General features: G+C 40.3%; 1 pseudogene; it reads left to right on the top strand.

Annotated features, from left to right (window-relative positions):
- Positions 1-7,971: 7,971 nt before the first annotated feature.
- On the top strand, positions 7,972-203,288 carry LOC117471605 (annotated as a pseudogene).
- The last annotated feature ends 1,712 nt before the right edge of the window (positions 203,289-205,000 follow it).

The following is a 205,000-nucleotide window of genomic DNA, read 5'->3' as shown; positions in this document are numbered from 1 at the left end:
CTTAATAGACTTTAATAAATATAAATATAGTATAGAGTATTGATATTAGCACTTGGCTTCAGACCTGAATATGTTGGGTTGTTACAAAACATACTATGATATATTCAGGGCTGAGAATACGGTCTTGAATCAAACAGAAAAGGAGTAAACCAGAGTTATTGAAAAGAACAATACAGCTGATAATGCATGGATGCTTTACAGTGAGTACAGTCCATCATACTAAACACTAACTTTGTAAGACTTAACAGATCCAGTGGCTTCGCTTTAGGAAAAGTGAAGGAGATAATTCGGTTTCCTCAACATACCAAACAAATGTCTGTTCTTGCCGTAAATCATGACATTAAATCTCTTCCCAGCCACTTGTAGGCTACAGTATAAAGATGTATACATGTGGATGTTGTGATTGAGACCATAAACTCATCAGGAAAATCTTTACTGATGACATAAAACAGTTGAGAAGTTGTCTGTTTTTTATTTTTTTTGTATAGACTTCTATATAATTTGACTCATGTCTGCAACCTGAGTAGTCGCCCCCTGGTGGATAGTAGAGATAATGCAGGTTTAATGCAATTTCCCAAGTTAAATAATGAAATACCTTCTATAATAAATAATTCAAAATGAATCATCGGCTTCACTTTACAGAGTCTGCAGCCTGGACTCAAACCATCACTCATAATTGTCTCGTATTTGTTTGACCCATCAATTGCCCTGACCTCTTCCATATGTGGACTTTTGCAGGCTGAATGTAAAATATTTGTGATGGAAACAAATGTAATCTGGGACAAAATAGGAGTCTTTTGAAAGATAATCGAAAATCTAGTTTAGTTGTAATTTTACAAGAGATGTCAAAAGTACACACATCCTTTACTCAAGTAGAAGTACAGATACTCGTGTTTAAAAATACTCTGGTGAAAGTAGAAGTACTGACTAAACTTCTTTACTCAAGTAAAAGTAAAGAGGGCTTTGAAATGTACTTCAGTAAAAAGTACCCATAACTAGCAGCTGTTTTAAAGAGTACCTGACCTCCCTTTATATTAATAGAACAATAATGTCATTGTTAGCTAATGAATGTTTCCATGCTGAACAATGGCAACATGACAACGTTTTCATTGGTCCCTCTTCTTTAGAGAAGACCAGGAAATGATGGATACACGGATCGTGTTCAAATCAATAGGCACGCAATGACTCTAAATAATAATGATCACGCCACCAAACACACATTCAAACTAAAGGAACCAGCCTGTTTGGGAAATGTGAGAAGTAGAAAGTACAGGTATTTGGGTTCAACATGTAAGAAGTAGAAAGTACAGGTATTTGGGTTCAAAATGTAAGAAGTAGAAAGTACAGGTATTTGGGTTCAAAATGTAAGAAGTAGAAAGTACAGGTATTTGAGTTCAACATGTAAGAAGTAGAAAGTACAGGTATTTGTGTTCAACATGTAAGAAGTAGAAAGTACAGGTATTGTGTTCAAAATGTAAGAAGTAGAAAGTACAGGTATTTGAGTTCAACATGTAAGAAGTAGAAAGTACAGGTATTTGGGTTCAAAATGTAAGAAGTAGAAAGTACAGGTATTTGAGTTCAACATGTAAGAAGTAGAAAGTACAGGTATTTGGGTTCAAAATGTAAGAAGTAGAAAGTACAGGTATTTGGGTTCAACATGTAAGAAGTAGAAAGTACAGGTATTTGGGTTCAAAATGTAAGAAGTAGAAAGTACAGGTATTTGGGTTCAAAATGTAAGAAGTAGAAAGTACAGGTATTTGAGTTCAACATGTAAGAAGTAGAAAGTACAGGTATTTGGGTTCAAAATGTAAGAAGTAGAAAGTACAGGTATTTGGGTTCAAAATGTAAGAAGTAGAAAGTACAGGTATTTGTGTTCAACATGTAAGAAGTAGAAAGTACAGGTATTTGGGTTCAAAATGTAAGAAGTAGAAAGTACAGGTATTTGAGTTCAACATGTAAGAAGTAGAAAGTACAGGTATTTGGGTTCAAAATGTAAGAAGTAGAAAGTACAGGTATTTGGGTTCAAAATGTAAGAAGTAGAAAGTACAGGTATTTGGGTTCAAAATGTAAGAAGTAGAAAGTACAGGTATTTGGGTTCAACATGTAAGAAGTAGAAAGTACAGGTATTTGGGTTCAACATGTAAGAAGTAGAAAGTACAGGTATTTGGGTTCAACATGTAAGAAGTAGAAAGTACAGGTATTTGAGTTCAACATGTAAGAAGTAGAAAGTACAGGTATTTGAGTTCAACATGTAAGAAGTAGAAAGTACAGGTATTTGTGTTCAAAATGTAAGAAGTCAAAGTAAAAAGTAGTGGAGTAAAGTACTGATACCAGACAAATGTACTTAAGTACAGTAACGAAGTATTTGTACTCCACTACTTCCCACCTCTGAATTGTATGGACACAAGGCTGACCCATGTGCAGTGTTTGACCCGTGTCTATGTCCGTCTCCTCATTAAAGTATATGTTTCTTTTGTACAACGTGAAGAGGCCCATTTGTTCGAGGACACTTCACTTCCACATCGGGTTCACCCGAGATGAAACGGAGAGTCGGACTCGTCTGCAAACATCAGACGAGACGCATCCAACAGCTGTCAACATGCCGTGTGCTGAACAACACCAGGTAAACACCTCTTGGTTTTATACGTTTCTACTTTTCTTTTAAATAGAGATCTTTAGATTCGTCCCTCTGCACGAACAATATGTGATACTTCATTGTCAGATGAAGTCTTAAATGTCCTTTGCGTCACAGCAGCTCCATTTGCAGACAAATATTAAGACAAGGAAACAAACATTTAACATACTATGAGCACCACTGAAGACAACATGTTCAAGACCCTTTTATTGAGAATAAACTCGTCACATGTGAAGAGCCTGTATCAGAATCACAATGAGGTTTATTGCCAGGTACGTTGACACATACAAGGAATTTGCTTTGGTATCTGGTGGTGCGAACATACACAAAAACAATCTAAGAAAATAATCCAATGTATCTTTGATTTGATGGAAACCATTCATATTCAGAGGCAATTATAATGCGTTATCGTGGGAGGATGTTTCAAAGAGTTTCTCAAAAGCTTGACGTTCAATCTATGAGCAGAAAGGTGGAGCAGCTCTCACTTTAAAGCAGTAAACAAACACATGTACCATCTAGTATGGCAATATTGTCAATCACTCGTAATCAAAGATATCGAAAAACAAGATAACGTGTCTCTACTCGCCCCGAAAGACCTAAGATGGCGGAGGGAATTGGTTCGTTATGTTGTCCTTCAGCAGATGTGTTCGTGTGGTTTCTTCAGGATACTTTAACAACAACAGACGGCTCTTTTGAAACCTTGAAGTGTCCTCAGTGAAAATACTTGTCTAGTTTAAGGCTGACAGATCGTAGAGTGACACTGTGACATTGTGGAGGATTTACTGACCTTGATGCAGACGTCTCTCTATGTTCGATCAGCACTGTATTATCCGTGAGGGGAATAATACACGTGTGCAAAGCGTGTCAATAAATCAATGGCTTTATTATTCAAGCAGCTAAAGGTTTTCAGAATCAGAATAACATTTTGACGTGTTTTTTTCTCCAGCGTTTGATTTTTTCCCTAAAATGTTTTTCTTATATTACTGACTTTTTTTTCCTATTTTTTTTTTTAAATGTTTCTTCTAATGTCTGACTTTTTTCTTACATTTTGGACTTTTTTTTACTCAAATTTTGGAATTGTGTGCATAAATCGATTTTTCATGTTGATAACGGAGGAGAAACTCAACAAATGTTACCTTGTTTACCTCACGTTTGACAGTAGCAACCACCTGCAGCACCACGAGAGCTGGTAAATGTCAGTGTGACATAAAAGGGGAATATAAATTATACTAAGTTTAATGTATGACTTCATGCAAACATCCTGTTAGGACACGATCCATATCATTAGGACAAAGCTGTCACCTAGAGCAAAGTGAACCGTCCCTCCAAAAGTACCAGACCGAATACTGAAATGAAAATAAATGGTCAGTCACATTTACTGCTCGTGTGACAAATCTAGTATCAACATCCTTTATTGGTCCAACAGCAGGAAATACACCTTTTTAAAGCAAAGTGACATTAGAGATGGGAAGGCTACACTAAAAACTAGAATAATAAATAAAGAACCATACAACAGTTTATAAAATAAGAGTATACATCTGTGGTAAAATAATGAAACCGTAAGTGAACCCTAACCCTATTGCACACACATGTTAGTTCTCCTAACAGTGGTGTACCAGCCAGTAACATCAGATTAGATTAACTTCATTGATCTCAATTTGGGATTGTATTTCCGTCACAGCAGCTTGTAAAAGTCATTGTACACAAAATGAAAATGAGATAAAATGGTAAACAAACAAATAGAAACCGTGAATATATTTGTAAAGACAGTGAAAGATGTATACTGTATCTAAAGAGCATCAAATATACAGAATAATAAATTATATGTTTCACGGCAGCAGTGGTGTTGCTGGTGTTGAACTCTGTATTGCTGTGTGTGTGTGTGTGTGTGTGTGTGTGTGTGTGTGTGTGTATGTGTGTGTGTGTGTGTGTGTGTGTGTGTGTGTTGTGTGTGTGTGTGTGTGTGTGTGTGTGTGTGTGTGTGTGTGTGTGTGTGTGTGTGTGTGTGTATGTGTGTGTGTGTGTGTGTGTGGTGTGTGTGTGTGTGTTTGTGTGTTTGTGTGTGTGTGGCCTAGCATTACTATACTTGTGGGGACCTAAATCTGTTTACACATCACGTGTGGGGACTCTCCTCCCTTGTGGGGACAACATGGAGGTCCCCATGAGGGGAATCATTAATTTGAGGGTGAAGACTTGGTTAGGGTTAGGGTTAGGCATGTGTTGGTTATGGTTAAGGTTAGGATAAGTCTCCAGGAATTCATGTAAGTCAATGTAATGTCCCCTGAAGTGATGTATACATGGTGTGTGTGTGTGTGTGTGTAGACTTGCCTCCCATTTACTTGACTTACTCAAAGCTCACCCCACTTTCTCTCTCCTTGTAAGTTTGCCCTGGACGAGTGTGTGCAGAATGCTTAAACAAAAAATCAATTAGTGTGTGTGTGTGTGTGTGTGTGTGTGTGTGTGTGTGTGTGTGGTGTGTGTGTGTGTGTGCGTGTGTGTGTGTGTGTGTGTGTGTGTGTGTGTGTGTGTGTGTGTGTGTGTGTGTGTGTGTGTGTGTGTGTAGCATGTCATGCTCTTCTGTTCCCTGCAGTACATGCTGCTGCTGTCTATGAGGACCTGAAGCACAAAATGAAAGGCGAGTAGTATGCAGCAGGAACGTGACGTGCTGCTCCATGAAGTCTCTGGGTGGTGTTGCGTCTCCGAGGCTCGTGACCTTGGGAAAGACGAGGTGAATCCAGGAGGAGTTTAGATGAAGCACACAGTCATCTCAGAGTGTTTCTGTTAGAGTGTGTTTCCAGAGATGTTAAAGTACACACATCCTTTCCTCAAGTAGAAGTACAGATACTTGTGTTTAAAAATACTCTAGTAAAAGTAGAAGTACTGACTAAACTTCTTTACTCAAGTAAAAGTAAAGAGGTATGGGCTTCGAGTAAAAAGTACCCATAACTAGCAGCTGTTTTAAAGAGTACCTGACCTCCCTTTATATTAATAGAACAATAATGTCATTGTTAGCTAATGAATGTTTCCATGCTGAACAACGGCAACATGACAACGTTTTCATTGGTCCCTCTTCTTTAGAGAAGACCAGGAAATGATGGATACACGGATCGTGTTCAAATCAATAGGCACGCAATGACTCTAAATAATAATGATCACGCCACCAAACACACATTCAAACTAAAGGAACCAGCCTGTTTGGGAAATGTGAGAAGTAGAAAGTACAGGTATTTGAGTTCAAAATGTAAGAAGTAGAAAGTACAGGTATTTGAGTTCAAAATGTAAGAAGTAGAAAGTACAGGTATTTGAGTTCAACATGTAAGAAGTAGAAAGTACAGGTATTTGAGTTCAACATGTAAGAAGTAGAAAGTGCAGGTATTTGAGTTCAACATGTAAGAAGTAGAAAGTACAGGTATTTGTGTTCAACATGTAAGAAGTAGAAAGTACAGGTATTTGTGTTCAACATGTGAGAAGTAGAAAGTACAGGTATTTGTGTTCAACATGTAAGAAGTAGAAAGTACAGGTATTTGGGTTCAAAATGTAAGAAGTAGAAAGTACAGGTATTTGTGTTCAACATGTAAGAAGTAGAAAGTACAGGTATTTGGGTTCAACATGTAAGAAGTAGAAAGTACAGGTATTTGTGTTCAACATGTAAGAAGTAGAAAGTACAGGTATTTGTGTTCAACATGTAAGAAGTAGAAAGTACAGGTATTTGTGTTCAACATGTAAGAAGTAGAAAGTACAGGTATTTGGGTTCAACATGTAAGAAGTAGAAAGTACAGGTATTTGTGTTCAACATGTAAGAAGTAGAAAGTACAGGTATTTGTGTTCAACATGTAAGAAGTAGAAAGTACAGGTATTTGTGTTCAACATGTAAGAAGTAGAAAGTAACAGGTATTTGTGTTCAACATGTAAGAAGTAGAAAGTACAGGTATTTGTGTTCAACATGTAAGAAGTAGAAAGTACAGGTATTTGGGTTCAACATGTAAGAAGTAGAAAGTGGTCAGAAAAATAAGTAGTGGAGGAAAGTACTGATACCAGAAAAATAAACTTAAGTACAGTAACGAAGTATTTGTACTCCACTACTTCCCACCTGAGGAGGCTGCAGCTTCATCACAGGCAGGAGTGTGTTTCTGATACAGGTCTGGAGTCATGTACCACCGTTTATTCTCCAAATATCTGCACTTCTGCCTGTGATGAACTACTGATTGAATCTGATGCATTCAGTTGTGATGGAAGTGCATGATATGTGGAAGGATTTGAATGGAAGGAGGAATAGGTCATTAGATACTAATGCAAATGTGAGCTTCTTGCAGCTTTTAGTAAACGCTGCGCATGTTTTCCTCAAGTTGCTGAATGTTTGATTCTTTCTATTCTTCCTTTATCTCTTATTTACAGTATTTCCTCATGTTCACCTAGCCATTCTCTTTCCCTCTCTTTCTCTCTCACTCACACATATTGCTCACAGTCTCTCTCTCTGTTCAAATATTCCACTCCGACTCCTCTAAGGCCCTTTTCCCTCCCACCTGTATCCTCCTCTGGCTTGTGGAAAAAAACGCAACGACACAACAATTCTGCTAATCATGAAATGCAAAACTACTAATTGACCATTTGACATAATAGTGTCTTCTCCAAAACCTATCAATGATACATAAATCACAGGATCACGCTGCGTGCTTCACTGACAGAGCTTCTTTTCGATCTTTTTCTTTATTTGTGTGCGTAGGCTCAAGCTGCACACACACACACACAACACACGCACACACACGCACCAGGTGAAGCATCCACTCACTCCGTCAGCGTTAGTTTCAGTTTCTGCGCCTCACTTGAGGAATTCCTCCACTTTTAAGGAGTGCTGCCGCGCAGTGAGAAGCCCTCTTTCTGCGGGGGCGGTGCGCGGTACCCTTCCCTTTTATCTGGACGTCGTTTTAGAGCTCATTTGCGGGGGTTGCTGGGACTTTTATTTGACATATTGGATGGACGGAGACTCCCCTGTTTCTCCCTCTGAAGGCTCCTGGTTTCGTGCCGCCTGCAGCCTCTCCAGTGCCCGGTGCGCAGCGCGGATGGAGAAATAATGCCTCTGGCAACTTGGATACAGTTTCCGGGGCTCCTTATCGATATATGTCTCTGTGTTTCGATGAACCAAAGAGATTAAAAAGACACAGGGAGAACACGTGTGTTCCCGTCGGATCTGTTGCGCACAGGTGTCCAAAACATCACCTCCCTCTGTATGAACTGATGTGTTTCTGCGCAAAACTGGAAGCATGTTCCAGAGGAAGAATCTGAACACAGGGATGCTGCTACTCGGATATTTGCTTTGGGTTTGAGGGGGGGGATCTCTCGGATATCAGTGGAGCCACAGCGGAGGATCTGGAGTTACAGAGAGCAGGGATTCTGGATGTTTTAATATTTACGGATTATCAAGCTTTTTTTCTTCTCCTGGAACACTGAAAGCGAGCTCTTCTTTGATGTCTGAAAAGGTAAAAGCAACGTATTGATTTCCCAAAATGTCCTGTTGCGTATTCCTCATGTTTCAGAATAAGCTTCTGCAGTAAAACACGTTGGTTATATGGGAATAAGTCTGTGGAAATCATCAGTATTTTCTCACTGAGGCGTGAATGTGAGGTGGTTGATGCAGAACATGCTCACTTCTCAACATCAGTGTAACACCTTGTCTCTGCCAGCTTTGAACAATCTGCCTTGTTTGTCAAAATGAGACGATTTCACAAAAACAAAAAAAGGCATTACGCATTAAAAAAAACTTATGGCCAAAGACATTTGACTTTATTATGAGATCATGTTATTAAGATGGTGTTTAATTCTTAGTACATCATGTCTTGTCCTGTGATTTTTTGGGGGGGGTTGAAGCTTCTCTGAACAGAGGGCAGGTTCATTTTAAAACCAATTAAAGGAGCTTCTCTTCAATTACGTGACTGTCGGTCCAATCGCGCAGCAGATAATGAATCTCCATTTTCTTTCTTTATATAGCTCTGGGTCAACAGGTCTACCTCTCACACACACACACACACACACACACACACACACACACACACACACACACCACACACACACACACACACACACACACACACACACCACACACACACACACACACACACACACACACACACACACACACACACACAGTCATTTTATTTTCTGAGAAACATTTGATTTATGAAATAAAGAAAAGTATTGATCCTGGTGTATATGCATTAGTGCAGTATTGATACGATTTGTTAAAGGGGGGGATATTTTCTCTGCGCTCTGTATTGATTTTTTATGTTTCTAGGAGTAAAGAGACCAACCAGGCAACAGGGGACGCTCTTTCAACTGATTTAAAATAATCCTCCTCTAACGCTCCTCCACATCCATCAGGGTTATTGCTGCAGGTTGCTTGTGAAATCCCTCTGTTATATGGAGACATAACTAATGCTAATTTAATATATTGATAGGATTGAGGCACTGATGAATAGACAGTCATGTACCACCGTTTGTTCTATAAATATGTGCACTTGTGCATGGTTTACTGATTGAATCTGATGCATTCAGTTGTGATGGAAGTGCATAGGTGGTAGGATTTGAATGGAAGGAGGACTAGGTATTTAGATCCTAATAAACAAAACACTTGTGCATCAATGCAGCCGAGTTAGAGTTTTTTGAGTCAACTGGCAAGAGGATTGGAGCGATTGAAATCCCAGAAAATATGTAATTGCCTCATCTACACTGATCAGAAAGGGCAATGTACGGTGGCCCAATACTTTCATGATGATAAATGTAATGCACCTTCAAAATAGATGCAAATATGAGCTTCTTTTAGTAAGAAGTTGCTGAATGTTTTTGAAATGCTGCGTGTGTTGTCAAGTTGCTGAAGATGTTTCTTCATGTGTTCAGGAACATTTGGGTTTTTATATCTTCATCGTTTTTGAAACTGCAGCACGTTTCTCCTAATGGAAATGTTGTGGGCAGCTATTATTCGTTTGCGCCTGTCGGCCACTGTACATCATACATCAGTAGCCTACTTGCCTCCTTGACCTATCAAACAACAACACAATTTATAACAGTAATCTAACATCTCCACGAACACCTTTTAAACCCCCTTCACGTATGTGATCTGTCTTCGTGTTGCAGGGTGGTTTTGTATCCTGGGCTTTAGAGGAGTGAGCTTGTGACCGCGAGGCTGTCAGACAAACCCCCAGAGGGATTTGTGGGAAAATGACTTTCATCGTACTGCATGATGGCCTCAAGCAAGACACTGAAATCCTAAATGTCTCAGTAGAGCACTCAGCAGGAACCACATTGTCTTGGGTTTCTCACAGCTGTGGAAATGTTGAACCATGTGATTTTTGAGCGTTGCAGAAGAACCTTTAACACAAAGGGTAGAATTACTTTCTAAAAACGCATTGTACAAACATTATTTCACTCATTATCTTGTACGTCTTTTTATCAGAATAAGTGCTGTTGAGCCTTTGAGGTCTGAATGCATGAATCAACATTCCCATTTTTCTTGATTCTAGCAAAAATCAATAGATATGATTGTTGGTGACAGAGCTGTCTGATCATTGCCTTCATGTAGTTGTAGAAACAGTCCGTCAATAAGTGGAGGCATTTCAAATGTTATGTATTGATCAATCTCAAAGGGTGTAAGGGTGCTCGTGACTTATCCGAGCGGCCCACATCGTCCGACCGGCCCACTTCAGTACCGGTGTTGTGCCAAATGATGCCCCCCTGTCATGAAATGCCCCCCTTAAAAATATGCTGACAAAGACTATGTAACATTTGTAAACATATATTTTGATTATTATGTGACAAATATGTAAAATTAAACAATACATTTTAAAGCACGTGTATACAGACAGGACGTAACAATAATCACAAAAAAAAAAGATTTAAAAAAAAAATTGAAAAGGAAGTGACGAATGAATTTCGACACCACTACCATCAAATACGGAGCGAAAAGTTTAACCACAACAATCAAGACTATATGAGCTACCACTAAACAACTCACAGTCTGAAAATTACCATTAATAAAAACCCTGAACGTTTACTTTTCGTTTTAAACATCGTTTTAAGGTGTAAACGTGTCATTTAGAAATGCGCGTTCCCGTGACAAGGGGGGCATTTCATGACGGGGGTGCATAATTTGGCACAACACCGGCCCATCGGGATTCGTCCCGAACGTCCCGATGGCCAGTCCGCCCCTGGTGTTGCATACAGTCCTAAATGCTACTGCTAACACACTGACTGTAGTCTTAACCCTCAATGTGTTGATCAGAAAGTACAAATCAAAATTGCTGCATGATTTAAACTGAGTTAACCTGCATTCATGTGCAATGTTGATGGAAGTGCATGTTAGGCAAGAGGCTTGAATGGAAGGACAAATAGAGATTTAGATGGATCCTAATAAACAAACCATTGGTATCATTGCTGCTGATTGAAAGAGTAAAGATGCAAGAGGAGAGTGCACTTCAAATCCCAGAGGATGACATTGAAGTAGAGGACGTACGAAATGAGTTGACATATAAAGTAAAGATGTGTTGTTGTTCAAGAAATGGATAATTTAAAGGTGGGGTATGTAATTTATTTCAGAAACACTTTTTGTTATATTCCATGGAATGCTCTTAACATCCCGATAGCAATGAATATATGAAATGCTTTGACAATAAATACATAAAAAAATGTCATCTGTGGAAGCCGTGGCGCTGTAAAAAGCACGACCAATCATCTGAGCCGGCCCGGCTAAAATAACTGGATGGCCTACCTGCCTGTCAGCCTTCCATCTGTGCACAAACTTATCTCGTGCCCTCATTGGTCATGTGCGCGTTCGTGTGTGTTGGAGGAGGGGCTCTGTAAGGAAGTCTGAAGGAAGAGGCCGATTTTTTCCGGTTGTGTATTTTCAAATTCTAGCACCCTCAAGCTGGTTTCTCCAAAATTACCTACCCCACCTTTAAAGGATGATGCATTGGGGCGATTGAGGTTAACAAGAAGCCGAGGCTTGTCTTTTGGTAGAAAACCGGTGAAATTGCCTTTGAAAATACAACTTTGTTATTTAATTTGTTGTGATGAATGAATGGCAGGTTTTCCTATAGATTCAATCATTTATGATCCTAAATATCTTGGTTTCTTTTTTTCTAAGGTCACATTGTTCTGTTGTCTTCCAAAAACACTTCAGCAAAAATCATCTTTGTTGATATATATTATCTCATGTGTTTATTTGCTCTGCATTTAATAATTATGTTATTTTTTAAAGTTATCCTCCCAACCCTTGTCATAATTGACAGGCATTAAACGATTGTCCTTGTTCTTACAGTAAAGCACTTAAAGGTGGGGTAGGTAATTTTGGAGAAACCAGCTCGAGATCGCTAGAATTTGAAAATACACAGCCGGAAAAAATCTGCCACTTCCTTACAGAGCCCCTCCTCCAACACACACGAACGCGCACATGACCAATGAGGGCACGAGATAAGTTTGTGCACAGATGGAAGGCTGACAGGCAGGTAGGCCATCCAGTTATTTTAGCCGGGCCGGCTCAGATGATTGGTCGTGCTTTTTACAGTACTACAGCTTCCACAGATGATATTTTTTTATGGATTTTTTGTCAAAGCACTTCAGATATTCATTGCTATCGGGATGTTAAGAGCATTCCATGGAATATAACAAAAAGTGTATCTCGAGCCGGTTTCTCAAACTTACCTACCCCACCTTTAAGTTGTAGCAGGAAATGAAAGATGTGTTTTTCTGGAAATTGCCAACTTGTGACTGATTTAAAACGGATTGGCTTGGCTAACAGATATAAAGCAACATCCAGTGGCTCATGGGGGTTTTGTTGTTTCACTGTGGCTTACCTCTGGCTGTAGTCTCTCTTATCTGGATGATGTTTGTATGACTTGAGGGAGGTTTAGACTAAGTGAGGGCTCATGTGTGATGAAAAGAAAGACACACCGACAGTAAACACACAATAAAGTATCTGCGATGCTTGTCCTGGTGTCCAGTAGCTGATTAATGACGCTCAACACAAGGAGGACATTTTTTTGCGGCAGTACAAAGACATATTTGAGTGTTGTTAGTGATAACTCAGGGTATTTTGTTCCCAGGAGACGACTGAGAATGCTGGATGTTTTGTTTGTGTCAGGAATCATTGCGTGGCAAAAAAAAAAGTTTATTATGGTCTGTCTAAAGCCTCCTGGTTAGTAGGCAAGATGACAGTGAGCAAGTGCTTGTAAGAGACAGTAGGAAATGTTTATCACATTAGAAGAGCAGAACAAAAGTGGATGTTTGGTTGCATTGTTGTGGCGACCAAAAAGCACACAGAGTATTGCAGTGCTGTCTTGTTTCCAGAAGTGGAGCCTGAAGGCCACATATCCCTGGTTCCCTCCACAAAATCCAATGGGATTTTTCCATTTGAGAAATTGGAATCTCCACATATTATCACTTTATGATTTTTTAAGTAAAAAGCTAACGTTGGGCTAAAAAGGAACTACAGCACGGTCACATGACTTCACGTCACCACCGCTAAGCTAAAGGTGGCTAATGTTGGGCTATAAAGGAACTACAGCACGGTCACATGACTTCACGTCGCCATCACTAAGCTAAAGGTGGCTAATGTTGGGCTATAAAGGAACTACAGCACGGTCACATGACTTCACGTCACCACCGCTAAGCTAAAGGAGGCTAATGTTGGGCTATAAAGGAACTACAGCACGGTCACATGACTTCACATCACCACCGCTAAGCTAAAGGAGGCTAATGTTGGGCTATAAAGGAACTACAGCACGGTCACATGACTTCACGTCACCACCGCTAAGCTAAAGAAGGCTAATGTTGGGCTATAAAGGAACTACAGCACGGTCACATGACTTCACATCACCACCGCTAAGCTAAAGGAGGCTAATGTTGGGCTATAAAGGAACTACAGCACGGTCACATGACTTCACATCACCACTGCTAAGTTAAAGGCGGCTAATGTTGGGCTATAAAGGAACTACATCACGGTCACATGACTTCACGTCACCACCGCTAAGCTAAAGGAGGCTAATGTTGGGCTATAAAGGAACTACAGCACGGTCACATGACTTCACATCACCACCGCTAAGCTAAAGGAGGCTAATGTTGGGCTATAAAGGAACTACAGCACGGTCACATGACTTCACGTCACCACCGCTAAGCTAAAGAAGGCTAATGTTGGGCTATAAAGGAACTACAGCACGGTCACATGACTTCACATCACCACCGCTAAGCTAAAGGAGGCTAATGTTGGGCTATAAAGGAACTACAGCACGGTCACATGACTTCACATCACCACTGCTAAGTTAAAGGCGGCTAATGTTGGGCGTGATGACGTTTAATCCTGTCATTTAGACACTTGTTAGCAACCTCAATTTTTAGATTCACATTTACTGATGTATTTTATGTCATAGAAAAAAAATCTTTTCAGCTTGTGTTGACCACAGACCTTATTTAAGGCTAGAACCTATAACATGTTCAGAAAACCATTGACTTCCAATCCAGGAGACAAGAAGTGCTAAACGCTTACTAATTTCTGCGTTTAAGGACTCATTCCTGCACCACTCTGTTGCTCCCCAGTGTCAGAGTGCAATAGACGACTTCCACTTAACTGCTAAAGGGAGACTACAACCAAACTAGTGCAATACAAAGAGTACAGAAGGCTATAACATCCCTTTACAAATGTCTAGGAAGAGCAATTAGGAAAGCAATAGAGAGAAAGTGAGGACATTCCTTCAAGGTCAGCCGGCCACATCCTCCTCCCAATCTAATCCTTTATCCACTGAATCAACTTGGTCGAACACCATCTCTCTGGCCAAGGTGGTTGTGGTAGGTGACCGAGGTCAATGACCATGAGCCAATCAGAGTTACTGGCTGAAGAGTTGTGTGTGTGTGTGTGTGTGTGTGTGTGTGTGTGTGTGTGTGTGTGTGTGGTGTGTGTGTGTGTGTGTGGTGTGTGTGTGTGTGTGTGTGTGTGTGTGTGTGTGTGTGTGTGTGTGTGTGTGTGTGTGTGTGTGTGTGTGTGTGTGTGTGTGTGTGTGTGTGTGTGTGTGTGTGTGCAGAGCTCAATACTGTCTTATAGAGAATGGGGGAACGGTGTCTCCGTGCATGTCTTTTTGTTCAAAGCTTAAAGTATATTGGCTGTGCTTCTATATCGTTGGTACCTACTTTTTCTTCTGTTGCATGTTAAGCCAATGTTTTGTGTAGATTTATTTTGTGCATCTCTGTAATCATTCAGCGATAACTTGCTTTGTAATGGCACCCCCCGGGCACCGAACACAATGGCAGCCCACTGCTCCTAACACTAGGATGGGTCAAATGCAGAGAAACCATTTCAATACGTTTAATCTTCTTCGTCTTCTTCAAGTTGCGTTGCTCACCACTAGTTGAGTATTACTTCAAATCAGAGTTAGTTTAATACACAAGCACTAGGGCGATGCAATATATTTTCTAGTCCTTCCAGAGAGGGCGGCATTAAAGAAACCCCAAACTAAAACACCACTCGGAGTTTAGCCCTTTGCTAACATCTTGAAATGTTAACGAAAGTAGAACATTGATGTGTATGCCCGGTCTAAACTCTAAAATGTGTGGGAGCTTCCTTGCCCCATGGTTCACCCTTCCAGCAATTTTCATGAAAATTGGGACATTAATTTTTCCATTTAACAAAAACCCTAAAACCTAAAGGTAATAGACTTCAAAACTTCCCATTTCAATCAAATAAAAAGGGACTAAATGACGTTCCTTACTTTTACACCTTTGTTGGACAACAAGAGGTATTGAAGCGACAGAGAAACAAAGCAATGTGGCAGCAAAAGGCAGGAGTGAAATGATATTCAGCAATAAAAATCATCTTTTGTGATGTTTTGTACAGAAATAAATGCATCCAACATGCCCGAAGCAGACACACAGTCCACTTTAGTGACAAACAATGACTTTCAACATAACTTTTAACAAGAAAACTTCTCAGGACACCTTTCAAAATAAGTTATTTTCTCCAAGTCATTCTCTTTTATGAATCTACAGCTGACTTATGGCGCGTTTCCACTACAGCCCGCAGCCCGGTTTAAGAGGGCTGTGACGTCAGCGGCCCGTCTTTGGTTGCGTTTCCACTTGGCCTAGTACCGGCCGGCGGGTCCTAATTCACAGTTTTTCTGGCCTCATAAAATCGTGGGTCTAGGGCCAGAGACAACGAGGCTGAGTCGGGCTGAGTATGCTAAACTAGAGAGAGCATCGCTGGCAAGGGGGCTACAACTACAACAAGATGAACATATTTGACCGTGATTTAATTGTAATACACGTTTCAAAATGATGCCGAAGTAACAACATACTGATACCGGTTAGTAAAAACCATGAATTAATGCTTTGTCAAGTCTGCAGACAGACGGCAGGCAAAAAACCTTTTAAAATGCGTGTTTTCTAAATGGAGATTGGTAAGCTAACGCAGTATATGCTCCAACCGTCCACACTCACACTGTTTAACTTTTGTCTAGTTTCTGAACAGATATGAGGAGCTGTGAGCTCTGAGGGCTAACAGCTAACGGCTGTGTTGTTTTTCTGGGGTTCTCATTGAAGATGAAGTCACGGCTCCGTCGACACTGCGTTACTATAGATACTACCCCAGTTCCTAAACTGTAATGGAAATGCGCCATAAAGTGAGCCAGTCCTAACGAGGCCTAGCCATACCGAGCGGGGCCGAGCGAGGCTGTGTAGTGGAAACGCGCCATTGGTGTCTCGAGTTTAAGAGCATATTGGCAAGTTTTATGCTAACATTCAGTAACTAAGTGATGATAAGTGGAAACACAATACATATAACAGAAAATAAATTACTCTCCATTCAGTATGTGGCCATAGATACCCATAGATGTACTGTATGGATACATGTTCAATTGGGAGCGTACAGGCCACCCTTTATTGTAAAGTGTTGATCATACTGTATGTCAAACTTTTGCTGCACTTTGTCAGAACAAATCCTATCTACTCACAGAGGAGTGCTTTCAGCTCATTGGGGGTTGAAGGAGATGGATGGCTTTCTAAGTTTTAGCACTTCCCATCAAAAAGTAATGGTTGTTGATCCGGTGATGAGGGAGGCCAAGTTCAACTTTATCGTGGTGGTGATAAAAGCAGTGTTGAATTTTGTTGAGCTGGGGGGTTTATCTTGGAATATGGCATTAGGGAACCGTGTTGACCCTGTCTTTTATTATTTATGAACCAGCAGACTCCCAGGAGAAAAGTGGCAGCACCATTACAGATGCACCCCATGGGTAAAAATACACTAATAGTTCACTCTGGGTCAACAACACCCTCTGGATGTTTCTAAATGTTAACCTGTCCAATGGGAGGGAATTATATAACCTTTAAATAGAGGTGGGAGACGTACTCAGATCTTGTACTTGAGTAAAAGTAGAAGTACTCAGATCTTGTACTTGAGTAAAAGTAGAAGTACTCAGATCTTGTACTTGAGTAAAAGTAGAAGTACTCAGATCTTGTACTGAGTAACAGTAGAAGTACTCAGATCTTGTACTTGAGTAAAAGTAGAAGTACTCAGATTTTGTACTTGAGTAAAAGTAGAAGTACCAGAGTGTAGGAATACTCTGTTTCAGTAAAAGTCCTGCATTCAAAATGTTCCTCAAGTAAAAGTAGAAAAGTATTCTCATCAAAATATAGTGAAAGTAGCGACAGTAAAAGTAGTCATTGTGCAGATTGGTCCATTTCAGAATAATATATATGATATGTTTTATAATGATTGATCATGAAAGTGTTCTCAAAGCTGGTAAAGGTGCAGCTAGTTTGAATGACTTTGTATACTGCAGGGTAGCTTGTGGATTTACTCCAGGTGGAACTAAAGTCTGATTTAACACTTGATTATATTTCACATCATTCATCCACATCTGTAAAGTAACTTAAAGCTCCCATGTCATGCTTTTCCGGTTATTACCCGTCCCCTTGTGTGTTATGAAGGTTTTTATGCATGTAAACGGTGTGCAGAGTCAAAACCCTCAAAGTACACCCTGTAGCGAGTAAAACTCTAACACAGAAAATACCTCCCCAAAACGCCTCGTTGGAGATACGTCACTGCCCATTTGAGTCTTCCATTTAGTTCCGGGTACCGCCTGATGTCATGCGGTACCCGGAACGAAATGGACCAATCCCGAAGAGCTATGGCCACACCAGCAGCGGCGTGTTCCTCCTCCAGAGGTTCGAAGAACCGGCATTTCACAGACGAAAGCTTCCAAAAACATTGCCCAGTTTGAGGCCGGATATGCACAGCTTGTTTGGACCGTTTGGAGCAGGGGAAGATCTGGGTATACAACCTGTAAGTTTGCATTGTTATTTGTGTATTTATCAAACAAGACTGTTTAAATGTGTAAACTGTGTTGGACTGCTAAGCCATTGACACAGTGCTAACTGTGCTAACTAAGTTGCTAGAGTTTCCATATATCAACTCTAATATCAGCAGATGGCCTTGCATACATGTATCTCATAGCAGGAGAATGTCTGCATTCACACACAAAATACCTATTGACAGTATACTGCGGGTGATTTGCCGGTCAGTCGCGAAACGTAATTACATTATAGCTGGCGTAGCGATCTAACACACGGAGCTTGAGCTAGTTTTGGTCAGAAAAACATTTTTGTGATGCTACGTTGCTAGCGTTTAAATATATCAACTACAATGTCAGCAGATGGCCTTACATGTTTGTCATGGCAGGAGAATGTCTGCAGTCACACACACGGAATACTCATACAGTATACTCCGGTTTACCGTACATTGTGACCGTACATATACTGCATGTAGCTAACGAGGCTAGCTGTATGCTAGCGCAAAACAATGTATTCATGCAAGTTACATTGTATGGTAGCAGAATACCCGTATACGATTGCAATTATAAACACGTTATTGCTAGCCTAATATGAACCACTAGCTTTTGTTCATAGTAGTTTTATTACACTGCATTATAGTTGCCTTTCCTCCAAGCTAACGTTCATATCGTGTTAGCTACCAAGGTAAACAAAGCTAGGTTAGCATATTAGCAGGCAAGCTGTTCATTACACAACTACTACTAACGAATCTAAAACAACTAAGTTTCTCTAATATTTTGTGATTTGCATTTGATTTCGTCCAGCCAGATCCTGGCGGACAATCCATGACGGGGAAGGGATTCTACTACTACTGAGGCCTCGTGCTAAAAGGCACCGCACCGCACCGGCTGTGCGCAGGCAAGAGGAGGAGGAATGGATGATATACCGTGTATATATGTATATTTATGTTCATTTTGTACATTTCTAAAAATAAAGTTTAATGGAAATACTTAGTAGGCCTATCCTTTCTTCCCTGAATTCATATATAGCAAACCATGATTTGATTTCTCATCAAACAGTAGTAGTTTATAACGGGTAAAAATAACTTACTCTTTGTTATGAGAGTAGCTCGTGGGCCACAACGGAAAGACAAGGAGACATACACGAGTTTACAAAACCACGGCACATTTATTGTGGTAAATGCAAAGATAGGTGGTTGAGAGGATCGCAGAGTTAGTCTTCCTGCAGCCGCTTTGGAGAGAGACTGGGGCCGTAGTGTCCGGAGGTGTCCGTGATCGTGCTGATTAGCTTCTTCAGCTCCACCCCATCGTAAGACAAAGGCCCTGGGGCCGTCACACTCTTCTATAACAACAGTTAAAAATATATATGTATATAAAATATACCGCTGTACCGACGCCATGATAAGACTGATGTTACGCTGAGAGCAGCCGGGAAAAGCACTGACATGGGCGCAGCCTCTCTGGTGGTTGACTAATCAGAACGAGTGGCCGAGCTGACCAATCGGAGCACACTAGGCTCACAGGGAGGGGGGGGCAAGAGCTCCAACGAGTCGTTTAGTGGAGAAAGTGAATACTGCTGAATACACATGCTTGACAGAGATGCTGTATGCGAAACCAATGTGAGTTTGGAAAATTGCACAGTATAAATCTATTTTAGTATACCTCAACAATGTAATTATGATCAGTGGAAATGGCCATGACATGGGCCCTTTAAGGTATTCAATACATGTAGTGGAGGAAAGGTACACCATTTACCTCTGAACTGTAGTGGAGTAGAAGTATATAGGAGAGTTAAAAGGAAATTCTCTAGTAAAGTACAAGTAACTCAAAATTGTACTTGAGTAAATGTACCTAGTTTCTTCCCACCTCTGCCTTTTTAAATTGCTGAAAGCTCACGTTTTGTTTTCCTGATATCAAGCTATTTGTCATTACTGGCGTTCTATGTTTGGGGATTTCTTGATGTTGAGCTTTTTTCAGGACTGCGTCACAGAAGTATTTTTACACTTCAGTTCCTCAAGTCCGTACACTTTCAGCAACTTTTCTGTGAAATCCCCATCTGTGCCTGTCGGCGAGCTTTGACGTGTAACTCCCTTTTCCTCTTAAGGCCTTTGTCATGTTAAATAATTAAGTTGCAGTTTTGGCTTCCAGACGTACTCAAACCCTTTTGCACCACAGTCGCTTCAAGGTGTTTAGAAAATTCTTACATAAAGGTGGTGAATGTCTGACCTTATCAAAAGCTGACACATTATACTTTTTGTTAAGCAGTTGTACAGTTATTCAATTGAAATCATGCTTCTTCCACAGTACTTAATAATACTATGCATTAAAAGTGTATTATTGGTAATAAGTTGGCTAATGTTTGCCGGTTTGAGGTAGACCTAATTTATTTATTTTACTGCATATTCAATTTCTGTTCGCAAAGTATGTGAATTTCCACTGTGTAACATTGTTTCAAATCCCACACAGCTACCGTGTCCTCACTGGAAGTGGTGATTGATTACTTTTAGCTAGCTAGCTAGTTAGCGACGTTATAACCCAGTAAAATGATAGGTTGCTTTTTTTCCACACCAGTATAGTGGTACATTAATTAAACATAGAAAAAACCCCACATGGACAACTTATATTTTCTATAGTGCTGCGTTCACCAAAGCAACTGCTAACGTTACGTAGCCAAGATGGCGGTCATTGAGGCTGAGAAGCGTCCAGTGTTCTTCACTCAATTTATTTACATTCATATTCAATTTCATATCCCATTCCTTACACACTCAATGTATATATATATATAATATCCTGCTTTATATTTTGTTTACCGTACATTTGCATTTCCAGATTTTCCAGTATTTTATTTCTATTTGAGATGTTTACATTTTTAATTGTTATTTCTAGTCTTTTAATTTCTCTAAAGTACAATGCCTTGTCTTTGTATGCTGCTGCAATGCAAGCGTTTCCCAAATTGGGATCAATAAAGTTCTTCTTATCTTAACTTCTGTCCATTATTAGAACACCACACGCGTACTCATAGTGCATTTTCCCAGTACGCAAATTGAGATACAGGGAAAGGTTGTAAACAAGTCCATGTGCTACTTCAGTGGATGAACTTGATGGCGTGTTCCACATCAGGTGTGAGGGATTGTGAGGTTTAGTCTTTTGTCCACTGTCCACACAAACAACCCTCAATCACTGCAAGGCTCGCTCGGATCAATATGTCCTCGTAACTCTGGGCCACTGACCCTGACCGCAGATCATTATGGCCCTCAGGGGATGACACACACACACACACACACACACACACACACACACACACACACACACACACACACACACACACACACACACACATGCACGCACTCATTGAAACACAACACACACACACACACACACACACACACACACACACACACACATGCACGCACTCATTGAAACACAACACACACACACACACACACACACACACACACACATGCACACACTCATTGAAACACAACACACACACACACACACACACACACACACATACACACACACACACACACACACACACACATACACACACACACACACACACACACACACACACACTCATTGAAACACACAAGTGAGGTTTCTGCCATCTTGGCAACTCCCCAAAAGGCTTTAGATACCCTCACCCTCAGGGAAGATGGAGCCACTTGCAAGCACACACACACACACACACACACACACACACGCACACACACACACACACACACACACACACACACACACACACACACACACACACACACACACACACACACACACACACACACACACACCACACACACACACACACACACACTTTCAGCTCAGTGGTGCAAAGAGAATTGAGTGCCGGGGGGCTGACAGGTAGAGGAGAGGCAGTTTGGGAATAGAGCTGAACAGAGCAAGTAGACGAGGGACTCCCTCACTGTGAAGAGTATCTCTCTGTTTTTATAAGAGTTTGATAACCCTCATTACAGACATTTAATGAGAAAAAAAACTCTAATGCTTGAGCAATCTGAATGAATCTTTACTAAAATGATTAGGAATCAGGAAATCTGACCAAATGTCTGAGAGTCACAAAAAAAGTATGAATGTTTTCAGTTAAATTTGATTTGACTACAGCTTTGGAGGAGGGCTTGACCATGTATGACCCTTTGAAGAATTAGCATTAAAATGGTTTAATCAGTTTCAATATTTATTTTACCCATTTCTGTTTCTATATCTGTGTGGCTGCAGACGATTGAGTTGCTTTTTCAAAAAGTCCTGTGTTTATTCAGCTGTCAATTAAGGCTCGGTTTGGATCTTTAGTGTCTTCCAGGGAGAACAAAATGAGTACAATTGGGACCCCAAAAACAGGAAAAGACTTGAATTTGCGTACTTATTTTCTTTTCCCATGTGTTATTTTGAGGGCATCCCAATGTGAAATATAGTTAAATGCACTATGTATAAAGAATGCTGCACGTATAACAGTCAAAGTTGATTGTTTAACGGAGGAAACCTCTACTACTCAACGACCGCCATCTTTGCTAAGTAACGTTAGCGACAGTGGTTGCCTCAGTGAAAGCAGCACTACACAAATATTAGTTATACATTTTTTTTTTTTTATATATTTGATAAACTAACCTCTATACTAGTGTCAATAAGAAAACAGAGCTAATTGTATTTGGTTGATAGAGAAGTCTGTAATGATTTGCCACCGGGAAAGATTATATTGTTAGCCACCTAGCTAACAATATATAGTGTTTACAGTGTACGTAACGGCAGTGTACCAAGACAATGCATTCATTACATTTTACAGTAGAAAATGATTTTGACCAGTAAATGCTGCAAGTCATACACGAACCGTGGCTCTATGTCAATGTTGATTGGTGATTTGTTCTGTTTACGTTGGAATATATGTATGTGTGTGTGTGTGTGTGTGTGTGTGTGTGTGTTTTTTGTATTCCCACCTCGTCTCGTCTCCGGCCTTAATAATGTTTGTCGTGCAGTGTTTGTGCTTCTCCCTCCATCACGTCCATATTTAGGCGTCTGTCTACCTCGTTTATGGCGGCTGTTCTCCGTGGACACAAACATCATTACGACACACACATCATTACGACACACACATCATTACGACACACACATCATTACGACACACACATCATTACCACACCAGCAGACCCCTTCCTTCACCCCCAAACTGGCCTTGTGTGGTTTATCCTTTAGAGTCAAAATACAGATCCAACAGAGCAAGAGGTTTATGTTTTCCTCCAGAGTAACGGAAAATATTCAGCATACAGCGAACATACACACTCCACTGTTTTTTTTAAAGCATATAACCCTCTAATACACTCAGAGATTGATAAAAACAACAGAAAGTCTTTCTTACAGATTGAAAACCCACCTGTTTGATTCTCATTGGCATATAATGAATAATAATACAATAGCTAGGGATGTCCCGATCACCTTTTTTTGCTCCCGATCCGATTCCGATCATTTGATTTTGACAATCTGCCGATACCGATTTTTCCCGATCCGATCTTTATGCAATGCATTAAGAGAAAAAAAAGGTAACAGATAACGGCTGGTCATCCAACGCGATGAATTCAGCTATCTTGGCTGTTATTTTTTTGGCCTTTTCACTGTTCTGGGGCAGTTTCTCTTTCCTTTTAAAAGTCTCTGAAAGTGTCGGTTGTTTCAGTGCCGTTACCTGAGTGGCCGCTGTGTACTCCTCGTGTTGTTGTTGGTGTTTGTATTAGATTGGTCGTGTTGAACGTAGCTCTGTTCTTTCCACCACGCGGAACCTCCGCCTTGCAAACATTGCATCTGGCTGTTACACTGCCTTCGCTTTCAATTTTATAATACTTCCAAACTCCTGACATTTTCTCTGTCCCGACTCCCGAGGCACCAGCTGAACGTAGCCTCTTGTTAGCTTACTGCTACTATTAGACACTGCGCCCACTCTGTTGCCAGATTTGAGAGAAATAAGCAACCAGGTCTATGAAAACAAGCCCAAAAGAAGCAACACATACATGTGTAATTTTAAACCAAAACTAAGGCCTCAGGATGACTTTAAGACGTGAACATGGTCATTTTTGTTTTGTAACATTAAATAAAATAATAAAAATATTTTATAAAAAAAAAAAGAAAAAAAAAAAAATTCCCGATCCCCGATTTTTTTCTCCCGATTCCGATCTTTTGAAAATCACGTGATCGGCTCAGATCCCCGATCACGTGATCGGATCGGGACATCTCTAACAATAGCAAATCACCTCTCCTCCGTATGTAGCACTTGTTTGACGCTAACACAGTAGCACCTAAAAAGGGTTTATTTAAAGCTAATGTTCTTGCAGGTTACTGTCGTTTCTGGTCTTTTTTCATGGTTAACTTATTGTCGCATGAACAAAGAGAACAGATTAAGTAAATTATGATATCATTAGCACAGTAAATAATACAACAATGAATGTTGAAATAATGTTAATGTTTGAGGCTCTGATGGGAAAGTCTACATTGGCCTTACCATACAATCTAATTTTAATTTTAATAATATCAAATATAATACTAAGGATGAAAGCCAAAGTGCTTAAGAGATCAAGATGAGGTGCAGAAAAACACATCAAATAAATAAGATAAAAACTAGTAAAATAAAATGTTGTATCACAATAAAAAAAAAAACGGGTAATCATACAAGTCAAATGAGCCCTAATTCAAAGCCAAATAACACAAAAAGAGATCCTTAATTGGTTCTTTTTGAGGGTTCTGTTCCAAGAAATAAGTGGAGGCTGTTTTCCCGTTTTTCCTTTAAAAGACTTTTTGTCATTACATTTAATTACGTAGTTTAGGAGTAATGCAGTTCATCGTATTATGTCATCACATTAACCCGAGAAACAGAACATCATTTGTCCTTCGCATGTTTTTCTACAGCACTTCCATGCTAGCTGGAAATTGTAAGTGTGTGTGTGCGTGTGTGTGTGTGTGTGTGTGTGTGATGAAAAAAAAGGCCTTGTATGCAGAGTGATTAAATTCACACAAAGCCTGACATTTTGCGGCCCTAGAACGCAGCGGTAATCACATAGAAACACACGCTAATAATTGACTAGTTGTCTCTGACCAGCACCTTAATCAACTGGATTGATTAGACCTGTGTGTGTGTGTGTGTGTGTGTGTGTGTGTGTGTGTGTGTGTGTGTGTGTGTGTGTGTGTGTGTGTGTGTGTGTGTGTGTGTGTGTGTGTGTGTGTGTGTGTGTGTGTGTGTGTGTGTGTGTGTGTGTGTGTGTGTGTGTGTGTGTGTGCCTCTGATACCAATTATCACGCAGAAATCCTCCAGAGTATCAGAGGGATAATGGGTTGCATGAGACTCAGATATGTTAGTTCTTAAAAGCACCAACACTTCCTACATCACTTCTTCGTCCTCTTTCTCTTGCTCCCTCCTTTATTATACATCTTACCATCTGCCATTTTGACACTTAAGTTTGGCAGGAAGTTCCTTGGACTCCGTCGAGGCTCTGGTGGTGTTGTTCGTCCTTTTCCACAGAGGGGAAAAGCATCTGCTCATCAGTGAGGTATTTGTGCCAAACTGTAAAGAGAACCTGAGCTGAGAAAAACCCACGATACTCCCACAAGAAGCAGCAGATACGAGCAGAGAGTTCACACTTATGTGTTTTCTTTAATTCTGTTTGTCCCAATGAACAGTTGTATTATTCAACACTGGAGGTCATGGATCATTTTCACATATAGGTACAGGATACAAATATACTGCTTAGCCCTTATTCGTCCTTAAAGTCTTTACAAAAAGTCTTCTCCTACCAAAAATGGCGCACACAGATCTGACATTTATTTTTAAAGATCATTACAATATGATCTGTTCATCAGGTTTGACTTTTAATGGGTATGGGTTCAAGTAAGCGTAGTCTTTTAGTTATTTCCACCGAAAAGAAGGAGCAGTGCGTTAGGACTTTAAATAATGAAAATAAAATAACTTAATATTTATTTTTGAATACCACAATACTAATGTTTAAATGGAGGAATAGTTTGGTAATCAATATATGGTGGAATAACCCCGATGTACAGCTTTCAGGTGTGTTGGCATCCTCAAGTAAAAAAGACAAACAAATAATCAATTGTTAATAATAATAGTAAGACATATAAGAAAACATTACGAAATATATAAAACATTTTATGAACTTTAAGTTAAAGAACTGCCACAGGGAAACAATCTTGACAGCTACTGTTTACTAAGCGTTTTGGAATTATAACATTGTTCTGCATGTTTTGTATGATGTATTACTCTAAAAACAACCAGTACAACATGTATTGCTCATTTTATCAATGCTGTGTAAAGTGAAGAACTCTCCGCAGATTATTTCTGAAGTTTCCATCTGATGCAACACAACGAAAACTCAAAGCAACGCGCCCGATGTGAGGCAGAAGGCAGTGAGACTCACTATACAAATACATATTAATACTTTACTCTGAACATGTTTTGTAACTCCAGCCACATTTTGTGGTGTCTGACAACTTGTTTGTTTGTTAAATAATGGTTTCATGTTTCCTTACCGATACATCCAACCAGACTAAAGAGAAAGCGAACCACTGGTATAAAAGCTTGACTCTGATTGGATAAGTCACAAAGACTATGGCAGGTAGAAATACTCTTTATGATTATTACAAATGATTCTGATTAATCTATATTTGAGGTTAGGTTTAGGTTAATTACTCTATTTAGTAATAGAGTGGTTCAGGATTGAGTCCTAAAACACAAAATGTGGATGAAGCAACTTTACATTTTTATGCTGACGATACCGTGATGTACTGTGCAGGTCCCTCCATTAAGGAGGCTGTTGTTAAATTACAGGCTGTTTTTAATATTATCCAGACGCAGCTCTCTGAGCCTAAGCTTCTTTTAAATGTGGACACAACTAAGGTATTTTCAAAAGCCAAAAAGACACCGGAGACCACTTTGGATATTGTTAGTACTCAAGGAAAAGTACTTGAAGTGGTTACCTGTTATAAATACCTTGGTATCTGGCTTGATGATTGTCTCTCTTTTAAACCTCAGGTCAATAATCTGCTTAGAAAGCTGAGGGTTAGGCTAGGTTTCTTTTTTAGAATCAAGTCCTGTTTCTCACTTGAGGCCAGGAAGAGGCTAGTCACTGTGACCTTTTTACCTGTGCTGGACTATGGCGATTTGATATATATGAATGCACCTGACCATTACCTGATCAAGTTAGATGCCGCCTATCACAGTGCGCTGAGACTTGTTACTAACTGTAAAGCACTTACTCATCACTGTACCCTGTATGCCAAGGCAAGGCTGCCTTCACTAACTGTACGGAGGCTCAGTCATTGATACATGTTCTTTTATAAAGCCATGCTGGGTAAACTACCACCTTACAGCTGCTCACTGATATCACAGAGAGTCGCAAGTAGCTATTGCCTAAGATCCCAGGATGTGCTTTTATTACATGTACCAAGTGCTACGAATGTTTTAGGCACTAAAGCTTTTATGTGCGCTGCTCCTCTGGCTTGGACAAAACAAAAAGGCTACAAACAAACACAGAAATTATTCAGCATTTTACCACTTCCTGTCAAGTGTCTACATGAGACGATTAAACAGCATCGCGCCCAACATTAGCCACCTTTAGCTTAGCGGTGGTGACGTGAAGTCATGTGACCGCGCTGTAGTTCCTTTATAGCCCAACATTAGCTGCCTTTAGCTTAGCGGTGCTGACATGAAGTCATGTGACCGTGCTGTAGTTCCTTTATAGCCCAACATTAGCCACCTTTAGCTTAGCGGTAGTGACGTGAAATCATGTGACTGTGCTGTAGTTCCTTTATCGCCTAACGTTAGCCGTCTTTAGCTTAGCGGTGGTGACATGAAGTCATGTGACCGTGCTGTAGTTCCTTTATCGCCTAACGTTAGCCACCTTTAGCTTAGCGGTTGTGATGTGAAGTCATGTGACCGTGCTGTAGTTCCTTTATAGCCCAAAATTAGCTTCCTTTAGCTTAGCGGTTGTGACGTGAAGTCATGTGACCGTGCTGTAGTTCCTTTATCGCCTAACGTTAGCCGTCTTTAGCTTAGCGGTGGTGACATGAAGTCATGTGACCGTGCTGTAGTTCCTTTATCGCCTAACGTTAGCCACCTTTAGCTTAGCGGTTGTGACGTGAAGTCATGTGACCGTGCTGTAGTTCCTTTTATATCCTAACGTTAGCTTTTTATTTCAGGAATCATAAAGTGGTGTTAATATATAGAGATTATCCTGCTCAACTAAACGTCTAAGTATCATAAACCTTTGTTTGACGCAGAGTTTATATTTTGCAATAACCCAAAATCACATGGAGAAATCCCATTTTATTGTGATGCTAACTTCCTTTTTGGCCTGCAAAAAGATGTCATCCCTTTCCACTTTAAAAGGTTATATAAAGATAACTTATTCATAATGCCCATAAGATGTTGATCTGAATCTCCTCGCTGTCTTTACCACAGCTCTATTTTCTCTCTTCCCTTCCTCTCCTCATATTTTCTCTTCTCATTTCTCCTCTTCTCTTTATTTCCTTCATATCTGACTGTAATTAATCCTCTCTCGCCCCCGCTCTCATTTCCCACCAGCCTGCAATATCGCCATCATTGTTTTCTGCTCCCACCACTTCTTTTGGAGCATCCACAATGTGTGTGTGTGTGTGTGTGTGTGTGTGTGTGTGTGTGTGTGTGTGTGTGTGTGTGTGTGTGTGTGTGTGTGTGTGTGTGTGTGTGTGTGTGTGAGGGTTTGTGACAGCCATAGTATCATTGTTCATATCTGCTGGTGTCTCCAATTGTTTGTTTATAGAGGCCAATGCTGAAGTGTGAATCTGTGTGTGTTAAGAATGTGTCTGTCTGTGTCTGTGTGTAAGAGTGTGTGTGTGTGTGTGTGTGTGTGCCTGTCATTCCACACCTGCTTGTCAGAGTGGTTACTCCGTGTCGCTGGCAGCCAGATGATAATTAAAGCAAAGCAAAGGAAGACAGACAGAAGAGAGGGTGAGCGATGAAAAGGAAACAAGTGAGCTGTGAACCAAAAAAACACACACACACAGCCTTCAGAGACACAGAGAGAGAGAGATAGTGTGTGTGTGTGTGTGTGTGTGTGTGTGTGTGTGTGTGTGTGTGTGTGTGTGTGTGTGTGTGTGTGTGTGTGTGTGTGTGTGTGTTCGAGGCTGAATGCATGTGGTTATAATTTTATTTTGTGATTTTATTGGAACCATGTAATTTGTGTTCTTTTTTTTTCTTCTCAATCTCATTTCTCTCTCCCGATCCGCCCACCTCTCCTGGCTCACTGCATCCTGTTATTTCTGCTTCTGAACCATCTGTAGAGCTGTTGCATCACTTCACCTGCACATCGCCGACAACCTCGCTGTCTTTTAATTCAAGTTATAAGAACGCCATTGTTGAGAGAGGGAAACATATTCTCCAGTGTTCATACCTACAACGTTAAAGGCTGAGATCGAGGAGTGTGGAGACGTTGAGATGGAGACACGAGCAGTCGGGATTTAAAGATGATGCCAAGGATTTAGGAACAAAAAGGCAAACGGTCTCATAATCGGATTAGTGTTGTAGCTAAGACCCCCTCAATAGAGACAGTGTCATGATCAAGAACAGGGTGAATCAAGACTAAAAACCAGACTAGGGAAAGTCCCAAGATGCATGACACACTTGCAATAAAGAGTGGAACTTGCAAAGCTGTGTTTTATTGGCTTTACTTAAAGTGGACCTATCATGCTATATTTGAATTATATAGTGTAGGACCATACCTATATAAGGCATATTTATACTTTTTTTTGTTCAAAATACCAAACAGATCATGCATTTTAGCCATGCCTCATTTCGCTCAATTTGCACTTTTTTAGCTCTGATTTTGCAAGGGCTGATTCAGTGAGAACAGCACCACCTACAGGCCTGGCATATGTACTACAGCGTCTCCAGCGCTTTCGAACGGCAATGGCCGTGGCTGTCTCCTCCTGATTGGTGGAGTTGGCCCAATAGCCGTAGCGCCACTGTCCTGACGTCAGGACAGTGTTCAAATCTGGATCAGTTTTTATCAGATCCGTTGCAGCCCCTTTTTTAGAGATTTGGGTATGGAGGAAAATAGAGAGGGTTGTGTTTTCTGACACTTGGTGAGTTCCCTGGAACACCGGGGACACATATTCATGTAGAAAAGACGTACAAAAGTGCATTTTGCATGATAGGTCCCCTTTAAGTTTGATCCACCTTCGAATGCAGAAACCCACAGAAAAACAAGTCAAGATTCCTCCTATTCAACTATTTGATTGCACTAAGTGGAATAAGTGTACCATGATAGATATCTTGATATAATAATGAAGGTGTTGCAGACGTGAATGACTATCTGTGCAGACATTTACATTTCAATCAACTTGAACAACTAGTCAAATGGTTGCATTTACAGCAGGAAGTTCATGCATCAAATCACAGTAATGATATATCTAGTCATACAATTCTCAGGCAATTTAGTGAAGTACCTGGCTGCAGCTGTAGTATTGGTTGTCCTTGAAATGAGTCAAGGCCGAGTTTAAAAGTGGTTCCTGCCTCATCAAAACCTTGCAAAACGATCTCGAGACACAGACTGATATTGAGAACTGGTATACTTCCAAAATTCTCCCAGTATCCCGGTTTCTCGTGTCCTTGTTGAAGTTGTGAATAGATCTTGTGATTGAACTAAGCATACACTGATATTTAATGCACTTATTTTCCTGATATCATCGTTTTTTTTCATCTCTTCTCTCTGGATAACCTTTTATTGTTGTGTTGTTCAACATATCTTTCAGATTGCTTCTCCATGTTCATTAAGTTGATTTCTCAAGTTTGAGCTTTGGCAGGTGGCGCTGTATTCTTTGTTTATGTGGATTTTTCCTGCTCAGTCATTAAAGTCATTAGTCGGTTACAGTTTGGGGCATTGGGATATATAGTTTTTAAATCCTCTGGAGCAGAGAGAAGAGCTGTGGATTATTGCTATTGATTAATGCATCAGTGTTTCTTAGGGTCAAAATCACTAAACTCACAACTTAAAATGAAAGCATTTAGTTTATTTAATAAAAGAGCACATGTTCAATGTGAAAAGTGACAGTAGATATAGATTAATTGCAATTTGGGGCTATATATATATATAAAGAAAAATAATTTAAAAAAAAAATAATTATAATTTTCTTTTTTTTTTAAACACCTTGAATTTCAGGGGGGGCGCGGGGCTCCGTTGGCGGGGCGCAGCACCCCTCCAAGACAATGGTAGGGGAAACACTGAAGTATGTGAACATAACCAATAACCTACCATAGCCACTAACAAATAAAACAAATGTTTTTTTGTTGTTGTTCATTCATATCTTATTTTAGTTAACATTTATTTAGTAATGCACATTTGTATTTCTCCAGTTTTAAACGATATTTTTGGTTTACTGTCCGGCCTATACATTGAAATGATTTCAAACCTGTTTATCCCAATAATTATAAAGGAGTGCCTTGTGTAGCTGACGCTCAAAGTGCCCTTATTTATTGTTCTGTATTTTTTGAAGAGTGTTTAATAATGTATGCTTGAACTTTGTTATTTTGTAAAAATAACAAGAGTTGTCTTTCCGGAAGTCATGTGACCTCTTGCCCCGGATGTTTATATTGTGTTTGTGAGAGAGTAAAAGGGCGCTAAAAGTGTCAACGATGTGATAACGTAATTCTACTGCTGGTCTACTAGGCGAACACGTTTTCACGGTGTTTCATGACTGTAAAGAAGAGAATAAACGTGATTGTGGACATCAGTTCGATACGTAAAGTTCTTTCAAGACCAGAGTAGTTACACCTTGGAAATCAGACTTGGCGCCAGAACAAATCTACAGAGAGGGCATATGATTTTCATGGGAGGGCACACAAAACCGTCATGTGCCGCGGCCAGTATCGACACCAGAGATTTTCTTTTGGGGGTGCTGTGGGGTAGCTTGACGTTTCATAGAGGGTGCTCAAACATGTAGGGTTTCCCATTAAAGGTCCCATGTCATGCTTTTCTGGTTATTACCTGTCCCCTTGTGTGTTATGAAGGTGTTTCTGCATGTAAACGGTCTGCAAAGTCAAAAACCCTCAAAGTACACCCTGTAGCGAGTACAACTCTAATACAGAAAATACCTGTCTATGCTGCCCCAAAACGCCTCATTGGAGATTTCTCTTTTTCCATTGTTTTCTTCCTGGGTATGGTGACGTGCCCATACCCAAATGGACCCATTGGTCCAAATGGACCAATCCGTGGAGCTCCTCACACACACACACTCACACACACTCTCTCAGCGGCGAAACTGTGACGCGCTGGGGGTGCGGGTGCTAGTGGAGCCTCGCAGCCCCCTCAGCACCCCCCCCCCCCCCTTCCCGCGTCCATTCGCGATGTCTCGCTGTCTCGCAGATCCCACGCAGCAAGCAGGAAATGAACCCAGCTCACACTGTCCCCTCCTCACAGCAGCGAGCCGCGCAACGTCCTGCCAACACGGCACCCAGACCCCACGCAGCATTCTCATCTGTTTGTCATTACTGGTGTCATTTTCTGGTTGCTAACAAACGCCATTGTAACACAAACACTGATGTTCCACTGTAACGGTGGTAGACTCATCAGAACAGAGTTGGCGAGCTGACCAATCAGAGCAAAGTGGGCTCACAGGGAGGGGGGGGGCAGGAGCTCCAACAAGCCGTTTAGGAAGATTCGGAGACAGTTTCTTCCCGCGGGCAGTGAGACTGTTAAAAAATTGAACTGTTGAAACAACTTCAAACATTCATCTGCTACTCAGTAGTATGTATCTAATACCTAATATATATATATATCATTCCAATAACTTGTATATAGACTCGTACTGCATCACTTTATTTTATTTTATAACTATTATTCTTTTTGTATTGCTCTTGCTCTTATTGTTATTATGTTATTATGTTGCACTGTTGGAGAAGCCTGTGACATAAGATTTTCAACTACATAATTACTCTGTAGCTATGTCAGATTGACAATAAAGAACCTTGAGGACAGAGAGTGAATACAAATACTATACAGAGATGCTGTATGAGAAACCAATGTGAGTTTGGAACATTGAACAATTTAAATATATTCTAGCCGACCTCAACAATGGAATTATGATCAGTAGAAATGGCCATGACATGGGACCTTTAATGTACCGGTCGCTACAGTGGAATTTTCTACTGCAACACTCCCCACACACACATACACAGTGTACCCGCGACTGTTACAATGAAGGCTCGATAATCAGCTCACGGCATATAGGTGTAAGCAGGGGTAAAGTGCTATTTTTATAGGTGGTGTGTGGACCTCACATAGGGGGGTCTGGGGGCAAGCTCCCCCGCAAAGATTTATTTTTAAATATTGAAGTTAAAAGCATCAATCTGGTGCACTTTGAGAGCAAAATGAAGAGATCTATGGATACCTCTCTCAACACCCATATGAAGCAGAACTGTAAACAGATTTACTTTTTCTTTATGGATATTTTACAAATCACTCCCCTTTTAAACTGTATTCTTGTTTTACTGTCATATAGTATTTCATACCTGTTCTTCATTTATTACTCTTATATTACTATCTGACATCACGTAGATCGTATCCTTAAAGTTCACAGTTTATTTATAATACAAAAATACAAATATAATATATATTTTAATTGTATAAATAAAATAAAACGTGTTCATTGGGGGAGGGCAGGAATGTCAAATGGGAGGACCCGGCCCTCCCACGGCGCCGGGTCTGAAATATGTGTTTACATAAATTGTGATCAAAACGTTTGAGACCCACGGAGATAACTTAGACTAAAGTGAACTATCTAAACACTGAGAGTCCTTTACCTCACTGAGCTGTGGTTATCAGCCTCTCAGTCTGTCAGGAGAGCTCCCCTCCACCTTGTGTTGTAGAAACATCTTCTTCTTATATCCGTTAGCGCAGCTAGCACCAGGTGCTAATAACAACAGCGCTGGTACCTCGCTCCCACGCTCACTCGCACTTTGGCTGTGAGCTGCGGGCGCCAGATAAGCCAACATCCCCCACTTTCATCACTTACAGCGCCCATTGTACAGGGCAAATGAAAAGTGTAACCGGGGTGAAAAGGGTGTTATCTTTACTTAATTATAAATACCCAGGCCGAAAATTAGGATGACCACCAATGGTCAAAAATGTTTCCCCCCCCCCCCAGATCTGGCGCCCTAGGCGAACATCCAAACGCCAATGCTAAGGACTGGCCCTGGGCAGAGTGATACTGCTTTACAGCCTAAAATGCATGAAATAAATTGAATTATTTCTTCCCATAAAGTGGCATCAACTGTGTGAGATATTAAAACTGCTATACACTGCATTAGTGTTATGATTTACCTTAACCCTCAAAGAGAAAAAGACAGCTATTTGATGTGGATATCCAGTTGGTGTTATTGGTGAATGTAATCCATTGAAGAAATGAATCCCTGCTTGATTGAGATTGTTTGTTTGAGACGTTTTTTTAGCAAAGAAACATTTCTGACTAACCTTCAAATGTTCTGGGTTCAGTTGTGATCTGTTTTGAAAGGTAAAGAGGACACATGAAATGTAATATTTCACTTCTATTAAGTTTGCCTTTTTTGTGCAGCAACTCAGAGCGTTTCAAGTTGAACATATTTCAACCGTCCATGTGTACTGTATAAATTGGTGGAGAAGCTGGTTTTTGGGAGTGTCTTTCAGATGGAAACTATCATAATAAAAGGCAATTTTTATCTCATTCAGACAGTGTGATAGGAAGAATCTTCCGATGGTTGTTCATCTGGAAAAAAAAAACAATGTCAAACACTTATATAGTAACACAAACAGATGATTAAAGCTCCATCCTCTAGTGTCTCCTCTAGACCCCATAAACCATGATGGCAATAACACAAAACAAAGATGGCGATGGCCAAAATGCTAATCCTTCGGCTCAAAATAGTCGTCCACAAACCAATGGGTTATGTCACTCAATACCATGATTTTTACAAATGTTTCTATTAAAGGAACACAGCCAAACCTATTCGAGTGATGTCACTTGAATAGACTTTAACATGAGTAAAAACAAATAAACGATAATTTCAAAAGAAACTAAGGCTAAGTATATTTTTTAAATTATGACCATGGAAAATGATAGAAGTAGCTGTTAATGTTTAAAGATTGTAAATTAATTGAAGAAAATTGAAGCATAAATTGCACAAAGTATTTATATCTACAGGCAGTGTTATTGCACATCAGGGCTATTACAGTCAATGTGTTTTATATAAGCATATTTACTTTGTATGTCTTGTAAACCCTCTGAAGAAGCTCGGAGTGGCACAGAGTTTCACCAAAGGAGGAGTTGTGATTCATCGTGTAAAAGAACATCAGAAGGGAGACTAAGGCAGGACAGAAATGGGACCGGCTGTCGGGGGCTGATGACCTCACAGCGTTCCTCTGTGGCCAACTCCTCTTGGCCGACACACTCACAAGCTGGCTCAGAACCACGGTCGTTCTGTGATGAAGTAAATAAGCGGACTTGAGGAAATATGTTGAATCTCTTGCATGAAATGGCTGGTATGAATTATGTCTTTCTGACCTTTAATAGATATCCAGACCTGAAGAATGACAGGGGAAGAATCACATGTGTTTTGTTTGATTCATCTTAATTGAGCTCTCTTATTCCCCAACTGTTGGAGTTAAATGAGAGAACTCTAGAGTTTCCTGTCAAACTTCCTCAGAGAAAAGTCACTTCAAACATTCGCTGTGATCTGCAGTTGGAGAGAACATAAGAGACAGTTGGCTCAGTGTTGAGACTAAACGAGAGATTTGAATAAGCAGTAGCACAGAACAAATTTAAGGGGAGGGGGTTGTCTCTGAACAGATGGACGATATTGACCCTCTTTACCCCGTTGTCTACGATCCATCGTGCACACACAACATCAAAGGCTTTATGCATTGGTTTAACTCACATTTGCACATCTTTATGTTTACAGTATACACACATCAGGCGTGAGTGAAGGCAGGTTGAATTCCACTGCTTGACTCACGCCTGTGCTCTTTATTTGACGTCAACAATCAAATACACCCTGTCTTCTGGAACATTTCCCTCAGCCACATTTACATCTTCTGTTTTCCTCTCTGGACAGTGCACTTGTTGTGAAGAACTCTTCTTCTTCAATCTCTGATGGTTGGTTTCTTTTTTTCATTTCTTGTTTAGCCTGTTGTATCTCCTCTCTTTATTCTTTGGCAAATGTTATCAATATTTTATTGGCAGATCAGCCAAATCCCATGTTCTCGTGTACCTCACTGCTCTGATCAGTGCACTTGTTTTTTGGCACTCATCATCTTCTACTTCTACTACCCTTTACATCTATTTCTTCTCTTTACCCTGTCATTCTCTGGCAAATTCAACAAGATTTTATTGACATCTCAGCCGAATTCACATTTTCGGTTATACCTCTCTAAAACAAACTGGTTTTGTAAGGCACTGCTACTATTGCCTCTTCTGTTTATACTTTTTCTTCTTTTTTAACCCCCAGAGTGCACTAACACAGGCTGGCATCTGGTCTAAAAAGCACTGTTTTGAAGAAGGAACCTTAGGCGCGTTCACACCGCAGTACTTTTCCCACTTTAGTTCCGATATAGTTCCGAAATGTCGCGTTCACACCAAAAAGAGCCGGAACTAAAATGAGTTCATCAGAACCTTTTTACCCCCTTTTCCGTCCCTGCTAGAGAGCAGGTACTATCGTGGGAGAAAAAGGTTCCTATGTCTGATTGGCTGGGCGGATTGCAAACCACGCCCCGTAAAACTCCCAAAATGTTTTGTGAAGCCGCCATTTATTGCCTAATCCTCCCTCAGGGACTTATTCCGGTGTGAACGTGATCTGTACTTAGTTCATCAGAACTAAAGAGTTCTGATGAACTAAGTTCTGATGAACTAAAGTGGGAAAAGTACTGCGGTGTGAACGCGCCTATTGCAAATAGAAAATGGACACACACACACACACACACACACACACACACACACACACACACACACACACACACACACACACACACACACACTTTCAGCTCAGTGGTGCAAAGAGAATTGAGTGCCGGGGGGCTGACAGGTAGAGGAGAGGCAGTTTGGGAATAGAGCTGCACAGAGCAAGTAGACGAGGGACTCCCTCACTGTGAAGAGTATCTCTCTGTTTTTATAACAGTTTGATGTAATTGCTGCTGTTTGTAACTTGTTGTTTCTACATTTTCTGTCAGTCATTTTTGTTTTTTTCTCTCATTGTTGCTCTATTTGTTATTCCTGTTCATTAAAACTATTTCACCTGAATGTGTTGACGGAGAACCCAGAGGCATTTTTGGTACTAGTGGAGTGTTATAACTGCTTGTCAACCAGTGAGAATGAAGTTAAGCTTCAGAATCTGTGTTAGCTCCTATACATAACAAACACATCATAACGAATGTCAAGAGACAACATTAATTTTAACTGTGTGTTTATAACAAAACATTAAAACCTGTTCCCGTAGTTTTTGATGATGATAGGTATTCTCAAATAGGACAACTGAGTTTATTTGAATAAAGGGAAAAAACACACAAACCTAACAATGGATATTTCAATATCTGATATGTTGAAAATAAGATGCTGCATCACATTTTCTTCAATTACTCTTTCTATATTTTTACATTACATACGTGAAGTGCAGAATCACAATGTTTACAGTACATATTTTGCATTGTACTGCACTTGTTTTAATTGCAAACCATGCACAAATCTAGCCTTTGAAGACCATTTACATGCATACAAACCTATAGAACATACGACAGGAAAGAGAAATCCCCCAAACAAAATAATCAGAACTTTTTATTTAACTTGAATAAAACCTTCCCAGTGAGAAAGCTTTAGTTCTGCTCTCTTTATTTTCTACTGATACATGTTTGTGTTTCTGAAAGTGAACATTTATAATAAACTGCTTGCATGTATAAGTGCAGCAGTAAAGACTTTTATGGGGTTTTTTTGGGAAGCAAAATGTGGTTGTTATCACTCCCACAAGTTAATCAATGGCTCCTGCGTAGCTCCTCTCCCACACACACTCTGCATCAGGCAGCAGAGGCGTTTGAATGTCAGAAATGATCCGATATCATCCATGGCTCATCAGTGACATCAAATATGTCAAAGGGTTAAATTATCTCAGTATCATTAGAACATATATAACTACAGTTTGAAAGGAATACAATTAGAGAAAATGATGCTTGTTGGGTGTGTTTTGCTGCTTGTGTATCATGCAATTTAAAGCAGTTGTACAGTGGTTGAAGTATTAAACATGGCAAGGGAAGTATTCTTTACAATATTGGGTCTTGAAAATGAGCTATAGGTTATTGTAATTCACTCAAACAATAATCCAAAATTTAAGAAAGTTAAATAGTTGGTCATATTTGCAGTCACTTTCTGGATTTGAGACAAGTATTAGACATTTTAAAGCCTAACAGAAGAAAACTCATGTACTTTTTTTAGTTGTGAGGTGATGTAGTGGTTATCATTTTAATATTTTCATGGCGTATTTCTAATTTTCTATACTGTGCACTTGGTTTATAATACTTAACAAAAATTATACAGATTTTACAGTATTTAGTCAATGGTCTTCTGATATCTCATCTCATCTGACCTTGTTTGGGAACTTTTATTACAGTTCTCCATCTGTTTTATTTAGTTTTAGATAATATACACTTAATTGTTTCTTTAGTTCTTTTGTTGTTTACTTCACAGTTTTCTAATGCAGGAAGAGGCTCTGCTAATATAGTAGCAGTTCGTGTTCAGAAAAACTACAATTTAACCTGGTTTTCTATATAAAAATAAATGAAGTCCTGAGATATAGGTCACCTAGAATACTTTTTAAAATTTATTTTTTTGTTACTTTTAAAGCGGTTATGTTATTCCATCAGCATATTGTAAACCGTGTCGAACAGCTGTGGTATTTGGTGCATTTACAAAAAACACAGAATCAGAACTGCATTTGACTTCATATGACTGATCAAACAATCTAATATTGAACATTGTAACAACAAATAATAAGGTTCTGATATATCTGCAACCAAAAAGTCTGCCCCAACATTATCCCAGGTCCCCTCATACAAACCCGGCATGTTTGTTTGAGTTAGTATTTATCACATTTGGGAATATTGATCTGATTAAACCGTCACATTGGAGACCTCTAATGCTTTGGGATCAATACATCTTAACAAATGTATGAGTCAACTAAGCAACAGCAAGTGTAAAAAAAAATGTCATACCTCAAGCTCCTCTTGAAAGGACGGTCCCCGCAAGTGATGATCAGAAACGTGGTCCCCAATTCACATTAAAACCAGTATATGTGTGTATACATATAACTGTAATTCTCAACAAGTACAGGTCATACGCTCATATCCTATGTAGATAATGTCTGTGTTTAGCAATTAGGAACTTGTCTCTCACTTCTTAAATGTCTCAATCAAGATCTTTTGTGTTTTTCAGTGAAAGCCTTCATCTCATTACAATTGTCTCTTGATTAACCTGCTGCAATCACTAAAGAAGACAACAAGTACATCTTATTGAAGTAAATGAGCAATAATCAGTGTGGACACATTTGATTTTTCCACAACAAAATAGGAAGAGAAGTAAAGACATAGGTAAATGCTTTTGAACTAAATGTATCTTTAGATATATTAGATATTTATTTTGATTGCCTTATTTTGATCAAATTCACCACCTGGTTCTTTTTATTTATTGCTCAGCTTGTTATCTCCGTCTGTTAATATCCTTTACATCTTCCACCTCTCTGCTTCATGTCATTTTCTGGCAAATTCAATGGTATTTATTATACTATAGCAGTGCAGTCCAAAATAACTATTTGTTGCAACAGTGTTTTTTTAATATAAGTATTCCATTGCTAGACGGCTGTATAAAATCAGTAGATAGACGATTAGGCTCATTATTTTGGAGAAAAAAGCAAGAAATGCAATTATTTTAAGAAGTATATGTGTGTTTTATGGTGCAAACTATAGGACACAAAATACTTGTTCTGTCTTCAAGAAGGGTTTAAGTCCCTGTTAATCTGTTGCCATTTTTTGTATATCATCAATATATTAGTTCACTTGGTCAACAAATTGGTTCTATCTTATCGTTTTATTTCCAATAATTGAGTTAAAACTCAAAAGCTGGCTATTTTTTCTGAATGTGCTCAGCAAACTTCATGTTAATGTCACTTTTTAATTACAAAATGGAATTATTCATCTGTCCAAAGAAAGGGTTAATTTTAACATAGTTGTCAGTAGTAAAGTAGTAGTGAACAAAAGGCAAAAGGGTAAAAATCTGTCAATCTTTATCAGTTTTTATTGAAGTGGGGAAAAAAGGAACTTCAAGTAACTGGAACACATTTGCCGCTGGAGGCAAGGAAAGAAAGGGTGCGATTTATTGGAGCTATTTCTCTTCAAGTGTATAGTTGTTAAGAAAGAAGTGCTTCTAAAGTGCCAGAGAAAATCAAGTTAAAAAGGAAAAAGAAGAATGACTGAGCAGGTGTGTGTCCTGCTACTGAAAACGGAAATTAAATTGACAAAACTTCTCGCTATTCTATTAATAACAATCTTTTAAACCACAGTTCTGTTACAGGTTTTAGCTAATTGCTCCTTTGATCCCTTAACCCACTCTTGCAGCATCATTTTCGAACAGAAAAAAGGTCTAAAAACCGCTGTACACTACCTGTTAAGCACCAAAAAGTCGACGTCGACATTTAGTGACTGGCCTGTGAACACAGTAGCATTTAGCAGCTAAATATTTGTTCTGGTGGAGACCTAAAATGGAGCCAAAAGAGAGTGAATATTGGACGTCCATTGACCAGGTGGCCAGAAACGCAGCTTAAAATTAATGATAAAGTTGTAAGATAACTGCTGGATTTGTAAATTGGAAAGTGTTTGCTAGCAAGCTGGTCATATGAACTCAAAGTGTGATGATATTTCAATGTTAGCATAGTAGCATGGCTAATGATAATGTTCTTTAGGGCGTTGCAGACTTTAAACTAATTGGAATAAGCCCAGTATCCATAACAAATGAATGCAGTGCCAGGAGTGTTTGATACCAAAGCAGGGACAATGGCTGCGGTGTATATACAGTAGAATAAATAGGCATATAGATACTAACGCTTAATGAAGTGCGTCTGCTTGCATATTGACGAGCCATAGATTGCACAATTTGCCTTGCAAAAACAGATTTGTGTACAGTGCAACATGGACTGCAACCAATAATTTATTAGAGCATTGTTTGTGTGGACATGTTATAAAGCTGAAAGACTGCCTGATGCAAAATGTCCTATAAATTGGAAAATCTTGGGTTGAAGAAAAAATGTCCTATACATTAGAAAATCTTGGGTTGGAGAAAAGATGTCCTATTAATCATCTTGTGCTATTTGCAAACCTTGGTGTGTCCATCAGGAAAGCACTTGAAAAATAAATGTAGTCCCAGTGTTCAGCTTGCTCTGATGCACTCAGAATTGGACAGGCTTCAGAAGAGAGATAAAGAGACACTATTCAATTCAAAAATCACAGGGAAGCGGTCATTGAAAGCAGTAAAAAGGTGCAAAAACTGAATGATAAACGGATCAAAACACAGGAAAGGACGAGTGAAATGAAAGGCAGGAAAAACTAAATTGAAAACAGACCGAGGAGCCATTGTACTGCAGCTTCAGAGAGCAACAAAGGTGAAAGGGAACAGAGGAAATGGAAAGCAGAGAGAGAGAAATGGTGGAATAACGGGAGGGATGAGACAGGCTTTGAAAGAGAACAGGTGAACGTGTCACACTCTTTCATTCATCCTGAAAACACACAAACATGTACGACATGTATGCAAAACATTTCATGTCAATCCTCCTAACCCTTAGCATGTTCCCAGAGGTGGGAAGTATTGGAGTACAAATACTTCGTTACTGTACTTAACTACATGTTTCTGGTATCAGTACTTTACTCCACTACTTATTTTTCTGACAACTTTTTACTTTGACTTCTTACATGTTGAACACAAATACCTGTACTTTCTACTTCTTACATTTTGAACACAAATACCTGTACTTTCTACTTCTTACATTTTGAACACAAATACCTGTACTTTCTACTTCTTACATGTTGAACACAAATACCTGTACTTTCTACTTCTTACATGTTGAACACAAATACCTGTACTTTCTACTTCTTACATGTTGAACCCAAATACCTGTACTTTCTACTTCTTACATGTTGAACACAAATACCTGTACTTTCTACTTCTTACATGTTGAACACAAATACCTGTACTTTCTACTTCTTACATGTTGAACACAAATACCTGTACTTTCTACTTCTTACATGTTGAACCCAAATACCTGTACTTTCTACTTCTCACATTTCCCAAACAGGCTGGTTCCTTTAGTTTGAATGTGTGTTTGGTGGCGTGATCATTATTATTTAGAGTCATTGCGTGCCTATTGATTTGAACACGATCCGTGTATCCATCATTTCCTGGTCTTCTCTAAAGAAGAGGGACCAATGAAAACGTTGTCATGTTGCCGTTGTTCAGCATGGAAACATTCATTAGCTAACAATGACATTATTGTTCTATTAATATAAAGGGAGGTCAGGTACTCTTTAAAACAGCTGCTAGTTATGGGTACTTTTTACTGAAGTACATTTCAAAGCCCTCTTTACTTTGACTTGAGTAAAGAAGTTTAGTCAGTACTTCTACTTTCACCAGAGTATTTTTAAACACGAGTATCTGTACTTCTACTTGAGTAAAGGATGTGTGTACTTTTGCCATCTCTGCATGTTCCTTTGCCAAACTGTGTGTTTTCACCCTCATGTTTATACAGCAACAAAGTACTGTTCTGAAAGGGAAACTGACAAACAGAACCAACACTGCATTTATTTCAAAGGTACTTGTCTGGTTTATGTGCAAATGCATTTATTCCCAAACTGCATGCCAGTCTTCTAAATAAATAGCCCTGTGAAAGAGTCCCATAAGTGTTGTTTCGGTGTGAAGAATAGGGAGTTACAAACTGTTTCCAGGATGTAATTTAGTGCTTCGGTGTTTTATTATACGGCTCACAATCGGAGAGCTTAATAGCCTGCACTGTGACTGCACATAATAATCCCGTTTTCAGAATTTAGCATTCTTCTACAGCGTGAGGTTCTCAGTCCCGTGGGCCAGCATGTCCTTCGCATAGCTCTTTGAAAATCACCAGATACTGAGCAGCGATTCAGACAACTGCATTTTGGGTGACACTTGGCTTAAGGGGAATATTTTGCTTAGGTATCTAACCTTTAACCCAGTCCATCACTTTCTCTTTTCACTGTCTCTTTCCCATGGCATAGGTCTACAGGCTTGGGGTTTTGTTGCTATCTCTCTTAAGCTCTGGCTCCTTGTTGTTGTTCATGACCGAGCACAAGCAGACCTGAGATAGTTTATAGTTTGTGGACATATGGGAGTCCTTCTTATCGGGTGCATTGGTCCCAACACGGTGGCATACATTCTTTGGCCATGGACAATAGTTTTAGTTAGATCTAGTCCCCTGTTTGTTTAGTCTTGTTAATGAACAATGTTGATTATACACTCTGAGTTAGATTAAACCTCCGACTAGGGTAGAGATCTTGAGAATTGGTCGGGGAACCGCTGTGTGACCTCGTGGCTGCAGAACATGTCTTGTGAATTCTCCGACCGTTAACTTCATAATAAACCTTCAGTGTTTGCCATCAAGCTCCAGCTCTCCCTGTGTCTCTCTGAGTTTCATCTCCATTGCTCCAGAAGTTTCCATCACATAAGATACGGGTGGGACAAAGAGTTAATCCAGTTTGTCCAGTCCAGTAGTTACAGATCAAGCCAATAATGAACGCCGTTTATAAAACAGTTTGTAATATTCAAAGACAGGATCATGGCAGAAACTGTTTTTTATTTGGTGCTGACTTTTCCGATTTAAAAGCAGAGGAAAACCGCATTCACGTTGAAGTAAGATACCAAGTAATCCACTGCAACGGTTCACCAAGCCTATGATTCAGTTTGTTTTGCAGTGCTTGGGTCACGGTTTCGCCTCAGTTTGATTTGCACTTTAGGGGGAATAAAAGCATCACCATTGGCTATCTGTATTTGGTTGTTTTACAAGAATACGATTTTCTTGTCGTAGAAAACGAGTACTATAAAGTTATTTTGAATTCTGATATAGACTTGACGTCGAAGTATTGGTTAAGGTGACATCAATACTGAGTTTTCAATGAACAGCATCTCCCTAGAAAAGGGGAATAGAAAAGAAAAATCTTGCATGCAAAACTTAACAGTTATTCTGTCCTTTTGAAACTGAAAATCTACAGCTCACACGTGCACATTTGTCTAGTTGGCCATTGTTTTTTATGATTTGGTTTTGCATCCCTATACTGTCCAAGTAATATACAATTGCATGCAGTTCATTGGCCAACATAGCACCTTGCTTGATGATGTCCCATTTTGTTTGGCGAAAAATCCTTTCTTGGCACCCGATCAGAACCAACCTCCAATCACACGAATAGACGGCCTCAAACTGCTACTGTGTGATTCATGTTGGAGTATACCTGTAAACAAACCGAAACCCATTTAAAGAAAATCAAAGGAAAGCATGCATGATAGCTAGACATAACTAATTACACCCAAGACACAAAGTCCTACCTCAAATGTGAAACGCCCGTTCTGAATTTCAATCCAGTAAGAGAGAGAGCCTCAGAGACTGAGCGTGTCCTGTAATTGTTTACCTGTTGTTACCATAGACGTCTTTTCCAGGCGCGTTGTGTCACACAGCTGGAGCAGAAGCATCCTGTCTGACTCAGAATTTGTGGTGATGGATGGTGGGACGTCACATATTTCACTGGGAGCAGATGGAAGCAAATGCAACACTCTGCTTGGTGGCAAATGGATGATGCAATCGCCTCGCATTTTCTGCTCCATCAAACTGAAAGGGAGCATTTGAATAAGCCCGTTGGTGTTAGACGGATCACTCGGAGCCTAGGACATGCTTTCATTTGGTTTATATGGGTGGAAAGCACGGATGAATCTTAACTCATGTGCACACCTCAAGGCAATTTAAAGTCTCCAGACGGTGAACGGGAAATGGTACATCCGCAAACTAGAAAATCTTTATGAACATGAGGAAAACATGCAAACTCCACACAAGACTGAACCTTCCTGCTGTGAGGCGATATGATTCTGCCACCACAGACATTTCTGGTGTTGTTTTTTTATGCTTGAATTGATTTGTTTTACCCCTTCATGATTAATAAAAACAATTAAAATACTTTTGTTTACTTGCATGTTAGCAGGAGATGAAACAAACACATGCAAACTGGTGGGAGAAGTCAGAGTTGTTTACTTTTTTATAACATCTCAGTTTAGTTTGGATGATTTTTCATTATTGGAATGAAGTCTGACTATTTTCCGAAAGCATCGACATATTATCTCTGCTGCTATCCTACTTGATACTCTTATCTTAAACAAAAGGGTTAGTGTTTTCAGTAGTGTTTTATTATCAGAGTTTATAGATCTTTTATCTTCACAGTCTACTGTATACTTTCTACTTTTTAATGCAGTTTTAATTCAATTTTTTAGATGTTTAAATTCTAGATTTGTTTATTTCTACTCTTTAATTTTGCAATGCCTTGTTTTGTTTTTTATGCTGCTGCAACGCGAACATTTTCCCAATTTGGGATTCTCCCACTCCGTTTGCAAATTCACAAAACTGGCGCACGGTTCAGCAAAATGTCTTTCCATTGTTTCAACACAACTTCAGAACATTTGTCATGGATTAGGAGCCGTTACATTGAGGAAGTGATGGTTCTTACTGGTCTATAGATGTAGTCGTTTCACTGCCGTGCAACACGTAGATGGTAACGCTCAAATTGTTGAATTGTGGTAGTAAGTTCGGGTCAAGCTCGGTAATGAGCGCACAACATTTAAAGCCCTTATTTTTTTACATTGTGTTAGTGCTGCTTGAAAACAGGTGCAACAGTTTCTGGTTATTCCCCTTCTGTTCCTCCCTCTGTCTTGTTTCTCTCTCCTCTTTACCTCAGTGCTCTGCAAACTGTCAACTCCCAGAGAGTGGGTGTGTGACACACTTACATAAAACCAGCATGTTACACAATGAGAATGCTCTGTGTAGCTGTGTTAGTGCTCATACGTGTGTGTGTGTGTATGTGTGTGTGTGTGTGTGTGTGTGTGTGTGTGTGTGTGTGTGTGTGTGTGTGTGTGTGTGTGAGTGTATGTGTATGTGTGTGTGTGTGTGTGTGTGTGTGTGTGTGTGTGTGTGTGTGTGTGTGTGTGTGTGTGTGGTTGTGAAACACATCCTCTGCTACCAGTCAGTGTATTTATCAGCTCTCTCTGACCCAAAGCACCATGTCCTCTATTCAGCTGTGTGTAGAGCGTGAATGGTAATCCTCATTTCAAACAGGGTGTGTTTCTTTAATAAACAATGTTAACACAGAGCTGCACAGATTCCCTCTGAGCTAAACTCACACACAGTTAGCCTCTAAACACCCCCCCCCCCCCCACACACACACACACACATTCAGGTGTATGGGAGGGAAACAGATGTCTTCCTGATGAATACGTTCTTCCTCTCCTGTAACGACGCTCTAGTTTTCTGTCTGGCTTGCTTATTGACCTCCTGGCCTACTTCCCTCTCTCTTCTTGTTGCTGTTTCCTTTCCTTTGCCTTCCTATTTCCTTACATGTCTGACTTCCTGGTCTCCTTTCTCTCCTTCTTCCTAACAACTGTCTTCCTAACAAATGTCTGACTTTCCTTGTACTCCCACCAACTGTCCTTCTCTGCTTTATCTCCATCTTGCATTCATTGCTTACTACATTTCCTTTGATTGTTTGTTTTCATATCCTACTCTGACTTCCTTCCTTGTTGTTGTGTATTTGTTTCCCCGCTCTATTTGCTCACTTCTCTGACTTCCTGCTCTACTTTCTTTCTTTGTTCTTAGTTTGCTCTCACTTTTCTTTTACTCCCGACCAAAGGTCCTCCTGATTTTGCCTCTTCTCTCAGTCTCTCATCTTTGCTTCATTCCTTTCCAAATGTCTTCTTCTTTTCATCGAACTTAACCTGACTCCTGTCTGACTTCCTGGTCTCCTTGCATTCCTCCTTGCTTCCTAACACAGGGCTTACTTCCTTATAGGGCTGTGCAATTAATCGTATTTCAATCGCAATTACGATTTTGGCCTGCCACAATTACGAAAACAACATAATCGAAAAAAACAATTATTTTGCTTTGCTAGGTTGTGACAGTGCAACATATTTGATCTAATTTATTTGTATTTATCATATTTATATATGTTTAGTAGCTTGTGGAAGTGCGCTCCAAAATATTTGTTGATCTTGTTTATTGGTATTTATTATTTTGATATTATTTATTTAAATGTATCATTTATTTTTGTATTGGTTTTTCAGTTGAATTATACGTTCAGGGTAATCAACAGTTAAAAAGATACTGCTCAAATTATTATTTGTATTTGTTTTAAAGTTCAATAAATGGATGTTTTCAAAGTCAATGAATAATCGTATTTAATAATCGTGATATCAATTATTGACCCAAATAATCGTGATTATGATTTTTGCCATAATCGCACAGCCCTACTTCCTTGGCTGATGTTCCTTTAACTCCCATCAACTGTCATCCATGGCTTCCTTCTCTTCCTGTTTTGTTGTTCTGTATATCCCACTCCGTCTTCTTTCCTCGTCGCCGTGTTTATTTGCTCACTTCTCTGTATTCCTGGTCTACATTCTTTCTTTGTTTTTCTTCCTTGCTGCCAAACTAATATCTAACTTCCTTTTTCTCCGTATCAAAGGTCCTGCTGATTTAGCCTCTACTGTCAGTCTTGCATTCTTTGCTTCATACCTTTCTAAATGTCTTCTTAACTTAACCTGGCTCACCTCTCTGACTTCATGGTCTCTTTTCTTCCTTACTTCTCAGTTTTCTTCTTTGCTTTTGTTAGAAATTAAAATCAATATTCAATGATGTAATTTAGCGTAAACACATAGTAAGCTTTAAAAACTGTTTTATTCTGAAAACAGTTCAGAGTAAAGTTTATTTTGAAAAGCTGTATCTAAAGACGTTGACAACAATGACGACTTCCTGTGAAGATCGAGGTGGGCGGCCCCCTACGTCACAGCCCCCAGAGAGGAGGAGCGAAGGAGAGATGCAGGCGGGAGAATCAACGTGTGCTCGCTCTCTTGCCTTGGTACCAGCTGCGAGACAACATCTGCTTTGTCTCTCCAACTACCCTTTGTTTGTTTCACTACCACGCTGCTTAAATTAAAGTAACCAATTTGAACCCTTTCAGAGACTCATTTGTCTCTTAATCTTTAAACTTCTTCCTGGACGCGAGAGAATCATCACACATCAATAATTTCTAACAAAGTACTTATCTGGTCTCCTTATTTGTTAATACTAGGTCCTGTTTACCTTGTTTTACCCCCACCATCCACTCTCCCTGCATTCTGTCAGTCTGTTCCTGCTTTGTTATTCTGTATATCGCACTCTCTCTCTTCCTCGGTGCCTGTGTGTCAGGGTGTTTCTCAATGTCGAGTAAAGCTGCTCCAGAGCCACTATTTCAAGCATACTACGTCATCGAGTGCCGCCGAAGTACTGTTCCAATCTCCAGCATACTTGGAAATCTACCGAGCCCGGCGTACTCCATTTGGAGAAACATCGAGCCTGCACATAAGTAGACTCCGCTGTCTTAAAATCCCCACAATGCTTTGCGCACGGACCAATTTCCCCAAATCTGTGGTGGAAGATGTAAGAGGCGGGGCCTCTCATATGACGCACACCTGCACACTTGCTAGCCTGTTCCACTCTTCGTTTTCCGAATGCCAGGAAGTATTCTTGACTCGCTTCTGAAGCAAGATGCTCGGCAGACATGTGCTACCAAGCAAGCGTACTCGAGATTGAGAAACACCCTCCGTCAACATTTCCTCTTTCTTCTGTGTTGACTTGCACAACTTCCAATGGGAAAGCTTGAGTACTTTGAAAAGAGAGAAGCAGCTAAGACAGTATGGCATGATTGTTTCATTCTAGCCAGTCTTACCTGCTAACTACAAACTACACTTACACAACAAATCACATGTAGAATATGTTCAAGATAAAGAAGTACTTTATTGATCCCATGTTTGTCAAAGCCCGGATAAGACAATGCAATCCTCCTTGCTTCCTTTCCTTCCAGTTTCCACCCTCTCTCTCCTGCCTGCAATCTTTACACCTTCGTCCTTTGTTCAGGACACTGTATCCGTCACGCTAACCTTCCTCTCAACCGTTCTGCAAACCTTTATCAGCCCCCCTCCTCTTCCTCTCTAGTTGGGTGATGTAGTATGAGGACCCTGTGTGTCTGAGCATGCTGAAGGATTAGTCGCTGTAGCAGAGGTGCAGAGAATGTCACCTACAGGGCAGATGTGTCAATACAGCATTATCTGTCTGCAAGCTTAACCGCGTGTATTAAGGTGTGTGTGTGTGTGTGTGTGTGTGTGAGTGTGTGTGTGTGTGTGTGTGTGTGTGTGTGTGTGTGTGTGTGTGTGTGTGTGTGTGTGTGTGTGTGTGTGTGTGTGTGTGTGTGTCTCTGTCATTGGTTCCTGTATTTATGATTCACCTTGGGACATCTCTTTATCTCTTTGCAGTTGTTTTAGCGTGCCTCCTTTGCCCTATTTGTCTCATTCCTCCTCACTTCCTAAGGCCCACCTCTCTTCTGTTTCACTCTCTCAAATCCCTTTTCCACCGAAAATCATTTCAGTTTTAGTTCGGTGCATATTTGGTTCGCAGTTAACATTCATAAACTAGTTGTTTTTCTACTGTCAGTGGTGCTATTAAGTCTTATTGCTCAGGTTAATCTCGCTCCCACATATTCGGTTCTTGGTTCTTTCCCAGCTGTTTTTTGGTTGCAAAGGCGAACCGCTATACGGTGGAAAAACTATTTTGCAATCAGGCACTGGATTGAAATTGGCCCTGGAACCTCTTTGGTGGAAACGGGTCTCAGGAGCGTCGTTGTCATCCTTTGTTTCCCCCCAACTGATTGTTGCTGTCTCTCTGCACGGCTCCTTGCATTGACACACATCTTGCACATATAAATATATACAGTCCTGCTTCTGTAATACTCACACACTCAGCTCCTGTGTAATTCCAGCAATGAGTTATTTTGCCCCAGGCTTGCTGTTACTCTCGAGGTATCTGCCATATCACCCCCACGCTCTCCCCTCTCTCTCCATCCATCATTACACCCCCGCATTTTCTCTATTTCGCTCTATTTTACTCTAATAAGCACACAAATCTCACATCCAGCATCTCCTCCTCCTGCTCTAAAGCTTCTCCTGCTCCACCGCCAGCTCCTCGTCACCAATCCCTAACCCTCGCACGCCTGCTACCTCGCCCTCTGACCCTCGTCATCAATTACGATTTTCCTTCAATTGAGTGTGTTTGTCTTTAATTTACTTTACATTCAGCCGCTGATTGATTCAATCAATCAACAGAAGCCTAGGGTGTGAGCGGTGACAGAAATGAAATAATAAGCTGTTGATGGCACTGTGTGTGTGGTGTGTGTGTGTGTGTGTGTGTGTGTGTGTGTGTGTGTGTGTGTGTGTGTGTGTGTGTGTGTGTGTGTGTGTGTGTGTGTGTGTGTGTGTGTGTGTGTGTGTGTGTGTGTGTGTGTGTGAGTGTGTGTGTGTGTGTGTGTGTGTTAGTGACTGAATCCAAGCCAAGCCCTGATGGCACTGATGACGCCTGTATGATGAGCTGTCATTGGGTACAGCAGAGAATGTCTTGCTTGGTGAGTTCGTACACTGTAAGGTGTTTTTAAAATGAACAAAAATAAATCAATGTTTAATTTTATTTATATAGATTTCCTGCCCTGAAGAAAGCAGCGTTATGTCTAATGTGTTATATTGAAGCCTCAGGCTTGGCATCGCATCAAGAGTGTCTAGTTTGCAGCAGATTATAAAATGTTCAGTTAAAGAGTCCTCTCCTGCTGATGTTCAGGTGTATATCAGTATGTAGTGTCTCTACTTTAAAGAGTCCTCTCCTGCTGATGTTCAGGTGTATATCAGTATGTAGTGTCTCTACTTTAAAGAGTCCTCTCCTGCTGATGTTCAGGTGTATATCAGTATGTAGTGTCTCTACTTTAAAGAGTCCTCTCCTGCTGATGTTCAGGTGTATATCAGTATGTAGTGTCTCTACTTTAAAGAGTCCTCTCCTGCTGATGTTCAGGTGTATATCAGTATGTAGTGTCTCTACTTTAAAGAGTCCTCTCCTGCTGATGTTCAGGTGTATATCAGTATGTAGTGTCTCTACTTTAAAGAGTCCTCTCCTGCTGATGTTCAGGTGTATATCAGTATGTAGTGTCTCTACTTTAAAGAGTCCTCTCCTGCTGATGTTCAGGTGTATCTCAGTATGTAGTGTCTCTACTTTAAAGAGTCCTCTCCTGCTGATGTTCAGGTGTATATCAGTATGTAGTGTCTCTACTTTAAAGAGTCCTCTCCTGCTGATGTTCAGGTGTATCTCAGTATGTAGTGTCTCTACTTTAAAGAGTCCTCTCCTGCTGATGTTCAGGTGTATATCAGTATGTAGTGTCTCTACTTTAAAGAGTCCTCTCCTGCTGATGTTCAGGTGTATATCAGTATGTAGTGTCTCTACTTTAAAGAGTCCTCTCCTGTCGATGTTCAGGTGTATATCAGTATGTAGTGTCTCTACTTTAAAGAGTCCTCTCCTGCTGATGTTCAGGTGTATATCAGTATGTAGTGTCTCTACTTTAAAGAGTCCTCTCCCGCTGATGTTCAGGTGTATCTCAGTATGTAGTGTCTCTACTTTAAAGAGTCCTCTCCTGCTGATGTTCAGGTGTATATCAGTATGTAGTGTCTCTACTTTAAAGAGTCCTCTCCTGCTGATGTTCAGGTGTATCTCAGTATGTAGTGTCTCTACTTTAAAGAGTCCTCTCCTGCTGATGTTCAGGTGTATATCAGTATGTAGTGTCTCTACTTTAAAGAGTCCTCTCCTGCTGATGTTCAGGTGTATATCAGTATGTAGTGTCTCTACTTTAAAGAGTCCTCTCCTGCTGATGTTCAGGTGTATATCAGTATGTAGTGTCTCTACTTTAAAGAGTCCTCTCCTGCTGATGTTCAGGTGTATATCAGTATGTAGTGTCTCTACTTTAAAGAGTCCTCTCCTGCTGATGTTCAGGTGTATATCAGTATGTAGTGTCTCTACTTTAAAGAGTCCTCTCCTGCTGATGTTCAGGTGTATCTCAGTATGTAGTGTCTCTACTTTAAAGAGTCCTCTCCTGCTGATGTTCAGGTGTATATCAGCATGTAGTGTCTCTACTTTAAAGAGTCCTCTCCTGCTGATGTTCAGGTGTATATCATTATGTAGTGTCTCTACTTTAAAGAGTCCTCTCCTGCTGATGTTCAGATGTATATCAGTATGTAGTGTCTCTACTTTAAAGAGTCCTTTGCTGCTGATGTTCAGGTGTATATCAGTATGTAGTGTCTCTACTTTAAAGAGTCCTCTCCTGCTGATGTGCAGGTGTATATCAGTATGTAGTGTCTCTACTTTAAAGAGTCCTCTCCTGCTGATGTTCAGGTGTATATCAGTATGTAGTGTCTCTACTTTAAAGAGTCCTCTCCTGCTGATGTTCAGGTGTATATCAGTATGTAGTGTCTCTACTTTAAAGAGTCCTCTCCTGCTGATGTTCAGGTGTATATCAGTATGTAGTGTCTCTACTTTAAAGAGTCCTCTCTTGCTGATTTTCAAAGTAAACAAAGAAGTCCAATATTTCTCTCATACTGAACTTCTATAGAAAACTAAACAAAATATCCAAAAACTTGCATTTCACATGCATTTGCATAATCAATCTGACGCACTTAAGTGGTTATTTGCCTTTATTTGGCCCCATTTAGACAAATAAACATTACCATAATCTGCAAAGCTTTCCCTGTTTGTTTCCCGCTGTAACTGCAGGCTCATAATCGCTACCAGAATATTAAGAATACACCAAAAACATAATAATGCACTTACAAAATGGGTGTACAAATTCTTAAAAGCCTTTGGAAGATGCAAATATGGTTTAATACCACTTACAGGCCATATGTTCCATTAATAATATTCCTCTCTATTCTTATTAGCAGATGAACTTGCTTGGCCTGTATGTAAATGTGAGTAATGACCCCAAAACAGAGTCAAATTATTATAATTAAATGTTGAATATATTTGCATAGCATTAAACAGCCTAACAATTCAATAGATTGGTAATTTCACTACTAATACTAATGCTGGCAGGTGCAATATTATTTGGTCCAGTTTTATTTATGTATTCATTCATTTAGCTTGGTCCTTACTAACAGGTTTTTTTACTGATGGAAATTATTGTTGACATACTCGTTGACTGCCTCCATAATAACCTCCTATTTATTTGATTTTAATGGTGTTGTACATATGATAGATATTCTATTGGAAGAAAACACCAATTGTACCTTTTGAAAAATGGCCATTTAGACCAGAATCCAGAGCAATAGCACAACGTCTCTAAACCTTTTCAGCTGTAGTTTAGTATTTACTGAGAAATTACCTCTTTCAAACCCTGAATCTGGCTGGCAAAAGTGTGTTCAGAGTAGACATGTCCCGACAATCTATTACGATTATCAATCAGAATAACCTTTACATTCGTGCATGCCCTTTATCTAATAGTGTTTTATTTGTTATCTCTGTCTTCACTTTCGCTGTGTCAATGTAAATGTCCCCTCTCTGGCTCAAATAAAGGAATTCTGATGTCCTGATGGTAAAACAACGGTGAGGAAAGATAACGGGATTATACCAAACATCATTGGTTTTGTTTAAAGGGGCCCTATAATGCTCAGACTCGGGTTGAATGGTCTGCGGTTTGATTTCCATCTCCTACACAGTTGAGTAATGTCAAAGTGTCCTTGGGCACGATACTGTGTGTGTGTGTGTGTGTGTGTGTGTGTGTGTGTGTGTGTGTGTGTGTGTGTGTGTGTGTGTGTGTGTGTGTGTGTGTGTGTGTGTGTGTGTGTGTGTGTGTGTGTGTGTGTGTGTGTGTGTGTGTGATAGATAGATAGATAGATAGATAGATAGATAGATAGATAGATAGATAGATAGATAGATAGATAGATAGATAGATACAAATGTTTCCCACACAGATAAACCACATAGCTTCACATACAGACTTGGTCTACCTGCACACACACCCACACACACACACACACACACACACACACCCACACACACACACACACACACACACACACACACACACACACACACACACACACACACACGCACGCACACACACACACACACACACACACAAGTGGCCCCAATCTTCCCTGTGAGGGTATGTAGAGCCTTTTGGGGAGTGTGTGTGTGTGTGTGTGTGTGTGTGTGTGTGTGTGTGTGTGTGTGTGTGTGTGTGTGTGTGTGTGTGTGTGTGTGTGTGTGTGTGTGTGTGTGTGTGTGTGTGTGTGTGTGTGTGTGTATAGGTAGATGTTGGCATGGATTTTAAAAATAACCTTGAGTGGTCGTAAGACAAGAAAGATGTTTCCTAAAGTTCATTTCCTGTCTACCATAAATACGCTGAAATTCAGGTCTGTATAAAATATGTCTCCCAGAGCACAATTAGTCCACAGGTGCGATCTAGCATTGATTAAAAAAAACACAAAATATATTTTTATATTTTATAGACATTTCCAACAGCTTTTACTCAACCAGCCACAGAAACCTTGAACTTCAGTTCCGAGCTGGACAATAACTTATCCATTACCCTAATGTAATAATGATATTACATTAGGGTAATGGATAAGGCCGTGTGAGGACAGCATTGAGTAATTAGAGAGCACAAATTGTTACATCAGTGTAGCAAATTAAGTAATTTAAGGTTGCAAGTTATTCATTTAAAGTAACAGCTTAGCTATTTTATTTCCCTCCCCCATGGGACGAATCAGGCTCTCTGCCCAACACACACTATTACAATGTTAAATTACTTGGACCACTGTTTCATTCTCTTGCAAATGAAGAGCAGAGGTGTGTGTTTATCCTCTACTAAATCAAGAGAATGTGTGTGTAAAGCCACGTTGATGTCCACTTTATATACATTAATTATACAATAACTCACTAAGTTTTGCTCGATGCATGAGAAAAAAAAACACACTGCTGTATATTTACACTCCACTAGCAGCTCTCTAAAATCTGTGGACCCTTTAACTTAGGAAGTAAAACGGAGATTAATGTCCGACTTCCTGTGTCCCTCAGCAGACTGATGGTGTGACTACAGACAGACGATCAGCACTACAGCTGCTTCAGTCTATTTTTACCATGCAGACACAGATCCTAACGGACTGGTTCTGTCACAGCCTCACATCGAGACTAATGGAGGGAAACACTGAGACCCACTCTGATGATGCTCCACACACAGGAAGAGGCACACATTGTATGCTTAATGCACACATGGAAATCAAAACATACTAACACAATAACGCACCTCTGGCTTTGCACAAAGTATGTAGGAGAGAAACTCAGGGATTTTAGCCTTTGCAGACCATTTACATACACTAACACCTATACAACTACACACTAGGGCTGTGCGATTATGGCAAAAATCATAATCACGATTATTTTGGTCAATAATTGATATCACGATTATTAAAAACGATTATCCATTTACTTTGAAAACATCCATTTATTGAAAAATAAAATTGGAACAGTATGTTTTTAACAGTTGATTACCCTGAATTTAAAGTATAATTCAACTGAAAAACCAATAAAAAAAAATATTTAAAAAAATAATAATTACATTTCTTTTTTTTTTTTAATAAAAATAATAATCGTTTTATTTCGATTACGTTGTTTACGTAATCGTTGCAAGCCAAAATCGTAATCGAGATCAAAATACGATTAATTGCACAGCCCTACTACACACTACAGGAAAACCCCTTAAATAGGGCCCATGTCATGCTTTTCCGGTTATTACCCGTCCCCTTGTGTGTTATGAAGGTTTTTATGCATGTAAACATCTCCACTTGAATTCAATCTTGTTCCCTCTTGTCCTGTATCACTTTTATTCCACATGTCTTACCCCCATTATCTTTAATAGACTCAGTGAGTGTAGAAGACCATTTGACCATTATCAGATGACTGAGACAGTGAGACGGCCACTGGACTGAACACCAACACTGGACTGTTTATTCAAGAGTCTTAAATACATGTCTGGACACACACACACACACACACACACACACACACACACACACACGCACACGCACACGCACACGCACACGCACACGCACATGCACACACACGCACACGCACACGCACACGCACACGCACACGCACACGCACACGCACACACACACACACACACACACACACACACACACATACACACACACACACACAGGCAGGCAGGGGCGCCGCCAGGGATTTTGGGCCCCATGAAAAGATATCACATTTTTTTCTTAATGTTCTAAAATTGTTTGGGGCCCCTGTCAGTCACGGGCCCTTAGAATCGTCCTAACTCTTCACCCCCTTACGGCGCCCCTGCACACAGGTATCTGTCCCACAGACGGGCGGAGACGGTGCGTTGACAGGTTGAACATGGATCTGAATAATTCAACAGGCTCTGAATCAGTCGCCACTCTTCTCCGTTAGAGAGGAAGCCCCACAGTGTGTCCGCTGTTAGACTCTGAGCTCACTGGTTCTCATGTCAGCTTCCTGTTGCTTTACCATTTCACGAGACCCCCATTTGACAAGAGTTACTTTTTTTGTTATCCCGTTCACGCTGTTTTCCACCCTTTTGGTCTCTTAGCGTCGTCCTCTGTCTCTCAGTTTCCAACGGTTATTTCTTTATTATCTTAAAGTCTCTTCTCTCTGCAGGGCAGTCGGACTAAACCATTGTGCCGTATATTGTCTGAATTCTCTAAATGAATACCTGCTGTAGCTGAATGAGTCTGTTAATTATAAAAGACATTAAGAGAGTGGGTTGAGTCTATTGAAAATGAGAGGCAATAGTATTTTCCATAAATGTCCGTTTGTTGCCCTTTGTCAGCGGGTTATTGCTCTGAGGGGAGCGATGTGTTTTATGCTTCCTGCCACAGCAGCAGTTTGTTTGGAATAAACACAATGAAAGCTGTTTAGTTAATATGAACAGAGACAGAGTATTTGTATAGTGGAGCCTTTCGAATAGTTGTAAATAAACACAGCAATACTGTAGCCGCCCAGCAACAATGATTGGAATAGTTATACACAGGGTTGGGAGGGTAACTTTAAAACTGTAATCAGTAACCCTGTGTTTCAAAATAAGAAAGTGTAATCTGATTGCTTTCCATTACTTTTGGATGATCTCAATGTGCTTAACACAGAGTACACTGAAAAAACTGAAACGTTGACTTTAATTAAATGCATTAAAGTGGACCTATCATGCTATATTTGAATAATATAGTGTAGGACCATACCTATATAAGGCATATTTATACTTTTTTTTCTTCAAAATACCAAACAGATCATGCATTTTAGCCATGCCTCATTTCGCTCAATTTGACATTTTTTAGATCTGTTTTTGCAAGGGCTGATTCAGTGAGAACAGCACCACCTACAGGCCTGGCATATGTACTACAGCATCTCCAGCGCTTTCGAACGGCAATGGCCGTGGCTGTCTCCTCCTGATTGGTGGAGTTGGCCCAATAGCCGTAGCGCCACCGTCCTGACGTCAGGACAGTGTTCAAATCTGGATCAGTTTTTATCAGATCCGTTGCAGCCCCTTTTTTAGAGATTTGGGTATGGAGGAAAATAGAGAGGGTTGTGTTTTCTGACACTTGGTGAGTTCCCTGGAACACCGGGGACACATATTCATGTAGAAAAGACGTACACAAGTGCATTTTGCATGATAGGTCCCCTTTAAGTATGCACATTTCACATAACTGTATTAGGTTACTAGTAAGCAATTATATTAAGTTAAACTTATTTAAAAACTATAAAATATTAAACTTGATATTATTGCTTTCACCTAACCTAATACTGTTATGTGGAATCTGTTGACAAAATACATTTAATTAAAGTCAACGTTTCAGTTTTTTCAGTGTATGTTGTTCTTTATCTCATGTAGACACATCGTAATTTGTATGTTAATAGGATGATCTTTGTCACATAAGGCTGTCTTCCTGTAGCCAGCAGGTGGCGCTATGACTGTCTCAATGTTGACCTGTAAAAGTCCTTAGGCTGGGGCTGTTATCAAGAAATCTGGAGCCGTTTGGAAACGGTACTCTTCAGGTATAACCATGTAACAGAAAGCTTTTAATGACTTTTGACCCTCATGGTCTTAACAAGGTACTGACCAAATGTGATTCAATCTGTACGAGGAGTTTATTAAAGTACCAAGCTTTAAAATACAACAGAAAATCAAACTAAATTCAAAATAGTCGACTTCCTGTTGGTTTTAAACAATAGCCCCAAGAGACTTTTTTTTAGGTCTACATGTGATTCAAATGCAGGTCAAATGTCATATATCTAGGTATAACGTACAGTGAGGGCTAATTTGTAAAATGTTGCAGAGACACTATTAAGCCGCTTTGCCACACCGAAACACAAAATCCATATCGGTTAAATCAGTTTATCAAAAGATAATGATAAGAATCACATCAGTGTTTTATGTAAGACAACATGTTATCTGTTACTCTCATGCCTGCTTATACAGATGCTATGAGTTCCTCTCCGAGTTGAAGGACAGTCGGCTGACAGCCAGTTGACAGCTGACTGTCTTCTACTGTAAATCCCAGAATCTTGAATCCTGCCCCCCTCCCTGCCTTACAAACTTCTACTTTTTTCAGGGGAGCTGTCTGCAAAGCAATTTGACAGTAATATAACTTAATGGGAGACAATTGTTCAACACTCTGAGATGTTATAACGAACACAGCATTGATTTATAAAGCTTGACAGAGCTGGCTAATGATTGCTTGGTGATCGGAGTTGCAGTACAGAGTATGGATTTGTTAGGTTTCTCTATGTGTGTGTTTGTTGGTGTGTGTGTGTGTGTGTGCAGCCCAGTGTGTGGTGGTCTTCTAGAGGCTCAGTGTCACACAGATGCACAGCGCTCAGTCAGATGCATGTTGGTAAAGGTTAGCACTCAACTGGGAGGCAGGGGAGGTTAATTACAGAGAACGGGAGGGTAGAGATTATCAGACGGTGGATGGAGAACGACTGCTGGTTTGTAGATAAGAGATTGCACTACATAATGTACAGTATATTAAAGTAAGTAGTAGCCAGAGGAAATATGACTGTTATTATCCAATATGTCCGTTCTTAATATGCCAGGAGTGGTGTGGATTTATTTAAGATGTTACTTTATCTACTCACTGCATTTATAACACTGCTTAAATACTCGATTCTGATTATTTCTTACTAGAGTACTTTTTGAATATATATATACAAGAAACTTTGGATTCATGATGGCCAAACTGTCCCCAGTAAAGTAAAAGAAAAACAGAGCAAGTGAAAGAAAGAGGTTAACATATGGAGAGCTAGATGTCAGATAAATCAACAGAAGAAGACAGACAGGAAGTAAACACTACAGGGAAGAACAGAAGAAGACAGACAGGAAGTAAACACTACAGGGAACAACAGAAGAAGACAGACAGTAAACAGTCACTAAAGGGATCAGCTGTTAGTACGCTGTGGAACGGACAATTGTTTTCTTTTACGGAAGCAATACGATCATTTCAAGTCAATAAAATCATTTTTAATCAATATTGGGAGACAAGTTGTTGGTGTGATCCACTTTGCATCAAGCTCTAGACAAAACTATACTATCCGCCTGATTTGGTCAGTCATATAGAATTATTTAACTAAAGTATTGAACACATTTAAGCCACTTTCTAAATAATATTGACCGTTTTCAGCATCACTTTGAGTCTCCCTGTGATTGCACTTGGTGTATCTCCCTCGGGCTAAAGGACCAGCTGCCGAATCTTTAGGTAGCGCCTGTTTTCTTTGGAGTCCAACCGTGTTATTGCTTGCGGCAAATATGTTGAGACCCGACGGAGTTGGATAAATATGCTAACGAAAAGGGAGTTGGGCAGAAATGGCTAATGTGGCATCCAGCATTAACACTTCTCTGTTCCCTTGTCCAAGCTTACAATAAACCTTCAGGGTTGAAAGACATCAGTTCCAGTTTCCAGCAGCCTCTTTGTGTATTCTAGTATTACTGTTTGAAAGAGTTTCCTGGATTTCGTGAGATGAACTTTCAAACCACTGAAAGGTTTCATTTTTTCTAATAGACCTTTACAGATTTTTTTATTTGGGATATCTTCCCTTTTCATAATTTCTGCGAAAACAGACTCATAAATCAACAGAAATACACCATTAGATAACTTTGTCATGATAGTCTTACCATGTTTGCACAAGTGCGTGTGCTAGAATGCTACTGGTTGTAGTGATTTTGCATTTAAAGTGGACCTATCATGCTATATTTGAATAATATAGTGTAGGACCATACCTATATAAGGCATATTTATACTTTTTTTTTTTCAAAATACCAAACAGATCATGCATTTTAGCCATGCCTCATTTTGCTCAATTTGACATTTTTTAGCTCTGTTTTAGGAAGGGCTGATTCAGTGAGAACAGCACCATCTACAGGCCTGGCATATGTACTACAGCGTCTCCAGCGCTTTGGAACGGCAATGTCCGTGGCTGTCTCCTCCTGATTGGTGGAGTTGGCCCAATAGCCGTAGCGCCACCGTCCTGACGTCAGGACAGTGTTCAAATCTGGATCAGTTTTGATCAGATCCGTTGCAGCCCCTTTTTTAGAGATTTGGGGAGGAAAATAGAGAGGGTTGTGTTTTCTGACACTTGGTGAGTTCCCTGGAACACCGGGGACACATATTCATGTAGAAAAGACGTACAAAAGTGCATTTTGCATGATAGGTCCCCTTTAAGTCATGATAGACCTTAATGTGTGTGTGTGTTTCCTCAGTTTTAATATAGATCTAGCAGGAAAGTGTGTGTACTGTGCTGAGTTTTACAGCTTGATAGCGTGTGTTCCGTGTTCAGCGTCCCGTGGCAAATTGGATTTCTGTTTATGTGCGTGTTATATCACCAAGCGTACTGTAAATATGTTATGCTGTTTCTACTCAACAGAACACGTGTGTGAGAGTACAAAACACACAATACACCAAAGACATACAAACACTATTCGTGTAAGATGCCTCAAGAATGAGTAAGACGCGTTGTAAAGACAGATCATTGATTTCTGTTCCTTCTTGCATTCTGTTTCATCAAGAAGAAGCCTGAGCTCCACTTCACATCATCTGCACATCAGCTGTGAGGATGTGAAGGACAGAGCGGCATTTTGGAAGCAAACGACAAACATCAGAAACGGTGCAAATATAAAAAAACGAATGTGCCAAAACAGCTGTGTGCGTCACTCTTTAGAGTCCCCTGGTCTCCCAGCTGTGTGCGTCACTCTTTAGTGTCCCCTGGTCTCCCAGCTGTGTGCGTCACTCTTTAGTGTCCCCTGGTCTCCCAGCTGTGTGCGTCACTCTTTAGTGTCCCCTGGTCTCCCAGCTGTGTGCGTCACTCTTTAGTGTCCCCTGGTCTCCCAGCTGTGTGCGTCACTCTTTAGTGTCCCCTGGTCTCCCAGCTGTGTGCGTCACTTTTAGTGTCCCCTGGTCTCCCAGCTGTGTGCGTCACTCTTTAGTGTCCCCTGGTCTCCCAGCTGTGTGCGTCACTCTTTAGTGTCCCCTGGTCTCCCAGCTGTGTGCGTCACTCTTTAGTGTCCCCTGGTCTCCCAGCTGTGTGCGTCACTCTTTAGTGTCCCCTGGTCTCCCAGCTGTGTGCATCACTCTTTAGTGTCCCCTGGTCTCCCAGCTGTGTGTGTCACTCTTTAGTGTCCCCTGGTCTCCCAGCTGTGTGCGTCACTCTTTAGTGTCCCCTGGTCTCCCAGCTGTGCGCGTCACTCTTTAGTGTCCCCTGGTCTCCCAGCTGTGTGCGTCACTCTTTAGTGTCCCCTGGTGTCCCAGCTGTGTGCGTCACTCTTTAGTGTCCCCTGGTCTCCCAGCTGTGTGCGTCACTCTTTAGTGTCCCCTGGTTTCCCAGCTGTGTGCGTCACTCTTTAGTGTCCCCTGGTCTCCCAGCTGTGTGCGTCACTCTTTAGTGTCCCCTGGTCTCCCAGCTGTGTGCGTCACTCTTTAGTGTCCCCTGGTTTCCCAGCTGTGTGCGTCACTCTTTAGTGTCCCCTGGTCTCCCAGCTGTGTGCGTCACTCTTTAGTGTCCCCTGGTTTCCCAGCTGTGTGCGTCACTCTTTAGTGTCCCCTGGTCTCCCAGCTGTGTGCGTCACTCTTTAGTGTACCCTGGTCTCCCAGCTGTGTGCGTCACTCTTTAGTGTCCCCTGGTCTCCCAGCTGTGTGCGTCACTCTTTAGTGTCCCCTGGTCTCCTAGCTGTGTACGTCACTCTTTAATGTCCCCTGGTCTCCAGCTGTGTGCGTCACTCTTTAGTGTCCCCTGGTCTTATTTGTGTGTTGAGCTTCTCGCAGCGTATTGTATTTGCAGCGCTGAGTGCGGATGAATTTGCAAGTGTTTTGCCACATATTTGCATTGTTTTTGAAACTGGAGCACATTTCTCCGTTTGGAAATGTTGGAATGTTTTGGCGTTTGCACCTGGCAGCAACATCTTTATAAGATTTGTAATAGTAGGCTTTAGTTTAGCTTTATGTAATCACAATGTTATCTTTTCCTCTTCTTCCCTCTGGTCACCCTCCCCCTCAATGAATAACATCAGCTCCACAAATTAATTCCCCCTCAACCCTCTGTTCTTTATTCATAGTGTCTACGTTTATGGGATAATGCTCCTATCAATTAAAGGCTAATTCCGTTAGCTGTCATGTATGAAGCAGCCGGGTATTTGCTCAGCTTATTAAAATGCCATCTGATTTTAAGGACGTGTCATCTCTAATACTACTTGCAGAAGACAGCGTTTGAGAAATAGTATATATTAAAAGATTAAGCAGGTACAATGATAAAAGCCAAATAAATGTAACCGATAAACCTTTGTTATCCATGTCAATGCTATATGCTGCCCACATGCCTGCTTTGTTAGAACTGTTTGAGTAAAATTGGAAATGTCAAGAATCATTGGATGTGTTTTTCATCATTTGCTATGCAATTAAACACCAACTCAGCACTGACTGCTTCTGAGCGTGTCACAGTGATCCTAATTTATCCTCTTGGCAACTTAGTTTTTTTAAGTTAATTTGCAGCAATACATAACTAACATACATGGTGTTAGTTATGTATTGAGTTGTATGACAGGAAAGTAATCTAAATCATACATTTAGTCTTCAGAATACTAAAAGGGATCATAAAATACATTGAAATTGGATAAATGAATAAGTTTACGTACGCATTGTCTAAAAACTAGTCCCTATATCTCACTGCATTGTTGTTACTTAAGTTATTAGATAGAATAGAATCGGACGATGAAACCCTCTTTTAATTGTCACACATACATATGGGGTGTGGGGGTGTCTGGTGCCTTGCTCAAGGGCTCAGGAGGTGAACTGGGACCTCTCCAAGTAGCACTCCACACTCCAGATTTAGGTCTGTTTTGTTCATAGAAGTGTAAAGACATATTCTGATTAGAAATTAGACAAATATACTTGCAAGATTTCAAATGTTTGCAGTGTATTATTTACTTCCTCATGAAGAGAAGCCCAGAGGCCGTCACACGTGCCTCTAATCAGAGGAGGAATGATTGCTGAAGCAGAGACGGCACTGCAGTGTTCATGAAGCAATGATTTGTTCCCACTGCAGCCAAACAACTACTTAGAACCAGTGGAAGAGGCAGAGATGAGCTGATTGGACGGCAGCCAGCTGGCTCTGTGGTCCAGGATGGAGATGTAGGGCGGTTATCTGACAGGAGATATGACCCGCAACAGATCCATCACCCACTGCCAGGAATTCTGTAAAACATGCTGCGAGTGAGATCAGTATCTGTGGATAACATAAGTATATTAGGGTACATCTTTATCATTGGCTTGATTTGCCAATGTACTGTACGTTAAAGGTCCCCTATTATCCTCCTCTTCATCAATATATCACAGGTCTCAGATATATACAGAGCCTGTCTCTGATTGGCTGAAACACCAAACAGATAATTGCATCATCCCATAATCCCCTCTGTTTCAGCCCTGTTTCCAAAGTGCTGATTCTCTGTCTGTTACTTTAAATGAAAATAAGGAGCCCCTCCCCACGCCCCTCTGAGAGAGATTTGGTGACAAAGAACTCAATGGTGCTCTAGGAGGAGATTCAGGTGATAAGGTGGGGGGGGGGGGTTACCTTGGTTGCTGATGGCTAATGGTTACACAAGACAAAACATCGTTATGACATCATAAAGTGGCCAAAATCTGATCAGCTCATTTTCAGACAGGTTTTTATATAAATGGATCAAAAAGAGAGAGAATCTTTTTTCCTGAAACTTTCAGAGTCTCTTTCCACAGAGGGGACACATGGTGATGAAGAAGAGACATGAAGAAGAGGGGACACATGTTGATGTAGAAGAGACATGAAGAAGAGGGGACACATGTTGATGTAGAAGAGACATGAAGAAGAGGGGACACATGTTGATGTAGAAGAGACATGAAGAAGAGGGGACACATGTTGATGTAGAAGAGACATGAAGAAGAGGGGACACATGTTGATGTAGAAGAGACATGAAGAAGAGGGGACACATGTTGATGTAGAGGAGACATGAAGAAGAGGGGACACATGTTGATGGAGAAGAGACATGAAGAAGAGGGGACACAGTGTTGATGGAGAAGAGACATGAAGAAGAGGGGACACATGTTGATGTAGAAGAGACATGAAGAAGAGGGGACACATGTTGATGTAGAAGAGACATGAAGAAGAGGGGACACATGTTGATGTAGAAGAGACATGAAGAAGAGGGGACACATGTTGATGTAGAAGAGACATGAAGAAGAGGGGACACATGTTGATGTAGAGGAGACATGAAGAAGAGGGGACACATGTTTGATGGAGAAGAGACATGAAGAAGAGGGGACACATGTTGATGTAGAAGAGACATGAAGAAGAGGGGACACATGTTGATGTAGAAGAGACATGAAGAAGAGGGGACACATGTTGATGTAGAGGAGACATGAAGAAGAGGGGACACATGTTGATGTAGAAGAGACATGAAGAAGAGGGGACACATGTTGATGTAGAAGAGACATGAAGAAGAGGGGACACATGTTGATGTAGAAGAGACATGAGGAAGAGGGGACACATGGTGATGTAGAAGAGACATGAAGAAGAGGGGACACATGTTGATGTAGAAGAGACATGAAGAAGAGGGGACACATGTTGATGTAGAAGAGACATGAAGAAGAGGGGACACATGTTGATGTAGAAGAGACATGGAGAAGAGGGGACACATGTTGATGTAGAAGAGACATGAAGAAGAGGGGACACATGTTGATGTAGAAGAGACATGAGGAAGAGGGGACACATGTTGATGTAGAAGAGACATGAAGAAGAGGGGACACATGTTGATGTAGAAGAGACATGAGGAAGAGGGGACACATGTTGATGTAGAAGAGACATGAAGAAGTGGATTTTGCATAATAGGTGACCTTTAATGTAGAAAAATAATATAGAAGTTTCTTGGTGTTTAAAAAGCTAAAAATCTCTTGTCAGCAGATTTAATGAAAAGCGCTGAAGGAGCTGTTGAATTCCCGGTTCGTCCTTTGCTAATCCTTAGTGTTTAAACCAGAGGACTGCAGTTGGATCTTGCTAAATCTGTTCTTTTTAACAAGTTATTGATTATTTTCTGTTTTTCGTTTAACATTTTACAGTCAACAAGATAGCTTTCCAATCTCTTTTCTCCGGAACAAAATGGTTTCTCCTGCTGCAGCTTGAGATAGTTCTCTGTATTTATCCGTCATATAAGTCATTTCCATTTGTCCTTTGGAGAAACCTAATACATTTTGTGCAAAAATATAGCTTGAGGCCTGAAATAACCTACAAGTTTCTTCACTAAAGTTTTGGGGAGAACACTTCTTGTTTGTCTAACTCACTTTGCTTTGGTGCTACTTCTTCAACCCTATCTGCTCTGGCTTTAAAAACAACCTATTTTTCAGTGACTGTGGAAAAGCAGCCATTCATGCACAACATTGAGTATACTTCCACACTAAGAGGAAAGTCCCTGCAGCCTTAAAGTAAAATAAAGAACACACCAACCAGACGCCTTAAACCCAAACCATTATGTGCTCAACAATCCTCCAGTCTCCAATTATTATTCCCTTCTTTCTGCTACAGCCAAATATTGATCCAGCCTACAGCAACATCATCGCTTAAAATTACTAAATGTTACGCATCTGTTAGATATTCTTGAACCCCGAGAGCAGGAGAGACTGAAAAGAGTCAAGGCAAGCTTATAAAAGTTAACAGCATTTAATTACACAAAAGATGCGGTGGTTTACAAATGAAATTGCAAGCGGAGACACTCTCCCCATGTGTTGGTCAGCCCAGGTCAGGAGGCGAGAACTCCTTGTCTTCCTGTTGTCATCTGAGGTCTTCTCCTATTGGCCAGCGTCGTCGGGGGGGCGGGTCCAATGCAATTCCTGCTTTTTTTTTTTGCTAAATTACATCCTTCTGGTGTCTGTGGTTATTTAAACATTCCCTGATAAACGTTATTCAGCGTCAATAAATGAGTGCTAATCCCAGTGTGTTTAGTGTACAACATCACATGTCATTTCACCTTCAATTCACGGTTTCAAAACGTTAGCCACATGCTAATGCTAACCGGAAATGAAGGATTTTCAGAATAAAACTGCTTTTAAGCTGACGGAATGTTTAAACTATGCCATAAAACATTGATTTTAATTTCTAACAATCCCTCCTTTCACACCTTTTAAGGTGTGAACACAATACTGAAATCAATGAGTTCTTCATAAGACTGCTTTTAAACTGACGGTATGTTTTAGACTAAATTATGCCATAAAACATTGATTTTAATTTCTAACACATCCCATCAAAGTTTTATTTTGTGCTCATGACCTTTCAGATGTGGCCCATTGTGAGACATTTCACTTGCAGCTTGTTTTTGGGACAGTTGCATGGATCATTTTTTAATTCAGTTTTTTCCTTGTTTTGTGTCTTCCCATTAAGATTTAAAAGCATATTAGAAAAAGTTGAGCTGAGCTTTACATGTCCCTTTACTGTCGGACAGCGATGCTTTAACAATCTCCAGCACCTGTCGTTGACACTAATTTGTCTAATTAGGTAGAAAATTGCCTGAAAAAGTGGGTATTTATGCTCACTGCTACTTCATATTTCAAATGGGACTTCAGTGTACATTTTGTAAACAACTAATGATTTCCTTTGGGCATGCCGAATGCGCCGGCAACAGTATTTATATAGTGCTGAAAGTCTCAAAAAGAAGGAAAAACCAGCTGTCAGGAACCTTAAACATCTCCGATTGCACAGCTGGGAGAGAAAGTCAAGTTCAATTAATCTCATGTGATCTTTCAAATCCATAGGAGATGAAAATGTTTCAATCAAAGCGCAATGTTATAAATTATATATTTATTGTATTTTGCATATGGGAATGTTAGTGTCTTTATCCATAGGGAATTGAACCCCCAACTTGTGCAGTGCTGCTGCTTCAGAGGCTTTTAAATCAATTTCTGAACCGAGCTAGTTTGCATGTTTGGTGTGAACGGGGATAAGCACTCGTTTGCTTCTCTATCGGAAAAGTTGATGAGCAAATAGCTGAGGAAAATGTGGATGGGGGACAGTGGGAGCAGAACCGAGCTCCACTGGGTCTGCTGAAGCCCTTCATCATTAAAGGTCACCTATTATGCAAAATCCACTTCTTCATGTCTTTTCCATGTGTCCCCTCTGTGTAAAGAGACTCTCTCTTTACACAGAGGGGACACATGTCTCTTCTACATCAACATGTGTCCCCTCTTCTTCATGTCTCTTCTACATCAACATGTGTCCCCTCTGTGTAAAGAGACTCTGAAAGTTTCAAGAAAAAAGATTCTCTCTCTTTTTGTCCTGATCCATTTATATAAAAACCTGTCTGAAAATGAGCTGATCAGATTTTGGACACTTGATCGCAGCGTCCACACGGCGGCGTGCGTTGAACTTGCCGGTGAGTGTGTCTGAAACTCGACCAACAACCAATCACATGAATCTCCCGCCCCGGACACACAAGCACGCGGTTTGATTGGCTAGAGTTTGTACTGGCATATGATTTGATTGGCTGACGCTTCCGCCGAAGCTTCAAAAGTTGAACATTGCTCAACTTTTGAAGCGAGCAACGCGAGCAAAGCGAAGCAACGCGAGCAAAGCGAAGCAACGCTCCCACAATGCTCCCACAATGCAGTTCGGCAAAGCGTGACGTCACCCCATTCAAAGTGAATAGGCAGAAGCGTTGAAGCTTCAACGCACGCCGCCGTGTGGACGGGCCGTATGATGTCATAACGATGTTGTGTCTTGTGTAACAATTAGCCAATCAGCAACCAAGGAACCCCCCCCCCCCCCCCCCCCACCTTATCACCTGAATCTCCTCCTAGAGCACCATTGAGTTCTTTTTAACCAAATCTCTCTCAGAGGGGCGTGGGGAGGGGCTCCTTATTTTCATCTAAAGTAACAGACAGAGAATCAGCACTTTGGAAACAGGGCTGAAACAGAGGGGATTATGGGATGCTGCAATGATCTGTTTGGTGTTTCAGCCAATCAGAGACAGGCTTTGTATATATCTGAGACCTGTGATGTACTGATGACAAACAGTATAATAGGTGACCTTTAATGTTTGTTTCTGGTTCCTGCAGTGGGATCTGTGTGAGAGTCTAAGGCTCTGTGGGTGTGAGGGACAGTCTTGGTGGGGGTGTGTGGGCTTTACAGGTTTCATTGTGCTGATGTTCAGCTATCCAGCCATGTTGAGGGTAATGTTTGGTCTGGATTACTCTGTTTATGTTAAGGTTTCTATTGGTGTGTGTCAAAGTGAGCCCCAACTTTTTGTCACATCAAAACACATCAACACAAAAATGGTTAGCTAGCAGTTAACTTAAATAAAGTTTCAGTGAGTATGTCAGTGTGTGGTTATGTTGGTTATCTCTGGCTGGTTCTTTGCATCGTGGTCTTGCGTTGTTGATAACGCCACTAAAGCTTAACTACATACCTGAAGCTTACATGATTAATTTCTTGAAGTTTTACAAAGGAGAAACAATCGGAAATAAGGTTTGATGGTTCACAACCTCTTTTATAAGCATCGGACATTAAATAACATTACTTAATGTCAAGACTAAGGCTGTCAATTATTAACAGCCCTAGCTAGCTCGGTGTTACCCTTAGAGGCTAACAACTGCTACACTCTGTTTGTATGTGTGTTTTAAAGTGGCAGCCTTTGGGCGAGAATTGTGAAACCAGTGAGGAAATGCATATTCTTCAATACTCAGCAGGGGGGGGGGGGATCTGCTAATTGTCAAAAATAACTCCGGTTGTATAGAAGTCTATGACAAAATGTCCATACTTCCCACTTGATTTATTACCCCAGCAAACATTTTCCCAGTTAGCTTCTAACCTAAATGTGTGATGGATTCGTCTCCACAGCATTGACAGGTTTTGTTATTGTCCTTGATTACATCTTAGACAGAGAAACTGCACTACTGCAGCAGCTTGTTTTCAATGAACAGAATAATAGGGTTGTTGAACTCATGGGTAGATGACAGGCCATTCATAGGCTAGACAAGCCTCCTCACACTTTCATGATTCAGGAATGCAATAGAGTCGGAAATGGAGAGCATGGCCCAAGCAAAAATAAATGGTATCGTAGAGTTCTTCTAGAATTTTCCATTGTGGTGGACAAATGAGTCCTGGGGGATTTGAGATGCCAGGAGGGTAAGAGTTTGTGTGAATAGTTGCAAAGTTACCTCTTTGTCAGGACAAGACATCATCAGGCGTTATCTTGTCTTCGGTTTGGAGTCTGCAATTCTCTCCTACGAACTGGAGACATGTGGAGTAGTATCGCTGTGTTTTGTGTCGTCAAAATGCCCTTCTCTTTCCAAGCTAAAATCTGTTTTGTATTGTAATTAAACTCCTGACCGTACAGAACAGCGAGACATTTTATTTGTTAGTGTGAGCATCGTGAACATTTTTCAGTGTGGTACCTCTTAAACTGCAGGACACTTAAAACAGCTAGAAATGAAGCATTCTTTTGTTTACAGTCAAATAAATACGTCAGTGACCGGGAATAATAAATAAGAAACACACACACGTTCGTGCAGGGAATTCTAGATGTTGACCAGCCTTGCTTTAGTGCTCATGTATTGTTCTGAAACATTGGATATGTTTATGGAATATAAACACTAAGTAAATTAGCTAAATCCTTCTGAGCATTGCCAGTAAGCTCTGAGTGTGAGAGCAGAACATTCTGTTCCTCATGCATTAGCCGGATCACTCTACCTTTTCATTTATTAAGAATAACTTTTTCACTGTTCATGCCAGATATACAGTCTGTGCTGACTGACATGTGATCAGTTAGGGTTAAACCATGCCGTTAATCAAACATCACCACTCAGAAATAACAGCTTCATCTAGGATTGTGCTTTACTGCCTTTCAGCTGAACCAAATGTATTTCAGGCAGAACATTTGCTTTGTTGTCCGCAGAGGAAATGGACCGGTAAATCATTGGCTTACCGGGGGAAATAATAATAAAAAAAACAATATATATCCCATTGCCTTTTAACTGAGGGAACCAGGGAGATGCTGCCTTCGTGGTCGGCCTAAACAAATACGTCATCACTTCACCACTCACACAAGTTCAATCAGGAGAGACTTGTTTTGATGTTACAATATATATTTATTGCCAATAATACATAGATGAGTGTAATGGTGCATTTCCACTACAGCGCGGAGCGCGGTTTAAGCGTGCCGTCCCGTGCACGGCCCGTTTTTGGTTGCGTTTCCACTTGGCGTAGTACCGGCTAGCGGGTACTATTTCACAGTTTATCTGGCCCCATAAAATAGAGGTTCTTAGCGGGCCAACAACCAGGCTGAGTCGGGCTGAGTATGCTAAACTAGAGAGAGAATCTCTGGCAAGGGGGCTACAACTACAACAAGATGAACATATTTGACCGTGATTTAATTGTAATACACGTTTCAAAATGATGCCGAAGTAACAACATACTGATACCGGTTAGTAAAAACCATGAATTAATGCTTTGACAAGTCTGCAGACAGACGGCAGGAGAAAAACCTTTTAAAACGCGTGTTTTCTGAATGGAGATCGGCTAAGCTAACGCAGTATATGCTCCGACCGTCCACACTCACAACAACGGCCTATACAGACATAAATAAAGCAGCGACTGTATTCGCCATGACACAGGCAGTCTGTGGTGTGTACTTGTTTAACTTTTGTCTAGTTTCTGAACATATATGAGGAGCTGTGAGCTCTGAGTGCTAACTGCTAACGGCTGATGTTGTTTTTCTGTGGTTCTCATTGAAGATGACGTCACGGCTCCGCCTACACTGCGTTACTATAGTTACTGCCCAGGCTACTAAACTGTAATGGAAACGCAGCTTAAAGTGAACCTGGCCTACCAAGGCCTAACTATACCGTACTAAGCCGAGCGAGGCCCTGCAGTGGAAATGCGCCATAATAGTGTTTGGCGATCAGACCCCGTTGTGCGAGAGTATCATTCGGGAGGGGATGGTGGAGGCATGAAGGGATGGATGGAGATGAGTGGTTTAAGCTTGAACGTGGATTGGGAGGAATGGGAGGTGGAGGAGGGCTGCGTCGAGTCACCTGCCGAAGCTGCTTTTAGTTGTTATGCTCCCCACAAATGGAACAAACGTCCAGAAAACCTGAAGTCTTCACCAACGCTGAGTTATTTTAAGTCGAAGCTAAAAACATAACTTTTTTCAGCTGCTCACCCAGAAGTCTTTTAACTTGTTTTAGCACCTACTGTATTTACAATGATGTTTTTAAACTATCTCTTTTATGCTTGGTTTTTATGAATCTGTTATTCCATTATGTTTATTTATTGTGTTCCTTTCTGTTGTCTTCTATTATTATTATTATTAAGTGTTAATGATGATTTAAAACACTTTGAATTGCCTCTGTGTCTGAAAATGTGCTTTATAAATATACGTACCTTACCTTACCTGCTATGACAGCAGTCAGGAGGGGAGAGAGCAGATTTAAAGGTTTGACGCTGCGCTGTGATTGGCTTGTGGGAATAGAGATGTAAGTGATAGGTTCAGCTTAAGAGTGAACGCCCCAGATCGCTGATTGAGCGTAGTAAGAAGGAACTATGTGAATTACAGGATATAAAGAAAGTCTTCCTGGTTGAACTTGCGCTGAGCTTTGTTTGGCCCTCAAAACTTCTAAATGACTTTCTCGTATGACCTCGAAAAAACAATTATGTTGTCTATTTTGCAATAAGGCGTAATTTACTGGGCTGCTCACAGTGTTAAAAAGGGTAGAACAAACATTATGTAAAAGCCCCTGTCTGTCGTCTTCGAGTAATTATGGTTATTATTCAACAGAGTGATGCAGTAACATGGATCATTAGAGTCAACCAGGTGGAAGGCGAGCAAGAAATGATTCCTTTTTCAGGTCACTTGCGATGGCAGTAATGTTGACATGTTTGTTCTCTTCTTATTAAATGTTGTTGCACATCCTTTGACTTTTGATAATATGTTGACATTTGTTTTGAATGATTAAAATGGAGCAATGATCGACTAGACTTATTTTACCTCTTTTAGACGCTGTTTCTATGTTTCATAAGAGGAAATCGTTCTCACTACAGTACATTACAGCGAGATCTTTTTTATATCTCTGACAGATTAATGGGAGCCATGCCCCTTCATACATCGAAGTGAACCTAACCTCAGGGTTAATTAAAAGGGAATTTGATCATAAATGTGTGACGGACCGTTAAGCTTCCTCTGCTTTGGGCTCACTGCTGCTTATAAGTAGAACGTTTTGGTCCAAGAGATAGCAATTTTATTAATTCAAGGACATCTGAAACTATGGCTTTTGATTAATTAAGTGATGTTTTTGGATGTTAATTAAATCCTGTGTTAATTTTCAGTCGTGTTTCACCCTTACTCTGAGTAACTGGATTATCAATTTCAGTTTTTTTCGATATGAATATTTTTTCTCAAATGGTAATTGACAAAGACTAGAAGATTACATTTCTTTGCATTTTAATGTTGATATCTTGCCTGTTATATATCTAATAACAAGCATGATTGCTCTGTGCATTCCTACTCTTTGCGACATGAAATAATGCAACGTGACACGATGACTTCTGCGTGCCTGAATTTCTAATTAAACCATAAATAAATGTAACATTTCCTGGCACATTGAATTCATTGTGTTATGATGTATGTACAAGGCAGTATTCAGTGACAGCTGCAGAAAACCAAAGTAAAACAATGCAGCGAATATTACATCATGCAGTTCATCGTTGGCACAGACTAACAAAGCACTGAGGAATCACACTTGTAAGAAATAAATATAAACTCCCCATCGGAGACCCAGTAGTCTGAAACTTCTCGACACATTGACGATAACAGGGGCGGACTGGGACTACAATTCAGCCCTGGAAACTGACCCAGTCCGGTCACATGAAATGTCAAATGTTAGAAATCCGCTGTTTATTATTTAAAGTTTTACGTCCGATTCGCTCCCTTTTTCCTCTCTGTACACAGCTCCAGTTTGGGCATTGGCCTGTCATCAGATTTCATTTTGAGTTGCTGCTGTAGCGGAAGTTTAGTACAATTATTTTTGATGAAACCCTCCATAATTGCACTTGCTTCAGTTGCTTGCTACTTTATAAGGGCGGTGATGACAGTTACAGTACGAACTGAAGTTGAGGCAAGGGAAGCCAGCCGCCTCTGGATTGGCTTTAGCATGGCCCTGGCCAATCACAGGTTGGCAGGGGCATGACGTGAGCCTCACAGGGTTTCCCACACATAGACTTTACTTGGGCGGCCCGCCCAGGTATATTAACGGCCGCCAAAGTATATTTCGCGACCCATTTACGTTTTTTTTCTTTATCCGTCCGCGAGCACGACGCCATCTGCGATCGATTAACTAGTGGACAATGATCCCTCGCTCTACGCCTCCTGTACCTGTTCACTCTGCTATCGCGTGAAGGGTCTGCTAACAAGCGACCAACAGAAAGGTTCATGTTAATATTGTTGCACGTCACAAAGCCACGCCCCCCCTCCCCCCGCTACCACCACAAGTATATTTCAGATCTGTAGGAAACACTGATGACAATATTACGAACGTGTACAAGGAGTTTAATAATGTAGGGCCGCCAGCATGAGACGTTAAGCTTTGGCATTTCTGAAGAATATGGTAAAATGGGTTTAAAAAGCACGCTCCAATTATAGAAAACGTTGCTTTTGAAACTTAAATCGAGAAACAAGCCAGTGCTAAAGATGTTGGGATTCTTTTTAGCCCGGCTTTAGCAGGTGGCTCTCCACTCTAACCGTGAGATTTCCATCAGCCCAACCCACCAGTGTCTGGACTATATGGGGGGGTTATATAATAGCAGACACTACTTTATTCGAGGCAGAAAAAACTTTCTGCCAATGCTTTATTATCATCACATGTCATGCTATAATACATCGTTATCTTTTCTCCATTCACTCTCCTCTTTTTATTGAAATGGATTGTTGCAATATAGCCTGAGATTACCAGTGGCAGTAGTGAGCACATTTCTGATTACAGTAGGTCCAACTGTACATACACACACCCTTTAGGATTGTAGGCCCATAGGGACATCGTATACAAGACATGAGGTTGACTTACCCCCCAAAAAACTCAAAAGAACAGTTTCATATTTAGCGAATGAACAAAAATCATAATTCAATGTGCAAAACTTGTACAACAATCACTACAAAGTTATTTTTGACTGCAACTGTGAGAATCAAAGACTCTCAAAAGAAGTGAAAACCTTCACATTGTTGATCCCTTACTCCTTAATTTGGCAATCATTTTGCATTTAATAAACATATTTTCTTTCGAGCTGAGAGTCAGATGAAACAAACTGTAAAATATCATTTATAATTAGTGTAAATACATGATAATTATATTCATTTTCTTGTCTCCAAAGGAAAGCAAATCAGTGTATTTTCCAACATGTCAAACGTTTATTCCGTGAATTAAATAAGTGATTGACAGTAATACAACATGCACAACAGGACTGCAATTAGCAGTTGTTGCAACTCATTTGAATTGTCAGAAACATACTGATCAAATGTTACTACCGCATGTATTTGTTTCTACATCTCCCAATTGTACATCCTAGTTGATCTGTTCCCTCCCTTGCAGGCATCCCATTATCTGCTGCTGCAAAACCTAATTTCCCAACAGGGTTCAATAAAGTTTTATGTTATCTCACCAATGACTGGATCATTATTCTGCCAGATTCAGAGATTTCCTGCATTAAGTGTTTATTTCTCAGTCGATTCAGAAACATCAATTTCCATCTCATTGTATTTTTTTTTATTCTAAGGATACAGTATACCCCCTCTTTCACTTGTAGCTCTAATTAGCTGCTGTTTCTCTCTCTGTTGCAAAGATGTGACATTAAGCTTTCTTGTTATGCTGCATTTCGTTTGCCGCTGATCAACTGATTCCAAACATAAGATAAGATAAGACTTTATTTATCCCGAAGGAAATTGTTGTGCCAGAGTTACAAAAATACAACAAACACAGCAGCACAACAGCAACACTGTACCCAAAAAGTGCAACTAAACATTAATTAATTGTCTTTTTTTACATTCCTCTTAGAGCTGTATATAGACGTAACACATTTTCAAAATTGGATAAAAGCATGAGCATGTCCATGTTCATCCCTCTGGGGCCATTTGTTAAAAAAATCCCACTTGAATTATCAAAATGACCACCCTTTTCCAAGATGGCCGCCATTTCCAGCCAAGGGAACAGTATTTTTTTCACAGAATTTAAACCACTCTATCAATTTTGTGATTTTGTTCTGCTATGGGCAAGTGAAATTACCAAATGTCGAACGTTCTTCAGAACTTTTTGGTGGCATTTTAAAAACACAAAATATTAAAATGTTGGGCCTTTTAGAAATAATTTGGGACGATCAATCACACTAACACTATTCTTCTATGTGAGTACAATTAATAGTTCAAAAGTGTGCCTCTACTACTGCACTCCTACACCCCAAAATGTCACCACTACCATACATGTTAGGGTACCCAGTTTACCATTGGCAGATTGTTTTGATTTTATGGCTTGGACATGGTAAAAATAAGCTTCTGAGTAACACCTGACGTCTGAATTTGGTTTCTGCGTAGTAAACATGTTTGATATTATGGCGGGAGGTGGGAAGTAGTGGAGTACAAATAATTTGTTACTGTACTTAAGTACATTTTTCTGGTATCAGTACTTTACTCCACTACTTATTACTTTTACTTCTTACATGTTGAACACAAATACCTGTACTTTCTACTTCTTACATGTTGAACACAAATACCTGTACTTTCTACTTCTTACATGTTGAACACAAATACCTGTACTTTCTACTTCTTACATGTTGAACACTAATACCTGTACTTTCTACTTCTTACATGTTGAACACAAATACCTGTACTTTCTACTTCTCACATGTTGAACACAAATACCTGTACTTTCTACTTCTTACATGTTGAACACTAATACCTGTACTTTCTACTTCTTACATGTTGAACACAAATACCTGTACTTTCTACTTCTTACATGTTGAACACAAATACCTGTACTTTCTACTTCTTACATGTTGAACACTAATACCTGTACTTTCTACTTCTTACATGTTGAACACAAATACCTGTACTTTCTACTTCTTACATGTTGAACACAAATACCTGTACTTTCTACTTCTCACATGTTGAACACAAATACCTGTACTTTCTACTTCTTACATTTTGAACACAAATACCTGTACTTTCTACTTCTTACATGTTGAACACAAATACCTGTACTTTCTACTTCTCACATTTCCCAAACAGGCTGGTTCCTTTAGTTTGAATGTGTGTTTGGTGGCGTGATCATTATTATTTAGAGTCATTGCGTGCCTATTGATTTGAACACGATCCGTGTATCCATCATTTCCTGGTCTTCTCTAAAGAAGAGGGACCAATGAAAACGTTGTCATGTTGCCGTTGTTCAGCATGGAAACATTCATTAGCTAACAATGACATTATTGTTCTATTAATATAAAGGGAGGTCAGGTACTCTTTAAAACAGCTGCTAGTTATGGGTACTTTTTACTGAAGTACATTTCAAAGCCCTCTTTACTTTGACTTGAGTAAAGAAGTTTAGTCAGTACTTCTACTTTTACCAGAGTATTTTTAAACACGAGTATCTGTACTTCTACTTGAGTAAAGGATGTGTGTACTTTTGCCATCTCTGTATTATGGTGAAAAATGATATTTCCAAGCCATCATTGGTGGTCCTCTTGGAAATTCTCGCCATCTTGGATCCTTGAGCGACGAACAGGCTTTCTCAAAACCTCAAAGATAAATAAAACCTGAAATCCAATACATACAAACCAACACAAGCCACTTTAAGGACCTCTTGAAGCTGAGACTGAAGTGGACTTGAGCTTTCAGAAGCTTTCATTGAGAGCAGCTCATTGGAAATCCATGGTGAGGTTCCACTCAGTGGTATCAGGAGCTCCTCTATTCTCTCTCCAGCTCCACAGTATTGATTCCTCTCCACACTGAGCCTCTGACTAAACCACTGAACTCTCCCCACCACTTTCCATTTCTCCTTTATTTCTCTCCAACCTTTCAGCAGTTAGTCTTTGTTGCTTCCTTTCTACCTCTGACCTTATTTCATTCAGTGATCACACAACCGTAACATTCAGTAATGACTCGTGATATCTGGGTACCATGTTCAATTGTTTTCTAGATATAGTGAATTAACTCAAATGAAAGAGATTGGATTATAACTAAATCTGCAGTTATCATCCATATTACGAATGCACTGATCTGTGCAGACGGAAATCTATAATGTTTACACCATAAACATTTTGGAACATGTCCGACCTAAGCTGGTTGAATTTGTAAATGCCTAATTTCCTTTTCATTTTAGTCATCAATTAAGAGAAAAAGAGCACTTTCTTGCCACAAAACAGAACTCTTTAAGGCAAGGCAAGGCAAGGCAAGTTTATTTATATAGCACCTTTCAACACAAGGCAATTCAAAGTGCTTTACAAAAATGGAAGACATTAAGAAAAAGGCTTTTTTTAAACGCTATATGTTTCAGCGTTTGCAAATGGATGACTGAGAACTGTTGGAGGTAATATTTGGCCTCAGATAGACTTACAAGTGTGATTGCTATATGTATTCCTGCTTGTAGCAACTTCTGTGAGTCGGCCCATGGATCAGGAGTTATGTGGCAGCAAAGTTAAGAATGACTTTCTGTCGCTTCACACCTTCACTGTCAGAACAGCCAAACACAAAGAAGTGTGCTCAATGACCTCTTAGTGGTAACAACTATATTGTGAATTTGGAAAAGTAATCTGATACCTACTTGTCATCTTTTTGTCTTCACACACAAAATGTTGCTGAGATTTAGGTTTCACATAAGCAGCGGTCCTAGGGATGAAAGTCCTTTGCTTGTTATAGGAACCGTCCATCTAAAAGCAGATTATACCCATTGTAGGGATGCCAGAAACTGACCATGATCAAAATCGAAAATCGGACAGCCCTGGCGAATATTAATCGATTATTCGAACCCCCCCCCCCCCCGCGGGAGAGAAAAAAAAAAAGTATTTTCGCAGAGCTTGCATTTCACTTCATTTGCACTTGTCAGTTCGAAGTAGTAGCCGCAGTTTACAGTAAAACAAACTGGTGGTGTGATCAATGGTCATTTACAATTATTAATACTATTACTATTATTAGCATTAGTCTATATTTTGGTTGAAACCAAACCAGGAAAAAAAAGAAAAACATAAATATTAATAAAAAAATATATAAATAAAATCGAATTTTAAAAATAATCTTCGATTATGGAGACTGTAACGAATATTCAAAAAATCGAATAATCGCTGGCATCCCTATTGGTCTGTGCAACTACCAGTGACGCAAATGAAATGACTTAAAAAGCCTGTTGCATCCCAAGCAAACGCTTCAGGGGTACTTATATATCAGAATTTGACTTCTTACTTCTTTTTCTTGCAGTTGTCTCCTACTGTACCAGCACTCACTTTAACTCTGTCCTTTGACTTACCCAGCTTTCTCTCCATACTTGGTGTTAAATGTTAACTCAGTGCTCATTACATTGATATATATAAACTGCTGCTTTGTGACTGTATTTGTGACTTGAGATTTATTAAGGAGTTTGCAAATAAAAAAATGTTCTCTCTCTCTCTGATTTCAGACCGTTGTGTTGCCATGACGAGCGAGGAGGAGGAGGGCCCCAGCGTTGCAACATCAACAACACCGTCAGCGGCAACAATCTCCAGGGTAACGACAGCCGTAACCAGGGGCGACAGCGTCGATGCCGTCACCACCTCCTCCCCGTACCGCCTCCCACGCCCCCAGAAAAAGAAGGAGGAGAAAGAGGAGGAGATAGAGGAGGAGGAGGAGGAGGAGGAGGAGGAGGAAGGGATTATTCAGGAAGAGAGGATGATACGGCAGCGGGACTGTGAAGATGATGATGAGGATGATGAAGATGATGATGATGATGATGATGACAGCAGTGATACCAGTGTGTTGGTGGTACCGTACCCAGAACTGGCTCCCGTGGTTTTCTTCTGCCTGAAACAGACCACCTTTCCCCGCAGCTGGTGCATCCGCATGGTGTCCAGCCCATATCCTTTAAGAGAAGCTGCAAAAGTGATACGTATAATAATAATAATCTTCTTTATTTGTATAGCTGAGCACCTTTCAAGTCAAAGTCACAAGTCTACTTTATTGTCAATCTTTCAGTTTGTGTGTACAGACAGAGAGATCGAAATACAGTTTCCCACAATCCTTTCATACAATTAGTGCAAAGTGCTTCACATAGACATTCCACAGACAATTGATATCACACAGAATTCAGTTACCAGTACAAAACATAAAAACTAAAAATAGCAAGTATATAAGTAAAAAGGAGTCAAGTATAAACTTCTAATCCATCCACATGCAGTCACTCTGCATCCTCACATGTCTTCACTGTAGAGAAAACATCAAGAAGGGAATATCATTTATATTTAATATTTAGTTTTCCAGTGGTAAGTTGTGGATTTTATTTTTTTAAACAATATGTTTATTAATGTTTCATTCTTTTAAACAACATAGTTACAAAACACGCCATACCTTACACCAGGGGTGTCAAACTCAAGGCCCGGGGGCCAAATCCGGCCCGCGACTTCATTTTATGTGGCCCCACAAGAGCTTGCAAAGAATATAATATGTTTATTATACGGTTACATGCTACTTTACAGAAGCACGTTGCCCATAAACTACATGTCCCACAATGCATCTCAAATTTGACTTTTTCTCAGAATTTGACTTTTTTTGTCCAAATATGCCTTTTTTCTTAGAATTAGCCTTTTTCTCATAAATAGATTTTTTTTTCAAAATGTCACTTCTCTTTTTCAAAATGTCACAATCAATGTTTTTCCAGAATGTGGCTTTTCTTTTAAAATCGTATTGTGACATTCTTACTGAAGAGACTTGCAATTATTTGCTCTAGACTTCTGCTTTCAGACGTAGTTAATTATGAAGTTATATTAATTAATGATATAGTCTTAAAGTTACAACCGGCCCTTTGAGTGCAACCATAATGCTGATGTGGCCCGTGATGAAATTGAGTTTGACACCCCTGCCTTACACAAACTTACATAACACATTAAAAAAATTTAAAAATTGAAATATATAATAAAAATATAACATTATTACATGACATGTCACTTGTTAGACGCTTTTATCCAAAGCGACTTACATACTCAATACTGTGGGCAATCCCCACAGGAGCACTTTGGGGTGAAGTGTCTCAGGGACACAACGACATGCTGACTGCAGTGGGGTTTGAACCTGTGCTCCCTTGATCCCAACACCAACATACTAGCCCACTGCGCCACACGCCTCCACATATAATACTTTAAATAAAATAAAATAAAAAACAATTGGGCAGCAGCAACATTATCCTAAAAAGTAGTCACAGCAGTTTAAGAAGTACTTGACTTTCCTTTCAACCAGATCGCTCTCATGGATTCTGTAAGTTGTGGATTTAGCTGTGAAATGACAACAATCCCTGTATTTTGAACGTGTTTCCCCTCAAATGATAAATGCACAACCGCTGGTGGTGCACTTTTCTTTTAGATACCTTCACATTATTCATATTTGTGTTGTGCCAGAGAGTGCCCTTATTAGAGATACAGTGGCGTCCTGGAAGAGGGATCCTGCTCCGTTGCTCTCTCAAGGTTTCTAAAAACGTTTTAAAATGTGGGGTTTTCTTGGGAGAGTTTCCTGCAAGGGTCGAAGGAGAGAAGGTGATGTTTTATGGACAATAAAGCCCCCTGAGACCAAAGTGTAGTTTGTAATATTATACTGTATACAAATACAATACGATTGATTGATGGCAGACTGGATCCATGTCCAGATAGTTACACGTATCAAAGTCAAAGTCAACTTTATTGTCAATCGTTCAGTTTGTGTGTACAGACAGAGAGATCCAAATACTGTTTCCCACAATCCCAAATACAAAAACAAATATATATATATATAAACATGCAAATATGTATATACCTATATACACACACAATACACACAGTATACTGACTTTTGTGCCTGATCTGTTACGGCAGATGTTCTGTAATCGAGGACATGTGTGAAAACCGGCCCTCAGAGAGTTCAGGTTCCAGTTACAAACGGTTTGATCTGCGCTAGGACTCATGTCTTTATGTTTTAGTGCAGTGTTTGTGTATTCTACCAGTGTTACACACATACCTTCATAAGTTGTACATTTATAAGAATGGACTGGAGTTTAGATCACAGTAGCAGCAGTGCGTTTCTTTCACTGCCCGACGGTTGAGCAGCTGATCAAGTTTCTTAAGAGCAGCACTTACTGTGAGGTCATGTGTGACTCAGCCAAACTCCCCAAACACACACTCCATATATCTGTAAGTAACACTGAGTGGAAAGGGTAAGAGTGAGTGAGTAGAGAAAGTAGAGATGTGACTGAGTGGTTAGAATTCATTGAAGCAAGATATAGAGAAAGAGGGAAAAGGGAAACCAGTGAAGAGGAAAGAGAGAATATACTGAAGACATACGGAGAGGTAGATGAAACAGGGAAACAGACAAAAAAGTGAGACTGTCACAAGATCATTTTAGTCTTTGCAGACCATTTACATGCATCTTTATAACACACTACAGGAAAGGGAAATCCACAACAATAGGGCCTCTCTGAAGAGAAATATAAAGATGGCTACGTGTTTAAGAGACGTATAAAAGTGGGATAGTGTCTATACTTTTGAGTGAAAACGGTAAATATGAGTAAAAAGCAGATATGACTGAGTGGTTGCAAAACACTAATGGGTATAAACAGTCAAATAGACATCAAGTGAGACTGTCAATAGAAAGGGTTTTATGAATAAAGCAAATATGGATGCATGTGGATGGAAAGGCAATGACTTATGTTTTAGTCCAACAAATGACGGATAACATTTCCCCCCTTGGGATGAAGCCAGCTGACATTAGTGATTCCTGTGAAAGGCAGAAGGAATGGAGATTGAAATAAATGTTGTTTTTGTAGACACTCCTTAGCTCTCCATTAGGCAGGCATCACATTAGCTTCTGGTTGGACCTGACATTAATTTATACTACAGAGAAGAAGGCAAGGGAAGAAATGCTGGAGAGTTGCTTAATAGGCAAGCAATCCATTCAGGTGACATCTCTAAGACGGAGAAAAAACACTTGGCTTCATCTGTTGTTCATCCTCTGTCTCTTTCTATATCTCTATTGGAAGCTTACGTGTGAATTAAGTTTACTGGATTACGTTTATGAGACTTGCTTAGACTGCCAGGAAATAAATAACTGTTTCATATTTGTGTTATTGTTGAACAAAAGAAACATCTTAATTAGAAACCGTTAATTTGGCCACGTTGAGACAGTTAGTCGTAGTTAGACCCGAAATCCACTGTTTTTCGTATAAATCCCATAAAATCAATCCGTAAAATCCACGTTATTTGGAAACAGGAGGTATAAGAGCAACACAATCTTACTAGTAAGGAGTACAGGGTGGATAGAGTTTTAAAAAACACAAGACTTTCACCCACAAGACCAAGAACCAACAACCATGTAACTCCTGTCACAAGGCAAGGCAAGGCAAGGCAAGGCAAGGCAAGTTTATTTATATAGCACCTTTCAACACAAGGTAATTCAAAGTGCTTTACAAAAATGGAAGACATTTTAAAAATGGCATTTAAAATCAGTCATTAAAAAGGAAAGATAATAAAATAAACATTAAAAGAAAAAATACATGGATAAAAGTTAAAAGTTACAGTGCAGTTTAAGATGTGAATAGTTCAATTAAAAGCAGCGGCAAAAAGAAAAGTCTTCAGCCTGGATTTAAAAGTAGTAAGGGTTGCAGCGGACCTGCAGGTTTCTGGGAGTTTGTTCCAGATATTTGGAGCATAATAACTGAATGCTGCTTTACCATGTTTAGTTCTGACTGTGGGGACAGAAAGTTGACCAGTCCCTGAAGACCTGAGGGTTCTGGATGGTTCATAATTTAGCAGTAGGTCAGACATGTATTTTGGGCCTAAACCATTCAAAGCTTTATAAACCAGCAACAATATTTTGAAATCTATTCTTTGACACACAGGAAGCCAGTGTAAAGACTTCAGAACAGGAGTGATGTGATCCACTTTCTTAGTGTTAGTGAGGACTCGAGCAGCGGCGTTCTGAATTAGCTGCAGCTTTCTAATAGATTTTTTAGTGAGGCCTGTAAAGACACCATTGCAGTAGTCGAGTCTACTGAAGATAAAAGCATGGACAAGTTTTTCCAAATCCTGCTGTGACATTAGTCCTTTAATCCTAGATATGTTCTTTAGGTGATAGTAGGCTGATTTAGTAACTGTTTTAATGTGACTGTTGAAACTCAGGTCAGAGTCCATGACTACACCTAGATTTCTGGCTTTATCTGTTGTTTTGAACATTGCAGACTGAAGCTCAGCGCTAACTTTTATACGTTCTGCCTTGGCTCCAAAAACCATTACCTCAGTTTTATCTTTGTTTAATTGGAGAAAGTTCTGACACATCCAGTCATTGATTTGTTCAATGCACTTACTCAGTGTTTGAATTGGAGCATAATCTCCTGGTGAAATTGTTACGTAAATTTGTGTGTCATCCGCATAGCTATGGTAACTTATTTTGTTGTTTTTCATTATCTGAGCCAGTGGTAGCATGTAGATGTTAAAGAGAAGAGGCCCCAAGATGGAGCCTTGAGGTACCCCACATGTCATATTTGTCAACTCAGATGTGTATTTACCTATAGAAATAAAGTTTTTTCTGTCCTTTAAGTAGGATTCAAACCAGTTTAGAACTGTTTCCGAAAGTCCCACCCAGTTTTCTAGTCGGTCTAGTAATATGTTGTGGTCAACAGTGTCAAATGCAGCACTGAGATCTAATAATACTAACACTGAAGTTCTGCCACTGTCTGTGTTTAAGTGGATGTCATTGAAGACCTTTACAAGAGCAGTCTCAGTGCTGTGGTTTGGACGAAATCCTGACTGGAACACATCCAAACAGTTATTTAAATGCAAGAAGTTACTCAACTGTTGAAATACTACTTTTTCAATGATTTTACCTAGAAATGGCAGGTTTGATATTGGCCTGTAATTGTTCATTACTGAGGCATCTAGATTATTCTTTTTTAAGAGCGGTTTAATGACTGCAGTTTTCAGGGCCTCTGGAAAAATACCTGAGTGAAGAGATGTGTTTACTATATGAAGTAGATCTGAGGCCATGCAAGGAAAAACATCTTTGAAAAATCCTGTTGGAATAATATCAAGGCAGCAGGAGGAGGATTTCAGAAGTTGAATAATGTCCTCTAAGTTTTTACCATTAATCTGATGGAATTGTGTCATGGTGTTTGAATTGATATTAGGTGGACATAGGGATTTGCTGTACCTGATGCAGAGGCACTGACTGCTTGTCTAATTTTCTGAATTTTGTCAGTGAAGAAGGAGGCAAAATCATTGCACGCCCTGGTAAATAGAAATTCAGAGGCTACTGACACTGGGGGGTTAGTTAGTCTGTCGACGGTAGCAAACAAGGCACGTGCGTTGTTTTTGTTTTTGGTAATGATGTCAGAGAAGAAAGACTGTCGTGCGTTTTTCAATTCCAAATTATAAAGGCCAAGTCTCTCTTTATAGATTTCAAAGTGAACCTGGAGATTTGTTTTTCGCCACCTACGTTCAGCTTTTCGACACTCTCTTTTTTCTGTTCTCACGGTCATGGCCTTTCTCCATGGAGATATTTTCTTGCTAATCACTTCCTTTACCTTAGTTGGAGCAATGGTATCTATAACATTTTTAATTTTTGAATTAAAATGATCTACTAGCTCATTTACTGAGATGTTAGCAGGGGCAAGTGTGGATGAGAAATTATGAGTAAACATTTCCCTAGTATTTTCAGTTAAATATCGCTTTGTGGTTACCTCTTTCTGAACATTTTTGTGAACAGAAATAGAGCTCTCAAAGAAAACACAGGAATGATCAGAGAGTGCAACATCAGTCACCACAACCTTTGAGATATTCAGACCCTTTGAGATAATTAAGTCCAGAGTGTGCCCCTTATTGTGCGTGGGCTCCGCCACATGCTGAGTCAGTCCATAGTTATCAAGAACACAAAACAGTTCTTTAGCCCCTCTGTCCTGGGGGTTGTCAACATGGATGTTAAAATCACCAACAATGACTAAACGGTCAAAGTCAATACACACTATAGACAGCAGTTCAGTAAAATCATCAAAAAAGCTTGCACAGTATTTGGGTGGTCTATAGATATTTAGGAACAGAGCTCGAGAGGAGCATTTCAGCTGAAGGGCCACATATTCAAAAGAAGCAAAGTCCCCATAAGATGTCTTCCTGCATTGAATGGAATCATTGAACAAAATAGCAACTCCACCCCCTTTCTTATGCATTCTTTCCTGACTCATAAAACTAAAGTTGGGAGGGGTTGATTTGATAAGAACAGCTGCACTGTTATTTTGTTCAATCCAAGTTTCCGTTAAAAACATAAAATCGAGATTGTGCTCAGTGATAAAATCATTGATTAAAAATGTTTTTCCTGCCAAAGACCTGACATTTAATAAAGCTAGTTTAAGTTTGTTAAATACACTATCAGTAAAACATTTTGTGACAAGCTGTGGCTGACATGGAATCACTGCTAAATTTGATAACCTCACACAAACGTTTGAGCACTTCCTGTTTCTAAGCTGATTTACCGCTCTTAATCTATTACCTATCAACACAGATATCGGCAAAGCTACTGGCAGGCAGGGCCCCGGCATGTGCTGGAAAGAGTTGAGAGTGCCATATGCCCTTGAGCCTGGACCCAGCACATATCAGTAAAAGTTTGTTGCGTTTTGTACACACACATCCTTATCAGGCTTCGGAGACTGCAGATGCTTTCTTGAAGGGATGGGAGGTGGTTGACATAGGCACAGTGATGAAGACGGGGGAGATGGTGCGCGTCTCTGCTTCGGTGATTTTGGTGGGCGTCGTTGAGGGGCGGGGGTAAAGGACATGCTGCCAACCCTGCATCTCGCCTTCATGCGGTCATCGAACTCCAGGGGGGAGGGCGAGGGTGAAAGGGTGAGCGGAGAGTAGAGAGAGCTGGGAGATGAATGAAGAGTATCCTCCAAGGCGTTGACAGGGGGGGTGACGGGCAGTGGAGACTCCTCCATTTGTGTCATAGGTCTCCCATAATCAGAACATTCCTCAGGCGGGTGCAGTGATACTTCTTCAGGGTTTTCTGCGCAATGTGTTGTGTCTTTCTCCTGTTTTGATTCCTCTTGCCGCTTGTCCTTGGCAGAGGGAACAGATTGCTGACGCAGGCAGTTGAATATGTTAGAGATAAACAATTTCACTCCTGACTTGTTCAGGCAAACTCCATCTGCCTTAAAAAGATGTCTGCGATCCCAGAAAAAGTTAAAATTGTCAATAAAATGGACAGAATGGTCAGTGCAGGCAGCTGAAAGCCACATGTTCAATGCAAACAGTCTGCTGAATCTCTCCACTCCTCTTCTGACTGGCGGTAGAGGGCCACTGATGAACACCTCCGCATTTAGAGAGCTGACAGTTTCCAACAGACATTTAAAGTCTTCTTTCAGCGCTTCTGACTGTTGTTTCACAACATCATTTGTTCCAATATGTAGTACCACATTCTTCACAGTCGGATGTTCAGCCCCAATATGCAGGATCTTCTCAGCCAAGTCGGAGACCATATCCTTGGGAAAACAGAGTACTTTGGTGTTGTTCTTACTACACAGACCTTTTACATCTCTTACAGCAGAATCACCCACAATCAGAGTTTCAGGCCCAGCCGTTAGCTTTCCCTCTAGCCTTTTACTTTTGGAGTAGCTATTGGTCCTTACCCTGCTGTGTGAAGAGGACGGGTTATCCAGGTCATCAGAAAGAGATCTCCGGTTCTCGGTCAGCGGAGCGTATCTGTTCTGGATTGGCACACTTGGTGGTTTAGGAGGATTGTTTGTAGTTCTCCCTTTAGCAGCTGTCCACGGCTGTTTCCTAGTATGAATAGGGGTTGAAGAGGCACTCTTCCTGGGTGATAACAATGCAGGCCAGCCGGTCGCATCACAGATTTCAGAGCGCTGGGCTCTGCCTGTTATTCGTCCTCCCAAATCCCATGGAAATGATTTACTCTTAGGCTTTGCACCCAGAGAGTTCCAGGGAGGACTACCACTTGTAGATTTATTACCCAGTACACAGCCCTCCTGTTCCTTGGAAACCTTGTAGCTGCTAACTAGCTGTGAGTTAGCATACCCTTTTCCATTATCTTGCAACACTGGTAAAGTGGTGTTATTCCCACAACATAGTCCATTCACTTCCACGTTAACTTCCAACCGTTGCATTTTCATTTCCAACACAGCCATCTTCTGTTGAAGTTTGTGGAAGTCATCTGTAGAGAACGGAGGCATTTTGCTACCAACTAGCTTAAGCTAAATAGCATGCAGTAGCCTACCAGGCTTTAGCTGTTGCTAGGCCACGCTACTGTAAGACTGAGGTCGTCGTAAAAATGTTGAAATATGGCTGAAACCCTCCGTCTATTTACGATGAATAACTGTCCCAGTGATAAGTTAATGTCCAGGAGCCGCTGCTCTAAGTTTTCAGAGAATAAGAATAGGAAAATCAGCATAAAAAGTAAGCAGAGGCAAGAGCAAGCAGAAAAGCGTCTGCACTGTAAGAAAGATAACAGTAACAACCCTAACCCTAACTCCTATCTTCAAGTAACTCCATTTGTTAACCAAGTTGTTTCCAGTGATATTTATTGTGTAAAGACAGTGTGTGTGTGGCGTGCTGAAATCTATATGCATTCCTAGCGAACAAATGAAAATTAGGAATAACTTGTTGTCAGACGTCCTTCGAACTATTGAGTGAGGATACTTTGAACATACCAATTCTGTTGCAGTTTGTTTTGCAAATGTGGGGATAAAATATCATTGTCAGTCTCAAAAGAGAAGTTATCCATCTGGACTCGTGCACGATATTAAACTTTAAGGCAACATTTCAAGCAAAACTTAAAAACATGGCAACCTTTAAAGCCCTGTATCCTTATATAAAATGTCTTAGGCACATGTGCTATGCTAAGGCTGTAATGATTGAGGCGTACACTAGTTGTTTTGCCATTACACAAGCTGTATGATGGTATGCAAATAACTCTAATCATAAACTAAATATTTTGATGAGTGATGATTTTCTTAACACTGTTTTAGAAGCTAAGTATTTTTATGTATGGCCTGTCACTGTGAATGCTGGCGCTCGTTGGTTAGCTGGTCATGAGGAAGAAATCTGATGAATTTCTTCAACTAAAATCTCACGGAGTATAGAGCTTTAAGTTAGGCTAAGCTTTACATTAAATGGTCAGCATCCGAGTATAACAAAACTGTTCTTATGCCAACAAGTAGTGGTTGTATTGAGGTGAGTGTATTACGGTGTTAAGCTGTAGACTCTTTAAGCTTGAAGAGGTATTTAAAGGTGTGAATGTGTGAGAGAGTGAGGATAACCTCCAAGTCTTTGACGCAGCTGCTGGTTTACACTTCACTGACGCTCAGAATTCAATCACATCTCTGTGTGAGAGGAAGTATGAGAGAATGAAGGTGTGTGTGTGTGTGTGTGTGTGTGTGTGTGTGTGTGTGTGTGTGTGTGTGTGTGTGTGTGTGTGTGTGTGTGTGTGTGTGTGTGTGTGTGTGTGTGTGTCTGTTACTTGACTGAAATGAAAAGGCTTGTATCGACCGGGTCCACTTCCGCACATTGTGAGTTAAGGTTGAGTGGCGCTGGGGATCGATCCACGAATGAAATCCTCTTTGTGTGCATGAATACGATCACTCTGTGTGGATGTGCTTTATTTGACTCAGAGGAAATATTGGAAACATGTAAGAAAAAAGCCGGTCCGGTAGTGGAACTGAATTGGTAAGAAAAACCATCTTTAACTTGCCAATGATGTAAATAATGAGTAAATGGATAACAAATGAATGTAAAGGAAGATTTAAGGATGTATTCAACAGTCTAAAATAGCATGAATGTTTTAAGGAACATACTTAAGGTACTGTAAGAGAACAGTCTGGGCCCTGTTTTTGTATTTGTAACTAACATATCGATTAGACATACTGTATTGGTATATATAAGTACAACAACCTATATAACACTCTACAGGAAAGGCCTCTTTAATATTTGTTGGGGTCAAAACGTAGTCTTGATTGTCAACACAGTTTTAGGGTGGCTGTGGCTCAGTGGATAGAGTGCTGGACTTCGAATCAGGGGGTAGCAAGTTCAAGTCCCACAGCATGTCGTTGTGTCCCTGGGCAAGACACTTTTACTTTACATTACATGTCACTTGTTAGACGCTTTTATCCAAAGCAACTTACATACTCAATACTGTGGACAATCCCCACAGGAGCACTTTGGGGTGAAGTGTCTCAGGGACACAATGACATGCTGACTGCAGTGGGGTTTGAACCCCAACACCAAGGCTCTAGCCACTGCGCCACACGCCTCCTTCACCCCAAATTGCTCCTGTGGGGATTGTGCACAGTACTGAATGTATGTAAGTCGCTTTGGATAAAAGCGTCTAACAAATTACATGTAATGTAATGTAACTGTTAATGTAACACAAAACGCAAGCTGGAAAAATAAGATTATAATATCAAAAATAGAGCATTTATTGTATTCAGACGAACTGTAGAACCCTGCTTTTTGTTTTTAAGCTCCAGATCCTTTTTCAGTCTCAGAGAGGAAAAGCACTATAGTTACACGGTTGGAAATTGATTTTTAACTGTACAGTTGAACCATGCTGACCTGGTGGAATAAAGTGCAACTTCGAATAAAGAGTTTTTATCACGAGAAAGAAAAATGGGAGCTCTCAGAAAAGAAAGGGTTACATTTTCAGAGATTATAGAAAGAGTTTGTTTCATAAAACGGTTCGAGGCTCAGAGATTTAAGGAAACATAGGAACAGTTCTTAGACGGTTGTTTTTGCTTCAGGATCTCTGAGTGCTGCCTCAGCTCTTCCTCTGTCTCTATCACTCTTCTTCACTCCATCTCTCCTCCACAGTAAATCATTTGTAGTGTTCCTCGTGTTTAATCACTTGAGAGTGTCAGTGAGGCAGATTCGGGAAGTTGGCAGTCAACGGTACAGAAACCCCCCTGGCTATCCACAGAGACGGACGCATTAGACTTTTTTGTCGATCTGCATTTCCCCCAAATCGCTGTCTGGCTTAACTTTTCTGTTTTACCTCCCTGCATTTATTTGTGAGATACTTTTTTGTTACTTATCTACTTCTTTGTACTGCCTGGTCCAAGCAAACGCTCAACAACATGTAGATTTCACAGTTCTTTCAATCTTTAGTCTTTGTTTTAGAAACAAAATAACTGTTGTATTGACGATGGGTTGTGATTGGAGATCAAAGAGTAGAGAAAGCTTAAAGTGGACCTATCATGCTATATTTGAATAATATAGTGTAGGACCATACCTATATAAGGCATATTTATACTTTTTATTTTTCAAAATACCAAACAGATCATGCATTTTAGCCATGCCTCATTTCGCTCAATTTGAAAAATGTTAGCTCTGTTTTTGCAAGGGCAGATTCAGTGAGAACAGCACCATCTACTGGCCTGGCATATGTACTACAGCATCTCCAGCGCTTTCAAACGGCAATGGCCGTGGCTGTCTCCTCCTGATTGGTGGAGTTGGCCCAATAGCCGTAGCGCCACCGTCCTGACGTCAGGACAGTGTTCAAATCTGGATCAGTTTTTATCAGATCCGTTGCAGCCCCTTTTTTAGAGATTTGGGTATGGAGGAAAATAGAGAGGGTTGTGTTTTCTGACACTTGGTGAGTTCCCTGGAACACCGGGGACACATATTCATGGAGAAAAGACGTACAAAAGTGCATTTTGCATGATAGGTCCCCTTTAATGTAACATAACACAGTGTTAGAATGAATCCACTTCCTGTTCCCTAGTCTGGAAGTCAATGGTTTACTGAATATGTGTTTGGTTGTTTAGTAAAGGAGGGTCAGGCCGATTGTCGAACCTCAGATTGAGGAGGAACAATGCGGATTCCGTCCTGGTCGTGGAACGACGGATCAGCTTTTTAGTCTCGCAAGGATCCTGGAGGGGGCCTGGGAGTATGCTTATCCGGTCTACATGTGTTTTGTAGATTTGGAGAAAGCGTATGACCGGGTTCCCAGGGAGTTACTGTGGGAGGTGCTGCAGGAGTATGGGATGAGAGGGTCTCTACTCAGGGCCATCCAAGCCTTGGGATCCCCCAGTCAGAGCTGGTTGATGTGGCCAGGGAAAGGAAAGTTTGGGGCTCTCTGCTGGAACTGCTACCTCCGCGACCCGACCATGGATAAGCGGGAGAAGATGGATGGATGGATGGATGGATGTTGTTTAGTAAATACCCCACTGGTGAATTTAAAAACAGCGGTTGTTAACAAATGTCTAAATGAGACGACTAAACGTAATCACGCCCAACATTAGCCGCCTTTAGCTTAGCGGTGGTGACGTGAAGTCATGTGACCGTGCTGAAGTTCCTTTATGGCCCAACATTAGCCTCCTTTAGCTTAGCGGTGTTGACGTGAAGTCTTTCAAACCTGTTTGCTAGATGTGCAGAGCTCCAGAGGAAAGGAAGCATTAACTAAAAAAGAAAATTGTTTCCTCCAGCCACTATATCCAGTATTATGTGTTACAGCATGTAGCTACTACAAGACACTTCCATGTTGTATTAGGGTGGTTGGAAAGCACTTGTAAACAATAAACTTGGTTCACTGAATCGAATAAGCAGGGGTAAAGTGGTTAAGAAAAATACTTGAGTTAGAAGTGAGTTTTCTGCTCCTGCACAGCGTGATTCAAACAGAGGTGCTGCCAGCCGTCTCACCATCCTCGTGAAATTGCTGTTTGTTTTTGCTAAATTGGTCTTTTCCCATGCTGTATCAACTGCAAACTTGCATAAGAAATTAAACGTCAAGGCAAACTTGTCACGGTCTGTTTCTCTTCCCCACTGTGTTCAACAAAGCTGTTTCCAGCAGGGAGTACTGTCATTGTTTCCACATCTGTGTGATTCCTGAAAGAGTAGATCTGAGAGTGGAGCTGCACATATCCTGTTAACCAGCTCTCAGGCGAAATCACAGAGGAGTTTATGCACATAGAGAAAGGATAATCACAGGAGGGAAGGCTGAGATGTAAAATGCTGTAGCTGTGGATGGGAGGAGAGCTGTGCAGGTGGAGGGAATACATATTCTGTTCCAAAATAAACCTGATGGCAGGGGAAGGTCAGATTAATAGCTTTCAATTCACTTTCAATCTCCTCTGGACCAACACATGTGGCCCCGTGTGCCACTGGCCTTATTGCACATCCACACACTCTCACACATATTCTTAGCTTCACACACATTCAGAGTATAAATAGAACCTCTTACAGTTTGTGTGTGAATAGAAAGACTGTTACACCTGTTTGTATACATTATCTATTCATAGGCTTGTCCTATCTTCTGTTGTGCAGTAATACTTCGATCAGCCCAATGGTCATGTGATAACAGACCTGGTAGCTGATTGGTTTGGCACTTAGCAGAAGTCTATTGACATCTAATGCCTGTAATGTAATGTTTGTAATGGACCGTTTGGCTTTTCACTGAAATTCTTTAAGCTAAGTGTAGGATGCCTTCATTTTGGTTAATACATTTTAATACATTGAGTGTCTTGAAAAGACCTGCGACATCAATGAGTTGTGACTTCACTTGAACTTTTGCCTTTTCACTAGAAACTCCTTGATACTTTCCCCTAAGCACAAAGATGAATAATTATGTTCCTTGAAGTTTTTTAAAAATCATTTAATTTTGCTTTGTCAATTAAAAAGTATCTTTTTATTTGCGTCCAAAATCTTTGCAGTGGTCAACGAAAAAATAACTTATTGCCAAAAAGTGAAGTCTAGAATTACGGTTTTAAGGCTCAAAACTCAAATGTAGGACTTGTAACTTCACATGGGATGTCCCAAATCTTGTGACTGACTTTTTTCCACTTCTGGCAAATGGATCAGATTTGGTTTTGGAAACTCCATCATGTCGTTTTTTTCAGTTCTCTATCAATTGAATGAGATTGAGCTGCATTAAATGCAAAATGACAGTTCTAGAATAATCATCAGAGGCAAGGGAATGGGTGATAAATACCCTTTGGTGTTTGCAATTGGATGATGATTAGATTAAGGCAGATAAAGTCAACTATTGTAATCAAGTTGTCACTTAATAAATGCAGTTTAATTGTTAAATGAAGTTCCTGGCAGTTGCTGCAGGTGTTTCCTCCAATGATGTCCAAATGTAGCAGTTCTTGGCCGCCTGGTTGTGCACCGTGGCAAACGAGTATAATCTAATGTAGCAAAGGACACATTTTAGTTGTTGTTTACTGACATATTTTTCTTCTAGGCCAGGTAAACATGATTGGTGTCTTCCATCTTCTTTTGATAGTGTCGTTGGTGTTGTTTTACATGCACCTGTGAAGCTTTTTATAACTGTAATTACTGTTTATATGAACAAAATGGACATCAGGAGATGTGGCAGGTTCTGGCAGGAAACTATCAGACGACATAGCATTGCTGCCAGGTTTGGCTTCAGTCTCGACAGCCTCCATCTGCTTTGGTTCGTTGCATCCTGGATTTGTAATTGACATTGGGGTGTACAGGATGGAGAGAACCATGCCAACAGGAGAACCATAAAGGTGCTTTTCAGACAGGAAGTTGTTCTTGAAGCTGCAATGCCTTCAGGGTATACCTCCATTTATATATATGCTATACCTGAGTAAGTAGGGAAGATGCCCAGATGTAGGGGTTAGAAGTTAGGCATATCTTCTCAACAACTAAGATCGTTTTCAGATGATGTTAACCAGGCGATACCATCAAGATTGAGAATAAGACGCTTAAGAGTGCTGGTCCAGGACCTTCTGAACTCTGACAATGCAAAGACTTTGAGTCTCTAATTCTGATCATTGACTCGTCTGTTTTCTGCAGATGTTTAATTAAAGATCCGACCACCATGTATGAACCAACATGCAATCCACTGTAGTTTCATCACATGGCTACAAAGAGCTGGTTGTATCTCAAAGTAGAGAAATGATGCAACCATTGCCCTAATAAGTTTAGCTAACAGACTCTGAGGCTGATGTTTCCCGTCATTGATCTGTCTGATCTCTGCTGCTGAAAATATCTATAATTCAAGATACCACCATCATACGTACGTGCTGTTGCGATTCAATTGAGTTTCACCACATAGCAACAGAAAAGTTTGTATCTTTTAAAATGATGCAACAATTACCCTAGCAAGTTTAGCTAACAGACTTTGAGGCTCATGTTACCTCTCTGTTCCCTGCTGGTGAAGAATAATTCAAAATCCTACCACCATGTATACAACATGCTGATACTATCCAATATAATCCCTGCACACACTTTCAAAGAGCAGGTTGTATCTTCAAATAGCAAAAATGATGTAACAATTACCGTAGCAGGTTTAGCTAATGGATTTCGATGCTCATGTTACCCGATAGTGAATCTTACGCAGGGCAATGATCCAAGTCCAGACAAGAATCTCTGTTTGTGCATTTTATTCCTATAACAAAAGTACAATGAAAAGGTTTCCTATTTTTCTTGACTTTAGCCTTTCCTATGGCTTTCCTTCTTGTGCCTTGGATCCCCCTGATAACAAAAGCATGTGCCTATAGTGCTCTAATCCCAACTCCACCTGTCTCCAATATATATACAATTACACCAGGTGCTCTAATCACCCAGTGCCCAAACAAGCCTTCAAAATAAAAGCATAAAACTACTTTAACTCACTTCAATAACAACAATAACTAAGAATACATTTGCTATAAACAAAAACAGCAAGAAAATAAATGTTCAAATATTAAATAATATAAAGCGATATTTATCTCCAACAAGAGGTATTTAATTATTCTCAGTTCAATCATCTCCTGTATCGTGCACCTACTAGTGATGTTACGTTGGCGAACGATCCGATTCTTTTGAACGGCTCTTTGGTACGAACGAAGGGAACCGAGTCGTACTTGGTGAGAGCCGTTATTTTTATCGTTGGTTCACTTCCTGCCATAAATCCACTCGCCTTTACGGGAACTTGCTTTCCTGAATGCAAATATGCCGTAGATCAGGGGTGTCAAACTTATGGTTGCACTCAAAGGGCCGGTTGTAACTATATAATTATACAATATATATATATAAAATAATGTATTATATTACACTATTGCCTCTGAATTGGATTATTATCGGATAGGATAATAACTTAGTAATTAACTACCAACTACGTCTGAAAGCAGAAGTCCAGGGCAAATAATTGCAAGTCTCTTCAGTGTGCATGTCACAAAACGAGATGCATTGTGGGACATGTAGTTTATGGGCAACCTGCTTCTGTAAAGTGGCATGTAACTGTATAATAAACGTATTATATTATTTGTATATACTGCTTGAGTAGTAGTTTGGCTCGGCTGAGAGATGTAGCAAGTTGTAGATGTCTGGCAATAGAGTGCCACAGTGACGCGTCCTAAAACCCTATCGATCATACATCTATCGATTAGATTTATGATTCGAAAATTATAAAAGTAGGGTAGACATGTGGAGATTATCCGACTGAACAAAACGTGATCCGTCTCTTAAATGGGTCTCAACCACAGACCTTATTTCCAGCTATTTTCCAAAATCCTAAGGAGAAATTGCAATGCGTTTTTGTCGAAGAAACCGGAAGTGGTAAAATGCTAACTTACTTCCGGGTTTTAGGACGTGTCACTGTGGCACTTCAAAAGAGCCGTAATTTCCATCACTAGCACCTGTAGTTCCTTTTTTTACCACACTCACACAGGAAGCAAGTTAAAAAAGTTGAATCATCTGAAACTTTGAACTCAGCAGCAGAGAGTCGTGCGTGTTGACAAGAGAAGAAGAAGCTGTCCTCCCTCCGCTGACACCGGTGGCATCTCCTCCGTCGTGTTTGACACAAAGACATGCGGAGGCGGCACTGTTTGAAAACACCGCTGGGGAAGATGGCAGAAGTCAGAGAACTGTAAATAATCAATATAATAAAAAGACCAACAGTGAGAAACAGCTCTTTTATAAAAATCCAACAAAGTACAGTCTTGAAGGACTTGCTACTTTATACTTCCACTCTACTATGTTCAAAATGAATATAATGTCGTTTTACTAAACAACACTTATTTTAAAGCTTTTGTTAGCTTTCAGATATTATTTTTGCATTAAAAAACCTGTGACAAACTTTTAACATAATGCATTTCTAAAGATTAAACCAGTGGAATAACTGTTTAAGGTACAAACAAGTGGAAATATCCAATATTTTACAAAACGTTGAGAAAGAAAGTCTCAAATTATTGATGTTTAGGATTTTCTCCAACAACCTTTTAATAAATAAATGTGATCAATGTATTTTATCAATCAAAAAAATTGAAAAAATAATTAACTTTATTTGTCTACAACAGTCAAATTAAACTTGATGCAACATATTGTTCCATGTTTCCTTAATCTTCTTATGTTTATGTACTTTATTCTCAAATGGAGCATATGTCAAGAAACCTTATTTCCCCCTGTTATAAATAAAGTATTCTGATTCTAATTAACCATCTAAACATTGCATACAAATAATAATTTATAACACAAAAGGATGCAATTTTTCTGCAGAATGTACTCTTGAGACTTTAAGTACATTCTGCTCATAATCTGAACTATAACTTGAGAGAGATTTTTTTTAAAGCCGTAGTTTTTCTTAAATTGGAGCATTTGACCATAATGTATTACTACTTTTACTTAAAGAGGATATTGTATATACATTTTCAGGTTCATATTTGTATTTTCTGCCTCTACTGTGATATAGTGGTCATCACATTTAATGTGTTTGAGCGCTAGCCAATAGAAGCGCAAGTTTTCCAATGCGATGTCACTATGATACAGAAGTACTTACATGCACATAAACCTATATCACACACTAAACGAGAAGGACAACCCCAAATAGGCCTCTTTAAGGAAAGGATCTTCTTCTTCTTCCACGAATAACAGTCAGGATTTCATACAGATTGACACGGGTTACGTCTGCGTTGTTAGAGCAAATATAACTCGTCTTTCTTTGCTAGCCTCCTTCTCATAACTGGACACGCAGCATGAATGAATAGTAATTATATTTATGAGGAATGACGTGCTGGAGCTGTCAGCAGCTGTGATGACAGAAAAGACATCTTCGGTTCCTTCTGCCGCGCTACATGATTATTTCTCACACTGCCTTTTTATATTGCCTTTCTGTCTCTGGCTCTCCCCCGTGCTCTCCCAGCAGCTGTGCTTATGCTAATGCTGGATTAATCATTATGCTAATGCCATTGTTAATCACTATGCTAATGTCACTGTACCTATCTGTTAAAGTAGTGGCTGCATACAGGGATCTGTCCTTTCCACTTCCCTTCCTCTTACTTAATCCCTTTATGTGTCCAATATTTAAGTTTATATTTAAAATCCAGTATAACTTGTTGAGTTTTTATATAACTTTTCTACTTGTTTCTCTTCTTCACTGCTTCATTTCCGGTTTCCCTGTCACACAGTTTGTCTTATGCTCTTTGATTGATTGATTGAAAAGTTTATTAACAGCTTGTATATTGGGTACAGTACAGTACAGCTCAAAACATACAATTGTTAAGGGGATGCAGACCAGAGAAAGACTTTCATCTTGTTTACCTCAGGGTCCCCCATTTCCAATTCATCATATAATTTAAGACATATAAGACATATTTGACATACAGATGGCTTATTTACAATTTACATACAGGTGGTTTTTTACATACAGATGGCTTATTTACAATTTTCATTTTAGGTTTCGTTCTAATACATCCTAACCGGACATTTAAGACATACCAAGTCTACAGATATACAGTTAGTAACAGAGTCTATAATGTGAGTATATAAATAGATGGGGGGGGGAAGCTGTCCATTGTACGACAGGTTGAGATTTGTACTTTAACACACATTGCTCATTAGGTAACTTGCTACATTTGCAGTAAACAAAGAACAATTCACATTGTTTTAACCTCTCTCTGAAATGTCTGCTGCCACATGTTGACAGAGTGGTGTGACACAGAATATGAATAAGCCTCCACGAGGAAATCCCTCTGAATATGTTTGTGTGTGTGTGGCAGTGTGTGTGTGTGTGTGTGTAGAAGACATGTGTGAAAAGAGATTGTGTAAAAGCACATTTCTTTTTCATGCATTCACTAACGTGTGAGAGACAGAGAGAATAAGAGCATCCATGCATATCAGTGTATGCAGTCGTGCATATAATATGTTACTGTATAAGTGTGTGTGTGTGTGTGTGTGGATAGAAAGGGATGTGTGAATGTGTGTGTTCTAAGTGATTGCTTGTGACAGCAGGCAAAACAAAGCGCGACTAATCCCTGTCAATCCTAGAGGAACAGAATGTGCCTTATTTGTGTGCTTGCTTTGGTTTTTTCTCAACCTATACAACATCAACATTTAACTGTAAAATAATTACCAAATAAATACATACACTATGTTTGTCATTTAGATATTTTTATTATATATAATTTACACAGTTTATTTATTATTATTAAAGAGTCAATATTTAAAAAAAGGCAATATATGTTTTTCCTATTTTGACACAGAAACAAAAAATACAAATGTATTTTGTATATATATTTATGATATGCATATTTATTGGCTTTTATAGGCTATTACGATTATTTATTTTTTATCATAAGTAAATTGTAAGAAGTTAAAAAAGCTAACTAATTACTGACGTTGACATCTCTTCAGCTTGTGTTAGCCACATACCTTATTTCACGATAACAACCAAAAACACATTCAGTAAACCATTGACTTCCAGACCAGGGGGCAGGAAGTGATGACATGCTGACTCATTATAAGTTATAGTTCCTGAACCACTCTATTGCAGCTGCATTATCAGTCCGTCCTCGAACCTCTTAAACACTCCAAGCCGATTTTCGGCGTCGATAGATGTCGATAGATGTCTGACCGTCGATGAGCGTCCTGTCGCCCTACTCAGATTGGTGTGTCTTGGTGTGTCCCGCCCCGTCGTGTCTTTTCGGCCGTGCCAACACCTTCCGCCGTTGAATCGAGAGGCTAAAGGCCGTCGGCTAAATAAATCACTCTGATTGGCTGTTCAGCTTAGCGAATCAATGCATGAGAAGTGAGACGGAAGTGAGGGACCCAAACAAACTATTAAGATTTCATGTAACTCCAGCTCTCGACACAGGTTGGGGAAAGCCCCATGAGCTTCTCGCTGTAGAGTGAACATGGAACGCACACGCTATTTGTTGTTTGTTTATATCACGCAGTCTGTTCTTCTTCTCTCGGTTATCACACAGTCTGTCTTCCGGTTGTTGCCTCTTTTGAATGACGAATACACACTACCGCCGCCTGCTGGTAAGGAGAGTTATTGCCACTCACGCATGCGCAGTTCGTACGTGCTACTTGGCCGTCGGCTGAAGTCTTTGCGGTGTGTTCCAGTGCGACTGTTGGCCAAGACGCAGGAGACGTGAGGCGACACAACAGTCGGGTCCGTCTGGACGTGTTCTTTGGTGTCAGATTGGTGTGTAGGGGCCTTTAGATGTTCTTTCATCGTATATATTTGTGTTAGTATCCAGTGGCTATCGTCACTCCTTCACCATTACTGACCCATAATACACTAGGATAATATTAAATCCTGGAAAACCAACTCATTTTGGACTGTTTGATTTACTTTTACAAATAATTATTTTACAAATAAAGGTTACAACTCCTGCTTTGTAAGACACTGAGATATAAGAATCAGAAAACCATTGACCTCCAGACCAGGGGACAGGAAGTGATGAAATGCTGACTCATTCTTAGGTTTCAAGACTAATTTCTGCACCTCTTTATTCCGTATGTTCAGTCTGTCCTCCTCCCCTTGGTATATTGTTGTTAATATTCAGTGTTAACAAGATAAATGCAAGTTATTAGGAATAGAAGCCATCAAAAAATACATTATGTATTCACTCCTTGACCATCACTCACCCATAAAACACTCAGAAAATATTTAGTTCTGGAAAACCAACACATTTTAGACTGTTCAATTTACTATAAAGAATGAAAGGTAATATGTCCTGCTCTGTAAGACACCAACACACACTGAGATATAATACTTTATCGAGACATGTATGCACAGAGCCTCTGATTCATCTGCTAAACTATAACCTTCCTCCTCATCAGATCATGGCCTCTGCTTTAAGCTTCTTTCCCAAATGGAGATACGTTGTTTGGGAATGAACACTTTGGTACCGTAGAGGCCATCATTTGGCAAATAGACAATTTGTTCCTCGGCAGAAGCTGCAATTCATTTTTTTTAATGGCCAACCTTTCCCCAGTTAACTGTTCTGATATAAGTCTCACTTCTTACAGCAGTTTAGAGCCAGCATTGGCCGTGACACAGACAAATGAGGAAGCTTAATACAATTTCAGAGGGCCGGGAACAAAGCGGACCTTTTTCAGAATAATCTGCTGAATCCTATTGGAGGGAGTGCAGTCTTACATCTGGAGGCACAAGAGAAAGAGGTAGAAATAAGGAATCACTTTGAAATTGGTAACATAGAGTAGTATCTAATCTAACAGTATTGATGCTACTTTTAGGGTTAGGGTTATGTTTTTTACCCACTTTTAAATAAGAATAATTAAATATATTTACAATTAGACTATTGCTGGAGAAAAGAAATACTGAATGTGCGTAATGCTAAATATTCGTTAATGTCTACACTGTGGAAAGTTAGCTGTTTTGTTAAATGTGTGCTTTGCTAACTAGCTTACCCAAAATATACTTTTATTTTTATTTTAGCATTAGCTAACATTAATGACTACACAACAACATATTAGCAAATCTGAGAAGGTCTCTCAAGCTATAGAGAACCGCAGTGACGCGTCCTAAAACCAGGAAGTAAGTTAGCATTTTTACCACGTCCGGTTCCTTCGACAAAAAGCAATGCAATTTCTCCATAGGGTTTTGGAAAATAGCTCGAAATAAAGTCTGTGGTTGAGACACATTGAAGAGACAGATCACGTTTTGTTCTACGACATTAAATAAATCAGCCGTGACCCCGCTGGTGATTTTTGAAGAGTTTACGTGTCTGAAAAACGATGGTTGTTACCATGTGGCTGAATAGGACTACAGAAGTTGTCGAGGCCGTTTTACGTCATTACACCGAACACGTAAACACTCCTCTAAGTTTGTTTGCCCTGTTCTGCTTGAAAGCAAGTACCTGCCTCCTGCTAACTGTTCAAACAAACGCTTCAACTTGTACCATTTAGAATCTGTGTGTTTGAATATGGATCTGAAGTTGGCGTGGCGTTGAAGCAGCGACCCTGCTGTAGTTCGTTTATAGCATAACATTAGCATTTTGCTTCTGGCGACTAGATTTATGATTCGAAAATTATAAAAGTAGGGTAGACATGTGGAGACTATCCGGCTGAACAAAACGTGATCCGTCTCTTAAATGTGTCTCAACCACAGACCTTATTTCCAGCTATTTTCCAAAATCCTATGGAGAAATTGCAATGCGTTTTTGACGAAGGAACCGGAAGGAGTTTACTTCCGGGTTTTAGGACGCGTCACTGCGGTTCTCTATTAGCCCGTGGCTAATACCTAGCTATAATCTGGCCGATAGATTACTCAACAAATCCTACCAAGAATAAAAGAGCTTCTGAAATATAAGTAAGCTTCAGTTTTTTAACAGTGTGTTACATAAATGAATTGCTTTTTTAGAGAGTTATTCAGACTAGCTTACACTTTAAAAAGGTAGCTAGCTTTTTGAGCTAACATGGGCAGGTTCATTGCTTTAACTGATTTCTGACTATGACAAAAAACATTATTAGTTTGGACCTCAAAAAAATTGAATACGACAAGGAAGGTTTTTTTAATTAGTGCTTCAAATTGTTATTATTATTTCTTATCCGTCACCTAGCATTTTAGCTTCTGCTGTTGTAAAACGATTTCTCTGTCGTCTGATTTAGGAGACCTTTTTTTTTACCACAGTTTGCCGTCTGAGGTTTTGTGTTAGATTTTTACATCTATCCCACATTAGAGGGAGATAGCTGTACTTTTATGTTCATTTGGTAGCATTGTTTCTTATGTCTTGTGTCATTAGCAGTATCTTAAGTATCATGTTACGAGCTATCTATGTGTACATTAACATTTCCCCTCTGTGAGACTAATACAGGTATTCTGATTCTGATCGAATGGCCTATCACTACTTTTGTGACTGGACATTAAAACCTCTGATAATTAAGCTACACTCAAAATAACATCGTTTTTCAGACTTATGCCAAAAATGTAAGCCAAACCCCAACCCAGTGCCATAAAACATGAATCACAGTTTGGAAGCACGTAGTGAGGCTGCTAACATGCTTGTGAATTATAATTACATCAACATCTTGAAATGAGTTAATTTGTTATTCAAATTGAACAACTAAACAATAATAAGACCACCTAACCACACATATTTTAATGATTAACACATGTGTCCTACCCTCTCTGCGTTAACCCCCCAACACACACACACACACACACACACACACACACACACACACACACACACACACACACACACACACACACACACACACACACACACACACACACACACACACACACACACACACACACACACACACACACACACACACACACACACACACACACACACACACACACACACACACACAGCCCCGTGCTGTTGATGTCATGTATCGCTGCTCTGCCTTCATGCTGGTTGCTGCCGATACATATTATTGTCAGCTTGGCATCGCCCACTGGGCCTGCGGGCACACTGTCTCCTGTAGAGCGCTGGTTAAAGGGTGTGTGTGTGTGTGTGTGTGTGTGTGTGTGTGTGTGTGTGTGTGTGTGTGTGTGTGTGTGTGTGTGTGTGTGTGTGTGTGTGTGTGTGTGACTAGGTAAGGGGTCATCCAAGGTGAGCAGCAGCCTTCAAAGAACCTCAAACCCAGTAATTAGCACAGAAAGTTCCAGTACACCTGTTTTTCTGTGTTGCCAAAGTGTACGAGTCAGGTGGTCTGACCCCATGCTAGTTATGAGTTCACTCAGACCTGTGTGTGTGTGTGTGTGTGTGTGTGTGTGTGTGTGTGTGTGTGTGTGTTATTGTTGACAGCCAGTCTGTGTATCCTCAGATCACCAAACTTGTTTTTGAAAGTGCTGCTAGATGTATATCTTGTAAAGTTGTTAGCCTGTCTCCTTTGCGCTTCATCAATATGGTGGCAAGATTAACTATGTGCTTCAATGAGCATTTAGGATTTTTCCAATTCTATTATCTCTGACTAAACTAAACCATGTGTTTTGGTTGTCAGTATTAAAGAGGACACACTCATGTTCAGCTTCATAGTACTTAGTGTCTCTCCTGGGACATGTCTCCATGCTTTAATGTTCAAAAAGCTCTTTATTTTTCTCATACTGCCTGTGCTGCAGCACCTCTTTTCACCCTCTGTCTGAAACCAGAGCCCTGTCTGCTCTGATTGGTTAGCTGGCTGGCTCTGTTGTGATTGGTCAACCGCTTAGAGATGTCCCGTCCCTGAGCCTATCACATACAATTGGACAGTTGGAGCGCCAGCCAATAGAAGATCCAGTTTTCTCTGGAATAGAGACACCATCAATAATTATCATTTGGACAGGCTAGGGCGGTAGAGTTATATGTTTGAATTTACATAATGGAAGAGGCTATATATAGTGTGCTTTTAAGTGAAGCCTGTAATAAGTACACATCTTGTCAATGTAAGTTAAAAACAAAAAATGTGGCTTGACATTTCCATTTGGACAAAATTAGCTTAAGCAAACTACTGAAATTGTATAGGAATTTAATGTTAAAAAGGAACTCTTCTACTCTGTTAACTTTATGAAAAATGCTTCTTTTAGACAGGACAGTGATAATGAACTTCCAAAAAGACACAGAGTGAAAAAAAGAGATGGACGCAAATGAAGTCATTCTCACAAGTTTATTAACTGACAGTCACACCAGCTTGCAGTGATTGCTCTCTGCGTGGTGTTATCGTGGGAACCGGTGACTGGCATGTGTTAATGTGTTGTGTGTGTGTGTGTGTGTGTGTGTGTGTGTGTGTGTGTGTGTGTGTGTGTGTGTGTGTGTGTGTGTGTGTGTACATTTGTTCTGTGAACCGAAACTGGCGTCTCTATTTAGGAATCATCTAGTCCCTGCAGGAAGTGATACTCGTCCCTGAAGATCCCACTCTGTGTTCCTCTTGTTGAGATCTTAAATAGGAATTTGTCCCCTTGTTATGTTTTGTACTAAATTATGATGTTAGCAAACTTTGGGAAAAATGCAGAGGACGGAGAATACTGAATGAGTCATTCAAGAAAATATTAAGTCCTGCCCACACAGAGATAGAAGTTAGAGAAATGCAGAGATTTAATCATTTAAATGTGACAGGAAGATAGTGGGAAGGAAACTATCTGCAACATTAAGGATTGGACAGGATATGAGAGTCTAAAGACTTCATTGTTGTTGAGATTTGAAATGTTTTGTTTCATGCCTTAGATTTTGACTTGATCAAAAAACAGCCTTTTATTATCAGGTCTTTATCATAACGACTATGTCGAAGTCTTTGTATTCCTGTTTTCTCCCCATTTTTCCATCCAATCTCACATTGTTTCTCCTATCCAAGTTCATGTCCATCATTTCTTCTCATTACCTTGCCTTCTTTAGATACAGTATGTCTTCTGCGCTTGAAATAAAAGTACCGGGCGGATAAACGCGTCATTTGCAGGAAACAACATCTAAGGAATCTTAATATTTAATAAAACTATGAATGTTTTATATCCATGTAACGGGAAGAAACTCAGCTAACTGATCTTTTTCATTTTTTTTTTCCAAAAAAAACCCACAATGCTAGCACTCAGCCTCTGAATTATCCACGAGTGAAAAAATGTAACCTATCTCTGCAACTAAACTCACTCTAACTCCCTTATTACTTATCCTAGATGCACAGCCAACCACTCCTTTTTGGTGTCCTGGAGACACTGAATCTAGGGGTGCCCTCCTCAACACTCAGTGATAAACATTTGCGACGCTATAAACGAAAGCGTACATCATAACATGTGGAGCTAAGTAGCTAGAAACGCTAACATGGCTTACCTTGGTCAAAATTGGTCTTCAATGGCATTAAAACGATAAAAAAACGATGCTGCAGTTAATCCATAGGTTCTTCCAATGTATCTGTGTACTCTTTGAAATGATTTCTGATAATCCATAAGCAATAAAATTGCTTTTTCGTTTCCAAATGCCAGAGCTAGAAATAGCTTCACTCTGCTTCACATTTACATGCGCGCAGCCCCCACCTTTTCTCTTCACAATAAGTGTGTGTGTGTGGGAGCCTCCCCCTTCGATTCTATTGGCTCTAACGGTCAGAAAGAGGTGTCAACCATCAAAATCGAGCAAGGGGGGCCAGAGATATGGAAAAAAAAACATTTTCACCCAAATCACCTCAGAGGTGGGGTGGTTTTGGCTAAACCTCTCTAAAAAGATAAAATGTCACTTGTTTTGCATCAATCTTGATACAGGGTACTTATTATATGTTGTACTTTGGATTCCTAAAGCTTTTAGTCTACTAACCCATCATCCAAGGGTAGTTTTCACTATAAGTAAAAAATAATCTTTGGACGGACACTATAATTTACAGTTTTTTACTATGTAAAATCTGAATTTTCTTTAAAATAAAAAACATTTATATTGATTCTGACACTTTTACATCCAACTCACAGATGTAACCTTGCTTTGATAAAATAAATTATTCATATAACCCTTTTAGAAGTTAAGTTGTAGTCATTTGTTTTGGGCATGTCATTTTCGAGCCTGAAACATGAAAAACAGGCTTGGTGCTTAACAGGTTAACTTGTTCATTTCGGCTTTTTATTGTGTTGCATATATTTTCCACTGGTCTGGGTTTGTCCAGGCTCTATCAGTATTTGTGTAGTTGGTGGTCAGTGTGTTCCTCTGGTGTTTGCTCAGTTACACAACCCTGGCAGTGCCTGAGGACGGAAATAGTTTCCAACAGTGTCCGTGGGCAGGAGAGGAAACGTACACACTGAACGTCCGCATCACATTACCACACAACTACATCACAGAGGAAGAGAAGGGGAGGAAAAAAGCACAGAAAATCCCAGCAGATGGTGTTCAGGAAGACTCTTTTATCTAATCTGTAACTGCACACGGAGCATTTCCCTCCTACTTCTGTTCCTCGTGTCTCGCTGCTTAAAGACACCATAGTTGGCAGCTGTTGGTTAACTAGTGAACTTAATCTCTTTCCTTCAGTCCTCCCTGTCGCTGCAGTTTATCCACCGTACCTCAGAGTGTTTCCAGGAGGCGATGGACTGCTAAATCAACTCATAGTTATCTGATCATCTCAACTAAGTCTCACCAGTTTGTGTGTGCGTGCAGCTTGGGCTTGTAGCATCAAATGATTTTACATTTAAGTAGTCTTCCTTATATTAACAGATTAAAAACACATGTTTAACTTATGTTGTGGTCTCATTAGATGAATGGCAGCAAACTAACCCTTCATCAAGTCTCTACAGAACAGATGCTTAATTAAGGTGTTGATTGGAAGGATTTAATTGGCCGAAATGTGTGTTGTACAAAATGCAAATGCACACACACACACACACACACACACACACACACACACACACACACACACACACACACACACACACACACACATACACACACACACACACACACACACACACACACACACACACACACACACACACACACACACACACACACACACACACAACAGAGGCTTTTCTCATATTTTTGCAGCGCTGGTTGCCACAGCAACTGGGAAGTACTTGTCTTGAGGAATGCAGCTGTGGAAAAACCATCACAGGAAAAAGAAAAAGGTATTTTATATTGTAATTTTTATTTGTATGCTGTTCAATGCCTTGCAAACATGCTGCTGCAAAAATGCATTTTCCAATGTAGGATTTATAAGCATATTTATTCTCAAGGTGGGAGACAATGGAGAAAATTCCCAAGACTTTAAAGACGAGGAACGTTGAGTAATTATTTAAAGGGACCCTATTGTGCTATTAAAGAGCCTAGTGTGCTCTGATTGGTTAGCTGGCCGGCTCTGTTGTGATTGGTCAACCACTTAGAGATGTCCCGCCCCTTATCCTATCACGTGCAATGTGTTGGAGCGCTAGCCAATAGAAACGCGAGTGTTCTATAGTGATGTCACTATTTTCCGGAAGTAAACAAAGGAGTCTAATGGAGGCGTTTAAGGCTGGGATGTTTGCCTTTGTAGACCATTTACATGCACTAAAACCCATAGAACACATAAAGCATAATAGGGCCCATTAAACAGCTGCTTTGATGACCCCTGCTTTTGGACTCTTTTCTAAAAAGATTATATCATGAAGATTTGTCATGCATTGTTTTTACTAATATACAGAAAAAACGTCCCTCAAAGTTGTACGAGACAGAGCACTTCCTGCTAACTGAGAACACTGACAAGATAAGATAAGATTTATTGTAAACTACAGTTCACAGCAATAATTATAGTCTGGTTGTATAAAACATTCTTAGACAAGCATCTTTACAAATGCATATCCAAAATGCAGAGTGGAGGATGATGGAGGCTTTTCTGGCTTATGGCCTTGACACTAGTTTGTGTGAAGGCTTGTCAACACTCTTCACTTTCTTCTTATTGTTTCTCCAGCCGTTCTTATTCCTCTTATGGTGGCTTTTTATCTTATACAGAGGGTTTTTTAGTCACGTCTATCCATTCATACCAACACTTTCACTTCCTCTTTTGAATGTAAGAAATCCCGATTTACAACGTGATCTCACTCCTACGCTTCATATGTAGCTGCCTTTAGTTTCCCAGAGGACATGAAGGCCAGTGCCCTGCAGTCCTATATTTCTTTAACCCAACCCAATGTTTATCCTGCCCTTAATGGACTCTCTAGCTATTTGCTCTGTAGAATAGTCTGTTTCTGATGGTAAATCAGAAGGGTTAACAAGGCAGTCAGTATACAGCTCTGTGTGCTACAGCCTATGTGTTGGTATGTGACCCCCAGAGTTGAAGTGTTTGCTATCCTGGCTCCTAAATGGTGGAATGAGCTCCCATTGATATCAGGACAGCAACAACTCTGCATATCTTCCGTCGCAAACTGAAAACGCATCTATTTCGATTGTACCGTGGCAATTAAAGGTGGGGTAGGTACGTTTGAGAAACCGGCTCGAGATACACTTTTTGTTATATTCCATGGAATGCTCTTAACATCCCGATAGCAATGAATATCTTAAAGTGGACCTATCATGGTATATTTAAATGATATATTGTAGGGCCATACCTATATAAGGTATATTTATACGTTTCTGTTTTCAAAATACTAAACAGATCATGCATTTTAGCCATGCCTCATTTTGCTCAATTTGCACTTTTTTTTAGCTCTGCTCTGCAAGGGCAGATTCTGTGAGAACAGCACCACCTACAGGCCTGGCATATGTACTACAGCGTCTCCAGCGCTTTGGAACGGCAATGTCCGTGGCTGTCTCCTCCTGATTGGTGGAGTTGGCCCAATAGCCGTAGCGCCACCGTCCTGACGTCAGGACAGTGTTCAAATCTGGATCAGTTTTTATCAGATCCGTTGCAGCCCCTTTTTTAGAGATTTGGGTATGGAGGAAAATAGAGAGGGTTGTGTTTTCTGACACTTGGTGAGTTCCCTGGAACACCGGGGACACATATTCATGTAGAAAAGACGTACAAAAGTGCATTTTGCATGATAGGTCCCCTTTAAGTGCTTTGACAAAAAATCCATAAAGAAATATCATCTGTGGAAGCCGTAATACTGTAAAAAGCACGACCAATCATCTGAGCCGGCCCGGCTAAAATAACTGGATGGCCTACCTGCCTGTCAGCCTTCCATCTGTGCACAGACTTATCTCGTGCCCTCATTGGTCATGTGCGCGTTCGTGTGTGTTGGAGGAGGGGCTCTGTAAGGAAGTGGCAGATTTTTTCCGGTTGTGTATTTTCAAATTCTCGAGCTGGTTTCTCCAAAATTACCTACCCCACCTTTAAGCTATTGCTGAAAACAAACAAACACTTGTTCGGTTAATTTAGGCCTTGTAACTAATTCACCAGCACTTGCTATGGTATGATCTCGCTGGAAGTGAATATATCTGCACTTTCCTTGTAGTTCGGAGTTTGATTCTTTATAGTTTTTGCACTTATTGTTAGTCGCTTTGGATAAAAGCATCAGCTAAATGATATGTAATGTAATGTAAGAGCCATATGTATGATCTCTGTCTTTTCTATGATTAATATTTAGTATTTTCCTTCATTTTAAGTGGTGTCGATTAACTGTTGATGGCTGCTCACACTATTTGGCATTGAACGAGCTTGGGAGGATTATTTTCTGACTGGTATGGATTGTCTTTTTGTCTGTTTTTTGGAGGACTCAATGGTAAAACACTTACGAGTAGAGTGGATTAGCTTCAAAGTGTTTCTCCTGTGTTTATTACCATGCAGTTTTTGTTTTGGAGTACTACCAGGCTCTATGGATCTATATATGCCATATTACTTGATACTTTCGCCTGATAAATACTTAGCAATGTTTGGCAGGTGAAGGGCTTTGCACATTCAAATCTAAGAAGCTAACATGCTGACTGACGGAGTGAGCTTTAGCTTACATCTAGCATAAGATAATGTCTTTGTAGATGCTGTTAATGTAGATGCTAATAAGTTAATGATATAGAGTTTATAGGCTTCGGTTCACACAATTAAACGAACATCAGTCACAATCTAATTAAGAGAGAAGATGAAACATCAGAATATATTAGCTTCTGTTGTTAGCGCCATCCTGACACCTGTCCACATAACCTTTACCATTCAAGTGTGTGTGTGTGTGTGTGTGTGTGTGTGTGTGTGTGTGTGTGTGTGTGTGTGTGTGTGTGTGTGTGTGTGTCTGTGTGTGTGTGTGTGTGTGTGTGTGTGTGTGTGTGTGTGCGTGCGCTTCTCTGACCTGACAGCTTAGGGAAAAGAGGAGCTGACATGAGATGCTGTGAAGCATTACCGTGTGATATCCCATGACATTTGCTGCTGTCCAACACACGCACACACACACACACACACACACACACACACACACACACACACACACACACACACACACACACACACACACACACACACACACACACACACACACACACACACACACACACACACACACACACACACACACACACTCTCCATCGTCTCTTTATCCAGTCAGCTGTACGGTATCGAAGAACCCCTGATGGAAAATTCCAGGAGAGAAAAAGACCTGCCAGGCTCTCTGAACATCTTACAGTGATGGAGAGGATAGAGGGAGGGTAGTAGAGTAACTGAAGGAGAGAAGGTGAAGTGAGAACAGTTTAAAGTGAGATAGATGTGTACAGAAAGAATACAAAATGAAGACTAAAGCAGTATGTTGTGCAGAATGTGCTGACAGTTTACAACATCAACTTTAAACTTTTAGGCAACTAGCATAAAGTTGCAAGCTCAGCAAGAAATCCAAAGGAGGCATTCTTCCTTTTGAAAAACACAGCAGAAACAAATAACATCCCTACTACTGTGTATGGTTATTTCACTACAAATATATCAGAAAACTTAAAAAAAAGCTGAAGGAATAATGCAATACTTTCAGAAATACGGTGTCTGAAAGAACAAGAACTCACTGTGATGGGACGTCACTGAGGGAAACGAAATCGCCCAAAACCAAACAACTTCCCCCTCTTTTTCTCTCTGTATCTCTCCATCCTTCACCCCACTCTTTTTCTCCATTTACTTACATTTTATTTTTCGATTTGGTCACCATGGAAACCGGAGGTCATTTGCCTCCCGCTTGTCTCTTTGGAAACAATAAAAACAGGCGAGGGAGAGAGAGAGTCAGAGAGCCGTTGAGGTTAGAAAGAGTGACGCCACGCAGGGAGGTATTAAGAATTCATTTGGCCCCCGCTGCCTCCGAGCTCTTTCCAGCTCTCCGCCACGATGAGGCTTTTTCAACACAGAGGAATCTTTTGGGTAATGGTCTCTGATGCTAGTTGTATCTGCCCCCCTTTAAGCATTGCATTCAGAAATGCCTCTTTGTATCAGTTTGTCACATCTATATTTGGGGTTTGGGGTGTTGATTGAGCAACTTTTGTAATTTTGCTCTTGAAATACTCGAAAACCTTGCAGTGATGAAAAAGGAAGTTAGCATCTCCCTGGCTCCCTCCACCAAAAGACAATGGGATTACCCCAGATGAAAAATAACAAATGTTTATGTTCAGCAGGATAATCTCCACATATTAACACCACTTCATGATTTCTGAAGCAAAAACTTTAACTATATAGGAACTACAGCACGGTCACATGACTTCACGTCACCACCGCTAAGCTAAAGGAGGCTAATGTTGAGCTATAAAGGAACTACAGCACGGTCACATGACTTCACGTCACCACCGCTAAGCTAAAGGCGGCTAATGTTGGGCTATAAAGGAATTACAGCACGGTCACATGACTTCACGTCACCACCGCTAAGCTAAAGGCGGCTAATGTTGGGCTATAAAGGAATTACAGCACGGTCACATGACTTCACGTCACCACCGCTAAGCTAAAGGCGGCTAATGTTGGGCTATAAAGGAACTACAGCACGGTCACATGACTTCACGTCACCACCGCTAAGCTAAAGGTGGCTAATGTTGGGCTATAAAGGAACTACAGCACGGTCACATGACTTCACGTCACCACCGCTAAGCTAAAAGGCGGCTAATGTTGGGCTATAAAGGAACTACAGCACGGTCACATGACTTCACGTCACCACAGCTAAGCTAAAGGCGGCTAATGTTGGGCTATAAAGGAACTACAGCACGGTCACATGACTTCATGTCACCACCGCTAAGCTAAAGGCGGCTAATGTTGGGCTATAAAGTAACTACAGCACGGTCACATGACTTCATGTCACCACCGCTAAGCTAAAGGCGGCTAATGCTGGGCTATAAAGGAACTACAGCACGGTCACATGACTTCACGTCACCACCGCTAAGCTAAAGGCGGCTAATGCTGGGCGTGATGACGTTTAGTCGTCTCTTTACTGCACCACCTTTTAGTATCTTATATTCTGTGCTCAACATTAGAATTGAACAAGTTCCCAAACTGAAACTGTGAATTTCCATTGAATTCTGAATCAATTATAGAGATAACGATTGGTTGCATTTCTAAAATGTTTTGTCTTTAAGAAGCAAACTGGCATATTAGTTCAGACACATAGCACAACTGTTGAATGTTTTAGCTTAAACAACTCATAATTCAGCACTACAGATTGTATTGGCGGTATTCTGTGTCCCAGCATGGGTTACATTTTCTTTTTAAAGCTGTTTTACCTTACCAGTGATACATACATGTAGCAGGGAACACCCTAAGTACACAACATATGCTGAGACTCATCAGAAAGCTTGTGAGAAAGGCACTCTGTACTCGCAGCTATTTTAACAGAGCTGCTCGGGGGTCCGTATTGAAATCCTGTAGGTGTTCCAGCGCTGAGTGACAGGCGCTGCAGGAATGAAGCGGAGCATGCTGAAAAACACTTCCTCGCTTTCAAATCACTCACTGGTTTTAAAAAAGGAAAAAAGGTTCGAGAATTTCCGGGGGGTGAAACTCTAGTTCAATAAAACAATTTCTCAGTTAATCTCGTCTGTAAAAGAGCTTTGAATTTCTCTCCATTCTCCATCTCCAGGTGTTGATATGCAGTATGTGTTTGTGGTGTGAAAAAAGACACTAATTGACTCAGAGAAACAGACACTGGCACATTGTTAGAGGCAACTCAAGTATAAGATGTGCTTGAGAAGCTGAACGTGAAGATAGGTTACCAGATGTCTAACGGCTGAAATTAATAATTGTAATGATGTTAAGCAATGCATTTTTCTTTAGTTTGTCACTGTATATCTTTGGGGTATGTTGGTTGATACAACATTTGTATTTTGGTTCCTTTAAAGAGGACATTATGTTCATATTCAGGTATATATTAGTATGGCTCTACTGTGACATGTATCCATGCTTTAATGATCAAAAAAGATGGATTTCTGCCTTTCTCAGACCATTTACATGCACTAAAACCTATTTACGATAACATGAGATAGGTGTTTGTTGTGTTTGTTGTAGGTTTGATTGATCTATCCATGGATTTACCCAGTTTTCCTTATTACAATTGTAATAAACCCTTAAATTCAGAGTGCAAGGAGGAGATGCAATAAAGAGACATTTAGGAAACTCACGGTTTAGGAATAAAGGCGATGTGTTTCGACTCCGTTTCTAATGACAGCTCTCAATGAGCTTCATTTGGTTGTAAACGTTACATTTTATTGCTATTACTATTATTAGATAGATACTTTATTGATCCCTATTACTCAAGTTTTTATTTGAACAAATAATGCATCCTCCTTAACCAATTAATGCGCTCATTAACCATTACTTTTTATTGATCATTCTTTATAGATAGATAGATACTTTATTGATCCCAATTTGGGAAATGTTTGCGTTGCAGCAGCAGAACAAGACAAGGCATTTTACATTAGAGAAATTAAAATACTACAAATAAACAATTCAACATGTAAGCATCTCAAACCGAAATAAAATAGCATTAAAAAAAGTAGAAAAAATACATTTTGAAATACCAACTTACAGTAAACACCATATAAAGGGAGGCGTGTGGCGCAGTGGATCAGGGAGCACAGGTTCAAACCCCACTGCAGTCAGCATGTCGTTGTGTCCCTGAGACACTTCACCCCAAATTGCTCCTGTGGGGATTGCCCACAGAATTGGGTATGTAAGTCGCTTTGGATAAAAGCGTCTAACAAGTGACATGTCATGTAATGTAATGTAATAAAGTAAGATATTATATATACAAGTGTGTAAGGAATGGAATATTAAATTAAATATAAATGTAAAATGTACAGTGTGAGTTTAAGTCCAGTTATTCAAGAGAAGCTATGGAGCAGAGAGTTCTCTATTTAACAAACTACAGGAAAGGGAAAACCCGAAAAAGCATAATAATGTCCCTTTTTAAAAACTTTTCCTTGACCCTATGTTGCTGCCTTCGATTTCAGTGCCTTGAATTATCCTATTTTCTGTGCACAACCTCAGGATTTAACAAGCTCAAAGATGCCATTTTCAAAGAATGCATTTGGCAGTGGCAATAACCCTGAGATAATCCTTAAAGCATTAGCCCAAAGGCTGTCATCATTACTCGCACTGGAGGGATAAGGAAGCGCTGACCTGCAGTTTTTCACAGCCATGCTATAATATAATATATTCGATATTCACATTAAAGGATGTATTTGCAATTTATTTGGTGCTGTGTTCGGCTTGAGGGACTCGGTGACACCTGAGGATGATTTCTGTCCTCATTAGGAAGCACAGACTATCACTGAAGAAATCTGTTTGTCAGAATCAGAATCAGAATCAGAATCAGAATCAGAATCAGAATCAGAATCAGAATCAGAATCAGAATCAGAATCAGAATCAGAATCAGAATACCTTTATTAGTCCCACAGAGGGGAAAGTCACGTAGTTACAGCAAAAAAGAGCCACAGACAGCTTAATGTTACATATGTTACATTCAAAAGTACTAAGTTATGATATATTAAAAGATATAATAAAAAATAAAAAGTTACATAATTTTCATAATACACATCCTGTAACAGTTCTTAGGATTTAGCAGCCAGGTATATATAGCACAGTTTTAACGGCATATATATATATATATTGCACATATTGCACATAGTTGGATGGTATTTAACAGCAAGGGGTGTTATAGTCTGAGTCGTGGTGTGTGTGTGTGGGGGGGGGGGTCTACTAGGGGCTGTGCTGGTTGTACAGTCTGACCGCTGCAGGAAGGAAGGACCTGCGGTATCTCTCTGTGAGACAGCAGGGGGGCAGCAGCCTGTCGCTGAAGGAGCTGCACAGTGAGGACAGGGTGTCCTGGAGGGGGTGGGACACATTGTCCAGCAGGGAGGACAGCTTGGCTGCCATTCTCCTGTCTCCCACCACCTCCACAGTGTCCAGAGGACTGCCCAGGACAGAGCTGGCCTTCCTTACCAGTCTGTTCAGTCTCTTCCTGTCAGCAGCCGAGATGTTGCTGCCCCAGCAGGCCACACTATAGAAAATGGCTGGAGTGCCCCCTGCACCCCCGAAAGACCTCGGTCTCCTCAGCAGAAAGAGTCTGCTCTGTCCCTTCTTGTACAGAGCAGCAGAATTATCAGTCCAGTCCAGTTTATTGTTCAGATGAACGCCCAGGTATTTGTAAGATTCCACAATCTCAATGTCCGCTCCCTGGATGTTCACTGGTGTCGGGGGGGAGTGTTGGCGCCGTCTGAAATCCACCAGCAGCTCCTTGGTCTTCGCTGCGTGGAGCTGGAGATGGTTCCTCTGGCACCAGAGGGTGAAGTCCTGCGTCAGCTCCCTGTACTCCCTGTCGTCCTCGTTGGAGATGAGGCCAACGATGGCAGAGTCGTCAGAGAACTTCTGCAGGTGACAGGTTGCAGTGTTTTGGGTGAAGTCTGCAGTGTAGAGGGTGAAGAGCCAGCACCGTCCCCTGGGGGGCCCCCGTACTGCTGAGGATGGCGTCTGATTGACACTCCCTTGTCCTCACGCACTGTGGACGGTTGGTGAGGTTTGTTAGCCTGCCTTTGCAATGAATATGAGTCAGAGTATGTGGATTTCGAAGTAATTTTGGTACGTTGAAATAAGCACTAAGATACATGTTTATCATGTTTAAATGTTTAAATCAAGACAAAACGTATGAAATCGCTGTATTTTAATATCTTAATAAGACTTGTATTGTACAAGAAACATGGAAAACATGTGAATGTGAATCAAACAGAGCCGTTTTTAGTTCATGCAGAAACAACTATAGACCTTAAATCTAGCTAAACCGTTATTTCTCATTTCCTCTTTTTTACAAGTATATCCAAACATATTTCATTAGGATCCCTCACTATTTTCTTATCAGTTTTAAGAGGATGTCTCACTATAGTTTGTCCAAGTTAAGACTTCAAACAAGTCACGCACCAGTTGCTCTCAGATTTTTAAGTCAAACAGAATCAGTTTTTGTTGTTTTTTCTTTTTACTGATGTTTCTGATGTATTAATGGTTTTTTAATTGCTTGTACTTCCTGAACCGGTGTGTCACCTTTATTTCAGTCCCCTTATAGATGGTTTATGTATAGCATTTAGTTATAATTAGCCTGGAAAAACCGAGATGGCAACGTCAACAATTTTAATTAAAAAAATGGCAAGAGCAGCTGTGGTTCGATGACGGTTGACTTGCTTTGTTTTAAATATTTTCAAAGGTCATCTCTTTTGTTTTTAACACACATTTTCCACCATTTAACACAAAACAAATTAATTGTCGTACAGCCTAGCCTCACCATTATCATGCTAATTCACTTCTTATAAATAGCTGATGTCTGAGATGTTTTTATAAACATTTTCTACAGTTTCTGTCATTTACATATAAGTTAGTTCAATATTGTAGTGGGAGGAGCCCGGGACTCTCGACCGGCCCACTTCGGTGCCGCAAGTAATTACCGCTAGTAAATTGTCAACGGGGGGGGTGGGGTGCTAGTGACCTATCCAACCGGCCCACATCGTCCAACCGCCACTGGGAGGAGCACATATATAGTGTAGGTGTGCATTTGATTATGTTTGAATGTCTTGTTTACCCCCCGCTGTGTATTTACAAGCCATCATCTGAAAGCCATTTCAGCCTTTTTGAAGCAATGAAAGATATGACCCAATTAAAAAAGGATCCTACGGTGAATTAATCGCAGTGTGTGATGTTAGTTTGGCGGTATAGTCGGTGGGGTTGGACCAACGTTGACAAATCTTTCCTCTTTACCTTTCAAATGTCTGCTTTACAGCTAATAGCCTGCAGGACATCACTATCAAACAGGCCTCCCTGCAGCGCTGAATAATTCTCTTTAAATGGTTCACAACAGCTGACACACATTGATTTAATTCAAGACTTAATGCAAACGTGTGAATGAGCATTTCTGTTTTTAAAGGATTCAAGAATGAAAGGATCCAAAGGCTTTATCGTCATATGCACAACGGCTACAGAGTTAAGTCCAAGGCTTCGACAACAATGCAACATACAATACTTTTGGACCCTTATGATTTCAAAAAATTGCTATAAAAGTGTTCGTACTGGGTAGTTTATTCAGCAAAAAATGTAAGATGTAAGTCAATGGGAAAGAGTATTTTTGGGCCCAATGACGTCACAGACTGACACGGAAGTTGTAGTATCACCGCTTGGCCACTAGACACATTTGCTCCAACGTCGGCCACACTTTTGAGGGTTTGGTCTCAATGGACCTGCCCTTTCAGAAGAGGCTAAGTAAACTATGTAAAACCATTTATTAAGAAAAAGTAGAATTAAACAACAGTGGAATAAAATACTGTTTAAAAACATGTTTCATCTGCTTATGTGTACTCTCCAGCTCATGTGTTAACGAGTGGGAGTGTGTGTGCATGTGTGTGTGAGGCCTTGTGCTCTGCCCACTCACAGCCTATCTTTATACCCGCTCTGATATCAACAGGAGTGCACGTCTTTCTTTGAAGGTTCATGCAAGACTAAGAGAAACATGTTGGGTATCTTTTCAGGGAATTATGTTCGTTAGAAAACCTGCAGAAGAGAAAAAGCCGGTCCCCACATCGTACCCTCATCCTGTAGCTGTGTGTTGTATTTGCCGGGGGAGCGTTTCAGAATCCTCTGCTGTATAGCCTCGGGGAGGGATTTTACCTCCAGGGCTATTACAGAACATCCTCCTTCTCACGCCTGTTAACCGAGCAGAGCGCTCACTCCCTAAACACACAGAGAGATGCACACTGAATCCCTCCGTCACACTCTGCTGCTTTGTTTCTGTCGCCGTTCTCTTTCTGCATGTTCTGCTCGCTCCGTTAACCTTTCCTCTAAAGTGTTGTTCCTGGTGAGGCGCTCTCCAAACATCACTGCAGATTAGGGCTGTGCAATTAATCGTATTTTAATCGCAATTACGATTTTGGCCTGCCACAATTACGAAAACAACATAATCGAAAAAAACAATTATTTAGCTTTGCTAGGTTGTGACTGTGCACTAGAACATACTTGATCTAATTAATTTTGGTCTCATTTATTTGTATTTATCATATTTATATATGTTTAGTAGCTTGGGGAAGTGCGCTCCAAAATATTTGTTGATCTTGTTTATTGGTATTTATTATTTTGATATTATTTATTTAAATGTATCATTTATTTTATTTATTTTTGTATTGGTTTTTCAGTTGAATGATACGTTCAGGGTAATCAACAGTTAAAAAGATACTGTTCAAATTATTATTTGTATTTGTTTTAAAGTTCAATAAATGGATTTTTTCAAAGTCAATGAATAATCGTATTTAATAATCGTGATCAATTATTCACCCAAATAATCGTGATTATGATTTTTGCCATAATTGCACAGCCCTACTGCAGATAGATATTTGTTCTGCAAGAGTAAAATAGTTAAATAGGATCTGCCTTACAGGTAACTCTGAACAAAAAAGGTTTTAGTGACACGCTCAAGCACACACTAGCCAGGTTTCCATCCAAATGAATGACACATTTTAACCAAATATTTCAGAAAATCACCGAAAGAAACTGTGAATAAATGCGTGTTTTGATCCACCATTGTGTGATTACTGAGATAAGCAATTATTGGCGGTATTTAGTGAGTCTTTCAAGCTTTTTAAAGAGACCCTTTCAACTGTTGGGGGTTTTCCCTCTCCTGTAGTGTGTTCTATTGGTGTTAGTGCATGTAAACGGTCTGCAAAGGCTAAAATCCCTGTCAGTTTCTCCCCCCCCCTGAAATGCCTCCATTGGACTCCTTTTGTTTACTTCCTGAACATAGTGACATCACTATGTAACACTGCTGTTCCTATTGGCTAGCGCTCCAACATATTGTACGTGATAGGCTAAGGGGCGGGACATCTCTTAGCTTTTTTGCGATATATATCAAGATTTCTTTCAACGTTTCCACTTTACAATGCACATGAAAATGCAGAATTTCGAATTCAATTCTGTAAAAATATTCTGTACTGTGTCAAGGGAGTAATAAAGTTAATATTGACAGCTGGTTTAATAGTGTAGACGTTGTAACCTTTGCACTTTATCAAAGTCATGTCAATCTGTGAGATCGAAATGACGTTTCCAACAATCCCGAATACAAAAATACAAATATACAATATACAGATATCTATAAAAATATGTATAAAATATGTATATCCTATATACACAATCAACAGACAATCTATGTGTATTATTTTTGCTGCTGCAAACAACTAATGTTAATTTCGTTGACTAAAACTATGACGAAATATGTTCGTCAACTGAACTGTCAGGAAGACTCGGGTCTAACTCATGGTCTAACTAACCTTATTTAACAGAAAATAAAATGGCAACAACAGGGCTTGGGAGCAGTGGTCGCGTTAACCGAATACCCCCCCCCCCCCGTCCCCCGTCAGTGCGAGTGAGTGACGAGTTGTGTACAGACTGACAAAAAGTAGACTAAAATAATTAGTTTTCATTGACTAAAATAAGACTAAAATGCTCAGACTTTTAGTCGACTAAAACTTGACTAAATAAAAACAGGATGAAGGTGACTAAACATGAGTAAAACTAAAAAGGACATTTCACACAGGACTAAGACTAAAACTAAATAAAAAAATAGTTGACGAAATTAACACTACAAACAACACATCCATGATAACTAATATTTAGCAGCCTGATTGTGACAGTAGGCTACTGGTCCAAAAAATAAAAACATTGCAGGCCCTAAAACTGAACAGCAGACTCTAAAACTATGGCATTACGTGAATGAATTGGATCCTGAAGGGGTTCACTTGTATTGCTCCAAAGCTGTTACAGTTGCAGCAGGTTTACAAAAATGATAACTTTAGGCATGTCATAACGTTTTTAAGTATCAATATAAATGTTAGACTATTGGAAAGGGTGTAATCGATTTTGGGGTGTCACATTCAGATGATATGCAGCAGTTAAAATGTTACACATACTATGATACAAGATATATATATATTTAGTTCTGGCTCCTGTACTTATTATCTGCTTTATTCAGTTCCTGAGTAGATGTGTTTTTGTTCATCCTCACCACTTTGTGTCATCATTATTGAATGTAAACATGAGCACAGAACCATCTATCTCTCATCATTCATCACTGAGATGATCAGGAATTAACAAAGTAAGAAATGAACAAATGAATAGTCACCGGTACTCTGTCTTCTCAGATGATATCCTGTTCTCTCCCAGCTGTTCTCCTTAACTGTCTGTCTCCACGTGGTTCGAGAGAGTCAGCATGATGGTGATCTTGTTGAACTGCGTGACCCTGGGGATGTACCAACCGTGTGAGAACATCGACTGCACGTCGGATCGATGCAAAATACTGCAGGTAACACGCACACACACTCACACCCACTCACACTCAAACTCACACTCACACACTGCAATATATGAAGTATAGGCTGTTAGGAGGGTTAGGGTTGTCTGTCAATAATTGGTCCTCACAAGTGCACTAAAACAAACATTCAAACACATACCCACACTCACACATACTTTCACACAAACACACAGTACACAGTATGAAGTATAGGCCGTTAGGAGGGTTAGGGTTGCCTGTCCATAATTGGTCCTCACAAGTGCACTAAAACAAACACACACACACAATTAACACACACCCACTATCTCACACACACACACACACACACACACATTATGAAGTATAGGCCATTAGGAGGGTTAGGGTTGTCTGTCCATATTTGGTCCTCATAAGTGCACTAAAACAAACATACACATGCATGTAACACACACACACTCTCTCACACTCACAAACACACACACACACACACACACACACACACACACACACACACACACATTATGAAGTATAGGCCATTAGGAGGGTTAGGGTTGTCTGTCAATACTTGGTCCTCACAAGTGTACTAAATCAAATACTCATACACACATGTATCTGTGATGTCTTTGATATTATTACTCCTCAGATTATTAAGCAAAATGTTGCCAAACACTTTAAATCCCCCCCCAAAAACATTTTCAATCGTCGTCTTTTTTTGTTTTATCTTAAAGGTAATAACTCTATTTGGTGGTATGTGAAGTTTTGTATGAATGTTTTTATAAACAGGAAATTAGGAAATTCAAAAGAGTAGACAATATACAATTATATAATATAAACATTTCAAAAATGGAAATAAAACAGAACTAAAGAGTAGAAAATATAAATTAAAAATATAATAAAAGCGTTGTGTGACTTCTCAGTTTCTAATGACAGCTCTCAATGGGCTTAATTTGGTTGTAACCGTAAGATTTTATTGCTATTACTCAAGTTTTAATTTGAACAAATAATGCAGCCTCCTTAACCAATTAATGCGGTCATTAACCATTACTTTGTATTGATCTTTTTATAGATAGATAGATACTTTATTGATCCCAATGTGGGAAATTCTGTCGTTACAGAAGCAGAAGTGTGTTCAGACATTAAAATACAAATACTTAAAAAACTTAAAAAAGTGGAAAAGACAATTAACAATTAGAAATAAAATGAAAAATATTATATAAACACCATAACATATTCTAGATAGCTAATATAAAAAGCTGACTTCAGCTCCCCTTACTACATAAATGTTACCACAGCTGGACCCAAAACAATTTCTGGGCTTTAACCTTTATATGTCTTACTATTTGACCTTCAATGAGCGTTACAGCTTCATTACTGCGTGGCTGACGATTGTTTTTGTCTTCCCAGGAAGCACTTTGTTACTAATCTGTTTTAAAGTGCCCTATAAATAAAGTTTACTTAGTTACACAGGATCATGTATATTTGATCAGAGGCTCTACATGCATACATCTCTGCTGTGGAGAAGCACTTATAAACATGCGTGACCAAAACCTACACACCTGCTCACAGCCATACATGTTTTATATACGGTATCACCCCCACAAGAACGGACTGACTATAGAAGTGGGAAGTAGCAGCGCACAAAATGTAAGGATCACTAGTAAGGAAACACGAGCTTTGGTAGTTTCTTGCTTCTCCTTCTTTTTATCATGGCCACGATGACACCAAATCTAAGTCATATCCAGTCTGAAGCGAATGCATCACAGAAGCTCGATTTGCAACATCAACACGGACACATATTAAGACAAGACACAAGGAAACAGATATTTAACAAAACATTACAATCACTGAAAACATTATTTTCAAAACCCTTGACGCACTGTTTGTGACCTGGGATTAAAATACTGTGTTTAATTAGTGTGACTGGTGTGGAGGCGTGTGGCGCAGCGGGTTGTGCGTATATGTTCTGATCAAAGGGTTCACAGGTTCAAACCCCACTGCAGTCAGCATGTCGTTGTGTGACACTTCACCCCAAATTGCTCCTGTGGGGATTGCCCACAGTATTGAGTATGTAAGTCGCTTTGGATAAAAGCGTCTGACAAGTGACATGTAATGTAATGTGATGTGTGCAAACTTCAGTCTAACCTTACTAGATCATGTATCTCTAAAGTCTCTTTTTTTGGCCTTTGTGGGAGGTGTGTTACATTTACAGATGTCAACAAATATTCATACACTTATAGGACCTCAAAGTAGATTAAACAGAGATTTAGATTCTGTAAAGTGCGTTCATTATTTCATTTATTCCTACAAACATATTCACATTCACGCACACTTCCTGCTCCTGCTCTGCGTATTCCTTCCTCTGCTGATTATTTTGTCGAATAATCAATCATGTTTTTGGTCTGTAAAAAGTCCAAATATGGCTGATATTTTCCCCGGGACCTTTGTAGATGTATCTTTGGGAAAGGCACTTAAATGTAATGCTGCCTTTACATGATACACAATTTTCTCTTTACTCAAATCACGGTTTTGCGCAGAGTCTTGTGGTAAAAACAGATTGGAAAAGCGTTATATAAGTCAATTTACCAAACTGAGAACCTCCTTCTCATGCACTCTCTTTCCTCTCAGTCCTCACTCCCTTCGATCCCCCCTTGTTGGACCTTCTTTCATGTTTTCAATTATTCCTACACACTAATTCACATGCACATACACTTCCTTCTCCTACTATGCGTATTCCTTCCTCTCAGTTCTTCCTCAGCTGATTATTTTTCAACAGTTGATCATGTTGTGGATCTCTAAAAAGTCTACAAATAGTCAAATATATATACTTTGGACGCAGCACTCAGCATTCGGCACTTAAAGGCACTTTGTTGGATGGTATGACTGGAATTTACCAAACTGAGAACCTCCTTCTTTCCTCTCAGTCCTCACTCCCTTCGATCCCCCCCCCCCCCTTGTGTTGGACCCTGTAGCTCCTCTGGTGACTCACTGCTAGCATGTGGTCTTTATGGTGCAGCGAGCAGGTCTTTCTCACGTACGGCACCCCGGCAGTTTCCTTGTCTTCTGGCAGGACTCAGGACCCCCCCCTCACTTCATGTGAAAGTTCGCCTGAGTGGGTGTCTGTGCACGAGTGTGTGCACGTTTGTCGGTGTGAAGCACTTGTTGAATCAGCCTGATTTTTTTTACACTCTCACACACTCATCCTATATCAGCACACAGTGGATTGATTCTGCTCCCTGGGGAAAGTGCTTGGTGAGTTGGACCTAATAGAATTTCTCCTCCCAGTATCTATAGATCCGGTTCAATTTCAGCATGGATGCATCGTCACAGTCAATACGAGGCTCTCAGAAAATCCGTTGTTCGATACCCTGATTTCAATTGTGCCTCACCAGCACAATCTATAAGCTCTTACCAGTGTGGATCTGAAAACCCCCGGGAGCTTAGCTAGTTATTTAGCCAGTTAGTGTATATAAATCAATGGAGACAATGGGAACACATGGTTTGCCTTTGAGATAATTCAGGATCTTTTGCATTTTCCTCCGACAACCAACACTGTTTTCATTAGACACTTTGAACAGTATTAAATGCCAAAATAATTAACAGAATTAACTCAAAGCCAACGTTTTAAACCGTGGTCAACTAGTAACTGAAGTTCATCGAAATAGCAAATATATTTACTTCCCCCCTCCCTCCGCTAGAATAAAGCCTGTGAGTTTAACACTGATGTTCTCGGACGAACCTCACACATCTTATGGAGTCTGAACATTTAGGGTTAGGGTTTCATCCTGTCTGCGGTAGTGTGGTTCAGAGAAATTGCAAATATTAGTTTTCCAGTTTCCTCCGGTCATATTAAATCTGTTGGCTAGTTAAATTAAAGTGGACCTATCATGCTATATTTAAATGATATATTGTAGGGCCATACCTATATAAGGTATATTTATACGTTTCTGTTTTCAAAATACCAAACAGATCATGCATTTTAGCCATGCCTCATTTCGCTCTATGTGCTGTTTGCTGTCTACGGGTCTGATTCTGCTGACCACGCCCCCCTGCAGGAGAGGGGAGACGTGCTCTGATCAGCTGCTGGGCTGTCAGAAGAGGGGGAGAAAAAGAAATCTCCGTCCTCGTGTTTTATTATATAGAGTCGTTATTCATTTGTTTTAAAGCTCAATAAATAACAAAGAAGACCTTTGACCGGCACTTTTCTAATTTTGTCCGGAAGATTTAAACTTTAACGGACATCTTGACCGGCAAAACAAACTGAAACTGAAACTCTGCCGCACGGTCCCCTCATTCCTTGGAAGAGGCGGAGAGGTGGGTGTTTGTCATCTGCTGGTGGACTAACCGGAGAGAATTACAGTGCTTGCCTCGACGGGGAGGGATTGCATTGAATTAAAGCAGCGGGAGCAAACGCTTGCCTTGGGGAGGGAGAAAAAAAGCCACAGCGGAGAATAAACAGAAGGGTAACCATGGTAACTATGGGCGGGAAGTCTTCTTCGCTGCTTTTGTGGCAGACTACAGCGCCACTTACGGGCCTGGCATATGTACTACAGCGTCTCCAGCGCTTTCGAACGGCAATGGCCGTGGCTGTCTCCTCCTGATTGGTGGAGTTGGCCCAATAGCCGTAGCGCCACCGTCCTGACGTCAGGAAAGTGTTCAAATCTGGATCAGTTTTTATCAGATCCGTTGCAGCCCCTTTTTTAGAGATTTGGGTATGGAGGAAAATAGAGAGGGTTGTGTTTTCTGACACTTGGTGAGTTCCCTGGAACACCGGGGACACATATTCATTTATACAAGACGTACAAAAGTGCATTTTGCATGATAGGTCCCCTTTAAGGTTTATAGATGTCCTCCACCTGCAATGGGGATCAATGGATAGTTTGTAGTGCCCAAATGACTTTAAAATGACATGCTATTCCCTTTTCTCTTTCTGCATATATTTGTATATAATGGATGCATGGAAAGAAAGGGTAACCATGGTTTGCATATTAAGTGAATTTAAGTTTTCCTGCATCTTTGTTTGTTCTGCAACAGTCAAAATAAACTAAAATAGTAGTTTGTTACCAAAGACGCTATACCGACTCATCACTGAGGCTTTATTTACGCCTCGAGGATGTGTGTTGAAACATCTTCAAGGAATTTCATTTGCATTTGACTCCCCTCCAGCTATCCTGTGACCTGGATGGGTGAAAAATCTGCACCGACATCACATGTTGTTCTGTAGAGACAACAAGGGTTTCATCTCGCTGAATAGGAAATGCTAGAGGATCAATAAGAAGCCCTCAGAAAGAGAACTGCATGCAAATGACGTCCTTCAGCACAAATTACAAGCTCAAACGAGCACTTGAGTTTGAACACAGATCTACCAAGGCTCTTTCTCTTGAGTCCTGAAGTGTCTTTTATTATAGTAGCATTGCTCATAAATACTTTGAAGAAGTGGACGGATTGAAATCTCCAGAGCTAAAAGATTGTAATCAGTTTTCACCTTCAGTAATAATGTCTGACTGTCTGATTAGATATATTTGCGACACCATTGTGTACAAATGTGCAGGGCCAGTAATAAAGTCATGCTAACGCTAGTAATGGAAGAACCTTTACTTAAACCTAACCTAGTAAACCCATTATAAGTCCTACATTGAAATCTCACTTAAAGGTGGGGTAGGTAATTTTGGAGAAACCAGCTCGAGATCGCTAGAATTTGAAAATACACAGCTGGAAAAAATCTGCCACTTCCTTACAGAGCCCCTCCTCCAACACACACGAACGCACACATGACCAATGAGGGCACGAGATAAGTTTGTGCACAGATGGAAGGCTGACAGGCAGGTAGGCCATCCAGTTATTTTAGCCGGGCCGGCTCAGATGATTGGTCGTGCTTTTTACAGTACTACAGCTTCCACAGATGACATTTTTTATGGATTTTTTGTCAAAGCACTTCAGATATTCATTGCTATCGGGATGTTAAGAGCATTCCATGGAATATAACAAGAAGTGTATCTCGAGCCGGTTTCTCAAACTTACCTACCCTACCTTTAAGTACAGAAGTATTATCAAAAGATGAAGCTAAAGTATCACAATTCAAAGTACTCATTCTGCGGAAAAATGTCCTCCATTTATGATCATGATTGTATTTATGACATTATTAGATTTTCAATAGAATTGTAGTTTTGTAAGGCAAGGCAAGGCAAGGCAAGTTTATTTATATAGCACCTTTCAACACAAGGCAATTCAAAGTGCTTCACAAAAATGGAAGACATTATGAAAATGGCATTTCAAATCAGTCATTAAAAAGAAAAGATAATAAAATAAACATTAAAAGAAAAATTACATGGATAAAAGTTAAAAGTTACAGTGCAGTTAAAAGTTACAGTGCAAGTGTTTGTAGACAAACAAATGCATGATTATGTTCTAACAAATTAGAGAACTTTCTACCTATAATGTTGTAATATATTCGTTAATTGTACCTAATTGTGGGCAAACTTAAACAGTCATTTTACAGGTTTAATATTTAGAGATATTTTTTTTTTAAATGTATCATGTTTTTTTGTTGTTGTTACTAATCTGAGGCGTAACTAAAGCTGTAAAAAAACATGTTTTGGTTTCCCTTTTGAATGAAATGCACTAGACTAGAAGTATAAAGTAGCAATATAGAACAAATCAACTAAAGGACAAGTACTTCAAAGTACTGCACGTGAGTAAATGTACTTAGGTACTTGCCACTGACATTCACACTATACTAAGATGAGGAAGCTTAATACTGCACAACATCAGCAAATTAGCATTGTCATTCTTAGCACGTTAGCATACTGATGTTAGCATACTGATGTTAGCATTCTGTTTAAAGCATGGCTGTAGACATGTCTTGTTAGTACATATGTGATATTTGAAATGGTGGAAAATTGACAATATAAAGGTACCGTATATATATTCTTTTCGATGTCAGTATCAGACTCAAAATTAAAGAATGGATTGGGCTAAACGTACTATACATCACAAATAAAGTACGCTCACTTATACACACACCGTACCCGCCAAAGTATGAAAAGTATTATAAAAAGCTTAATGATAGAAAGGGACCTGGATTAAGAGGTGTTAGAAAGAAAGCTGTGTAAATGTCAGAGGAGGAATGTATTTTTGACATTTGGTGGAGCATTCATCTCTCTTGGTTCAGTGAACTTTACAAAAGGTAGCAACTCATAAATATTTTCCGTTTGACAAAGGTCAAGGTTGCAATCTTTACTTGTTTCTATCCGCATTAGTACTCCAGTGCTGTATCCGTGCAATCCTCCAGGACTGCTGAGTAGGACGTTTTTTCTGACTAAACAAAGAATCGCATCATTGGTTCGGATTCAGATCATGTAGCCTGAAGTACTTCTCTCTGAAAATCAAATTACAGGCAACGGTGAGCGCGTCAGTTCATCTCTAATCCCCCTGTACACACGGAGAAGAACAGCAGCTAATCTGGGCTTTCTGCTCACAACAGCAATAACACGCATTAGCAAGCTGCGATCTTTGATTTATTTGGATTTTTCTGCTCTCGACTTTTAATTAGATGCTTGATTAAAGCTGGGAGTGAAGTGGGGGAGGGGTTTGGGGGAAGTCGATGTGAAGCTTATCTCTGATTACTGCACAAACAAATTATTTTCCATTACCCCGGCGTTTAGTGCAAACTGCTCAACTGGGGAGAGAAACTAAAGGTTTAATGGAGATAAGTCGCTTTGCAAAGAGAAATGGAGATATGAAGTTGTCAGGGAACGAGAGCGGAAAGAATATAAATACATTGGCAGCTGCGTTTGGAGGGAAAGAGGGAGGGTAAAGATTGAGAGAAGACTCGGAGGAAGACAGGGAAAGAAGTGGAGTAAACAAATAGGAGGAAGTCAAACCTGTCTTGCCTTTTACAAGATTCCTGGTGCAGCATGGGATCACACCCTCAACTTCACTACAATATGATGTTTTGCAAGAAACACTACAGGGTGAAACCCCCCCTCTCATCCCCAATAGGGCGATTGGCTTGATGTCTTGGAAACAAAAGCTAAAATCATTGTCTGAATCCAAATTTGACCCTTAGGACATCCTGCCTTTGCTCGTCATATAGAAGTGCCTTTACTGTCTTCAAAGTCAGTCAAAGTCAACTTTATTGTTAATTTTTTTTTTCTGTACCACAATCGCGAATACAAAAACAAATTATATAAAAATATATACCTATGTATACACAATCAAAATACATATTTATACATATGCACACATTAAGACCTAAATAAACACAATAATCAATATATACAAAATAACAGTCACTTCAATAACTTTGAGAAATGTACATTAGTGCCAGACTGTTCATAGCAGCGTAAACAAATAATTGCTATTTTGCAGGCCTTTTTTTTCAACCGATTATTTTCGGAACTATCGGATTTTTTGGCCTCTTCAATATCTGGAAATAGTGAAAAATGTGCAATATAAATACGTATCTGTACAAGACACTATGTGGCCGCTTCACATCCAAATCCAATTCCAAATTCAATTGGCAAAACTACAATCAAACTATTAAATCTAAGGAGCTGAAAGCAGCAAATGTTTGCCAAAAAGATGCCATTAACCACTCAACAGAAAATCAATCAGCTTGTCATTAAATCAAGTCATCATGAAGATTTTGTAGACAGTTTTTGGCTTGTAAGATGTCTGAAAATAGTGAAAAATGGGCCTGATCATTTCAAAGGACTCCATGTGGCCTCTTTGTCTACAATTATTCAAAGTGAAAATGTATTTGTATTTACTAGATTAAAGAAATACCAACAATAACATCAAACTCTCACACCTGGGAAGCTGAGTTTTTATTTGAATTTGACAATGAATCAATTGCCCAAAAGGAGCCATTCACCATTCAACAGAAACATAATCAACTATCTTTATAGTTTTTGTAATGACTAATCGTTCTATATTTATAGTACACATAAAGTCCTTCAGTTAGGTGGCGTGTGGAGATAAAATGTGAAAGGAAAGATGACTTCAGACCTTCATAGATGCCATGGTATTGACTAATGCCCAGATTCATAGATCTGTGTTTAATGACATTTTTAAGCTGATTTTCTGAATTGTATCTCTACGTTGGTATTGCTGGAGCCTCCCTGAGATGATTGAGTTCATTCACTGCAGCTTTGCATCGGCCCAAAGAGTCCATTTGATGAAGATGAGTCATGCAAACACAGCTTTTCATGCATCTGTGTGTTGTTGTCAGCAGTCGGGATGAACCCAATGTGTCCAAGATTGACTCATCAGCAAGTTGCTCAGAGCAGCAGGTGGTGGTTTTCCATTTGTTGTTCAGTACATTTCACTGGAAGCTCTTTATTTCTCATCTCCACAAGTTGTGAGCAGTTCACTCAACAAATGACTTCCTTTTCTTAAGACTTAGACAATCCCAACAGTATTATAGGTCAAAAGAAGATGCAGTTATTTTGCTAGAAAATGTAAAGATATGAGAAAATAATTATGTTTAGCAGATTTAGAACAATTTGATTCTTCTTGGTGTGACCTCTTCGATTCATCTTGCACCTCTTGTGGAGTTTTAAGCTTTAGATTGAAACTGCTTCAAGCCCCACTAGTCTACCAATAACTGAAACTTGAGGGTTGGTTCATCCAATTACCAAAAAAGAGATATACAGTGTATACATTTCCACTCATATTAAGCCTTGTTGAAAGGTGATATGCAGGTGATAAAACATCATACTTGGAAAGCTCTTTCACAAACAAAATGAAAATCCCGCTACCCTCTCATTACGCATTACAACTTGGCCAACTAGGTCATTGTCAAGTCTCTGAAAATGAAATTCAACAGGTTAACCAGAGAAATAAACACAGTTTTAAACATCAAACAATAACAAGAAGGCCTCAATCATTTCTTAATATATTTAAAAGAGAACTACACCTTCAAAACTCACACATTAAGTCAACATCTTCCAGGTTATAAAGGTAATTGGCCAACATTGCATCACGGATTATTTGTCCATTGACATTTGGGACTCCATCCTCTCCATAAAACACATACAAGAAATACTTTGGAGGTGTGGGACTGAAACACTGGGAAATGATGATAGCTTTAATGACGGGTGCCTTATTCACAAAACTCACCTGGAGATGTATAATATGTGTATTTGCTTCTGTAAATGGATAATGTGAAATAAAGAAAGTTCTAAAGAAGTTTTCTTTACAACACTTAGCGACACTTTAGTGAAGGCGTCGTTGCTTCCTCACAAGCCTATTCAATTCCCTGAGTGGTATTAACAAAGTATGTCTGCTTTTTAGTCTGTCCTGACAAGCAATACATTCATCACCAATGGAAGAGGAGGACATCTATAAACCTTAGCAGTGGTGACGAATGTGTTGTTTGTGTGCGCCCCAAAGCTCCTCATTTCATATTCTTGACACCTTTTCTCATTGTCTCCCCTTGTCTTCCTGTCAGGCTTTTGACGTCTTTATCTACATCTTCTTCGCTCTGGAGATGGTTATAAAGATGCTCGCTCTGGGGATCTTCGGGCGCCGCTGTTACCTCGGGGACACGTGGAACCGACTGGATTTCTTCATCGTCATGTCAGGGTGAGGACCTCCTCTTCACTTTATATTATCCCTGCTGCATGTCAGAGGAATGACAGAGTGACAGGAGCTTGGGTTTCCAACATACATGTTACAAAACGGAGTGATTTATAGCAGAACATGCAAACACTTTGTAGGAGAAGTTGAAACTCTATAGCAGGGGTCGGCAACCCCTGGCACCGTAACCAGTGGCACACTAGGAATAAGTGGAATAAGTGTGCAAAATATTAGAATTTTATTTTTGGATCCTGAACGAGACCCCGTTACCTGCAGAAGGAAGCCATGCACGCAATGCAGCCCCGCTCTCTTTAACGCCAGGCGACTTTCTGCCGCTTTCCTCCGTGGTGCAGGGCTGATCGTTTCACCACAGAGGAAAGCACTTCACAAATTGCAGTACCCATAAGGAGCTGTACACATGCCGCAGTTTTTGCGTGGCTGTGTCTTTAGTTGAAAGCCCAGTGGCGATCTGCTCATCTCTCATCGAAAATAATATGCTACACAGGGGCGGACTGGCCATCTGTGTGTTCTGGAGAATCACAGAACACACAGATGGCCAACATGGTCGTCCTTATTATTATGCCGATTAAACCAATTATTTGAATGTGTTTAAACGGCATCATGTAAGTTGCGCTGACAGGTGAAAGAGGTCCACACACTGCTTCCCCGCAGCAAGGCTCCCCCCGCCCTCCTGTTGCGTCGAGCTCTTCACCACCCCCCCCCGTTGACAATTCAGGATCATCGGCACACTAATCCCAATTTTTTTCTTTTTGTGGCACTTCATATCAGAAAGGTTGCCGAACCCTGCTCTATATCTATAAAACTCCTAATAAATTAGAACAGAACATTGGAAAAAATGCTGCTCCAAAAACAAGTTAAACAATAATGAAAATAAGCTGTTTTCACTTGAAATAAGTACAAAGATCTGCCAATAGAACAAGAGAGTGAAAATGTGCGTGGTAAGATTTCTTGAAATAAGATGGGATATTTAGATAAATCACATCTTGTTATTATCTGGAGAACTCATTTTTAACTATATTTGACCAGAATCAGGAAATGCTGTGTTACAAAATAATCCGCAAACGCTCAAAAGTGTTCTGTTTTCTGATGTTAGTTGGTGATTTTCTAATAAATATGTAAAATAATATGTGTTTCATCTGAGATACAACTCAAAATAAGATGTTTTGACTTAACAAGATGATGCATTGTCTAAAAACAAGACCTGATATCTCACTGCAGTGTTACTTCTGAAGTTATTGTGTCTTATATCGGGTGTAGAGACATATTAGATATTAGACACAAATACTTGGCAAGATTTCAAGTTTTTGTAGTGAATCAGACCAATGTATTTTCCTATTCACAAGTTGAATTGTGAGTTCATGTTTTAATGTTTAACTATGATATATCATGGGTATAATTTAAAGGTCAGGCAAATCCCATCCTGACAGTTTGTGGTCCATTGTGCCACCATGCATGGCCAATTATGTCAGTGTTAAATTATGAAACATGACATGAAATATTAACATGTTGAGAGTCACTGGCTTCCACCTGGGACACGGCTTACAATAATGTAATTAAGCCGTTCTGATCCCCGCAATGTAATTTAATGAATGAGCTGAAATTAGCCTGTCATAAATTTGGCTCGCACTGTTACTGCTGACTTAACGAGCGGTAGCCAGAACCTTTGGCTGGTGGAATTATTGAATTTAAACTGAGTGATTTAACCAATTAAGAGTAACATTCAACATCAAGTTTAACATTGTGTGTGTTAAATAACTCTATCAGATGAACCCTTGACTTTATTAACCCCACCCTTTTGCAATGTTCTTTCTGCGTTGTGATTCTAGTCTCATATATTATATCTCAAACAGTCTCTATCCTACTCTCGTGCAGTATTTATAACTCAGTTTATTGATTTTACTTCTTTAAGTCTCCTTTGAACTGGAGTGATGCTCTGCCAGCAACATAAACCCTTCATTAAATAGTCTCATGCGTTGGGATTGGAAACGTCTCTTTGTATTGGCAAATAAAGATTTTAAAGGATGTTAATATTTGTTTGTTTGTTTGTTGGACAGTCTTCGATTTTACTTTTGTAACTTCTTCCAAAACACATTAAAGTCACTTCACAGCTCCAACGCCTGAACAAATTAACTCATTTATTGGGGAGTTTTGGGCTTTCTGCTTCATCTGCACTACATGGACCTTCGAATGGAGAGCAAACTCTGATGAAGTGTCAGCAATTTACTTTTGTTAAATTATTTTTAACCTTTTTGTAGGTGTCACAAATATCTGTGTTGCTAGCCTGCAACTTTACCTCAGTTATCTAACACGTAACTCTAACAGGTAAAAACAGGACAGAAACTAGAAGAGATAGGAAAAGCAGACCCTCGCTAAGGACGTGTTATGAGAAATAATCTTCAACTCTATAATTTGGGTCCACTCCAAAATGTAATGAGTTTTTCGTTTGGCCCTTGCTATGCTAACCCTTGCCCTTAAACATTAAGTATCACCACCACACATTTTTATGAACATTGGGCCGGTATTTACTCCATAATCCTGTTGAAAGGCATACAAAAAAAACACACAAGAACTGAACTGTAAACATACGCGATTTGTGAGTTTGTCCGCCATATGGGACAGCAATGTAAGGCAACCCAAGTAAGACATTTGACACAGCAGCGTTTCGCAAAATATAAGAAAACAACTTTAAAAACCCGACAACATTCATCTGAAAGAGAGAGATGAGTTATTGTTATTACAACGTAATTTCCCTACTATTTGAGAACTCCTTTTATTGGGTTGAATACATTCTTAGAATAAGTATGACATGGATTTAACTAATGTTTGACAGCTATCATACTGGATAAATAAGAAACTGTAAATGTATGCAATCATTTATGGTATTCATAATTAATATCTAATTCTTAACTGTGAATGGTTTTAATTGTATTTAACATTTAAAATGTGTTAGGCCAAACTTTCTCTCCTGAGAATCCTTGAAACGCGAAATTACATCAAAGATTTTCCATATAAAAGTTGATTTAAAAACAAATCTCTGTTATCAGATAAGTGTTTTTCTTATATGACAATTATTGATAAATCTGAAAGGTCTTTCTCAGCTTTGGAATTTCTCTGCAAGGGCCAGATAACGATGCACTTTTGATTACGAATATCAAATGTCCTATTTGGGTTGCCGTACGTAGCATTCCAATATGGCCGACCAACTCGCCCTTACGCAGTGCAAATGGGGTAGTCACACCCTGCTTAGCAAACGTTACAATACTTTTAGAAATTGATTTTAAAACAGAACAATATTGGGAACAAATGAGTTAGAGTTGGCATCACATACATGTCACATTGTAGTTGCCTACCCTTACAATGAGTAACGTAAAGTGATAAATGAATAGACTCCATTAAAAGACTTCTGACTCTTAATCAAACGTGTTTCTTCACACACAGATCGTCCTACAGGTGTTTTATCACCCGAGAATACATTATAGAATCTCATAGCAGCCAAACATCACATCTGCTGACAGCTGATCATTTGAACTGCTGTGACACTGTCATCAAACATAAATATCACTGAAGTAAATTTAGGAAAATACACAAGCATTTTGACAACTGTAACCTTATTTATAAGCTTTTAAATCAACAAGCAAATCAACTAGAGAGTAAAATAAAAAAGTAGCTGACAGAAAGAGGAAAAGCAAGACAAGAAAGCAGCAGACATTTCCAAAGCTAGAGCACCATAATTATCTCTTGGCACATAAACATTAAAGTAATTGACATGCTTTGATCCAAACAAACAAGTTGTATCATCTCGTTCTTTTAAACAGATGATTACCATGCAGAGAATAACCCCCAAACATCAGCAAATACATCCCTTTTAAAGACGTTGACACCACCACATTATAGATGATCTAACGTCGCCTTCTTTAAAGACACAAGTGTTTTAAAACCTTATTATTACATGGCTTAGTTGAATACTCGATTCTGATTGGTCTATTCAGAACACGTGACACGTTGCTAATCCAGTAGTGAAGACCGCTGTCAAGGACTTATTGACCGTTGTTAAGGACGCTCACATCTGCAGAAAGAAGTCCGGTCGATTTAACTGTATACAGTTTGGCTGAAAAGCACTCTGCATGCAGATTGCTTTTCAAACTGGGACAAGAAAACAGCGGAAAAATAACAGGGCAGAAACCCTCCTTTTTACGTGACGATCCAGACATAGACATCAAATGGCAAAACATATTCAGTGTGCAGTTCCTTTGGCATTAGGGCAGGGACATCTAGATACTTTCCAAGGTCTGACATCATGAATTGTGCTACTTTTAAAGCAAGCAACAATGTTTTCAAATCTGTAATCAAAAATCTCCTCAAAAACGCTATCGAAGCAGTTCCTGCCGTTGCTACGTAGATCAAACGGTAACAACGGACTATTTTTCTTCGAGGATCAAGAAAGAGAAAGGAAATGAGGTCAAAAGGCGGAGTGCTGGACGTCAGATACATCCCCAGAAGAAGGCAGAGAGGAAGTAAACACTAATGGCGCATTTCCACTACACGGCCTCGCTCGGCCTCGCTCGGTATGGCTAGGCTTCGTTAGGACTGGCTCACTTTATGGCGCATTTCCATTACAGTTTAGTAGCTGGGGTAGTATCTATAGTAACGCAGTGTAGGCGAAGCCGTGACGTCATCTTCAATGAGAACCCCAGAAAAACAACACAACCGTTAGCTGTTAGCACTCAGAGCTCACAGCTCCTCATATCTGTTCAGAAACTAGACAAAAGTTAAACAAGTACAAACCACAGACTGCCTGTGTCATGGCGAATACAGTCGCTGCTTTATTTATGTCTGTATAGGCCGTTGTTGTGAGTGTGGACGGTCGGAGCATATATTGCGTTAGCTTAGCCAATCTCCATTTAGAAAACACGCATTTTAAAAGGTTTTTCTCCTGCCGTCTGTCTGCAGACTTGACAAAGCATTAATTCATGGTTTTTACTAACCGGTATCAGTATGTTGTTACTTCGGCATCATTTTGAAACGTGTATTACAATTAAATCACGGTCAAATATGTCCATCTTGTTGTAGTTGTAGCCCCCTTGCCAGCGACGCTCTCTCTAGTTTAGCATACTCAGCCCGACTCAGCCTCGTTGTCTCTGGCCCTAGACCCACGATTTTATGAGGCCAGAAAAACTGTGAATTAGGACCCGCCGGCCGGTACTAGGCCAAGTGGAAACGCAACCAAAAACGGGCCGCTGACGTCACAGCCCTCTTAAACCGTGCTCCGCGCTGTAGTGGAAACGCGCCATAACAGGAACACGGTATGGGCTCTGCAGAGTTTAAGGACTTGTTAGTGGATCAGAAACTGTGAACAGAGTTGGACAGTGATGCCGTAAAGTTGTTGTTGTCGCAGTTCCAGCCGTTGGTGCGCCGTGGAACGGAGTTTTTTTTTTCTTAGCGGAAGAAATACGAAAATAAAGTGAATAAAATGATTTCAATTAATATTGGGAGACGATTCCTTAGTTTGTTTCGTATCTGGCCGGGTAATAAGCGGGAGAATGTGCAGCGACTTGGTCACTATGGGGAAAAGAACACCCGACAGGCTGATCAGAGAGCCCGACGCGAAGCAGAGGGATCTTGATCAGCAATGACCGCCTCGCTGCACATTATCTCTTATAGACTTTTGCACAGAACAACAATTACGAGTGGTCAAAAACAACGTGATAAAATATCTATATAACGTTTTGAGGGCTTTTCTGAACATAATTTTGATCAAATGGGCCAAATGTTTACTGTATGGAAACGAGCTGTATACCAATACTAACTATAGAGCACCTGTCTAGTTATGTGCAAGTTCTTTAATTCAATTCCTGAATATTAATAACCTTAAAAGTTCCAAATATTGAGTATTGACCCTCAATAGTTCATTGTTCTTTTTAAATGGAGAGATATTTAAATGTTTCACGAAGTATTCGACCCAACCTTTCCACTAATAAAAAACTAAATAATAATAAACTTTTCTTGGATCTTTTCGCCTTCTCCAAAGACGGCCCTAAGGACTTAGAACTTCCTATAAAAACACCAAACTTCACATGATGGTTAACACTGCGGCCCTGAACAGCTCTACGTCAAATTTGATGTTACTTAATATGGCGTTACCATGGCAACGAATCCCTCGCCATCAAACACGGTGTCGCCGTAACTCCAATGGACACGGTCCCATCGTCCCCCAACCTTCACTTTTATATCACTGGTCCATGCCTCAACAGCTCTACGTGAAATCTGAGATCTCATCGTATGCCGTTTCCATGGCAACGAATCACTCGTCATAAATCAGTGCAATATTAACTACATACAGCAAATGGTCTGTTTGTTTTTAAATAGAAAAGTAAGTAGAAAAATGACCCCTGTATCTTGATGAAAGGATTAGGGGATTTTATTCAAATTGATTATCACATTTCCAATGGACAGACTTGAATACACCCAGGGTGCAACTTCCTGTCTCTGAAGAACAACATTACCTCCTATGTGATATGCATATTATAATGTTACGTGGAAATAAAGGAACATTTATCACTGTAAATGCTTTTACTTTAACTTCCATTCGCTAATGGTTACCAAAACAGAAGATATTGAAAACCAATCTTCATGAAATTCCTCCGTTCCCTTTCAACATGATCTCTCCCACAATGCCCTCCTTTACTTTAACATTAAACACATTTTAAATATTGCTTCAAAAGAAAATGTTTGCACTTAATATTTATATTTTTAACATCTCAGATGAATTATTAACTTTTTTCCCTGCCATTGTCTCCCAGTAGCTTTTCCACCGTTTTTAACCTAACTTGCATTTTTCTCTCTTTGACGTTTCCTCATCCTCCTCTCATTTCTCCCTCAGGGGAAGGTGAACATTTCTCCTTCACTTGTTCTTCCCCGGTTTCCCAACATTTCACACACATTTCCACGGTCCCCAGTGCATAGTTTCACCCCCGCAGGCCAGAGAAGATACTGCCGTGTCTCCCCCACTCTGATCCACCAAAGATGTCTTTATTCACCCCATTGCTCGAAAAACAGCAAACAATTACTCCCCAGTCTCACATCCACCACATGCAGCGTATATAGTGGCGAGGAGGTGTGTGTGTGTGTGTGTGGGAGGGGGGAGTGATACAACGCCGCACCCCTGGGAACCCGGCGCTACGAACACAAACAGTAGGAGAGCTGCAGGAGAGGGATTAGGAGCAGCAGGAGTCCCTCACCAGGCTCAACTCTGCACACACTCAGATTGTGTGGAACAATGTGTCAGTCGGGTGTGTGTGTGTGTGTGTGTGTGTGTGTGTGTGTGTGTGTGTGTGTGTGTGTGTGTGTGTGTGTGTGTGTGTGTGTGTGTGTGTGTGTTGTGTGTGTGTGTGTGTGTGTGTGTGTGTGTGTGTGTGTGTGTGTGTGGTGGAGGCAGGTGTCCAACATTAAAGGAAAAGTAAGCTCCCCCCAACCACTGAATGCCTGTTTGTTAAGCATTTTTAATTACAATTTTAATTAAATGCAAGACTGCATAAGAAAGGGGGTGGAGTTGCTATTTTGTTTAATGATTTATTTCAATGCAAGCAGACTATGCATGGAAACTTTGCTTTTTTTAGATTTGTTGTCTATAGTGTGTATTGACTTTGACCGTCTAGTCATTGTTGGCGATTTTAATATCCATGTTGACAACCCCCAGGACAGAGGGGCTAAAGAACTGTTTTGTGTTCTTGATAGCTATGGACTGACTCAGCATGTCAAGGGTCCGACGCACAATAAGGGGCACACTCTGGACTTAATTATCTCAAAGGGTCTGAACATCTCTAAGCTTGTGGTGACTGATGTTGCACTCTCCGATCATTCCTGTGTTTTCTTTGAGAGCTCTATTTCCGTCCAAACAACTGCTAACTGCCTTGCCTTGCCTTACACTCAACAAATTGTATTTTCATGCATTGTGCTTTAAATAGTATTTCATTGGTTTTTCTATATGATTGTGTTGAGGCTGGTTGACAGAGAGTGGTGCAGCGATGACATACTTTTGTATGCAGTCACAGAAGTTAGCATCACAAGGGCTCCCTCCACCAAAATCCAATGGGATGTTTTCATTGGATTTTGGATTATTGCATAAAAATAATCTCTGTGTAAAGCAAACGTTTATGATACTCACACGTTTAGTTCAGCAGGATAATCTCCACAACACCACTTTATGATTTCTGAAGTAAGAAGCTAACATTAGGCTATAAAGGAACTACAGCACTGTCACTTGACTTCACGTCACCACCGCTAAGCTAAAGGTGGCTAATGTTGGACTATAAAGGAACTACAGCACGGTCACATGACTTCACGTCAACACCGCTAAGCTAAAGGTGGCTAATGTTGGGCTATAAAGGAACTACAGCACGGTCACATGACTTCACGTCAACACCGCTAAGCTAAAGGTGGCTAATGTTGGGCTATAAAGGAACTACAGCAAGGTCACATGACTTCACGTCAACACCGCTAAGCTAAAGGTGGCTAATGTTGGGCTATAAAGGAACTACAGCACGGTCACATGACTTCACGTCACCACCGCTAAGCTAAAGGCGGCTAATGTTGGGCTATAAAGGAACTACAGCACGGTCACATGACTTCACGTTATCACCGCTAAGCTAAAGGCGGCTAATGTTGGGCTATAAAGGAACTACAGCACGGTCACATGACTTCACGTCACCACCGCTAAACTAAAGGCGGCTAATGTTGGGCTATAAAGGAACTACAGCACGGTCACATGACTTCAAGTTATCACCGCTAAGCTAAAGGTGGCTAATGTTGGGCTATAAAGGAACTACAGCACGGTCACATGACTTCAAGTTATCACCGCTAAAAGCCTTCTAGGATCAGTTTCTAGTAGGCATATAGCCAGGAGTGCACATCTTTCCACATTGTTATAATATACAGGAGGACAAAGAGGACGGAAAGGAATTGTTGAAGGACATGGTGTTTTTTTCTGCAAGTAAATAATGATGCATTGTTGCATTGAAGCACATACATTACAAACAGCGGAGCAATTGTTGGTCTTTTCATTATTGAACACTTGAATAGATCTCCTTATTCATCCTCATACTTTTCTTACGGCTGAGATAAAGATCCTGTTATCTCCTCCAAACCGGCACCGTATGATGACTGTCTCTCTGTATTCAGATCTACAGCGTGGTGATTATATGTTCAGCTGCTCTGTAATGAAGTTACTTCCAAGAGTGACTCTGATCCTAATTTGTTGGAGCTGTGCCGATGTGTTCCCCTTCAGCAGAGTGGACTGCGAGGGAAAGAAAGGAAAGGTTAACCAAGAGAAGGCTGCAGTTCGCCTTCAGTGATTTACTGCTGACACCTGCCATTGCTCAGCATTAGGACGAATGCCTTGCCTGCAGATTGAAGGTTTAGGTGTAGAAACGTCATGGAAACTGCACTGGGATAAATGGAAGTCTAAGTTTGGATTAATGTAGAACTGGACATAACATAGAGTCAATTAAATGCATGAACAAAAATGACTCTCCAGTGACCAATTATCTTAAAAAATAAGCAGTTTATAGCTAGACATCGTAGCTAAGATCTAGAGATTTTAACTTTTGAAGAACAGCAAGAAAGACCTCAAATGGTATTTTTACAAGAAGGCTATTATGACCGATATCTATGTTTACATCATTAACAATATCTACAGACCATGGTTATGAAGAGGAGAGAAGGCCTTTCCATACAAGTGTAATTTTGTGCAAGTCATTTGGACTTCAATATATATATTTCTTTATTCGTGAAAATGCTGTTTTTGGAACAGATTTTTCATAGCTTTTGCACATTGAAGAAAATGCATCAGCCAATCACGTTGTGTGAAGTTTGTTACATTGCACTTATGGCTGTGAGGATTATATAACAACAACACTGAGTCTCCATAGACAGCAAACTTTATTTATGACACCTTTCAACCTTGACAAAGGCGTTGAAAACTAGATCCACTCCGTTTTATCTCGTACAATAAAAGCCCATGACATCAAACATTCTCAGGCGAGTATTTAACATTTGTGTGTTGCTTTTATCACGCTCCCAGTGTGTCAAACCCTTAAAAGAGTCAAGTGAGGTAAGATAAAGATCCACAAAGTCTACTTGTTACTACCCAAAGGATATCTTCCTAAGTAAGTACTTGTGTTGCCTGAACCTCACGGAGTAGTTTTGTTGTGTCAATAAAGAACCACTAAAAATGTTTTATTAAAACAGCAACCGTCAGCAAACGCTCATGTGATTCGTATAAGACGGTAGGAACAAACACCCTCTGTTGTTGTTTAAATTAAAGGACTTGCAGTTGTTGAAGAACTTGTTAAATCTAGACTTAGCTGTCTCCTCCTTTTGAAGCCTTTTCCCATCTTTCTCCTATCCATTTCTATTACACAAACTTTGTTTTGCGATTTCATGTCACATTTAGCACGCTTACAGTATTTAAAACCCTAAAAGGAGGTCAAATATGAGTGACAAATTCTGCATTGGGTGGGTGGAAGGTAAGAAAGATGTGTCTAACAAACACAGGTCTTACACCCCGCGTAGACTGGTGCTTTTTTCCCTTTGTGAAACCAAAAGTCAATGTTATTTATCGTAACCTCACATATTTTTGTCAAATGCTTTACATATTTGTTTGTCATTACCAAAACCATGATCTTTTTCTAAGGAAGTACTTGTGCCTAAACCTAACCCGGTAGTTTTGGTGCATCAATCGCCCATTTCACATTAACCTATGATTAAAACGTTAAATTACCAACCGCTAGCAAACACTTGTGATTCCTAAGAAGTTGGGAACAAACAACGTATGTAGTTGTTTAAGTTAACGGACTTGCAGTTGTTGAAGTCCTTTCCCAAGTTTCCCCTCTCCATTTCAATTCAACAAACATGGATTCTCATTTGTAACCCTCTGCTTTAGAAATGTCTGAATAACTGGAACCTTGTACTGCATACTTGTGTGTGAATAATGTTTATTAAAGCTTGTGTGTGTGACATTCTGTCGTCTGGGGTTGTTGTGCAGAGGCTATCAGTGAGAGCAGACCCAGCTTCACACCTCCTCTCAGGATCCATTCCTCCTCTGAGCACCTCCTCCCTCCCTATCTGCCTCCCACACCCAGCACAGAGCAGGTAGGGACGCTGATGTGTTGAGGGAGCATGGATGACAAATACCAGCAATATAACGCAGACGGGACATCAAGGGGTATTAATGGAGAAATGTCAGGGCTCATAAATTTACACATTTTATGCCCTGAATGCATCACACCCTTTGTCAGACTGTGTCCTCTGCTGCTCAGACTGTTGCTCTGAGGATTGTTAGCAGCACTGTTCAATGTGCAATCTGAAGAGATGGCAAGAGTACACACATCCTTTACTCAAGTAGAAGTACAGATACTCGTCGTGTTTAAAAATACTCTGGTGAAAGTAGAAGTACTGACTAAACTTCTTTACTCAAGTAAAAGTAAAGAGGGTTTTGAAATGTACTTCAGTAAAAAGTACCCATAACTAGCAGCTGTTTTAAAGAGTACCTGACCTCCCTTTATATTAATAGAACAATAATGTCATTGTTAGCTAATGAATGTTTCCATGCTGAACAACGGCAACATGACAATGTTTTCATTGGTCCCTCTTCTTTAGAGAAGACCAGGAAATGATGGATACACGGATCGTGTTCAAATCAATAGGCACGCAATGACTCTAAATAATAATGATCACGCCACCAAACACACATTCAAACTAAAGGAACCAGCCTGTTTGGGAAATGTGAGAAGTAGAAAGTACAGGTATTTGGGTTCAACATGTAAGAAGTAGAAAGTACAGGTATTTGGGTTCAAAATGTAAGAAGTAGAAAGTACAGGTATTTGTGTTCAACATGTAAGAAGTAGAAAGTACAGGTATTTGTGTTCAACATGTAAGAAGTAGAAAGTACAGGTATTTGTGTTCAACATGTAAGAAGTAGAAAGTACAGGTATTTGTGTTCAACATGTAAGAAGTAGAAAGTACAGGTATTTGTGTTCAACATGTAAGAAGTAGAAAGTACAGGTATTTGTGTTCAACATGTAAGAAGTAGAAAGTACAGGTATTTGTGTTCAACATGTAAGAAGTCAAAGTAAAAAGTGGTCAGAAAAATAAGTAGTGGAGTAAAGTACTGATGCCAGAAAAATGTACTTCAGTACAGTAACGAAGTATTTGTACTCCAATACTTCCCACCTCTACTACCTTTCTGCTGCTCGCCACCATTGTTCCAGCTGTAGATGCTCTTGTTTGATTGGCTCCTGATGAGCGTTGAGCTGCTGAGAGATTCACCACGGAGGCACATTTTCAATTTTTATTCAAGCCAGGCCTAAAAAGACATTTGTTATGCAGTCATAAAGTGAGACAAGGGAGTTTCTCCCCTTAGCCAGGCGGGATTTACAGTATCAGCTTTTACAGAAACCTCAGATCTCATTACACGATTTAAAATGAGAATAATAAAACAAATGTATTCATGCTATGAATGCAGCAACATTTTTCCTGCTTCCTGCTGCTAAAAGACAATGTTGTGAGGCCAGATTCTGCTGTTCGAGGAAAACAGTGTTTCCTGTAGTGTTGTATATGTTTTGGTACATTTAAATGGTCAGTAAATTAACAATTCATCTCTGAATGTGTTACTCTTTGATATTGTGTTTGTTATCTGTGCCATCTGCTTCTCTCCGTGCTCTCGTGCTTACATTCAAACACTATGCGCTCCTCCTTAAATCAAACATATGCTTTCAGTATATCTTAGCTGTCCCCCCTTACACTCTGAGCTGCCAAACCTTATATTGTAGAGATAAGGAGAGCAGATGGTGATCATAATTGATCTGCAGAACTATACATACATATCCAATGTCCTCCCCCTCGTTTGACAGAAAAAAGTGTCATATAGTTTTGTGAAATATTGTCTGGAAGTTATAATTTTCTTAGTTGAGTTTAAAATAAATATTCCATTGTGATTTAAGAAGTGCTGTCAATCATTATTTTGAAATATCATCATCGATCAGTTTCATTAAAAGAGCATTTTCTCTCAGCTTGAATCCGTATTGCTGCTCATTGTCTTGGCAATTCTGTTTAAAGCGTATTTGCCATTACTTTACAAAGCGTCCCTAGCTTCATCAACCTTTACTCGCCAAAGGAACTGTTTTCAAGCTTTTAAATGAACTGTTTTTTTGTAAAAATCCGTAGAATCAAGAGCTACCAATGTAATGATGGCTAGCCAGATAGCTAACATTCACTAGCTAGCTTGTTAGATGGATAGCTAATGTAAGCTAGTTAAGGAGATTGCTAAATAGAGAACATTAGATAGATAGATAGATAGATAGATAGATAGATAGATACTGTTGCTAGCCAGCTTGTTAGATAACTAGCTAATGTTCACTAGCTAAATAGCTAACGGTCGCTAGCTGGTCGCTAAACAGTTGGTTTTCAAGAAGCCACTCCAACAAAGCATATTTTTACCGTTTGATTTCTCAAGTGTTCGCCTTCACCTGCTGCCTTTACTTCGAGGGTGTCTTTTCGGATTTAATATGCCTGAAATCTCCTATTGTCAAGATCAATGAACTCTCCAGTTATTGAACCAGGGTGGCTTCACAATTATATTGGTAGATGAAATGGTTTGCATCTGATTGTTCTAGCGTTGACACACCCTTTGGGTCATTGCACTTAAATTCTCATAGCATACGCTGCTACCTCAGTGGATAAACAATCAGAGTTTAAGAGTAAGGTCTTGTGCTGAATCAGGCTCTCCATCTTCCAGTCATGACTCAGTAAAACAGTCTGAAACAGTCTAGACAGCAGAGAGGTTAATGCTCAAAAGAGGAGGTGCTTGGTTGACTTTTATTGATGTCTCATGAAATCCCTGATGCACCTTGTTCATTTGAGTGTTTGCTAACTGATGAGATTTATTGATAATAACAGTACGTTCAAAAGGTGCTTTGTCATCTTCAGAGAGGACAGCTGATCAAACTGGGCAATTAAGTTCCAGTGATGAGATTGCAGAAAACTCAGAGCTCAATAAAACTCCAGTGTTGGATCAGAGTTCAAATAAGATGATGTGGTAGAAAAAGAGAGACAGTTTAAAAAGAATACATCTGTGGATTATTTTGTATGTTTTTCCACATTTCTCTTCAATGCTACCTCTTTTGAAAACACCACATCTCTTCCATTTTAAATTCTGATTGTCTGCACATGTTTTACCATATTCTCGTTGTTCTTTTGTATATTAGAGTTAGGGTTAGGGTTAGGCAAATCCCTTGTATGTGTAAACCTATTTTGGCAATAAACCTCATTATGATTCTGAAGTGAGTTAAACATACTTTAAAGGGGACCTATCATGCTAAATGCACTTTTGTACGTCTTTTATACATGAATATGTGTCCCCGGTCTTCCAGTGAACTCACCAAGTGTCAGAAAACACAACCCTCTCTATTTTCCTCCATACCCAAATCTCTAAAAAAGGGGCTGCAACGGATCTGATAAAAACTGATCCAGATTTGAACACTGTCCTGACGTCAGGACGGTGGCGCTACGGCTATTGGGCCAACTCCACCAATCAGGAGGAGACAGCCACGGCCATTGCCGTTCGAAAGCGCTGGAGACGCTGTAGTACATATGCCAGGCCTGTAGGTGGTGCTGTTCTCACTGAATCTGCCCAGAGCTAGAAATGGTCAAATTGAGCAAAATGAGGCATGTCTAAAATGCATGATCTGTTTGGTATTTTGAAAAAAAAAAAGTATAAATATGCCTTATATAGGTATGGTCCTACACTATATTATTCAAATATAGCATGATAACTCCACTTTAAGATTAACACATTTCATCATGATATCACAGTCATATTGTCATTAATAATACATGGTTTATTGTTATCACACAGTTTACATGTTTATAATTATACATATGTATCAAATACTGGCACATGATGGCTTGCATTGGCAGAACATGAGAAACCACACTGTCAGTACGAGACACACAGAACAGCAGCTCGATGCCAAAGCATGACACCCTCATGGATCCACATCATACGGAGTCACATATTCACAAAGCACGCTGCAGCAATATGGCGTCTGATAGCAAGAGTGTCAATAACTGTGCTCACACACACGATGCAAGGCTTATATCATTTATGTAGGATTTGCAGAGAATGTTTTATTGAGCATTACTGGGGTGCAGTACTGTTACTGCATTAGTTTAAATACACTCTAATTCCCTGTGTCCACATACTGTAGTGTCTTTTCTGAGCACAGCGTCTTTTTAAAGTGCTTCTAATAAAGCAACCAAGAGTAAGCGCTGGACATAGCGTCTATTTCTGAAAGCTTACTCTGTCGTGGCTTCCTTCCTTGTTCATCTATCAAGCCACTAGACGCCTTAAACAGACATGTTTTAACTAGTTTTCTTCCCTTATATTTGTGTTACTTACAGTTTGAAGATTTGCTTGGCCTCCGATGGTTTGGATGGTATTAAGCGATGTGTTCGCTCAAAGATATGTGCAACAAAGAAAAGAGGCCTTTACAATATTCAAAACAAATAAGCAAAACTCAAATAAAACAACAAACAACTTATTCTTTCTTCTTGATAAGGCTTATATAACTTAATGACTTAAAGGGTATTTGAACGGTTAAAAACTGTTCCTCGACGGCGTCTTTCAAGCAGGTTGCCCATCTCTTTCACTTTAGAGGAGGCGCCGTGGGAATTGTAGTCTTTTATAGTGTGTTGACTACAGACGTCACAATTAGGTGGCCTTTCTTATAAAATCTAAATACTGGCTCTAACAGACTCCGACGTTGTGCTTCGAGTTGAAAATAGTTAGAATTTTCCGAAAAAAAGGGTTTGTGACGTGACTGTAGGAAACAGAGAAGAAGCTTAGTTTTGGGCCGTGTCTTTCAGATGGAAACTAACCGAACACAGACGTGGCCTCTATTTACTTCAATTAAACATGACTTTTTTTCATCATCCATTCACTGTGGAGTTATCTGAGAAAAACAACGTCTGTTTTCTTTTGTGCGGCCGCTCTGAGCGCTTCGAGTTGAAAATATCTCATATTTTCAGAAAGTGTGTTGACGTCACTACGACATCAAGGAGTACTTTGTTTTTGGCTTTGTCTGTCAGACAGAAAAGATCGTATCTAAGACGTAGCCCTCGTACACTTCAATGAATTACTGTTTTTCGTTATTCATTAACCATGGAGGCATTATTTAAGACTTCAAAGTAACACAAGATGAGTTATAAATGCAGAAAGGCTAATTTTGGAGGTGAAGTATTCCTGGAAACCTGGTCCAGTCCTTTGACCGATCCTCACCTCTTATCATATTAACCTGGTTCATTGTTTGGTATACCTTTTGAATTCCTACATAATCATAAAAACATAGATTCTTCTTTTCTTTTCCATTCGAATGTGTGCCTATTTTGATATTATAATGTTTATTTCATCATTTAAAGGTGGGGTAGGTAAGTTTGAGAAACCGGCTGGAGATACACTTTTTGTTATATTCCGAATGCTCTTAACATCCCGATAGCAATGAATATCTGAAGTGCTTTGACAAAAAATCCATAAAAAAATATCATCTGTGGAAGCCGTAGTACTGTAAAAAGCACGACCAATCATCTGAGCCGGCCCGGCTAAAATAACTGGATGGCCTACCTGCCTGTCAGCCTTCCATCTGTGCACAAACTTATCTCGTGCCCTCATTGGTCATGTGCGCGTTCGTGTGTGTTGGAGGAGGGGCTCTGTAAGGAAGTGGCAGATTTTTTCCGGCTGTGTATTTTCAAATTCTAGCGCACTCGAGCTGGTTTCTCCAAAATTACCTACCCCACCTTTAAGTATAGGCCTCGGTTCCCACCAGGCAGATATTAACAAGGTTCAAGGTTCTTTATTGTCAATCTGACATAGCTACAGAGTAATTATGCAGTTGAAAATCTTATGTCACAGGCTTCTCCAACAATGCAACATAATAACATAACATAATAACAATAAGAGCATGAGCAATACAAAAATAATAATAGTTATAAAAATGAAATAAAGTTATGATGTGGAATAGTGCAGTATGAGTCTATATACAAGTTATTGGAATGATATATATATATTAGGTATTAGATACATACTACTGAGTAGCAGTTGAATGTTTGATGTTGTTTCAACAGTTCAATTTTTTAACAGTCTCACTGCCCGCGGGAAGAAACTGTCTCCGAATCTTCTTGTCCTTGCCAGGATGCTGCGGTAACGTCTGCCAGACGGCAACAGAAAGAACAGTTTGTGGCTGGGGTGATGGGGGTCTTTGATAATCCGTAGTGATTTCTTCCTGAGCCGCTGGGAGTAAAGGTCCTCCATGGATGGCAGCTCCGTCCTGGTGATGTGCTGTGCAGTTTTCACCACCCTCTGTAAAGCCTTACGATCGAGGTCGGTGCAGCTGCCGTACCAGGCCGTCATGCTGCCAGTGAGGATACTCTCTATCGTGCACCTGTAGAAGTTGCAGAGTATCCTGGAATCCATTTTGAACCTCCTCAACCTGCGGAGGAAGAAGAGCCGCTGTCGAGCTTTCTTGGTGATGGTGGTGGTGTGAAGAGACCATGTCAGGTCCTCAGTGATGTGGACCCCAAGGAACCTGAAGCTTTTGACTCTCTCCACCGTAGTCCCATTGATGGCGATGGGGGCGTGTCCCTCTCCCTGCTGCTTCCTGTAGTCCACAATCAGCTCCTTTGTTTTGCTGATGTTGAGATGGAGGTTGTTCTCCTGGCACCAAGATGTCAGGTTTTCAACCTCCTCTCTGTACGCCGTCTCGTCATCGTCTGTGATCTGGCCGATGACGGTCGTGTCATCAGCAAACTTCACGATGGTGTTGGAGCTGTGTGTGGCCACGCAGTCGTGGGTGAACAGGGAGTAGAGGAGAGGGCTGAGCACGCAGCCTTGAGGGGCACCGGTGTTGAGAATCAGGGTGGAGGATGTGATATTTCCCACCCGCACTGCCTGGGGTCTGCCCGTCAGGAAGTTCAGGATCCAGTCACAGAGGGCGCTGTTGAGCCCGAGGTCTCTGAGCTTGATGGCCAGCTTGGAGGGCACAATGGTGTTGAATGCTTAACTGTAGTCAATGAACAGCATTCTCACATATGTGTTCCTGTTCTTCGGGTCCAGGTGTGAGAGGGCAGTGTGGAGGGTGAGGGCTATGGCGTCGTCTGTGGACCTGTTTGCTCTGTAGGCAAACTGCAGGGGGTCCAGAGATTCAGGGAGGGAGGAGGTGATGAATAATTTGACTAACCGCTCAAAGCACTTCATTATGATGGAGGTGAGTGCTACTGGGCGGTAGTCGTTGGGGCAGGTGATGATTGTCTTTTTGGGGACAGGAATGATGGTGGAGTGTTTAAAACATGTGGGGACTACAGACTGCAGCAGGGACCTGTTGAAGATGTCTGTGAACACCTCTGCCAGCTGAACTGCACACACCCTGAGAACACGGCCAGGGATGCCATCAGGTCCAGGAGCCTTGTGTGGGTTAACCCTTTTAAAGGATTTACACACATCTGCCCTATTTAAAACAAAAGGGCAGTGTAGCTCCTGGTCCCTCTGTACCTCCACAGCCTGGCTGCTCTCAAAGCGTGCAAAAAAACTGTTTAGCTCATCTGGGAGAGATGCGCACGCAGACACTCCCGCAGCACCCCCCGCTGCTCCTTTGTAGTCAGTCATTGTCCTTAGTCCCGCCCACATATTCCTAGTGTTACAGCCTTTGAAGTCAGATTCCACCTTGTCTTTGTACTGTCTCTTTGCATTTTGAATTGCTCTCCGGAGATCATACCTAGACTTCCTGTACTCCTCCAAATCTCCCGCTGTGTGCGCGAGAGTGCGCGCTTTCAGTTTGCCGCGCACCTCACCGTTTACCCAGGGCTTTTGATTTGGGAATGTCCGTACAGAAACCTTCGGTACCACGTCATCGATGCATTTCCCAATGTAGCAGATGACAGTGTCCGTGTGTGTGTTGATGTTATTTTCCTCAAACACACTCCAATCCGTAGATGCAAAGCAATCCTGCAGTGCTGAATCTGACTCCTCGCTCCATCGTTGTACTGTCCTTGTTATCGGTCTGTCCCTTTTAAGTTTCTGCTTGTACGCAGGCAACAACAGTAGTGAGATATGGTCTGATTTGCCGAAGGGAGGGCGAGGGAGAGCCTTATATCCATTCCGGAAAGGGGAATAAACATGGTCCAGTATGTTTCCCCCGCGCGTCGGGAAGTTGATGTGTTGGTAATATTTTGGCAAAACCTTCTTCATGTTGGCGGTGTTGAAATCTCCGGCCACAACGAACGCCGCATCTGGCCGTGAAGTCTCGGTTTTATCAATAAACCCAAACAGCTGATCGAGTGCCGTGTTGTTGTCGGCGAGTGGCTGCGGCGGGATATACACTGCTGTTATCACAACAGATGTGAATTGCCTCGGCAGATGGAAGGCCCGACATGAGATCATGAGGTGCTCGAGATGTGCGGAACAGTCCGATGAAATAATCTTCACATCTGAGCACCAGTTGTTGTTAGTCATTACACACACACCGCCTCCCTTACTTTTCCCCGAGTTAGCAGTCCGGTCCTGACGAAAAATAGAGAATCCGTCAGGGACAATAGCGGAGTCCGGGATAGCGGGGTTGAGCCAAGTCTCAGTGAGAATGAACACGTTACAGTTCTTAATGTCCCGTTGAAAAGCAATCCGGCTTCTGAGTTCATCTAGCTTATTTTCAATGGATTGAACATTAGCCAGAAGAATACTCGGAAGAGGGGGCCGATTCTCTCGTTTTCTCAGTCTGACCAGCAACCCGGCCCGGCATCCCCGCTTTGTCTTCTTCTTGCGTCTCTCAGGTAGAACAGCAACAGGTAGCCATGGTGAATCTCCATTGTTTGTCGGAGGGTTATTATTGTCCACGAAGTTTCGCAATTGGAAAAGTTCCTCTCTGCTATATTGTATGGCAGAGTAGGTGCGGTCGGCTAGCATGTTGCGAACCATGTTAAAAGTAAAACGGCAAAAGTAAAAGAAATATGTACAAACAGCTGATGTCTTGGTCTTTAAGAGTCTTAATCTTTAAGTTGTTTAGATAGACATGTTTTTACAGAAGGCAGATCTGTTTATGGCTAAAAATCACTTTGAAATGCAGGGCAGGTGAAGACCTCTCTCTCTTTGTTTGGTGTGAATGCAGAGAATCACCAATTGCTGGCTGTTACTTTCATCATTTATCATTTCATTTCATTTACTGCTTAAAATCAATAATTTCTACCAGTGGGACTTCTCAAAACAGTCCAGTTCACAGGGTATCCTCAGTCTAACGTAACCCTTTGCTATCCTGCTGTAGATTTCTCCCATATTAATTAACATGTAACACAGATATAGTCTGATATATGACATGTTGAGTCGGTGCAGAACATGTGGAGAGACGGACAGATGATGTGACCAAAACATCTTCAGCAGACAGATGGCTTTCATCACACACATACACACACACACACACACATACACACACACACACACACACACACACACACATACACACACACACACATACACACATACACACACACACACACACATACACACACACACACACACACACACACACACACACACACACACACACACACACACGCAGCGACATGTGTTTGAGTATATGTCCCCTGCTGGAGGTGTAACAGTAGCTCATTAGGGCTTTGGCGCCACACAACACTCTGCAGGATTGTGAGAACTGAAAATATACACAAAGAGAGAACACACACACACACACACACAGGACACAGCTAATAGGGAAGGAATTAAGAAGATGTAGAAGAAGAAAAATAGAGGAATAGATGGAATCAAAGCAATAAAGGCGGAGATTTAAGAGAGGGTTTGTGAGGTGGAAAATAAAGAGGAGGACATCAGGGAAAAGGTAGAGAGGGAAACAAGTGCGTCAGAACTGCTGTAAATGAGTGTGTGTGTCGTGTGTGTGTGTGTGTGTGTGTGTGGGGGGGGGGGGGGGGGCTTTTATCTTCTCTGACTTGCAAACCACTTCTGGGAAAGACTATCTGCTGCATCCATTAATCTCCTTTTAATAATTAATGCCATCTTCTCCACACGGAGTTTCGCCTGAGCATTTAGCACTCTCTGATCATTTGCATATTTGTTCCCTTTCAGGCCACCGTACAGCTGGATTTGCCTAAAGCTGCATTTATGTGTCACAGATAGGATTTATGACTGTAATATTTATCAACTTAAGTAATTAGCAACTGTATTGCAGTGTGTTAGCAGTTTTTTATTTCGGGTTTTCTCTACTATTTTCCAGATGTTAGGAACTCAATATCTCGGGAAGGCCTAGAGGGAATTTCTTTAAATGTATCACCAACGTTAACATGGAATCAAAGATGAGCTGATTCAAATTTGGTAGACAAAGGTCAATATCACACTGAGTTATCATGCTTAGGGTGACGATTTCTCACAAATGGACAGACAAACTGTAACTTGACTGGTTTGTAGTGGCATACAACCAAGACGAGCTAATTGTAGTTAGCCATGCTAGCCTCGTCACTTTATTGATGATGAGTCAGAAATATCTAATCACTTATCGGATGGATTGCTTTATGGTAGATGTTCATGTTCTTTAGGGAAAACAGCTGATGTTTCAATTAAAGCGGTTACAGATTATGAAGTTATTTGTGTTTCTGATTGATATTCCAAATACAGCTAATGGATGGATTGCCTTTCAATTTGGTGCAGATACAGTATGTTTCCCAATAACTCAGTTGTTCAATTAGTACCTTTGTTCGGATAATCTTTGAGTTTGTGCAACACTTTCCCAACCTGTTAAGCCCCAAAGCCCCCGTCGGCGGGTCTTTTTTTTTCTTCCACAAAAAAATTTTAAAATAAAAAATATTTTTTATTTTTTATAAAAAAACATTATTTTAATTTTTTTTCTTTGGATGGAATGAATACCTATGGTGATAATTCAATGTAATCATTTTTATAGTCTGGTACCTGAAAAAGGTCAAATGGCACTGATGGAACCAGATGTACCCAAATGTACCGAAAGCTTATTCCGCCTGGAACTTTTTTTTGCTAAACCTCTCTAAAAAGGTCAAATTTAACTTGTTTTGCCTCAATCTTGATACAGGGTACTTATTATATGTTATAGTTTGGATTCCTAAAGCTTTTAGTCTACCATCCCATCATTCAAGGGTGGTTTTCACTATAAGTAATGTTTTTTCTTTAGGCGGAGGTAAGAATTTACCTTTTTTTACTATGTTCCATCTGAATTTACTCTGACTGAGAGAAATCTATATTAATTCTGACACTTCTACATCCAACTCACAGATGTAACCTTGCTTTGATAAAATAAATTATTCATATAACCCTTTTAGAAGTTAAGTTGTAGTCATTTGTTTTGGGCATGTCATTTTCGAGCCTGAAACCTGAAAAACAGGCTCGGGGCTTAACAGGTTAATGAATAAACACCAGCAAAACTGAGACCCATCAACCTCTGCTGCACGTTGTTTTCACTTCAAATTAACAAATGCTAGCATGCTAACACATTGCTTTGGCAATACTCTGTGTTTTGGTAATGCCAATAAAGATCTTTTGAATTTGAATTGAAATGTAATGATGTAGCCAAATACACAAAAGAAGAGACAGTAACCGGAGCCAATCATTGCACATGCTTCTGTCACATGACATGCACCACATAAACTATGGTTAACAAATTCCAATTAAATAACCAATATAATGATTGGTTAGTTTCTGATTTCTCTCATTAATCTTTTGGTTGTTTTCCAATTACAATACACACATTGTTTATAGCTGACTCTGATGATGGAGGGTTTGACATTGACTGATGTGAATGTGAAGATCACTGCACCATGACCAACAAATTAATCCCACAATGTAATTTGATTGAAATTTAGATGGAAATTATAATTGATCCATCATCAGCACTTTTTTATAGCACATGCATTTATTCAGGTTGCACATTTTATATATATTATTACAATAAGCAGTAATTTCTTCATCTTAGTCTCCTTTTATTTTTTATAAGCACATGCATGACATTACATTACATGACATGTTACTTGTTAGACACTTTTATCCAAAGCGACTTACATACTCAATACTGTGGACAATCCCCACAGGAGCAATTTGGGGTGAAGTGTCTCAGGGACACAACGACATGCTGACTGCAGTGGGGTTTGAACCTGTGCTCCCTTGATCCGAACACATACACACAACCCACTGCGCCACACGCCATTTTGTCCTTTCTCCTGTGGGTACTGTCTAAAGTATTGATGTATTACATGATGATATAAGTAATGTAAAGCGCTTTGAACACTTGAAAAAGCGCTAAATAAATGCAATGAATTGTTATTATTATTATTATTATTATTATTATTATGTTGAGGTGGAAAGAGCACATAAGCAGAGACGCACATAGAACGTTGCTTAAAACCTGTTTTCTTTTAACCGAGGATTGCATTTAACATTCTCTTTAAATTCGTCAATGTACTTCAGATTTTCATATCCAACAACTACGCTGTGGCTTCTGTGCATACAACAAACAAGCCTTTAAAAGTTGAGAGTACTAATGGGGACACATCATCTTTGTCCGATTTCTAACTTGAAGGTGAAACTCTTGGGTGTCCTTCAGGATTCAGTAACTGAAAAGAGAAAACATAACTTGACTTTCAATGAGTAAAACTTCCAATTTCCTTTTCTGTTTGAGTACGAGCCATCCTAAAATAATCTTTGTACAGATCAACAACATTACAAAACATATACTGTGGTCATTTACAACTGGAAATGAAATGTAGGCTTTCTAAATGGACGTTTTCACTCAGATGTACCCATGAGTCCAGTACAGCGTTTCAAAGCCTTAGATTATCTCCAACATTCAAAGCTCTCCGTAAAAACCTGGAGAAAAACTCCTCTAATTTCCCCCTCTGATGGTTCCTGGGACAATATATCACCAACTTCTGCTGTGCTTTTTAGGATAAAATAAACGGTGGAGACGGAGCAGCTCCCAGAGGAGAGGAGATACCAGAGAGATTAAATAAAAACAGACCAACAGGATGTTCAAGAACCGGTTAAAAAACCTCTCTGTGGAACACAAGTAATCTGGTTCCTGCTCTCAAATATTCATGAAGCTGTTTGAATAGAGAGCAGTCCTAACTCAAACACACACATACTCAATTTAACTTAACTTGTCCTCAAAGACTGGCCTGTCTGAGTGTGTGTGTGTGTGTGCGTGTGAGTTGTGGATGTAAGCGTGTATAAGTATGAGGAAGACAGAAAGTGTGTGTGTAGTTGTGTTTGTGTGTAGCCTCTGCACTCTGATTTGACACTTTGCTTTGAGAGAGCCTGGAGTCTGCCCCGAGCACTTTATCGTGTGTGTGTGTGTGTGTGTGTGTGTGTGTGTGTGTGTGTGTGTGTGTGTGTGTGTGTGTGTGTGTGTGTGTGTGTGTGTGTGTGTGTGAGATAACTTGTATTTAGGTGATACTGAGGTTATCTGTCTGTACATCAGTTCAGTGTGTTCAATTACGGTGTATCAGGGGTAATGCTTGTTACGTGTGTGTGTGTGTGTGTGTGTGTGTGTGTGTGTGTGTGTGTGTGTGTGTGTGTGTGTGTGTGTGTGTGTGTGTGTGTGTGTGTGTGTGTGTGTGTGTGTGTGTGTGTTAGTGTGCTGGTGTGTATAATAGACTCTCCTAACAGCTGTGTGTATGTGTGTGTGGGTGTGTTGCCTGAGTGTTTGTGAGTCTGTCAATGAACTACACACCTGAAGAATAGTTACAGTACCAGTGAGCTCACTCTGAGATTTAGTCCACTGGAATTCAGTCCACTTTCGTTCTAAAATAATTTTGCCCTGTTTTGAGGTGTGTGTAAACTTGTTAAAAGTCATATTAGCAACGTTAGAAGCTCAGTGTCAAATGCCTATATGTGTCGACAAAAGACCAACATGCATAGACAAGAAATTCCTTTTAACAGGGCCCTATTCTGCTCCTTCTCAGGTTTCATATCGGCCTTTTGTGGTTCTTTCTTGACATGTCTCCGCGCTTTAATGTTTTATAGTTTCTTTAGTTTTCTCATGGTGTTTTCTGATGGATGTAAACAGTTTGTTGTCCACAGCTGATGGTAATTAACCAGCCTTTAGATTGATTTGACTGCACAGAGTCCCTTGATCAGAGCATTCTCCGTAGCAACGAAAAATAGCAGACCTCTAGAATGTCCAAATTGACCAATCAGAATCAAGTATTCTTAGCTGTTGGCAGTGCCTTTATATCTCCTCTCCTGGCAGAACTTCAACAGGTATTTCTCTATTTCTTAAGAGTGACAACCTAACGTAGCTACTTCACGTCTCCTCTCCCTGAAACCTCGCTGGATCCCATTTCTAACCCTGAAACTCCCCGTGGAACAGCAGGAAATTGGAGGATTTTCTATGTTACTGTCTATTTCACTCTTATTTTGCTGTCGAAAATGTCTTCTGAAGACTCCTCTCCAGATGCGTAGGTCGAAAGGTCGATGGGGAATAATTGGCTGGGGGTTTAAAAGAAAACCTGGTAGGTAGGCTCTCCAACCTCTTACTGAAATGAGCTTGTTATTAAGGAGAGCTGGAGTAGAATAACATCATGAAACACCTCCAACTTGCTTCATGTCTTCATAACTTTCTCTCCTCTCCTCAGGTATTTGCATATTGCTCTCTCTCTCTCGGCTTCGCATGTAATTATCTCCAACACTTGATAAAACCCTCCATCTCCCCCTCTCAATCTCGCTTTATTGCCATCGTTATATTGCACTTAATCATCCCGTTGGTTTCTGATCTACGCTTCCTCGTGTCACGCTTTCTCCGTCTCCTGTCATCCCCCCTCTTTTTTCCTCGTCTCTCCTTTCTTTACCATCCTCCGAGCAAAGTTCCCCTGTTGAGGATTTGTCAGAAAATGGGTCAAATAGCAACAAATAATGACTCCCTGCTTCCCTTCTCTGTCTGCTTTACACCACAGCTGGTTTGACTTCAAGCTTGTTTATTCCCTCCACCTCCAATCCCTGCTGCCTCTGCTTTCATCTCGCAGGGTTGCAGGTTTAATCTCACGCCTGCGTTCTGACACTTTCATGCTTTTGCTCAATGTGCTAAAAGGTTTAAGTAGATTTCCAGCATGCAGGAGGTCTACTGTACCTACCTGTACTTTGACATCTTCATACAACTAAGAACACCTTGTTTTTAAAGCCAATGCATCATGGGTAACCTGCACCTACACACATAATACTTCTAATGATCTTCTGCAAACTAATCCATGTTTTTGTCTCACGGTGTTTGATTGATTCAGTTTGAATGTCCTGCTTTACTAGGTACACACATAACAGCTCATTAATTCATATTAGGCTCTGCACAGCAGGACGCCGCCTGCTCAGCGGTGTGTGTGTGTGTGTGTGTGTGTGTGTGTGTGTGTGTGTGTGTGTGTGTGTGTGTGTGTGTGCTTCTGTTTAATCTTATTATTAGGAACAAAGATGGAGGGAGGAGCATTAAATCAACACAACCCTGAGGTTCAGATGTGGCTCCTCTGTGATGATCACATGGGTTCTTTTTTTTTGCATCGGTCTTGCTTTTCATTCCATTCGATACCCCTCAGGGTGCTTTTATGAAAATGTCTTTAGTTCATTTTAAACAAACACAAGTCCAATTATTATGGTTTGTTTGGGCTGCTATGAAGCTGTATATTAAACCCTGGTAAAGGAAAAACTACTAAACGGAGACTTGAAAGACTGAAAAGAGACTTGAGACTCGAAAAGGTCTAAAGGGTTGTAGGGTCACAGATGCATGATATCATGTATTCACATCCCATAACACACATTTAAAGTCTCAATATAGCTTTTTTAACCAGTTTTTCTGCATGTTTTTTTTTTATTTCCAGGATGATCGAGTACTCGTTGGACCTTCAGAACCTGAACTTCACCGCCATCAGGACAGTGAGGGTGCTGCGGCCTCTCAAAGCCATCAACAGGGTGCCAAGTAAGTCACAACGCAAAGGATTTCCAGTCACTACATTAAATGTTGGTTCCACTTTACATTAAGGTACATATATTCACCATCAACTAGTTGTTCATTAACATGCATGTTGCTCGCCTGTCCTCTGTTGTACTGAAAATGAATGCTGCCATATAAGGCCCATATTGAGCAAAGCATATTAAGACCAAAACTCATGTACAACAACGTCCTTACTTGCAATAAATAAGCACTAATTAGAGGGTTATTGAGGAAAAACTTTCAACTAATGGCTTATTACTTGTAGAATATGGTCATGTAGAATAAGGCATTAATACGTGTTTTATAATGACTAATAAAGAGCCAATATACTGCTAACATGAATGTTAATTAACAACTAGTTGATGTTGAATATGTGTACCTTAATATAACGTGGTACCAACACATTTGTATAGTATAAAACTACCCTTAATGGAGAGAGTAAACATTGGTGCCACATCATGGAGTGATTGTGCTGCTTAGAGAAGAACCAGATTATTATTACGAATGAAAAAAGACTATTATATATCTGAGAACTGGGAGATGAAAGGATGTTCATTCATGTCTGTTGCTCTCATTCAGCACCGTGGACATCTGCCCTCAGAGTCTGGAGCTCAGTGTCCGAGGAGCTGATTATGAGTCATTTTGAGCCAGAAATACCTGGACTGTGAACACGTTCAGATTGGATTCAATGCGACACGATAATACTTTAATGGTCAGATCAAGTCTGAAATGCTCCTTGCATCACAGCAGCTCCATGTGTAACATCAACATAGACAGATATCAAGACACAACACATGGAAAACAATCAACAAACATTGAACATAACAGCAGGATCAGTGAGAGATGCTCAAAGAGCCTTCAGCGTGCATCGGATCTGGATTCAGCTCTGTGTTCACTGAGAGGATCGACTGGAGCACAAAGGATGCTTCAGGCTGACTTTATTCAATCTCCATTAGATGGTAGCAGTTCAGATGCTCTGTTCAGAGCATGCTTTGGGTCCCAGATGATGTTGTTGGACAGCCTCTCAGGTCATTATGGTATAATGAGTCATAAAGTCTCTGACAGGGTGGACCAACCATCTAGATAACAGGATATACTTATTACCTGGCTGCAGAGTGAGGGACTTGGCTTTGGGATGAATGCTGTAGAGCCACTGTAGCATGCAACTTATCAAAGTTTGTTCTGTGTTGCTTTTGCAAAAAACGTAGATTTTTCGAGTTCGAATCAGGTTTATTGCCAAGTAGGTTCACACAGACAAGGAATGTGCTTTTGTGCATAATGGTGCCTGTATAGAAGTGGAAGAGCTGTGCAGTTTTAAAAGACGTATAATAGTGCAGAAATGTGCCATATATTGTATTTTTGATTAAAGATCTGCGTTGAATGGCTCAATGCAGATTTCATTGTCAGAAAGACTTTGAAATTGCTTTGGTTGATAATGGTGCATATATAAAACAAAAGTAAGAAGAATTAGGAAGGTGAATTTAGAACACAAATATTGTAAAAACTATTTCAAACATGCAATTAAGGGGGAATCTTTATAACAAATGTTTAATTAGGGTTAGGGTTAGGTTTGTGCAAAGTAAAATATGTTCAGTTTAGCAGGATTCAAAGTGGAAGAGCTGTGCACTTTCGAGAGGTAAGCAGAGATGTTATGTCTGCATTGAATGGCTCCAAAGCAGCCTCTGTGTTATTGTCAGACAGAGTTTGGTGACTTAGCTTTGACTGTACCATATAACGTATGAACTTTAATTTGGTGTCCCTTTTGTATAAACTTCAGAATCCGATTTAGTGCCAAATGTAAAGGTGTATACATACAAGGACATTGCTTTGGTACATAATGGTGCATTCATAAACAAAGTAAGGAAAATTAAGTTGTACATATAGAACTATTGGAAAAATAACAAGGGGGAATATTTAGAAAAAATCTAAATAAATAAAAACAAAAAGTACAATACGAATATGACAAATACAATAATAGAGTTAGGGGTTTTCAATATGAAATAATCAGCTAGAGGAAGATTATCACAAAAGGATTTAAGGGGAGACTTTCACCATAAGAGTCTTACTATGATCAGTTAGGGGGAGACTTTCACAATAAGAGTCTTACTATGATCAGTTAGGGGAGACTTTCACAATAAGAGTCTTACTATGATCAGTTAGGGGAGACTTTCACAATAAGAGTCTTACTATGATCAGTTAGGGGAGATTTTCTCAATAAGGCTCTAAGGGGAGACTTTCACCATAAGAGTCTTACTATGATCAGTTATGGGGAGACTTTCACAATAAGAGTCTTACTATGATCAGTTAGGGGTAGACTTTCACAATAAGAGTCTTACTATGATCAGTTAGGGGTAGACTTTCACAATAAGAGTCTTACTATGATCAGTTAGGGGTAGACTTTCACAATAAGGCTCTGACTAAGGGGATACTTTCACCATAAGAGTCTTACTATGATCAGTTAGGGGTAGACTTTCACAATAAGGCTCTAAGGGGAGACTTTCACAACAAGAATTTGAGGGTAGACTTTCACAATAAGAGTCTTACTATGGTCAGTTAGGGGAGACGTTCACAATAAGACTCTGAAGTGAGATTTTCACAATAAGAGTCGTATTTTGTTCAGTTTGTTTAGTTACTTAGATGTTTTGAGTAAGTGAGTTTGTTTGTTACTGATGTAGGTAGTAACAGAATAATGTGAGGTAGAAAGTGTGTTAAGTAGTTAAATAGTAAGTTAGTGTTTGTATAAGCGCTTTTCACTTTTGAAAGGAGATATCATTGTGCAGAAATGTGCAGAATGATTTTATTTTGGATTGAACATCTGCTTAGAAAGGCTCCAGAAACAGCTCCCGTGTTTTTGTCAGACAGAGTTTGGTGTTCGCCGCTCTGCTCACAGATGGCTCGTGGTATTGTTAGCCACACAACAAATGCTGCAGTCCTGACACGGTGCCACGTCGTTATTCATGCTGGATCCAACGGGACTTGAAAGCAGCACCATTGTACCTGCAGCAACACGTCCATGCGGCCGAAATGCCTGCTTGTGTTGGCTGTGGTTATGCTGATTGTGTACCTGTTGTCACAATGAGCTTGGTGCAGTTGTGGAAATAGATTTTGTTCTCTCATGCATTTCAATGGACATCTGAACGTGGATTTCATCTCCTCTCAGACGGTGTATTCTACATTCTTGGCTGTTTTATCTGCAAATTATAGAGGTGCTGCGGGCTATTTAAATTCCTAAAGAGCTAGTTGATCCAGTCGGAGTTATAATTGGTACAAAACCCAAACTATCACTGAAGCATTGCTCAGACATTAAGTGTTTTTAGCGCCTAACCCCCGTCACTTCGATTCAGAGTGCAGCTCAGTCTCCTTTTTGATGAGAATAATCAGAGCTTGCTTCTTTTCTTTTGCATTAATGCTTTATGTGTAAATTGCACCTAGCAGGCAATAATTTCAAGAAGCTATGAGTGCTCTCTAAGTCGGATATGCTGGTGCTTGAAGTTAATGTTGTTTTGCTTCCTTCATGAGTATAATTGCTAAACCTCCCACAGCTCATAAATCGGCAACATAAACTATCTGAGCAATTTAGTGTTTCTTTCTCAGAGCATGTAGAGCTAATGTTGTATCGAGGGAAGTGTGTGTTTATTTCTGTACTGCCTCTTCATTCACACAGAACATATGTGATCATTCCCACATGGAGAGCTCTTAAACGTATGTGTTTCTACAGAGAAACCCTTCAGGTTGTTACAGTCAAGGGCACTCTATGGTAGCACTGTTTTTTTGTTTTTGTCCATCTCTCTTTCGAGGTATTTCCAGGTTCAAAGAGCTCTTTTTATATTTATTTTTGATTCCCGTGATTCAGTAAGGGCCCTTCTTTAACCTTATTTAGATTATTGCCTTTTTTGCATTTGATAGCTACACAAAAATAACTGATTGCAATATTTCCATCTAGTAAAATGCAATGGGGGATATGATTTACACAATTAGAGAGACATAACCCTTTTGCATCATAATTGTCAAATTGTCCAAACAACTATAATTTTAACATAGTATATAAAATAAGTCTAATAACCCACTGGTGAATTAAAAAACTGCGGTTTCTAACAAGTGTCTAAATGAGATGACTAAACGCCATCACGCTGGATGACGTGAAGTCATGTGACCGTGCTGTAGTTCCTTTATAGCCCAACATTAGCCACCTTTAGCTTAGCAGTGGTAACGTGAAGTCATGTGACCGTGCTGTAGTTCCTTTATAGCTCAACATTAGCCACCTTTAGCTTAGCGGTGGTGACGTGAAGTCATGTGACCGTGCTGTAGTTCCTTTATAGCCCAACATTAGCCACCTTTAGCTTAGCGGTGGTGACGTGAAGTCATGTGACCGTGCTGTAGTTCCTTTATAGCCCAACATTAGCCACCTTTAGCTTAGCGGTGGTGACGTGAAGTCATGTGACCATGCTCTAGTTCCTCTATAGCCCAACATTAGCCACCTTTAGCTCAGCAGTGGTGACGTGAAGTCATGTGACCGTGCTGTAGTTCCTTTATAGCCCAACATTAGCCACCTTTAGCTTAGCGGTGGTGACGTGAAGTCATGTGACCGTGCTGTAGTTCCTTTATAGCCCAACATTAGCCTCCTTTAGCTTAGCAGTAGTGACGTGAAGTCATGTGACCGTGCTGTAGTTCCTTTATAGCCCAACATTAGCCTCCTTTAGCTTAGCAGTAGTGACGTGAAGTCATGCGACCGTGCTGTAGTTCCTTTATAGCCCAAAATTAGCCACCTTTAGCTTAGCGGTGGTGACGTGAAGTCATGTGACCGTGCTGTAGTTCCTTTATAGCCCAACATTAGCCACCTTTAGCTTAGCGGTGGTGACGTGAAGTCATGCGACCGTGCTGTAGTTCCTTTATAGCCCAACATTAGCCTCCTTTAGCTTAGCAGTAGTGACGTGAAGTCATGTGACCATGTTGTAGTTCCTCCGCACTCTATATACAGATGTTGTTTTGTACAGAAAACTAAAACTAAAATTGAATTGACAGTACAGCTCTTTGTTGGAAAGAAACATAATCAATAATTTTAGGTTTATTTGAATCAATTTTTATATATTTTTTTGTAATCTGGGAATTCTCAGAGTTGTAACAGAGCTTCAGAAACAAGCTAGAAAAGAGGCGGTATAAAAAAAGTCAGCAAACCCTTTTCCACAATAGAGAAATATAGATACTGTATAGATAGATCAATGCTTTCTTTGTGGGTTATTCAACAATATTTCAAAAAGGAAAACAGCGTCTGGATTTATGGTGAAGAAGGGAGGAAGAAAGAGACGGAAAGAGAGACAAACGAGGGAGGGAAGCAGGGATTATCCAGCTCCATGAAGGAGAGACGATGATGGATGAGAGGAAGAGAGGGATGATGGGAGGAAGGGACTCTGATGAGCGAGATATTACGATGACAAATAGAGGCGTGGAGACAAGTGCAAGGGAAGGAGAAGGATAGAGATAAAGTGTGCGTGGGACGGGGAATAGAAGATCAGATCAGAGGAAAGGGCGAGGAGATGCAACCATTGTACTCGTGTTTCTTCACATTGATAATATGAAGGTGGATTGACAAGCAATGCTATTTTAACAGTCATTCTTACATTTTCTTTAATAAACTGCTGAGGCTTGTATCCAAATGCTGCTTCCCCTCGGAGCTCAGGTTTAAGGATTTAGAATAAAATAATGGCAGTTTGTTTACATAAAATGTCATCTTGGGTTTAACCTGTGGGTGGAGATGCATTCATAATTTAACCACAGGGATTATTTCATACTAAAATAACTAGCCAGAAGCCCTCACAGCTAATCCCAGAGGAAACGTAATGAAATACTCCTCCTCCTGTGTTCTCCTAATCTGACAGAAAATAATAAAGGCTCACAGGTTTTCAAAAACACTTGCTTGTGTCTCAATTCGGAAACTTTCCTTAGTACAATGTTTTGTTGTACACTGTAAACACGTATGTAGTGTGTGTGTGTGTGTGTGTGTGTGTGTGTGTGTGTGTGTGTGTGTGTGTGTGTGTGTGTGTGTGTGTGTGTGTGTGTGTGTGTGTGTGTGTGTGTTGAAAGCATCTGTTCAGTGAGACATAAAAGCGTTCTTGAACTAGTATTGAATGGCACAATATTTATTTGTAAAGTATTGACAGGACAATTACCACCATATATAAGTGTCAAGTTATTACATAAATCACCAGGCGCAGCGGTCCCAGGCTGAAATGGTGAAAACAACTTCCACTTTATTTGCTCGATAAATAAGGAAGCAATTCTCTCCTTTATTAAAGACAGTTTACCACAGAGCTCGCCTCAGGGATAATTCAATCTCCACACACACACACACACACACACACACACACACACACACACACACACACACACACACACACACACACACACACACACACACATACACACACACACACACACACACACACACACACACACACACATACACACACACACACACACACACACACACACACACTCAGAGGACGGTGTATGAGGGGAACAGTCAGTTAATGGGACACTAATGGAAATGATCCTCGCCTGGTTCCCACTGGCCACAGTTTAGAGCGGTTTACTACATTACCCACAACCCCTCTGGGAAAACACTGTATTAGCAGCCAAGGTAATGGCCATCAGCTCTCTCCTGCTTCCCTTTCTTTTGATTTGCTCACTTCTAATCTGGTTTGCACTCATTTCCTTCAGACTGCTGTTAATGAATTAAACAATTAAAGTAGCCTTTTATGTAAAACCAACATGTGTTATTCAATTTACCCAACACTTGATCAAATAGACAGTTTTATTCCAACTTACTAACGACTCTAATTTGTATTTCCTGCCGGGAACAATTGGGATCTTTTCATCATTTAATTACATCTCAAACTTTGGACAAAGAGCTGTTTAACAATGTCCTTTTATGTGCTGCTTCATCCCTGCTTTTATATTCTTTTGAGAGTAACTTCATTGCATTCGGATTATGGCAACTTTTACTACCATTATTACTTTTGATTCATTGTGATTAATTATAGGGTGTCCTGAGTGATTGTGCAGCTGCTGACTTCAAACAGACTGAATCATTGTGAGGAAAAGAGATGTTGGTTTGAGCTTCTCAAAGGAGATCAGCTTCTGTGATGTTTTATATCTGACTTCATATCCAGAGCAGTGCAATGTAGCTTTATTCACATCAAATTCACTTCATTTCAATGGCATTCTGCATGGGAAGTTAAAGGACTAAGTACAAGTGCTAAATCAAGAACATTTAATAAGAATGGTTCATGTTGAGGCAAGGCACGGCAAGGCAAGACAAGGCGAGGCAAGACAAGGTGAGGCACGGCAAGGCAAGACAAGGCAAGGCAAGGCAAGGTGAGGCAAGGCGAGGCAAGGCACGGTGAGGCAAGGCAAGGTGAGGCAAGGTGAGGCAAGGCAAGGCAAGACAAGGCAAGGCAAGGTGAGGCAAGGTGAGGCAAGGTGAGGCAAGGCAAGGCAAGACAAGGCAAGGCAAGGTGAGGCACGGAAAGGCAAGACAAGGCAAGGCAAGGCAAGGCGAGGCAAGGCGAGGCAAGACGAGGCAAGGCGAGGCAAGGCGAGGCGAGGCAAGGTGAGGTGAGGCAAGGCGAGGCAAGGCAAGGCGAGGCAAGGCGAGACAAGGCGAGGCAAGGCAAGGTGAGGCGAGACAAGGCGAGGCAAGAGAAGGTGAGGCAAGGAGAGGCAAGACAAGGCGAGGCAAGGCCAGGCAAGACAAAGCGAGGCGAGGCAAGGCAAGTTTATTTATATAGCACCTTTCAACACAAGGCAATTTGAGGCAACCTTTTTCGAATGTCAATCAATAGGAAACAACACTTTAGATTTTTAGAAATGTCCTATCAAATATTAAATCAAATGTCCAAACTAAGGTCAGCTTTTAATTCACCAAATGTCATGAAGGTGTTTATCTCATCTGTGTTTAAACTAAAAGGATGAGAGAGGAAGGGTATAACATATGTTTCTTAACAAAACACTTGTTTATCTGCCCAGTGATTCAAGTCTGTTGCAAAAATGTCATGTTCTCTGGGCAAAGCGACATCCTTTCATCAAGTTTCTTTAAAATCAGGTTACAACATATTTTTGAAATCCTACTGATAAACAGTGTTGAAAACATAACCTCCTCCAAGGCCATACCCTTTGTTCGAATGTTCACAAAAGGGGAGATAATTTGTGTATCTGCTCCAAAATGTAATTTCTTCGTCCTTGGCCCATGCTTCACATTTCCACCAACTTTCACGAGAATTGGGCTAGTGGTTTCTCTGTATACCTGCAGACAAAGAAACAAACTGAACCAAAGGAATAACCTCCTCGCTGGCTGTAATCATAGTGATGCTTCTCAGTGAATTTATTTTTAAAAATGTAATTTAGTTTCCTCTCCAATTCACCTTCAAATCCAAAGTTCACAACAAGAAGAAAATGTATTTTGGACCAAGAAAATATTCCCATTGATCCACCTTTTTTCCATCTTTTCTTTTTGCCGTTGTCTTTTATGAAATAAAAAAACGAATTATAACATATATTGAACTGTAACTTTTATAAGATTGTTAAATGTATTTAAATTAATGTTTAATGCGCTTACTTTGCACTATATCTTCTCATGCTTTGAATGTCTTGTGAAAATCTTTTAAAATCGCCTCATTGAAATCTGATATATGTATAAACGTCACTTTAGTTAATGGTTATACACAAATACACATAAATAAGCATCTGTACAAAATATGCACTCATGCAAAAAGACAATAATGTCTCATCTTAACACTTAATTTCCTCCTTTACACAAACTCTCTCATCCTCCCACTCCCTGCAGAGATGTAACACTACGCATTTCCATATAAGCCGCTGTATTATCATAATTAGCTAATCAATCTCTAATCTCCACGCTAATTGTGATCCCATGGCCCATTACTCTGGCTCTGATCTGTGTGAGGAAACTAAAGCTGGGGTTAAACTCCATCAGAGGAAGAGATGGAGGACTGATGCAGCGTTTAGCTGAGTAATCAGGGGTAAGTGGGCAGGCGGTCCTCAGTCCTCACCCCGGGGGGTAGTGCCAAATGTTGTAATGATTTCAAATATTGTTTTCTGAAGAAAAACAAGCAAAGGAAAAGCTTTTTAGGAACAAAAAGATTTAAACAGATTCATTATAATCTATGAATCGATCTATGATAACATCAATATGAAAATACTGAGTGCATTTATGTTTTCTGTGTGAAACTTATCTTTAAAAAGAGCTTAAGGCAGAAGCTGGGGGACTGCTATGCTCATTTTAGGTGTATATCAGTATGTAGTGTCTCTACTTTAAAGAGTCCTCTCCTGCTGATGTTCAGGTGTATATCAGTATGTAGTGTCTCTACTTTAAAGAGTCCTCTCCTGCTGATGTCCAGGTGTATATCAGTATGTAGTGTCTCTACTTTAAAGAGTCCTCTCCTGCTGATGTTCAGGTGTATATCAGTATGTAGTGTCTCTACTTTAAAGAGTCCTCTCCTGCTGATGTTCAGATGTATAACAGTATGTAGTGTCTCTACTTTAAAGAGTCCCCTCCTGCTGATGTTCAGGTGTATATCAGTATGTAGTGTCTCTACTTTAAAGAGTCCTATCCTACTGATGTTCAGGTGTATATCAGTATGTAGTGTCTCTACTTTAAAGAGTCCTCTCCTGCTGATGTTCAGGTGTATATCAGTATGTAGTGTCTCTACTTTAAAGAGTCCTCTCCTGCTGATGTTCAGGTGTATATCAGTATGTAGTGTCTCTACTTTAAAGAGTTCTCTCCTGCTGATGTTCAGGTGTATATCAGTATGTAGTGTCTCTACTTTAAAGAGTCCTCTCCTGCTGATGTCCAGGTGTATATCAGTATGTAGTGTCTCTACTTTAAAGAGTCCTCTCCTGCTGATGTTCAGGTGTATATCAGTATGTAGTGTCTCTACTTTAAAGAGTCCTCTCCTGCTGATGTTCAGGTGTATATCAGTATGTAGTGTCTCTACTTTAAAGAGTCCTCTCCTGCTGATATTCAGATGTATATCAGTATGTAGTGTCTCTACTTTAAAGAGTCCTCTCCTGCTGATGTTCAGGTGTATATCAGTATGTAGTGTCTCTACTTTAAAGAGTCCTCTCCTGCTGATGTTCAGGTGCATATCAGTATGTAGTGTCTCTACTTTAAAGAGTCCTCTCCTGCTGATGTTCAGGTGCATATCAGTATGTAGTGTCTCTACTTTAAAGAGTCCTCCCCTGCTGATGTTCAGGTGTATATCAGTATGTAGTGTCTCTACTTTAAAGAGTCCTCTCTTGCTGATGTTCAGGTGTATATCAGTATGTAGTGTCTCTAATTTAAAGAGTCCTCTCCTGCTGATGTTCAGGTGTTTATCAGTATGTAGTGTCTCTACTTTAAAGAGTCCTCCCCTGCTGATGTTCAGGTGTATATCAGTATGTAGTGTCTCTACTTTAAAGAGTCCTCTCCTGCTGATGTTCAGATGTATAACAGTATGTAGTGTCTCTACTTTAAAGAGTCCTCTCCTGCTGATGTTCAGGTGTATATCAGTATGTAGCGTCTCTACTTTAAAGAGTCCCCTCCTGCTGATGTTCAGGTGTATATCAGTATGTAGTGTCTCTACTTTAAAGAGTCCTATCCTACTGATGTTCAGGTGTATATCAGTATGTAGTGTCTCTACTTTAAAGAGTCCTCTCCTGCTGATGTTCAGGTGTATATCAGTAGGTAGTGTCTCTACTTTAAAGAGTCCTCTCCTGCTGACGTTCAGGTGTATATCAGTATGTAGTATCTCTACTTTAAAGAGTCCTCTCCTGCTGATGTTCAGGTGTATATCAGTATGTAGTGTCTCTACTTTAAAGAGTCCTCTCCTGCTGATGTTCAGGTGTATATTAGTATGTAGTGTCTCTACTTTAAAGAGTCCTCTCCTGCTGATGTTCAGGTGTATATCAGTATGTAGTGTCTCTACTTTAAAGAGTCCTCTCCTGCTGATGTTCAGGTGTATATCAGTATGTAGTGTCTCTCCTTTAAAGAGTCCTCTCCTGCTGATGTTCAGGTGTATATCAGTATGTAGTGTCTCTACTTTAAAGAGTCCTCTCCTGGTGAAATACAGTAAGTGTTTTCCTGTGTGTCTCCTCAGGTATGCGCATCCTGGTGAACCTGCTGCTGGACACGCTGCCCATGCTGGGGAACGTCCTCCTCCTCTGCTTCTTCGTCTTCTTCATCTTCGGCATCATCGGCGTGCAGCTGTGGGCGGGGCTTCTGAGGAACCGCTGCTACCCCGCGGAGAACTTCACTCTGTGAGTCCATCTGTGTTGTGTGTGTGGAAAAAAGAAAGCTGGAGGATCTGTGACTTGTTGGCCTGTTAGTTTGAATATGTATCTGTGATTGTGAGTCCTGTCTGCATTGTTTCTCTCTGTGTTTCCATCTTATTCTGTCGCTGTGTAACGCTGTAAATCACTGAAAAACTTCACCTACACACACTAGTCTGCTTTGGATATGGCGTGTGTGTTAAATGTTGTGATCATGGATGTTTCCGCTCGTTTCAGTTGTGTGATTGTGATGTGCTATATTTTTACATTACATTACATGTTACTTGTTAGACGCTTTTATCCAAAGCGACTTACATACTCAATACTGTGGGCAATCCCCACAGGAGCAATATGTGACATGTATGTAGTAACGTCTGTTGTTTGCATTTTATTGTTCTCTTTTATCCTTTCGCCTGTATCTACTTGTCTTTCATCCTTTCTTTATAACTAATGCTGTTAAAGTATTGTGATTTTAAGGGTCTCTATTATCAGCTGGAAATTAGCAATGTTGGCTAAAGCTGCCCCATTTACTGTTTTTTGTGACAGTTGATTAATGGGGACTGTCCACGACACTATAAACAAATAAATGTAACTAACTTAGTGAATTGGCGCCAGGGACACACACTCTGTATTTTTGGTTTGATCGGGACTTGAACCGTTGACCCTTCAGTTCCCAAGCCAAGTCCCTACAGACTGAGCTACTGCCGACCCTGATGGAACATTATAACGTATACATGCATTAAAATACACATGCCTTTATGTGTGTGTGTGTGTGTGTGTGTGTGTGTGTGTGTGTGTGTGTGTGTGTGTGTGTGTGTGTGTGTGTGTGTGTGTGTGTGTGTGTGTGTGTGTGTGTGTGTGTGTGTGTATGTGTCCAATAGAGTGGTGCAGCTTCAGATTGCAGTTTGGGTTTAAAATAATGATGTGTAAAGGTTAAGAAATGATTGTGGTTGGGGTTCAAAAGAGACAACGCTTAGATTGGAAACAGGATGTAAACAGAAGCCCAATGTCCAAGTCACTAAGTCCAAATGATCCCTTTTTGTTTGTATAACAGTTGCTTTTTTTAAACCAAAGGACTCCCCTGGAATAAGGGACTTTTTTAAATGTCCTACGTCAAAGCCCAGATCCCAAACTGTGCTATGGGAACAAAACATTTATGACTAAATGAAACCTAATCCGCCCCCTGTTGTCTCATCAGAGAACATGTGCTTTTAGGGTGCTATTCATGATCGTCTTAACTCTTCCTCTGTATCATGTTCTCATTATCGTTCACATTAGTAAAGTCATTGTGTATTTAGTGAATCACCCCCCGCTGACACACCGTCACATCTCATCCTCTTTTTCACCCAATTCCCTAAAACACACACTTTCAGGGATGCACATGTTTGAGTCACACACTCTTAAAACCCTAGATGGGGTTTGAAGGTGTAAGCTTTACAATGCTAATAATAGAAAAGTGGGTGTATTGTATTCAGGTGTATATCAGTATGTAGTGTCTCTACTTTAAAGAGTCCTCTCTTGCTGATGTTCAGGTGTATATCAGTATGTAGTGTCTCGACTTTAAAGAGTCCTCTCCTGCTGATGTTCAGGTGTGTATCAGTATGTAGTGTCTCTACTTTAAAGAGTCCTCTCCTGCTGATGTTCAGGTGTATATCAGTATGTAGTGTCTCTACTTTAAAGAGTCCTCTCCTGCTGATGTTCAGGTGTATATCAGTATGTAGTGTCTCTACTTTAAAGAGTCCTCTCCTGCTGATGTTCAGGTGTATATCAGTGTGTAGTGTCTCTACTTTAAAGAGTCCTCTCCTGATGATGTTCAGGTGTATATCAGTATGTAGTGTCTCTACTTTAAAGAGTCCTCTCCTGCTGATGTTCAGGTGTATATCAGTATGTAGTGTCTCTACTTTAAAGAGTCCTCTCCTGATGATGTTCAGGTGTATATCAGTATGTAGTGTCTCTACTTTAAAGAGTCCTCTCCTGCTGATGTTCAGGTGTATATCAGTATGTAGTGTCTCTACTTTAAAGAGTCCTCTCCTGCTGATGTTCAGGTGTATATCAGTATGTAGTGTCTCTACTTTAAAGAGTCCTCTCCTGCTGATGTTCAGGTGTATATCAGTGTGTAGTGTCTCTACTTTAAAGAGTCCTCTCCTGATGATGTTCAGGTGTATATCAGTATGTAGTGTCTCTACTTTAAAGAGTCCTCTCCTGCTGATGTTCAGGTGTATATCAGTATGTAGTGTCTCTACTTTAAAGAGGCCTCTCCTGCTGATGTTCAGGTGTATATCAGTATGTAGTGTCTCTACTTTAAAGAGTCCTCTCCGGCTGATGTTCAGGTGTATATCAGTATGTAGTGTCTCTACTTTAAAGAGTCCTCTCCGGCTGATGTTCAGGTGTATATCAGTATATCCTCTTTCCCTTTCTTTGGGGTGAAATCTTGTTTTTCTGCATGTGGGGGCGTTATTGTTGCCGTAGTATTGTGTGGCCTTTTCATGGACTAATGTTGTGTATCTCTGTGGCTGTGGGCTGTTTATTTTTGGTGGAAGTGTCAGAAATTCAATTACTCTTCTGTCATGTCGCTTCAGAATCAAAAGACTGCATACACTCTCTGTTTGTGCCGCTCAGTTGTTTGGGTGTTTTTGTGTTTGTGCACAGCAGCAGAAGCAACACCTGTCTATCAGATGTCAATATCCTTCAACTTCTAACCGTTAAATTGTGCATCTTTTGGAGATTTCACACAGCTGGTTTTGATTATATTCTCACACTCCACGAAGCGCACAGTTCCTTTTCAAGACGACTTCATAAATATAATGTGATGTGCAAGTAAGGCTTATTCCTTTTTACACCAAAACTGCAGTTCGAGAACTTTTAATCAAATCTCAAGAACATTTTAAATGACTAAGTCAGGTTTTGAAATAGTTTTATAAACTAAAAAATTACAGTTCTCTATAGATAACACCGTACCAGATTAAACTCTAAAATAAACGGATGAAAAGTCTACACCATGGAGTCTAAGCCTTCTTTATAAAGTCCTCTCTGCTTTAGGCTGCAGAACAAAGACTTTCCAAATTAGCTCAGACGAAGGAGAGTTCTCGATGTGCACACTAAGGTATTTATTAAGAACAGACCTTAATAATGGAAGTGTTACAAATGAATACTGGACTGCTGTCACCCATTGATGTCCAATCCAATCCAGTCTTGCCTGTATTTTATACATGTTCAATGTCTAGTGTAGATGGCATGCTCGTTCCAGACCAAGCTGTTCGAGAAATCCTCATCTGATCACCTCCTTACTTTATTGAGTCCTCTGCAAAACCCCTACCAAGCATAAAAGGAAGTCAATTACATGAAGTGATCTTTGGATAGGCAAGGGACAGTTCAATATTATCATAGGGGACTTAACTAGCAGCCTGCAACTTCCTTATCCTCAATGTAATTTGTTACGAACAATAGAGAAGATCAAGACAATCATTTAAGTGTTAGCAAGTTGTGTTGAAGCACTTGTTGGAACTTCCTTGAAGAAACTGCTCCATTGGGAAATACTGCACATCCCCCATACAGTAAATGATGAATTGCATGTTTGCTTAAAGATTAATTGAGCACGTTGCATAACATGCTGTGCAGTCAATAGACGATTCCAGGTCATAGTACTGTACGCTATCTTAGCAATTAACTTGAATCAATTACTTGGAAGTGCACTAATCAAACACGGTTCCCACTTCCCTATAATATGTGCTTTCTAGGAATATTCCTCTGAATTCACACTCCAGGAAACCAGTGTTACTACACCTTCACACCTCAGATAACTGATGAGATGAGACAGGAAGAGATGAGTAAGAATAACAAGGGTTTCCATTGATGTTGTTGTTTTGATCGCATCTCAGTTTGATTGTTATCGTCTCACCTGAGCATCCAAGATTGTTTTTTATTGTGCCGAGGATTTGTTCAGTTGTATGTAGAAACAAAAACAAAAGTGATTTCTGATCTTGAACGTCAGTATAATGAATAATGACGACTCTATCCATGGACTCAGGATCAGGAGCTGGATCAGTTCTTGTTTGTTTCCAAATATCTCTATAATTAAGAGTACAGCTAATAGTGAAAACACAGAGCTCAGACAATAACTGGGATTGGGTCGATTGGAGAGCGGCCAAGCATTTGATTAGTCCAGTTCACACGGCCGAGCCCAGAGAGGAAATAATGATCTGATGAGAGGCTTTTCCATGGCAACCAATTCAGAGATGAGAGGGATGTAATTACGGGATGCCCTGACCCACCTGAGATAATTAATTCCTGTCGTCCAATGTTGTAAAAACATGCACACAAGCTTGTTTTTTACCACAAAGCTGATGTGTGACACTTGTAAATCTGACCCCATAGGCTCTCCATGATCAAAAAGCTGGAGTTAAACATCCCAAACCTGTAGTGCTGTCAGGAGTCCAACGTCTGCTCAGGTGTGAAATGACTGCTTTCTGTCTGACACTCTCTGCTGGGGAGCGTAATCACCTCGTTGTACAGGAAACACACAGCCGATCTGATAATGAGCTGAGCTGTGAAATCTGCTGCTGCTGGTTCGGGCTCGGTCGGGTGCAGAGGGGGGGTTAGTGGATGGGTTTTGGGAGGTAAAAAGTGTCGAATAAGTGGGTGGACACTCATGAGACAATGGCAGAAGTCACATGGGTTACATAGCCCCTAATAGTTTGCAAAGGATGGTAGGACTCTGATTTCACTAACTTGTCCTCTTATTTACAATTGAAAACTGATCGCTGTACTGTGTAGTTTAAATTATAACTGTAGCATATATTGTTACACAGCTTTATTGAATACTCTATTCTGATTGGTCAATTTCATGGACATTTCAGAGGTCGTTTATTTCTGTTAACAGACCGTTGGAAAGAAGAACAGACACTCTGTCTTCTAACGTCTTTACTTCTCTTGTTCTTCTTTTCTTGTCTTAACTGGGGACAGTTACAAAACTAACGCTTGTTTCTGTGGATTGATATGACTGCACATAGTTCCTTGATCCTCCTTAGCAACGGTCTGTTCTCCATAGCCACAGTCTGTTATCCTTAGCAACGGTCTGTTCTCGGAAATGAACAACCTCTGGAATTATCCAAACCAATCAGCATCAAATAATCCTCTAGGCTTAGGAATAAAGATACTTAATATATACTTTTCTTGTGACGACTTTGGTCATTTACTTTAAAACTATTGTTTTTATTATGGTTATATAATAATGTTTAAAGTGTTGCTATATTGCTGTTTGAATGCCAAAGGAATACACTTGCGTACCTCTCTGTGTGGTGCAAACAGGAGAGCAAACTTACTTTAATATACAACAAGAAATATTAGTTTAAAAACCTGAATGGACTGACCGAACCAAAACATTAACATGGGTGGCATCTCTAACTTTGTTGTAATTAAAGTCAAATCAAAATGCTTTTCTTTGACATTTGGGTCGAGTTCATAAGGTGATCAAACGGGTAAAAGATGAGAAAATAGAGACCTGGCCAGAATGATCCAGAACCAATCTTATCTGACATAAAAAAAAGTTGTGTCTCTCCTCACGTCAGCGGGCTTGATAATAGGTTTTATTCAGAGAGCACAATGCAGAGAAACAGAGCCGTAGACGCAGTGAGAGACAGGGAAGTACTCACAGCTTCTCTCAAATACGAGGTCAGGTGTAATTGCTAGCTAACGTCTGCGATCATCTGGATCCTTTTCTCCGCTCTGCCCTTTAAATAGCAGCCTCTCGGAATAGAGAGCGATCACACAGCTCTTCTCCGTCTTCAGAGCCTCTTTTTTATAAAGGCAATGAAAACAAACCCTTCTGCTGAGACTCACATATTGCTCTTGTTTGTATTCATGCCTTCTGCCTGCCTTCTCTACAACAATTATTGATTTCATTTTGATTGTTGTGCTTCCTTTTATTTGTCTTGTCTGATGTGTTTTTCCTACCCTTACCATTTCTAAATTTGGCATTTCACATCAATCCCCCCTTTAGAACGTATATTTCTTTATTTCCATCATGTTGTTTTTTTCTTTAGTCCTGACTTTTATTTGATCCTAAAGTGTCTTTCTCTAATGTTCCCCTCTCTTCCTCCTCTTGTATCTTCATCTTTCAACTTTAAATAGGACACATTCTGCTAGTTTTCAGCTTCATATCAGTATGTAGTGTCTCTACTTTAAAGAGTCCTCTCCTGCTGATGTTCAGGTGCATATCAGTATGTAGTGTCTCTACTTTAAAGAGTCCTCTCCTGCTGATGCTCAGGTGTATATCAGTATGTAGTGTCTCTACTTTAAAGAGTCCTCTCCTGCTGATGTTCAGGTGTATATCAGTATGTAGTGTCTCTACTTTAAAGAGTCCTCTCCTGCTGATGTTCAGGTGTATATCAGTATGTAGTGTCTCTACTTTAAAGAGTCCTCTCCTGCTGATGTTCAGGTGCATATCAGTATGTAGTGTCTCTACTTTAAAGAGTCCTCTCCTGCTGATGTTCAGGTGTATATCAGTATGGAGTGTCTCTACTTTAAATAGTCCTCTCCAGCTGATGCTCAGGTGTATATCAGTATGTAGTGTCTCTACTTTAAAGAGTCCTCTCCTGCTGATGTTCAGGTGTATATCAGTATGTAGTGTCTCTACTTTAAAGAGTCCTCTCCTGCTGATGTTCAGGTGTATATCAGTATGTAGTGTCTCTACTTTAAAGAGTCCTCTCCTGCTGATATTCAGGTGTATATCAGTATGTAGTGTCTCTACTTTAAAGAGTCCTCTCCTGCTGATGGTCAGGTGTATATCAGTATGTAGTGTCTCTACTTTAAAGAGTCCTCTCCTGCTGATGTTCAGGTGTATATCAGTATGTAGTGTCTCTACTTTAAAGAGTCCTCTCCTGCTGATGTTCAGGTGTATATCAGTATGTAATGTCTCTACTTTAAAGAGTCCTCTCCTGCTGATGTTCAGGTGTATATCAGTATGTAGTGTCTCTACTTTAAAGAGTCCTCTCCTGCTGATGTTCAGGTGTATATCAGTATGTAGTGTCTCTACTTTAAAGAGTCCTCTCCTGCTGATGTTCAGGTGTATATCAGTATGTAGTGTCTCTACTTTAAAGAGTCCTCTCCTGCTGATGTTCAGGTGTATATCAGTATGTAATGTCTCTACTTTAAAGAGTCCTCTCCTGCTGATGTTCAGGTGTATATCAGTATGTAGTGTCTCTACTTTAAAGAGTCCTCTCCTGCTGATGTTCAGGTGTATATCAGTATGTAGTGTCTCTACTTTAAAGAGTCCTCTCCTGCTGATGTTCAGGTGTATATCAGTATGTAGTGTCTCTACTTTAAAGAGTCCTCTCCTGCTGATGTTCAGGTGTATATCAGTATGTAGTGTCTCTACTTTAAAGAGTCCTCTCCTGCTGATGTTCAGGTGTATATCAGTATGTAGTGTCTCTACTTTAAAGAGTCCTCTCCTGCTGATGTTCAGGTGTATATCAGTATGTAGTGTCTCTACTTTAAAGAGTCCTCTCCTGCTGATGTTCAGGTGTATATCAGTATGTAGTGTCTCTACTTTAAAGAGTCCTCTCCTGCTGATGTTCAGGTGTATATCAGGATGTAGTGTCTCTACTTTAAAGAGTCTGTTATTTGCACTTCAACACCTTTGGAAAATACCACTGGTCTACATTTCTGTTATTTGCCGCTATGAGAGCTAATAAACAAATGTCAGTAGTACGAACATGTTCACAGAAATACAAGCACAACACACTGAACACCTAGTTAGTTTTATTATATTATTTTCATCCTTTAATTTGATCAACAGTTTGCTTTACTAAGGCTGTTTGTAGAAGAAGAAAAAGGGGTAGAAAATAAGTAGATGCCACATTAGATTTGCTTCACTGAGCATCCAACAAGACAGCTGTCTCTGAGTGACGGTGACATGCAGTATATGTGTAGCATAAAGCCAACAATGGCAGACACAGCACCAAAGACACAGGCAATGGTTTATGTAGCAAACCCCATCAGACATGTGTCATGGTATCTAAATAAAGCTTTATTATTATTATCATGGTTAACACACCACATCACCACCTGTCTGCCTCTCTGTGTCCCCGCTGTCAATTTCTTCCAATTCTACCATTACAAACATAATCATCCCTCTCAGTCCTCTCATCCACTCATGTCTCTGACTGCATCATTATATTTTCTGCTTTCAGTTTTGATCTCACGCCACACAAATGTTCAGCCATGAAGGACAAGTGGCTTTATTCTGCGTGAAATTTCCAAAGAAAAATAGCATTAATGCCCACACACATTGCATAACTTTATTTATGGCCTCTCTGCACTAGCCATGCTTAAAATGTGATTTCAGTATTTTACTGATTGAGGATTAAATAAGTGACACATTGGATGCAGACAAGATGCATTGCCAATCAATATTAGATTATGAAACACAACAACTGCCTTCTGTTTCTCACTTCAGGATGAACCTTGTTCTTTTTGTGGACCTTTCTAATTCATGTATTACAGTTACTCCATTGTTGTTTTTAAAGCAATTTAAAAAAGCAAACTTTAGTTACGTTCTGTATTCTACTAACCTCTTACTTAAAGGGGACCTATCATGCAAAATGCACTTTTGTACGTCTTTTCTACATGAATATGTGTCCCCGGTGTTCCAGGGAACTCACCAAGTGTCAGAAAACACAACCCTCTCTATTTTCCTCCATACCCAAATCTCTAAAAAAGGGGCTGCAACGGATCTGATAAAAACTGATCCAGATTTGAACACTGTCCTGACGTCAGGACGGTGGCGCTACGGCTATTGGGCCAACTCCACCAATCAGGAGGAGACAGCCACGGTCATTGCCGTTCGAAAGCGCTGGAGACGCTGTAGTACATATGCCAGGCCTGTAGATGGTGCTGTTCTCACAGAATCTGCCCTTGCTAAAACAGATCTAAAAATGGTCAAATTGAGCAAAATGAGGCATGGCTAAAATGCATGATCTGTTTGGTATTTTGAAAAAAAAAAGTATAAATATGCCTTATATAGGTATGGTCCTACACTATATTATTCAAATATAGCATGATAGGTCCACTTTAAGGAGGAACCTTATTCTTTTTGTTCACCCTTCTAATTAGTTTCTTACAGTTACTTGATTGTTGTTTTTAAAGCAATATATTAAAGCTACAGACCCAGAATCAGCACTTCTCTAACAGGGCTGAAATAGGGGGGTATGAGGCATGGCTATAAATGCGTGATCTGTTTGGTATTTTGAGCAAAACACTTCATAGACATATTTTTTATATATCTGAGACCTATAATATATGCCTACAAATAGTATAATAGGAGACCTTTAAAATGGATATAATCAAAACCACTATTGTGATAATTGTTTTACCCTCAGCTAATTAATTCAGCCGCAGAGGTTGAGTCAAATGATGATGCTTTCAAGCTCTGTTCACAAAAAACTGCCTTTTGTTTCTCACTCCAGGATGAACCTTCTTCATTTGGGAGACCCTTCCTATTTACCTAGTTGAATTAATTTCTTACAGTTACTTCATTGTTGTTTTTAAAGCAATATAAAAAACAACTTTAGTTCTGTACTGTACTGTACTCACCTCTTTCTCTCCCCCCCCCCCAGCCCCAGGGGCATCAGCCTCCCCCGGCCCTACTACAGTGCCGATGAGGATGACGAGCGGCCCTTCATCTGCTCGCTGCCCATTGATAACGGCATCATGTCCTGCTCAGACGTCCCGGCGCGACGTGAGGGCGGACGGACGTGCTGCCTGGATAAAGACGACGCTCTGTACCGCCAGTCGCTGGGCCTCAGCCCCGAGCCGCTGGCCAATGGGAGCGTCAGCGTGGGCGGGCTCTGTGTGAACTGGAACCAGTACTACACCCGCTGCCACACGGGGCTCAGCAACCCTCACAAAGGAGCCATCAACTTCGACAACATTGCCTTCGCCTGGATCGTCATCTTTCAGGTGAGAGATTCGTTTTTTGGTAACACTTTAGATTAAGGTACACATACTCACCATCAACTAGTTGTTCATTCACAAATTTGAGTCAAAATACTAGCTTGTTGGTTATGAACAAGACTTCACTTTAAAATAGGGAACATATTGTGAGTTAGAAAAACCACATTTTGAGTTATTTTGACACAATTAACACTTGTACACTTGGGCAATAGCAAGTACACACATGTTCCCAAACTGTTCCTTTAACAGGAGTATTTCACCCAAGGCATTTTGTGGATTCACTTATTGTTTAGTCACTGTTCACCTTTCCTCTCGACTGCAGGTGATCACTCTGGAGGGCTGGGTGGAGATCATGTACTATGTGATGGATGCTCACTCCTTCTACAACTTCATCTACTTCATCCTGCTGATTATTGTAAGTCACACTCGTAAACTGAAACACAAAGTAGGGCTTGGTTTGTGCAGCCAGGCGACTCGCTTACTTCTAGATTTCCTGATTGTGTTGCCATGCCACTGATGACTGCAATGCAAAGACACACACACACACACACACACACACACACACACACACACACACACACACACACACACACACACACACACACACACACACACACACACACACACACACACACACACACACACACACACACACTGAGCTAAAAGCCCTGCAGAATCCTCCTTTTGTTCTGTGAACACTTTTTAATTCCAATCCTTTTGCTACTGTTTCCGTATATCCGGTGTTCATACTGTGTGTTCCCCTATGTATATGTCATTCTCAGTCTGTCAGAGAGGTGTGTGTGTGTGTGTGTGTGTGTGTGTGTGTGTGTGTGTGTGTGTGTGTGTGTGTGTGTGTGTGTGTGTGTGTGTGTGTGTGTGTGTGTGTGTGTGTGTGTGTGTGTGTGTGTGTGTGTGTGATCATAATGCAGCGTGACTGCCAGTCCCGGTTACTTTCTCAACCCGGGGGCTGCCGTGTCTTTTTATTACACTTTTAATTGCCTGCCTTCAGATTCAGACACAAGCTCAGTCTCCCCTCTCTCCTCACCCCTTTATTTCTTCTTCCATTACCCTCCAAATCCGTCACTCATCTTTCCTTGCCACCCTATCTTCCTTATCATTTCCTGCCATCTATCAATCCTTGCTAACGTGCCCTTCCTTCCCTTCGTCCTTCACCCCTCTCTGCCTCACTCTCTTTCCTTTTATGCCTCACTCTCTTTCCTTTTATCTCCCCCACCTCCAGACTCCCTTCATTAATACTCTTCCTACCTGCATTTCATCTCCCCTCTCTCGCTGAGCATTAATCATGCATCTGTCACTCTACTCATTATTCTCAGTCACGCGGAAACATTTGCAAACAGGCACACCAACACCAATCCAGTTTTCAATACACATTAAAGCTGTGAGTGTTCCTATTGGAGCCCATGTTAAATGATGTTTTGACCTATCTCAGGCTGTGCCGTCATAAATCATCTCCTCTCCACAGAAGCCATCACTCTCTAGCCCTGAGCTAAAGTATATTCAATTCAAATGTTATTCAAACCACTTGATTTGTCCCTGGGGGGCGGTTTGCAGAGGCATGTAGAGAGGAACAGTAACACAGTATAGAACATACCGGGAAAAGTAGGACAAATACAAGTTAAATACACTGCAGGGATAGGCTGTACAACACACTGTAATTGCAAGATTTCAACTCCATACCAACCAATCCATAATCCCTGCTATGCCTTATATGTTGGGGGTGATGTCTAGAAAGACCCTTTTTAAGATATACAAGAATGATTTATTGTCAGATCAAGTCTGAAATGTTCCTTACTTCACAGCAGCTCCATTTGCAACCTCTAAGGCGGTGTTTACACAAGAACGAAACCGGTTGTATCTGCTACTTTTCTCTCGCGTATAGCCCGTTCGTTCACACGAGGCCTTAACGGAACCACGGAAACGGACCCCGCAAACGATAACGGGTCCCAAGGTGGATACATCTGCTAACAGAACGCTCTGGGGGGGCCAAACGGCTCCGTGTGTACGCCCTATACGATCATTTCCTGATAACAATGAAGCCATAGCCCCACCTCTCCCCACCTCTGCTGCTCACTGCTGTAGCATGGTCAGTAGCAGTAGTAGTAGTAGTAGCAGTAGTGCTACTGCTACTACTACTGCTACTACTACTACTACTACTACTGACCATGCTACAGATGTTAGTGCAAAATCTACAGCTCCTCTACCACAACCATCAGCAACAAGTGGACATGGAGAATTACATGTTGCTAAATCTACCGCGGGGCATAAACAGAAGGGCAACCATGGCAACCGTGCTCGGGGGTCTTCTTCGCTGCTTTTGGTGTATTTTGTGGCAGAAGTACAGCGCCACTTACAGGCCCGGCATATGTACTACAGCGTCTCCAGCGGTCTCATGTGAACGGACACGTTAAATGAGCCGAATGCGTGTGAACGGAAGACTTTTTTGATAACGAATTTGGTCCGTTTGCGCTCCCGTGTGGGTCTAAGAAGGACTTATATTAAGACACAAGAGCCGCGTTCACACCGCAGTCCTTTTCCCATTTTAGTTCCGATATAGTTCCGAAATGTTGCGTTCACACTAAAAAGAGCCAGAACTAAAATTAGTTGAGAACCTTTTTACCCCCTTTTCCGTCCCTGCTAGAGAGCAGGTACTTTCGTGGGAGAAAAAGGTTCCTATGTCTGGCGATTTACTCTGAAGGCTTCAGTAGAAGCTGCTGGGAGTCCCAGCAGCTTCTACTGAAGCCAGTCCCCAACTCCGGGGACTTCCGGCCGGGGCCTAAGGGTGGCAGTATACGCCGTGAAGTTGTTTGCGGCCTGCCAGTAAACCCAAAGCAGAAGAAGAAGAAGTGACGTCAGCGGCTTCATTTGCGTAATCTTCCCTCAGGGAACTTATTCCGGTGTGAACGCGATCTGCTCTTTAGTTCATCAGAACTAAGGTCCGTTTCACTTGCATGCATTTCCCCAGATTGTTTTATCAAGATTGCTTCGCCACAGAGGATCTTTTGATATTATGGTTGTCTTTTGATGTGAGAACATCAGTGGGGAGGGGTACAGTGAGGAGGAAGGGAAGGGAGGACTAGAGTAAGAGTTGATGGAGAGTAAGAGATGTGGAAAGGATGATGAAATTGGAGAGGAAATAGAGGCATGAAGAGGGAGGAAAATTGTGAGTGATGTGAAGAGTGAGGGTGATTGAGGAGGAGTGGGAAAGCGGTGGATGGATCAATGAAGAGAAGGAATCAGGAGCGGAGGGTAGGGATGTCGGCATGAAATCACAGAGAGGATTGGAGGAGGGGGGAGAGGAAGCGACCACATGTTGGACTCCCTCTTTGATCTTAAATGAAATGGTATTAATTAGAGCGAATCCCTCAGCATGTCCTCCGGCCTCTCAGGGTCTGAGCACACTCTGATCACAGCTTCAACAGCATGTCAAACATCACGTCTACCAACCTTTTATATTTAACCCTCCTGTTGTCTTCGGGTCAAATCTGACCGATTTACTACTTTCTTCATTTGATTGCATTAAGGCTTTATGATATCCTTCACAGACATTTGAACATACACAATTGCTGATCACCACTTTCATTGGATTTTGGATGATTTAGTCAACTTTGTAACACCCATGGTGTTCCCAGTAACCATCCGGATCAGATAAAACACACACACACACACACACACACACACACACACACACACACACACACACACACACACACACACACACACACACACACACACACACACACACACACACACACACACACACACACACACACACACACACACACACACACACACACACACACACACACACACACACTCTAGATGTGTTCCCCCGCTCTTATGTGCCCATCCCCCCACATGGATCACACCTGGCACACGCAATACATGTTCAGTGTGTGTTCTTTGTATTTTTCATGTATACCAGTAGTCTGATACAATATGTACAGTTTGAAAGGGTGTTACATGAAATGTGGTGATGATTAATGGTTTTTGTGTTAATGTAATAGCAGTTAAAACAGGACCGGTCAAATTTGACCGCGAACACCAAAGTAAGGGGGGGGGAGGGGAACGAAGACAATAGGAGGGTTAAATACTGTAGTATTAGGAAAAGGCAAGTTTATACTGTATATGTTGTACAGCACATGTTTTGAAATAGAATACACAGCACCAATATTAAAGAGTCAAGTAAAGAGGAGAGAAACATTTTAAAAAGAAATGTGAATGTTTCATTGTCACCAAAACTTTACTTTGACCATAATACTAAAACATGTTATTCTGTATGTTAATACCAATTGGGTGTTTTAGGTAATATTTGGCACGGTTCTTTGTTAGAATGCTAATACAATGTTAATATTTAGTATTCAGTAGGTCAAAGACGACATATGCTCACTTGCAGGTGTATATCAGTATGTAGTGTCTCTACTTTAAAGAGTCCTCTCCTGCTGATGTTCAGGTGTATATCAGTATGTAGTGTCTCTACTTTAAAGAGTCCTCTCCTGCTGATGTTCAGGTGTATATCAGTATGTAGTGTCTCTACTTTAAAGAGTCCTCTCCTGCTGATGTTCAGGTGTATATCAGTATGTAGCGTCTCTAATTTAAAGAGTCCTCTCCTGCTGATGTTCAGGTGTATATCAGTATGTAGCGTCTCTACTTTAAAGAGTCCTCTCCTGTTGATGTTCAGGTGTATATCAGTATGTAGTGTCTCTACTTTAAAGAGTCCTCTCCTGCTGATGTTCAGGTGTATATCAATATGTAGTGTCTCTACTTTAAAGAGTCCTCTCCTGTTGATGTTCAGGTGTATATCAGTATGTAGTGTCTCTACTTTAAAGAGTCCTCTCCTGCTGATGTTCAGGTGTATATCAGTATGTAGTGTCTCTACTTTAAAGAGTCCTCTCCTGCTGATGTTCAGGTGTATATCAGTATGTAGTGTCTCTACTTTAAAGAGTCCTCTCCTGCTGATGTTCAGCTTTAGATGAGTGGGATCCCTCACTGCTTAATGTATGGAGATACTCTGTAATTAATCATGCTTATGGTGTTGCAGACTGAGTTTCCTCGCAGGGCTTTTCTCCCGCTGCTGTTTCACATCAGTCTCTTCTCCCTGCAGAGCTTTGACAGTCGGGATCTTGTCAGCTTTGTTACAGCATGTCTCAGCGCTTGTCTCACAAACAGACTTAGCGGAGGAAAGTGATTTAAAGCATTACGGTTCACACGTTAAAAAGTTCTGTCCCCGCTTGTGCTTATCTCAAGAACAGAGAGATTTTATTTATGTTTCCTTTAATGCTGCACGACACAGAGCATGGAGACAGACAGAAAGAGAGAGGACAGAATGGCTTGTATTTAGTAGTTTGACAATTTCACTCACATGCAGATTTAGCGTGATGAATTGAATTGAGAATCAGAGGGGTGAGTGATAACAAGAGAGCGCAAGAAGAGATGAAAACGCTGATGAGAGAGAGCGTGACAGATGGAGGGACAGATGAGAAAAGTGAGATAACAATGTAGAGACTTTGAGAGTCGCTGTACACTGATCACCATCATGTTGAGCAGCTTAGACACAAAGACTCAGAGGAATTAAAGGCTTTGCATGGGAAAAGCTTTGGCCCTGTGAAATTAAGGTTTGCCGTCTGTGAAGGCCAGCCGTAACCTGAATTTGTTACAGAGCCGAAGAGTGTGATGAGCCTTTTGATTCGACGGTGACCTCGCTTACCCGGTATTAACGTTGAACCCATGTGTATAAACACCTGCTCTTTGAACAGTTGATGTGTTTTTGGTGACTTAGACAGAGACGAACCTTAGACATTCCTTGGGGTTTACTATATTCCTTACAGTTCATATCTTTTCTTCAGAGCTTCATGCAAAAAGAGATGTTTGGCCTTCAGCAGCAATATTTATTTTATATTATCTCTTAATTTTTTGTGTAGAGAAAATGTCATTTAAATCAGAAACCTTAAAGGGGACCTATCATGCAAAATGCACTTTTGTACGTCTTTTCTACATGAATATGTGTCCCCGGTGTTCCAGGGAACTCACCAAGTGTCAGAAAACACAACCCTCTCTATTTTCCTCCATACCCAAATCTCTAAAAAAGGGGCTGCAACGGATCTGATAAAAACTGATCCAGATTTGAACACTGTCCTGACGTCAGGACGGAGGCGCTACGGCTATTGGGCCAACTCCACCAATCAGGAGGAGACAGCCACGGCCATTGCCGTTCGAAAGCGCTGGAGACGCTGTAGTACATATGCCAGGCCTGTAGGTGGTGCTGTTCTCACTGAATCAGCCCTTGCTAAAACAGGGCTAAAAAAGTGCAATTTGAGCGAAATGAGGCATGGCTAAAATGCATGATCTGTTTGGTATTTTGAAGAAAAAAAATGTATAAATATGCCTTATATAGGTATGGCCCTACACTATATTATTCAAATATAGCATGATAGGTCCACTTTAAGTAAACTGTAAAAACCTTCTTAACTATTTGGAGGCGTGTGAGCATGGGTAATGGAGGTGACCCTCAAAAGTTGTGAGGAGAAGCAGAACTTTAGCAGTTGTGAAATGATCTGTTCCCGGAATAAAACGTATGTATGGTAAAACCAACATTTTTCTTTTTTATCTTAGTAATTAAAACATTAATGAATCCTAAGAATCAATGGGCAAAATACTCTGAAACAGGTATTGGATACCAAATGTGTCCGTAAACTATTTCTGCTAAAGACCCCCAAAAATAAGCGACCTAGATTTGGCCCCCTTTAAGATACTTTTCCCAAATGTAAGTCACTTACTTTTGTGGTAAATGATAAAAAAACTACGAAGAAAGCTCCATTTGTGAGCAATAAACAATGATATACAGCATTGGTGAAACTATCATTGATGCAATAGATGTTTGAACTAAAAGGCTGACGTTTAAAACGGGTAGCTTTCATTTTTGGTAATCAGGATATTTCTTAGTTTACATTTTGATATTTCTTTGTTAACATTTCTTTGCTCTTCCTCAAACTCTCTCTCTCTCTCTCTCACACACAAACACACACACACTTATCCATTTGCACTTTCCTCTCACACATAGTCATTATCTCAGTCTGCTGCAAACACCAAAGCTGCTACACTCACACACACACACCACACACACACACACACACACACACACACACACACACACACACACACACACACACACACACACACACACACACACACACACACACACACACACACACACACACACACACACACACACACACACACACACACACACACTCTAATCTAATTGTGTTTCAGCGGCTGCAGCAGAGTGTGGGTATAAATATTTGAGGGGATTTGTGCTGATCGGCTGCTGGGAGCTTTTGTAGACCTCCAGAACAGAGAGAGTTGGCATGAACACCAGCCGGTCTGACCACAAATAAGCTCTGGATCAATGAAGTGCAGCTTCACACACACTGAGGCTCACACACACATCGACTTACACACACTTTTTATCCGGCTCCTCAGTAGTCTTGGTCGCAGCGGAGGAGCAGGAGGGGGTTATCAGGCTCACAATCACTATTGATCCCAGAGAGCCTTCTCCCTCTCTCTACATCAGATCTGCTTCTCGAGGGGACTTTTTCTTCTATATCTGTTAAAACTGCTATAAAGAGAGTGTGTGTTAAATATCAAACATACAGGAAAGCAAAACAAAAGATCTAACCGTTTTCTGACACACTTGTGAACATAAGGGAAAATGCAAAAAAAGGAATGATGTTGTTGATTGCAAACACAAAAAGACTTCTCAATCTACTGTGACCTTAAGGTTTGGAGACATATTTGGTACTGGAGTATTTAAAGAGTTTAAAATCGCATTTAAAGTTGACATTATTTTTGCTGGATTGCACTGTTTTATGAGTATGTTGTGCTTCTACTATGACATGTTCAAAATGTTGTTCTGATGATTAATCAAAGATAGTTTAATGTCCGTCCAATTGGTGGAAGTACTCCAACTGTGAGTCATCTAACATCCACGCTATGGAGACACTCAATGGGAGTTTAATCTGTGAACCAGGGCTGTGCCAAATAACATCCTGTACTTTATCACTCTTTAGTACTACTACTAGTCTTAAAGTAAAGTATAGTAAGTTTTAATGATTGATTAAACTTTTGGGCCTTGGATCAAATCACTAAATCACACAAAGGCTCCAAGGTGATGCTTGTCCATTGTGAATGTGGTATTTTCTTTTCCTTCCATTAGAAATGACAATTCTCTGAGATTGAAAACAACAGCATCTATAGATGAGAGCAACACATGCGTCACTTCTGGGCGAAATTACGGCCCCGCTCACTTTTGGGGGAAAACATTTGATGTCATTTGAATGGCGGTATACTGTATACAGATTCTGAAGATTTCGGCAATCAAATCAAAACATTTAGAAAACTGCATTTTTTTTGTATCTACAAGAAGCCCAATTCAGATGTTCAGACAGACAAACTATTAAGAAATGTCACTGGGGATCGATGATCGGCGTCGATTTATTGTTTAATTTAAATACATTTGGAAATGATGTCTGATAAGTCTCCTATAGGACGAGTGGCAGGCAGCAGGCTTACACTGAAACTGTGATTTCTGAGTTTATTTGACAGTTTTGTTTGTCTGTAGAGGAAGTAAAGAAACCGTAACTTGGGATTTAATTGTTGTTTGAGGTGCAATATCTGACTCAGCAGCTTTAAGACATGAAGACACTATTATTTTCCGCTGATACGGTTTTTTCTGGTAGCAAAATACTATATTTATCTCAAGAAAAAAGTAAGTTACAGTGCAGTGCAGTATCATCAATGTTATCCCTGAAATCCTTGCAGCTTTCTTTGTAACCATATTGCATTATTTCCAGCCAAGTGGGCTAACGGGCTAGACGTAGCAGCAGATAAACTCATGCTGAGAGTTTATTCAGTGTGACTTTGTGGAAGAAACTGACCGCCAAGTGTTTTCAGATTTCGCACATACATTATAATTGGGTCTTTGAAACTGTATGCCTCTTCTCTCACTCTCTCAGATTGGTTCCTTCTTCATGATCAACCTTAGATCCATATGATAATTGCTTAATATGCAGCATACTTCTTAGTTAAAGGTCCCCTATTATACTCATTTTCATCAATATATTACAGGTCTCAGATATATACAGAACCTGTCTCTGATTGGCTGAAACTCCAAACAGATCATTGCAGCATTACCCATAATCCCCTCTGTTTCAGCCCTGTTTCAAAAGTGCTGATTCTCTGTCTGGGGGGGGGGGGGGGGGGGGGGGGGGGGGGGGGGGGGGGGGGGTTACCTTGGTTGCTGATTGGCTAATGGTTACTCAAGCCAAAACATCGTTATGACATCATAAGGTGGCCAAAATCTGATCAGCTCATTTTCAGAAAGGTTTGTATATAACTGGATCAGGACAAAAAGAGAGAGAATCTTTGTTCCTGAAACTTTCAGAGTCTCTTTACACAGAGGGGACACATGTTGATGAAGAAGAGACATGAAGAAGAGGGGACACATGTTGATGTAGAAGAGACATGAAGAAGAGGGGACACATGTTGATGTAGAAGAGACATGAAGAAGAGGGGACACATGTTGATGTAGAAGAGACATGAAGAAGAGGGGACACATGTTGATGTAGAAGAGACATGAAGAAGAGGGGACACATGTTGATGTAGAAGAGACATGAAGAAGAGGGGACACATGTTGATGTAGAAGAGACATGAAGAAGAGGGGACACATGTTGATGTAGAAGAGACATGAAGAAGAGGGGACACATGTTGATGTAGAAGAGACATGAAGAAGAGGGGACACATGTTGATGAAGAAGAGACATGAAGAAGAGGGGACACATGTTGATGTAGAAGAGACATGAAGAAGAGGGGACACATGTTGATGAAGAAGAGACATGAAGAAGAGGGGACACAGGTTGATGAAGAAGAGACATGAAGAAGAGGGGACACATGTTGATGTAGAAGAGACATGAAGAAGAGGGGACACATGTTGATGAAGAAGAGACATGAAGAAGAGGGGACACATGTTGATGTAGAAAAGACATGGAGAAGAGGATTTTTCATAATAGGTCCCCTTTAACATTAAGCTGTCTTTGGCTCTTTTCTGCTGTAACGAATGTACATTTCCCCTCTGTGGGTAAAGGTATTCTGATTCTGATTTGGAATAAACAATAATTGGGTCTTTGCCTCTTCTCTCCCTCTCTCAGATTGGTTCCTTCTTCATGATCAACCTGTGCCTCGTGGTCATCGCCACCCAGTTTTCTGAGACCAAGCAGCGGGAGCACCAGCTGATGCAGGAGCAGCGAGCGAGATGTTCCTCTAACTCCACTCTGGCCAGTGAGCCTGGAGACTGCTACGAGGCTGTCTTCCAGCTCGTCTGCCACATGATCCGCAAGGCCCGGAGACAAACTGTCGCCCTGTTCAACACCCTGCGGGGGAAACCTCGTGGATTTAAGGGCGTCGGAAGAGGAAGAAGAGGAGGAGGAGGAGAAAGGAGAGAGAGGAAGGTCAATGGAAGGGGAGGAGTTGAGAAGAGAGCAGTGATGAGGCACGGTATGTAACTGTAAACATGTTTTAAACCTTCATGAAACCAGGAAGTATTTTAACATTTTAGCATAACTGTTCCCTGGCCTTTAAGTCAATTATTTTCTGAATGGCTGTTATCCTAAAATAAGGTCTGTGGTTAACACAAGCTGAAGAGATTGTAATGTTTTATTCTACGACATAAATGACGTCAGTAAATATCCCACTGGTGAGTTTAAAAACGGTGGTTGCTAACAAGAGTCTAAATGAGATGACTAAACATCATCACGCCCAACGTTAGCCGCCTTTAGCTTAGCGGGGGTGACGTGAAGTCATGTGACTGTGCTGTAGTTCCTTTATAGCCCAACGTTAGCCGCCTTTAGCTTAGCGGTGGTGACGTGAAGTCATGTGACCGTGCTGTAGTTCCTTTATAGCCCAACATTAGCCACCTTTAGCTTAGCGGTGGTGACGTGAAGTCATGTGACTGTGCTGTAGTTCCTTTATAGCCCAACATTAGCCACCTTTAGCTTAGCGGTGGAGACGTGAAGTCATGTGACCGTGCTGTAGTTCCTTTATAGCCCAACGTTAGCCGCCTTTAGCTTAGCGGTGGTGACGTGAAGTCATGTGACCGTGCTGTAGTTCCTTTATAGCGCAACATTAGCCACCTTTAGCTTAGCGGTGGTTTCGTGAAGTCATGTGACCATGCTGTAGTTCCTTTATAGCGCAACATTAGCCACCTTTAGCTTAGCGGTGGTTTCATGAAGTCATGTGACCATGCTGTAGTTCCTTTATAGCCCAACATTAGCCACCTTTAGCTTAGCAGGGGTGACGTGACGTCATGTGACTGTGCTGTAGTTTCTTTATAGCCCAACGTTAGCCACCTTTAGCTTAGCAGGGGTGACGTGAAGTCATGTGACTGTGCTGTAGTTTCTTTATAGCCCAACGTTAGCCACCTTTAGCTTAGCGGTGGTTACTTGAAGTCATGTGACCGTGCTGTAGTTCCTTTATAGCCCAACATTAGCTTTTTACTTCAAACATCATAAAGTCTTGTTAATATGTGGAGAATATCCTGCTGAACCAAACATGTAAATCTCATAAAAAAATAATAATCCAAAATCCTATGGAAGAATCTCTTTGCTTTTGTCGAGGGAACCAGGGAGATGCACCGCTTTATAGACTGCTTGTTTAGAATAGAATAGAATAGGGAGGGATGAAACCCTCTTTAATGGTCACACATGCAGAGCACACAGCACACACAGTGAAATTTGGCCTCTGCTTTTAACCCATCCTAGTACAAGGAGTCTAGTACTAGGAGCAGTGGGCAGCTATTGTACAGCGCCCGGGGAGCAATGGGAGTGGGGGGGAAGGGGGGTGTCCGGTGCCTTGCTCAACGGCACCACGGCAGGGCAGGAGGTGAACTGGGACCTCTCCAAGTAGAAGTCCACACTCCATATTTAGGTCTGGTCGGGGACTTGAACCAGCGACCCTACGGCTCCCAGTCCAAGCCCCTACTGACTGAGCCACTGCCGGACAGACTGTTTAACGCCTCTCTTTGCTTTATTTTAGGTTCCCCCTGTCCCCATCATAGTAAACCGGACCACACCTCTGCGACTGACGGCTGCCCTCAATGTGCCGCTGCTCTGTCGCTCACTGGACCAACTCGTACTGCGGTGAAAGAGGAATCAGAGGAGGGGGCTGTGGAGGAAACGGACCGGGAGGGGGCGCACTCTGACACCAAGGAGAAGGGCAATGAAGGCCAGGAAGGTGCAGAGAAACAGGAGTGCTGTAGCCGAAAGAAGGGATGCAAGGAGATCTGGCATGACATCACGAGGAAGCTTTGGGGAATCGTGGAGAGCAAATACTTCAACCGAGGCATCATGATCGCTATCCTCATCAACACCATCAGTATGGGCATCGAGCACCACGAGCAGGTACAGATCTCCTCTCATTTACACCGTCTTTTTGATTGAATTCCTCTCTTGGTCTTTGATTGAAAATAATGATGCTCTGTCGTCCCCTTGTTACTTTTCCTTGAACTCGATGGGGAAAGGCCATGAGATAAGATAGTTAAAAAAAAGTCAGATATTTGAGATATTCAGAAAAAATTCAGAAATGTTAGATTTTCAGAAATAAGTCAGACATTTGAGATATTTAGAAATAAATAAGATATTTTAGATATTCAGAAAAAAATCAGAAATGTTAGATTTTCTGAAAAAAGTAAGAATGTTGATATTTTTTCGAAAAAAGTCAGATATTTGAGATATTCAGAAAAAAGTCAGAAATGTTAGATTTTCAGAAAAAAGTAAGAATGTTGATATTTTTCAGAAATAAGTCAAATATTCAGAAAAAAAGTCAGACATTTTTAGATTTTCAGAAAATAGTCAGAAATGTGTGTTTTTTTTTCTTGAACTCGATGGGAAAAGGCCATGAGATAAGATAAGACACGATGGAACTATATTTTTCCCCGTCGGTAAATTCAGGCGTTTATAGCAGCAACAGAGTCAGAGTGAAAAACAGGATTCACACAAGATACAGAATAAAGATAAAATAGAATAAAAATTAAAATACTAATACAAACATTTAAAATAAAGTGATAAAGTGAAAAAGTAACTGTTGAAACAAGGTATCACAGTAAAACGTTGAGCATTTGAATGGAAATATACACATAGGTCAAGGAAATATTAGAAGGAGAATTCATAAGGACTCACGGGTGATTATAGGTGTAGAAGGGCCTTATTGTACTGTGAGCATTTGTCTGCATTAATCTGCAATTATAACACTAAAATGCCAGTAGTCGATGGGGCTTCAATAGGACTTTGTTGAGTTTCTTTATGTACCTCAAACTAAGGGGACTGAAACTGTCATGAAGTAAGAATTCAGAGATTTTCATAAAAAAGAAATATTTTTTTTTTTAAAGTAATAATTTTCAGAAAAAAGTCAAAATGTTCATAGCTTTTAGAAAAAGTCAAAATGTTGATATTTTCTGAAAAGTCAGAAATGTTCAGAAAAAAGTCAGACATTTGAGATTTTCCGAAGAAAGTCGAAAATGTTGAGATTTTCGGAAAAAAAATCAAAATGTTGAGATTTTCAAGAAAAAGTAAGAACGTTGAGATTTTCAGAAAAAGTCAAAAAGAGTTGAATTCTGACAAAAAAAAATCTGACAAAAAATGCAGATCTCTGAGAAAAAAGTTGAACTCTGAGAAAAAAGGCAGATTTCAGACTTAATTCTCAGAACTCAAAACAAACCTTAAAGGTGGGTTAGGTACTTTTGGAGAAACCAGCTCGAGTGCGCTAGAATTTGAAAATACACAACCGGAGAAAATCTGCCACTTCCTTACAGAGCCCCTCCTCCAACACACACGAACGCGCACATGACCAATGAGGGCACGAGATAAGTTTGTGCACAGATGGAAGGCTGACAGGCAGGTAGGCCATCCAGTTACTTTAGCCGGGCCGGCTCAGATGATTGGTTGTGCTTTTTACAGTACTACAGCTTCCACAGATGATATTTTTTAATGTATTTATTGGCAAAGCATTTAATATATTCATTGCTATCGGGATGTTAAGAGCATTCCATGGAATATAACAAAAAGTGTTTCTGAAATAAATTACATACCCCACCTTTAAAGGATGGTCAAGTTAAATTGTATAAGCTTAAGGAGATAAGAAAGGATGCACCGAAGCACCTTTTCTTACCATTTCTATAATTAGATCAATCAATCTCTCCACTCCGTTAGAAACCTTCCTATCGGCAAAGAAAGACTAATCGACCGTAGCCTGCGTGCCACACTTTTATTTCTGAAATCTGTGTCATTCTTTCCTCTCTTTCTGTCCGTCTCTTTTACACAGCTGTCTGTCTATTAATGAATTTAATCAAATGCATTAATGCAGCAGGAGGTTGTATTTGCAATGCAGCCAAAACAAACCTGTATTTGCCATAATAAAGCAACATCTCACCTACTGCAGTAAAATGGTGCATGTTTGAACATTCCTTTGGGATCAAAATAAATCTCCTTTACATTAAGAGGAGGCTTTGTCAGTTTTAAGCTGTACAGAAATACAGGTTTAGAGGCTTCAATTTATTGATGGATTTGATTGCTTCAAATAGGACATTTTACACGCACAATTTTGAGGAGATTGGTCGGCTGGCTGTCCTTGAAACAGGCAGTTCCTGTGGTCATCAGTCTATGTTTCCATCAACAACTTTTCAGGAAGTAGAAAAATAATGAGACCCCAATTAAAAACATCCTTAGCTTCCCAAGTTCTTACAACTTTAGTTGAAAGATAAACACAATGCCTGGAGGGAGGTTACATCCGTTAGTGTTGTTGTAATGAATGTACTATATTTATTTTTAGTCATTGATAGCCAATTAGCAAGCTAACAAGGTACATGCGTGAATGGGGTAATCCATGAGCATAAAGGATTTGTCTGTTTTGTATTTATTAGATACATCAGCTGCTCTTTCTCGAGCTTCATAAGGTTTTTTGAGAGTGATCCGACGACCCTGTTGCTTGCAGTGTGAATCAAGAGCCTCTTGTAGTGCCTCTCCCTGTTGCTATATTCTCAATCCTGCAAATCAATCTCTTTGTCTCTTCCTCAATCTGTCTTTAACATGATTTAAAGCAGCCCAAAAGATAGACATGTCTGCTCTGAGGTGAGGCAGCAGGATATGGGTAGGACCACCAGCACATGATCCTATCAATGGTTTCGAACACTCATTTAAAATAACGCTTTCTTTCATCTTTTGTCTTTTTTCTTTTCCGGTTTCCTGCAAGTTTCCGTCGCTCTGCTTTGTACACTCTTTGTCTTTCCATCAATATTTTTCTGGCTCTCTCTCTATACCATCGCCCACTTACGCCTGCCACCGCCGCAGTGGTGGGTCGTCTCTCATCTCAGGGGCGGCTAAAAATAGCGAGAGACAGAACGAGAGAGTCTTTGCTCCCTTATCAGAGAGGAAATAGCGAGCTGAAATGTCTGTGCTTCCACCGCCTGTTTAGCGAACTGCAGTCATGCCTCCCTGTGTTTGAACAGCGGTATCAGAGGATTAATATCTCCCCCTCGCTCTGATCCTCCTCCTGTAGAGTGCTGCTCCACCTCTCCTGCTGCACCTGTGGTCTGAGGCTCTGCCGGTGTAGACACAGCAGATTATCACCGTGAGGAAACACTTGCCAAATCATGTTTCTTTTCTGGGTTGCAGTAGGTATGATTGAGGCCAGTAACTACTTTGGCAAGCGAGTGTATTTCATTACAAAGACACCTGTTGCATATTTAAATAAAGATATTTCCTTTTCTTTTTTCTTACAACAAAGCCGATAAACACAAAGCGTTCTCTGCGTTCCCCTCATTATGTTTTCTGGTATTTTTATGACATAATGAAAAGACAATAAGTTGGTTGTTTGGACCATATATTTATATTAGAAAAAAAATGTAATCACAAAAGCAAAGTAGCTCAATGTTTATTTGCCCTAACATAATTGCAATTGTTAGCATGTTGGGCTAACCAGGATTCTAGAAGCAACAGAGCAGATTATAAAGTGGTTAATAGTTACAGGTTAGTCTATAAAATAATAACAAAAATGCATATTATGGGCAACACTGGTTAGGATTTCAACACTGTGCCGAAGTCAGTCCTTGATGCTATCAGTTTTTGCTAATGTTAGCATATCTGCTATGCTTTTCTTCTCTCTTGGAAAGTTGCACTTAAACTAACATGAGCTTAATTTACCTAAAATAGCATTAAGATTGCGAAATAATGTACATTGTAAGTCCTTTGTCTTTACCCTAAGCTCTTGTTACGTTAAAATTAAAAACATACAGACATGGAAGCTAACCAAACAGCATTTTTGTTAGCTTTGTTAGCTAGCAATAGCTTACAGTGCCTCAGACTTTTAGCACTATAGCATGCATGTAGCCATTAACTGCACATGTAAAACCCCCTTTATACGAGATTGTTGTTTAAAAATGAGTGAGCTGAAATGCTAAAAAGTCAGCCAGAGTTTCAATCAACTCATGGGGATAACGTTATTTAATGTATCTAGCTAGATACGGCTGATAAAGTCTCACAGTGAGTCGTAATTTAAGCCAAAAAAAATCAATGATTGTTGTCCAGGGGGAATAATTCTGCTTCTCTGATGAGGAAGGAACCCTTGTTTAAAAATTGACTTCACATTTTGAGAAGTAAAACTGCCACTGTGATTGGTGCAAACAGCGTTATGTTGCTATTGAGGATAGAAAGCAGGCAAAGCAATAGTAAGGGGGTCAAGACTAACATGTAACAAACAATCAGCTATTATAAAATTGAGTGTTGCAGAATTATAATTAAATGATATCAGTCACTGTTTTTAAAAGGAAAACAGAACTGTTCGGAAATTAGTTTGAGTTAAGATGATTTTCATAAGTGTTTCACAAATGGTAAATGAACTGTACTTATATATATCTCTTTATCCAGTCTTTATGAACTCTCAAAGCACTTCACAATACATTCACCCTATTCACTCCTCATTCTGGTGAAGCCAATACTCACACACACTCACACACACAGTTGGCCATCAGGAGCAACTCAGGGGTTCAGTATCTTGCACAAGGACACATCGACATGTTGACTGCACGTGCTGGAATCGAACCAACAACCTGCTTGTTGAAAGACGACCGCATTGCTCTTGACTTTACAAAAACGATCGAAGGTCTTGGGATTCACTCATCAATTCTCTCAGTCCTTGTCTCAAAAGGGACGTTCGATGCTCCAATGGCATCATGGGAATTATTGGAAAACCACAAGGCTGTTTCCGCCGTTGAACAGGATGGATTCCTTCGAGTGAGAAACACTTCAGAGATTCGAACAGCTGTTTGGGAATAAATAATGCAGCAAGATGATGGGCACTTTGGAGATTAGACAAGGATGGATCGAGATCAAACAACACTGCTGAATGATTGTCTGTCTCCTCTGAAATGTCAGGATTAAAACTGAAGGAGCAGCCGAGGCCACCGTCACAATAATAAACAACACCCCCCTACTTAGTTTAGATTTGTGGGGGGATGTCTGTCACATGCAAACTGAACATGTTTGGTAACCAAAAGCAAAAGTAGGTCAGAGGATGAAAGAATAAAATAATAATTGGGTTTTTGGAAAACAATGAATCTATCCACAGGAAACAGTTGGATTCCTAAAATTAAAACAGCTGAGCTTCTGAAAACCCTGCATCTAAAATGAATGTCGCACTACCTGAGGATAACTGAAGAATCAATAGCCAGCGGGACAAGACTTAAAGGGATAGTTGGGATGTTTGGAAGTGGGGATGTATGAGGTACTACCCTTTGTTAGTGGTTCATTACTAGCATTGCTATCTGAGGAAGCTACGCTAAATACTGCAATAGAAAAGGACGTTGGCAAAAAAGTATTTTAGCAATATCATAGAAAGGCACGGCAATATTTTAAGCATACATAATGAAGAATATGCTGTGGCCTAAACCACTCCATTGGTAACTAGAACTTAAACCTTGCAGAACACTGTTTGTTTGTGTGTTATTGTGTGTGTTTGGTTGGTTCAGATTAGCCAAATCACACAATAACACAAACAAACCATCCCATCGAAGCCAGCTGTAGACCAGCAACTCCGTTGTTTTGCAATGTATAATCACTCATCTTGTCAATGGAGTCTGGTGGCTTCTGCGCTGGCATTATTAGGTATAACAGTTCAGCTTGATGTCAGAAAGGGTTGTTTGACAGCAAGATAAAGCGGTAAAGATGTATAGAAGTACAACACAATTAAAACTCTCTTGTATGACTTTCTTTTAAGAAGTTAAAAAGCGTTTTGTGGACTCCCCCGTCCAGAAGTACGTTGCTAAACTGTGCTGCTACCCCTGTTTGTCTCTCCAATCTGGGAGCATACCAATCATCATCTACTAAAAAAATGTAACTCGTATAACATATTTGTACTTCATACAACCCCTACTTTAAGTCAACAAAACTATCACTTCAAAAGGATAGCCAGTTGAAACACAATATAACCTCTATTGAAGAGGTACACTCTTAAAAACAAGAGAAAACTAATTGAATAATTGAAACATGAAAAGTCGGGAAAGGATTTTGGTTTGTTTTGGTTTGCATTAGCACATTTCTGATATGTATGCATGAAACCACAGCATGGGCTTTTGGTTGTTGGGTCAGACTCGCTGTGCATCACAAAGCATTAGTGAAAAGGCTAGAAAGGCTTGCACACAGTTCAACAGTTCTCCACATATGGGAACATCACAGATAGGTGTTACCAAACAACAAAGTAGGTTCGTCACACGTTATATAATTACACATTTCACCAGTACGAAAATGTTCGTGATCTGCAAACTGTAATGCACCGGAAACTTCTTGGTTAGGGTTCTGATACCGCTGTTAGTCAGTGTGTTTCTCAGTGATCCTCAGAAACCAGGACACCTGGTACTGTTTCACTGGCATCAGTGTGTGTGTAAGTGAGTGCAGTTGTGCTTAAATTGCTTTAGTGTTTTTTACTTGCCCTTTCCAACAATTGATTTAGAGAATTAAATTCCTCTGTCCAGACAGAACAGACCAATAGATAGATGGAAGAATAAGCAGAGGGAATGCAGTTAAGCATAGGTTAGCTCTGTGTGTGTGTGTGTGTGTGTGTGTGTGTGTGTGTGTGTGTGTGTGTGTGTGTGTGTGTGTGTGTGTGTGTGTGTGTGTGTGTGTGTGTGTGTGTGTGGTGTGTGTGTGTGTGTGTGTGTGTGTGTGTGTGTGTGTGTGTGTGTGTGTGTGTGTGTGTGTGTGTGTGTGTAATGTCCTTCCAAATATTGATTATCTAGAACTGCTTGTAGTTTGTGGATTTATGACCAAAGGGACCTTGGGTTCAGGAAAACATCACATGGTTTAAAGTAACTTGCAATAACTGTTGTAAGGACATGGATGAAGATATACAAGTGGTTACAACTGATTCAGGGTTTAAAGGGGACCTATCATGCAAAATGCACTTTTGTACGTCTTTTCTCCATGAATATGTGTCCCCGGTGTTCCAGGGAACTCACCAAGTGTCAGAAAACACAACCCTCTCTATTTTCCTCCATACCCAAATCTCTAAAAAAGGGGCTGCAACGGATCTGATAAAAACTGATCCAGATTTGAACACTGTCCTGACGTCAGGACGGTGGCGCTACGGCTATTGGGCCAACTCCACCAATCAGGAGGAGACAGCCACGGCCATTGCTGTTCGAAAGCGCTGGAGACGCTGTAGTACATATGCCAGGCCAGTAGATGGTGCTGTTGCTCACAGAATCTGCCCAGAGCTAGAAATTGTCAAATTGAGCGAAATGAGGCATGGCTAAAATGCATGATCTGTTTGGTATTTTGAACAAAAAAAAGTATAAATATGCCTTATATAGGTATGGTCCTAGACTATATTATTCAAATATAGCATGATAGGTCCACTTTAAGTTAAGTTTCAGACGGTTTGCACAGATTTTATCGTCTTTAATTCTGGCAGTAACACACTATACAAGAGCTTTATTTTTCCTTACCTAGAAATCTCACTAAGGTTTGACACCAATCAGAGTGATTATTGCATGTTTGCAAATGTGCCTACATTACGGTATAAACTACTTGATAAGTAGATATACCTTTCTGCATCTGCATTTTAGAAACCAAACCAATACCACATTTGAATCAGCCACATTACTTTTGATTTCAAGTCTATGGACATACAGTATATTATAAAGAGTTAGTCATGTGTGTAGAGGCAGGTTTCCAGATGCTGAAATACATGAATGCATCTGTTTGTGTTCACTCTCCAAGATATTAGTTATCCAACTAATTAAATATATACAGTGAAGGTGTATGAAAACAAAGTTAGTAGAAGTGGAAGAGAAAAAAGCATATCTTATAAAAGAAAAAAGCCCTTTAGAGAGTTATCCAATAAAATCATTTTGGGTCAAAAACCTCAAATCTGATGGCAAAATAACTACAAAACTTTAAAAAGAAAAATGTATGTCATGCGTCAAGGTATGAATTTATGTACGGGGGCTAACATGATTATACATTATCAAAACAATTACAAGGAATTACAAGTCGGATGACAATCGATTGACTATGACCCTTTATGGTCATTTTTTAAAGATTAACCAAAAGACATAAAGCTCCGTATTTTTTTAATTTAAAGTGGACCTATCATGCTATATTTGAATAATATAGTGTAGGACCATACCTATATAAGGCATATTTATACTTTTTTTTTTTCAAAATACCAAACAGATCATGCATTTTAGCCATGCCTCATTTTGCTCAATTTGACATTTTTTAGATCTGTTTTAGCAAGGGTTGATTCTGTGAGAACAGCACCATCTACAGGCCTGGCATATGTACTACAGCGTCTCCAGCGCTTTAGAACGGCAATGGCCGTGGCTGTCTCCTCCTGATTGGTGGAGTTGGCCCAATAGCCGTAGCGCCACCGTCCTGACGTCAGGACAGTGTTCAAATCTGGATCAGTTTTGATCAGATCCGTTGCAGCCCCTTTTTTAGAGATTTGGGGAGGAAAATAGAGAGGGTTGTGTTTTCTGACACTTGGTGAGTTCCCTGGAACACCGGGGACACATAGTCATGTATAAAAGACGTACAAAAGTGCATTTTGCATGATAGGTCCCCTTTAAGAGAGACTTATTTGTAGTTCAATTAAATAATGTATATTCTAAGATATAGCTTTAGTTTTGGTTAGTTTTTTTCCACAACAAGTTACTAAAGTTAGTTCCAGTTCTCTTTACGTAAGTACAAACTGACCACTTTCCTCCAGTGACTTCAAGAAAGGTCATACAAGTCAGATGACAAATCTATTGACTATAACCCTTTATGATCATTTTTAAAGATGAACCAAAAGGCATTAAACTCAGTTTATTTTTTATCTAGAGAGACTTATTAGTTTTGGTTTGTTTTTTCCACAACAAGTTACTAAAGTTTGTTCCAGTTCTCTTTACGTTAGTAAACTATCCCCTTTCTCCGGTAAATCATCTGTCCTCATTGTCTTCTTATTTTATTCCATACATACGACCAGAAACCCCACATTTCTTCAGACGGGTTGCCAGGTCTGCAGTAATGAGGCTGCAGTAATGGATCTCCAGGGGCGTCTGACGCTGTTTTGTCTGCTCTGCAAACGGTCAGCCGTCACATCGTTACCGACACCGCTGGCCATGCATCATTAGCCCCTTCCTCACACTGCTAAACACTCATTAGCACTGACAAACACAGACATATATATACATGCAGCAGAACAAACACACACACAGATAGACGTGTCAATCCAAAACACACAGCGCTCATTGATTCTGCAGCGAGGAAATGTCATTGCCGAAAGTTACAGAGCAGCTCTGAGGAATAGTGATGTGCTGGAAATCATGATTGAGCCACATTTAGCCCTCTGTGTGTGTGTGTGTGTGTGTGTGTGTGTGTGTGTGTGTGTGTGTGTGTGTGTGTGTGTGTGTGTGTGTGTTCAATGTGTGTGTGTGTGTCCATGTGTGTGTGTGTGTGTGTGTGTGTGTCCATGTGTGTGTGTGTGCTTCCTTATATTGAGCAAAGCCAGACAGAAACAGCCAGACAGACAGAGAGAGAGAGAGAGAGAGAGAGAGAGAGAGAGAGAGAGAGAGAGAGAGAGAGAGAGAGAGAGAGAGAGAGAGAGAGAGAGAGAGAGAGAGAGAGAGAGAGAGAGGAGAGAGAGAGACTCACTCAAACAGAGTCAGAGAGAGAGAAGGCGCCCATTGATGTGCATTAACAACCCGAGACTGAAAGGAAGTCAAAGAAGTCGTTGTAAAGGTGTATGATGGAAGACAAAACACAAATAGGGCTATCAATGTGTAAACGCTCTCTATTCATCTGGAAAACTTAAAACAAATGTTGTACACTTTTCCTGTCACGGATCCAATCATTGTTCCTCCTAAGTAGCTCGTGTCACGTTGACCTGTTCATTGCTTATTTAAAAACACGCTGTGAAGGAGTTGCAAACACCATCGTGGCAACGTGTCACTTACAAGGTGGCCCGGTTTAGCATCTATTTTATTCCAAATTAGATCATAATTGACTGAATAAACACCATGCTTTATGAACAAGGACTTGTAACAAGCAATTGAACTCATAAGGTAAATCTTTGCTGAAGTTTAAAAATATATTGGGGTCCCTTTTTTCATAGACTTCTATATAATCCGACTTCTTAATGGGAAAGAGTGGAGTTGCCCCCTGCTGGATAGTAGAGAGAATGCAGGCTTTTATTTTCCGACGTGGAGGTAGCCTCTTTGTTAGCACGCTAACTTTAACAATGTGGGTACATACTTTGAGTGCCTTTCTTGTGTATTTTCTGCTCTAACTTCCCATCTCATTTCTCTTTTTTGTGTTTGTTTCTTTTCTTTGTCAGCCAGAGGAACTCACCAATGTTCTGGAAATCTGCAACATCGTGTTCACCAGCATGTTCTCGCTGGAGATGTTACTCAAACTCACTGCATTTGGCTCCTTCAACTACCTGAGAAACCCCTACAATGTCTTTGATGGAATCATCGTCATCATAAGGTAATATAGATGTCCTAAATATGCAGTATTTTGCCAGAAGGAAGGTCAAAGATATTGTTGTACTGCCTGACAATTCCTCTCCTTTTACCCTCTTACTTCTCATTGATATTTTCCTGACGTGCTTTCATTTCTGTCTTCACTTTAGTTCTTATTTCTCCTCTTTATCTTCCTACATTCTAGCTCATTCAGCACCACCAATATGTCAAACTCCACATTCAGAGCTTTACTTTTGTGTCATTTTGAATCCAACCCAGTCTCACGCCATTTTGTGTTATTAGTCACGAAATTAATTTAATCTATTGATTCGTGTTCACCAACACGATTTTCACATTTTTTTCGTGTCACACAGAACGATTTTAAAAGCAATGTATTTCTATTGGTAGTATGTTTCGTGCCTGCACCACGTCTTTTTGTCCGGTCGGGTCTTGGAAGACCAGAAGCTGTGTGGTTCATAAAAACATGTTCTTACTCAATATCTTACCCTAAGCCTAACCCTATCCCTTTTATTTTAAATTGTATAATGTCTGAGTTTTTTTGCCGTCAGTGAGGAAAAGAAATGTCTCAGAGCCTCAGAATACTGACATCTGTATTTTATGTCATCTCTTTTTCCTTCTAATTTGTTATTATTTGGTGCAGGCACGAAACGTACTACCAATATAAATACATTGCTTCTAAAATCGTTCTGTGTCAGAATACTGAAATCTGTATTTTTTTAAATGTCTTTTTCCTTCTAATTTGTTATTATTTACATTGCTTTTAAAATCGTTCTGTGTGACACGAAAAAAATGGCGAAATCGTGTTGGTGAACACGAATCAATAGATTAATTTCGTGACTATAACACGAAATGCCGTGAGACTGTGTTGTTTGAATCATATACTGAGACCTGTCTAGATACAAGAAGTGCACGTTTGTCACCTTGACTTCACCGATTTATCTGTGATCTTCTGAAGCCTCAAGTTTGGCATTTTAAGCCTTTGCTGTATTTGTTAGTAGTGTATGTACAATTGTTATTCCAAAGTATTAAATACATAGCAGACATAAAGGTTGTCTAGCAGGAAGGTGAACTTCACACACACTCACTATTTCAGGTCATGCGGACCAATCACAAGCAAAATCTTATTGACATATTCTTTTTTTTGACACTATAGACTGTTACCGATATACCGACCGATGTTATTCTGGTACTTTTTGGGGGGTTTGACGAACTGTTGTTGAAAGAGATGCTGCAGTTAAATTATTCATGCCATGCTTTGTAATCTGTCATCTGCATTGTGCCTGATTGAAATGTACCACCTGTATGTGTTTGGATGCCGGCAGACGGCAGCGAACAGGTTTAGTCTTTTGTTGTGTGAGCCCGGAGCGTCTGATGCTTTGATCAGCTGACGGGTTTTCTAATTCATCCGTCAGAGCGCATTGTCTGTGATCCTCATTATAACGCTGAGATCAAATGCACATCAAAGCAACTAAAACTGAACAAGATCAAATGTGCAGCCCGTCACAGAAGATCCATGCTGATTGAACGTATCTACATCTGTCTTCTTATCTCTCGATCAACAACCAATTGTCGTCTCTTCATCTATCTGAACCTTCTCAGCTGTTCATGCTCTGCAGCTGATGCTATTTGATGTGTTCAGAGGAGTCTTTTATAGGCCCCTCCATTAGGACACATTTCTTTAAAGCACAATTTCCACAAGGGAATGGTTTTCTGCTC

This window comes from Trematomus bernacchii, unplaced genomic scaffold, assembly GCF_902827165.1.
Source record: "Trematomus bernacchii unplaced genomic scaffold, fTreBer1.1, whole genome shotgun sequence".
NCBI classification, from domain to species: Eukaryota; Metazoa; Chordata; class Actinopteri; order Perciformes; family Nototheniidae; genus Trematomus; species Trematomus bernacchii.
Note: the sequence above shows the minus strand (reverse complement) of the source record. Positions and strands in the feature narration are given on the sequence as shown.